The sequence below is a fragment of the Arachis hypogaea genome, chromosome 18 (genome assembly GCF_003086295.3).
Source record: "Arachis hypogaea cultivar Tifrunner chromosome 18, arahy.Tifrunner.gnm2.J5K5, whole genome shotgun sequence".
In the NCBI taxonomy this organism is placed as follows: domain Eukaryota; kingdom Viridiplantae; phylum Streptophyta; class Magnoliopsida; order Fabales; family Fabaceae; genus Arachis; species Arachis hypogaea.
In genome coordinates, this window is record NC_092053.1 from 131060069 (window position 1) to 131322024 (window position 261956).

General features: G+C 34.1%; 15 protein-coding genes, 2 long non-coding RNA genes, 4 other non-coding genes and 1 pseudogene across 44 annotated transcripts in view; 13 read left to right on the forward strand and 9 right to left on the reverse strand.

The window, feature by feature from the left end:
- The window catches only part of LOC112770820 (protein kinase STUNTED), a 3987-nt gene extending 489 nt beyond the window's left edge, over positions 1–3498 (reverse strand). Inside the window, exons 1-10 of the mRNA XM_025815230.3 lie at positions 3052–3498; positions 2898–2980; positions 2448–2694; positions 1658–2275; positions 1309–1557; positions 1051–1214; positions 893–969; positions 656–803; positions 369–518; positions 1–279 (exon numbers count right to left, since the gene is read on the reverse strand). The exon at positions 1–279 is cut by the window's left edge and continues 489 nt beyond it. Of these exons, the coding sequence (XP_025671015.1) occupies positions 40–279; positions 369–518; positions 656–803; positions 893–969; positions 1051–1214; positions 1309–1557; positions 1658–2275; positions 2448–2694; positions 2898–2980; positions 3052–3226 (2151 nt within the window). The 5' untranslated portion in view covers positions 3227–3498 and the 3' untranslated portion in view covers positions 1–39. The remainder of the gene's footprint in view (positions 280–368; positions 519–655; positions 804–892; positions 970–1050; positions 1215–1308; positions 1558–1657; positions 2276–2447; positions 2695–2897; positions 2981–3051) is intronic.
- A 26335-nt stretch (positions 3499–29833) lies between these two features.
- Positions 29834–46939, reverse strand: LOC112771864 (DNA topoisomerase 3-alpha). The gene is made up of 24 exons (XM_025816684.3): positions 46417–46939; positions 45406–45584; positions 45243–45315; positions 44938–45060; positions 44700–44821; positions 44543–44615; positions 44331–44447; positions 43810–43893; positions 42696–42875; positions 42466–42594; positions 40387–40461; positions 39536–39625; positions 39296–39400; positions 38453–38487; positions 37558–37687; positions 36367–36419; positions 36184–36283; positions 35657–35695; positions 34114–34192; positions 33511–33582; positions 31665–31733; positions 31167–31319; positions 30673–30793; positions 29834–30299 (listed from the first exon to the last, which is right to left on the reverse strand). Exons 1-24 carry the CDS (start codon positions 46903–46905, stop codon positions 30056–30058), a joined length of 2934 nt encoding a protein of 977 aa, XP_025672469.1. The 5' UTR covers positions 46906–46939; the 3' UTR covers positions 29834–30055.
- On the forward strand, positions 31829–34587 carry LOC140181190 (uncharacterized). The gene is made up of 2 exons (XR_011876070.1): positions 31829–33571; positions 34117–34587. It is a non-coding gene; the product is annotated as an uncharacterized lncRNA (long non-coding RNA).
- Positions 46940–55713: 8774 nt separating the features above from the next.
- LOC112770714 (F-box protein At5g39450) lies at positions 55714–59908 on the forward strand. Its single transcript, XM_025815094.3, has 2 exons — positions 55714–58398; positions 59577–59908. The coding sequence occupies exons 1-2, from the start codon at positions 56546–56548 to the stop codon at positions 59593–59595; spliced, it is 1872 nt and encodes a 623-aa protein (XP_025670879.1). The 5' UTR covers positions 55714–56545; the 3' UTR covers positions 59596–59908.
- A 13104-nt stretch (positions 59909–73012) lies between these two features.
- Positions 73013–76847, forward strand: LOC112771151 (farnesylcysteine lyase). Its single transcript, XM_025815785.3, has 5 exons — positions 73013–73775; positions 74254–74427; positions 75043–75402; positions 75547–75722; positions 76392–76847. The coding sequence occupies exons 1-5, from the start codon at positions 73164–73166 to the stop codon at positions 76657–76659; spliced, it is 1590 nt and encodes a 529-aa protein (XP_025671570.1). The 5' UTR covers positions 73013–73163; the 3' UTR covers positions 76660–76847.
- Positions 76848–77696: 849 nt separating this feature from the next.
- TRNAQ-CUG (transfer RNA glutamine (anticodon CUG)) lies at positions 77697–77768 on the forward strand. The gene has a single exon. It is a non-coding gene; the product is annotated as a tRNA-Gln (tRNA).
- A 198-nt stretch (positions 77769–77966) lies between these two features.
- Positions 77967–83051, reverse strand: LOC112771860 (vacuolar protein sorting-associated protein 20 homolog 1). Of its 2 annotated transcripts, XM_025816680.2 has the most exons (8): positions 82634–83051; positions 82298–82376; positions 81492–81713; positions 79725–79877; positions 79364–79516; positions 79076–79159; positions 78650–78773; positions 77967–78327 (listed from the first exon to the last, which is right to left on the reverse strand). In XM_025816680.2, the coding sequence occupies exons 3-8, from the start codon at positions 81591–81593 to the stop codon at positions 78302–78304; spliced, it is 642 nt and encodes a 213-aa protein (XP_025672465.1). In that variant the 5' UTR covers positions 81594–81713; positions 82298–82376; positions 82634–83051; the 3' UTR covers positions 77967–78301. The 2 variants fall into 2 exon arrangements, with proteins under 2 accessions (XP_025672465.1, XP_025672466.1); XM_025816681.3 differs by lacking the exon at positions 82298–82376 and having other exon boundaries at positions 82634–82892.
- A 1766-nt stretch (positions 83052–84817) lies between these two features.
- On the forward strand, positions 84818–86994 carry LOC112772678 (RNA polymerase II transcriptional coactivator KIWI). Of its 4 annotated transcripts, none has more exons than XM_025817647.3 (5): positions 84826–84974; positions 85157–85351; positions 85538–85643; positions 86610–86632; positions 86730–86994. In XM_025817647.3, exons 2-5 carry the CDS (start codon positions 85205–85207, stop codon positions 86787–86789), a joined length of 336 nt encoding a protein of 111 aa, XP_025673432.1. In that variant the 5' UTR covers positions 84826–84974; positions 85157–85204; the 3' UTR covers positions 86790–86994. The 4 variants fall into 4 exon arrangements, with proteins under 4 accessions (XP_072080659.1, XP_025673432.1, XP_025673433.1 ...); XM_025817648.3 differs by having other exon boundaries at positions 84919–85059; XM_072224558.1 differs by lacking the exon at positions 86610–86632 and having other exon boundaries at positions 84818–84974; positions 85538–85660.
- A 244-nt stretch (positions 86995–87238) lies between these two features.
- On the reverse strand, positions 87239–92458 carry LOC112772780 (NAD-dependent protein deacylase SRT2). Its single transcript, XM_025817780.3, has 11 exons — positions 92196–92458; positions 91342–91384; positions 90792–91032; positions 90599–90664; positions 90311–90356; positions 89558–89718; positions 89335–89464; positions 88730–88894; positions 88259–88386; positions 87703–87802; positions 87239–87616 (listed from the first exon to the last, which is right to left on the reverse strand). The coding sequence occupies exons 1-11, from the start codon at positions 92289–92291 to the stop codon at positions 87560–87562; spliced, it is 1233 nt and encodes a 410-aa protein (XP_025673565.1). The 5' UTR covers positions 92292–92458; the 3' UTR covers positions 87239–87559.
- Positions 92459–104898: 12440 nt separating this feature from the next.
- LOC112772781 (elongation factor 1-gamma) lies at positions 104899–108075 on the forward strand. The gene is made up of 8 exons (XM_025817781.3): positions 104899–105099; positions 105210–105245; positions 105755–105904; positions 105982–106042; positions 106136–106188; positions 106299–106400; positions 106760–107270; positions 107502–108075. Exons 2-8 carry the CDS (start codon positions 105237–105239, stop codon positions 107879–107881), a joined length of 1266 nt encoding a protein of 421 aa, XP_025673566.1. The 5' UTR covers positions 104899–105099; positions 105210–105236; the 3' UTR covers positions 107882–108075.
- A 2991-nt stretch (positions 108076–111066) lies between these two features.
- LOC112771451 (uncharacterized) lies at positions 111067–119512 on the forward strand. Its single transcript, XM_025816207.3, has 20 exons — positions 111067–111503; positions 111628–111695; positions 112210–112314; positions 112701–112757; positions 112866–112936; positions 113291–113390; positions 114009–114079; positions 114190–114290; positions 114369–114469; positions 114555–114608; positions 114724–114776; positions 114872–114910; positions 114989–115133; positions 115954–116135; positions 116204–116271; positions 116528–116600; positions 116670–116731; positions 116877–117789; positions 118098–118388; positions 118950–119512. The coding sequence occupies exons 1-20, from the start codon at positions 111497–111499 to the stop codon at positions 119230–119232; spliced, it is 2844 nt and encodes a 947-aa protein (XP_025671992.1). The 5' UTR covers positions 111067–111496; the 3' UTR covers positions 119233–119512.
- A 1040-nt stretch (positions 119513–120552) lies between these two features.
- LOC112773203 (psbP domain-containing protein 2, chloroplastic) lies at positions 120553–122623 on the forward strand. Its single transcript, XM_025818269.3, has 3 exons — positions 120553–121018; positions 121526–121681; positions 122333–122623. Exons 1-3 carry the CDS (start codon positions 120701–120703, stop codon positions 122585–122587), a joined length of 729 nt encoding a protein of 242 aa, XP_025674054.1. The 5' UTR covers positions 120553–120700; the 3' UTR covers positions 122588–122623.
- Positions 122624–124729: 2106 nt separating this feature from the next.
- LOC112773219 (uncharacterized) lies at positions 124730–128968 on the forward strand. Its single transcript, XM_025818287.2, has 4 exons — positions 124730–125038; positions 126064–127088; positions 127351–127452; positions 128260–128968. Exons 1-4 carry the CDS (start codon positions 124865–124867, stop codon positions 128285–128287), a joined length of 1329 nt encoding a protein of 442 aa, XP_025674072.1. The 5' UTR covers positions 124730–124864; the 3' UTR covers positions 128288–128968.
- Positions 128969–129020: 52 nt separating this feature from the next.
- On the reverse strand, positions 129021–131828 carry LOC112771934 (uncharacterized). Of its 5 annotated transcripts, XR_011876075.1 has the most exons (7): positions 131629–131828; positions 130678–131552; positions 130411–130530; positions 130227–130329; positions 129554–129685; positions 129400–129445; positions 129021–129314 (listed from the first exon to the last, which is right to left on the reverse strand). It is a non-coding gene; the product is annotated as an uncharacterized protein (transcript). The 5 variants fall into 5 exon arrangements; XR_011876071.1 differs by lacking the exon at positions 129554–129685; XR_011876073.1 differs by lacking the exon at positions 129554–129685 and having other exon boundaries at positions 130678–130825; positions 131629–131824.
- A 16127-nt stretch (positions 131829–147955) lies between these two features.
- LOC112771635 (psbP domain-containing protein 2, chloroplastic) lies at positions 147956–151254 on the reverse strand. Of its 2 annotated transcripts, XM_072224544.1 has the most exons (4): positions 150900–151254; positions 150188–150343; positions 148749–148839; positions 147956–148438 (listed from the first exon to the last, which is right to left on the reverse strand). In XM_072224544.1, exons 1-3 carry the CDS (start codon positions 151218–151220, stop codon positions 148762–148764), a joined length of 555 nt encoding a protein of 184 aa, XP_072080645.1. In that variant the 5' UTR covers positions 151221–151254; the 3' UTR covers positions 147956–148438; positions 148749–148761. The 2 variants fall into 2 exon arrangements, with proteins under 2 accessions (XP_072080645.1, XP_072080646.1); XM_072224545.1 differs by lacking the exon at positions 148749–148839 and having other exon boundaries at positions 147969–148438.
- Positions 151255–155314: 4060 nt separating this feature from the next.
- On the reverse strand, positions 155315–157862 carry LOC112771984 (uncharacterized). The gene is made up of 4 exons (XR_003187298.3): positions 157702–157862; positions 157555–157609; positions 157322–157478; positions 155315–155474 (listed from the first exon to the last, which is right to left on the reverse strand). It is a non-coding gene; the product is annotated as an uncharacterized lncRNA (long non-coding RNA).
- Positions 157863–159424: 1562 nt separating this feature from the next.
- Positions 159425–164845, forward strand: LOC112772192 (hexokinase-2). Of its 11 annotated transcripts, none has more exons than XM_072224548.1 (15): positions 159425–159745; positions 159846–159954; positions 160291–160417; positions 160845–160919; positions 161062–161217; positions 161350–161448; positions 161534–161664; positions 162457–162569; positions 162658–162725; positions 162872–162947; positions 163047–163319; positions 163579–163754; positions 163886–163983; positions 164108–164205; positions 164530–164845. In XM_072224548.1, exons 2-8 carry the CDS (start codon positions 159941–159943, stop codon positions 162467–162469), a joined length of 615 nt encoding a protein of 204 aa, XP_072080649.1. In that variant the 5' UTR covers positions 159425–159745; positions 159846–159940; the 3' UTR covers positions 162470–162569; positions 162658–162725; positions 162872–162947; positions 163047–163319; positions 163579–163754; positions 163886–163983; positions 164108–164205; positions 164530–164845. The 11 variants fall into 11 exon arrangements, with proteins under 11 accessions (XP_072080649.1, XP_072080651.1, XP_025672870.1 ...); XM_072224550.1 differs by having other exon boundaries at positions 159446–159745; positions 164465–164845; XM_072224551.1 differs by having other exon boundaries at positions 159451–159745; positions 162658–162741.
- Positions 164846–181883: 17038 nt separating this feature from the next.
- LOC112773133 (uncharacterized) lies at positions 181884–188861 on the forward strand. 4 transcript variants are annotated; one of them, XR_011876076.1, is made up of 6 exons: positions 181884–182231; positions 183163–184058; positions 184283–184387; positions 186444–186518; positions 186630–186734; positions 186825–188861. XR_011876076.1 is itself a non-coding variant. In XM_025818186.3 (5 exons), the coding sequence occupies exons 1-4, from the start codon at positions 181944–181946 to the stop codon at positions 186514–186516; spliced, it is 1362 nt and encodes a 453-aa protein (XP_025673971.2). In that variant the 5' UTR covers positions 181884–181943; the 3' UTR covers positions 186517–186518; positions 186630–187915. The 4 variants fall into 4 exon arrangements, 3 of the variants coding, with proteins under 3 accessions (XP_025673971.2, XP_072080661.1, XP_025673972.2); XM_025818186.3 differs by having other exon boundaries at positions 186630–187915; XM_072224560.1 differs by lacking the exon at positions 186444–186518 and having other exon boundaries at positions 186630–187915.
- LOC112772301 (lipase-like PAD4) lies at positions 188019–226540 on the reverse strand. Of its 2 annotated transcripts, none has more exons than XM_029294968.2 (3): positions 226420–226540; positions 225934–226270; positions 188019–188838 (listed from the first exon to the last, which is right to left on the reverse strand). In XM_029294968.2, the coding sequence occupies exons 1-3, from the start codon at positions 226440–226442 to the stop codon at positions 188251–188253; spliced, it is 948 nt and encodes a 315-aa protein (XP_029150801.1). In that variant the 5' UTR covers positions 226443–226540; the 3' UTR covers positions 188019–188250. The 2 variants fall into 2 exon arrangements, with proteins under 2 accessions (XP_029150801.1, XP_072080662.1); XM_072224561.1 differs by lacking the exon at positions 188019–188838 and adding an exon at positions 223856–224249.
- A 2425-nt stretch (positions 226541–228965) lies between these two features.
- On the forward strand, positions 228966–229597 carry LOC140181499 (uncharacterized; annotated as a pseudogene).
- Positions 229598–237887: 8290 nt separating this feature from the next.
- LOC112773835 (small nucleolar RNA R71) lies at positions 237888–237995 on the forward strand. Its single transcript, XR_003188362.1, has one exon. It is a non-coding gene; the product is annotated as a small nucleolar RNA R71 (small nucleolar RNA).
- A 12171-nt stretch (positions 237996–250166) lies between these two features.
- Positions 250167–250274, reverse strand: LOC112774353 (small nucleolar RNA R71). Its single transcript, XR_003188846.1, has one exon. It is a non-coding gene; the product is annotated as a small nucleolar RNA R71 (small nucleolar RNA).
- Between the last annotated feature and the right edge of the window lie 11682 nt (positions 250275–261956).

Below are 261956 nucleotides of genomic sequence, written 5' to 3' on the forward strand. Positions count from 1 at the left end.
AAACACTTTGCTTCAAAGATGAGTACCGTTAAGAACTGGCTAGTTGAAACTTGAGGAGCGACTCCATCTTCCCTGTAAATAATCCTCCAATGAGACAGTCGGCTCGGTGCTACTGATAGAAACTGCATCATCCTCCACATCCAATAAAGCAAGGTTAAGGTGGGACTGAATATTGGTTGGAACCGATTCCTCATAAAGTCCATCAGGATCCACTGGTGTGTTAACTTCTTGTTCTGCCCACTTCGTCACTTCTTCATCACCTTGCAGAAGTTTCAATATCTGCGATTAAAAAACACGACTGATATTATTAAAAACATTAAAGTTGCATAAAATGGAAACAAGTGAATTTGCACAGATAGAACACTTACAAGACTGATTTGAGGTCGCAATCTAGATGCACGTCTGATGCAGAGAGTAGCAGCCAAAACCATTCTGTTGATCTGGCAATGGTCATATTCACAGCCTAGGTTTGGATCAAGCAAATGGGATAACTTCCCATCTTTCAGAATTCGTGTAGCCTGTATATTGTCATCAATCACATTGAGATCCAAGAATTAGAATGCATGTCTTGTAGGATGTTGGGTTCTTAATATGTACGCACTTCTTTTGTTTTTACAAGTAGTTTTTAATTCATAACAATGGAAAAACAACTTACCCACATAACAAGGCTCTCCTGGCCCTTTGGACATTCATTGTCAATGGGCTTCTTATTCGAGAGAAGCTCAAGGAGTACAACGCCAAATGCATATACATCAATTTTGTCCGTCACTCTACCATGCATAAAATATTCAGGTGCAAGGTATCTGTCAAAAGAAAAGGTGTTCATACATCAAATCAAATTAAAAGTAAAGGCAACCAAGCCAAAGGAGGAACACGAGGGAATGTTACTTACCCAAAAGTTCCAGCCACATCAGTAGAAGCAACATGGGAAGAAGTTGTTCCCCAACTAGCCAGTCCAAAATCTGAGAGCTGAGTACATGGCCACATGGTTTAAGACATGGATAAATAAAATGAAGATAAAAAAATTTCAAACGGTAATAAGTGCCTAACCTGCGGCTCAAAATCATCTGAAAGGAGGATATTTGAAGATTTTACATCCCTATGGATCACAGCCTGCGGACAGCCGTTGTGCAGATAGTCCAATGCCTCAGCCACACCCACAGCCACCTTAAACCTCTCTTTCCAACCAAATGCATCAGAGTCTTTCTTATTGCCTTTGGTAGAAAGCACAAGGTAAAAAAAGACTGATTAGAGAATGTGAAGATCTATGTAATACCTTGCAGAAAACCCAAGATTTTAAGTATTTACCATGAAGGTTTTCTTCTAGGCTTCCCCTTGATAAAAAATTATAAACCAGTAGTAGATGATTTCCCTCGAAACAAAATCCAGATAGAGATATTATATTCTTGTGATCCAAAGTTGTAAGTATCTCAATTTCCTGAACAAACTCCTTCACCACATCTACAGATGGTTTCAAAATCTTCACGGCCAATTCCTTGCCATCTGGAAGATGTCCTCTGTATACATAACTACTTCCACCTCTGCCGACCAAATTTTCTGATTAATGACCGTGTGTATAGAAACTTGTCAGAAGACATGTCAAGAAAATCACAAGAACAAAATCAGGGAAAATGAAAGTCAGAGTAAGCAAGCAAACCAGGTGAAAAGCTAGCTGTTGCAGATGCAAGATGCTGCAAACTATACGATATACACGAAGACAAGTACTTCTCTCGTAAGCCCTCCAACAATTCTAAAGAAACACTACTCAAGTCACCACAAAGGGAGGGAATAGGAAAGGTGGCAGAAGATCCAAATGGCACAATTGCACCACTCTCTCCATCCAGGGCATAACTGGACTGATCATTGTTCTCAGTAGTACTTGCCTGTTTCTGATCTGGGTGGACTACAGCTGAAAAATGCCAACTGGGATGCCGCAAAGGGCGCTGGAAAATAATTGAGCTTTTCAGTGATGACTTAGAGGTATGCTTTCGGGGGTGGAACACGTGGCGAAGAAACGACCAACCAGGTTTCGACTGATTTGAACCCCTCACCACAATTGAATAACAAGGCGAAGGAGCATCATCAACTTTCTGAATCGGTACTAAAGCCAGAGAATTGTCTTTTTCAGGATCCTCTGGCAAACCTTGCATCAGTTCATTGGTTTCAGAACCCTCTTGTGGTGCCAAAACCGCTGCACAACTCTCACAACTCTTCAAGTTCGAACCATAAGCCACCAACGATTTTAGCAACAATAATGGATCTTCATGTAATTTCTCTGCCATTTTAACAATAGTATAGTTTGTATCATTCTCAATTTCTTCTTATAATTTTCCTTTTCCTAACCAAGAGAATGATCAATTCTACATCTCACATAGGCAAAAGATGAAGAGAACAATAATAATAAATCAAAATCATCATACTCATAACAAAGTTGAAAGAAAATTAACCTTGATCACAGTGTGCTCTAGAAGCTTCTCTGCTGAACGCAATTTTGCAATTCTTATCAATAGCGAAAACAGAGACACACTTTGGCAATTTCTTTGCGCAGTACTTAGCAACCGACACCGACGACCGGATCGTATGCTGCGTCGCCGAAGTTCCGAGAATCACAGTCTCCACACCAAATGACGTCGCTTCCTGCACCAGAACCTTCTTTGTTGAAGAGCCTCTACACACTTTCAGTTTCAAATCAATCTGCATTAAAACAGCACGAATTCAGTTCCCAAAACCTCTTCCTAAAAAAAAAGAGAAATAATGAGAATAAGTTAATACTACCAACAACCAAAACAGTAACTGCTCGTTTCTAATTATTATTTTTCTTATAATCGTTTTCAGTTTTCTAGGCAACCAAACATGCGAGTGGGAGAAAATGGAACTGAAACAACGGAGAAACGGACCTGCTTTAAATTGCAGAAACCTTCGTATGCAGCGAGAACGGAATTGAAGGTCTTCACGAGAGATAGCAGCGTTGACGTGCCTTCTGCAACGAGATTCCACGTAACGTTACAAAAACGCAAACGAAGTCGAAGCAAAGAGAGAGAAGAGAGTTACCAGTGATGGTGTCGAGCACGTGGAGTGCAATGACGTGGTCGCCGGGCTCCGCCACCTTAACGAGCGCCCACGTCAGCAATTGCCGGCTCCGAGTATCCAATTTCACTCCGACCAGCACTTTCCGTCCACCGTCGACGGTGGAGGAAGCGGCGTTATCAACACCGATCAACTTCATCGGAAAACAGGTTTCTCTCTAACTAACTAACAATTTCTTGTATCTCTTTTTTCCTTTGCCTTGGAAACTGTGAGAGAAACGAATGATCAAGTAATGACGAAGTGTCTTGGTTAAGAGAAAGGGAGTGGGAAAATGTTACGGTGCATTGCGGGTGTGTATTTGTGGTGCAGTGGTCGGTGAGAACTTAGAAGTAAGAGATTTGATCTGGACCGTCCGCTTGATTCGACAGGCTTTTGGGTTAATGTGTGTCTGGTGTAGGGAAGTGTGACATTAATCACGTCAATAAATCAATAATGTATGTTATAATGGACGGTGGCTGATGTGTCAAATGCTTAATCACAAAGGCAATGATTGTGTATGGCGAAGCGCATGGAGTTTTATTGCGGATCATGTCCACATTCCACAGTAGTGACAGTACCCACAGTACTCTGTAGAGTGTAGAGCCTTTGTACAACCTTCTATCTTATAAAATTTTTTTCTTATGTTGTTAAGTATTTATTTTTTTATCATATAATATATATTTTTTTTACTTAAAAATATGTATTCCTAGTATAAAAAAAGTGAAAATTTAAAATAATTAGGATATTCATTAAGATCATAAAATATTATATTTTATAAAAAAAATTCTAATTTTATATAGCAAAAGCCAATGCCAATTTGTAAAATTATTATTATAAATGTTAGGAAAAATCCAAAAAACACGTATAACATAATTAATAATAATAATATATATTGAGAATGGAAACTTTAAATGTTTTTAATATATTTAACATAGTTAAAATATAGTGAGAATATCAAAATTAATTTATTATTTTTTCTTTAATAAATACTCTTAATTTGTGAACCAGATTCTAAATAAATTCAATAATTCGACCCAAAAAATATTCATTTATTGTGGTTATTTTAATGTTTAAAATTAATGCGACAAATCAAACAATAAAACAGTAGCAATAATTAATTAGACGTTGATATTTATGTATGGCTATCTTAATCTCTCTCTCCTCCTCGCTCTCTCTTAATAAAGGCAATCTTAATCCTGAATATAATAGAGAACACCGATTCAAAGTAATAAACAAAATGTACGAAATAAGAATAAGAATTTAGCATTTAATTGGCTAAATTATTGTGTTTCCGCACACTTGTCCTTTAATTAACATTATAATCGAATAAATAAATAATAAATAAATTACACTATCATTTCCAACCATAAATATTCAAAATATTGATAAATATTGTTGGAATAAATTAATTTTAATATCCTAGATCATCCATGTTGAATCACCAAAAATATATATATCATAATGCGGAAGCGTACCTGAATTCATAAACATGAATCATACGATTGGAAGAGTTTGGATTTTGTGGTTCTTTCGATCTTCCTCAACCAAAGCCTTCTGTATTCCTAGGAGGCTGAACTGCAACTCTTTTGATGGGGAAAGAGTAACAAAGGCGGCTTTGGTATATTGGGACCGAAACCCTGAAGGTCTATTTATATTTGAGCATGGTCTGGATGTGAATGAGTGGAATTACTTATCCCTCGGTCTATTAGTGAACTATCTCTCCAGGGATTGTGAAAGATGTTCCACTAGAAATATTCTTGTTATTGCTTCGACTCATATTCCCCAAAAAGTGGATCCCGCTCTAATAGCTCCGAATAAATTAAATACATGCATTAAGATACGAAGGCTTCTTATTCCACAACAACGAAAGCACTTTTTCACTCTTTTTAAGGGAATATAAAAATATTCCTATAGAATCTTGAGGAACGGGAGAATTTAATCGTAAATATCGACTAATTCTTACGAAGTACAAATCAAAAAGAAGTCTAAAAAAAAAGATCAATTTCATCTATATCGAATTTGAATATCAGAATAGTAGATATAGTTTTGTTTCGAATTTTCTCTTTTTTTGGAATGGAATATTTACAGAATCCCCATGAATAGGACTAAACCTTATTCCATGGTATTTACATAAGATTCCTCTTTCTTATTCTTCTTATTCTTAAGCAAGTCCCCGAGAGGGCTTAGTTGATCCATGATTTATGTTTCGTCTTTCGTTTCCTTTTCGTTTGTTTCGAGAGATATATTGATCACTTCCGATTCTTTTTCCATTGATTCTTTTCCGATCGAGATGTATGGATCCATGGGTCTATGTGTCTATATAGATCCTATTCATGGATTAAACCCATTAAACCCTTAAGCCCAAATAAAATAGTATCTAAAGCTCAAAAGATAATATATCTAAAATCCAAAAAGATAATTATCTAAGGAGCAAAAGATAATATCCGGTTTTATTCTCATTTAATTCCAAATCAAAATTAATAATGACTTATTCAATTTAGCATTTATAACAATAAATGAGATCACCATTATATAAGTCATTTAATTTGAAATAGCATAATTTGTGATTATAATTAATATATGTATTGCCCACAAATAAATTAGGAAATCAAATAATTTCCTAACAATCTCCCACTTGGGCTATACATATATTATTTCTTGACATAATCACATCTTTATAAACTTTATGCGCGCATCTAAATGCTATTTCTCTCATTACTTTAACAATCTGGTCCGTCTCATACATTAGATATGGAACTACCGCAGCTTTTATCACATTAAATGCCGTGACTAAACCACGCCAATCACCATCCTAATATACTTAACGACATAGATCAAATTTGGATAAGTAATATGGAAATTACATGCCAAGTGATCTCATGCATGTCTATTTCCAGCTGGTCCAACTTTATTGAGATCAAACACAATACAAATATTGCAAAATGAACATTTCATATAACATGAAATAAACCATCAACTTAATTCTGCATAAAAATAACTCAATATCTGTCATAGGACATATAGCATAAACTCCCACTAAATCAAGGCATCACAAATATTGACACCCACCCGAGCAGTGTGCTCATGAAAAACTTTAGGGGTCAATCCCTTGGTAATGTGTCTGCTAGCATATACTCTGTTCCTATATGTCCTATGGAAATCTATTTTTCTTAAACTTTCTCCTTGACAACTAAGAACTTAATGTCTGTATGCTTCGATTTTGTCAAGCTCTTATTGTTATTGGAGTATAGTACTGCTGACTTATTGTCACAAAATATCTTTAATGGCCTTTTAATGTCATCTACTATATGAAGTTTAGTGACAAAGTTTCACAACCATATGCCATGAAATCGGAATCAGAGTACCTAATGATCTCCAAATTTTCTGATCTCCGATAGATAAGCATGTAATCCTTTGTTCTCTTTAAACAATGCATTACGCGTTTAACAGCTATCCAATGATTCATGTCCGGATTGCTCAAGTATCTACCCAACACTCCCACTATAAATGATATATCGGGATTATGTAGACTTGAGCATACATTAAATTCCCTAGTGCTGATGCATAAGGTTTATCATGCATTGTTGTCCTCTCAAGATCATTTTTAGGGCATTGCTTGAGACTGAACTTGTCTCCTTTAGCTACGGGTGTGTCCATTGGTCTACAACTTTCCATGCCATATCTACTTCAAATCTTTTCGATATAGTTTTTTTTGTGATAATCCAAGAATACCTTGAGAGTAATCTCTTAGTATCTCGATTCCTAATACAAAAGAGGCATCACCAAGATCTTTCATTTCGAATTTGTCCGATAGAAATTTCTTAGTTTCATGCAACAAGCCTATATCGTTATTGGCAAGTAGAATGTCATCAACATATAAGACCAAAAAAGTATTTACTCCCACTGAACTTGCGGTATACACATTTATCTATAATATTTACCTCAAAACCATGAAGTAATGACTTAATTAAACTTGTGATACCATTAACGGAAAACTTGTTTGAGACCATAGATGGATTTTCTCCTTTCTCTATTGGATCTCCTTAATGACACTTCTTGAGGTTGTTGAGCTTGCTGTATGGATTGGGATTGAGGAGGATTCTCATTATTTTCCTGTGCTGTAGCAGTATCTTGAGAAACAACAATATTCTCATTGTTCTCTTGTACTGTAACTAGATCTACAGTAGGACTCTCATTGTGCTCTTGTACTATAACTGTGTCTTGAACAATAATAGATACAAAGACCAGATCATTGTCAGTTACAGAATCCTCATCAAAAGCAACATTCCTAATATTTCCTTCCCCCAAACTCAACATCCTCAAGAAATCTCGCATTTCCCGTTTCAAAATAGACCTTGATGCAGGATTGTAAAACTTGTACCCCCGTGAACACTCAGCGTAACCAACAAAGTAGCAACTAATTGTCCTTGGGTCCAATTTTCTTTCATGCAGCCTATAAAGTCGCACCTTAGCTGGACATCCCCAAATATGCAAATACTTTATACTGGGCCTTTTCCCAGTCCAAATTTCATATGAGATTTTGTTAACTGCTTTGCTTGGCACCCTATTAAGGATGTACACTGCGGTCTTTAAGGCTTCTCCCCAGAGTAATTCAGGCAAGGAAGAATGACTAATCATACTTCTCACCATGTCCTTAAGAGTTCGGTTCCTTCGCTCTGCAACACCATTAATGCTAGGTTTGCCTGGCATAGTGTATTGCGGAACAATACCACACTCCTCTAGAAAAACAGCAAAAGGCCCGGGACGTTGCTCACCTGAACCGTCATATCTTCCGTAGTATTCACCACCACAATCAGATTTGACAGCTTTAATTTTCTTTCCAAGTTGAAGTTCAACTTCAGCTTTAAAAGACTTAAAAACATCCAAGACTTGGGACTTTTCATGAATTAAATATAGATACCCGTAACGAGAGTAATCATCTATGAACGTAATAAAGTACCGTTGTCCATTCCAAGAGACAGTAGGGAATGGGCCACATATATCGGTATGTATTAGTTCTAAGACATCTTTAGCTCTCTCGGCACCTAATTTCCTTTCGTTTGTCCTTTTCCCCTTTATGCACTCAATGCAGACTTCAAAGTCTGCCAAATTTAGGGGTCCGAGAATTCCATCCAACACGAGCCTCTGAATTCTCTGTTTTAGAGATGTGGCCTAGGCGTTTGTGCCATAATGATGCCGAATTCTCATTCAGTTTTTGTTTTGTACCCGTTTGCAGTATTTCATTATTATAGAAATTTAAGTTAAGCCTATATAGATTATCCACCAAATAACCAGAGCAAATATTATTTGAATTGTAAAAGAGACTGACTTTATTGTCTCCGAATGAACAAAAATAACCTGATTTGTCCAAATGAGAAACAGAAACTAAATTTCGTCTAAATGACGGTACATAAAATGTCTCTAATAAATCCAAGTAAAATCCACTCGTGAAACATAATCTAAAGGTTCCTATAGCTTCGACTGCAACTATATTACCGTCTACCACGTAGATGTATCTTTCAGCATCACTTGGCGGTCAGCTCCACAGGCAACCCTGCATAGTGACACTTACATGAGTAGTAGCAGCAGAATCTACCCACCAAGTATCAACAGGTGCATAACTTAAACTAGCCTCAGAACAAACGAAAGTAAGAACTATACCCTTCTTTACACGCCATGTGGCATATTTGGTACAATCCTTCTTCATGTGTCCCACCTTCTTATAGAAGAAACAGGTTGAAACTTGATCCTGTTTCTTAGCCTTTTTCTGCTGAGAAGGCACATCCGCAGTGGTATTACGCTTTCTTTTATACTAAGAAGATGAAGCTATGTGAGCACTTTCAGTCTTATCTTGCTGTAGCCTCTCTTCTTCTTGCACACAGTGAGATATAAGCTCATTTAAGGACCAAGTGTCTTTCAGAGTGTTATAACTCACTTTGAATTGCCCAAAGTGTGCAGGAAGGGAAATCCAAATGAAATGTACGAGTAAATCTTCAGATAACTCTAACTTTAGTGCTTTCAATTTTGAAGCAAGATGAGACATTTCCATAATGTACTCCCTTATGTTCCCTTTATCTTTATACCTCATGGAGACAAGTTTGCTCAAAAGGCTACTTGCCTCCGCCTTTTTATTCTTAGTAAAGAATTTTTTAACATCCTTTAGGAACTGTTTGGCATCTTTATCCTCAGTAATTGAGCCCCGAAACGCCTCAGGAATTGAGCGTTTCATGATCATAATGCTCATTCGATTAGATCTCTCCCACTTCTCTATTTTAACCTCATTGAGGTTTTTCGGAGTGGAAGTGGGTTTCTCCTCTCGAAGAGCTATATCTAGATCCATACAACCGAGGACAATCTCCACGGTATCCTTCCAAACTTTAAAGTTTGAACCATTCAGCATAGGAATACTGCTAATTTGCGCAGAAACATTGGTAGCTAAAGCCATAGTTTCTGGATTAGAACAAAATAACATGCAGTAAATATTAGTTAATTAATGGGTAAAAAAAATCCATATTGAGATATCCAGCACAACATTAATTTTCAATCTTTGGATAGAAAAATTAACTGTAAGTGATACTCTCATTGCAGTAATCAAATATTGTCAAAATTCCTGTCACACATTAAGCCTTTCTTTGGACCGACTTAATGCGCACATGGAGACTTAAACTTCGCAACCTATTTATTACCGCATATATTTTCTATTAATTGGCCAAACAATAACCTTCCTTTGGGCCGATTATTGATCGCATAATTAATAGGAAATAAACAAAAGTGTGCAATGCTTATTATTTGGCCAAACAATAAACTTCCTTTGGGCCGATTATTGTTCGCATAAATAATAAGTATTACTTTATTCTTAGTTAGTTACCCAAATATGTATACCATCAATATGTGTATGTAATTCGGCCAAATACAGACCTTCCTTTGGGCCGACCAATATTCGCATGAATTACATATCACCATATTCCTAATGTTTTGAATAAATTGATTTTTATAAAAGGGGCTACTTTGGCAGCATAATATTTAATCAATTTATTCTAAAACCAAATCTTTATTAAATAGATGGGTATAATAATCCTTATATCCCAAAAGGATAATCTATTAATTTTGTATTAAATTAATAGCATATAGAATTAGATTCGAAAAGATCAAAGTGTAACAATGCTTTATCAATATTTTAAAATAAATCAATTTAAAAAAAATTCTGCCAAACTAAATAAAATAACAGACCGTCTCATATAGAATATATACATGCGTCTTTATGTATAACCAAATAGTATATGTATACCAAAGGCAACCGAAACAACTGACACATTATATATATGTGGAACGATACTTAAAAGGTATATATACTAACGCACACAGTCGCATGTATACGATACATATATATGTATATTCCTATAATATCATACTGTAATAGGGAACGTACATATATATATATTAATCCAGTAAAATAAAACTGAATATTTTGATGATTAAATTATGGATGGCTCTGATACCACTTGTTGGAATAAATTAATTTTAATATCCCAAATCATCCATATTGAATCACCAAAAATATATATATATCATAATGTGGAAGCGTACCTGAATTCATAAACATAAATCATACGATTGGAAGAGTTTGGATTTTGTGGTTCTTTCGATCTTCCTCAACCAAAGCCTTCTGTATTCTTAGGAGGCTGAACTGCAACTCTTTTGATGGGGAAAGAGTAACAAAGGCGGCTTTGGTATATCGAGGACCGAAACACTGAAGGTCTATTTATATTTGAGCATGGCACCCATTAAACCCTTAAGCCCAAATAAAATAGTATCTAAAGCCCAAAAAATAATATATCTAAAATCCAAAAAGATAATTATCTAAAGAACAAAAGATAATATCCGGTTTTATTCTCATTTAATTCCAAATCAAAAGAAATAATGACTTATTCAATTTAGCATTTATAACAATAAATGAGATCACCATTATATAAGTCATTTAATTTGAAATAGCATAATTTATGATTATAATTAATATATGTATTGCCCACAAATAAATTAAAAAATCAAATAATTTCCTAACAAATATATCCAAAAAAGGTTCTTTATATTTGTTTCGCTTAATTTTTATTTTATTTTGACTTAAATTTGTATCAACAATTTCAATTTTAAAAATAAATACCACTCTTTTAAAAAAATGAGTTCAATTATAAACTTATTAATTCAATTTTAAAATTAATTTTTTTTCAAATATATTAAAATGGTATATTACAAATCAAAAGTAAATTATAACTTGTCTCGTTTAATAAGAGTCCATTTGGGAAGTAGCAAAAGTTATTTTTTTTTTTACTTTTGGATTATGAAGTTATAATTTGTGTGTTTGGCACCATTTAAAAAAAAAAGCTTTTAACCTTCCTGAAAAGTTAATTTATACCTTTATGAAGAAGTAAAAATATATGACTCCTCTGCTTCTCGATGAGTCATTCTATCACTTACTTAAAAAAAATTAATTTAAAAAAAAAATCTACTTTTCTTCTTGACTCTGAAAAATATTAACCATTCACTACAATTTTCACGCAAGGTCTGTTAGAAGCACTGGCCTTCCACCATCATTCTCACGCAATGCTCCAAACCTCACCATTTTTATGTAATGATTTATCTGATGGAAGTATTGATCCTCCACCACCATTTTCAGACAATATTGCATCTGAACAACCTACTGCATATATTCCTTCTAAGTATTTTTTTATCATTTTATCACTCTATTTTTTATTATTAAATTTGTATTTAACTGTGGTATGAAATTTTAGTTTTAATTTTTTTTCACATGTGATTTTATAACTTGCTATTATTTTCATAATTAATTATAATAAGTTCTTGACCTCAATAAAGGAGAAGATAATTTTAATACGAATACAAAAAATAAAAAACAATAACAAAATATACATTGACACATTTTATATTTATTTTTTATTTTCATTTACTATATCATACACAATATTAGTGATTAGGTTATGTAAAATCAACATTCAATATTGAGAAGTATTTGTTATTATCGTTATTTTAATATTCATTGTAAAAAAAATTTATTTTTTGAGTTATTTATTCAAATACTATAATTTTAAAATAAGTACTTTTATAACTAAAAATTCAAACACAAAATAATTTATTTATAAGCTGCTATTAATAAAAATTCTTATGTTTAAGCTCTTCTTTCAAAAGAACTTATTTAAGTTATTTATCTAAACCGGACAGATAATAAAATTGGGGTCTTTCAAACTGACTTAAACGAAAAAAAATAAAACTAATACGATAAAGAAATTAGAATTAGACAGAATCCGTAATTTATCTTATCTGCAGTGTAAGTGTGGTGGTGTCTTTCATGGTAAAAATATCCTTTTTCATATGTGAAATTATGTTCATATAAAATATGTCAAATCATAAAAGGACATATATAATAATGGAAAATTTTTAAATGTATCTAAAACATGGCTCTTTCAGAAATTTTATCCATTAATTTTAATTAATATATTATATATTTTTTATAATAAACGATTAAAATTATTTGAATATTGGTGTTTCAAATACATTTAAACGTCTTTCATTGATAGTAACACATTGAATTTAAACAAACTTTAAGATGCAATTAAATATAAATTGAAAAAAAAGTTGCTTAACACAAAGAAAATGACAAACAAAGCTAAAAATGGAATTTGTTCATATCCTGGCCCAACGATTAAGACCCAGAGTCTAAGTAAAAAGGCCCAACCCAAAGGGTTGACCTCACCTTTCACCAGATCAGCCACTACAAAGTCGGTACTCGTCTCGACTTGCTCTAAGGAAGTCGGAAACGAGGATTAGCTGGCAGATAAGCACTCATTTGAATGAGTAACTGCCCCTACAATCTCTCTAACCACTTTCACGAGCCATATCTTAACTTCCCTAAGATAAAGGGACGGTTAACACCCTAGAAAAGTGGCACTACTCCAACGGTGGTTATTGGATCACCACTATAAATACACTGACACCCTTCAGGTATCTCTAAGTTCCAATACTCTCTAGATCTGCTAACACCCTTGCTGACTTAGGCATCGGAGTGTCTTTGCAGGTACCACCCCCCATTCTTTCACGCGTACAGGTCGGACGGAGTGCACCGAGTTGCAGACCCACCTGAAAGCCTCCTCCTTCGTACGTCTGGGCCAACCAACACCATCCAACCCATTAATCTCCGGTTACCCACCGTAACATTGGCGCCGTTGCCGGGGACCCGAGAGATCAACCAGTGATGGCGGACAGATCCCCTGAGGAGGGTCATGTGGAAACAGATTCTGAACAAGAGAATCTGGATACCGGAAATAATGACGCGGACCTAACCCTCCATCAGGAAACCCACGATCAACACAAAGAAGGAACCTCCGGAGTCAAAACCCCGAAGGTGAATTCCTCTGAAGGCCGTGAGTCAGAGAAAGACGGACAGTTCCACGCAACTGAGCTTATGGGATTAGTTCATGTCCACCAAAGTCGTTTGGAACAACTAGAACAGGAACGGGAGCGACAAAGGGAGATAGAAAAGCACCTAAGAGAGGAGATGGATCGACGAAAAGAGTTAGAGGAAAAACTCTTAAAGTTAGAATCCTCCCTCAAAGGTCGGAACTCCCGTGATAGTAGAGAAGAATTGCCCCTAGGAGGGGAAGATCCTTTTAGTGAGGACATAATGAGGGCAAAAGTTCCGAGAAACTTTAGAAGCCCTGATATGGACCTCTACGACGGAACCACTGATCCAAAGCATCATCTGAGCAACTTTAAAAGTCGGATGTATCTGGCTGATGCTTCTGATGCTACGCGATGCAAAGCTTTTCCGACAACCTTGTCAAAAGCAGCGATGAAGTGGTTCGACAGCCTCCCCCCGAGGTCGGTTACCAGTTTTGAAGACCTCTCAAGGAAATTCTTGATGAGGTTCTCTATCCAGAAAGACAAAGTAAAACATGCACCAAGCCTCCTGGGAATAAAACAGGAGGTCGGAGAAACCTTACGAGCCTATATGGAAAGGTTCAACAAAGCATGTTTAGAGATTCAAGACCTGCCCACCGAGGCAGTCATAATGGGGTTAGTCAATGGGCTCAGAGAAGGTCCCTTCTCACAGTCCATATCCAAAAGACATCCCATCTCTCTAAGTGATGTACAGGAAAGAGCTGAAAAGTACATCAACATGGAGGAAAATGCTAAGTTAAGAGACCTGAGTTGGCGACCTGGACACCCTCCCTCAACAAAAGAGAGAGAGAGAGGGAAACCAAGAAGAAGGAAGAACTCGGCCTCGATAGACCAAGAAAATATCACTCTTATACTCCTCTGAAAGTTTCAATAGTGGATGTATACAGAGAGATTTGTAACACCGAAAGGCTGCCACCCCCCAGACCCATTAAAAATAAAAAAGGGGGGAGCCGCAGCGACTACTGTGAGTACCATAAAATATATGGTCACTCCACAAATGACTGTTACGACCTCAAAAATGTGATAGAAAAGCTGGCGAGGGAAGGTCGGCTTGAGAGATATCTCATAGAAAGGTCGGACAGTCATGGGAAGAGAAAGCGAGATGATATGGATAGAAGAGACCCACCACCGCAGACGCCGGAGAGACATATCCATATGATCTCAGGGGGGTTCGCGGGAGGAGGACTCACCAAATTCTCTCGCAAAAGACACCTCAAGAGAGTCTACCAAGTCGGAGGAGAGTCATCCGACCTCCCAACCATTTCATTCACAAAAGAAGATGGGCAAGGAATAATCCCTGGACACGATGATCCAGTGGTAATAACTATGATCCTAGCAAATGCTCATCTCCACAGAACCCTAGTAGACCAAGGAAGCTCAGCGGACATTCTTTTTAAGCCCGCTTTCGACAAACTAGGGTTGGATGAGAAAGAATTAAGAGCCTACCCCGACACCTTATACGGACTAGGCGACACGCCAATAAAGTCACTAGGATTTTTGCCCCTCCACACCACCTTTGGAAAAGGGGAAAAATCAAAAACTCTGAGCATAGACTTCATAGTCATCGATGTAGGGTCAGCATATAATGCTTTAATTGGTAGAGCTACCCTTAATCGACTCGGAGCGGTGGTATCCACTCCTCACCTTTGTATGAAATTCCCGACCTTAGCGGGGATAGCAACGGTAAGGGGAGATCAGAAATTGGCAAGGAAGTGTTATAATGAAAGCCTAAACCTGAGAGGAAAAGGCAGAGAAGTTCACACAGTAGAGCTCGGAGGAAAAACCGAGGAGATACAGGTCGGCGAAGAGGAGGAAAAAAATACCCACATAGGGGCCAACCTAGGGGAAACCCTAAAACAAGGATTGACTAAGCTCCTAAGAGATAATTTCGATCTCTTCGCCTGGAAGGCCTCCGACATGCCTGGAATAAACCCCGAGCTCATGTCCCATAAGCTCTCGGTTTATCTGGGGTCCCGACCTGTACAACAAAGAAGACGCAAGCTCGGCCCAGAATGAGCCCTAATAGTAGAAGAGCAAGTACAAGCGCTCCTAGAAGCCGGCTTCATCAGAGAAGTCAAGTACCCAACATGGCTAGCCAATGTAGTGCTAGTCAAAAAACAAAATGGTAAATGGAGAATGTGTGTCGACTATACCGACTTAAATAAGGCCTGTCCCAAGGACCCTTACCCACTGCCAAGTATTGACACCCTGGTAGACTCCAGCTCGGGGTATCAATACTTGTCATTCATGGACGCCTACTCGGGGTATAACCAAATCCCGATGTATGAGCCAGATCAGGAGAAAACATCATTCATCACGCCCAGAGCTAATTTTTGCTACGTGGTCATGCCGTTTGGATTAAAGAATGCAGGGGCCACATACCAGAGGCTGATGAATAAGGTGTTTGCCTCTCACCTTGGAAGCCTAATGGAAGTATACGTCGATGACATGCTGGTAAAAACCAAGAAAGAAGTCAATCTCTTGGCAGACCTCTCACAAGTCTTCGACACCATAAGGTTACACGGGATGAGACTAAATCCCTCAAAGTGTGCCTTCGCAGTAGAGGCAGGAAAATTCCTAGGGTTTATGCTAACACAAAGAGGGATTGAAGCTAATCCCGACAAGTGTAGAGCTATCCTGGAGATGAAAAGCCCGACCTGTTTAAGAGAGGTCCAGCAGCTGAACGGCCGACTTGCAGCCCTCTCCAGATTTTTGGCAGGATCAGCACTAAAATCCCTTCCACTGTTCTCCTTATTGAGAAAGGGATGTCAATTCGAATGGACTCCGGAATGCGAAGAGGCATTCCAAGAGTTCAAAAGATTCTTGAGCCAACCTCCTATTCTGACCCGACCCATAGCTGGGGAAGACCTCGTCCTATACTTATCTGTAGCAGACAAGGCCGTCTCGTCGGCCCTGATAAGAGAAGACGAGGTCAGACAACACCCAGTATATTTCATCAGTAAAGTTCTACAAGGCCCTGAGCTAAGGTACCACAAACTAGAGAAGTTTGCCTACTCCTTAGTAGTAGCCTCACGAAGGATACGGCCTTACTTTCAAGCTCACACAATAAGAGTTCGCACGAACCAACTCATGAAGCAAATCCTCTAAAAGACGGATGTTGCAGGGAGAATGGTTCAGTGGGCAATAGAACTCTCCGAGTTTGACTTGAAGTATGAAACTCGGACGGCGATCAAAGCCCAGTGCCTCACCGACTTCATTGCGGAATACGCGGGAGACCAAGAGGAAAAACCAACTACATGGGAACTTTATGTAGATGGATCCTCAAACAAAACAGGAAGCGGTGCAGGCATAATATTGGTTGACGAAAGAGGGACCCAAATAGAGGTTTCCCTCAAATTTGAATTCTCAGCTTCAAATAATCAGGCGGAGTATGAAGCCTTGATTGCTGGATTGAAGCTGGCGGAAGAAGTCGGTGCTACAAAAGTGATGATATACAGCGATTCGCAAGTAATAACCTCCCAGATAAGTGGAGAGTATCAGGCAAAGGACCCAAATATGAAAAGATACTTGGAAAAAACTCTGGAACATCTTGGGCGCTTTGCAGAAACCGAGGTCAAACACATAACTCGAGATCTAAATAGCAGAGCAGACGCCCTATCCAAGTTGGCAAGTGCCAAGCCAGGAGGGAATAACAGAAGCCTGATCCAAGAAACTCTCCAAAAACCCTCCGTGGTAAAAGTAGAAGACAAACAAGAGGTCCTTGAGATAGTCGGATTAAGCCTTGGTTGGATGAACCCCTTGATCGAATACATGAAATTCGACATCCTCCCCAAGGAGGAGAAAGAGGCTAAGAAGATCCGAAGGGAAGCACAACATTACACTTTGGTGAGAAATATCCTCTACAGAAGGGGAATATCAACACCATTACTAAAATGTGTACCGACTTCAAAAACCATCGAAGTGTTGGAAGAAGTCCACAGTGGGATCTGCGAAAATCATCTCGGAGCAAAGTCACTAGCCAGGAAAGTGATCCGAGCTGGATTCTACTGGCCGACCTTGCAGAAAGATGCCACGGAATTTGTGAAAAAGTGCCAACCATGCCAGATGCATGCAAATTTCCATGTGGCTCCCCGGAGGAGCTCATCAGTATCACTTCTCCATGGCCTTTTGCAAAATGGGGAATGGATTTGCTAGGACCCTTTCCCCAAGCGCCAGGACAAGTCAGATACCTGATTGTGGGAATAGATTATTTCACAAAGTGGATAGAGGCAGAACCATTGGCCACCATCACCGCACAAAGAAGTCGGAGGTTCCTCTACAAAAATATCATCACAAGGTATGTGATACCTCATTCCATTACTACAGATAATGGAACCCAATTCACCGACTCTACCTTTAGAAGCCTAGTAGCCAGTATGAAGATCAAACACCAGTTCACCTCGGTGGAACACCCGCAAGCCAATGGGCAAGCCGAGGCAGCCAACAAAGTCATACTGGCAGGGCTAAAGAAAAGATTACAAGATGCAAAAGGAGCCTGGGCCGAAGAGCTCCCACAAGTGCTATGGGCTTACAGGACAACCCCCCAATCCGCCACTGGAGAAACACCCTTCCGACTAGTCTATGGCGTAGAAGCCATGATCCCAATAGAAGTCAACGAACAAAGCCCAAGAGTGATTCTCCATGACGAGATCGGAAATATACAGGGGCATAAAGAGGAGCTCGACTTGCTTCCCGAGGTCCGAGAAGAAGCCCAGATAAGAGAAGCAGCGTTGAAACAAAGGATGACTACAAGATACAACAAAAATGTCATTCGAAGAGCATTCACCCCAAGTGACTTAGTCTTGATCAGAAACGACATTGGAGTCAACAAATCAGGAGAAGGAAAGCTCGCTACAAACTGAAAAGGACCATACAAAATCAATGAGGTCTTAGGAAAGGGCTATTATAAAGTAACCGACTTGGACGGCACCGAGTTACCAAGGTCGTGGCATGCTTGTAATATGAAAAGGTACTATAGCTAAAAGCGAACTCTACTCCCTGATGTACTCTTTTCCCAACTTCATGATTTTTTTCCAAAACCAAAGGGTTTTTTCTGGAGAAGGGTTTTTAACGAGGCATCATAGTAGAGACTAAGGGAAATAGATTGTCAAAAACCCTTAGTAGCAATAAGGTACCTCCCCAATTAATAAAAGATCTTTTTCATATATATCTCTTGCAAATTCCTTTTTTGTATTTTCTTTCGACGAAACGCGCCGACTTAAGCTCGACAAAACGTGAAAATCCCATGAACCGACCTAGATGGTCGTCAGGATAAAACGACGAGGTACAAGTCGGTGTAAAGAGGTTACAGAAGGTGATCATGATAAACTCGGAAACATCCCGACTCATAAGTTGGAATGGAAAACCGAGTAAAGCAAAAATGAATCACGAAAGTAGCCTAAGTCATAAAAACTCAATGAAATGAAATTGAGTACTAGGAATAACCAAAGAGAGATAGGAAAAAACTTAAGAAAAAATTAAAAGGCTTTCTTAAAGATCCTTAAAATAAAAAGGTTCAGAAAGACAGACAAAGCCAAAAGAAAAGGTTTTTCCAGAAAAGATCAAAGGGAAGTTCGAAATCAAGAAAAACATGCACGCATAAGGTAACTTAAACCCTTATCCAAAAAGGGTATTTATTTTTTAACTTAAACCCTTATTAAAAAAGGGTATTAAAAAGTGTTTTGTTTACGGCCTTAAAAGGCTAAAAAATTGTTCACGCACTACCAAAATTAAATAAAGAGTTTAAAAAGAGGGGACCCACAGGCCGGGCCCCCATATAGCCAACAAAATTATTTTTTAGGAAGGAGAGTAGACGGATCACCATCACCAGAGCCAGGAGGAGCACCACCAGGACCGGGAAGGGAGGCATCCATAGGAGATGAAGAGGAAGTCGGAGAAATTGTGGAGGAACTCGGGGCGTCCTTAGGGCGAGGAGGAGACTCTATAATCCTTTGGCCCCGAGTCTTCAAATCTGACTCGGAAATAATCTCGGGGACAGGGGGATCCACAATGGTACCATCGATGACAACCTTATCGGGATCTAAAGGAGAGAGGTCCAAGTCAGGGGCAATGACTCCGACCTGCTCCTTAAAGATCCTCCAAGCCTCCTCAGTGCCATCAGCAATAGAGTCCTCCAACTCGGCGTATGCCTTCCGAGAATTCAGCAGATCATTTTTCACAGACACAAGATCATTAAACAAACTTTGATAGCTATCCTGTGCTGTCTTCCTCAAACCGACCTCCATGTTGCATTGGGCTTGCAACTTCCTCTCCCTCTCCCGGAGGTTATCTCTCTCCTCCCTCAGCTTGGCGACTTCCTCCTTCAACTTCCCCTCATGCTCCTGATATATGAGAAGCCTTCCTTCCAGCTCTTCGACCCTCGAAGTCATCCCTAAAGAGCTGAGAGGAGCCTTCTCAAAAATATCTAAGAGTTTGCCACAAACCCCCGCCGCCTTGAGGCTCTCCTCAACCAGAGTGGTAAGGTGGCGCCGAACAGAAGCATCATCCATGCTTATACGAGCATGGGGATAGATGTTCTTTCGGACGAATGCAAGAGCATCCGCCTTCACCTCACCAGAAGAGCCAGACTCTAAGGTCTTGCGCTTCTTATTATCTGGCTCAGGAGAAGGTCGAGCAAAGGGGGGCGGCTGAGAGAAAGTTGAAGAAGAAATCACAATGGGCTGAGAGGGAGTCCCAACGTTCCGAGGAGGAGGAGGAGGAGAGATAACCGCCCTGGCGCCACCAGTCCTGGCGCAAGACCTTGCTTTAGCCTCCTGGACCCTTTGGTAAGACTCCTGAGCGTTTGCCTTTGCCATCTCTGAAAGGACAATAACAGATAGATCAGACAAGTCGGAAAAGTCAGTCAGACAAGTCAGAAATCTAACAAACAAATAAAAGCTACCTAGCTGTGCCTGGACAAAGGTCGGAGCCCCCTGGAGAAACTTTTTTGTGTCCAAATATGAGGCCCTCCCCACACTTCTCGGAGGAACCCCACAATGGCTGCTTCTACCTCATCCAGGTCATCCAGACCATATTTCTCGCAGGGGGAGGCCTCCAGCCAGTATAAAGGAAAACGCGAAGAAGAATTATCATCCAGAAAAAAGGGATGGTGACCCTCTACAGCTTGAACTTTGAAAAAACAATTTTTAAAGTCATGGAAGGATTCGTCAAAAAGGGTAAAAACTCTCCGACCCTGTATGGCTCGGAAAGACACCCATTGTTGCTTATTGTTTAGCCCACTGAAGGGTTTGGTCATATGAAAGAGATAGAAAAAAATCTTCAAAGAAGTCGGGAACTCCAAAGCTTGGCTAATAAATTGATAAATTTTCAAAAAACCCCAAGAGTTGGGGTGAAGCTGGGTAGGGGCAACTCGGCAGTGATGCAAAACAGATATCTCAAAGTTTGAAAAAGGAAGAAAAGCACCCAAACGGGTGATCATACACTCATACATAAAGAAAAAATGAGGGGCCGCCTCATTGACCCTCCCAAAGCAAACCCGATCTTCAGGACCCGGGACTACCAATTCATACTTCGGCTCGTCATCCTCAGAAGTACAAATTCTGTGGTGAGTGCGAAGGTGGGTGATAAACTCAGTATCAACCGAGGGTTCCTCCCCTAGGACCGTGACATCAACCCATTGAGAAAGGATATCTACGGAAGCCATTTCTTTTTCTTAAAAAGGTAGCAAAAACCTACAAGGGAAAAAGAAAAGGAAAAATAAAAAATACAGTCTCTAAAGGAGGAAGTACGGAACTGAAGTCTACAAACCAACCTATCTACAAAATGAAGGCATGCAAATAAAAAAGCATGTTACAAAAAGAACTAACCTTTATCCGAAAATGAGGGTTGGAGAAAACGAAAGCCTTCGAAAATGCAAAAATGCAGCACGAACGAATGAAGGAGAAATTTGAAAAATCGCAGAAACGAAACAATGAAAGAGAGGGAAAGTATTTATAAGTACGTTAGGGGCATAATGGTAAAAACGGAGCAGTCATTAATGAAAATGCACCGTTACCAAGACCATCAATCCCTACGCACATCCCTAACGGACACGACGCTTGATTAGACGTAACTGTCAGAACCAAAAGGTCACAAAAGTCACGTCGGTTTCGAAACATCACGTCGGTCACAACCCCGAGTAGTATACTCGAACCCAAATCCTAAAGAGAAATTGGGCTCGAGTAGGGGCACTGTTCATATCCTGACCCAACGATTAAGGCCCAGGGTCCAAGTAAAAAGGCCCAACCCAAAGGGTTGACCTCACCTTTCACCAGATCAGCCACTACAAAGTCGGTACTCATCTCGACTTGCTCTAAGGAAGTCGGGAACGAGGGTTAGCTGGCAAATAAGCACTCATTTGAATGAGTAACTGCCCCTAGAATCTCTCTAACCATTTTCACGAGCCATATCTTAACTTCCCTAAGATAAAGGGACGGTTAACACCCTAGAAAAGTGGCACTACTCCAACGGTGGTTATTGGATCACCACTATAAATACACTGACATCCTTCAGGTATCTCTAAGTTCCAATACTCTCTAGATCTGCTAACACCCTTGCTGACTTAGGCATCGGAGTGTCTTTGCAGGTACCACCCCCCATTCTTTCACGCGTACAGGTCGGACGGAGTGCACCGAGTTGCAGACCCACCTGAAAGCCTCCTCCTTCGTACGTCTGGACCAACCAACACCATCCAGCCCATTAATCTCCAGTTACCCACCGTAACAGAATTAAAGAACTAAATTAAAAAAATAAAAAAACAGTAAAATAAATTAATTCCAAATATTAATTTATACTAGTATTTTATGATTTCTTTTTGCGCCAATGTGGCTATTAATTCTGTAGAGATGGTGGTACTCAAATATGGTTCCATATTCTTTTCATCAATTATATTTTCTATATGCTATTTGCATTTAGCTTTGTTCGAGTTAAGATTCATTTTTTACTCTAGCTGAATCATATCAATAAAAAATTGCCTTTTATGTTATTATTAATCATGATCAAAAGAATTATATTGTGTCGAACTTTTGTACTAACAATATCTATAAAAAATAAATTTTAGTTAACAAAATAATTTAACTCTAAAAAATATCTAAAATTTTTAAATTTTTTCTTTTATTTTAATCTATTTTAACCATCTCTAATCTCTAACCTTTCATCACTATCACTCTCAAAATTGTACAAGTTAATAATTGATTTTTAATTTAAATCATATATTATATTAACTACAATTTCTCAGCAGAAATGCTTTTCACAAAGAGGCATGCTACACATACAAGTCTTTTTGGCTTACAAGTTTTACAAGTTGGCACAAGCCCAACAAAAAATACGCATTACATTCCCACATTCAAGAGTAAATAAACGCACGTTATTCAACCACTTCCTGTTTCCAAAACGCGCTACTCACCATGCATTGTAAACGACTCTTCTTCTTCTTCCTCTATGAAAACGAGTTTCTTGCCAAATTTAAAGATAATGGAACTTCAGAAATACACCCAAACGATTACAGAAATATACCCAAAGAATTATAGAAATTATAGAAATACACCCAAACGGTTACAGGAATTCACCCAAACGATTATAGAAATACACCCAAAGGATTACAGAAATACTCCCAAAGGATTACAAAAACTACACCCAAAGGATTTAAGAAATACACCCAAAATTCGTTGAAGTACACCTTATGCATAATTCATAACTCTTTCTCTTTCTCCTCCTCATCTTCTGCTGCTTCTTCTTCTTCAAAAACGATTTCAGAGCTTGATGTCAAAAAACAATGAAAATCGAGAATAATGAAGAAAGAAAACAGAGAAAAAAATACGTAAATGAAGAAGGAGAAAAAGAAGGCAAGAAACGAAAGAAAAGAAGAAGAAGAAGAGGAAGAAGAAGGTGCAGCAAGAAGAAGAAGAAGGTGCAGTGAAAACGTGCAGTAACGGTTGAAGGAGAAAGAGAAGGAAAGAAACGAAAGAAAAAAAGAAGAAGAGGAAGAGGAAGAAGAACATGCAGCAAGAAGAAGAAAAACGTGCAGTAATGGTTGAAGAAGGAGAAAGAGAAGGCAAGAAACGAAAGAAAAGAAGAAGAAGAAGAAGAGAAAGAGAAAGAGAAAGAAGAACGTGCGCAAGAAGAAGAAGAAGAAGGTGCACTTGTAAAAGCTTGTATAAAAAAATGCTTGTATGTGAAAAATTTCTCTTTCACAAATGAGGACCGAATATAGATTAGATTTTGCAAGATTTAATTAGATCTAAATTTGATCTTAATATTTTATTAGGTCTATTTTAAAAATTTAAACTCAGTTTTAAATTAAATTAAAATAAATTAAATTAAATCAAGTTGATTTGATATATAATTAGTATATATAATTTTTTAATTTATGAATGAAAAATTAATGAAATCTTATCTTTAGAGATTATATTTAATAAATTTTATGTTTAGAAAATAAATTACTTCAAGAATTTAACTTTGATGGACTAAAATTTTTTATATAGTTATCTAATTATATTTGTTTTTTTTATAATTATTCATACAATCAATATAAACGATGATTCTTTTATTTGACATAAAATTGCGTAATTAAATATACGCGTAAAACTGTTCTATATTATTAATGTATCAAAATTAAATTTTTATTTAAAAAATATTAATTAAATATAAAATAATATTTTTTAATAAATTTACGGTAATATATATTTTAATTATAAAATAGAGTTTAATTTTGAGATATTGATAGTGTAAAGTATTTTATACTGTCATGCAATTACATTCGTTATTTTAGATGACTATTTACGCATTCTTTTAAATGATTATTCATTCGGTCAATATAAAAAATAGTTATTTTTACATTACGTAATTAGATACACTTATAAAATTATTTTATACTGATAATATATCAAAATTAAATTCTATAAAATATAATTTTAGACTAATCCATCAAAAGTATGATTCAAACGCGATACCGGGCGGGTCGGATTTTAAATAGTCCGACTCCAAATAACGAATGATTCCTAATATTAGTAGACGGACTTAGAAAAGTGTCGTGCTATCTATAATAAAAAATAAAAATAACATGTATAATAAATACCAAAAAAATGTGTAATACATATTTTTCTGAAAACTTAATTACTTTTTACCCAATTTTATTCTTCAAGGAAGAAATTTAAATTCGAAATGGAGGTCTCTTTCTTACCCCGTGTTCCAACTACCTTTGACGAAAATATAATTGATTTAATCCATTGGAAATATAATGTCACTTTACTAAATTAGGTAGCCCTTGGCCCATTGCATCGAAGATCCTTTTTCAAGTTCTCCTTAATACTTTGATAATATATCCATGTCAATGTCATCCTAAATTCAGCGTGCTGAGTACAAACTTGTAAATATTACCATGTCATTTATTTAGTATACAATGAACGCAACCTCACTAAAAAAAGACACACAAATAGGTTAAAATTGTATAACTAACATCAAAGTATTATTACGTGCATATCAAGAAAATGTGGCATGGAAAAAACCATGTTTGTTAAGCAATGGAAATAGAGAATATATACTATTCCAAGTGAAGAGTGGTCACTAGATAGAAAGTGATCGTGAACACTAACTTGCCACCACTTGTTTTTGTTAATTGGAGATAGGGGTGTCGATGGATCAGATCCGATCCATATATCCGCGGTATTTATCCAAATTCGATCCGAAAATTGCAGATATGGATATGATCCGCAAGACTTTTGGATTGGATCAGATCATATCCGCACACTAATCGGATCGGATTGCGGATTGTGTTGGTATCCGCATATTCGCGTATCCGCAAAAATAAAGAAATAAATAAGTAAATATTCTTTTTATGTTTTATTTCAACTAATAATTATCATATATATTGTATTATTTTAATTTATTATTTAAGAAAAATATGTTTAATATTATTTTAAGAGTAAATATATTTAAAATAATAGAAAAAATGAATTTCATTGATATGTTTTTAATAAAAATAAGTTTTTAAAAATATTTTTGTGTTTTGCGGATATATCCAATATCCGATCCGCAAATGTGCGGATCAGATCGGATCAGATCCAACCTTAAATTGGATCCGATCCGATCCAATGATTTTAGTGTGGATCGAATCGAAATTTTAGCAATATCCGATCTGATCCGATCCGCGTTGACCCCTAATTGGAGAAGGGACCATGTAAAACTAGCCGTTCTAAAAGCGAATCAAAGGCAAATATTTGTGTGGGGGAGAACAGGGATTGCTTATGCAATTAGTTATACCCTTGAAGAAAAAATAAATTAAAAGTTTGATTATTTTTTTTCAAAACAATCAATTATCTTTAAATTGAGTATTCATTTGTAATCATGTGCATTCAGCCGGTGTTGGGATAACTCATCACAACATTTTTATTTTTTATGATCTAGTTTTAGAAATGTGTAATGGCTGTTAAATGATGGAATACATAAAAGTTAAAGATGATTTGACAAATAAAATACAATAACTTTTGATGATCTATTAGTGTACACTCATTATGGAATACAAAATAATATAAAATAAATTAAATAAACGAATACAAAATGTCACTTACGTGATATATATTCCATGTAAATGTTATGATGATAACAATGTTGGGGACAATAACTATGTTGGCGTAAAAGATTAAAATACTAACCGATTAGTTCTGAAAAATATTTAGTATATAGTAATGTACTTGGAACTAATTTGTTAAATACATCTTTGGGGATACATTTTAATAATTGGGATATTTTCATTTTGAGAGAATACCATTTAAGGATTAATTATGAACATATTGATTTTTTGGAATCAAATTGGTGTTACAAATACTAATGGGAGATATGTGAATAAAATAATCAATAAAATAATTTTTAATGATCACCACATAAAAAATCAATTCAAACAAAACAGATTTATCAGATTCCATAGCATGTTTCTATCCAAAGTTTTCAAACCAACAATGGGATTAAGATGAGGTTACTTTCCCCCCTCATGCCAACTAATAAGACGAGATTGCTTTGATTCTAGTTTACTAACTCCATATGGAGCACCCCAACTATGTTCTTTATTTTATAGTAAAATTAAAATAAAGTGAAATATTTATTTGTTTAATTCGGTGTTGGAAGTGGGCACATGTAGCGGGATATTATTCGTTCTCTGTTAGTGTAGGTAAATCATGTACATAAGTGCCTAACATGGGGGTGGTGGTGGAAGTTTTCATTGCATGGCTTCTCCATGTGTTGAAAATTCCATGCCCCACTATTAAAGTCAAGCTTAAAATAATTAAAAGCAAGAGAACCTTTTGTTGTAGAGGATACAGACGGCAAAGGAAAATCTAAAAATATTCTTGCAATAAGAACACACGGAAATACTTTATGCCCTTTCTGGTAGAAAAGTATTCAATTCATACCCACTATACCCTTTTGCAATATGGCTGAAATTTCATTCTTTCTTTGAAGCCAACGGGCCATTACTTTTGTCGTTTTTTCAGGCTATATAATATTTCATAATATGGCAATTTACTTCGATCCCTTCTACGAAGAATCAATGATTTCTTTAGACAACCGTTTGGGATGCTGAGAAATTGTGTAAGCATTGGAATTGATTGATTATGTTAATCTAAAAAAACATGGATCATCCAGTCACACAGGCAGCAAGTAGCTGTCCAAAACCAATGTTTGCACTTTGCATCGTATTATTATTGAAATTAAAATCAATTAAAAAAAAAAGAATAAGGCACGTCTTAAAAAGTGAAATAAATTATCCTACAAGACAGATAACAAAGTTATATTGTGGTTTGTGACGCTCGAAAAGTTGAATTGTCAATTCATCCATGTCAAGTTGTCACTACTTAAGAAACAGCCAGCATCTTTGTATTTATTTATCAAAAGATGATTGCGCACGATTAACGGTGACCCATGTAAATGGCTTTAGAAAGATTATACCCCAAACTGCTAAACCATATGGATGGAAGCCTAAAAAAGAAAAAAGAGAGAGAGAGAGAGAAAGAGAAAAGGGAGCGAAGATTATAGGATATTTTTTTTTATATTGATTAAATGTGTATTAATACGTTACTGAAAGTTTGAGATTTTTTTTATGACATTTTTTAAAATTAATATTAATTAAATCCGATGGTCCAATTTGTTTAAAGAGGGAAAATAAATTACAAATCAGTTCGATTTATATTTTTAAAAACAAAAATAGAAGAGTTTGATTTCAATATAATTTTTTTTATTTTCAAAAAACACAAATTGAACTGTCTGATTTCAATGTTAAAATTATTTTAATTTTCAAAAACACAAATCAGATGACAGTCTAATTTGTGCTCGTTTGTTAAAAAAGTTTAAAAAATTACAAAGAAATCGAAAGCACCAATTTATTAAATCCACAATAGTATAAATTACATCTCTTTTCACATCATTTTATGATACACCCCCTGTAACATAGGAAAAATAAAAAGCAAAGACTATACCCCAAACATTTTTAAAGATACAACTCAGTACTCAACCTTTTTCTTATTTGCTATACACTAGTTTTGTTAAAAACTGACGAAAAAGCATATTTTCACTCAGCTATGCAGATCAATTTACACCTACTTAAAATTCAGGGTTAAAAAATAATGATTTAGAATCCTAATTCATCCTCTTAATTATACTCATACTTAAAAAAGTGAAAAAAAATTCAAATATATATTATCTTTTAAATACAAAAAAAAGATTAAAAAAATTCATAATTTTTTTTATTTAAAATTAAGATGGGTTAAGACTCCCAATCATTTTTCTAGAAAAGTACATAACTTAAAGCATACCAGCCTATACTATCTATATAAACATGGAAACAATACATGCGTAACCATTTTCAATTTGAGCTAATCTGGTACATTCTTTTTTTCCTTCTAATTTTTATTGTGTAAAAAAGACTAATTATTTATTTCCAATTTCGAGGGCGATTATGCCTATCATGATAAAATATATGCAATCAAAGATGGCACCAAAAAAAAAAAAAATAATGCAAAGATTCGTTAGAACAAAGTTAAAGAGAGTCAAATTCGTCAAAATAACTAGCTTATTCGGAACAAAAAGTGAAAAGGCTTAAAATATTCGATTATGTACAGAATAATTCAACGGATTAGAACTTGCTGAAGTATAATAGAATTAGTTTAATTAGACTCAATCACCAAAGAATATATCAATAACTAATTCACCAAAGAGAGAATTTCTCGACATCTTGATATACTGACGGAGAAAATTAAGAGATAATGTTGTAGGGTTATCCGTACTGAGTATTATGAATGATCACCCCCGCTTATGTTCAGTCAAACAATTGTTACAATATCAGCCTCGCACATGATCCTGCAGGTTTACAAAATGGCTTGTTTCGTTACAACCAAAACCCGCCATGTGCTAAGACTTAACATACGGTGATTGTGTTTTATGAAGTTGAAAATGATTGTCTATTTGAGTCAAACCATTACAAGACACACACAACCTGTTGATGCAAATGGAACAATGATATAATCTATTATAATATTACTGTACAGCTTTATAATTAATGTCACTGTTGTGAATGTGAAATCTCACCCCCTATACAAAAAAATGAGCAGTGAGAGCAGAATACATTGAGCCTCGACAAAAGCTTAAAGTAGCCTACCCACGAAAAATCAGTAACAGATTAAGCCAATGCATGCATCTACGGGATTTGTGCAATTATGTTGTGCAAAATAAATAAATAAATAAGAGTAAAAATATCAATGCATTATTACAAAAGCTACAAGTGTACAAATCAAACCATTTTTTTGCCCTAGGATAGCGACATCTACTTCATATTTTAATTTTATTGCTTAAATAATTTGATAATGATAACATAATGTGGGGAAGGTCAAGGTTAAGGGCAAAGGTAGGAAATTAATGTTCAAATAATAGACATCCATCTTATGCAATACCCAAATAAAATCCAATTGAAACTAATTCTTTAACGATTTATTTGTTTTGCATAAGCAGATACGAGGGCATAAGCTCCTTTATGACCAAAATAATAATAGTATAACTGAGTTGTGGGACATCGGTTTGATCAGCAAAAAAATTGCAATAATTTAGTCTTAAAAGTAATTGTTAGTATACCAATTTGATGCTCGATAGATTTGTAACATCATTGTAATTTTCAGAAGGTTAAAACTCATTTCAAGACAATTCTAACGTCTTATAATCTTTTCTGCTAGAAATGTTTTTTAATTTCCAGAGAACCAAGCTGATTTCATAATTCTTTCAAGGATCATATTGATGTCCCACTCCCACAAACTCTTCGGATGACCAATATGGAAGTCTTGCCAAATAAATAGTGGGAAAAAAATGACAGTTAATAACGGCATTTTTGGACCTGTATAAGTAATTATTGGTAATACATACTTAAATATATGACATAACTACCTTACTATTGCTTAACCAAACTCCTGCAAAACAGAAAGGTTATGGATACCAAACCTAGTTTTCCTTCCATATTGCTGATTTGAATCGTTGAGCACATGCTTTAGCCACCACGGATAGGGCACACATTAGCAAAGTGAGATGGATCACCACACACAAAGCATCTTCTGCCACTAACAGGGTCACCAGTGGCTGACACAAAAGTCGTGTTAGCAGCATGAGATCCATTGTGTCTACCTCTACCGCGAGATCCACGGCCACCATTTCTCCCACGGTTGGCTTGTGGAATACTACTTGAACGTGTAAAATTTCTTCCTCCAGTGCCAGTGTTGAGGCTATCCTCCCACCTGCAATCCAGGTTATAAAACTTGCATAAACAAATAGGTTAATGAAAAACAAGCAAATAATCTATAAACTCGTTCTGATATCCATCTATAATTGATAGAGACAATGCCTGGTCAAAAACTAGATTGTCCGATTACAGTGTTTATAATTAATTCGATTGTATCAATGTTGAATAATGCTATTTGTGGATGAAAAGCAAACAAGTGGAAAGAGATGGCCAGGTTATACGTAAAAGAATTTTCAGGTGTGACATGTGATGGTAAGATATGATAACTATATTATCAGATATATTTTTCTACATATTAAAATAGTTAATCACAAGAATGCCTAAACCAAGAAAAAAAGGGTAATATGAAAGATCACTAGTTTACATACGCAAAAAAGTTACACTCCTGTGATTGACATTTGTAGAACTTTCTTCCCCTGTTATTTTCTGTATTTGCAGTTCTCAAAACACATGGCATCCCACAGGAACTGCATGAAACAGTGGCTTCCCCTGCATTATGTAAATCTTATAAAAATTCATTGCACTACATTTCAATTTTAACAGCAACATGACAACAACAACAAATGATGATTACGGTGTTTATCAGTCAACTTAAAACTATGATCCTAAGACACCCTAAAGGTCATTGTATGATTGGGCTTTTCAAGTTGGATCACATGTTAAGTACTAGAGATTTAATTCAAACCAGATTATAACGAATTCCTCACTATTGACATTTGTGTCACAAACTACACAATCACCATCTTCATGATTGTCATCCCAACTTGTTCTATCACCGGGAGTACTAAAGTATCCAAGAAATACATGTGTTTCTCTAGAAACTCTCAAATGATATGGAATTTTGAAATTCCAGAAAGGTTACCATTTTGTTGGTTTGTTCCACGATGCCGGGCATTCCTTTGTGAAGGACAATCATTAGAAGAATGTCCTGTTTCTTGGCAGTTCATACAAACAACCTGTCTTGTGTTACTTTGACGGGCATTGTTGGTTTGTGCAGCTGGTCCACGAGCTCTTCCTACGAAACAAGTGAAGGTACAATCAGAGGATTCCAAGGTTTATTCATGAAGTGGTATTATATTCTCATTATTCTGAAACGCGACGGAAAAATGCCTAATACTATGTTGAAGAAACACGAAAGAAGGGGGGGGGGGGGGGGGAATTAAAACATAACAACCTATGTAAAAGGGAGTACAAATATCCATCAAATAAATTTTAAAAAATATGGCTTGAATATACACATAGGTTCTCCTACAAGAGATTATTGCACTAAATACTGTCATGTACTGTTCAATTTAACTGACTATTATCCATCTCTATTTGTAAAAGTATTTCTAGTAACAACATAGATGTGCATACAAACCTGTGCGAGAGCCAGTGCCACATATTTCTGTCAACTCCGCAAGAATCTGATCACAGCCACCTATGCAACCTATCATATATCATATTGCAAATGCATTTATTAAACATTATTCTTCAACTAAATGAAGTTTGAGTAGTAATAAACTAATATGTTCATACCATAAGAGTGAGCTAATATGCTAAAGATTAAAAGAACCCCCCCCCCCTTTCCCTTTCTTTCCTTTTCTCTTCCTTTCATCTCTTTAGGCAGATAATAAGATGTTTAACAAAACAATCATGCTAGGTAGATCAACTAGCATACCAGCAAGCACAACCACTATTACCTCGACTCATTTTCACTCTCTCCCTTACATTAAAAAGGAACAATTGAAACCCTCACCCTTCCCTTCCCTCTCTCACGACTTCTCCCCCAACGGCAACACTTCTGTGTTGTCCACTATGACTCGTCTGCCACATCGTGCCGGAAAAACGTCACTGTAGTTGCTTTCTTCAAAGCGTCGCCGTTAGCAATGATCGACATCGTCATCTTTTTCTTATGTTTCTGGATGATCTTTTTGTTATTTTTTTTTCCTTAAGTTGGATTTCTTTTTGGTTAGGTTTTGAATATTTTTTATCAGGTTTTAGATGTTTCATTTCGTTAGATTTTAAATGTTTCTTTTTGTTAGATTTTGGATGTTCTTTTTCAATGATTTTAACTGTTTTTTTTGTTAGGTTTTGGATATTTATTCCATACCTCCTCCGGCCGCAGCTTCTCGCAGATCCAGATGTTCTTTTTCAATGATTTTGGATTTTTTTTTGTTGGGTTTTGTATGTTCTTTTTAAATAGTTTTGGATGTTTCTTTTAATTAGGTTTTGAAAATTTTTTTTTGTTACATTTTTATTTCTTTTTTTTTTTTGGTTATATAGTTGGCTGGAGAGGATGTTGGTTACCTAGACTTTTTCAATCATGCTAAGTAAACAACTACGGTACCGGCTAACTACAGCTAACTATTACCTCAAAACTCACTTTCACTCTCTCTCACAGTAAAAAAGAACTGAAACCCTCACCCTTCCCTTTCCTCTCACGGCTTCTTCTCCGCATGGCTACCTCTGTCACCGCACTACAATCGGTCCTCCGCCGTCGCTATTCGCTGCCTTGTTGGAAGTCTACGTCATTTGCCACATCGCACCAGAAGAATGTCACTGCAATGGCCTCCATCAAAGCGTTGTTGTTAGCAATATTGTTATGTTTTGAATGTTTTTTTATTAGGTTTTAGATTTTTTTTTCCCCCTTAAGTTTTGGATGTTTCTTTTTTATTTTAGATGTTTTTTTTTCAATGATTTTGAATGTTTCTTTTTGTTAAGTTTGGATGTTTCTTCCATTCCTCGTCCAACATCACCGTTCCTCGCCTAGCGTCGCCATTCATTGACAGAACAATGCCACTACCACAGCGCAAAAAACACCCCTCGCCGTCGAATACGCTGTTCTTTCCTCCAGCTGTAGCTTCTCGCAGATCCGAATGTTCTTTTTCAATGATTTTGAATGTTTGTTTTTGTTAGGTTTTGGGTGATTTTTTTTTTTCAATGATTTTGGATGTTTTGCAATAATTTTAAATGTTTCTTTTTGTTACAAAGTTGACTGGTTTATCAAAAAGTTAGCTGGAAGAGTTGTTGGTTACCTAGACTTTCTCTAAACAAAAGTAATTGACCCCACAGATACAGCATAACTGCAAGAAACGTTGTTACCAAATGTAACTCTTTTTCTTTTTTCAAAAACAGCAAAGGTACATGGCTAGCTACCCAAAATGATTAGAGAAAGGCATGTTGGAACGGAAACACATATCATCATGGAAAGAAGAAGCACCTACCCAAATGGTCCGCACTGTAGTTTGGTGGTATTTCCAGCCGCCGAAACTTGAATTTAATCAGGTAAACTGGACCTATAATGTTTTATACAACAAATGAAATAAAATGAAACTAGCCAAAACCAAGATCTCTAAAACAGAAAACCAAAAGAATATCTAACCAGATTCCGTCCACAAATATACAAGTGTTGCACCCCAATAAAACACAATCAAGAATAGAAGCCTGGAAACAACTAAAGAATAAAGAGGATAAGATTGTTCCTAATATTTGAGGATCCAAATAGGGTACAGAATCTTAAAAGTAGATAGAGACTAGAAAAAAATAAAACTAAGCAAAATCATTAAGATTTAGATATTCACTATCTATGTAATAATACTATGTTGTTATTACTGTTATTGGATTTGCCATGATTTATCATTATGCATAAAAGATTTAAAAGAATACTAATTGTCTGTAAGACCATGGTGCACAGATTGGCAAGTGCCCATGAAAAAGGGAGAGGTAAAAATAAAAGAATCACACATTAGCATGAAGTCCAACGACGCATTTTTTGTTTCTCTGAAAGAAGGTACTGAAATCATAATACTAATTGTTGAGTAACAAACCAGGGGTGCAGGTGTTGCAAGCATTGGCAGTAACATCTGCTTCTAATACTGGTCCAGGAAGCCAGACAGCATTCCTGCACTGTTCACCACAGTTTATTTTAATGCCTGCCAGTCATGATCTAGAGAGATAGAGAGGACAGCAAACTAAAAACACAGAACTAAGCTAAACTCCCACATAAGAGACAAAACTTAGTTACATAACAGAATAATTACTTGACTGCCTATAAAAATAAAATATATTAACAGTTGAGGCATCAAAGAGAACTATGATTTAAAGGCCTCAAATAAAAGAAACCTTAAACTAAGTGAAGTTCTGATAGGTTATTGCACCTTGGCATTTAATTAGTTATGAAAATCGTTAAATGAGGGGGAAATGGTAGGGAGAGTAAAAGATTTTGTAACTTGTTGGGGAAGAGTTACAATCATCCTTCACTTGTTCACAAGTCTCAAAAAAATACAAAGGAGGGTTCAGATGACTTACTATATGCTTTTACAATGTTATCTTTTACTTAAATATTTCGTATAAAAAAGTAAATGGTAATAAATGGTAATACAATAATTTATTAGGAATAAAAATTAATTTAAATTTAAACCTCATAAAACCCCATAATCATGAAGAACTGGAAAATGGAGTTTGGAGGGCTAATAAAAACCTCCAAATTCCTCTCCTTCCAAATAATAAAACTTGTGAACAAGGTTTAACCCTTTAAAGCCTTTCCCTCCCATTGAAAACCAAACTCGTGAACACACCCTAAGTGATTAGCTTCCCTCTTGGCAACATAATCTACAGTTTATAAGAATTCAGAGATCATGGCAAACCAAATACAAGCACAGGAACACATTAGCAGATTTGGAAAGAGAAAGGAGAGCAGCACTTCATCACAATATGCTGTTTTAAGAGTTAATTGGTGCGTATGATTTGATAGAATGCTCATATTTTCAGGGCTGTGCAGTTATCCTTAGCACTATTATGGGTTCATCTTTGATACTGGCCTCCATTCTTTAAGGGAGACCCCTCATTGGGGTCAGGAACCTGGATTACCCTGACACCCTTATTCCCCCAAACCCCTTTTTGTTTTTTTTTTTCTCTCTCAGTTTAGTCTTTTCCAATGTTATTGTCACTGCTAAGGATGAATAGTTATCTTATTCATTTTTTCTCTCGGCCTATGTTTACATAGGCCGGTCCCAAGGTCCAAAAAAAAAATGAGGGTTGTGTTAGGTTTGCGACAATCCATGTAAAACCTTGTCGCATTCCTATGCATGGCCACAATGCAATGCCGTCTTTGGATCCATGTAGGGTTGTATTAAGCCTGTGCAGCCAACATAAAACTTTGTCGCATCCCAATGCATAGACACGACATAATGACGCCTTTAGATCCATGTAGCCAAATCTACTTAGTTGGAAAATGCTTTGTTCAGATTCAGGATTCTTATTTTATCAGGGATGCAGAGAAACCATGATATATCGAGTTACTGGCAATGCCAACAGTAGATAAGCTGCAAAATCTTTATAACAAGGAACTGAAAAATCAAGAGATCTAACCTGAGGGTAACCCAGACATCCAACCATAAAATTGCCATCCTGGTAAATTAAAATAGAAAAACTTGATCAGTAAATCAGTCCAATATTCATCACGAAAATCTAAACTACACAACAGAATGACTATGTTATGATTCTGAGTTCATGATTAAGAATGCCCTCATATACCTCAAACAGAAAATCAGCAACAGCAAGTATAAATGAGCAAAATATATACCCGCAATTTAACAAGATTAACCTATCTATCAAATTTTTATGAACCACCCAGAAAATCCTGACTTCGTCTTTTCTTTTGCTGTTTCATTCTCCAAAAGTCAACCATAAGTCCAAACTGCATTACAACTTATCTTCCACAACTACATTGACTCTAGTACATGTCCACAATGTTCTTTAGCTATCACATGATCCAGCATGAATGCCACATAATTAAGCCGTTTATCTTTGTCCCAAATATGTAACAAAGTCAAAATAAATGAATAGAAAAGTACTACAACATCTCTAAAAGTTTGTTTGGGATATGACTATCATACTCGATTTTTCCTTAGCACCATATCTGATTCTTGGCAAAGTCCACATTGCCGAACAACTTCACCTGTTGCATGCAGCTCATCACCACCAGCCCTGTTAGTTCTGCAAGAGTAGTTGAATATATGTAAGTGTTTTGTACTTTTCTATAAGGAGTCCTTGAGGGTGAAGGTGTGGAAGAAAATAACCTCTGGAAAAATATCTCCATGGCCTCTAAAAGCTTCAGTTTATTCACTCTGGCCTACAAATATTTAAAAGTTATCAGCAGATGAATATCACAATTTCCAAATCACATTAACTCATTTGGAAAAATAATATTCAACCAAAACAAGTAGATTAATGGAGAACAGAGAACCTACTCATGTGAATACTAGAATAAGAAAAAATCATTTTTAGTATGCACATTCTCATCATAAAAAAATGTTGGAAACGCAAAAGATGACATAAGAAATTTTAATTTAGCTTATAATCCCTCCAGAGGCTAAGACCGAATGACCCATAGAGAAAAGTCAAACTACGCTAGGTCCCTAACCACGACAACAAAGCACATCACACAGTGCCAAATGAAATCCAAGGGAATAAGAGTTAATATTAGTTCAAACATATCAAATACACAACAAATAACAATTTTTCTATAATGCATAAACTGAACAGAAATACTTCATAGGTTCAGTGGTTGACAATATTTCAAATCTACAAATGTGGTTTGCTCAATGGCCATCATATGTTCAATTCATTGTTCCACTTACTCATTTTGGCAAATTTAGCTTGAAACTAAAGGCATTAAGCTGTTCTCTCATTATCATTTCGTTAAGATAAGGAACTACTCAACTGGCCTGCATGACATTTGTTTCTTGGGGACTCAAATATGAAAATTTCCAACATTACCAAACACATGACCAGAATGGGTATGGTCATCAGTTGTTTTCACTTTACAAAAAGCTTCTCACCAGCCTTTTTTATTGTCATTGAGTCTATTGTTGCTTGTAATGAATGACATATATAACAAAATAACAAGAAAACATTGATTCAGTCCCCCAACACAAATAAAAGCAGAATTGATATTCATAGAAGTGGAAAGATATCTTGATTCTTGAAGCAGAAATGAATTCATGAATACATGAGCAAACAATTAGTATTAACCTTCACATGTAATTATAAAAAGACAAGAAACCTATCTGAATGAACTACAGTTGCTTCATGATATATTGCACATAAATGTCAGCCACCTCATCATGAAAATTGATAGCACATTAAACTTATAATTTAAATTTTAAAAGATGCAATATAATGACGTTAAATTTTAAGATTAACTGCATAGGACAACAAATCTTCTGAATAAACAAACCATGTTAACAAATAACAAGTAAGATGCTTACATCAAGGAAACAAGCTTTCATCTGCTGCAAGCTAATTGCCAAAACTTCAGATTTGCTTTTAGTCCCTTCACTGACTGATTTCATATCACGTTCCATAGCTGCTCTAAGATATGGTTTCCAAAGTTTATACCTGAAAGCTTAAAGGAAGAGTAAGACAAACGCACAATAGAATCTGTGTTGGGTTGATAGTAGTTTTTATTGCAAATGCTACCTCTCACGCTAGTTGATAGGTAGTATATTGACAGGAAAAATTACATGTCAACTCAGAACCAAGAAACAAGCATTATATATTTTCAGTCATTCATAGTCTTTCTATTTTCTCTTTTACCCTCTTACTAAAATTCTCATTCTCAACATATGTAATAACAATAATCAGGCTTCAACACTATACAAAACCTTTTAATTCAAAGACACTATAATATCTCCAATTTCTTGAAAAAGATCAGATTTAAACAGACCAGGGAGGATTAAAATCAACTCATTTTAGAGGATCTTTAAGGCATCTTTGCAAAGACAAATAATTTCCTCTAGATGATTAAAGTTTACGGGTACTTGTGGGGAAAAAAGAAGTGGGGTCTTGGTAGTTGAAAAGTAATTAACAATCAAAGATTTGGGAACAATTAATCATTCAAATGATTGATCAAGCCATTTATGGGTTAATTATTAACCACTCTTCGAACATCAATAATCACTTAAATGGTTAATTGTTAAGAAATATCTCTACTGAGAATTCCTCTTTGAAAGTTTTTACATAAATTTCTTGCATCAAACTAACAGATCAAATCATTAAGAGTTCAGAACATATGATGAATATCGGCTGAACTGAAAAAAAGAATACACTAAGATTATATATATAAGTCTAGCAATACGTATAAACCAAAGGGAATTTACTTACCCCATGTCATCATATCCCATAACAAGTGCTTCACCCTGCATTGATTCAAACACACGATCAATACATACATACAAGTGTTTTACTTCATTATTCTGGTTTGCATGCTTATGCCAGTGCAGGTACACGTATGAGATTCATATACACTACAACTAAGCTAATAGAAAAATATCTTTCAAGCATCAGCATAGTGAAAGTCTTCAAGGTAAACCTTTTTTATCCTTTTTGTAGTATTGATCTACTTTACTTTCTATGCAAATAAATGAGCATAAGGATATAAATACCATATCTGCAAAATTAATAGTATTAGCTGTCTCTCTGTTGCACAACTATGGAATAATGGAAAACATCATTAAAACAGATAGACAATCAACTTGAGTTCATGTTATGAACCAAATACTTTTGAGCAGCACTTCCTTGATATCTTAGTTCCTCTATTCTCATTCATCTAAATGCATATTTGGTTTTTGTCAAAATTAATGCAGCTCACAAGTCAGATTCTAATAGCTGCAAGTTTATAAATGTAATGATTATTTTTCATATAGTGGTCATGGTCATCTTCCTTCCCTTAGAAATGCACCTGTTCAAATGTCAACTAACCGCCAGGTGGTAAAAAGCTTGACATATGCCAGTAGTGGTTACCAGCTTTAATTTATACAATGATGATCCAACATAGGGAATGGGAAATATATCTAGAACTCACTAGATGTGCTAACCTTACAAAATAACTCTCCGTAACAGTAGAAAAATATAACTCAAGACAACCCAAGAAAAATGTATTAACAAATGGAGATTAGTCATGAGAAGAAAAAATACATGTTTCCTTGGAATAAGAATATGACTTACAAGATTAGTTGGTGTGAAACGAGTGTTAGCATCCTTAGTTGCATAAAATCGATCAAGCAACTTTTTTATGTGATCATGCATAGTAGCATCTGTACCAATACCCTCCTTTTGGTATAAAATAAGAAATAAAAAATACGTATACAACTGTCAATATTTAAAGATATGTCACAGGCAAGTAGCAAATGTATGGTTAACCAAAGGGTTCAGTCTATGACATCCTGTATCATCTAAAAATTTCACCTTGTCCATACAAGTAAGAAGATCAGCTTCACTAAGAAGTGGTGGTGGCCGGGTTACTCCTGAATCAAGGGTCAATGTTGTTGGAACGAACTGTAATAGCATTCAGATTCAAGTTGTATACAATTAAAATTTAAAATACAACGATAATAACAATATTTGGAGAAGTATCTAAGATCTTGTTTATAAATTGGAACGCAAGATGCATAGGCTCTGAATCCCCACCCTCTCACTCTCCAAATCAGGGAATTGTTTCAACTTTCAAGTGAATCTTATCCATGTAAGTGGGTATAACTCTGAGCAGGTTTTGCCTAATTATAATGATAATGTGCTTCATGATGACAGGCTTTTCTTTTATAGCCTTACTTTATTATTAATAAGAGGCAAGTATTAAATGTGGTTAAATTTTAAGAGCCAAACACGCCTCCTTGACTCGACGATTGGGAAAAAGGCAATAATAAAGAAAAAAAATGCAACCACACTTCCAGACATTATCTCATTGCACATTAAAATCAACACAAGGAAACTATTTTACCACATGAAATGTTCCCCGTTTGGATAATTTTCTCCTCATTTTCATCATGAAGGAAGACAGTTGTCAAACTTCACAAAATTCAGCCATGAATAAGACAAAATGCAACAGTGGTACATATACAAGAATATTACTATATTAGTAACAATATCAAATCAATGATAGTAAGATTTATCTTCTGTGTAAGTTCCATTAGGAATCTAACAGGACAATGAACAGCTTGTGGGGGAAACGGTGACTGCCCAAATATAAAATGAAGAGAAATGCAAAAGAAATTAAAAAAATGCTGTATGTAAGGTGAAAGCTATAATTTAAAGCAAACCTGTTGACCAACAGTATATGTTGGTAGCATTGTTCCACCCCAAGATTCATAGCGATAAACATCCAAGTAGTTTCTCTGATCATGTTAAGACCGAACAATAACATATAATTAGAGTATTGCTAGCTTTTGCCAAATGTTAATTAGAAGATGATTGGTAGACAATCAACAAGCAAGAAAATTCATACACGTTACAACAAGTACTATGTGTGTTGATTCCTTAAGTACTTCAGTGCTTAAGTCAATAAGTCATAATTATATAGGTTCAAAGTGGCAAAAAAGGAAGACAAAAAATGGTAGTCTGATCTTATCTACCACTACCAAAATAATAATAATAATAATAATAAATTGCAAAGAGTATTGAACAATAAAGACTGCATTGAGTCAGCAGTTCCAGTAATTGTTTGTAAAGAAACTTTTACTAATTGATACAGTGTTAAACTGAAAATGAAGAGCAAAACCCAGCTCCACAGTGTTTTTTTTTTTGGGTTTCCCACGGCATCTCCTGACTCGGCAGATCAAGAATTAATCCGTCGCGGATCGGAACTCCATTTAAGGGTTTGCTGCATGCACAAGGCAAGATTCGAACTCTCGACACTTGCTTAAGCAGACTAGTGAGCTAACTACTAGACCAACCCAAGTTGGTTACCCAGTTCCACAGAGTTGAGACAAAAGGATTAAGATCAAGGTGGAGTTAGCTGGTTCTAGCTTTACAATTTTATCAACTTTGCACTGACAATCTGCACCATTATTTTTGCTGATTGGACTGCAATACAGTCGCTTCTATTCTTCAAAGGGGAGAAGGATATTTATGCTGTTTTATTTCAAATTACATTGAACTTTTGTACAAAACTTTAAAGCTTGTGAGGAAATGGAATCGTGATAGGTAGACAATTTTAAATATCGAGGAAATCATTAATCGTAAACTAATAATAATTGCAATCACGTGAGACTTCTATTTTTTGGGGCGAGTGGAAAGTGGGATTAGCCACATGGATCAAGCAACAACATTATGTCCTAGCTCCTATCATAGATCATGTCTGTGCTCAGCCAAATTATACTTACATCTCTAGATAATTTCTTGCAAAGTTTTTCGGGGGGATATCTAGCCCTAGCCACTGGGCTATCTCCCATCTAATCCACCCTCTTGACTTGATACTCTTCTGACCTTCTCCCATCTGTTCTCCGCGGTAGGGTTTGGTTCCAGAGACAAGACACAAATAGAGATAGGCAGACAGAAACGATACAAAAATTTCTTCCTCACTTCAAAGAAGTACATGAAAATACACATTTTTTGTCCTACAACGCGTAGTCTTGCCCTTGTCTTTGATTCTAAACAGTCTTTGTATCTCTATCCCTATATTTCTGTCTTGTTTGCCTAACCAAACGCTGCCTAAGAACACTAGAAGAAATTGGCAAGGATATGATTGTAAGAATTTGGGGATACAACACTACAAATACAAGAGACCCCACATATTAGCATATCTATCAGGGATAAAGTCTGTGTAGGGCTTAAGGTTTATAAGAGAAAAAGCTAGCGGGGCAGTATAGGGAATAAAAGCACCAATGTGGTGAATCCTAACTAAGTGATGAACGGACAATTATGAAAGGTTGCTAAGGCAAAGAGTGTGTATGTGGGTTTGTTAGAGAAGGGGGATTTATTGTATGGGAGGTGGGCTGCAAGGAGATTACGGTATCATTCGGGATTTGTCTTGGCAAAGTGGGACTGCTATGGCCCCTGCTTATTTTCTGCATTTCATACACAGTTTCCACTTCATGACTTGACAGATTCACTAATACAGCTACAGGATAACAGGACTGAATAATACCATAATATCCCAATTTCTGGTTTTTCTATCTATTTCTATGAAAATCAATCTTGGTTTTAACTTGTGATCCATTAATCTCTTTAGTTCCATTTCCTTCTCTGAACATCTTACTGAAAACAATGTTGGTTAACATAACAGATTAATGTGTCTTAAATAACAATCATGAATATTAAATCAGTGAATCAACCAAATCAGACCAAATAATATATATATATATATACACACTCACACACATAGAAAGAGGGGACCTCACCTCTAGAACCACCCTTCCAGATGCATGAAAAAGTTCACCAGCAATATCAATTTCAACTGTGGTTTCAGCCCCTACAGCAGGCTTTGAGACACAAGCCAAGAAGTGGCGAACAACCAGCTCATACAATTTCTGCAGTGATTTGTGAAAAAGAATATCAGTATGAAGATTAAATCAAAATCTTGAGATTTTAGTTAAAAAGAGCGGGGTCAGAAATCATGTCTGAGTCTGACATGGTGGTCTTGGCTCCAATTGGATTCTCCACTAGAAAACTTTGTAGGGTGAATGGGAGGATGGGCCTTGTCATCATGTCCACCACCACGAGGATTTCTCCAAAGTCCTGTCTCAGGGTCCAACAACCGTTGTGCATATGTTCCCCATTCAGGATGCGCTTGTTGTTCTTGCACAATTGTCTAGAATTAAAAAGAAAAAAAAGGAAAAGAAAAGAATAATAAGCCAGTCACTTTGTTTGAACTTTAAACTGGTATCAGTAACAGGAAGAATTCTAGGAAATATGTGTATTGAATGGCAATCCTTGACCTTGACAATGTGTGAAAATCCGTAGAAAGTAGTCAGTACAATTGAAGGCCTCGATCTCTCACAAATCTATTTCAAATGACAAGACAAACAGACTGACCCTAGCTTCTCTAGGTTATTCTCCCTTTTAACTAATTGTCCAACTAATTTGTCTCACCTAAACTCCTATTCAGCAACTCAACTGAATTTAGCTGTGTCTCCCTGGGCAGGGCTGTGGGCATTCTTCCTTTTCCTAATATAAACCAACCCAAACCACTTCCTATCACGCCTTTCTTTTTGTGGGTTGTAAGGCCACTAGGGGAGAGGGTGATGAAGGATGTGAAATATTTTTGGATCAGTACAAGTTGAGTATTACAGATGCATGAAAACTTAATAAGAGTAACAATGAAGCACAATGTCATCCGAAGTCAGATCTTCTAAACTAAAACAATATAATAAAATATACTGGAAAAGAGAAGTAGCTCCCATTTATAAAACAATGCATACGCTTTAAAATGTGCAGACATGTAAGCACATTATGCTGAAACTGTTATGAGTTCTCTGACTGTAACAATCAAGGTCGTAAACACTGTTAGCTTTGTTTTTCCTACATCATAACATTAACATTGCCAGATAAAAGACACTTACTTTGACTTCTCTCTTTTTTTTGAATTAATAACACACCGAAATGTGCACACAATTATACAAGATAATGCAGAATAGCATGTTCTCCCTATGGTCAGAAAAATAGGGATGGATTCCCCTTCCCAAACTGTAGGACGGCTACAGCTGTAATAATTTTTATGCTTACACATAAAGACAAGTACCCACATGCAAATCAGTCCTTGAAGAAAAACTATCAGTTTCTGTACGAGGATAACTGATGAAACCAGCTTGGTAAAGCTCTTCTGCCACCTGTATAATAAAGTGAAAGTTTTAAATAAGGACACCAATCCCCATAAAAACTATGCAAAACAGAAGAAAGATAGAATTGGACGACAGAAAAACAAATTCAAATTGTGTATAGAAAACAAGAAACGTATATATAGCTATTATCAATGTATGAAATATGAATCATATTATTATGTCACTAAGAAAATATGTCTGCATATAGGTTCACTGACTAATACACAAGGCATGAGAAGAGTTGTCTAAATGAATTCATTCACCACAATGATCAGTTTGGTAATTGGAAATACATGAAACTGTAAATAGCAAACAAAAAAGCATTTAGGAATACCGGCGGACATCATTCCATCCTCAAGAAATGCATTTTTTGTTTTCAAATACAGTTAGTTCTACAGCATGTCATTACAAAACACAGGAGCAATGGTTTCCCAACATATACTCACCTTCATCGTGTGCTCAGAACTCATTCGAAAATATCGTGAAGCACGTTTCTCAAGCTCAATGGTATTCAGAGGATGAGGAGGATACTTCAATTTCTCTTGTTGTTTAACATCTGTGACCTGAGAAGTAATGTGAACATCAGAACAAGTATAATAAATTTAAAATAAAATAAAATAAAAAAATACTGAGAATTGCCTGATCAATTAAGACTCACAGTTGCAGTTGGTTCCTCAATGCACATCTCGTATATTACTACTGCACAAGTATAATCAAACAAATGACCCCGCCTGCCAATTTCAGAGTATATCCTAAGCTTGCAGCTGTTAAAACTCAACAAGAATTGTAAATGCATCAAAGGCCTTGTATCTTACATCCAGTTGAAATTAGCAAGACCTTCTTCTGATCTATGAGAACAATTGATTGTCCAAAACTCTTCTGGCTCATGTGCTTGTATCTCCCAATATCTTTCTACAACAAATCCAAGTGTAGGAAACTGTAGTACAAAATCAAGGTAAAAAGGAAAATCATCATATGACTTCTAAACCTCTGAAAGCATATGTAAATGTCAGCAGTTTTGACACGTCATGTTTTCGAAAAACAAAAGCACACCTGGCAAGGGCCATAACTTAAGACAAGATTTCTGTCACCAGAAGCAGTGTCAATTATAAAAGCATCTTTCATTAACATGGTCTGGAATCTGGTGAAAGAAGCACCAATACGAAGATCAATTTCCTGCAAAAATGTAAATAACCATCAATCACCCCCTACAAAGTCATAGCATCATTATATATTTGTACTAGTTAGTAAATAAGAATTACTGATATCAATTTCTTTTTTCAGTTGCAACAATTAAACAGACATTTTCAACCACAAAAGATCAGCTACAGGCTCTAAGTTAGAAAAATTAAACTTACTTGCCTAGCATCCACAGCATCTGCAAACCACTTATTTGGCTCAACCAGATTCTGTACTGCCTGATGAATTTCCCTGATTTTGCAGGCCAAAAGTCAACAAGACCAATAAAAATTGATCATAATAACCACAATATACAACCATCACAACATTAAACATTCAAACCTATCAATCAACGCAGAAAATCGAGCCCTCTTTATAGTAAGATTCTGGTTTGCCATGGTGCAAACATCAACCACCTCAAATGCAATGTTTTCACCCTCTCTATCACAGTCAAGCCACAGAACAAGCCACTGACACCTCCTGGCTTCCTCCTCCAGCGTCCTCTTGATATCCTTCTTGTCCTAAACAGAAAAGCAGATGGCAACGAAAAAAAATTTCATTGAAAAAAAAAATCATTCCTAATATATAACAAACAAATTAGCTTATTCAAGTGAATGTTCTCATAAAAAAACATAATTCATATTGCCTCAAAATAAATAGAAATTGAAAGGCAGACCTCCAGGAAAAGCATGAAGAAAATAAGGCTGTAACTAACTAACTCCTAGTAAGTTAGATTAGTATTTGTTGCAGGTTGTAACTAACTAACTTCTAGTTTTGACAATCTATAACCAGATGTATATAAACTCAGTAACATTAACTGGATGAAACATTCTTCAAATTCATTCTGTTCATTTTCTTTCGACTATATGAACAAAGGTCACAAAATATTTGGAAAGTCCACACAGAGATTCTAGGTGATCCTTACATGTTAGGTTTTCTATCGTGGCATAATTCCTCATTTCTACCGAGCATAGTTATTTGTTACTGTACAACTCACTCTAAGCATATTCTGTAAACTCAGTCAAATCACAGAGATCAAACATTTCTGAAACTCATAGAGTCCTTCTTTATTTTTTATTTTTTCATTTTTGCCTCCCTCTGTGCTCTACAGCATGAAGTATGAACTAATCTCCATGAAAATTGTAAAACAAAGAAAGAGTGAGAGGAAGATTGAATTAACAAGAAGAAGAAGGTCAACAAGATAAACAGTGCTTATTCACTAACTATGTTCATGTATACATGTTCCGCTAAACTCACATGAAAACATGTCTAAAATTCTTTATATTCAATTTTTATACTCTATATAGTACATTGTGAACTAATCTCGCAGAAAATCAGAGAGAGAGATTGGACCTCAGGAACGAATTTTCGGACAGGAGCGTGGTAGAGATCGGCGGGGTCGCAGGAGTGCCACTTGCGAAAGCGTTCGTCGAACTCGAGCTCCATGAGGTGGCCGGTGACGGAGGTGAAGAGCATGTGGCAGGGTTGGCCGCGAATGGAGTAAGAAAACTCGAAGATCTTGTTGTAGCGGGACCGACCTTCCCTCATTCGAATGCCCTGATTCCGTGACAAGATGGTGGAGACGGACCGCGCCACCGACGGCTTCTCCGCCACGTTCAGCACCGTGACGGTGCGCGCGCCCATTTTTCGGCGCGTGGAGGAGCAGTTGGGGTTTTGGCGGTGAGGAAAATGAATGTGTTGAGGGTTGTAACAGTGGAATACTGGAATGGGGTATACTGTATAGGCTATAGAGCTTTCCCGCGAGGAAATAATGTTTGAGAGCGGCGAGATGGTGAGGTGGACGATTTTCAAATTCAATTGACACTTGTGAGTTGTGACCATCAGACTATTGACGACCAGACCGGAAAAGAAAACCAAATCAGTTTGACTTGAACCAAATTATGTATTTATATCAAGAAAATAGCTAATAGTAAATATTATGTTAAGTATATTAAGGAAAAATAGAGAAAAGTATATCTGAATTTTCACTGTGGATAAATGTACAGCTTAATTTTTAGAGTATATACCAATTTTGTTTCTCAAAGAATTTTAAATCAGACATTTTAGTCTCTAACTAAAATTAATTATTCGATTGGTCCCTAACAATTAATTTCGTCAGTCACTTAGGTTCTTGGCTCCGTCAACTCTAACGGAAGACAAAATGATCCCTGAAAACTCTAACATTAGACAAAATGATCCCTGACAACTCTAACAAAGGACAAAATGATCACTGACCCCTTTATTCGAAAACAACACTATTTTTCCCCAATTTTTATCATATCTCGCATAACCCTAACATTCATACTCTCCTTCTTCACCTTCACAGTCTTCTTTTCCATCTTTTCCTTCCTCCTCTTTAACTTCAAGATTAAGCCATAGTGTAATTGTCACACGTGTTGCACCTACCTCAACATGTCATGGACCTCACACTTCCTAAATCTTTGTGACTGGTACATCCACCTCCTCTGCACTTCACCCACCAAAAGCATCCACTTCCACGTCTTTGATAACATCACCTCCAACCCCGATAATGTCCACAACATTCTCAAGACCAAGTTCCACAACTACTTCAAGGGTACGCCTTTCTCCACTCTCCGGCAAGCAATATAGATTATTGGACATTAGGACATCATGAGAAGATTCTCCTTCGACATCATATGCAAATTCTCATTTGAAATAGACACCGAGTGCTTCATTCCTTCTTTTCTGGAGTCTTAACAAATGACTTGCTATCTGGATTCATGGGATCCATCGAAGACGACAACTAGTTGAGAGACATAGGCATTAGTTTCCTGAGTATGAATTGGTTGAGAACAAGCTGAGGATTTTTTTTCTTTTTTTTAGATAATTACATCTCCACCCAATTCCAAACAAAGTGGAAGTAGTTCCAAAAATCAGTAACGAAAGCAGAGTAATAACTACAAAGAAAACATAAAAAATAGCATAAAATAGCAAACAGGGAGCAAAAGAATATAATGATTTTAGCTTTTCCAAAGACACTTTAAGATGAACCCGATCAGTTATACAACATTAAATCATGATCATTTTCCTTCCAACTTTTACTATGCAGAATTATTAGCCTTTTTCATAGATCAGTAAATCATGCATCAAAGATCAACTTCATATATGTCTTCTTATTCACCTTAAACTTGATATTTGCACTCATAAGTACATCAATTACTCCTTACATAAGACACAAAAGGATTTTGCTTCTGGTACAATCTTAAACTTACATAATCTATCTCTAGTATTCAATCTTTCTAAAATTACAAACCACATCATCAACTCAACCTGTGGAGGGTTTTTTTCTTGTGAACATTAAGTTTATAGAGTGTGCATTGTGTAGTTTGAAGTTACAGTGTTAGACTGTTAGTGTTATACGAGATGTGATGAAAATTGGTAGAGAATAGTGTTGTTTCCGAACAGAGGAGATCAAGGACCATTTTGTCCCCTGTTAAAATTGTTAGGGACTATTTTGTCTTCCGTTAAAATTAACGGAGTAAAGGACCTAAGTGACTGACGGAGTTAATTGTTAGGGACCAATCGAGTAATTAATTTTAGTTGGAGACTAAAATGTCCAGTCTAAAATTCTTTGAGGACCAAAATAGGTATATACTCTAATTTTTAATATGTTATGTGTATATATCAATATTAAGTATCGTTAGTCATTTCTATTTTTATGTCACTTGAATAATTTTTTCAGCCATAGTAGTTGCTATATGATATTTTATTGGCTCCTATTTTATTTGTCATTGTGGTTATGTGCATTTAACTTTCTGCATTCATGAATAATTTTTGTATTTTCAATTCAACCTTTTGTATTTATGGATTCGAGAACAATTTCAGCCATTTCAAGTAACTTGCATAGCATTTATTATCATAGAAAAAACAAGAAATCACATATTTTTCATAACCAACAACCAAAAAACAATTTCTTTGGATTCTATTCTATCGCAGATTCAAACACCACTGTGTCAAGTCTATGTAGACACTTGATGTTATTGTAGTCGAACTTTTTCTTCCTATTCTTCGAACAAAAGAAGAATCACCACAAACACTCGCACAAATTTGGGATATATTCTTTTTTCGTTGAGATTGTAACATTTTGATATATTAGAATTTACAAATCCCTAATATGAACTAACGCGAAGAAGTTTTAGAAAGATTTTACTTTAATCTTGTAATTTTTTATTTATTTTTATTTGTTAAATCCAAATCACATAATGCACAAAGCCACCATGGCAAATAAAGTGCCACCTGCCACTATTAAAAAAGTTATTTAGATGACGAAAGGGTAAAAAGTACACATAACTCATTAAAAAATGGAACTACCAATCTAATTCCTTTCTATTTTCTAAAATGACAACTTTCCTCAAAATAAAAACGATTCACTTCGACCCCTGTCCCTTACTTCTGTGACAGAACGCGATCCTTGTGGACATTTTTCCGTCAAGTCTCGACGAAAAACGTTGACAGTCACAATGGCACTCTGACCTGGCATGTTAGTTGTATGACGTGTTTGTTAAGTGCTTAGTTGGACAATGTGAAATGGACTAGGGCTAAACAGTCTACATCCACGTCGTTAAAAACGACGTCGTTTGCAGTGGAGGGAAACCTTTCAATTGCCATTGTGGTCGTTGAGGCCATTGTGTCCCAATTCGAACCCTAACATGCCATGAGCAGCAGCAGGGAATGTGTGTCGACATTGATTCGCGAGAGTGGGAGAGAAGGTGTTAATAAAGAAGGCAGAAGTGTAACAGTGTGTTCTGCAGGTAACGTTGGTGCGAAAAGTGTAACACTCTATCACTCTAAGTCTTACCTCTAGCTGTAAAGTGAAGGATAATGGAGTGCCACGACAATTCTAAATCTCATACAATAATATATATATATATATATATATATATATATATATATATATATATATATATATATATATATATATATAGAGAGAGAGAGAGAGAGAGAGAGAGAGAAAGAAGTAATAGTACTAGAAGTCTGATGAAGAAATAAAAGTTCAAAGCCGCATAAGGCGGAATTACGAAGAGCGAAGCGTTCACACACAATAACTAAACGAGTTGGCACGAAAAGAATAAGACATAATATGTATATGTATATATATACACACACAAAAGAGGACTAGTCACAACCTGCGGAGTTTAGGTCGGGTAGTCAAACTGAATACAACGGAATTTTGAAGTTTAAACAGTAACAACCTATCTCTCAAATTTCTCAAAAATAAAGTCTCTGGCAACAAAGTCATATATATGCAAAAGATGAGAGAATAACTATAACCAAAATAAAGCAGAATAAAATAGAAGATAAACCATCATCCGCTCTGTCACCATGTCCGCAAACTCACCGAGGTGGGTTGTGACCTGCATCTGAAAAACAACAACAATATATGGTACGAGAACTGAAGGTTCTCAGTATGATAACAGTGCCCAATAGATAAAATATAAGGTTCTGGGACGCCATAGGCAATCCTAGAATTTCACATCGATACAGATATTCAAGCTTAAAAATAAATAATTAACTTAAATCATAAACAGGGTAATCTAGTTTAAGGGATTTCTAACTAACATAACATTGATGTCCCACAGCTTTTGCCAGTCTAACCTCCATGCGATCCTATCGCCACCGCCTACCAAGCCTCCTCAATTTCGGTAGAAAACACAGGTAATACAAACAAGTAAAGTACAAGTAGTTTACATATACAACAAGTAAAACAGATAACAAATAGACATGTGAATCAATTAGGCACAATAGAAGTTATCCAAAGCAAACAAGCAAAGAAAAGATGCACATGATGAATGTCTGTTAGTCTATCCTATTAGCTCATGATATCATTTGTCAGTCCATAAATGCCAACCCGACACATCCTTTTAGATGTAGCCTTCATGCCACGTCAAGGATATAGTGCCCTGCACATTATTATTCCAGGGATATAGTGTCCGGCACACTATCGTTACAAGAATATAGTGCCTGATACACTTGCATGCTCATTCCAAGAATATAGTGCCTGAACACACTTTTGCAGCAGAGAAGGTTATGAGAGCGGGACACCACCCCAGCCCTCACATCATAATTTATCACAGGAATATAGTGCCCTGCACACTATCGTTCTAAGGATATAGTGCCTCACACACTATCAACATCTAACAAGTTTCATTATTCCTTTCCAAGTTTCCAACTCATCATAAGTATCATCAGTTCTCAAACTCATCATAATCATTCTCATTTTCTCAAAATCTCCTCAAAGAAATACCTCACAGCTCACCATACACTTATTTCATCCACAACCTTCTAAAACCTAAGTCATCGGCTCTAAACTCGTAACAATTATTCTTTTCAATTCATTTATTGTGTTCTCCCTTGATTCAAAGTCTAAATAATAGCTAAGAGGTCTTAAATAAGTGTTATAGAAGTTTACAAACTTGTAGGGGAGGTAAAACAGTTAAAAACAGAATTTTAGGTGAAAATTAGGGCTTGTGCGTACACATAGAGTGTTGTGCGTACACACTCAACAGAAGGTTCTTCCCGGCTTATGCGTACGCACATCCCCTCGTACGTACGCACGAGTAGTAACACGCGCTCTGTTTTGTGCGTGGGCACACATGACAGATTTTCAAATTTTCTGCAATTTCACAGAAATCAAATTTTTTACCTTAATTTCCAACATCAATAACTTTCTCTACAAAATTTCAAATTCAATAATATTTATACCGTTTTAAAGCTCGCTTAATTATCTTTAATTTAAGTTATAGTTCATTCGAATCCAAGCTCTGAGGGCCAAGTTATAGCCCACCGAAATTAATCATAAACAAGATTTTACCAAATTTTACCAAATCCTCAAAATACTAAATCCTTCAAACCAAACCAATTTACTCACAACCCAAACAATACTAAACACCCAAAAGTCCATCTCTATTTCTCAACTCTACATAACTCATACCATTATTCATAAATTTTTCTAAACAATCAACTTTTTCACATTTCCTACTCATAAATTACCAATGTCAATACTTCTCAACCCAAGCATGAATCCATCACATTTATACCATTCAAAACCCAAGCATTGTTCATCAACTTGTCATTATCAATTCTCATAATTCCCATCATTTACTATCAACAACATCATTAATCATCATCAAACATCAAAAACATCATAATCATCAGCCATCATCAACAACATCTTTTATCGTCACCTTCCCACACATACTCATATCCAACCTTCAAAACAACTCCACCATACATAATACATATACACACATTCAATCACCCAATACATACAATTTCAACCTATCTTAGGGCAACTAGCCTAAATTTCACGAAACATTACATATTACCTAAAGAAAACTGAAACCATACCTTAGCCGATTCTCAACACGCTCAGTACACCGAAACAAGGCCACCAAGCTTAATCCGAAAACTTCCAACTCAATCTCAAAGCTCCAAGTAGCCAAAACAACTCTAACAAACACCAAATCTCAATCTAACATCATATAATATTACCAAAACAACACTATGGCTAACCAAAATATCAAACCACAAGAGTTTAAAGAGACTTACCTTATCCAACAATATTAGAAAAAAAAATCCAACAATATTCTAATAATAGATCACCCCTAAACAAAAATCACAAAATCTACTAAAAAACCAAACTTAAAAACGCAAAATTGTTAGGGATGGAAACTGAAGCATGGATTTCGAAAATCTTACCACTTTATTTGAATAGAATCAAAGAGTTTGGCGAGAGTTTCGAGTGGCCATAAATGACACGTAAATCAAAACATCGTAACTTAAGATATGATCAAAATAATGTTGGGGTGAATAGTGAAACCCCAAACCCTTCTATTCTCTCTCCTTACTAGCGCCCCCCACTCTATCTTTTTTAAAAAATGAGGCTAAATTCCTCTTAACAAACACATATATATGTTGGGCTTTGACCCAACTTGAGTCTGGTCCAACCCATTAGCATTTTAGGTCTGTTTAGCTCAGCTTTGGGCCAAAACCTTTAAGAATAGCGTCCCATTTTCAATTCTAAATTATTTTTGTCTTTTCAAATCAATAAATTCAATTTTTAAAATATTATTTTTCTCAATACACAGTACCAGACAGATTAGAGCCGGTATTACCAGCTCAAGTACCGGTACGTATTTTTACAAATTTTTTTGCAAAAGATACATTTTTTCACTTAGAAAAATCTATTGAATTAAAATTTCACCTTTATATTTTCTAATTATTATTTCCAAATTTCCAAACCTATTATGAACAATTAAATTATTATTTTATTAATGTGGTTATTCTGATTCTTACAAGAAGGAAGAAGAAAATATTTTTTGCTCCACAATGCCATTGTGAGGCATATGCAATTTTATTTATTTTCTCAACAGAGCTAAACTCTAATAAACTATTTTATGAATGTCCACACTTCAAGGTAATGGAAAAATTTTTTTTTTTCGATTATTTTATTTTATTTAACATAAAAACTAAATAAGATAAATTCTAACGCAAACATATCCTTCTTCGTCTTCGTGTTCCTTCTTCTTATTTGCGTTCTTCCTTCTTCTTCGCATTCTTCCTTCTTCGTCGCGATTCTTCTTTTTGTTCGCTTATTTTCTCTCCACCGTTGTTCTTTTATTGCTACTGTTATTGCTGCATTTTTTTTCTCTTTTTCTTCCTAGTAATTTTGTAACATTAATTTTTTTTTTTAATTCCTCTTAAGAGAGTGAAACAAGAAGAATTATGAAAAAATGAAATAAGAAGAAGAAGATGAAGAAGAAGTAGCAGAATACGAGGGAGAGGAAGGAGAAGAGGAAGAGTTTTGAATTATGCAGAACTTATCAGAATAAAAATACACTAAAATTTATTAATAAATACACATAAATTTCTTAGTTCTTTCACTGAAACTTTGCTACAAAAGCACAAAAATATTTTCTTTAATGTTGTATTTATTTTTTCTTTTTTTTCCTGATTTCTTTCTTTCTTTTAGTTGAATGAATATAGGTTTATTCTCTTTTTAGTAATTTTGCAGCATTATGTGTCTTCTTTTCTTCTTTGTTTGATTTTTTGTTTTTATTTTTGTTCTTATTAAGAGAGTAAATCAGGAAAAAAACTTGAGAAGATAAAATAAGAAGAAAAAAATGAATAAGAAAAAAAAAAGATGATGATGAAAAAGAAGAAACAGCAAAAGATGAGGAGGAGGAAGAGGAAAAATTTTGAATCATGCAGAACTTATCATAATAAAAATATATCGAAACTTCTTAACAAATACACATAAATTTCTTAGTTTTTATTCCGAAACTTTATTACAAAAGCACAAAAATGTTTTCTTTAATGCTGTTTTTTTTTTTCCTTTTTCTTTCTTTCTTTATTTATTTCTTTCTTTCTTTTAGTTGAATGAATGTAGATTCATTGTTTTTATTCTTGTTAAGAGAGTAAAACAAGAAAAAATTTGAGAAAATAAAACAAAAAAAAAATAAATAAGAAAAAAACAAGAAGATGATGATGATAAAAAAGAAGAAGAAGTAGTTGCAAGTAGTTATAGAATGATTAACATTTTAGTACTGCGACATTTCATTAGCAAGTTAATGTACATGAATAATCGGATAAATTGTGTGCTTTTTGGTTGGGTTGTAGATAATATTCTCTCTCACCTTGAAGAAGGAAGGGTTGGACCCCTTATCGTTGTGCTGAGTTTTGAATTATGTAGAATTTTTCAAAATAAAAATATACCAGAGTTTTTTAATAAACATAAATTTCTTAGTTTTTATACTGAAATTACTTAATGATTGCAACACACAAACTCAATTCGAAAACAAACACACAAATAAGATTGAATTATGAACAAAAACACATTTAAATTAATTTTAGATCAGACAACGTCATTAATGTGACAAAAATTCAATAACAATGATAATAATAACGACAATAACAATAAAGAAGATGACAATGAAGATAACGATGATGACGATGACGATGACAATATAATGATAACGATGATGACGATGATGGAGAAGGAGGAGGAGGAAAATGAATGAAAAGAAGAAATCAAATAAAAAAAGGAAGGAGGAGGAGAAAAAGGTAGTGATGGTAGCGATGACGACGATAACAAAGAAAAAAAAAACGAGAAAAAAAGAATGACAAAAAAAAAGACAACTGAGATGTTAGTAAGAAGGAGGACCAGGAGGAATAGTAGTGAAATACTGTAATTTGAAAAGAGATTATAACAACTTAGTTATAATTGGTTAAGCACTTGTTTGGGCATCATTAAATTGATAAAAAAATATTTTTTCAATGAAAGAAAAGAGATTTTTATTTTATTTTTTAGTGTGTTTAGCAAATTTCTAATAGTAAAAATAAAAACACTAAAAAAATAAAAAAACATATTTTTTAAAAAATTACAATAACAATTTACATCTATATTTTACATCTATACTTTACAGATATTTTATATACAAAAAAATATATAATTTAAATTTATATTTATTAAAATTTTATATACATAAATTAATAAAATTTATTTGTTAAAAAATTTAATATCTATATTAATTAAATGAAAATTAAAAATACTTAAAATTGCTACCACAAGAGTTTGTCTTTGAAAATATGTCTAAAATATTAAATATCGCGACAATTACGTTAAAATGTAATCTTAGAAGTTGTTCAAAGAATTTTGGCTTTATCGTTTTTGACTCGATGAGTGAGGTGGGAAGGGAGAGGGTGTGTGGGCACCGTCCTTGCTTGGACTTTTATGGAGGGTTTGGCATCTACTTTAAGCTCAATTCAACATTGGTTGGCAGAGTAACATAAGAAGCAAAAAGACAAGCGATGAAACCAAAGCCAGCTCCTCTTGGTTTTGGAACCTTGCACTCTTTCACAACTCTTAGTTTTTGTTGCACTTCCCTTCTTCTTCTTCATCATCATTATTAGGTTCCCTCTTTTGGAAACTCTCCTCAATGCTTTGGTTGAGTTGTTCCGCTCCCTTTGTTCTTTTTCCTTTTATTTGCTTCATAAATCACACACCCCATTTCAACTTCTGAGATATTTTTTTTCTTCCCTTTTGTTTTCTTGTTTTTGTTTTTGTTTTTTCAGTATTATTTATTTATTTATTTTCAACTGTTTCTGTTTGCAACTCAATCAAGATTCAATTGGGTGTCTGAGATATCCGACACACCCCAATTCAATTATAGCAAAGTGTCTCTTTCCTTATGTGTTGGTTATACTAAATAATTGATGTTAGGAAACATGTTAACTCAATGGATTGGATACCCCTTTTTTCATTTTACCACTGTGTGAAGTGCAGGGTGAAGAACAATTTCCATAGTTTTTATTGTTCATAATTCTGCTGGATTTTCCTTTTTTGATTGTTTTGGAATTCTGGGTATGCTTTGAATTTTGCCAATTTTGTGGATAAATATTTCAAAGTTCAATTTTTCCTTTTAGTTAAGAAAACTAACCATACAATTTCTGTTGGATCAACATGTTACCTGAATCCTATGATTCAAGCTTGCTCCTATCTCTCCCTGATGATGTTTTCGCCATTGTTTCTCGGTTCCTTTCACCGAGAGATGTGTGTAGCTTGGGCTTGTGCTGTAAGAGCTTGAATGCTCTTGTGACTTGTGAAAAAATCTGGCTCACTCAATGTGATGTTTTGGGCATAGTGCCCCATAAAGACCTTGTTGAGTGGAGAAATGGTGTGTGTTCTTACAAGGCTCTATGCCGTTTCCTTCTCAGTGTTCAACCACTGATTGGATTATGGGTTCATCAGAATCCGGAGCTAGGCAATGTGGTGTATGTAATGCCCGGATTTATGTCGGTTGTTGGTTGCAGGGTAATCCCTCAGGAGCTTGGTCCATTGGGCATTGAAGATGGCCCAATCCTCTGGGCATGTGTCTTTGAAATTATTGCTGATTTTGATGGTTCGACTGTATTTTTCCTTCATGGTAGGGAGAAGGGTATTGATTATATATATCCTGGTTCTGTCAAGCCTGTACAGAAATCTTGCAATGTGCTGTTGCTCGAGGTCGAACCCGGACAACAACAAAAGAATGTTGGTGCTTTGTTGCAGAGTAAAAGCTTTGTGCACCATTCGGGTGTAGAGTTATCAAGGAATGTTTGTCGGTCGAATAGTGACATTTCTAGGTCACAAAGGGTGAATGGAAATAATGAGACAATGGTTCCTTTCAGCAAATTAGCATTTAGTGATAGAAGAAAGTTGCTAGAGGTAACTACTAGCCAAGTCCGGCAAAGGGTTCCTGATATGGCAATTGGACCATTGTTTCCCGGGTTAAGGGATGATGATGAAAACTTTCAGAAGGAGTTGGTCCTCTTATGGGAAAGACGATCGTTCCTTAGTCAAATCTACGAGCTTGGTAGTAAGCAGCTGGTAAATAGAAGTTCTCAAGATAGAGTTGGTCCAACACACTTAGAACTTGATGGTATTGGAAAGAGTTTTGATTGTTCAAGAGCAATTTGTAACCCTTTGCCGGAGGAGGATAGTCGCATCAAAAGAAAAGGTCTTCGTGGATATTTCTTGGATGGCCTTAAACATATGCTTGGAAGATCTAATTCGATGAATGACAGCCATATGATTTCCAAGAAGCTTACTTCAAGCAGTGAGATGAGGCATGCTCGCCTTCAAGAATTTCTTCGATCGAGCGATACAATAAGACTAACATTGAATGCCTCGACAATGAAGTTGTCTTCTTATCGAGCATGGCCAAATATGCATGACAGTCGGTTCGCACTTTACAAGTTGCCATTGCGAGTTCCTAGAGCTGACCAAGAATATGCTGGTTTATGGGGAGGAACTTTTGGTTGGCCTCCCGGAAAGCCTTCTGAAGACAAGCCTGGAAAAGCTTTGTTCTTTCTTCTGCTCTCTTATGAGGAGTTGCAAGGACAACAGCTTCTCATTGCAACGAAAATTTTGGAAGGCACACACTATGTCTTACATCCTAATGGTTCAGCAATGTTTATAGTGAATATCAATGAGCCTTCGGATGAGCCATTTCCTTGGAGCACTGATGGAGACTCATTTCCGGTGGATATCAAGCATGTTTTCGTGGGGGAGGGAATTGCAAGCGGCTATGGCTTTAGATACCCTGGATCAAAGCCCGGCTCGCTCTTTGTTCTTCAAAATGGTATCCTTGCCTTCATTTGGAAGGAATCAAGGGCTGTTTTGACCTTGCAAAGACTCAACTTGCAAGAACTTCTAAAGAAGGGTGAAAGGGTACCTTCCTTGCCTCCCGTCGCCAATTTTTCGTATCTGACGAAGTCCTACTCCAACGTGTTTGCTGGCTTTCCGAGCGCTTCGAATTGTTTATCTACGCCAAGGTTTGTCTTAATCCTAACATGTCAGCTTCTTTTACTTTTCAGAGTTTCTGCTTAAAACCTTAGCAAATCTCTAATCACCCTTGCATTATGAACTGCTGTAACTATTGGAGATTTAAAAGTTACTTGGTTGTGTTGAATTGCTTAATAGATGTTTGGTGGAAACTCACATGTAGTTGACAAAGTTGATTGTTGAAAACTATTGGATAACAATTTAGTGAAACATGTCAAATCATCTAACGGTTTTTAACTATCAACTTTATGTGAAGACAACTGCATGCGAGTCTCCACCTAGATATTTAGATGCCTGTGCTTTTGGCGACTACTCTAGTTAGTTGTATATTGACTAATAATGCATAAAGCATTTTTTTTCTCTTTTAGAAATATGGTTATAGAACTTTAGCAGATTCTAAAGCTTAGTAATAATTCTAGAAAAGTATTAAATTGAGTTAAAACAGCAATCTTCAAAAGAACTCATGGCGGATTATTCTTCCTTAAAGAGATCCGTAAATATCTTTTTCTATAAAAAAAATGATTCTGCAATAACATTCACAGACTTAGGGAAATTTACAATCACTAGAGACACATGACTGCTTAAAATCAGTGGAATTTGAAAGTGTATATGTGGTGCAAGATTTTGTTGGTATCAGGTTTATAACATTAGTATGATTCAACTGGACACTATCCACTGTAAAATTCTATCAATATCATGAATGGAACTGTAGTAACATCATTTACATTCCTTTTTGTTATAAAGTTGCTCTTGTTTGGATTTATTTTCAGAGGTTAATTTTGATAACTTTGTCAATGTAAAAATAACTTTACCTATTGTAATTTAATCATATGTTATTTGATTAAAAGTTTTGAGGTATTCCGTTTGAGATTCGGGTAACGGTTGCTGATGTGATCATACATAATAAGATATTTATATAAATTACTTTTCAAAAATACTTCTAACGTTTAATTTCATTCAATTTTGTCTCTAACGTTTTCGATTTGTGTCAAAAATATCCGTGGACGTTTTCAATTTTCTACCTAACATTTTAGACAGAGTTAAGGATATTTTTGAAGAAAATTACAAACGACAGAGACAAAAAGCATACTTTACTCTTTCAACCAAACACGCCCTTAATATTCCCGAGCGAGGGAAATTCTAAACCAGTGTTAATGTTTCTGTACAGGCAAGGACTAGATTTATGACAGAATGGCTATAAGCTTTCTGGCCGATGCTGGAATCGCGTCGCTTCTGGTTGTTACAGAATATAATTACTTGCTGCTGTATTTTTATTTAGTTATTTTTCATTTCTTGAGGATTAATGATAAAAGAATTTATGTAATTTTCGTCAAGAAATGTCCTATAAATGACAATTTAATTGTCTTATGCTGCCATGAAGTTCCTTCTGTACATTTTATGTAAATTGTCGATTGACATAATGGTTGCCCTTGTGTACAAAAGCAGACATACTTCACTTAATTTTAAGAGTACACTGAAAATATTTAATTTTAGTGAGCATATATCAACTTTTTTTTATGAGAGTTGAAGTTAAACCATACCTATATTGATTAAACATTTCATGATAACAAAAAGCAGGACAAAAAAAGTTTTAAAATTGATGTCCTGACAATCTAAATTATTTAATAATTTTTTATTCTTTTGAATGACTATATATATGTGGTAGACTAGTGGTTGTAAAGAATAGTTATGTTTGTTGTTGTGATGATATATAATTGAATGTAGGTATAAAACTTAAATTAAATATATTATCTAATATATTTAATATATTATTTTCTTATATATTTTATTTTATAAAGTTTGGTGTACATTTTTTTTCTTGAAACAATCTTATTCATACATGTATCAATAAAAAACTTTTAGTTTGACTAATTTTATATTTATTATTATTAGTTATTAAAAAATATATTAATAAACATGTTTCACACTTGTCATTTGAATCAAAAGAATAAATTTGCTTGTATGAAAGATTAGAAAAACTCTTCATTTTTTTAAAAAAAAAATCAATATACAAATAGCTTTAAAATATTCTAAATTCTAATATATGATAATATCGATATCAAAATTTAAAAGTAATAAAATAAAGGATTTAAATTTAAAAAAAAAAAAAACCACTATCCATGCTCCATATGTAAACAAAATCCATTAACTCATGGATTGGCCCAATCCAGTCTATTTTAAATATTTTGTTGTGAATGTGTTGGTTCGCATATCTTCCATTCTTTATCTTTCTTCAATTCTCGGTTGAGTGTTTATACTTTATATGGAGAAACACCTTCCTAATTGAATATTACGTAGTTTCTTCGATCCTAACATTTATTTTACGGTGAAAACTTAGGTGCAGTCGATTTCACGTGAATTTAATATCTGAGAGTCGTTAGATAAAAATTTAGTCAAATCAATAAAATTATTTAACGACTTTCAAGTACCAACTTTACATGAAATCGATTGCACCTGAGTTTTCACCTTATTTTATTATTATTATTATTATTATTATTATTAACAAGGATGTATACTTGTATAGTATGATGCAACCGTGAATACTTTATTACATGTGGAGTCTGCTTAACTATTTTGATGATGCCATGGAAATTTTTGAATATTAAGTATGGATTTTTTTTTCAATTTGTAATAATTTTATTTAAAATTCTCATGATAATTAATTAATTACTTATGCTAAATTTACTAAAATAAAATATTAATAAGTATGTATAAAAAATTTCATTCTTTCTTCTAATACTACAACTTTAACTTTATCCTTCTAACCTAAATCCATTATTAATTATTTTTTTATGTTCATTTCTCTTCAATTATTTATTAATTTTCAATTTAATTAGCTAAGTTTTTTTAACAGGAGAGCTCAACACAGTACAGTAGAGCAGGCAACCAAACTGTAGCCATGATCATAAAGGAAAATAAAAACAAAGTAATAAAACAATTCCTGATGTCATCTCCGGCATTGTCATCAACAACAAAAGGGATCCAAACTACTCCATTCTCTATAACTGGTCAAAGATCTTTGAAACACCTCTTCTAGACCACCTTCTTTGGAATTAAAACTCCGCCTGTTCCTCTCTAGCCAAACATTCCAAATAACCGCAAAGAAGCATATCATCCACTTGTTTCGCTCATCCTTCCTGTTTACAACGCCTATCCAACTCTCAAAATGTTCTTTTAATGAGCCCGGAATAGACCACGCTCTCCCAAAATCAGAAAGCCATCGACACCACACCTGCCAAGTAAACTCACAACCTAGAAACAAGTGGTGAATATATTCAACATCTCTTTTACATAACACACATATGTTGTCTCCATGACTAATTATTCCAAATCTAAGTAGTCTTTCTTTAGTATTTACTCTTCCTATCAGAACAAACCAAATAAATAACTCCACTCGTGGTGGCACCAAACCTTTCCATATGGTTCTGGTGAAGTTGTAGCTGGTGATATCCTCCAGGAGAGTATCTGACTGCACCACCTGCACAAAAGAGTTAGTTGAAAAAATTCCTTCATTGTCAAACTTCCAAACGACTCTGTCTTGCTTATCACCTGCTAGCTTAACAGGCCTTAAAGACTCATGCAAAATATCCATTAATTCCAACTCCCACTGATATAAGTCTCGCCTCCACTGAAAGTTCCAAATCCACTCTAGTCCATCCCAAAACCCACAATCCCCTATGACAGATCCTTTCTGGTTTGAAACAGATAAAAGTCTCGGAAATCTCATCTTGAGCGAACCACCTTGTAGCCAGACATCTTCCCAGAATCGAGTCCTCCTACCATCACCCACCTCCATAGACAACCCAGCAATCATCTTGTCTCTTACATTGTTATCCTTTAGCTGCAACTGACATATATCCTTCCATGGTCCCCCTTTAGTAGGTAGAGGCTGAGCTGATAACATCATATTGGGATTCAAGTCATAGCAGGAGCATACAACCTTCTTCCATAGAGGACACTCCTCATTTGAAAAACGCTACCACCACTTGAAGAGTAGAGCAGCGTTTCTAATCACTGCATCACCTACCCCCAAACCACCTTCCTTTTTAGGGGTCTGAACCACTTCCCACTTAACTAGTGCTACACCATTCCTACCTTCCTCCTTACTCAATAGAAATCTTTTCTGCAGTGATATCAACTTTTCTGCCACAGTCCTCGGCATCTTGTACAGGCTCAAGTAGTACACTGGCAAGCTATTCAACATAGACTTTATAAGGACTAACTTACCCGCTTTATTCAGCACCTTTGCCTTCCACAAACTGAGCTTTTCCTCAACCTTGTCAATTATTGGTTTCCATGTCTTGACCAGCCTTGGGTTTGCTCCTAGAGGAATGCCAAGATATCTGACTGGAAGGTTCGCCTCTTTACATCCCAACAAACTGCACATGTTGTCGGTCCAATGCTGTTCACAATTGATTGGGATTAAACTTGATTTATCGAAGTTAATTGTTAACCCCGATATTACCTCAAAGCACCTTAGCAATCTGGCATAGTTTCTGATGGTCTCCTCCTCCGGTAGACAGAATAATATAGTGTTATCTGCAAACTAGAGATGTGACAACTCTATATTTTCCTTGCCAACCAGCAGCGGCAAAATTCGTTGGTTTCTCACTGCCTCCCCTACCATCCTGTGTAGAACATCCACTACCAGAACAAACAAGAACGGAGATAGTGGATCACCTTGTCTCAAACCCCTCTCCATCTTGAACGGTTTAGATGGGGAGCCATTTATTAGGATTACCATGGACGCTGTACCGACACACTCCCTAACCCATCCTCTCCATCTCCAACCAAAGCTCATCTTCTGCAGCACAATATCCACAAAGTTCCACTTTACCCGATCATAAGCCTTCTGGAAGTCTAATTTAATAATTGCTGCCTTCTTCTTCCTCATCTTCAACCATTGCACTGTTTCGCACGCAATAAGTGCCCCATCATGAATTTTCTGATCCTTCACAAATGCGCTTTGAGTCTCCCCTACTAGACCTGGCATCACTGATCTCATCCTTCTAACCATCACCTTGGATATTACTTTGTATATACGGCCTACCATGCTGATCGGTCGGAGGTCTTTGATCTGCTTGGCTCCAGTGTACTTCGGTGCAAGGGCCACCCAAGTAATATTGGAGTCAGAAGGCAACCTTGATGACCGAAAGAAGTCCAGAATAGCTGTCGAGAACTCTGTACCAACCTCATCCCAGCACTTCTTAATGAAGTTCATATTATACCCGTCGCTACCTGGAGCCTTAGAGGATTCACAGTCCCAAACAGCCTCTCTAATCTCCTCCAATGTCGGTATTCTCTCCAAAGCACTTGATTCTTCTTCGTCAATCCGGTTAACCAATCCATCCCTGAAGCCCACCACCGGTGATCTCTCCTGATGATACAAATATCTGTAAAACTCTCTAATGGCTATCTTGATCCGAGCTTGATTTCTTATCAACCTTCCATTAATCACCAAAGCATCAATTCTATTATTCCTTCTTCTTGCCGACGCCAAGTTATGAAAGTACCTCGTGTTTTTATCCATTTCCTTCGTATGCCTAGAGCACGATATCTGTTTCCAGTGTATCTCTTTTCTCACATACCACTGCTTGCAGCAGCTTACTAGAGCCTTCCTTCTAGCCTCCACTGTACCATCATAGACTCCATTTCCAACTATGTCATCTACCTTCTTGATCTCATCCTCAAAGCGCCGAATTTTCTTATCCATGTCCCCAAATTTTTCTTTATGCCATTTTCCCAAAGGCACCATTAGAGCCTTCAACTTATCTGTGAACTACCCATCTCCAATATTCCTCCATTCCTCTCTGACCATTCTTAAGAATCCTTCATGTGTAAACCATGAGTCTAGAGTCCGGAACGGACGCGGCCCACCTCTGTACTTGGTATCTTCAACTATTATTGGGCAGTGATCTGATAGGCCTCTCGGACCACCTTTTAAACGAATCTCCGGGAACTCCTCGGTCCATTCTACACTCACTAGGACTCTGTCAATACGACTATAGGAGCCACCTCTGTACCATGTAAATTTACGATCATTCAGCGGTAAGTCCACTAACTGCATATCTTGGATCCAACTCTTGAATTCTTCTGCAGACGCTGTTAACCTGTCCTGATTTTTCCTCTCTTCAACATGTAACACCTCATTAAAATCACCCATGTAGTATATCGGGACTTGACATAAACCAGTTATAAAACTCAGTTCCTCCCATATAGCAAGTTTTCCACTCTCGTATGAGGACCATAAACCAAACAGAAAGCATAATGAAACTCATTTTTCAATAAAACCCCCTCAACACATAACCACATCTCCCATTTGTAGCAGTTACTCATTCTAAACAGCATCTCATCCCACATTAACAACAGACCCCCAGACATGCCTTCCGATTCTACAAACTTCCAACCCACCACATCGCTTCCCCAAATACGTATTACATCAACTTTAGTCACGACTTGCAATTTTGTTTCAACCAAACCTAACATATTCATTTTATGTTTCTTCTTGAGCCCTTTTATCAACTTTCCAACCCCCTCAGCCCCCTAACATTCCAAGAGCTAAAAATCATTTTAAAACATTATTACACACCTTTTTGAGTTTCTTCGGTCTGCTTCTTCGCGCCTTCTCTTTTTGTTTTGCTAGCCTCCTCGTCTTAGCTAACGCTTCATTCTGTTCTTGTAAAATCATCATTAAGTCATCTTCTTCATTGTACTGCACTGCTCCAGATTTCACAGCCAATTCCCACACCTTCCTATTTTCAATAATCTGTTCTTCCTTTCTCGAAACGTTATGAATACTGATCACCTGTTATCCGTCATCAGTTTCCACGCCCGCTCCAGTTTCACTGCTTCCTTCATCAATTGTCGCAGGACCCAGGATCCTCCCATCATCCACTGCATCGGCACCATTTTCGAGGCCCACTAAGTTCTTCTCGGGAGTCAAGCCGGTCTCCTCGGCGTCTCTATCCAGCTCGTCTTCACTGGAGGGATCGTCTCCCATCATCGTCGGTAATGGATTCCCAGCACGTTTTGAATCGGGTCTTGTTGGCCCATGGAAGCCCCCATCGTTCCCTGTCACAAGACCTGCGTCCCCCTCATCTCTCTAGCTGGTTCCATGGATGGTTTTGCGGTGGTCACGGCCTCTTCGTGCTCTGGTCACGCCGTTCTGGTCCAGGTTCAACATCTCCACATCGATTTGTTCCTTAGCAGTGGCGCTCATCTTCGAAAGTGGAGGATCATGACCCGGATGGATCCCTACCCGGCCCGACTGCATTAGCGCCCCATCTGTCCGCTTCTCCAAGTGAGTTGGGCTGTCTGCGTTTTGCTCAGCCTGGACTGGGCCTTTGTTGACGCAGCCCATATTCCTTCCTTCCACATAGGTGTATCCCTCCTTGTTTTTGGCCCAACCATTAAACCATTTTTGGACAGCCTTTTTTTTATAACAGCATCCTTCATCCAGCCCAGCACCGTATCCCCAGTTGACTGTTTCTTTTGATCCCGTATCGTTGATCAGATCACAACATCCCTTCAATTTAGCGTTTCCTACTACATCAATGCCTTCCGTTATCATTGGAATTTGAATTTGAACTAATTTGTCATTCCTCCATTCATTCAATATGTTCTCAGTAATTACCAAATTATCCTTTCCACCATCTTCCTCCCTTGACACCGCCATCACCATCTCAGCCACCGGATCTCTGTTTACCAATGACACTATCGAACCGCTCGCACCTGAGATCTCACATATTTCTGGACAATGATCCTGTCCATAATACAAGTGTCAATTTGCACCTGTGCCACACTGAAAGAGAGGCATGATTTCGTGGCTTTGTCACATCCAACAACTTCTCTCCATTGGCTTCCTATCATCTTGAAGGTCTCTGTTGACCACGTATGTAAGGGAATTCCATAGCACTCTAACCATACTCTTCAAGTTTCACTACGCTCCTCCTCATCCCATCTCCATACACTATGAAAGAACTTCAGGAGGCTGTTCAATTTGAACGTGTAGGATTCTTCAGCACTTAGTATACTTTCAAACGTTAGGAGTGCTTTGTACGCTCCTAGTTCTCTGACTTCTACCAGATGAGGCAAATTTTTACTGATCATGGCCTTCAAGGACTTATAGTCAATTGCCTTTGTCGTTCCGCCTATTAAACTCCTCTGTAACCAGTCCAGATTTGCTTTTGCCACCGGCACTTCCAACTTCTTCGTCCACCCATTGCCTTGCGGGTCGCCTGGTGTTTCCTTCTTCTTCAGCTCCTTCACATTGCTCCTTGCACCCTTTTGGCGCACTTCATGTTGAGGTTGAATCGTGACCGAATTCTGTGCATCATTTTCCTTTTGATGGCCCTTCGTAATCTTCACTTCATTTGTGCGTCAATACCTAGCTTCCCCTACTGTAACAATCTTGCCTCGTAATCTCATCCTATTCATTTTCGCAATAGCCTTCATAACTCCCCCCTTCGTTGTATATCGGATGAACGCAAAAATGTACAGTGTTCCTTTTTTTGTTTTCGTGACAAGTAGATATCATTTATCCGCCCAGCCCAATTGAACAAATGATGCAGCTCCTTCTTGAAAATATCTTCTAGAAGATGATCTACGAAAATAGAGAACGATTCGTTTTCCAATCGATAGTACTCTTCTCTATTCCAAACCCTAGGATCTCTGTGAGAAAACCTACTTCTACCCCTCTTAGTGTTTCCCACCTCTCTCTCATCCTATTAGGGTTATAGGTACTTTCTATTTTCATGCGAAAAGCAATACATATTAATCAATGCTTTTTCCTTTTCAATATAATTATCTAAAGATAGAAGGATTATATTTAAAGAATCGAATAGCTGGATTTAACATTATAAAATTTAATTAGCTAAGTTAATATTATCTCCTATAACTTTTCAACTTCAAACCATGAGAATCGTTGGATAATTATTACTATATTTCACTAAACTAGTTTATATATAATTAGTGCCAAATCTTAATTATATCATGAACATCCGGAGTAATAGGCAGACAATGAAAGTACGAACAACCTAAATAATAGACTGTTAGGCTTATTAAAACAAAAAATATTAATCCTATTTATCTACTACAATTCTAACCTATCACCTTCAATCTTTCTCTCATTTTATCGCATCTGCTTCACTCCCTCTTTCTTGTCACACCGTCCCTAACGCATCTCCCGTCGTCGCCACCGTCTGAAGAAGCAATGTGTCGCACCACCGCTGCATCTTCTTCTTCCATGCGTTGCACCTTCTTCTTTTTTCCTGTGTTGCGTCCCATGATCTCAACGCCGTTGTTGCACCTTCTTCTTCCATGCGTCGCGCCACTCTTGTTCTCCCTGCAAGCGACGTTGTCGTTGCGCGCCTTCTTCTCCCCTCCGTGACATTGCATCGTTGCCGAGCCAGAAGCCTTGTTCCACTGCTACCCCAACGCTGCACCTCTGCCTTTGCTTCTACGTCGTTGCGTCGTATCTTCGCCACTTCTGTCGTATGCTGCTTTGCTTCGTTCACTCAAATGATATGACCCAAATAAACATCCACTTTAAAATGAAAAGAATCATTCGCATCGCATACATAGTAAAATAAACATCTGAATTATTTAGCAAGAAACAAGTAGTGAGACAGCAGCTGCGGAAGCACTGGAATAAAGTAATTACAGTGGTGGTGGTGACACAGAATTGTAATAAAGTAGTTACAACGAAAATAAAAAAAATTTAAAATTATGATTAAACTTAATTAATTCAAAATTTAATTTTTAAAATTAAAATTAATTTTTCTTTTTTTTTAATTTATTATTTAGAGTTGAAACCCATTTTGACCCCTGAAATTTTCGACTGGCCTCAATTTCGACCCCCAAATTTATAATTACCCAATTAACACCCCCGAATATTGGATCGTGCCCCACGTTTGCCTCGACAGCTATCTCTATTAACGGAGATCTGACGTGACATGTTAAGTTGACACGTAGGAAACCCTAAAACGACGTCGTTTTATGTTCCCTCCCAATTTTCACTCAATGCGACGTCGTTTAAGGGTTTTGTTGGGTTAAAAAAGTTGGGTCAACATATAGATGAAGACACAGATGTAACTTGACCCTTTTTCTTCCTTCTCTTTTTCTTCTATTCTTCTTCTCCATGTTTTTGTTCTTCTCGCATGCTTGACTATGAGAAAGGAGAATCAGAGTAACATTTATCGTGTATTGGACTACTGGGTGAGGTTGCTGAACAACTAGCATTGCCGCGGAAAGAAACGACGAAGATCAGGTTAGGAAGTGAAGTTATATTTTTTTTCACAAATTTTTTGATACTCTGTTCTTGGCTTTTGTTTCAGTTTTTGTATTGCATTGTTATTATCGAAGCAAGGTGGTAGTTATATCTAGGGCATTGAAAGTTGTTGCATGTGAACGATGCTGGGGTTTGTTTTTTTTCCTTACTGAAGAAGAGAATGTCAATTGTATCTTTTGCTGTCTCTGGATAAATGTTATTATGTGTGTGTTATTGCTTGTGTTTAAACAATTTGTTGTTTAAAAATAAATGATGAACTATTGTCATGTTTGGAGTTTGAAGTTAGTTAAGTCAGTATACTTTATTTTTTGAAATCATTGTTGAGATTTTTGTTATTTTGTAATGTAGATGGATGATGATATAACAATTGTCATCCACTATGGAGAAAGTTTTGAGACGAAAGAAGATGGAGAAGTGGTATATGTCAGAGACCAAATTGAACAATTGTTTGGACTAGAAGAAGAAACATTGGCGTGTTCTCAATAAAAAATTACTACAAGGTTCTAGAATATGACAACTTGAAGGAGTGCTGTGGCTAGTTCCTAGGAAGCCCTTGAAGACTGGATTGAGAGCATTCTCACATGACAAGGAGCTGTTGGAGATGTGCTTTCACGCAAAGAATAACAAATGTGTAGTGCATGTGTACCTTGAGTATGAAAATTTTGAACATGAATGTCTTTTTTTGGACCCTAAATGTAGACACTTTATTTTAGGTTTATAAATGGTACCAGTATGTTTAATACTTAGTTTTACTTTCTCACTGTTACAACATTACATATGTACCAAAGGAGCTAACACCATGCTTCTTTTTCATGAAAATCTGAATACAATGCTTTCATTCACCTTCAAAGTACACACCTTTAGGTCCACACTTTTAATCAAAATTTAATCATACTTACACCATACATAACAGTCATAAACACACCTAAACAAATAATCAAGCTTAAAATACTAATCCATATTTTCAAACACCTAATTTCAACTTCTATTAAAGTAATTCTCCATGCTAAATTCATCTTTCAACTATCATAACTGCTTGTAGGTTGTGTTTTGCCTACTAAACTCTATTCTTCTTTGCCGTTTATCTACGTAAAGAAACCACACTACATTCTCCCAGAACTCTGTCAATTTTTACATCAATCAACAAAAAGAAAAAAAATTTAAGATTACTCATCAAACAAAAGTACCAATAGCAACACATTAAAAAAAGAAGAAGATGACATTGAGAACTTACATTATAATTCGGACACCCATAAAAGGTCTCTCAGGATTGGCATTCGTCCCAAACCATCGAAGCACTGGACGTATTCCACAACCACACCAATCATGAATTTTTTCCAATCTCCCATGAGTAAGGTTCTTCACGGAAGCTCCATGAGAACGTGATCATACAGAACTCCCTGCAGCTTGGCTTCTTGAACTCATCATTTCTCCAGCAAAGTCTCGAACGTATTGGAAAAAGAGGGCTGCAAACTACGATTTTATCATCTATAGAAGGATTAAATTGAGTTCATTCAATTTTTGTTACATCATTCACTCATCACACATCCATTTTGGTAAATTGGGTGCCACGTGAATATACATTATACATTTTGTCAATTTCACGTGCCACATCAAATTTCTGTTAAAAGAAATAGCTAGAGAAACAAATATGAGACACGATCTAATATTTAAGAGTACTAATTAAATAATTATAAATTTAGGAATCAAAATTGAGGCCGGTCGAAAATTTTAGGAGCCAAAATGGGAGTTAATACTCAAATTGGCCCCTGAAATTTGACCCCGACTCAATTTAGCCCTCAAGGTTTCAATTGACTCTAATTGTACCCTAAAATTTTGACTCGCGCCTCAAATTGGCCCTTTCGGCGTTTTCTGTCACCGGAGAGCTGACCTGACAATTTTAAATGACACCTGGCAGTCTCAAAACGACGCCGTTTTACTGTTGGTGCCGAAATCCTTAGAAACGACGTCGTTGACATGAGAAAAAGGGGTTAAATGAAATCCAAACGTTAACAACTTCAAAACTGAAACCCAATTGACCCTTTCTCTTCTTTCTCTTCCCGTGGTATACGTTCCCGTCAGAGAAGCACCATGGGTGTCGCAGTAATGGAGGTTTGAAGCTTTTCTTACTTGTTTCGCTCTCTATTGTGAAGATTAATTACCTGGGAGTCATCTTTTGGAAAACAGGTTAGTAACAAAAATGCTGCTCTCAACTACCATGCTCTGTTTTTTTCAAAATATTGGTTGTGAGTTATTTTTCATTTTTTTCAGTCTACTTCATCAGTGAAACTTTGGGAGAATGTGGTTGATTATGGTTGTTGATGATGATAGAATTTTTGTTTGTTAGGGTTTAATTTTTTTGCATGTATGTGACTGTGATAAACTGAATTGTTCAGTTCTTTGTCCGTTTTAGCAGTCTTTGATTCTTCATATTCCATTTTAAAATAACAATTTTACACTTTCATATCCCATTTTAATTTAATTGTTGACTGAATAATTTATTGTAAAAATAAAAGATTTTTTGTGCTGAACATTGTCTGTATCAATGACCACTATGAGTGTTTTATTATACATTTGAAATTAAGTGATAATCATGAACTGAACTTCTTGATTTTCCTTAGACATTGACATTAGTACTATGGCTTGGAGGTGTTGCTGATGATCATACTCAAGATTTCAGTGCATTTATATATTAAAATGGGATCCTTGAACATACCTGATAATTTTGCTTTCATGTGTTTCCTTGTTCCTTCTTGTATTATTATCTACAAGAGTACTGATATAGTGAAAAGGGAGTACTGCATTATATAATGATCATAACAAGAATATAATTTTGATGAAAAAAATCCTACTTTTATAGATAAACTTTAAGAGTGTGATTACTAGTTGGAATATAATTTTGATTAATGAACACACCTGATAATTTTGCTTTCATGTGTTTCCTTGTTTCTTCTTGTACTATTATTTATAAGACTATTGATATAGTGGAAAGGGAGTACTGCATTATGTAATGATCATAACAAGAATATAATTTTGATAAAAAAAATTTCTACTTTTATACATGAACTTTAAGGGTATGATTACTAGTTGAAATCTTTAAAGAAAAGAATGACTTAATGATTAAAGTGGAGTCTATTTTATTTCTCAAGAACCCTTCCCTTAAATTTTCTGCATGAGTATTTTAATACGGCACTTGTTAAAAAGCAAAAAAGGTATCTTTCTAAATGCTTAATATTTTCGATAATGCATGTGATAGTTTACTTTTTCGTACTTTCTTAATAAGTTTTTACGAGATTAATTATCCTTGTAACAAGCATAATAGTTTGATAAAAAGCATAATACTCTGTAATCTATATTGAAGGTTTCCTGTTTTTTATTATTATTATTATTATTATTATTATTATTATTATTATTATTATTATGGTTAAAGATACATAGTCTCCTGATCTCTATTTATTCTGGCCATTCATAAAGTAAAAGGAATTGTACTTGTTTCATTATATTCTGTGAAGTATTGGCAATGTTGGGTAGTGTTGCATGGTATAATAGTTTGATACTTGAGCCAGAGTTGAATTTATTTTGATTAGCAAAGTTGTAATTGTATTTAAATATTGTTGATTTTACTTGCTTTATTCTTTCATGTTTCATGATTAAAGATTGCATGAGACAGATTGAAATTAAACCAAATACCTTTAACAATACTTTTCATGTTTTTTAATGGTAGCCAAAACACTTTTAATTGATTAAGTTGTTTAATATATTAGAACTAAGCCCTAACTGAATTGTCTGTAATCTGAATTACTATTTTCAATTTATTGTAGTGTTGTTTTTAATCAGACTACCGAAGAATAGGACGCAACCCACAACCGCACCAATGCAGAACCTTTCCACCTCTGTCACCTCTGTCACGGTGTGCGTTCTTCACCCAGCCACCATGCGAACGAGTTCTACTAAAGCTACCTGAGTCTTGGCTGCTACTTCCCAACATTCTTCTCAACTCTTGGAGACACTCTTGTGATTTGAAAAAATTGGGACTTCTAGGTTTTATTTAAAATTTTTAGAGGTTAAATTAATGTCTTCAAACATTTTGCCATGTCATCTAATTGCAAGGGTGTCAGGTGTCAACCAAAATTGACAAGTCAGCTTTCTGGTGACGGAAAACGCCAAAAGAGCCAATTTGAGGGACGAGTCAAAATTTTAGGGTACAATTAAAATCAATTAAAACTTAATTAAAACTTTGAGGGCTAAATTGAGTCGAAAGTCAAATTTAAGGACTAATTTGAGTATTAACTCGCCAAAATGGTTTCAACTCTATTGTTTATGTTGTTGAGACAAAACATTCTTTTCCTATGCTTCGTCAATATTCATACATAGCCAACACCAAAAAGAAACTATATATAGGGAGACCGAGAAAATGTCAAATACTGCAGAATCAGCAGCAGTAGGAGGAGCCCGTAATCGTCGATCATGTCCATCATACACACACTCCCTCTCTTCTTCACCTTCCTTCTCCTCTCCCAAGCTCAACCGCCCTCCGGTGCTCCCTCACCGTCACCGTCCTCCGGTGCGCCTTCACCGTCACCGCCATCCGATACCCCCTCACCGTCACCGCGCTCATCCACTGTTTGTATTATCGGCGCCGGCATCGGTGGTTCCTCTGTCGCTCACTTCCTCCGCGAGTACACTCCTCACTCTTCCGACTTCCCAACAAAAATCCTCGTCTTCGAGCGCCGCACCACCGTCGGCGGCCGTATGGCTACCATCACAATTGCCGGCGACACGTTCGAGGCCGGTGCCTCCATCCTCCACCCTAAGAACTTCCACGCCGTGAATTACACCAAACTTCTGGACCTCAAGGTGAAGCCACCGTCGTCGGAGTCGAACTCCATCGGGATCTGGAACGGAGAGAGGTTCGTTTTCAAAACGGTTAAGATCGGCTCTGATATCCCGCTTGTGAACCAGCTCCTCAAACTGCCATTGATCGATTATATCGTCTCCAATCTTGTGTCGCTCGTTAATTCGGTGCTCTTGTTTTTCCGTTACGGTTTCTCGCTTCTGAAGATGCAGAGCTTCGTTGAGGTATTGTTTCTCTTCTTGTTAAGATTTATGGCTATTTCTAACTTTCTATACATTATGTTAATAACTTAATAGGTTGATATTTAATTATTCTCTATACACATTCATACTTTAAGTGACATTTATAGTCTAGTCAACAAAGAGCATTATAGATGGAATTATAGTAAAAATTTATGTAATCACGAGGTTTAGCACAGTTGATGGCTAGCTGAACTCCTTAAAGATCTAGGTAGGGCCTTAGGGGCTCGATACAGTTCTTTCTCGAAAGAATTAGTCATTGCTTGTTGTGGTGGATGTCCTGGGTTACGATGGTAGTAAAAGTGTTTGTCTTTATATTTTGTACTTAAGTGTGATTTTTAAAGAAAAGTGTCATTGAATTATTGAAAGTAAGTGTTGCCCATTTATTATGAAAAGTATCTTCTTTTAAGGAAAATAAGACGGGATGTAATTTTCTTACTGATGAGGTTGTGATGTTTTTTAGAGTGCTGTTAATAGGTTCTTGAAGTTCTATGAAGTTCCTGGTTCGAGGCCTGTATTTGAGACAGTGGATGAGATGCTGAAATGGGCTGGTTTATATAACTTGACGACAAGGACTTTGCAGGATGAATTGACCGATGTTGGCATGTCTCCATTGTTGATCAATGAACTTGTCACGGTGAGAAATTCTTGCTGTCCTTGTTTTTAATAAAGGTTACAATTTGTTTTCACCAGTTCAGCTGGTTAAGATCACTTTGGTGTGAAGGGATTGTTTCCTGATTACAGGTTTGCAAGACTGCTTTTTTGTGAATTGCAATGATAATTGTAAATATAACTATTTACGGTGAAAAAATATTATGGATTCTTCAAACATAGAAGCTGAATCTGATGAGTTTGTCGTATTTTGATTTCGTGTGTTGCTTTTTCTGTTTCAATGAAGTACCAATTTTCACATTGATGATTAAGTTTTATGACATTATAGAACAGATGACTTGTTTGTTACCAAAACAAAACCTACAGTTCTTGCTTAGGATATCACTTTTTTTGCAATGAGAATATATTGACGTTTCGTTTTTTTGAATTAGAGGTTTGCAGGTAGGCCTCTTCTGTTGTTCACATCACTAGTTGCAAACTGTTAGATCAGTCATAATTTTACACTCCTATGGCAACTTCATGATGGGTTTTATGGCTAATGTAGTTTATTTAGTCCCATATCAAGTCATCCAAAGCAGAATGGTATGAAATATAGAACAGCTCAGCTGAACATGGACTTTTGTTCTGATTGTGCATGCAGGTTATCACACGTATAAATTATGGCCAGAGTGTCTTGATGAGTGGGCTGGCTGGTGCAGTTTCTCTGGCAGGATCAGGTGGCGGACTTTGGGCCATTGAGGGAGGCAACTGGCAAATGGCTGCTGGACTGATCAATCAGTCTGATGCTGAATTGCACTTGCATGAAGAAATAATATCCATTGCTAACCTTGGTGATTATTATGAACTCAGCTCCACAAAAGGAAAAAGTTATTCCTGTGAAGTTGCTGTGGTTGCTACCCCATTGGATGAGTTGAATATTCAATTTACTCCCCCGGTTTCAGTTCCTAAAAGAAAATTACAGCACACACATACAACTTTTGTTAGGGGATCTTTAAATCCTGTGAGTATTCTGAAAGATCAATCATATTCTTACCGAGGCTATGTAGTAAGATTTGACATATCATCCTATAATGTCTGATATATCTTCTTTTTGTACTATTTTGGTTGGTACTATTTCTAATGGTGATGCATTGTTGTGCACTAGGTATATTTTGGTTTCAGCCGTGCAACGAAAATACCAGAACTTGTTGGCACATTGGAGGATCCTAACATTCCATTTTCAAGCATTTCAGTTCTCAAGAAGCACAATGAAAAAGAATCCACTTTTAAAATATTCTCTCGACAACCAATGGCAGACACATTACTGGATAAAATCTTCAGGTAACAATATGGAGTGATCACCTTGTCAGTTAACTTTAAACTTTTGCTTATCTGTCCACAATATCTACTTCAGAAATCTGCTCACTTCAATTAAATAAAGTGGCTAGTCCATGATTTATTGAAGCTATTCTCACACATAAAACCTAAAAACCCTTTGAACTCTGTTTAATCACTTGGCCATAAGGGTGTCTAGGGAGTTACATTTTGGAGGGGAAGGAAGAGAAGGGGTTTTGTGAGAGAAATAGACTCATAGTCATAGCTTCTCTTCAAACATTTTTCCCTTTTCTTCTAACCCTTTTACCTTTCCTCCCTTCCCTCAAAATGAAACTCCTGAACACAGATTGAAACGTAGATAGGGTGCATCAGAGTTTAAGTCAGACATTCACTTCTTAAACTTTCGATTTAAGTGCCTGGCCGATTCCCTTCCCTCCCCACAAAATAAGGGCTTGCTAATGGGTGCCTAAAGACACACTTTACCAACACAGAATTTGAATATTTTTGTTTAAGAAAGTTTTTTCCCCGGTAATATAAATAAAATACATGATAAAGTTAAATAATTCTACTTTTGTATCCTTATTTCTTAAAGAGTGGCCCATTTGCAAAAGTCAAACGAGAAAAGAAAATTTTGTACTACTTTGAGTAAGTTTTGGATTGCTCTGACACTTGCAGTGCGAGGAATGAGACTATACGGATAGACTGGGCTGCCTACCCTCATTACAAGCCCCCAGAAATATTTGCACCGTTTATATTGGATGGGCAGCATTTGTACTATGTGAATGCATTTGAAAATGCAGCAAGCACCATGGAGACGAGTGCTGTAGCAGCTGAGAACATAGCCCGACTCATAGCATCAAGATATTTTGGCAAAGTAATTGCGTATCCATCTAATAAAGCTACTGCCAGTTCTCAAGCAGTGGATGCTCATTTGGATTTGTGAATATGCAGTGGCTGTAAGATATTGTTAGGTAGTTGAACTTGAACTTCATCAAGTTTAAGTTATGTTGTAATTTTGTATATTATATTAAGCAAATGAAGGAATGTACAAAGACTGGACAATGTAGAATTTCTCTTCTCTTGTATTTTCTCAGATAATAATGAATGGGTAGTGATTTTGATTGTTGAGGATTTCGTGGTGTTTGTGCTTGGTTTTATAGGTCCATTTACGTGGAAAGTCTAGGTTACTGCTATTACCAGGGCAGGATCATTCTTTTAGCAGAACCAGAACAAAAATTAGAAATAGGAAGTGGCACACATGAACCATGTTTAGGTGATGGGAAATGTGGTTTGAATGTCTCACTCCTCCATTGTGTTGGCACTAATTTTAGCACCTCTAAATTTTGGTGTCATCATTTTATAGATAGTAGTAATAATGCACGATACTGCACCCGTGAGCTTCGGTCAACTATAAAAATAGACTAAATCTCTAAACTGGTCTTTTAGATTCACAGCTTTCACCATTTTAGTCCCTCAAATTCAAAATTACCTATTCTGGTCTCCGAAATTCAGTTGTGGGTACCATATTCTCTGGTCCCTTTCTAGTATTGAATCAACAGACTAAGTGCTAAATTGGCTCAGACTTGCCATTTTGAATACATGGCTAAACAACATCATTTCGTTTTGGCACTTAAACAAGGTAAAAACAAGAAGAGGAAGAAGAGTTTATATAATGTGAAAATCATATCTCTCTTCATTCTTCAAAACAACTTCGTTTTTGCCTTATTTAAGAGCTAAAATCAAAAGATACTGTTTAGCCATGTCTCTAACATTGCAAGTCGGAGCTAACTGAACATTTCGTTCATTGACTCAACGCAGGAAAGGATCTAAAGATCAATATAGTGCCTAAAGCTGAATCTCGAGAACCAGTATAGTGAATTTTGAATATAAGAGACTAAAATAGTAAAAATCATGAATTTTAGGGACCACTGGAGAAATTTAGTCATAAAAATAAAATAAGCAAATAACAGTCAACAAGTCGGTCCCATGGTCTAGTGGTCAGGACATTGGACTCTGAATCCAGTAACCCGAGTTCAAATCTCGGTGGGACCTTATATTTTTATTTGGTTTTTTCGTCCGTTTCTGGATATTCAAATGTCACACATATAAAGAAAGCGCCAATCAAATTACTCAGTTCAATTTTTTTATTCCCCTTTCGAACTTCGGCTATTATTTAGACATTTTTTCTTATTCAGTAATCTCCAGCAACTAAAGATTAGTAGTAAATCGTTGAAGCAATAAGGCACAACATTGGCTAATCAATGTGTTCGGGATATTATTGGCAAATTATACATCTGATCTGACTACATGCTTGAGTAACAAAAATACCGAATGTATAAGGTAAATAATGGGAGTTTTCAAGCGAAAACAATATGGTTCTTTTCCGGAGATAATTCATGTATAAAATTGAACTATAATATATGTACAAAATGTCACTTCAAATATCAAAACCAATCAAAGCCCAAGCTAATGCATGATATTTGCAACTCAATTTGTAATGAATGGTACAAGCAGACATGAAAAGGGCCAGATTTGATTCGCCATCGGTTTGCCTAACAGTTGAGAAGCTCCAGTCACAATGTTCTTCAAGCTGCCAATGGTTCCTCCAAAACTGTGGCATTATCAATCATTAGCACTTAGCCAATTTCCTTTCACCTTTTACATTTTGGTGTATTGTTATTTATACCCCTAAGCTTAGCATCTTTGAAGGGACATCCAAAAGTGTCGGTCAAAACATTGGTTGAGAGTAAAATCGAAACTTGTTGTCAACCAATTATTAACAGAAGCAAATCTTGATGGCCCTTCAAAAGTGTTTAAAGGGGTAGAAATAACATTTTATTTATTTATTTATTTATTTGGATTGGGGATTGATATGTGCTGCACAGGGCAGATTAGACAAGTGCCGCTGGAGGGACAAAGGAACAAAAACATACCTTTTCTTTCTGAAGATACTTCGGCTTCGCTAGCAGCCGGTGCCTTGGTTGGGACATCAGGAAGGTCCAGTTTGTCATCTTGAAGCACTGAGGAAGGAACTTCTGGAAGATCTTCGACTGCAAGCTGGTTGGAGAGGGGAAAAAAACAAAAAGGAAACACAATTCTGTCAACTATTTAAAAAAAAATAGCTCTTTTCTCTACAGTAATTGCTACCTCAAAACTTTGCCAAGAAGCAGATACAGTAATTCTATGCTGGCAGTTGGCATTATCAGGCATTTAGATTAAGCAGCTAATTGATGCATATTACTTAATTGCTAGAAATCTAGTTTATATCTCTCTTCCATATTACTATGATTAAACTCATACTTCAATTGAAGTAAACTATAAGTTAACACAAAATTAAAAAAATTGAAAATTAATATTACCTGGGTTTCCAAGTTCTCAAATTCTGCTAAAATCTCCTCCTCATCCTCTGCTGATAATTTTTCTCCTAATATTGCATTAATTTCCTTCAAATTCAAGAAAAATTACTGGCTGTGAGCAAGCATCAAGTACAAGCGGAAAAACTGGCAGCTAGAAATTGGAAAAAGAAAAAGAAAAGTAGCAGTCAAACTGTAATTTGAAGCAGAAAATCCTAAGCACAAATTAATCTGGACATGAAAAAGGTTTTAAAAAAGCAGATATAGTAAGCATAATAGTGAGGTCAAGCTCACATCTTGATAAGCTTTAGCTTCAGCAGTATCATCCATAAGCTTCTGAACATCTTCAATGTTTATCTCACTTTGTATAGCTTTCATTGCATCATTACCAGCCTTTAAGCTTTCAAATACAGCCTTTTGCTTGCTTGCCAGTTCAATATCTGCTAACTGAACCAGAAGAATCAATGTATGAATTTGTATTAGGGGTATAATTATGACAAAAGGAAAGCAGCAATTGATACACAATTATCTCTTCTGAAACAAGCACCACAGTGGAAAAAGATTGAATTGGCACCACCATGGCAGATGTTTGTAAAGCCATCAACAATCCGAAAACTTAAGGGGTAAAAAGAAAGAGAATAATAAATAATATTACTTGTTGCTCAACATTTATAACCCAGGCATCAACTTGCTTCAACAATTCTTCTTGTGCCTTTTTCTTTTTCAAGGCCAACAAGGCCCGATCCTTCTTCTTTTCACGAATCAAGTCTCTTGCTGCTTGCTTTTCTGCTTCAATAACAGCATCAAGCTGAAAACACGAATCACAACAAAGTAAACAACGCAAGTAAGGCAACGCATTTCTATAAGGTAATACATAATACTCATGCTCTAAATAAAATGACAGTCGCATAAGATAAGACCCAATTATCTTGAGCTTGACCAGAATAAGAGACAAAAATCTTCCATCCATGTTGACAATGAGATGTATAAGGTTGTAAGCCTGATCATCGTTCAGCGAATACATTTTTACATATCATGTGTAAAGGATCAAGAGGCAAAGTCAAATTCAAATGACTATACTATACTTATTACCGGTCACCTTAGAATTTTTGGGAAGTTTATCTGAAAGGCAGTTTTGATGCATGCATCTAGGCATGTCAGAATACTTATCTGATTACCACAAAATAAGAGTTGACAATGAAAAAGGAATCCAACACAAGAAAGCCTGCAACATCATTTTGATTACAAGATTGCTTTAACTAATGGTCGAGACTTGAGAATGTATTGGTCAAGACTAGATACTTCGCTTATATATTCTTACACTATGCAACAAACACTGTGATTTGAACGATAAGAAATGAGTTCTAAAAGGATGCAAATGCAATCATCATTAGAGTTGTTATGAGACAAAATTGGCATTTATTATTTACACAGATAGTTTATTATGTCCTACTCTTATACTTGATCTATTTTCTTTTCAATAAAACTTATTCTTTTAGGACAGAAAATCCAAAGTCAACGCAAGTTTTACTTTTAGTCATAGAATCAACTGCAGTGAACCACCTCCATAATCATGGACTCATGATCATAAGTTCATACCACTTGCAAATGGCTCTGCACTCTGACTAGGTTCTAAGTTGGTCCGCTTATCTAATGGCCTAAAGCATATCCAAAGAAAAACATTTAAGTAAAACAAAGTGAGAGTCTAAAGAACCAAAGGCCTCCATTCCCTATATATATACAAAGATGAACTGGGTCTTCAAAGACAAACTCCCCTCATATAGAAAATGGCCATCTTTCCATTCAAGTCTACCCTACTGTCTTAATAGCTGTAAAACTTCAACAACAAAAAGCATACTATCCATCTTGAATTCTTTCACTAAAATTCTTAAATCCAAAGTCCAAACGATCACTACTCCAATCTCAACTTCCAGGAAGTTTGGCCGATCTGCATGTGCGATCCCAAGGAAGCTTGAAAGAATGGTTATCCAACTCACTATTTCAGTACTCAGCAGCAAAGAAGCAACTCCGTTTAACCATTTCTAATAGACATTAACTCTTCCGAATTAGTCATTCCTATTGAAATCCAATTTCCATTTTCCAAAAACTAGTACAAGCGACCGTTTTCCACATAAAGCATTCTGCTAACACTAAGAGGCACCCAAAAACCTAGAAAAAAGCTACTAAATTCAGAAGCCACACACAATCCTTAATTAGATAACATGAAAATTGGTTGTTTCAAACTCCAATTATAAACCAATACAATCCAAAAATAACTTGCTTAAATAAAGCTTGAAAGAAAAGTGGAATCCTTTATAGCACAAAATTCAAATAATCTAACACAAGATGCAAGGAAAAATCATAATTAACTTTGTTTGTATTCACCCGAATCAAACTTGAAAGGGGAAAAATAAAAACTCACCTTTTGTTGATATTGAGCAAGCTTACGCCTTTGGGTCTTGAGAGCGAGAATTGCTCGATCGACATCTGTGACCTTTGGTTTCTTCACAAATATGTTTCCCATCGATCGAACACTTGTTAGTTTCTGATTCCTCTCTTTGCAGCTAAGGTTTTACTTCACGAAGACGTTTTGTTGAGAGTGTTTGTCGTCGATTATCGAAGAAAGTAGTAGCAACAGAAGCAGCTGAAAATACCAAAGGATGATGATGATTTGAAGGTGTTTTGAATTTTCTATTTTCTTTCCTTTTTTTTTAAATTTTAAAAGTTATGGTGTTTAGAGAAGGTGAAAGGAAGAGAGAGGGCGAACACCAAAGACCACAGCGGCTTCCACTATGTTCTGATTTTGGTCAGTTTCTACCAAACAGGTTAAAACAACAAGAGCTAACTATTGGAATTTGGAAATGAACAATACTACCCATAAAAGAACGAAACTAATGTTGTACCCATAAGGTTCGAGATAAAAGTACCCAAACTTAAATTTTGGATGACTCCTTTAGAAAATTAGCTAATATTCCTAAACTATCCCTATCCTTCCATTGTCTTCAACCTCTGGAACACCATCATCCTTCTTTTCCAAATCCTAAACTTCCACAACAACCACACTACCACATCCTATTCCTAGCTACGCTGTCTCAAAAGAGGCCATCATAAAATGTACAATAAGCTTCTTCATATCAATAAATCACTAAATACTTCCACAAGAACCTATCCTAATTCAGCGACAAGGCATTTACCTCCCCTTCCAGAAGAGCAAAAATAGCAAAGTACCTTTGAAAACAAATCTTCTACTTCTCTTTCACCAATATCACCAAGGAGGTTCCCAGCGTAGACTGTTCTGCTCCCACGTCTATTCATTTTCAATCCGCGCATATTAATAATCGAAAAATAAGGAACAACAATAAAAATTGAGAGGTGAATAGAAGACCTAAAAAACGAAATTAAGCTAATTCAACCAGGAATTTCAATTCTTAGCAGAATAAAAACAGAACATAGAAAACGGGGGGTGAAGAGGAAATAAAATTATACAATTGAATTCGGGTAGAGAGGGTACAGAGATTGTTGGGGGCGGAGAAGCGTTGAAGAGCGAAAGAGATTTCATTTTACCTTTGATGATGAGACGGAATTAGGGATCGGTAGGTTTGCAGTGGAAGGTCTCAAGGTCAGAGTTTTTCAATTTTGAGAGTAGAGGGAGAAGTGGGTGGGTGATGATAGAGTAGTAATGGTGGTGATGCTGGCGTGGTTGTTGTGGAAGTTTAGTGATGGTGTGTTCTAGAGGTTGAAGACAATGGAAAGACAAGGTTTTTTTTTTTTTTTTTTTTTGGGTGACTAAGACAAGGTTAATTTAAAAAATTTAGATCACTTTTTAAATGAATTCATCAAAATTTAATGTTTTAAGTAATTCTTTTGGAATTAATATTTAAATTATTCTCTAAACTTATATTAATTTTAGTTTAGTTTTTTAAGTTTTTTAATTATTCAATTTGGCTCTCATATTTGGCATTGATGATTCAATGTAATAATTGATTCTGTTTCTGTTATTAAACTATTAATAAAAATAGAATAATAATTGTTGGGCTGAATTTTTTAAGGCCAAAATTTATTTGTATTTGTCTTTATATAAAATTATTAATTAAAAATTATTTGATAATAATTTAATTAATTTTATATAAAAATAGTTACATGTAATATATTTTATTCTAATTTATTAAGGATGATGTAAGATTAGAGTTAGAGTTGCGATATAAGATGATTTAAAAATTTTTAATTATATTTTATGATTTAAGTATTTTTGTAGAGAATAATTTATCTTTTATAGATATATAGTAAAATTTTTTTGTGATAAATTTATTAATAATTAGAACATTTATAAAAAAAATAGTAGTTTATTCTTAATATTTGGATTAAATCTTAAAGATGTCTCTTATTCTAAAATTTATTTAAAATAGATGATTTAGATCTGATAGTAAAATTTATATGCCTATCGGTAGTCGTATTGACGAAACCGTCCAAAATCTTTTAGTGAAGGAATTTTGATATTTAAGTTAAGAAAAATTTAGACAAATTTTTAGTAGAATGAGATTAAAAAAATACCTGAATTTTGAAAAAGTATTTATATAGCAAGAATAATAGTTTAATCATTATTCTTGTAACTTTTTTCTGTGGGCATGTTTGTAGAAACCGTTAAAATTCTATATACCAAATCGGACACACGGATTGGTGAACCCATTCTCCATGACTCCATGTAGGTGGGACAAATGGGAGAAGGTCCTCTTGGACCTTTCTTTTTTAGGTTGAGTTTATTTATTTTGGGCCTAACTTTATTTTTGAGTTGGGGTATAAATATTTTTAATGTCAATAAATTTAGGTTAATCGAGTGATTAGCGTTTAAGTAAGTGTGGGGATTTGAATCTCATTCTGTATCTATAGTAATTTATTGGCCAATGATAGATCTTTAAATGGAGTTTAGATTCGCGATGGATTAGTTTTTAGAGAATACCGTGAGCAATTAAAAAAATTTCTAATGCCTATATTGTCATATTTAAATTTCTAATGTTTTAAAATTATTTTAATATTGTTCCATTGTTAGTGACCTCATTAATAAAATTGGTTGTAGAATAATATTGAGATAATTTTAAAATGTTAGAGACATAAGATATAATTTATATTTTTCACAAAAAAATACTTTATTATATATGTATCAGTTTTTTTCTATTCCAATTTACTAATTATTCTACCAGCATTCTATAATTTATACAAATTTTTAATAGTCAAATTTTTAAAAAATAAATTTATTTAAAATAAAAGTAATGTGATTAAGAATAATTTACATAAATATAATTAAAAATAATTAAATAATTATATATAATAAAAAATTATTTAAATTAAACATTAAAAAATTTAATATATTAAAGATAAAAAATATCATTTATTTTCATTTTACTTGAATTGATAATGTAATTTATTCTACCAATGAGTAATAGCTCAAATGACATAATTTTTCCATACTTAATTAAGAGGTTGTAGATTCGAGTCTCATATTTTTGGTAAAAAAAAATGTAATTTATTCCATTAAAATTCACTCTTATTTTATTTTACTTTATTTGATAATTTTTTGGAGTGTAATGAATCGTCTTTGTCCTCAATAATATCCTACCATCAATTATATTAAGATTTGACGATTTTAAAACATTAAAAACTTAAATAAAAAAATTTAAACGTTAAAATACTTTACCTTTTATAATTTGTTCGTATCTTATTTATTATTTTGTTAAACTCCATAGATAAATTAAGATTTTCAATATTTTATTTTGGCTGTTCTATCCCGAATAAACAAAAGCAGGTTTAATTAATGGACATTAACACCACACTCCAGTACTCCTCGGTCCTCACATTATCAGTGTAGTAGCTTACTAGCTTCCCTACCAAGCTTATTTGTGACTATTCAGTAACTCTCTTCTCTCTTTCTATTTTTTTTTTCTTTTTTATAATTGTTTCCATCGTTTTTATTTGGGCGCCAAAAGAACCTGCAGGTTTTGATTTTTGGCTCTCAAATTTCTCGATCTCACTTTCTACCACTCTCATTTCGCTATATAAATACGTAAATCATTTTATCTTTTTAAATTGCAGCGAAGCAAGTTACTCTCAATCTCACACTCATCGAAGAGAAGAGGAACCATGTCTTCAAAGGGCAAGAGGAAGGAGGAGCAGGACAACGCTTCTGATGCCGACTCTGAAGGCCATGCACCGCCCAAAAAAACCTCCAAAACCGCCACTACCACCAACGCCGATTCTGAGGACCCCGACTCCATCGTCGTCTGCGAGGTGATTTACACTCACTTACCATTCATTTCTTAACTTCTCACCTCGCGTAGCACAACGCAAACCCCTTCGTCTACTTTGCTAGGGTTTTCCTTTTATTTTTTGCTTCATTTTTTTAAAATTTCTATAATAATAATAATAATCTGCTGATTATTTCTATTTTCTCTTGAATGATGAAATTAATTTTAGATTTCGAAGAACAGGAGGGTTTCGGTGAGGAACTGGCAGGGGAAAATTGTCGTCGACATTCGTGAGTTTTACGTCAAAGATGGCAAGCAACTCCCTGGAAAGAAAGGTTATGCTTCCTTCACGGTTTTTCAATTGTTTCAGCATCTGTTACTCTCCATTTTATTCATTTATAAGTTAATAATAATTAGTGTGGTTTTCTTTTGTTCAAATTCATGTGTGATTTCACGATTCCGTTGTATTTTAGGGTTCAGTTGTTACTAGACAGTGGTTGGCTCTTGTAATGGATTGGTGAATGGTGAGACTATTTTAGTGGGTAGGTTGAATTAGTCCGTGGATGGTCTTTTGTTTATGGTTTAGGGATTTGGGTTTAGTTTTTTTTTTTTTTTTTTCAAGTGACTTTTTCTTTGTAAGTTAAATGCTGTGAATTTAGTTGTTTGCTGATAATTGCGTTTCCTGCTCTTGAATGTATAATATGTGTCACTGCCATTATCACTGCAAGGGTTCTGCATCTAGAATTCATGATGATCTGGATCATCAACACATATCATATAATTGTAGTGCACTGACATGATATGACATGTGTTGATGATCTTTGGTAACTTGAATCTACTGATTGGTAAACGTTAGAAGTTTACTTTTGAATTGTTGAATTTTGATTTCTTAGTGTGCGCTGTATATATATATATATACCTTGGAGATTCTTTTAAAATATTGTTAGTTTGAACTGTATGAAGTTGAGTACCTGTAGTTTCTGTTTGGTAAAACTGGATGAAGTCGAACACCTATAGTTTGTGAGAATTTTCTGTGTTTTCATTTTCATAGCTTTCTGATTTTAAGATTATCTGAAATAAAAAGTAAAAACAATACATGAAATTCTAAAAATAGATAAGATTGAAAATGAAAACATAAGCTTTAGCTTGTTTTGTATTTTTGCTTTTGCTGAGTAATTGGTTGCTGATAGAGTTCAATGTCATTACTGATCCATTTAGTGAACACTTTGGTTGTGGTAGTTTTGTTTGATACAGTGATTTATAAAATGAGCTACATTAACATTTTTCATACTTGTTTTCAGGGATCTCGTTGACCATGGATCAGGTATATGTTAAAACTATGTTCATTAATTTATTTGTTTGTTTTACTCATCTCTCCGTTATTATTCAACCAATTACTCTTTCATTTTTGTTATGTGCAGTGGAATGTGCTTCGTAACCACGTTGAAGAAATTGACAAGGCAGTTACTGAGAATTCCTGAAGAAATGAACAATGACTTTGCTAGGTCAAATGGTAGTAGCTTTGTTGTAGGCCTCCTTTTTTGTTTTTGCAATTAGCGGCACAGATAGCCCCTGCATAACTTGATGCATGTAAAGTGATTTACTCTACATACTAATATGTTAGTTAGTAGTAATCAGTTAACTGCGCTTGTGTTGTTCAGATAATCTGTTAGTGCAATTTTCTCATGGGCCTCTCTTTCCTAATCAGTTTTTACTTTTTATGGCTTAAACATCTAGTTTATACTTTTCTTTCCGATTTTAAATTTTAAAATTTCATGATTTTTCTAGAAGGGAAAAATGAAAATAATTTTTTTGGCAAAATTTTATAGACAAACTAATTCAAACAAAAATAGAAGAATGAAAATTAGAAGCTAAACAAATCTCTTATCATTTGCCAATTTGCGTATAGCTTATTTGCATTAAAAAAAAATGGTCAGAAAGGGTATTATATGCTAAATTACATTTCTCACATAAAAATCCGTGAGAGGGTACATGAGTGTCGATTATCAGTCCTTAACTCGGTCTGTGCCATTACAATACACATTACAAGAATCATAGGATAAAACCCAGGTAGCCAAATTTATCTGGGCATCCTATGACAATGTAGTAACTAAATCAATAACTTGACATTATTACTTCTGTAAACTCGGCACAACAAACTGCAACGACTGATCTATTGTACGTTATCCAAATTACAAGTATTGCGGCATTGTTGAATTCAACAATACACTTGGATACGTCTTGTTGTCTACTATAACTGCACAGCAGGTACTATTATGGATCCGGTGTCAAGTACTCTTGGAAGAATCTGCAACAAAGCAATGACTGAGATCTGGGGGGTTGAAGAAACATGCAGCATTCAGAATTGCCAGTTAATATGAACTCAAAGCATACCTCACCCAAGCGTGCATTGATTTTCAAGGGTACAAAATCATCAGCACGTGTCTCCCCGATATTTACAATTGCAGTGGCAGCACCAGCTTCATGAGCTGCCCTGTGAAAATTTTAATATATGCAATTATGTCAGATACCACTGACCAAATAGAAAGACAACCTATTGATTGTAAATCATCTCATATTTCCATGCATTAATGGTACACAGCACACTAGCGCTTTGTGGAATGCATGTGAATGAATTCCTATCCTAGTCAATTATCTAATTCGAAATATTGATCTATATTCTATATATTTGTTCATTCATATGTAAAGCAGCATTATTAATCTCAGAAGCAGCATCATCAAAGTTGATTTATTTTGCATGTCAATAATAATACTTTAATAAAGTAGATGAACTTGTCAGAAAATTATAGTGTATTAATCTTGAGCAATGTTGATAGGGATCTGATAGGACCCCTGTAAAGAGGACACTGCCCTAGATGATGAAGGATTTTGCTGTCACATTGGACTCTATCAACTGTTTGTGGGAGGACCTACACATTTTGAAATCTACCTGACAAGTCGAAAAGCAGAGAAGGTCATCAGAGAGGATCCTAGCACAAGCAAAGCATCACATCTTTTAGATGCTTCCATTGCCATATCAGCTCTGTCCTTGGGAACATTATCACCAAAGAAGACAACCTGCATAAAGCATCCCACATGTGATTTACGCAGGCAGTTTAAACATGGCGGAACAAAATTAGACACCAATCAAAATGATCAGGTAAGAACAAAGCACATGGCTGAACAATTATGAATTTACTTTTCATGGAATAACTTTGTTCATTGGTTATGTGTTGACCCATCAAATAGTAAATATTATAAGGGGAGTAAAAGTTCATTGATTATGCTTCAATTCTATGGTCTGCAATTATCATCAGCTACAACAATAGAGAATAACTTTGTACATACCAGCATGAACATATCTGCAACTTGACACAAGTAACAGAAAAACATTTCAACTAAACGAAGCAAGGTGGCCTACCTCAGGTTTGAGGACTCCGTTACACTTCTGACAGGTTGGAAGGACAAAATCTTCCTCCCAAAACTTTTCATCAATCTCAATATCACCATCAGGTCTTTGTTTCATGCCAAAGCTCTTGTCTGACCCAGGGTCTCCGTGGTCCAAATTTTCAATTGCTTCTGCCCACTGTTGTATAACATCAATTTCACAAAAAAAAAAAAAAAAAAAAAAAGATTCATTACGAAATGGAATATCAGAACAGATGCATGCAGTTGTATTGTATCATTCTGGGAAAGAAAAACTCCAATAACTACTTAAAGGATTGATAAAATGAGTTTATGATGAAGCAATTAGGTTTTTGGATTATTTTCTTTTAGATCCAGTCTTGATGCAAGTTACGCTCATACATTTAATACTCGGAACACATATCACTTCATTAGGCACACAAGATAATGATATAAATGGTTGAAACATATGAACATAATTGTAAAGATAACTCGAGGACTGCCTTCATCATCATTTAATAATAATAATAATAATAATAATAATAATAATATAAGTGATTTTTAAATATTTATTTATCAGATGAGATAAATTTCTTCAGAATCTAAGTTGATAATAATAACCTTTGGATTAAACTCCTTCAATTGATCCTGAAACAAGCTTCGGGAAAAGGAATGCCCACAATCTATACAAATTACAGTGTATACAGTCCCATGCAACTCTAACGGATTGCTACCGGCGCGATGATGAAGCCTGATGACAAGAAGAATCAAAATTCAGTGCTAGGCTTGCTATTAATATCTTACTTTTCCAATCAATTGTATCCAAGGCTAAATTAATGGATACCTATCAACATTTTGGGTAATCATAAAATCAATGCGGCCAGCCTTCTCCAATGTTGCCAAAGCACGATGGGCAGCACTAGGTTGTGCTGCTGTAAATCGCCTCCACCCAGCATAGCTCCTTGCCCAATATCGCCTCCGGGCTCGACTTGAACGGAGAAACTCCTGTTTAAATGTCAAAAGAAATGAGGAATAAAAGGCAGAGACTAAGATTAAATGATGCAGTTAATAATGAAATTCCTGAATACTCATTACTAATGTTGGCACAAAGATCTAGCTGTGCTTCAAAACTTCTTCGGTCATTGCCATAAACCTTAAGTTAAAAGTGCACATTGGATAGACATATTGATTTATGAAAAATTGAATCCTTTAATTCAATTATAGAAAGATAGAATTCTGGGTCCCCTATAATGACTTGCTTGGCTTTATTGAAGCTGAGTTATAAATATTCTGTTCTATACTTCTAATTGGGTATTGACTCAATAACTCAAAATAGCTTTTCTTCTCATTTGAGGAACTCAACCATATATATGATAGATATTGTGGGCAATTTTTCTCTGGACTATAATCTACTGTGTCAGAAGGTGATAAGTACCTTGAATTTCCAAGTCATTAAAGTGCAACTGATAACCTGATATCTAAAAGGTATTTATGTTTCCTATCCTTAACTTTTGTTAGGCCACATTTTTCTATCATATTTAGGCACTAGCTAAGCTGAATATAGGAAGCGAATCTGGTGAACGTGCCTTTAGATCACCTGATGAGTTATTGGTCGGAAACCGGTACTATAAGCTCCATTGGGGCTGCAATTAATAAGGTATTGTCAGTGAAAGAGAACCAAGAAGAACAACAAGCCTTGTCAAACTAAGTAACCTGAGTTTTATGGACCAATGTCCTATTGTAAAAAGGGTCAAAGTTTCGATATCATTGAACAAAAAGATTGGTAAGTTTCAATTCAGATTGTAATGACATCTGTTACAGCTTCCCAATAAACATGCTGATTAACCTCACAATATCAGTAAGTTGTGTGCAAAAGAACCAGAACCTTCGATAGTCAGGGATCCCACACTCTGTGCTAATTCCAGCTCCAGTCAACACCATGAGCTTGGTACTGTATGTTAGAATCACAATGTAGTTAGCAAACTGTTAAACAATGTAGAATATAAATGATAATTTGTGCTCTAACTCTATCTCAACATGGACCAGTAAAATTTTGAAACTGACAATAGAGTAATAACCTTTGGTCAAAAAATTGATACAAAAGGTTAACATCTTTGATACTGGGAGGGTCTGCATCAGGAACTGCTTTCTTATCCCTGAAGCTATTGTTAGATGGGGGTTTAACATCATTTGCTGGCGAGGTACCGGGGATAGAGATTCGGCATGTGGTATGTACGAATTTCACACAGCCCTTAAATGATATCAATCTTCCACCTCTTCTTGTTAAGTGCCAATTTCCAATTCTTGGTTGAAAGAAATCTATGACCATGAAAACAAAAAATCAAGAACATGATACAAAATACGAAATACAGTATAAGAACTGCTAGAGAAATGTTTTTTTAATCATTTAGAGCAGGGTAACACACATCTCTCTCTTATTGGATGGAATATGGGACCCATGTTTGGTCAGCCCCATGCTCCATCCAATGTTAAAGGAGTCTTGAGTTAGCTCAGTACACAAGCCAAGAGCGAGTCAAAATAAGACATATCTAAACTGCAATTGTAAGTTTCTCAACAGTTAAGCATAAGAAGCTTGTAAATAGAAAGAGAAACATAGTTCATACTTGCCTGTCATAACAGTCCCTAGGAAGCTCCTTGCGATCCTAAGAGACTGCATGTTAAAAGAAAACCACATTTAACAAGTAATTCAGTAATAATGCAGAAGAAGCAGTAAGGCAACTGAAAGATATCACATTACTTGAATTCTTAGGCAGTGTTTGATTTGAGAGCCAAGATATATAAATACAGGGATAGAAACACAAAGAGGATCGTTGTGTCTTGTTTGGAAAGGAAAATAGGGATTGCCTGTTCTAAAACAGAAAATTCTTGTGTTTTCTGTCACCATCGCACACACTATTACCAAACAGACACAAAGGAGTAAAGACTCAATTTGGTTCTTCAAATTTGACATAGGATATAATTTATTCTCTCAAATTTACTTTAACCCAAAATGTTCCTCTAAAGTTAATTCTTTGACTCAATTTAGTCTCTTAATTTGAATTGACCCAAATGGTCTTCCAATTTGATTTTGTGACCTTATTTGGTCCCTCAATCCCTCATCCATGCTATCATCATCATGGCATTTACGAAATAGAGATCGAGAGACCAAATTGAGCTGCAACAAGATTGAGGAACCAAATTGAGTGACAAAATTATATTTGGAATACCATTTTAAGTTTACTACCTATGATATATTCCGTTTCTGAAAAAAGAAGTGTATTTTTATTTCCTGTAACAGTTTGAACTTGGAAGTGAATTGACGTTATACTAGTACTAACCAATTAAATGAAGCTGAAAAGAGAAAAATTTGAGAATTGAGATAAATAGGAAGTTCACAGTCGAGAATTTTCATGAACTAAAAATTACAAGTTTAAGAATTAAATGCGGAACACAATAAAGAAGTTGGTGATAGGAGAACTGACCGACGTAGAGAGAGAGGATGGTGAGTGAGAATGGAAAGAGAGAGACATGGCGATGGATGAATGATGAATGGAGAATGAGAATGGCGTTCCGAGCATTGTTGATTTGTTGGTAATAACTGCCTTCGCCTGCCTCACCCACCTCTCCACGTTGCTGTCTTCTTCGCCGCCCAAACTCTTCTTTTCGTTATTACATTTTTTTTTTGGAGCTCTCAATTTTGGTGAACATACATTAGGTGGTAGTACCGTAGAACCATAACATTTTGGAAGCCTTTGGAAAATAGACTGAAATTGAGGGACAAAAATAAAGAGATAGAGATTAAAATAAATTTTAATATTATATTTACTATAAAATAAGAGATAGAATCTATTTTTATCTATTTTTTATCTAATATATTAGAATTCGATTTTTTTTTCTATCTAATAAAAATGAGGTGTTGATTATTTATGAATTTATTTTTCTGTCAAAATAAATGTACTATTTTTTCTTTTAAGTTTATTTTATAAAAAGTATATTTATTATAATTATACTATAATTAGCATTTAAGTAATAATACATAATTATACTGATTTAAAAAATATCTTTATTATAGTTATATAAAATCAATATTTAATGCATTATTAAACTACTTATCAATTATAAATCGAAAATATTTTTAATCATTTTAATAATAATAATAATAATAATAATAATATTATGATATGATAATTATATGAAAATGGCATCCGTTTTTAATAATCAATTTATATTTCTCTAAATAAATTTATTTTAGAAAAATATCTTTATTATAATTATATTACAATATTATAATTAGTATTTAATGAATAATGCATAATTATACTAATTTAAGAAAATATCTTTATTATAATTATATAAAATCAATATTTAATGCATTATTAAACTAATTATTACTCGAAAATATTTTTAATCATTTTAATTATATTGATTTTAATTATATTGATACAATTCTAATTCTTATTCATTATCCAATAATTTTATTAATGACAAGTTGTTACCTTAATGGTGATCCATTTATGTTAATAATAATAATAATAATAATAATAATAATAATAATAATAATCTATTCTATCTATCTATTCTATTATATAAAAATCGAGTTTTTGCACTTAACTAGTGTATAAACCCGTGTTTAGTACCAAAAAATTTATAAAAGTAAAAAAAAATATATATGTTTAGATATTTAAAAAAAACACAAAAAATAATTATTATGTTAAGAAATTTATAAAATTATTATCAAAATCAAAGTTTAACTTAAAAATAGTGAGTAATAATTATTCTACACTTTTTTTTAAGTAAAATAATTATACATTGATACAGAATTTAAAATAAAATTAAAATATTTATATTAGAATCCTATTTTTTCAAAGACTTTTCTATAAACAATATTGATGGTTGAATTTGCAGACATTCCTACGTGATTCATAAGTAAAAGTTTTAAACCGCTCTTACTCTTAACTCTTGAAAGTGCCACATATAGTTGGCCATGTGTAAAAATTGGTTTGGGCAAGTACAATCCAACATGAGATAAAGTTTGTCCCTGAGACTTATTAATTGTCATGGCAAACGATACTATTATGGGAAACTGTCTTCGTTGGAATCTAACTGGGACGATTTCATTTGTTGGTACCATATTCATTCTTGGAATCAAAGCAATATGAGCAACATTGTTACCCGTTAAGACTTCACATTCTATGACATGATTTCCAAATTTCCTAACTTGTAGCCTTGTACCATTACAAAAACCAATGGATTGGTCAATATTCCTCAGTAACATCACCGAAACACCAATCTTGAGTATTAATTTATGTGGAGGCAAACCAGAGCAATTTGTGCTATTTAGTAATTCAAGACCATAGAGATCTAGTTGACTCTCCATATTTCCTTCATCCATACAAATCGAATCCGAACTAAGATATAATTTTTTTTCTCCAGGAATGATAGCCATCAGATGGTTGTTGACCTCTTCAACGATGTCCAACGTGGGAGCCAGTATAGTTCTTGCTTTGAAAAAATCCTTGAAGGACATGTTATCCAAAATATTTGGATAAGAAAAATGAACCAACTCATCAAATGCCTGGTCTGAAGAAGGAATAACAATATCTCCTGGAAGACATATCTCAAATTCACCATCCATATTGTCACATATTAGACTATTACAAACTTTCAATAAGCACTCACCAAATTGCTTTGTCTCATCTTGATCTGAAGCAGTCGTCCCTACAGAGAGTCTCATATTTTTTATTAGTTTGAGCACCTGACAAAACTTTCAAAGGTAAGACTAATTTGTCTCGATCTTCGTGAAATGATAGAAAGAATTTGTCTAAAGTCTCCACCTAGTACAACCACTTTTCCTCCAAAGGGCAAATCTTTGTTATATATTAAAGAAAATCTCATGATATCACCTAAGCATTTATCAAGCGCTTCATAGCAGTACCTACTAACCATTGGAGCCTCATCCTAAATTATAAGTTTGGCTTTCAATAGTAGCATTGCTTGAGGGGAACCAGGTTTGATGTTACATACAGAATCCTTAGTTATATTCAGCGGTATTTTGAACCTTGAGTGTGCCGTTCTTTCATTGGAAAGAAGTAAAGATGTAATACCACTTGAAGCAATGTTTAACACAATATCACCCCTTGACCGAATCTCAACAGACACAAGGTTCCAGAGAAATATTTTTCCAATACCCTCATGATCACCATACACAAAGAAAAAACCCCTTCATCACAATACACAACTGTAACAATTTTATCGAATGCATATTTCTGCTCAGGTGTTGTGATGGCTAACATGTCTGAGGCATTTTTCTTTAAATCATCCCTGTTAAGTTTAGCTCTTCCCTGATAACCCTTTCGGTTAACAAAGAACTATCAACTTCAGTTGCTAAAGGCATAGGAGGATAGTCTTTCAAGGTTTTACCATAGGAATGTAAGATCTTGTCTATATCCATTAAGCACAACTGATTAATTCATCATCTGACATGGTTAACTCTGCATATTATACGATACTGTAAAAATTCAACCAAACTAAAAATGATCAATAATGAAGAACTTTTATAATTGCAATTATAAAAACTTACCCCTCATGTTCATCACGGTTCTCTGTCGATACAAAATATCATCTGAGAGTTCATGCCAACATCTATCCCAGACATGTTCTGGTCTTGAGATATTGTTGGATGTTAATAGAATGACAAATAACCTTTTAACATATGATCTTGAGGCCTACGAACTTGCTTCCTTAATTGCATCCATAAATTCTCTGTCATCTTGCAAGAGTCCAAGGACGAAGCATGCATCTCTATACGTAGCATAAATTGTTCTTCCTACTATTCTTATATCTCAAAAATTCATACATCCTCTTTAAGTATTCAAGAGAAGTCGTTAGTAATATTCTTCGGTATTTGCTGCAAAAAACTTGGTTAAAATCCCATTTTTAAATTGCTAAATGGATTAGGCTATGCGATTTCAATTATTATGTAGCTACACATTCGCATAAGATTAATTTTTCTAAAAAATATAGAACAATTCTAAAATTGTATAATCTACAGATTATAACTGCTGAAAGTTATTTGAACATTTATTTTCTAGTGTAGATAAATCAAATAAAATGGACGTGGGGTACATGCTGTTAAGATTTTAAATTTAAATCGTCAAATAAATAAGATCAAAATTGAATATAAACTCGTCATTACCTGCAGGTACATGAGTCAACCTTCCAATTGCGAAGCCTTGCTTTCAAGGAAATCACTTTAAAGCATCGTCCTTCCAAACAAACTTGGTTAGAAACTCATCATAACTCAGACTTTGAGCATAGGGATATGACATGTTCGCCGCCATCCATCCCAAAAACATGGACTTGAGATATTGCTCTTTCGACAATATCATTTACATTAGAAGTTTCACTATAAACCACAGGTTGCTCATCCTCCAAATGGAATGGAAGTCTAATCACAAATGGTTTTTTCTCTTGGATTTCATATCCAAATAAACCAGACTGCCTCACATGCCGAAATGTACCTACAATCATAGTAATTCCTAATTTCGTCAACAACTTGTGTGGCTTCTGACGGATCACCAGTGCTGTATATGGTAGTTGTTACACAGTCATTACCCTTGTGTACATACTTAAACAAATACTTAATAGAACTTGTTTGGCATGTGTATTCCACATTTATGTGGCACCCAAACTTGAGCAACAATTCTGGATTATAAGGAACAATGAACTTATTGTCTAGTACACATTTTCTTTTCTTCACTGTTTGATCGTTATTAGTATGCCTATATTTGGAAAATCCAGCTTCATCAATGAGTGTTCGCTGTCTAAACTCTTTAGGTTAAACTTTGAACATGATCCATTCTTCATGCAAGGTGAATTCTTATTGAAAAACTGGCGTTAGCATTAGTATTCTCGGCAAGAAGGCTCCGACCTTATTTCTAGAGCCATGTCATTCATGTTCGAACCGACCGCCCATTATGCTAAATGCTACACAAACCAGAAATTGCAGGCCGACTTGTTAAATGGTCGATCGAATTGTCTGAGTTTGACATCAAATACCAAGCAAGAGGTTCGATCAAGTCGCAATTCCTTGCCGACTTCATAGCAGAATTGACGATCCCAACTGAGGACGACCATACGGTAGAATGGACATTATATGTCGATGGTTCATCAAACACTCAAGGGTGTGGCACAGGAATTCGGCTTGAGGGCGATGATGGTTTCATTCTGGAACATTCCCTTCACCTATCCTTCAAAGCCAGCAATAACCAATCAGAATATGAAGCCCTCGTCACAGGAATCCGACTTTGTTTATATCTTCATATTTCAGCCATAAAGGTATAATGCGATTCATTATTGGTTGTACAGCAGGTAAACGACCTTTTCCAGGTAAAAGATCCTCTGCTTTCCAAGTACTTATTGTTGGTAAAGCAATTAAGTTCAAAATTTATAAAATTCGAAATACAACATAGTAGATAGTTGTATTCACAATAATTCATTATATAATTCTCACACATCCTAATAATGATTCGTTGATTATATAGTTCTTTATCTTCTGCTTTAATTAGTGAATAATAATAATAATAATAATAATAATAATAATAATAATAATAATAATAATAATAATAATAATAATAATAATAATAATAATATTGTATGAACACAAGATTAATTAGTTAATAAATTGAATTTTAATTATTATGTTTTATTTTCTACTCATATTTTTATTCATTAGTTATTTTACTTTTTATATTTATAGTAAATATTGAATGTAAAAAAGAAAAAAATAATATTGATTGTTATCTATTTTGTTTATTTAGATTTATAATTAAATTTGATATAATTGTAGCAAGTATCTATAATTAATAGTAACATGATACTATAACTTTAAGATGTATAATATAATAAAAAAGAACGTAGCAATTTATATTTGCTTCCTATATAGCAATAATATTATATATATTTATATATCTCTTTTTTTAGCTCTTTTCTAAAAATATTGGCGCATAATTAATGTAGATATATAACATATATACTGAATAATTATCTCCATTGAATTAATCATAAAGGTTAATAAAAGATAATAACATAATTTTTACTTAGTTGTAGCAAGTATTTCCATTAAAAATTAAAATTGCTCTATTAAAAAAAATTATACACAGTTTGCGTATAAATGGGGTTGGGATTGAAAACTATATATCGATATCAAACATAAAAGCTTATTGCATCCATTATGGAATAATATATATATAAAAGAAAATAATTATAACAAAAAAATATTTAATATATGTGATTTAAATATTTTTATGTATAATTAATATATATGTATATATAAATAAGAAAATATTTAAAATTATTTAACAAAATTAATACATACGTACACATAAAAAAAGAAATTACTGTAATTTATGAAGATTACACATGAATTTTTTTTTTCAAATGAATTTATTTTAATTATATTACAATTAGCTCATGAATAATGTATAATTATATTATTTTAAGAAAATATCTTTATTATAATTATATCAAATCAATATTCAATACATTATTAAACTAATTATCAATCATCGATATTTTTATTCATTCTAATTATATTAATTGATATAGTTCTAATTTTCATTCATGTACAATAATTTTATTAGTAGATAGTTGTATCCACAATAATTCATGCTATAATTCTCACTCATTCTAATAATGGTTCGTTAATTATATAGTTCTTTATCTTCTGCTTTAATTAGTGGATAATAATAACAACAACAACAACAACAACAACAACAACAACAACAACAACAACAACAACAACAACAACAACAACAACAACAATATTGTATAGACACAAGATTGATTAGTTAACAAATTAAATTTAATTATTATATTTTATTTTTTACAAATATTTTTATTCATTAGTTATTTTATTTTTTATATTTATAGTAAATATTGAATATAAAAAAGAAAAAAATAATATTGATTGTTATCTATTTTATTTATTTAGAGTCATAATTAAATTTGATATAATTATAGCAAGTATCTATAATTAATAATAACATGATACTATAACTTTAAGTTGTATAATATAATAAAAAGGAACGTAGCAATTTATATATGCTTTCTATAGAGCAACAATATTATATATATTTATATATCTCTTCTTTTAGTTCTTTTCTAAAAATTTTGGCACATAATTAATGTAAATAACATATATATTGAGCAAGTATCTTCATTTAATTAATCATAAAGGTTAATAAAAGATAATGGCATAATTTTTACCTAATTGTAGCAAGTATCTCCATTAAAAATATTGGCTAATTATTACCTTAGTGTGTGTGTGTGTGTGATATGGCCGTTACAAATCCGATGTCATAACTCGGCATTATATACAATAACTCGGCACTTTACGTTATAATTTATGTTATAACTCGGCGTTATACGTTACAATCAGACTCAACGGACTACATCCTGGAATAAAAACGTCCGACCAGGCATTATCACTAATTAAAACCTAATAACTGCTCTTCAATTCAGATGATCAATAGAATATAATCGACCATCTTCACCTCACCTATAAAGGTATGATATTTTATCCTCAAATGAGGCACTAAATTCTCAGTACTAACTTAAGCATCGGAGTGCCTTTTGCAGGTACACTCCCCCTTTATTCATACTCTCCGTGACGTGATATCTCTATGGACGAAGAGCTCGGATCATCCCAGCTTATAGCTCGGGATTGAAGGCTAAAGCTCGGCGTCAGCTCCCCTAGCCGAGGTCATGTCCAGGTAATTACACAAGAACAATTGGCGCCCACCGTGGGCCTCGAAATAAATACCCTTCTTTCTATAGGCCCCATTTCCTTCCAATGTCTTCAAACTTACCTGCACCTTTATAAACAAAGGTCATATAGTAAATCATTAAGGCGCGAAAAAGGCCGATCTATATCTATTTTCCAATCTATATCAGTCATCTCTATTTTTCGATTTATATCAATCATCTCTATTTTCCGATTTATACCTGTTATCCCTATTTGCCAATCTATATCTGTTATATCTATTTGCCGATCTATATCTGTTTTTCTGATCTATATCTGTCATCTCTATTTGCTAATTTATATCAGTCATCTCTATTTGCCGATCTATATCTATTTTTCTGATCTATTCTATTTTACGATTTATATCTGTTATCTCTATTTGTCAATTTATATCTGTTATATCTATTGGCCGATTTATATCAATCATCTCTATTTGCCGATTTATATAAAAAATCTCTATTTGCCGATCTATATCTATTATATCAATCATCTCTATTTTTTGATCTATATCAATCATCTATATTTTCCGATTTATATCAATCATCTCTATTTTTCGATTTATATCAATCATCTCTATTTTTCGATTTATCTCTGTCATCTCTATTTGCCGATCTATATCTGTTATATCAATCATCTCTATTTGCCGATCAGTCATCTCTATTTTCTGATTTATATCAATCATCTCTATTTTCCGATTTATATATGTTATCCCTATTTGCCAATCTCTATCTGTTATATCTATTTGCCGATCTATATATGTTTTTCTGATGTATATCTGTCATCTCTATTTGCTAATTTATATCAGTCATCTCTATTTGACAATCTATATCTATTTTCTGATCTATATCTGTCATCTCTATTTGCTAATTTATATCAGTCATCTCTATTTGCCGATCTACATCTGTTTTTCTGATCTATATATGTCATCTCTATTTTCTAATTTATATTTGTTATCTCTATTTGCCAATTTAAATTTGTTATATCTATTGGCCAATTTATATCAATCATCTCTATTTGCCGATTTATATCAAAAATCTCTATTTGCCGATCTATAACAGTCATCTTTATTATCCGATTTATTTCAATCATCTCTATTTTCTGATTTATATAAATCATCTCTATTTTTCGATCTATATGTCATCTGTATTTGCCGATCTATATCAGTCATCTCTAGTTGCCGATCTATATCTGTCATCTATATTTTTTGATTTATATTTGTCATATCTATTTGCCGATCTATATCTGTTTTTCTGATTTATACCTGTTATCCCTATTTGCCAATCTATATCTGTTATATCTATTTGCCTATCTATATTTATTTTTTTGATCTATATCTGTCATCTCTATTTGCTAATTTATATTAGTCATATCTATTGCCGATCTATATCTATTTTTCTGATCTATATCTGTCATATCTATTTTCTAATTTATATCTGTTATCTCTATTTGCCAATTTATAGCTATTATATCTATTGGCCGATTTATATCAATCATCTCTATTTACCGATTTATATCAAAAATCTCTATTTGCCGATCTATAACAGTCATCTCTATTTTCTAATTTATATCAATCATCTCTATTTTTCAATTTATATATGTTATCCCTATTTGCCAATCTATATCTGTTATATCTATTTGCCGATCTATATCTATTTTTCTGATCTATATCTGTCATCTCTATTTGCTAATTTATATCAGTCATCTTTATTTGCCGATCGATCTATATCTGTTTTTCTTACCTATATCTGTCATCTCTATTTTTCGATTTATATCTGTTATCTCTATTTGCAGATTTATATCAATAATCTCTATTTGCCGATCTATATCAGTCATATCTATTTGCCGATCTATATCTGTTTTTCTGATCTATATCTGTCATCTCTATTTTCCGATTTATATCTGTTATCTCTATTCGTCAATTTATATGTTATATCTATTGTCCGATTTATATCAATCATCTCTATTTGCTGATTTATATAAAAAAATTTCTATTTGCCGATCTATAACAGTCATCTCTATTATCCGATTTATATCAATTATCTCTATTTTTTGATTTATATCAATCATCTCTATTTTCTGATCATCTCTATTTTTCGATTTATATCTGTCATCTGTATTTGTCGATCTATATCAGTCATCTCTATTTGCCGATCTATATCTGTTTTTCTGATCTATATCTGTCATCTATATTTTTCGATTTATATATGTCATCTCTATTTGCCGATTTATATCTGTTATCCCTATTTTCCAATCTATATGTGTTATATCTATTTGCCGATTTATATCTGTTTTTCTGATCTATTTCTGTCATCTCTATTTTCGACCTATATCTGTTATCTCTATTTGTCGATCTACATCTGTTATCTCTATTTGCCGATCTATATATGTTATATCTATTGGCTGATCTATATCTGTCATTTCTATTTTCCGATTTATATCTATTATCCATATTTGCCAATCTATATCTGTTATCTCTATTATCAAAACTATATCTATTATCTCTGTTTTCAGATTTATATCAATCATTATCCGAGCTATATCAATCATTATCAATCATTGTCAAATCTATCATCGGATCTATATCAACTATCTTCTAAACTATGACTATAAACAATCTTCAATCAATTATCCATTTGCGATAATTATTCAATTCAAAGTCGCATCGTTTACACATGCGCATTCAAACACAATCTTCAATCAATTATCCATTCGCAATAATTCTTCAATTCAAAGTCGCATTGTTTACACATGCACAATCAAACACAATTTTCAATCAAATCACCAAACAAAGGTGAACTAATGCTCATTCGCGATAATTCTTCAATTCAAAGTCACATCGTTTACACATGCACAATCAAACTCAATCTTCAATCAAATCACTAAACAAAGGTGAACTAACACAATATTCTCGCCCAACCAATTCATTTTTATCAAAATCGTCTCAGCAACTATTCAAATTAACTATTCAGTTCCATGAAAAATCTTAACCGTTGCATCTATTAAATCAACGATTCAAAATTACATCGAAAAAAACCAAAGGCACAATCAGTGACAAATACTACTACACTTTCCAATACACGTTAACTTTAAATAACATCTGAAATTCAAAATGTTTTATTCCTTGTTTTAATAAAGCATCTTGAAATGGGGGCTCCAAGGCTAATCCAATGGCCGAGTTATGAACTCGCTCAATGGCCGACTTATGATTCATTAAAAGCTCAACCTCCTTTATTAAAACGTATTCCCATGCTAAGCTTGGGGGCTATGATATGGCTGTTACAAATCCGATATCATAACTCGGGATTATATATAATAACTCGGCACTTTACGTTATAACTCGGCGTTATACGTTACAATCAGACTCAACGAACTACATCCTGGAATAAAAACGTCCGACTAGGTATTATCACTCATTAAAACCTAATAAATGCTCTTCAATTCAGATGATTAATAGAATGTAACCGACCATCTTCACCTCACCTATAAAGGTATGATATTTTATCCTCAAATGAGGCACTGAATTCTCAGTACTAACTTAAGCATCAGAGTGCCTGTTGCAGGTACACTCCCCCTTTGTTCATACTCTTCATGACGTGATATCTCTCTGGACGAAGAGCTCGGATCATCCCAGCTTATAGCTCGGGATTGAAGGCTAAAGCTCGACGTCGGCTCCCCTAGCCGAGGCCATGTCCAGGTAATCACATAAGAACAATATATATATATATATATATATATATATATATATATATATATATATATATATATATATATATATATATATATATATATATATATATATATATATATGAGTAATAGTGAATTATAACAATTATTTATCATCTAAAAAATTTGTACCTCAAACATAGTTCTTTTTCTGTTTATTATTTTTTATATCTAATGACCTACAATTCTATCAACAGTATTATCTATGGTAGATTATGTAATAAAAAGGTTTGGAAAATAAAGGCAAGAGTAACGAGTAAAGATGGTCTGCGAGTGTTGTTGCAAGATCACGAACACTTGGAAGATAACTGCACGATGATTGTGGTATATAGAGAATTTTGGAGAGCTTATAATGAAAAGGTAATAACGAAATCTCTTAATTAAATTTATTAATTTATTAAAATTTATTACTATCAATTTAAAAAATTGACAAATTCTAGGTGCTAATGGGTAATGCATTCTTATTGTACATTTATAGCTTGAGAATATTAGAATTATCATAAAAATTTGTATTATTTTATTCTCTTGATAAACAATTTTATCATTACATTAATCATATAATTTTGTATACTAATATTGATATAGTATTGTTTCAAGTATATATTTTGCAGGCATCAAAGGATAGTGTTGAGTTGTTATTTAGTGGGTTTAAATTATTTATTGTTTATTGGAGAACTTTCTGCATTAGAATTCTCTAGTAATTTGTTGTTCATTTTCAGCTGATTTTGATATGTTCTTACACATATAATAATTTGTTAGTGGATTTAGGTATTACTAGATTATTTATGGTACATTTAGTATATATGTCTTATTTATTGAAAAAAGTAGATTACTAAAACCAGTTAATAACTATTTTAGAGTTATAGAGAAGTTGGCAGTGTTACTATCGCCAATACTGTTTGCCTAAGAGCGCCGAATTCTAAATTCTAAGGTCTTTAAATCCAAGATCTCCTTCTCTTCTTGGGTGAGTCATAATGTCTCAGTTAATCCAAACCATCTGTTTTTCAGAGCTTTTTTGTCCCACCAAAATTGAGAGAGTATAGAGTAGATTTCCCAAATTAAACCATCAGGCAATCTAAAGCAAAATAATGTATAGATAGGCATAGCTTTATCTACAGCCGTAAGTAATACCTCTCAACCTCCCGAAAATAAGAGACTGTGTTTCCATCTTTGGATTCTCTTTCACACCTTCTCTTTGATTATACTGAACGAAATTTTTTGAGATCTAAAGATCGTAGAAAGCAAGCCCAAATATTTGTCTTGAGTCTTAATGTAATTGATATTTAAAAAGTTAGCTAATTGTATACAAGTAGTAGAGAGAATGTTGTGGCTAAAAAATTACAGCAGACTTATTAAAAATTATTGTGTTTAAGTTCTTAAAATAATAAAAGAATATTTTTAATAAATTATTAATAATGTATAAAATTATTTAGATAGACAATAGGTGAAATTTTTTTATATCTTGTAACAAAAATTTCAAATAAATTACATCTCATTATTTTCGTGTGTGTATAAAAAGAAAATTAGAAGGTTGAAAACCAAATATTTTTTTTCATTTTAAAAAAAACTTGCTTAAAGTGGAAAATAATTACAGAAGTGTGGAGGGTTGCCCAGCCCACAAAAATAATATTTGTTTTAAAAAACATAATTTTGAAGAGCCCAACCCGGTAAGAGAGAAGCCCAATGATGAGTGAAGAGTAGAGAGTAAACGACAGAGCAGCAACCGAAACAAAGAGAGTAGTGACTACAAAACCCTAATAAGTGCCGCTCTCTGTTTCTGTGTTAGTTACTGTCAGTGTTTTAGTGTTCGATCTAAGACTGACGGAGCGTCATTTCTTTCTTGCTGCTTCGGAATAACGCTCGTAAGATTCATTTCTTCTTCTCTCTGTTCTCTCTTTTTCTTTTTTCTTTTTTTTTTGTTTGTGATTATGTTTTTGAGTTTTCGTGTTTTTTGGTTGAATTGAACTAACAGATTCACCGTCTTCATCGAAGCGAAGCCATGGCGTTGGTGAGTTGTTCATTTCTTCTTATAATGTTCATCACTTGCTGATTAATTTGGTTTTAATTTCCGTCTTTCTTTTATTAGGTTTAAGGATAGGGTGTGTTTCCTTGGGGGTTAAAATATGAAAATCTACATAAGAATTTCATTTATGTTTTGTGCACAATTATTCAACTTATAGCATTCCTAGTTGATCAATAATTAATTGATGTAATAAAGGACAAAAAGTTGAGATGCTCGATGGTGTCAACAATAGTTGATGCATAATGAAACAGGGGAAGCTAAAAAAACCAAAAACATAGTTTTACTGGCCTTCAGATTGATTAACATAGGTGGCAAGTAGTAGAAAGTAGAAACTGATGTTGCAAGTATGAAAAGTAAATCTGCTATATTTATTAATATAATTGTCTTATATTATTAAAATATGTATTACATTATTTTTAATATGTGGGATTTAACTTTATATTCTTGTAATCTGATCCATAAGTCGTGTTCCCTCTGTCTAATTCATAGTGCAGATTCTGCATGCAGGTAAAACAAACAAAAATGCTTACAAGGCACTCATTGCAGCTGAGTATGTTGGTGTGCAAGTTGAGTTGGCGCCCAATTTTGAGATGGGTGTCTCTAACAAAACTCCAGAGTTTCTCAAGATGAATCCTATTGGCAAGGTATTGTGTTTTTTGAGCTATGAGAGGCTCCTGCTATGATTTAGTGTTTGTACTTACTTTCCGTAGTATTCCTCCAGGTTCCGGTGTTAGAGACACCAGAGGGCCCTGTATTTGAGAGCAATGCAATTGCTCGTTATGGTAAGATCATACATACAATATTTGATTTACATATGATTCCCTTTGCCATGGTTGATTAAGATGTTTTAAGCTTGTTCAATGCTTTTTCTGCAGTTGCTCGTTTAAAGGGGGACAACAGTTTATATGGTTCCTCCCCTATTGATTATGTAAGGGTTTTCTTTCCCCCGGAAAATCCTTCTATTTATGTATGCAACCAATCCATTACCACATGCGACTAACATTGCTTTATTATATTTTTAATGCTCTGATATTTCAGGGCCACATCGAGCAATGGATTGATTTTTCATCAATGGAGATTGATGCTAATATTAGTAGGTGGTTCTTCCCGAGATTGGGATTTCTTCCTTACCTTCCTCCAGTAAGTTTGTACAAAAGACCTTTATTAACGCTAATTTTTGTGAAATTTTGCATCTTTTTTTGGTATGTGCAATCGGTCATGATTATTGTCAATTGCTTACACACTAGGGACAAAGTGGTTAGTGTTTACCAGCCACCATGAAACAGCAATAAAATGATGGTAACAATAATTAAGGGGACTGCAAATGTTTGTATGATTTTTTCTTTTTTGTCCTTTATATTTGTATCATGTGATGATTATATATATTTAGATTGTAAAGTCAAAACGATTGTATTATGTTCATGATATTTGTCTTTCTTTTTTTTATATTATGTTGTCAATTATGCATCGTTTTACCTTCCTCTTTATTCTAAATGAAGGTTGAGGAGGCCGCAATTTCTGGACTGAAGAGAGCTTTGGGTGCTTTGAACACTCACCTTACTTGCAATACCTACCTAGTTGGGCATTCAGTGACCCTAGCTGACATCATAACAACATGCAATTTGTATTTGGGTTTCAGTAATATCTTGGTTAAGAGTTTCACTTCAGAGTTTCCTCATGTTGAGAGATACTTTTGGACCATGGTTAATCAGCCAAACTTTCGAAAGATACTAGGTGAAGTCAAGCAGACTGAAGCTGTTCCACCTGTTCCATCTGCAAAGAAGCCTTCCCAGCCAAAAGAATCTAAGCCCAAGGCGAAGAACGAGCCAAAGAAAGAAGCAAAGAAAGAGCCAGAGAAACCCAAAGTAGAGGAGGAGGAGGAGGAAGAGGCTCCCAAGCCCAAAGCCAAGAATCCTCTTGATCTTCTTCCTCCAAGTAAGATGATACTAGATGAGTGGAAAAGGCTGTACTCCAACACCAAAACCAATTTTCGCGAGGTTGCAATCAAAGGTATTGTTATTTTATCCTTTTTTTTTTATAGAATTAGGCAGTTAGCATCTATATATGGTGTAAACTATGTTTTTTTTACAAAGACTTCTCAAACATTTTATTGAAGTCCTTTCTTTTTCATTGGGAGGATTATTTTTCTTTGACTACATTGTGTTATTTAATTGATGTCTACATTTTTATATCCCTTGCAATGCCAAGATGTTTTTAAATTTGTTTCATCAAATCTTGTAGGATTTTGGGACATGTATGATCCAGAGGGATACTCTTTGTGGTTCTGTGATTACAAATACCAGGATGAGAACACTGTTACCTTTGTGACAATGAACAAGGTTGGTGGTTTTCTTCAGCGGATGGATTTAGCTCGAAAGTATGCATTTGGAAAAATGCTTGTAATTGGATCACAACCACCCTTCAAGGTGAAGGGGTTGTGGCTTTTCCGTGGGCCGGAAATTCCAAAGTTTGTGCTTGATGAATGCTATGATATGGAGCTTTATGAATGGACTAAGGTTGACATATCTGATGAAAATCAGAAGGAGCGGGTCAATCAGATGATTGAAGATGCCGAACCGTTCGAGGGAGAGCCTCTTTTGGATGCTAAGTGCTTTAAGTGAACTTGTGATTTGTTTAATGAAAAGTTATGTTTTTCGGTTGTCTTTGTTTTTGGTAGAGTTTGGTGTTTATTAATAGGACTCAAATTTGAGCAACTTAGAGTGTTTATCTTTTTACCTGAATTTTGACTATAACAAGACTACAAGTGCTATATTTTGAATGGTTATAAGCATTTATAAAATTTCCTTAGATTCAATTTTTTAGTTTTTCATCTTGAATTGGGTATTAGATTCATAGATTGATTGTAACTGGGGAGAAGTTTTATAGAAATATCGTAATTTTATACCGAATTGAACTAACTTTTTATATTTTTTATTTCCTTGGTCTGAAACCTTTTTCAAATTTTCTAAGTTGTTTTTTGTTTTCCTTATTTCTAATTTTTAGGTGAACGTTGTAAGTTGTAATCTATTTTTTTTTTATGCGAAAGTGCAATAAGTAACAGTCGAAATTTGAGTGAAAAATCAATTTAGTATACAAATGGTTTATATGAAGAAAAAGATGGTTATTTTAGTTCGTTCAACTTTTGTAAATAAAAATAATTATTTTAAAAAATTTAAACCTTTAATAATAATAATAATAATAATAAGAGTAAAGTATTGTTTTTGTTTCCAACGGGAGTAAGTCCTAAAGTTGTCCTTTTCAATCGTCCTATTTAAGTCCCTAACATTTTAAAATTGGCTCAATGTTGTCCTACCGTTAAGGATCCGTTAACAGAATTGACAGCGGGACAAAATTGAGACGATTTTGAAACGTTAGGGACTCAAATAGAACGAAAACGTTGGGGACAAAAATGATACATAGAAATAAATTTTAATTTTATCCTTAAATAATATCAATTTTTTACTGTATATAATATTCAATTATTTTTTAATCACATCTAAGTAAATTACACTTAATCACACTACTTTCATTCTAAATAAATTTTTTATATTTTTATATTAACTTATAACTTTAAGTGTAAAATTATAAAAAAAAATGAGATATTATTATCCTTAAAATTTGATAATTTTTTATTGAGTATATTTTTTTGTAATTTTTTTATTAACAACTAATAATACTTTTAAAAAATCACAAAAATATACTTAGAAAAAGTCACTAAATTTTAAGTATAATAATATCTCATTTTTTTTAATTACACTTCTAAAAAATCACATCAAAATTCAATCTTTAAGGTATTTTTTGAAAATATATATTTACTGTTGGGTATTGTTGTGTTTTTAAATTATTTAAAGGCATTTTTGTCGATAATAAAATTCGGGTGCATTGTTACCAGTGTTTGAATATTTCAGAGATATTTTTGGTGGTTAACCTTAGTTTTATTTATTTTACTTTTAATTTTATTTTTCAGTCCCTCTATTTTCTTAGAATTTTCTTATGCCTAGATCATTATGCCTCTAAAAATTCATTCACACTATTTGAAAATTGTCATCTTGTCTAATCCATTGATATAAATTCAATTCAAAACATACAAAAATAGCAAGCAAAAAATGTGAATAAAGAGATTTAATTTCATAAAAAGAATGTTGAATTTATCAAATTTTTAATATTATGCAACACCTATTTGGTTAAAAATGAAGTTTGTATGGTTCAACAAAACACTTATAAAATTGCCTAGCTGACATGATTAAGAGCCTACTTAATTAATGAGAAATTCTTTTTATGGGGGAAGTTTTTTTCTTCCTCTACTCTCTTCCTCTATGGCTCTATCTTTCTTTTATTCAAATTTAATAGTCAATTTCTCATTAATGATGCGGAATAGGTTTCAACTAACTAGCTTACATTATCACTATCTATGATTGGAAATATCTTTTTTTTTTTTTTTTTAATTTCTAATACAAATACTATAAGTCTATAACACGCATATTAGTTAGGTCATTTCAACCACATGCTAAACCTTACCTAACAAGATTTGTGAAATTTTTTTATCATGCATACTTATTAATTGGTGTTAGATTTCGGAGTTAATACGTATTTCAGTTCCTAAAAAAAAAAAAAATTAAAATTTCATAGATTAGTTAACATCATTTACTGACCCTATAATTGTTAGTTATATACAACATAATGTTATAATTATGCAGTATTTCTAGTTTTCTACTGATTTTTATTTTTTATTAAGTTCTAATGGAGATAAAGTTGTGGTTATTAATTACCATGTTTTTAGCTTGAAAGTTATTAAAGTATAATGTTCTAATAATTCCAATACGAATATACTATGAAATCTCAATTTTGGGACTGAATGTTAAAAGCAAATGATAATGTAAAAAATTATTAATATTTACAATATACTTTATCATTAAGATAAGATAGTGATTAGTTTTGGATATGTCCTAGTACAAATTTTCTAACGATGATACATTAAAAATATACAAAAGTTCCTCACCAAATTAAAATATTCAAATAGAATGCACGAAGGCTTCTCTAATTTTTGTAAAAGGATTTTTTCTGAAATTATTTAGTTCTAAATGACCTTCAAAAAATAGTTCTTTTATGAGCTATTTGGCTTGCATTTTTTTTCAATATTCTTTATTTTTTACTTTTGTACTAAAAGAGTGAGAACAATTTTTTTAATTAGTTTTACAAAATTATGAAAACAAAGAGTAAAAATACAAATCAAACAAATATTTTTTTACAGTATTTTTTTACAAAATTTTAAAAATAAAAAACACTAAAATTAAAAATTTATAAAAAAATATTTATTGCTTTTAACTCTTACATTTATTATTTTTTTTACAAAATTTTAAAAATAAAAATATTTATTATCATTATTTTATTATAGTGCTAGAGGATCAATACATTTTTTAATTTATAGTCATCAGTTAATTATCATTAATATTTTTAATAGTATAAAATTATATTTAATTATACTAAATTACACAATTTTTTTAATAATTAAATACCGACTAAATTTTAATAAAAATACTGAACGTGAGACTTTTTTTATTATTTTATTCAGTAACGGGAATAGATCTTTTCAATTGTTAAAAAAAATTGACAATGTAAAGTATGATTTCTAATCCTTCATTACTCTCTCTCTCATATTTATTTTTGGTCCTACTTATAAAATTAATGGTGAGAGATTACACTTTACTCCCTCAATTATTAAAAAAATAGAGAGGATCTATTCCCATTAACGACATCCAAACGAACAACACCGGCTAACTCCAATTATATCAGGTGGGGAGGATTTGTCCACCTGTTCTTAAAGTCGCTTTCTCACTCTCTCTTTCTCTCTTAATTAATACTTTTCCATTTTCCGTGTGTGCGCGCGTCAGGTCAAAGATTATTACCCAAAATGCCAAAACTATTGGATCTCATTTTCTCAATTCTCTCTTTCAATTCATACGCCACTTACCAACTAACTCTTCCCTCTGCTTCTTCCAATATATAAACAATTACAGTTTACTCATTACAAACGCATATTATATAATCGCAAATCATATTCATATTAATACAATAGAATAATTATTATTAATTAATACTGCGTTCTAATACTAATATTCTTCGTCTTCCATCATCAGCCTCATCAGGTCTGCATTGACTTTGCTCTCTTCTGTTCTGTTCACTCCTCTCGATCATCACTAGCTGCTATTTGCATTTCGCATTGCTGATCATCAACCATGCAAGGTTCTATATGTTGAACTTTTTATTATTTTTTTTAAAAGTTAAAGCTTTAATGTTTTATGTTCTTATTATCTTGAATTCTTAGCTGAGGTTGTTGCCTGCAATTATGGAATATTGTGTAATACAGAGAATGTCATAGAGAATGGTTTTGTCGAAGAAGATGAACATGGAACGGTCAAATCTTCGAAAGTCAAGGTAGAGTTTGTTTTTGCTTGCTGCTTAGCCTGGGATTCAATCAATTTACTTAGCTCATATCCATTCCATTTGAATTTTCATGTTCTCTCCTTGCGTAATTTGCCTACTATTGCTACAGTTAGATACATGAATAGTTATATATCTAATACGCCTTCTGTTTTTGCCTGAAACTGAAGCATCACTGCATCAATTAGCATAGGTTTAGTTTGCGTTACGCTGAAATTCTATCTTTATTTAAATGAATGGTGGAAACAAACACTAAACCTTTTGGTTATCTCTTCTAAAAGCTTCAAAGGGTAAGTAGAGGTATATGAATGCTTATCTAAGAGTTGTTTGTGGCTCCTCATAGTCATGCAATAACAATGAGTCCTTTGAGTGGAGGCTTGATTGCCTTTGCTACTGGATCAAAGAACAAATGTTCTCATATTTAAGGATTTAAGATTTCATTAGAGATTTTGTATCAAACATCATTTCTAGTATCTGATTCTGACACCTGTTTTGTGCCTTGAGTAAGGTTGACCCAGGGAAACCTGCAGGACTTACCTGGCAGCGCAAATTGAATACTGCAGGAAATACTCCGCTAGAATTCAACGTATCTTTGAAAGAGATTATCCGTCTGGTAAGCCTTCTAGGGAGATAATAGATGTATATAATCCTTTCATGCATTTGAATTGTCCACATATATCATGTCATCTATAATTTTATTCATGGACTTAACTGTTGTTAGTCGTGCTCAACATGTCAAGAGTATTTTTTTTTCACCATCAAACTCATACAAAGAAACTTCAGTATTAGTTTTTACTGAAGTTCTTTATTCCTATTATAGAGCAAGGCTTTTCAATGTGAATTCCCTGCTAAAATACGTTGGTACTTTCTATATTGAGAATGTAACATGTAAACTCTATGGTTAAATATGTTTGCTTATGGCTGTAGTACACTTAAAAGTTAAGGACATAATGGTTTTTGATATATATAGCAATCCTGATATGATATCTGTATTTATAGGCTCCAATAGGTTTTCGGCTATGGCGCCATGTCCGGGAAGAAGCAGCCAGAGGAAGGGTAATCATCTTTTGTGTTCCATCTCATCTTGATTTGTCCTAATAAAATGTTTTTCTGATCACGTTTCTTGAATTGCTTGCTGCTTTTCTCTGTTTCTGCATGTCTTAGGAAGGAATGATGGACCCTTTTGCTAAGCGTCATGTGACATCTTGTCATGGTGTTCCTTTAGGTGGCATTGGGTAGGTCTTCAATCCAAAAAATAAGCTTCAAATTTTCTACATTAATCAGCCTTTTCGTATTTGTATATTTCTACTTGTACATATTGAACGAATCAGGTCACCAATACAAATTAACAAATTATATTTGCTTGGGAGGAAAAATTTTATACATTAGCAGTTTACTAGTTACATGCATAAAAAATTATGGGATTGGTATAGTAGAGTTCGGTTTCTAATTATTTCTGCCTTAAAACAAAATGAAGTCATGTTAATGCCATTAGTGGCCCTGTAATATTTGTTTGATTTGAGTATGTCCAGAACATTGTTTGAATCATTTTGTGCATTAAATTTTGCTGCCAACAATTTGTTCTACAGTTCAGGAAGCATTGGAAGAAGTTACAGGGGTGAATTTCAACGTTGGCAACTATTCCCTGTAAAATGTGAAGATAAACCAGTTTTAGCAAATCAATTTTCAGTAAGTTTGCTTGAATCTATCTTATCACAAAGATTACAGTGCTGCTATATATATCTGGGTAAAATCTTGACAATAGTGGCAAAATCTTCTCGATCTTACAATATCGTTTACATTTATGTTTATTTAATCTGCTATATATACCATTGATCTTTTCTTGTTACAAGTTACATGGCTTGTCTTGGCCCCATTTTCATAACAGTCAATATTCACCAACAATAAGCTTTTGTATAAATATCAGATGAGAGAATCCATTCCCCATAAAAATAACTATACCTTGAGATATGTTATCATGAAAGATTGATCACTATGTTTGAATGTTTGACATGCCTCCTCACAATAAGCCCCAGAAGCTTTAATTGTAGAGGAAAGCATAAGTGAATAATGTGATGCTGACAACAGAACACATCATGAATCCATAACATTATAAAGAATTACTTAGTCCAAGGTTGGACATCTTGCAAGAACATAGTACATATTGGTTTTGGAACCAGATTTATGTCTCTTACAATCTTGTTTGAACCTTAAATATCAATTACAATGTACTTTAAGGTTGATAATAGTTTGTTTATCAAGAAAAAGGACATTCATAACCAAATTTATTTCTTTGCTTACTATCAGGTATTTGTTTCACGTCCAAGTGGTGAAAAATATTCGAGTGTACTATGTGCAGGGAAGCCAGATATATTAAAGTAAACATTTATAGATTGCCTTGTAAATTACCAGTTACTAATTTATCATTTTCTTAATCTTATTCTTGTAAATTAATTTCTTGAAAAAAATTTACTTCAATTTCATTCAGAGAAAACCCAGTGTCAGGAATTCAATCATGGGATTGGAATCTGAGTGGTGACAAATCCACATATCATGCATTGTACCCAAGGGCTTGGACAATATATGAAGGTAAAATACGGTAGTATGTATTTCAATAGCTTATCCTTTACATTGATTATCTCCTCTATAATTTTGTTCCAAATGCAGAACCTGATCCAGCACTGAGAATAGTTTGTCGTCAGATCTCACCTATTATACCCCATAATTACAAGGAGAGTAGCTTTCCTGCATCAGTTTTCACTTTTGTGGTAGGCAAGAGTCACTTCAATTTCTTTTTAGTTAGAATTTGATACATATGTTGCTCTTAATAAGCAATGAATGTTATTTATGCAGTTAAATAATTTTGGAAAAACAACAGCAGATGTCACCTTGCTTTTCACATGGACTGTAAGTGAAACTTTTTTGTGACTATTAATTGCTATTACACTCTTGGTGTTTTAGTTTTTTATCCTATCCTTGGCCCTTGGGGCACTTAATGCAAGCAATTGATGTATGCATTTAGAATTCTGTTGGAGGACTTTCTGAGTTTACTGGCGATCATTTTAATTCAAAGATGTAAGAAATTTGTGACTTGTTCACCTTCTTTGTGAAAATCTCCCATTTGATTGCTTTTTATTCTAACATTCAAGATACATATTATGTCATGCTAGGGTGAATGACAGAGTGCATGGTGTTCTTCTACATCACAAGTAAAGCCTTAACCCTTACTGTACTTTTGAATGATAAATAATTTTGGAATTTATCAATTAATTTAGTTGATACGATAGGACTACGAATGAGCGGTCTCCTGTCACATTTGCAATTGCAGCAGAGGAGACTGAAGATGTGCATATATCAGAATGTCCTGTCTTTGTTATATCTGGTGCTCACAAGGGTATCTCGGCTAAGGATATGTGGAATGAAATTAAACAGGTTAAGAGACAACCTATAATTTTTCACAATATTTCATTGAAACTTGAAAACTATTTATTCATTGTCTTTGTTATATTAAGTTATTGGTTCCGTCATGTTTTCTTCTGCTGGATAAAGCCAATTATTCTCTTCTAGCTTCTAAGCATTATATAAGACAAGCACTTGGATTTTTCTTTATTTTCTTTTATCATTTATTTGGGTGTCATAAATTTCTTCTTTTCAATTATGACAATTACAATGTTGAAGACTTCAAGTCCCGTCAAGCATCACTGTTTCAGAATATTGTAAGCTTAAAGAATTACCCCTTTTGAACTCTTAAAATGATGTATCTTGTAATATCTTAAGGCGATCTTTTACGATTGGTTTTTTATATTTTCTTACATTACACCATTTTAATCTTTATTTTAGTATGTTTAGGATTCTAGTATTTTTGAAAAATAGGGTTTGTTACTTCGTAATTTATATCATAGTACTTCTCATCATATCATAATGGCTGAGTAAATGAAGATATCATGATGCAGATTGTAATGCTGTTTTTTCAGCTTTTGTTGCCTTTTTCTTCTTCTCCCCACCCCATCTCCCCCCCCCCCCCCCCGCTTTTTTTGTTGATGTGTAGCTTGTATTTACATTGTCCTTTGTCCTTACGAAATTTAATCATTTGTATTTTGGTTCATGTGGTGATAATATGCTAATCTGTGATTTTCTTTAGAAAGCTCTTCGAAAGATGTCGGTTACAGCATGATATTAACCTTTGACCTTTCTGTAACCAATATACTTATTATATTTCACTGAACTGAATTAGTACTATTTGTCTTTTTAGCATGGGTCTTTTGACCGCCTGAATTTCGCTGAAACTGCCATGCCTTCAGAACCAGGATCATCAATTGGAGCAGCTGTTGCAGCAACTCTTACTATTCCTTCAGATGCTCAACGTACCGTCACATTTTCACTAGCATGGGACTGCCCTGAAGTCAAGTTTCCGGCAGGAAGGGTTTACAACAGGTTGGCTGTAGAAAACTTGTATAAAATTTCCTGTCTGAAGACTATGCTTAACTAACGAAACTTAACAGGCGTTACACTAAATTCTATGGTACTAATGGGGATGCAGCTGCAAAGATTGCGCACGATGCTATTATCGGTAATACTCTTTGATGAGATACATTATATTTTGTATTTGTATGGTTGGGATTGCTTCTAAACTCAATATTGAGAATTATCCATAGATTATTTTTGGAGAGCCAGACTATGGATAAAATTTTCTCTTTTCTTTTCTATTCTTTCTTTGATGTCAAAATTTAGATGATTTCCCAAAGCATGCACCATAGTTATAATTGCTAATAGCCTAATAGAATTCATGAATAACTTACTAAAGCTTCTATGAATTGGTGACATAGGGCACCGGCAATGGGAGGTTCAGATTGAAGACTGGCAAAGACCAATCCTTGAAGACAAGAGACTTCCTGAGTGGTAATGCTCAGTTCTTTATTAACTTTCTTCTTGTACTTTAAAAATTCTGAAGCATTCAGAGTTGTGCAGGTACCCTACAACCCTTTTGAATGAGCTGTACTATCTGAATTCTGGGTTCACAATTTGGACAGGTATTTCTCTAAAACTTGGGTATTATATATTAGCTAATTAAGCCATGTTTATTTGCTTTAAAACTTTTCAGACTCTCTATGATTCTGTGGTATGAGTTATGACTTTCTCGGTCATCAATTTGTGACATTATTCTCTGTTTCGCAGATGGTTTAGGTCCGGTGCATAGTTCAGCTAGCTTAGGGGAAAGAAAATTTTCGCTGGATGGGTTCATATATGATTTAGAGAGTCCAAATTTATCGCCCCAGAGTGATACTGCTATTAACATTCTTGAAAGATTTAGCTCTATACACACTCCAACTGCATCAAAGTCAGCATATGGAGTAAATTTGCTTCAAGAAGGGGAAGAAAACATCGGTCAATTTCTTTATCTTGAAGGCATCGAGTATCCAATGTGGAATACCTTTGATGTTCATTTTTACTCATCTTTTGCACTGGTCATGCTTTTTCCAAAACTTGAACTCAGTGTCCAAAGAGACTTTGCTGCAGCAGTAATGATGCATGATCCTGAAAAAAGGCAAACTCTAGTTGATGGCCGAATGGTTCGTAGAAAGGTTCTTGGTGCTGTTCCTCATGATATTGGAGTCAATGATCCATGGTTTGAAATAAATGGCTATAATCTTCATAACACAGATAGGTGGAAAGACTTGAATCCAAAATTTGTTCTCCAGTGTTATAGGGATGTAGTTGCCACCGGAGACAAGAAGTTTGCAAGAGCTGTTTGGCCAGCTGTTTACATTGCAATTGCTTATATGGACCAATTCGACAAGGATGGCGACGGAATGATTGAGAATGAAGGCTTCCCTGATCAAACTTATGACACATGGTCTGTATCTGGTGTGAGTGCATATAGTGGTGGACTTTGGGTTGCGGCACTTCAGGCAGCTGCAGCCTTGGCACGTGAAGTTGGTGACAAGGGCTCTGAGGAGTATTTTTGGCTCAAGTTCCAGAAAGCCAAAAGTGTATATGAGAAATTATGGAATGGTTCATACTTCAATTATGATAGCAGTGGTGGGAGTAATAGTTCATCCATTCAAGCTGATCAATTAGCTGGACAATGGTTGTTTTTCTTCTTCTGGAAACTATGCCTTATTTGCATGCTTTATTTCCATTGGTGCAACTTGTGAAGTAGGTTTGTTAGATTAACAACATATGTGCATATGCCAGTAACTTCAATTGAATTATTCTATAAGAATAACTTCAGAAAGATAACTTAAATCAGCAAAAACTGGAAGAATATAAACAATGTTGTAGAGTTTGTTATGCATATAATTCAGTCTTTGGTTTTATCTTCAATTATTTGCATATGTAGCTTCCTCTTCATTATACTTACAATGAAATTGATAATTCTTACTTATTGTTTTTCAGGTATGCAAGAGCATGTGGTCTTTTGCCAATTGTTGAAGAAAAAAAAGCTAAAAGTTCGCTTCAAATGGTTTATGATTACAATGTTATGAAATTTAAGGGTGGAAGCCGCGGCGCTATAAATGGGATGTTACCTAACGGAGAAGTTGACATGTCATCGATGCAGTCGCAAGAAATATGGTCAGGGGTTACATATGCCGTAGCTGCAACAATGATCCAGGAAGACATGATTGACATGGCATTCCAAACTGCAAATGGAGTATATGAAGCTGCATGGTCCAAGGATGGACTTGGGTATAGTACCTTATTACTCTATCCTCTTGATACTTAAACTTTTGGAAAATTATAGCCTCAAGTTGATAACAAAGTAAGCTTTAACCACAGAATCAGAAGGTTTTAATTTTACCAACGGATTTCTTTGATAAGAAACTTAACTTTCTTTTTCTTTCTTGATTAGTCCATTATGTCATGTAACACAAGAGTAATGCAATTTTTAGTCAATATTTTAATTCTCAACAAATTTTAATCAAATTAGTCTCTAACTCTTTATTTTTTTAGATGAATAAATTTTCAAGTCATATTTTGACAAAGAATTAAACAATCATTATTTAATAAAGACATAACCATCTTTTAAAATTTTTAAATTAATTTTTTTATATAGACAAATAATCTAAAATTTGAAAACTGATTTAGTAATTAAATTTAACTGAAAATTAAAATGTTTTAATTAAATACTTTCTAAAAATTAATTCAGATATTAGTCAACAAAATAACTCAAAATAAAGTTTTTTGTGTTTTATCATGTATTCTTTAAGAAATAGTTATTAAAGGTTCATTCTTCTGTTGAATCAACAGTTATGCTTTCCAAACTCCTGAAGCATGGGACATTAACGATAGATACAGATCTATGTGTTACATGCGCCCTTTAGCCATATGGGCAATGCAGTGGGCATTATCGAGACCAAATAAGCACACGTGGCGCGAGATTAAGGTTGATGTGAAGGATGATGATTTGTCTTTGTCAAGATACCATGCTGGTTTTTGCAAAGTTGCACGTCTTCTAAAGACTAAGGATGAGAAAGCACCAAGAAGTTTATGGCAGCTTATATATGATTCTACTTGCAAGAGGATGTTGTAATAAAAGATTATTAGATTTAAACTTATGCAATGCACCAAAAGAATGCAATAATGTAAATGAAAATAATCTTTTGCATTAAAAGATAAAATAATTTAAACTTATCAAACTCTTTTTATAGAATTATTTTGACTGATTTTTTTTAGATATAGACCAGGATTTTGTGTAACACACCGTTATTGAATTTTATTGTATTTTTCAAAATTTTCATGGTGGAACAATTTGTAGGAGGCTGAATTGTAATAGCAATTTTTTTTTAATTTATCTGTAGTAATATGCAAGAGTGTATTGAGTAATTATAATATTAAATATATATTATGTCAACACACGGAGTATATTAATATTACATAAGGAGCTTAAGCATATTATATTTTTTTATTAAGAAAATATAACTCGATATTATAAAAGAAAGAACGAAAATTAATTTATTTCACCCTGTTAATCAAGAATTAGTTATCAAATTAGTTCGATTTAACATAAAATTTAACATGAAAATCGTTTGACAAAGAATTAATTAAAAATAAAAAAATTAATTAATTAATCAGACTGATATAGTATTTTAGAAGTTAAACAGTTTAAAATAATAAACTACAAAAAAATAATTTTTAAAAAAAAGAATTTTTATCTATTAATATATTATTTTATTATATCCAATTAGGGGTGGCAACACTACCCGAACCCGCGGGTACCCACTCCGTCCCTACCCGCTCGGGGCGGGTAATTACCCGCCCCCGCACCGGGGCGGGTTTTAACGGGGCGGGTTCTTGGGCGGGGCGGGGCGGGGTCGGGTTTAGGTTGAACCCGCCCCTACCCGCCCCGGTATATATAATATATATGTAAATATATATATTTTTAATATATAATATATGTAACATGTATAAAATAATTAGTAAAATGATTAACAATATTTTATTATATATAAATTTTTACTTTAATTTATATTATGTATGTAAATGGTGGTTATATAATTTTTAAAATTTAATTTTATTTGTTGGATTTAATAATTATAGGGGCGGGTAGGGGTGGGGCGGGTACCCGCAGGAACTGGTTAGGGTTTAACATTTTACAACCCGCGTGTAGGGCGGGGCGGGTTCGATGCGGGTTTTCTGTAGGGCGGGGCAAGGTCGGGTAGAGCAAAAACCCGCCCCTACCCGCCCTGTTGCCACCCCTATATCCAATTAAATCCTAGTTGAATTATGATTGAATTTTTGAACATCTAATTCTACCGATTTAATGACCGGTTGGGATTTCAAACCACATATGTGACCTTTGTTGAAAGTTGAAACTACTAATAAAAATAACGGTAACAAATGAGTTCAATTTATTTATTTATTTATTTAAGTACTTACCTTTTTTCCCCCTTTAACCCAAATGGAGTATGGATAACGATTAACGACGCTTAACGTTCTGAACTTCTGATATCCCTGTGACCAACGAAACCCAACACATTGGACTTTCCAATTGAATTCCAATGGCTTTGAAAACTTGCTTCACTCTTCTCCACCATTCACAACACTCTTCTTCCAGAATCTTCTTCTCAATCCCCTTTTTCAATTCTGCTACCTGCATTCTTCACAATGAACCTCACAACAACCACATCCTGCATTTCTCAACATTTTTTACTAAGAGGAAGCTCAATCTTGCTCTTCTTCTCACAACTTTTCTTTCGAGCAATTTATCAAACACTAGTGGTGCATTGTTGATGGCTCAAGAGTTGGACTTGGAGCTTCACAGATACACTGATTCCAAGGAAGGTTTCACTCTTCTTATACCCTCTTCTTGGACTAAGGTAAAATTATTTACCCATTTTCTTAGAATTCAAACTTATTATTAACCTTAATCTTTGATAAGCTTTTTCTACTGTGAAGAATTGCGTATGTTTTCCTCTCTGTTTGGTATGATGTGTTGGAAAATGATTCAATAGAGTTAAATGGAAATGGAATGAGGTAGGTAAAATATTGAGTTAAAATCTAGCTGTTAGTGTGTAACTCTTTTACACAGACATTTAATCGTGTGCTGTTGCATAGATCAAATTGGTTTCTTGTTGAGATTGAGGTGTAGAAGTTAACCACTTTTTGTTTTATCTATATAGCAATAGTTTGATTTGATATTAATTTAGAAGAATTTTGCATTGAAAATGCATAAAATTTAAACTTAGATGAAATGGAAATGGAATAATAGTATTGGATGAAACTGAACATCATATTTCGTAAAAAGTAGTTATTTATTCCCGCCAAATTACAACACTTTCCATTTACATTGTAACATCTTTGCTGCTCTGGTTTGCAATGAATAGGTTGATAAAGCTGGGGCAACTGCTCTGTTTCAAGATGCAAGTATGGGGAGCAACAACATTGGGGTTGTCGTGAACCCAGTTCGTCTTGCAAATCTTGGAGACTTTGGGAGCCCCGAGTTTGTAGCTGATAAGCTTTTACAAGCAGAAAGGCGTAAGGTAAGGTTCTTGTTTCCATTGCTGGAACTTTCTATGACCAATGCAAAATTTGAGTCAAGTGTTGATGATATTGATTAGAACAATCTCCCTGTACTTGTAGCATAACAACATAAGCAAGGAAGAATGAGCTGAAAGATTTACCCTGGATTAGTTTGACTCTGTTGTGAACATCATTTTGCTAATACTAAGCACCAAGACACTAAAGGCTAAACTAACTAATTGGCTAAAATTGTCTTCTCTGTTTCTTTCATTACATTATATAATAAAAAGGACTCTAGAACCTTCCCTTCCTATCACAAACTATTGGCACCTCACTTGTGATCTAAGCCTCTAAAGTATTCCTCCCTATAACTATTTATTTTTATCCATAGTAGATTCTTCGTTGATCTTTATTTAATTAAATCAAAAGTAGCAATGATCATAGATGTTAGTGAAACATTGCTTCCATATTTATGACAAAAGGAATAATGGCCATTACATATAGTTTGCTATGCATTTAACAACTAAAGTAAGAAGGCAAAAAGCTTATTTCTCTGAAATAGTGAAATGTTCCTTCTGTGTTCATAATTTTCTTTGATCCTAGGGGATAATCAAATGTCTATGTGACTGTATATTATTTGAACTTGTGTGTATTATTCTCCTCATATTCAGGAAAGTACAAAGGAAGCTGAATTAATTGCAGCTTCAGAAAGATCAGGAAATGGAGGTTTGCAAATTTATGAATTTGAATATACCATTGATAGTACTCGTGGAGGAAAGAAGAGGATATTTTCTGCAGCATTTGTGACCTCAAAGAAACTCTATCTTCTTAACATTGTTCATTCTGATAAACCAGAGAATCCTCTTGAACCATATAAAAGAATGATTTTAGAGCAAGTTCTCCATTCCTTTAATGCAGCAGCTTAAAACTTTGAAATGAATATCTCATTTCTTCTCTGATTATTCTCCCTCTCTTGAGTTTTGGTTCTTAAAATATGGCAACTGATTTATGTTCAGTCTTGGTTGAAAGTCATAAAAATCAACCAGACTGAAATTCTAGTGTATAGATTTTATATCACTATGTTTTAACTTACATAGCTACATATTACTTGAACAGTTGAACATTATATCTTTTCAAAAGAGAAAATACTGCAGTAGGTGTGTAATTATTTTCAACAAAGATAAAAACGTTGATTGCATGAACAAATTATTTTTAGAAGATTATAGTTAACGAGATCTCAACTAGGTTTAATTCATAGGCATAGACTTACGCTTTCCACTTATCCTTCCTCCCTTAAGCTATTTATGAAGAAGGCGAAAAAAACACGTAGTTATGTAACTGTAAACCGAAATCTAAATATTTTGGCTCAGAAATATTGTTGGTTAAATCATAGTTTGAATTTTGGATATAGTTAGCTGTGTAAGTAAGAGTGTCAAACAAATTGGTCTATTAATGCAGTTCGTTTAGATCTATTATAGATTTAAATGGATGAACTAATTATATATCAAATATATATGGATATTTAAAATAAAAGTTTTATCTATTTTTTTTTTTAAATCTATCAAACTAAACGGGTCAATATTTTTTTTTGAATTTGTTATCTAAATAGATAACTTGTAATTAAAGCATGTGTATAAGGAGGGAAAAGAGGATCAGATTGTTGGCTACTTGGCTTGAGAAAGCTTGAAACCTCACCCAATTCTGTAGATATCCCAAATTATTGCAGATGATTTTAGAGGGACACACTATTCCGATTAGAAAAGGAATAATAAATATTATTAATTAAGTTAATTACATAATTTAAAATTATGAATAATTTTTTAAATAATAATAAAAAATAAGATCACTATTTTTATATTCTACAAAATTTATAAAAAAAAAATTATAATAAATTAACTCTAAATAAATTATATATTAAATTTGTAAAAAAAATATACATTAGATATTATACGTAATAATATAATATATTATCTTATGACTAATTATACATTAGATATTATTCCTTTCTCTTGAATTTTGGTTCTTAAAATATGACAATTGATTTATGTTCAGTCTTAGTTGAAAATCATAAAAATCAACCAGACTGAAATTTATGTTCAGATTAAATATTTTGCACCAAATTAATTTTTTTTGTTATTGAAATTAAAAAAATTGAGTTGTTAATCAATTCTGAATTCATATTTAAATTTGAATAAAAATAAAGTATTATTTTAAATCTTATCTCACTAATCAGACTTAATTTAAAAATAAAAATTATTTTGTACACTATATTATTGGATAATATGATCATTTGCCAAATAAAATAAACCAAAAAAAAAAACACTAGTTATATATTTTAGAAAACAAATTTAAATTTTTTTTATATCGAATATATGAGAATCTTTTTGATGTATTTAAAACTTTCTACATTTACATATAACACGAAAACAAAAAATCTTAAAATGAATTTAAATATGAAATTTTTGAAATAAAATCTTTTCTATTTTTAATCATAATCTAATCTAACTAACATACTCTAGCTAACAAGTGAACTTTATATAAATGTATTCACTTATATAAATGTTGTATTTAAAAAAAAAATCCAAGCAAGAAGCTAGTTAAGAAGACGAAAAAGTTACTTAAAAGCAAGAATGAGTCCAGAGAAAATCAGACTGAAATTAATTCGTTCCACCCAATTAATTAAAAATTGTCATCAAATTAGTTTGGTTTAATATAAATCGTTTGACAAAAAATTAATTAAAAATAAAAAATTGACTAACTAGTCAAACTGATATAGTATTTTAATAGTTCATCAGTTTAAAATAATAAACTACAAAAGATTTAATCTTTTTAAAAAATATATATATCTTTTATATATTAATATATTATTTTATTATATAAAATAATAAACCACAAAATATATATCTTTTTAAATCTTTTGAACATTTAATTCTACGGTTTGGTTTTCAAACCTCAAACATGGCATTTATTGAAACTACTAATAAAAATAAAAATAACGGTAACAAATGAGTTCAATTTTTACAATTAACGCGCTTAACGTTGTCATGTCCCTGTGACGAATGAAACCCAACACATTAGACTTTGCAATTCAATTCCAATGGCTTTGAAAACTTGCTTCACTCTTCTCCACCATTCACAACACTCTTCTTCCAGAACCTTCTTCTCAATCCCCTCTTTCAATTCTGCTAACTTCATTCTTCACAATGAACCTCACAATAACCACATCCTGCATTTCTCAACATTTTTTACTAAGAGGAAGCTCCATCTTACTCTTCTTCTCACGACTTTTCCAGAACCCAGTTTGTCTTGCAAATCTTGGAGACTTCGGGAGCCCCGAGTTTGTAGCTGATAAACTTTTACAAGCAGAAAGGTGTAAGGTAAGGTTCTTGTTTCCATTGCTGGAACTTTCTATGACTAATGCAAAATTAGAAGAATCTCCCTGTACTTGTACCATAACAACACAAGCAAAGGAAGAATGAGCTGAAATATTTACCTTGGATTACTTTGACTCTGTTGTGAACATCATTTCGCTAATACTAAGCACTAAGCACAAATTGTCTTCTCTGTTTCATTCATTACATTATATAATAAAAAGGACTCTAGAACCTTCCCTTCCTTTCACAAACTATTGGCACCTCATCTGTGCTCTATAGTATTCCTATAATTATTTATTTTTATCCATAATAGTTTCTTGGTTGATCTTTACTTAATTAAATCAAAAGTAGCAATGATCAAATTGGTTTCTTGTTGATATTAATTTAGAAAAATTTTGCATTGAAAACATAATATTTAAATAGAATCAACTCTTTTATTTGTTATTTTTATTTAAATAGATAAATTGTAATTAAAGTATGTTGTATAAGAAGTGAAACAGAGTATCAAAAAAAGAAAATATTATGTAATCTAAATGAGTCAAATTTACTATTCCGATTAGTTACAATAACAATAATTTGTTATTGTTAATTTAGATGAATTTTGCATTGAAAACATAAAATTTAAATAGAGTCTTTTTTTTATTTTTTATTTTTATTTAAATAGATAATTTGTAATCAAAGTATATTGTATGAGGAGCAAAACAGAGTATCAAGAAAAGAAAATATTATGTAATCTAAATGAGCTAAATATACTCTCCCGATTAGTTATAATTATGTAATTTCTTCTCTTTGAGCTTGAATTCCGTTTATCTAAAAAAAAATAATTTAAATCAATATTTAATGCCTTTTGTTTTTGAGAGTCTTTTGTTTTAATTAAAAATTATCTAAATTTACATAATACAAAAAGATAAAAAATCCATTTAATTTTTCCATAAACTGCTGGCCCTAGACTTCTCTATAAAATTAAATTCACACTCTCTATGTTAAAAAGTGAAGCTTACATAAATAAATACTATATCTAAAAATAGGAAACCAAGAAAGAAGAAGAAGAAATAGGAAACCAAGAAAGAAGAAGAAGAAGAATGAGTGACGAGCAATCAGATTCCGCAATGATGAATCCGTGGGATATCAGTGACCCGTGTGATATGATAGACTTTTATGCCGATGAACCACCGCAGTTTCAGTTTGAGTCTCCGCCTCTGCCTGAGCCCGTCTGGAATGGGGACGAAAACAATGTAGGTGATCCCCAGCCCCAGCCGTGTGCCATGGACGTGAGTGTTAATCAACCACCTCAGCCGGTTATTGATGATGGTTTCCCGGAAGCTATGAAGAGAACAGAGCACTCTTGGGGAAGCCCATCATCTGGTTATCAACCACATCAGTCTCAGCCTCAGTCATGTGCCATTGATGTGTGTGGTAATCAACCACCTCAGCTACCGTCTCAACCACCTCAGCTACCGCCTCAGCCTCAGCCTCAGCCTTGGTCTTGGCCTGGGTCTCAGCCTCGGTCTGGGCCTCGTTCTCAGCCTTGGTCTCGGTCTCGGCCTCGGCTTCTTTCTGAGCCTCGGCCTCAGTCTGAGACGGATATAGTAAGGACGGCGACCGATGAGTTTTTCGCTGACACATGTGGTTATCCCCCATCTCAGCCTCAGCCTCAGCCTCAGCCTCAGCCTCAGACTGAGTGGGATACCAGGGACATGTTCGAGCTGATTCCCAATGTCGGTGGTCATCAACCACTTCAACCTCAACCTCCGGTCTGGACTTGGGAGGAGAACAAAGCTTTTGAGTCTGTTATTACCAGTTGTTTTCAGGATGCTCTACAAAACCACCGGGAGGCAGTGGCTGCTCGTCTCCCCGGCAGGACCCCGGCACAGCTGCAAGAACGCTTTCAGAAGCTGATAAACGACATCAGTGCCATCCATAACGGTTATCCTACAAACACTCCTCTCAATGCATCTGATAACATGACCATCATGATGGAATACAACCCTCTCTCCATCCCCATCATCAATCCACCACCATTACCGCCTTATTCGACTGATCATCATAACAGGTCGGTAATCTCAATATTTTCATTCTCTTCTTATTTCGCAAGGTTTATTTCTCGTATTCTTTCTTTCTTTTGGTTTACTTATTCTATATTTCCTTTTTCTTATAAGTTTTATGAACAAACCTAATAAACAATGAACCTTTTTTTTCCTTTGATTTGTTTTTGAAATAAATAAAATATTTTAAAATGGAGATGATCAAATATATAAATATTTTTGTTTACATGAAATTCATTGATTATCATATTTTGTTTATTATCATGGCAGGGAGGAGGTACTGCCGGCTGCAGAGGAGGAGGTCGTGCCAACTGCAGAGGAGGAGGCCGCACCAACGAATTCAGGATGTCATTGGACCCTAGATGAACATAGGTATTTATGATTATATTACTTCTTTTTGCCTCTTATTTATTTATTTATTTATTTATTTATTTATTATCTAGTTGAATAAAAAAAAAGTGAAGCAACTAGTATCAACATATAGAAGCACTTCTCTTGATTTAGATATATCTCTAACTTGTGATGATTGTATGTTGTCTACAATATATAAGTAGCACTTCTTTTTTGTAAGATTGATTCATTGCTTTCTTGTTAATTAAAGGTTTCATACTTCAATGTTTTTGTGTATCAATAACTAGCAATTTGAGCGAGTTCTAAAGTAATTTTTGTTGATTGTTAAATTTATTTTTGTTTTGATCGTGGTTGGCATAATAAGGTTTTTGGTTGGACTGAAAACCAAAAAAGAAAAAAAAATTGTTTGATATCTAAAAATATTGTTACTAATTAAATAGTTTATATTTTTGTTTAAAAATTTTTAGTATAAAATTTGTTAATAGTTATTTCAAAAATCATATTTTGGTAGGTTATTTCTTAGAGGGTACGAAGAAGAAGGTAAACACTGGAAAAGAATTTCAGAATATTATGTAAAGACAAAAACTTCTAGTCAAATTGCCAGTCATGCTCAGAAATATTTTAAACATCAAAAAGACTTGGCTAAAGGAAAAAAGCTAAGAAAAAGTATTTTTGATGTAATTTGATCATCGTAAGTCATTTCTTTACTCTCAATTAGTTAGTCTAATTCAATTTCTACTAATATAGAAAATATTTAATTGGCTATTTTAAACTCTTTTAAGTTATTATTCATGATAGTTACACTATTTTAATTGTTTTTCAATGTAGAAATTGTGCCATATTCCGAGGTTTTTAATGGATGGAGGAGGCTTTGCTTAAAGGAGGAAGAACATGTAAATGGTTGCAACATATCTAGTTCGAGTTAATTGTTAGCTAGTTTTGTAAATCAATATAGATGTAATTGTGATTCATAACATTTTTATCAATAATATTTGATTTTCTAGTTCTCTGGCCTTGATGGCAATGCCGAAGAGGACGGTGAACTAGATTTTATCAAAAGTCTTGATGGCTACGCCGAAGGGACTTTTGGTAAAAAAGATGTATTTTTAAAAAATTATTAGCTTTAAATGTATTAATTAAACAGATATATTAAAATTTTTTAAAAGTATTTCATCCATAAAAATTAGTTATAAAATATTTTTAGTTAATTTTATACTTTTATTAATGATTACTTCTTTTTCATATTTTATTTGGTTGTCATTGAAGTTGAGAGTTAGTATAAAAAGAACTTGACACTAATTAGATTATAAACAAAATATTTCATGACCAAAAAAAAAAAAAAAAAAAAAAAAAAAAAAAAAAAACAAAATATTTGATACTAATTAGCTTGTTAAGTATTTACACAATTACTCCAATTAACTTGTTGTGTGCTATATTTACATGATGCCAGTAACAAAATTTTGTTTTATTAATATTATTATTATTTTTTTATGAACGAGAATAAGTGACTTTTGTAATAACACTTTTATTGTTCTTATTTATCATGAAAATCATATTTACCAAATTATATATATATATATATATATATATATAACCCCCACAATTTTCACAATTAAATTAAAAAAATGTTGGTCTTACAAAGCTGCTCAATTGCTTCTACATCCAAACAAACCCAAAAATAAAGCAACCTAAAGATGGCTAAAATATCACAAGAGTAAATTAATAACAAATCAAGAGTTCAAGACAATGATATCTCCGAACCAAAATGCCAGAAGTAAAATGCGTATTTTGTCATTTTGATAATGGTCTTCCCTAGCGGATAGGCAGCTGAGATTGAATGCAAAAAGTGAAGAGTTAAGGAGATATTTCATGCTGATATTGATCTGCCAAAGAAAAAGGAGAAGATGGAAAATGTCAAATTAGTCTTAGAATGAAATTAAGTAGATATAAAAGGAGAAGTTTGTTTACCTTTGTTTCTAAATTGCACAAAGGAGTGTGTAATGCTCACTGAACACTGTTGCAAAAAAAAAAAAAAGTTCATTCAAGCTCTGAGAAATTATAAATATGGTTACAAATATATGTAAAAATATCGGATTACAGATTGATATGGAAACACATTAACTGTGACTAGCTAGGAGTATAAATGAAACAAACACAAGAAAACAAAATCTTGATTTAGATAAAATTGTATTGGTCTTTCATCTCTGGCGTCAATGCTTGGTTATGGAACCAACAATCAAGAGGACTCTACTTCCTGCCAAAGCCACAAACACAATGTCATACAAATTTTAAATGTGTCATATCAAACGGTTAAAATATAGATGTATGAACTATATGCAAAAATGATTTGATGATGACATGTTTCATATAATGTTAGAGCAGTAAACTACTTCCTCTTGCATGTTTTGGATGTTGGAACAATCAATCCTCTCTTCTCTAAACTTTTATATCGATCCTTTATAAGGGTACAACAACCCAACATATATGTCATGGAAATTGAAAAGTTACTTGGATGTTTTAAAAACTCAGAAAACAGATAACAAAAGGTAAGCAAGAGAATTTTTACAAGCTTACCTTAAGCTTCTGGATGGATCCATTTATTCCGTCGACTAGGAGAACTTGAAGGGGAGCAGGCTCAAACTTATTAACGAATTGTGATAAATATACACTCACAAAGAATTGTGTATGGAATAATATGTGTTAGGTCAAAACCACTGAAGTACTCTTAGCATGTTCTCTCATTCGAATAACTAAGATTTTGATGGCAAATTAAAATAAATAGAAAGCCTACTTACTTGTGCTTTCCTAAGCGTGGTGGCCGTGCCTTTAACCTATCTTAGCATATTCTTCTGCTTTTCCTCATCTTCTTGCTTGATTTCCTCCGTAATTTCAGGTATGCTGTAACCAGAAGAATCAACACAGCTCAAATATCACGCTTTGTCGTGTTTGAAAACATAGAAAAAGATCAATTCATACTACCTGTCAATTTCTTTCGACAAGTCCTCCAACTTCTTAGCTTCTGCTTCTTTTTTCTGTTGTTCTTTGTGCCTGAGTCTCTTGTTCAACTCAACTCTAGTGACCCTCTTTGTTTTGATAGGCCTGTTGGATGAATATTCAAGCAATACAAATATATCAGATTTTTAGTTGGGATGTATGGAACCTATTTACAATCACAAGCATAATATGAGTCAACATAAAAAATAATAATAAATAAAAAAGCAATAAAATGACCATAAAATATCTTACAAGATATAATGATACTTTAGCCACTTTATCTGATCTTGTCATCTTAGTGATAAAGTTGTGTGAATTGCTAAGTTCAGAGGATATTGGAAATTAAATTTTGAGGGTTCATACATTTTCATAAATCATAATCCTTTAGAAGCTCTTCAACCTAACACAAAAATTTTAAAAGGGTCAAAGACAAATTCACTCACAATATATACTGATTATAAAAATCAATCAAGTCCTGATGCACCAAATACATCGGACATCTAATCATCTAACCAAGATTGTATACTTTACTTTTTGGAACTGGCCTTGACTTGGGTTTTAGAGTAGAAAGAATCATTAGAATTTGGTTTATGTTTAAAATTGTCACTAAAGGCATAATTCACATGGGGAGGCTATGGTCCTTGCAAGCATTTGCCAATGTTAGCACACCAACAACATCAACACCAATAGATTCTGTTTTGTTAGCCTCAAACCACTTCAAATTAAATGCACTAGTGAAATCATCAACATTAAAAACATGAGTAGGCGTAATAGTCTCAATATCGACCTAGATTCATGACCTATCTTCTAAGCTCCCATTTCCAAACTCAAAGGGTATTATCACTTGATTATGACAAATTTATAGAAATATTTATAAAAATTATTGTCACACTGCAATTTACAACTTGGTTTAGATATTCTGATATTGAATGGAATATACTAAAAAGATTCTCTATTGAGCTTTCTCTTCTTTTTCCATAAATCAAAACAATCAATTTAATTAGTAGAAAAAACTAAGAGCAGAGTGAGCAAAAAATCAGAACCAAAAAAAAAACCATGAAGAGAAAACCAGAAGTGAAGGTGCAAAGCAGAAGGACAGAAGAGCCCCTTTGTAAACAGGTGAAAACCTAGCAGAAAAAAAAGAAGAAAAATAAACCACAATCCAAATAAAGAAATAAAGGAAGAAGGAGAAGAAGAACTTGCGGCGGGCATGGTGGAGAATGCTCGTGTCGCTACGCTGATCTGGCAGAGCAGAGGGAGCAGAAGAAGCAGAGGAGCTAGCAGAGCGTAGAAACTTTGGGGAGGTGCAGAGACGGTGATGGATGAGGGAAAGAAAGAGCAAATAGCGGCTTCTCTCCAATGAGCGGCTGTTTTTGAAACCGACTCCAATAAAGCACTGCTACATATTTTGCGATACGATAATATTCCTTATTGGATTGAAAAACCAAAAAGAAAAAGATTTTTTTTTTTGTGACTAAAAAAATTATTTGATATATAAAAATATCAATGCTTTTTTTTTTTTACCAAAAAATAGAAAAATTCGAACCCACAACTTCTTAGGTGAATATGGAAAAACTATATCATTTAAACTATAATGTTTAAGTGTAATTTTTAAAAATTTATTTAAGTATTTGTAGAAAAATTAAAAAAATGACTTATTTCGTAATAAAAAATTTTATATCACATTTTTTTAAAATAAATATTTTCATAACTAAAAAATCAAATACAAAATAACTTATTTATAAGTAATTTTTAATATAAATATTTATTATTTAATTATTTTTTTAAAAAAATTTAATTAAACTATTTATCCAAGTGAAGCTACATCACATGAAACTTAAAAAGAAAAATAAAAAAAATATTTATGACATAACGTTATAACCAATACTTGGTATTTTTTTCAATTAAATAATTTAACTATTTTATTTACCGAATTATATATTTTATAATATATTTATCAATTTTCATAATATGATTTATCTCATTTATAGTATAAATAAAATGAGTTTGGCCAATGAGTAATAGTTCAAATGGTATAGACTCCCCATACTCAATTAAGAGGTGAGTTTGAGTCTCCTATCTTTCCAAATTTTGAGCCAATGAGTAATAGCTTAAATGACATAGACTCCCCATACTCAATTAAGAGGTTGCGGATTCGAGTCTCCTATCTTTTCAAATTTTTACAAACAAGATATTTAAAATTCGAGTCTCCTATCTTTCCAAATTTTTACAAACAAGATATTTAAAATTTGAAAAACATATGTATTATTATAAAACAAATTACGATTCAAATAATATCAATTAGTACTTAGAAAGTTTAGTGAAAGAAATTAAAACAAAAATTATGTTTAAAAAATTAATACTCAAAAAGAGTACATATAAAATTTTAAATTAAATTATAGAATGAATTAGATTATTTAAATTTAAAAAAAAAAACTTTTATGTATTCAAGTTACATAATAAAAATAAATACGATAAATTAAATAAATCATGTAATGTAAAATAATAAATATACTATAAATTACTTATTTTAATAAAAAAAATAATTAAATTATTTATTTAAAAAAAATCCCATACTCGTTCGCCACCCTTCCCTTAATTGTTTAGTTAGTCCCTACTAATTATAAAAATATTTAATTAGTTATTTTAATTTTTTTAAAGTTTAAATTATATTATGTATCCTAATTATACTATTTAAACTTTTTTTTATACAGGAATAGCTCCATAATTTGAGTTTTAATTGATGAGACCATTTTTGTGAGGATGAATTTGCTAAATAGAAAAAAATACTGCTCAAATAAAAAAATCATCTATATTAATCGACTTAATAATCATTAGTTTAAAACGCACTAATTAAACGAACATACAAAAAGAACTTGTGAAATAGAAATTATTTATTTTTTAATAAACATTTAAATTAATCTTCTAACGAATTTTAAATTAGATACTTTAATTCACTATAAAATTTTATTTTAAAAAATTTTGGAGAATAAATTGAATATTTACTCTAAAATATTTTGGTAACTTTTTACTGTTATTATTAATTATCTTGTACTCTGCTCTGATTGTTGTTAAAAAGAATTGATTATTAATATAAGAGTTTGGACTAAAGATGTCAAATAGATTGTTCAATGGAAGCTAATTATATATATAGGTCTTTAAAATAGAAATTGGCCTGCTTAAAAAAAATTTGTCGAGTTAAAAGGTCTTTTTATTTTTTTTTTTTTTTTTAATAGACAATTTTTAACTAAAAAAACAAATAAAATAATAAATTTTTGGATACTTATCAACTTTGGGTTAAATATTTGAGATATTTTGATTAAAATTTGACATATTTAAGTTAGGTTATTAAAAAAATTATCAAAAGCATTAAAAATAAATTAAACGAGAATGATTAAAAAAAAAAGTTAAACAAGTTAAATGGACCAATTTATTTATTTTGTAGGATAATCTATTTAATTCATATATTAACCAAATCCATTAAACATCTTATTTTTATAGACTTATTTTTACAATAAAAAACTTATACACACTCACACTCACACTCATTTGAAATAATTAAATGGGTCAAGTCATTAAATTCAGCTCATTTTAAACGGTATTGCTTGTAGTCCAAGTATTCTTTACTTCTGATTCAGTCAAATAAATCTTATCTTGTAGAGTGTTAATGGTTTCGATGATTCTTTCATGTTTAATTTATATGAGGTATGGTCAAATATCGTTACTAATTAAATAGTTTATGTTTTTATTTAAAAAATTTTAGTATAAAATTTGTTAATAGTTATTTCAAAAATCATATTTTGGTAGATTATTTTTTAGAGGGTACCAAAAAGAAGGTTTACACTGTAAAAGAATTTCAGAATATTATATAAAAACAAAAATTTCTAGTCAAATTGCCAGTAATTCTCAGAAACATTTTTTACATAAAAAAGAATTGGCTAAAAAAAAAAACTAAGAAAAAGCATTTTTATATAATTTGATCATCATAAGTTATTTCTTTACTCTCAATTAGTTAGTCTAATTCAATTTCTACTAATATAAAAAATATTTAATTGACTATTTTAAACTCTTAAGTTATTATCCATGATAGTTACACTATTTTAATTGTTTTTCAATATAGAAATTGAGCCCTATTTCGAGGTTTTTAATGGATGGAGGAGGATTTGCTTAAAGGAGGAAAAACATGTAAATGGTTTAAAGATTTTTATTTAGGTTGCACATATCTAGTTCGAGTTAGTTGTTAGCTAGTCTTGTAAATGAACAATGACTGGAAGATAGGTTTGAAAAAATAATGATGTAGGAAAATGCAATCATTATAGATGTAATTGTGATTCATAACATTTTTATCATTAATATTTGATTTTCTAGTTCTCCGACCTTGATGGAAATGCTGAAGGGGACGGTGAACTAGATTTTATCGAAAGTCTTAATGGTCATGTCGAAGAGACTTTTGGTATAAATAATGTATCTTTTAAAAGATTATTAGTTTCAAATATATTAATTAAACAAATGTAGAAATTTTTTTAAAGTATTTCATCCATAAAAATTAATTATAAAATATTTTTATGTAATTTTATACTTTTATTATTGATTACTTCTTTTTTATATTTAATTTGGTTATCATTGAAGTTGAGAGTTAGTATAAGAAGAGCTTGACACTAATTAGATTATAGACAAAGTATTTGATACTAATTAGCTTATTAAGTATTTACACAATTACTCCAATTAACTTGCTGTGTTGTATTTATATGATGCCAGTAATAAAATTTTGTTTTATTAATGTTATTATTGCCTTTTTTGTATGAACGAGAATAAGTGACTTTTGTAACAACACTTTTGTTGTTCTTATTTATAGTGAAAATCATATTTACCATGATAACCTTAAATAAGAAAATGAAGACAAGATGTAATAAAATGATCTGTTGTTCATAGAAGAAAATTATTTTCATTCAACAAAAGGAGAAAAGAAAAGGCAAATTCATAGAATATACTTCAATTTAAGTTATATATTTTCCATGATATCTTTCTATGTTATATAGTGTGTACACTTTCTATATATAATTATTGAATAAATTTCTATGTAAGTTGTTTTATTTGATCACAGTAAATATGATTCACAATACTTGTTTGAATCTTATTAAGAGTTTATCTACTCCTTGAAGAGATCAGTTATTTTCATATTCATCGTCAACATCATTGAATTCTTTATTGAAATTGTTCATTAAATATGCCAGTTTTTTACTTGTCCTACATTATTGTCTTATTTTATCTATTTTTTTGTTCTCGTGCTTGAGTAGTGTTCAAGCCATTCTTTCTCTTTTGAATTCCCATTAATCTTTTTATGCCATTTTTCCTTGGAGAACGTTTGCCATAGGTATTTTTCTCAACTCCTTGCTTCACCTCTTTGTTTCATGGTAGAACCTTTATTCTTCGACTTGGCGCTTTAATTTTAGTGCATTATTCTTGTTATGATTCCAATAAACTAATTTAGCTACGAGAGTTTAATTTAATTTACACTTGAAACTATTTTGTTGCTGCATTACATCATCAGTTTTTACTTTTGTGGTAGGCAAGAGTCACTTCAATTTCTTTTTTACTTAGAATTCGATACATATGTTGCTCCTAATAAGCAACGAATGTTATTTATGCAGTTAAATAATTTTGGAAAAACAACAGCAGATGTCACCTTGCTTTTCACATGGACTGTAAGTGAAACTTTTTTTTGGACTATTTACTATTACACTGTTGGTGTTTTAATGTTTTATCCTATTCTTGGCCCTTGGAGTGCTTAATGCAAACAATTGATGTATGCATTCAGATCTGTGTTGGATGACACAACTTATTTTTTATTTTTTCTTTTATTATTCTTGTTAATTTTTCATAATTATATTTTTTATTACAATATTTTTCATCTCAAATTTTTTGAATGAAAAAAAATGTGAATAAATTAGATTTTCTGAATTTATTTTAGTTTATTACCAAATAGAATACAAGAACACAAAATTGTGTGTCTCTGTCCTTTATGTCTTGTTCTCAGTGTCTTGTTCTTAGAAACAAACGCAGCCTTGATATATGCATTCAGATTTCTGTTGGAGGACTTTCTGAGTTTACTGGCGATCATTCTAATTCAAAGATGTAAGAAAATTGTAACTTGTTCACCTTCTTTGTGAAAATCTCCCATTTGATTGCTTTTTATTCTAACATTCAAGACACATATTTTGTCATGCTAGGGTGAATGATAAAGTTATAATTTTTCACAATATTTCATTTAAACTTGAAAAATATTTATTCATTGTTTTGTTATATCAAGTTATTGGTTCCATCATGTTTTCTTCTCCTGGATAAAGCTAATTATTTTGTTCTAGCTTCTAAGCATTATATAAGACAAGCACTTGGATTTTCTTTTATTTGGGTATCATAAATAATTTCTTGTCAATTATGACAATTACAATGTTGAAGACTTCAAGTCCTGTCAAGCATCACTGTTTCATAATATTGGAAGCCTAAACAATTACCCCTTTTGAACTCTTAAAAATGATGTATCTTGTAAAGAAACTTAACAGGTGTTACACTAAATTCTATGGTACTAATGGCGATGCAGCTGCAAAGATTGCGCACGATGCTATTATCAGTAATACTCTCTGATGAGATACATTAAATTTTGTATTTGTATAGTTGGGATTCGAAACTCAATATTGAGAATTATATCTATAGATATATTTTTAAAGAGCCAGACTACGGATAAAATTTTCTCTTTTCTTTTCTGTTCTTTCTTTGATGTCAAAATTTAGATGATTTCCCAAAGCATGCACCATAGGTATAATTGCTAATAGCCTAATAGATTTCATGAATAACTTACTAAAGCTTCTATGAATTGGTGACATAGGGCACCGGCAATGGGAGGCTCAGATTGAAGACTGGCAAAGACCAATCCTTCAACACAAAAAAGACTTCCTTAGTGGTAATGCTCAGTTCTTTATTAACTTTATTCTTGTACTTTAAAAATTCTGAAGCATTCCGAGTTGTGCAGGTACCCTACAACCCTTCTGAATTTATGTTTTTGGTGACTTACAACCCTTCTAAATGAGCTTTACTATCTCAATTCTGGATTCACAATTTGGACAGGTATTTCTCTAAAACATGGGTTTTATATATTAGCTAATTAAGCCATGTTTGTTTGCTTTAAACTTTTCAGACTCTGTATGATTATGTGCTATGAGTTATGACTGTCTTTGTCATCAATTTGTTACATCATTCTCTGTTTTGCAGATGGTTCAGGTCCAGTGCATAGTTCAGCTAGCTTAGAGGAAAGAAAATTTTCGCTGGATGGGTTCATATATGATTTAGAGAGTCCGAATTAGTTTAAAATATATTAATTAAACAGATATGTAAAATTTTTTTAAAAGTATTTTATCCATAAAAATTAGTTATAAAATATTTCTATGTAATTTTATACTTTTATGATTATTTTTTAAAAAAGAGTTGAGAGTTAATACAAGAAGAGTTTGAACACTCATTAGATTATAGACAAAGTATTTGACACTAATTATTGTTAAGTATTTTCAACAATGACCCTATTCACAGGAATCACTCCTCTATATGGTTCCAGCCTTCAATATGCAGGGCCTGCATCTCTTGTATGGGGATGGGTGGTGGTTTCTTTCTTCACTTGGTTTGTTGAGATTGCTATGGCTGAGATTTGTTCATCTTTCCCGGTGTGTAACTTCATTCTTCAATTTGGTATTATTTCTGTCTTGTAATGAATGATATAGCATCTTGGATATTCCAAAATCCTATAATGAAGTAAAAAATAGATGCTTTCAACTTCTTGAAATGTTAAATAGTGATTTTTTTTTCATTTAGTGTTAAGAAATATACTTAAGAGAAACTATTAGGAAGATACATAATTTCTCGGTTTGTTAAGGTTGATTTGAGATTGATAAAATCTGGTTTCTACTGGTATCATTGGCTTAAAGATCATGCTTTTCCCAATTTCAAATTTGGAACTCAATCAATTGTGTTTAAACAAATTAAATATGTTTTGTAATGAAATCAAGAGGGTATGGGTTCATATATGATTTAGAGAGTCCAAATTTATCGCCCCAGAGTGATAATGCTATTAACATTATTGAAAGATTTAGATCTGCACCCACTCCAACTGCATCAAAGTCAATTTCTTTATCTTGAAGGCATCGAGTATCCAATGTGGAATACCTTTGATGTTCATTTTTACTCATCTTTTGCACTGGTCATGCTTTTTCCAAACTTGAACTCAGTGTCCAAAGAGACTTTGCTGCGGCCATAATGATGCATGACCCTGAAAAAAAGGCAAACTCTAGTTGTTGGCTGAATGGTTCACAGAAAGGTTCTTGGTGCTGTTCCTCATGATATTGGAGTCAATGATCCATGGTTTGAAATAAATGGCTATAATCTTCATAACACAGCTATGCCTTATTTGCATGCTTTATTTCCATTGGTGTAACTTGTGAAGTAGGTTTGTTAGATTAACAACATATGAAGCTGCATGGTCCAAGGATGGACTTGGGTAAAGTACCTTATTACTCACAGAATGACAGAATCAGAAGGTTATTTCAGACATTTTAGTTCTCAATAAATTTTAACCAAATTAGTCTCTAACTTTTTATTTTCTTAGACGAATAAATTTTTACATCAAATTTTGATAAAGAATTAGACAAATTTATCCTATCATTATTTAATAAAGACACAACAGTTTTTAAAAGCTTTTAAATTTCTAAAATCAATCTCTCCATAAACAAATAATAAGGTTTGAAGACTGATTTGGTAATTAAAATTTATTGAAAATTAAAATGTCTTGGCTAAATACTTTTTAGAAACTGATTCAGATATTACTCAATAAAAAAACTCAAAATAAAGTTTTCTGTGTTTTATCATTTTTTATTTTTGAAATAGTTAATGAAAGTTGATTCTTCGGTTGAATCAACAGTTATGCTTTCCAAATTCCTAAAGCATGGAACACTAACAATAGATACAGATCTATGTGTTACATGCGCCTTTAGCCATGTGGGCAATGTAGTAGGCATTATCGAAACTAAAGCACACGTGGCATGAGATTAATGTTGATGTGAAGGAAGGTAATTTGTCTTTGTCAAGATACCATGCTGGTTTTTGCAAAGTGCATGTCTTCTGAAGACCAAGAAATCTGTGGCAGCTTATATATGATTCTACTTGCAAGAGAATGTTGTAGTCAAAGATTATTAGATTTAAACTTGTGCAATGCACCAAAAGAATGCAATAATATAAATGAAAATAATCTTTTGCATTAAAAAATAAAATATTTTAACCTTATCAAACTTTTTTATAAAATTATTTTAACTGATTTTTTTTATATGGATCAAAGTTTAGTGTAACACTCGGTTATTAAATTTTATTGTGTTTTTTAAAATTTTCAAGGCTGGAGACAATTCACAGGAGGCGAATTGTAGCAGCAGATTTTTTTTAAAAAAATTTATTTGTAGTAATACTACGGCCCGCATTGAGTTATTATAATATTAAATATATAATATACGGAGAGCGTATTGTCGATACAATGAGGCATATTGATATTACATAGGGAACGTATTGTATTTCTCTTATTATGAAAATATAAATGGGGTATTATAAAAAGAAAAACGGATATGTTTGGTTGAGTGTGAGTGGGAGTGTTTTTCTTTTAGAGTGTGAGTGTACACGTATAAAAATGGAAAGAGGTGTTAGTTTAAAAATATATATATTATAATGGTCAGATTTTTTTTTAAACATGTATGATTTTTATATGTAAAAATTCTTGTGATGTTATTCTTTTTGCAATAACATATGAGAAGTTTAAGAGTATATTTTGTAAATGTGTTGATAACCAAATATTAAGAAGAGTCACAAATATTCTTTACAGACAGCATGTGTTAGTATTTAGTGATTTCCTTTAGTTTTAAATAATGTATGTGCATAGCTGACGAAGCAAATATGTACGGAATGTTTTCGATCTATTAGCAAATACGAGCACAAGTGTCGGTTATCAAGTTATATGTTGAGTTTGAAGAATTGATGTTGATTTACCGGAGCCTAACATCGACTGGACTGAGCCAACTATATTTTATGCAAAGTGTATACAATATAGAACAAGTGGCGATTGACTTATCATGGTTAGTCTTATTAAAAGAAAATTTTGTTGGGTTATAGGGCAGTACAATGGTAGTCACCATGCACCAGAACTATCATTTCTCAAGATTATGCCAAGCTGAGCTCAAACATAATTGCACATTTCTTAAGAATATGCCAAGTTGAACTCAAACATAATTGCAGAGGTGATAAAGCTATTGGTCTAATTGTATTCATTAATTATATTATTTATATATCATTTTTTCTCTTTTAACAATTTATACTTTTTAATATTATTTAATTATAATATTATTAAAAATACATAGTGTTATCATAATTTATGAAAAATAAAATTAAATATTAATTTCAATTTTTAAAATATCATATTCAGATTTACATTTCATCTAAGAGTTTTATATTTGTACAAATATTTAAATATAATCTAAAATAAATAAATAAATAAAAATGACTATTTAGAAGAACAAAAATTAAAATGATAATATAAAGTCAAATAAATAAATTTAAATTGAGTATTTTCGTAATTTTAAAAGTTTAATTTATGTATAAATTTTTTAATTTTATAATTATTAAATTTAAAATTAATTTATATATTTTATAAAATATATATTCATTTTGTTTTTAGGCAATGCATGGGTGTAAATCTAGTTAAAATTGAAAATGAGACTAAGAGAGAAAGCATACATATTGAAGAGACAGGGTGCTAGTGCACTATATATTCTCGGACCTACAGGAGTTAGACGCGGGTTGCGCAAGCAATATGTCCCTACGTATTGTCAGTGCAATACGCCTCTTGTGAGTTGTACTTTTTCCAAATGACGTTCTTAGATTCTTGTAAATTACCGTTTTTTGCAATATCACAGAAAATTTGATGTTGTTCTGATACGAATTTGTATCAAGAATAAAGAGAATTAGAGATAATCAGAAAGAATAGAAGAAAAATTTCTAAAATTAGGGACAAAGAGAAAAAGTAGAGTTTCAATTACATTATGTCTATCCTATATTATTACATCATACTCTTATTTATAGTATAATTTTCTAATTGGACTCCTCCAATACTAATCTTGTTTCCATTACTGGAACTTTATATGACCAATGCAAAATGAGTCAAGTGATGATGATATTGATTAGAAGAATCTCCCTGTACTTGTACCATAACAACATAAGCAAAGGAAGAATGAGCTGAAAGATTTACCTTGGACTACTTTGGCACCTGACCTCACCTGTGCTCTAAGCCTCTAAAGTATTCCTTCTTATAATTATTTATTTTTATCCATAGTAGATTCTTCGTTGATCTTTATTTAATTAAATCAAAAGTAGCAATGATCATAGATGTTAGTGAAACATTGCTTCCGTATTTATGACAAAAGGAATAATGGCCATTATATATAGTTTGCTTTGCATTTAACAACTAAAGTAAGAAGGGAAAAAGCTTGTTTCTCTGAAATAGTGAAATGTTCCTTCTGTGTTTATAATTGTCTCTGATTCTAGGGAATAATCAAATGTCTATTATTCTCCTCATGTTCAGGAAGTACAAAATACTAATTAAGACGACGAAAATACTTAAAGCAAGAATGAGTCAAGAGAATTCACATATGTTGAAGATGATAGAAGTGGAGCTGTTTGCCGACGACCACAATTTGGGTGGTAATCCACCGCCTCAGCTTCAGCCTCAGCCTGATTGGGATATGGAGAAGATGTGACGTCGGTGGTTATCAACCACTTCAACCTCAACTTCAGCCCAAGCTGCAGTCGGATAATCAACCATCTCATTTTTGGGACGACAACAAACAGTTCGATGAGTGTTTGCCGGAAGCTATGGAGAATTGCCGGCAGGAGGCGGAAGCTATGAAAATGACAGAGCAGTCGGATAATCAACCACCTCATTCTTGGGACTACAACAAACAGTTCGATGAGTGTTTGCCGGAAGCTATGGAGAACCGCCGGCGGGAGGCGGAAGCTATGAAGATGACAGAGCACTATTATGGAAGCCCATTATCTGGTTATCAACCACTTCAGTCTGAGCCTCAGCCGTGTGCCATTGACGTGTGTGGTTATCAACCACCTCAGCTACCGTCTCAGCCTCAGCCTCATCCTTGGTCTCGGCCACTTCAGTCTGAGCCTCAGCCGTGTGCCATTGACGTGTCTATTAATCCACCTCAGCCTCAGCCCCAGCCTTGGTCTCGGCCACTTCAGCCTCAGCCTTGGTCTCGGCCTCGTCCTTAGTCTCATCCCCAGCCTCGGTTTTTCGCTGATATATGTGGTTATCAACCACCTCATCAGTCTCAGCCTAGCCTTGGTCTCGGTCTCAGCCTTGGCCTCGGCCTCAGTTTTTCGCTGGCACGGGTGGTTATCAACCACCTCAATTGCAGCCTCAGCTCCAGCCTCTGCCTCAACCTAAAGCTTTTGAGTCGGTTGTTGCCAATTGTTTTCGGGATGCTATACACAACCGCTGGAGTGTGGTGGCTGCTCGTCTCCTTGGAAAGACCCCGGCGCAACTGCAAGAACACTTCCACAAGATGATGAACGACGTCATCACATCAACACCATCCAAAATGGTTATACCACAAACAATCCTCTGAATGCTGCATCTGGAAACATGACTGTGCCTGCTACCACATTGGAACACAACTCTTTTTTAAGAGTTCAATTGACGATCCTGGTTCTGAAGGCATGGCAGTTTCAAAGATATTCAGGCGGTCAAAAGACCCATGCTAAAAAGACAAATAGTACTAATTCAGTTCAATGAAATATAATAAGTATATTAGTTACAGAGAGGTTAATATCCTGCTGTAATAGACATCTTTTGAAGAGTTTTCAAAAGAAAATCACAGATTAGCAGATTAGCACCACATGAACTAAAATACAAATGATTGAATTTCATAAGTGCAATGTAAACCCATGCTACACATCAACAGAAAAAGGGGGATGGGGTGGGGAGAAGAAGAACAAAAAAGCAACAAAAGCTGAAAAAACAGCATTACAATCTGCATCATGATATCTTCATTTAATCAACTCAGCCATTCTGATATGATGAGATGTACCATGATATAAATTACAAAGTAACAACTCCTATTTTTGAAAAATATTAGAATCCTAAACATACTAAAATAAAGATAAAAAATGGCATAATGTAAGAAAATATAAAAACCAATCCTAAAAGATTGCCCTAAGATATTACAAGATACATCATTTTTAAGAGTTCAAAAGGGGTAATTGTTTAGGCTTGCAATATTCTGAAACAGTGATGCTTGACAGGACTTGAAGTCTTCAACATTGTAATTGTCATAAATGACAAGAAATATGATACCCAAATAAAGGAAAATCCAAGTGCTTGTCTTATATAATGCTTAGAAGCTAGAACAGAATAATTGGCTTTATCCAGGAGAAGAAAACATGATGGAACCAATAACTTAATATAACAAAGACAATGAATAAATATTTTTCAAGTTTCAATGAAATATTGTGAAAAATTATAAGTTGTCTCTTAACCTGTTTAATTTCATTCCACATATCCTTAGCCGAGATACCCTTGTGAGCACCAGATATAACAAAGACAGGACATACTGATATATGCACATCCTCTGTCTCCGCTGCTGCAATTGCAAATGTGACAGGAGACCGCTCATTCCTAGCCCTATAGTATCATCTAAATTAATTGATAAATTCCAAAATTATTTGTCATTCAAAAGTATAGTAAGGGTTAAGGCTTTACTTGTGATGTAGAAGAACACCATGCACTTTGTCATTCACCCTAGCAAAACATAATATGTATCTTGAATGTTAGAATAAAAAGCAATCAAATGGGACATTTTCACAAAGAAGATGAACAAGTCACAATTTTCTTACATCTTTGAATTAAAATGATCGCCAGTAAACTCAGAAAGTCCTCCAACAGAAATCTGAATGCATACATCAATTGTTTGCATTAAGCACCCCAAGGGCCAAGAATAGGATAAAACATTAAAACACCAACAGTGTAATAGTAAATAGTCAACAAAAAAGTTTCACTTACAGTTCATGTGAAAAGCAAGGTGACATCTGCTGTCGTTTTTCCAAAATTATTTAACTGCATAAATAACATTCATTGCTTACTAGGAGCAACATATGCATCAAATTCTAAGTAAAAAAGAAATTGAAGTGAATCTTGTCTACCACAAAAAGTAAAAACTGATGATGTAACACAGCAACAAAATAGCTTCAAGTGTAAATTAAATTAAACTCTCGTAGCTAAATTAGCTTATTGGAATCATAACAAGAATAATGCACTAAATTAAACTAAAGCGCCAAGTCCACTCAAGATCTTAAAGGTTCTACAATGAAACAAAGAGGTGAAGCAAGGAGTTGAGAAAAATACCTATGGCAAACGTTCTCCAACGAAAAATGGCACAAAAAGATTAATGGGAAATCAAAAGAGAAAGAATGGCTTGAACACTACTCAAGCACGAGAACAAAAAATAGATGAAATAAGTAGGACAAGTAAAAACTGGCATATTTAATGAACAATTTCAATCAAAAATTCAATGATGGTGGCAAAGAATATGAAAATAACTGATCTCTTCAAGGAGTAGATAAATTGGGAATCATATTTATTGTGATCAAATAAAACAACTTACATAAAAATTTATTCAATAATTATATATAGAAAGTGTACACACTATATAACATAGAAAGATATCATGGAAAATATATAGCTTAAATTGAAGTATGTTCTATGAATTTGCCTTTTCTTTTCTCATTTATGGAATGAAAATAATTTTCTTCTATGAACAACAGATAATTCTATTAAATCTTGTCTTCATTTTCTTATTTAAGGCTGTCATGGTAAATATGATTTTCGCGATAAATAAGAACAAAAGTGTTGTTACAAAAGCCACTTATTCTCGTTCATAAAAAAGAGGCAATAATAACATTAATAAAACAAAATCTTATTACTGGCATCATATAAATACAGCACAGCAAGTTAATTGGAGTAATTGTGTAAATACTTAACAAGCTAATTAGTATCAAATACTTTGTCTATAATCTAATTAGTGTCAAGCTCTTTTTATACTAACTCTCAACTTCAATGACAACCAAATAAAATATGAAAAAGAAGTAATCATTAATAAAAGTATAAAATTACTTAAAAATATTTTATAACTAATTTTTATGGATGAAATACTTTTAAAATTTTTTTACATATATGTTTAATTAATATATTTGAAACTAATAATCTTTTAAAAAGATACATCTTTTCTACCAAAAGTCCCTTCAGCATCGCCATCAGACTTTAGATAAAATCCAGTTCATCATCCCCTTCGACATTGCCATCAAGGTCGGAGAACTAGAAAATCAAATATTATTGATAAAAAGGTTATGAATCACAATTATATCTATAATGATCGCATGTTCCTACATCAGTATTTTTTCAAACCTATCTTCTGGTCATTGTTCATTTACAAAACTAGCTAACAACTAACTCGAACTAGATATGTGCAACCTAAATAAAAATCTTTAGACCATTTACATGTTCTTCCTCCTATAAGCAAATCCTCCATCCATTAAAAACCTCGGATTAGGGCACAATTTCTACATTGAAAAACAATTAAAATAGTGTAACTATCATGGATAATAACTTAAAAGAGTTTAAAATAGCCAATTAAATATTTTCTATATTAGTGGAAATTGAATTAGACTCACTAATTGAGAGTAAAGAAATGACTTACGATGATCAAATTACATCAAAAATGCTTTTCCTTAGCTTTTTTCCTTCTGCTAATTCTTTTTGATGTAAAAAATATTTCTGAGCATGACTGGAAATTTGACTAGGAGTTTTTGTTTTGACATAATATTCTGAAATTCTTGTCCAGTGTAAACCTTCTTGTTGGTACCCTCTAAGAAATAACCTACCAAAATATGATTTTTGAAATAACTATTAACAAATTTTATACTAAAAATTTTTAAACAAAAACATAAACTATTTAATTAGTAACGATATTTTTAGATATCAAACATTTTTTTTTTCTTTTTTGGTTTTCAGTCCAACCAGAAACATTATTATGCCAACCACGGTCAAAACAAAATAAATTTAACAATCAACAAAAAATTACTTTAGAATTCGCTCAAATTGCTAGTTATTGATGCACAAAAATACTAACGTATGAAAGCTTTAATTAACAAGAGAGCAGTGAAGTTGATCTTACAGAAAAGAGGTGCTAGACTATATATTGTAGACAAGATACAATCATCATCGACAAATTAGAGATGTATCTAAATCAAGGAAGTGCTATAATAAATTGCTTTTCTTTATATGTTGATACTAGTTGCTCCACTTTGTTTTATTTTTTTCTTTTTTTTGTAAACACCAATATTCAACTAAATAATAAATAAATAAGAAAGAAGAAAAAGGAAGTAATATAATAATAAATACCTATGCTCATCTGGGGTCCAATGAGATCCACTCTTTGTTGGTGCTGCCTCCTCCTCTGCGGCCGGCACTACCTCCTCCTCTGCAGCAGGCACTACCTCCTTGCTGTCATGATAGAAATAAACAAAATATTTGATGATCAATGAATCTCTTGTGAACAAAAATATTTATATATTTGATCATCTCCATTTCAAAATATTTTATTTATTCCAAAAACAAATCTAAGGGAAAAAAAAGTTCATTGTTTATACGGTTTGTTCATGAAACTTATAAGAAAAAGGAAATATAGAATAAGTAAATAAAAAGAAAGAAAGAATACGAGAAATAAACCTTGCAAAATAAGAAGAGAATGAAAATATTGAGAATACCGACCTGTGATGATGATCAGTTGAGGCTCAGACTGAAGTGGCCGAGACCAAGGACGAGGCTGAGGCTGAGGCTGAGACAGTAGCTGAGGTGGTTGATTACCACACACGTCAATGGCACACGGCTGAGGCTCAGACTGAAGTGGTTGATAACCAGATAATGGGCTTCCATAATAGTGCTGTGTCATCTTCATAGCTTCCGCCTCCTGCCGGCGATTCTCCATAGCTTCCGGCAAACACTCATCGAAATGTTTATTGTAGTCCCAAGAATGAGGTGGTTGATTATCCGACTGCTCTGTCATCTTCATAGCTTCCGCCTCCCGCCGACGGTTCTCCATAGCTTCCGGCAAACACTCATCAAACTACTTGTTGTCGTCCCAAGAATGAGATGGCTGATTATCCGACTGCAGCTTGGGCTGAAGTTGAGGTTGAAGTGGTTGATGACCACCGACGTCACATCTTCTCCATATCCCAATCAAGCTGAGGCTGAAGCTGAGGCGGTGGATTACCACCCACATTGTGGTCGTCGGCAAACAGCTCCGCCTCTATCATCTTCAACATATGTGAATTCTCTTGACTCATTCTTGCTTTAAGTATTTTCGTCGTCTTCTTAATTAGCTTCTTGCTTGGATTCCTTTTCTTAAACACGACATTTTCGTCAATGGCAAACGGCTGAGGCTCAGACAGAAATGGTTGATAACCAGATAATGGGCTTCCATAATACTGCTATGTCATCTTCATAGCTTCCTCCTCCCGCCGGCGGTTCTCCGTAGCTTCCGGCAAACACTCATGAATAACCGGCTGAGGAGGTTGATTACCACTCACGTCCATGGCACACGGCTGGGGCTGGGGCTGAGGTGGTTGATAACCACCTACATTGGCAGCAAAAATCTTGTTTTCGTCCCCATTCCAGACCGGCTCAGGCAGAGACGGAAACTCAAAGTGAAACTGCGGTGGTTCATCGGCATCCAGGTCTATCATATCCCACGGGTCCATCATATCCCACAGATCCATCATTGCAGAATCTGATTGCTCTTCACTCATTCTTCTTCTTCTCTTCTTCTCCTCCTTCTTCTTCTTCTTCTTCTTCTTCTTTCTTGATTTCCTATTTTTAGATATAATATTTATGTAACCTTCACTTTCTAAGATAGAGTGTGTCAATTTAATTTTTCTAAGATAGGATTTTTTATCTTTTTGTATTATGTAAATTTAGATAGTTTTAATTAAGATAAAAGACTTTCAAAAGCATCAAAAATTGATTTAAATTTTGTTTTAATAAATATAATTTTAAATGTTAAACCAAAATTCAAATATAATATTGTAGTGAAGCAGTTAAAACTTAAAAGATAGTAGAATGGACAGACATAGTGAAAATATTAAAGGTAATATGCATAAGGTTAACATGAATAATGTACTTAATCTTGAAGCCTAAAACCAAGGTGTTAACTTAGAAAGAAGAGATCTTGTCCATAATTTCTCATTGGGATCAAAATCCAAACAGAGCACCTATAAAAAAAAAAAAAAAATTAAAAAAAAAAAAAAAAACAACAACAACAACAGAGAAATCCACAATCCTTCACAAAATTAACTAACCAACTATTAAGTAAGATAATACTTATAGCCAATTGAAGGTTAACTCCTATGCCTTTTAGACATGGTGTAATCATGTTTCTTCACATTCCCATCAACTAAACCACGGGCAAAAAATTTACTCTAAAATTAATATTATAATCCAATTTTTTAAATTACAATTTATCTTCTTTTTTTTTTTCTTTTTGGATAAACGGGACTGAAGCTCAAAGAGAAGAGATTACATAATTGTAACTAATCGGGATAGTATAGTTGACTCATTTAGATTACATAATATTTTCTTTTTTGGGTAAAGTATATTTTTTGTCCTTGAAGTTTGGCAAAAGTTTCAAAAATACTCCTAAGTTTTATTTTGTTTCAATTTTGTCCCAAAAGTTTTCGATTTGCGTCAAGTATACCCTCGATGGCTAAATTTTCAAAAAATTTAAGACTAATTTAACAATAATGCATAGAAATTATGCTTGATTTGCTTGTATTAAGGGTTGTTCTTATGAAATTGTTATTGAATTGATCTTAAATTTTTTAAAAAGTTAGCCGTCAGGGGTATATTTGATGCAAATTGAAAACTTCTAGGACAAAATTGAAACAAAATAAAACTTAGGGGTATTTTTGAAACTTTTGTCAAACTTTAGGGACAAAAAGTATACTTTACCCTTCTTTTTTTTATACTCTGTTTCCTCCCTATACAACATACTTACAAATTATCTATTTAAATAAAAAATAAAAGAGTTGACTCTATTTAAATTTTATGCATTCTCAATGCAAAATTCTTCTAAATTAATATCAAATCAAATTATTGTTATATAGACAAAAAATGGTTAACTTCTACACCTCAATCTCAACAAGAAACCAATTTGATCATTGCTACTTTTGATTTAATTATGTAAAGATCAACGAAGAATCTACTATGGATAAAAATAAATAATTATAGGAATACTTTAGAGCACAGGTGAGGTGCCAATAGTTTGTGATAGGAAGGGAAGGTTCTAGAGACCTTTTTATTATATAATGTAATGAATGAAACAGAGAAGATAATTTGTAGCCAATTAGTTAGTTTAGCCTTTAGTGTCTTAGCGCTTAGTATTAGCAAAATTATGTTCACAACAGAGTCAAAGTAATCCAAGGTAAATCTTTCAGCTCATTCTTCCTTTGCTTATGTTGTTATGCTACAAGTACAGGGAGATTCTTCTAATAATATCATCACACTTGACTCAAATTTTGCATTGGTCATAGAAAGTCCCAGCAATGGAAACAAGAACCTTACCTTACACCTTTCTGCTTGCAAATGCTTATCAGCTACAAACTCGGGGCTCCTGAAGTCTCCAAGGTTTGCAAGACGAACCGGGTTCACGACAACCCCAATGTTGTTGCTCCCCATACTTGCATCTTGAAACAAAGCAGTTTCCCCAGCTTTATCAACCTATTCATTGTAAACCAGAGCAGCAAAAATTGTAACAAATGTAAATGGAAAGTGGTGAAAATTTGGAATGACAAGAATTTTATGTTTTTTTGCTCCAACTCCATAGCATTTCATGTTGTACTACTCAATTTGGAGGGGATAAATAACAATTTTTTCATGAAATATAATGATCAGTTCATCTAATATATTCCATTTCCATCTAATCTAATTCTAAAATATCTAAGAGTTTAAATTTTATGCATTGTCAATGTAAAATTCTTCTAAATCAAATTATTGCCATATAGACAAAAAGTGGCTAACTTCTACACCTCAATCTCAACAAGAAACCAGTTTGATCTATGCGCAACACACGATTAGGTGTCAGTGTAAAAGAGTTATACACTAACATGAGTAACAGCTAGATTTTACTCAATATTTTACCCACCTCATTCCATTTCCATTTAACTCTATTGAATCATTTTCCAACACATCATACCAAACATACGCAATTCTTCACAGTAGAAAAAGCTTATCAAAGATTAAGGTTATTCAAAAAAAAATGGGTAAATAATTTTACCTTAGTCCAAGAAGAGGGTATAAGAAGAGTGAAACCTTCCTTCGAATCAGTGTATCTGTGAAGCTCCAAGTCCAACTCTTGAGCCATCAAGAATGCACCACTAGTGTTTGATAAATTGCTCGAAAGAAAAGTTGTGAGAAGAAGAGTAAGATGGAGCTTCCTCTTAGTAAAAAATGTTGATAAATGCAGGATGTGGTTGTTGTGAGGTTCATTGGGAAGAATGCAGGTAACAGAATTGAAAGAGGGGATTGAGAAGAAGGTTCTAGAAGAAGAGTGTTGTTGTGAATTGTGGAGAAGCGTCGAGCAAGTTATAAAAGCCATTGGAATATGTTCTTAATATATAAGCGCAGATGGATTTATTCACGTTATTTTTTTTTTTTACTAATGTCATGTGAGTAACATCATTTTTAAATCAACTAAAAAATTTATCAAATTAACTATTATTTTTAAATTAACAAAAAAATAAAAATACAAAAAAATATACAAAGTAATAGAAATATATATAAATTAGGTTATAAAATTACTAATGATAATAATTAAAAATTAATAATATCTAATTAAATTTATAACCTACAAAAATTTATATCTCTATGTTTATTATATTTTACTGTTATAAATAATACAATAAATTTATAACTCTAATAATTAATTTATTAATTTTTATAAATAACTTATTAAATATAATAAACATCTATATTATAAATGTCATAATAATCTATTAATCATAATAAATTTTACGCTACAAATATTCAAATTCCATACTATCTGAACTACTTATATAAGTCTCTTATCACTATTTCTTCAAATAATATCAAAATTAGCACAAAAAATTTATTTTCGCACTATACAACATCTCAAACTTACTCGATAGAGTATTATTCTTTTGGACAATATCACCAAACAAACAAATAATTGGTTTATCAAAGTTCGCATGGTTCGTATATGGAAAACATTAACACCCACAAATGAATAAGAGTCTCTTTATCTAGAAATGATTATATTAGATGAAAAGGTACAAAACAAACATATTTATTATATTTTTAAAATAAATTTACGAAAAAATACATTAATTATTTTTATTTTTTATATTTTTTATAATATTTTATATATAATTATATTTTAACATCTTTAAAATTATACTTCTTTCAATATGCTATTCATTGTTCCTTTTCTATTAACTTAAAAAAAAATAAATGTAATTCATTTTTTTACACTAATTATTAACTATGATATGATTTCCTAACACCGCACGAAACATCTCTTTATGTAATTGTGAAGAGAAATATGATGAACATATTCAAACATTTGTTACTAGAATGAAAAGTCTATACTATAAAAAATTTTAAAAATAGAAGATGCAAATGATTTGTATAGACCAATTAAAGGTACAATGAAAATAAACTTTTTACTCACAACTGTTGTGAAAGAAATTAAAGATTTAATTTTGAACATTTTCTAACACTATTTTAAATTTGCATCACTTGAGATATTGTCTGATAGGGTGGGTCAAAGAAAAATATTAACAGGTAATTTCACTTTATACTATTTCAATTATTATTATTAAAAATAACTTATTAAAAAAAATCTACACATTTTTGTTCTTTTTATTGTAGATGTTATTAGAAAATTACATGCACATCAAAAGATTAAGGAGAAAGAAAACCATACAAATTTAATACACATCTTCGAAAGAAGAACATACATGTAAAGATGGAACAAACAATACAATAGAAAGTGCATATAGCTCAATAATTTATAAAGAACATGCCTTCACAAGAATCTAGGACAGAAAGAAGAAAGCAACAACTCTAACAATAACCAATAAAGAACTCCATCAACTAAAACAAATGCAAAAGTCAAACCACTAAATAAAAATATTACTTTGTACAACTTCAATATTCAAATCTTTTGTACTACAAATAATTTTAAACAAAACACTTTTTAAATTTAACTTTAATTTACACATATTTAATTTAATTTTATAAAATATAATCATTTTTAATATTTATTATATACTACAATTAATTTATTGTCCGCACATCACCCGAGTCTCGTTCTAGTTGAATTGCAAAGTCTAATATGGGAAATGGATCCTCTCCAGTTTTTTTAACACTTGATAAGATACAGTGTGATTCTCCACCTTTGATTCTATAAGTGAGACCAAAAATAAATAAAAAAGAGAGTAATCAATAGTTAAATTAAGTACTGGATACCATCCAGTTTTTTTTACTGGAGAGGATCCACTCCCGTCTAATGTGTTGGGTTTCATTGGCACAGGGAGCAAGTTTCCATACTTCATGTGTTTGGGTTAAAGCCTTAAGGGGAAAAAAGGTAAGTAAATAAATAAAAGTAAAAATTGAACTCATTTGTTATTGTTATTTTTATTAGTAGTTTCAACAAAGGTCGTGTTTCAGGTATTTAACTGGATATAATAAAATAATAAACTACAAAAATATAAAAATATATAAAAATATGTTTTCATTAGACAGGAGTGGATCCTCTCCAATAAATTTAATATTATCCCCAATATTTTATTTAGTATTAAAATTGTCCTTTTGAATAAATTTCTTTTAAAAATGACAAAAATACCCTAATCTTCAAATACCCCTTTATCCCACCAATGTTTCACATACACTAATTTTCCTCCTCTTCCTCCTAAACCCACTCCTTTTCTTCCTCGTGAGCATCCTTGCATGTGTCGTTGTTGTATTGTTGCTGTTGTTGCATGTGTTAAAAGGAAAAACCACGGTAGAAATCTGCCATCGAGGGCTCCTCCGCTGCCATCGAGATTGATGGTCACCCTCGCCTTGTCACGTCGCACCCTCACCTTGCCTTGCCGCACCCTTCCGTCGCCTCGCTATTGAAGGACATCCTCTCTGCCGTCATCGCCCTCCTCTTTGGCGTTGGTCACGGTACCGTCACCATTTATCTTGTCGGCTGTCAACAACCTTCTCCAGCAACAACGGTGGCGGAGTAAACTGGCAACTTTGCTGACTCTATTTCGCTCTGGATTTTGTTTATCTCTGTGTAATTGATTAAGTTTTTCATTTTTTTTAATTTGAATGCTTTGTTGTTGTTGTTGTTGGATTTGAAGGGTTTGATGTTGCATTTAAAACAAAAATTTTAGAAGCGTTGGAGATGGTGGTGAACGTTGAGGCTGAGCTTCTCTGCTTTTCCATTAGCGTTTGCAAGGACTTCTCTGGTTCCAGCCAGGAACGGATCCAGAAATGTTACTATGGGACCAATAATATATATAATGTAAAAAAATATATGCAAATAAATTATAATAGTCAAATTCGTCCTTGAAAGATCACCCATTCTTCAAATTAGTCCTCAAAAGATATTTTTTAGTCATATTAGTCCTTAAAAGATAAAACGTAAGTCAAATTGGTTCTTCCGTTAATTAGATGATAACGGCTGATGACGTGTCACATTAAGTGCCACGTGGCATGATGACATGGCAGGTTAATGCCACGTATCACAATATGATTGGTTGACGTGTCAGTGACACCTAACATGCCAAGTGTCACTTGTCGTGTAAACAAATTATTTATAATAAAAATAATCCTTAAAAGTTTAGACGTAAGTCATTTTCATCCTTAAAATTTTAAAAATTAATCAGATTAGTCCTTATATAAATTTCTTTTATTTTTTCTTCATAATATTAAATTTGAAGTATTTTTATAGTACTAATTTTAAATTATTCCTTAATGAATAAATTTTTTTATACATAAAATAATAAAAATAATTTAAATTATTATAAAGTTATTTTGTTATTTGTATTTTAAATTTTATATTTTCAAATTGTAATTTATTATAGCAAAATTTTTTTTATTTAAACGTATTTATCAAATTATTGTTGATTATATATTTAAAATTTTAATATTTTAAATCTTACTTATAATATAATATTTATTTTAAAATTTAAATCTTTTAAATTTTTTAAAATTATAATTTTTATTATTATTTAATATATATAGTATAACTCAATAATTGAAAAACTGATTTGTGGGATTGTAACACCCTACTACACAGAGTTTTACGCTTAAGTCGTAGAACAGAAGTAGTGTGGTCTTACGGACCTCTATTCGGAAATATTAACATATAATAGTGAAAGGAAGTAATACACTAGGAGTCTTGAAAAACGGATAAACAAAAAATTGCAAAATGAAAAGCGCAATGCTCCAGAGATAAGATTACTTGCGTGCTAAGAAACCTAGAAGATAAGAATAAGAATAAGTAACAGAGTAAAAGAAGGCCAAGAATACAGCATAACTAGCTCCTGACTCAACCTGCAAAGCCAACGCTGGCCGGAATATATATATATATATATATATATATATATATATATATATATATATATATATATATATATATATATATATATATATATATATATATATAGGTATCTCAAAATACACAAAATACAAGATAAGGTCCTATCTCTCCCTCAACCTCTATGAGGAGCAAAATAAACAAGTTTCTTGGAGAGCATACTAGGTAAATATATATACATATATACAAACAGGAAACTCAAAATACACCCAGGTACTACTCAGCGAGGAGCCTCTCAACCTGCATTTGAAAACAACAACACAGTATGGGATGAGAACCGGAGGTTCTCAGCATGGTAAAGGCGTCACACGTATAATAAATAAGGTCCTGGGAATGCCAGAGGCAATCCTAGAACTCTGTCGTACCATTGAAAGACTTAATTACTAAACAGAAGCCATAAACAGGGGTAGGTAATCTAAACCTTCCTAAACTTACTCAACTTTAATCTTAACATAATACCAAACCATTTCACCCTTCCTTCGTCCCTTCGTCATCCATAATTTAGCAAAGACAAGCAACCAAAACAAGTTCACGCATAAGTAATAAGCAGATAGCGCAAGTAGCAAGTATAACAGATAGCAGGAGGTATATATTCAATTAGGCAAACCCAGGAAATGCATAGCAACTAAAACAAACAAATGCACATGATGCATGCCTGTCCTAAGGCTGATGAGGCTCATCTGTCAGTTATCCAGCCAACCTGACAAGTCCGGAAACCTTAGATTGTCCCCCGTCGCGCATCCCCATGAGTCTATACATAGATTTCCCATTCAATTATCATTCAAATCACTCAATGGGGCTATCCATACCCAGGAATTTATACGTGCCCGGTCACCCTTAAGACGTAGAGTCAACAGAGTATCGAGTTTCGACTTCGAACACGTGGTGGCAAGTCACAGTTTTTACCCAGGAAAACTCGTATCTCAGATATCATTTCTCATAAGCCATTTCATTTTCATAATCAATATATAATCATTTATCAAGCCATGACATTAAACTTCTTTTAATATTCTCATCTCTGTCATATAAGTCATCATTTACCTCTTACTTCACTTCCAAGTTAGCTTATTTTCCTAGTTTCAACTAGCTACTGAACTTAGCACTATACCTTAAGTTTAAAAAGGAGGAAATGGAGGTTTAGAAGTGAAAATCTGATTTAAAATGTTAAAATCCAGTTTTGCAGCAAACAGGGGCCACGCGCACGCATGGTGAGAATAGCACGTCACGCGTACGCGTGATCATGCGTATGCGTGATCATGCGCATTGGCCTCTCACGCGCACACATGGCTACTCGCGCATGCGTCGTCAAAATGCCACACCACGCGTACGCGTGGATGGACGTTTTCCCAAAATTGGCAGAATGCCCAGAAAGCTGCTACAAACCAGATTTTGTTATCCTGTGCACAGTTTTTATACTAAACTTCCGCCGTCTATAATTTTCTCTACAAAATTCCGTTTTTCACAAAATTGATATCGTTCAAAAGCTTATAAAACCATCTTTCATTTGAAATAAACCCAATTCCATCCAAAATTTGAGGAGCAGGTTATGGACTTCCAAAATTCACAAAAATTCACTTTTTACCAACCCACATCCAAACCTCATTTTCACCAAAATCATGTTCCTTACCATCAAAACCTGCACCTCCATTATATAACAAGTTCCATTTTATTAATCCTATCCACTATCACATTAATATTCATACCAATTCATAAAACCCGTGCATTATTCAAAGAATTCACCCATTCCATCCATAACTTTCATATTAAAATTCATTAGTCTATTACCTTCATTCATTAATACCATATCATAATCCACCTTCAACTAATTAAACAAGTCATACCACCAAATTCAATTAACTCATATCAACATCATCATCAACCCAACATTAATATTTATAATCACACATATTCAACAATACCAGCAACTCATACTCATAAATTCCAATACAAACTCAATCATAAATTTATCCTACATCATCACACAACTAATCATTTCATTCATTTATCCATTTCAACTTAGCCTATGGTCCCCTAACCTAAGTTTTCACAAAATCTTATATGTTAAACACGCGAAACCTAAACCATACCTTGGCCGATCACTTTATTCAATCCAAGGCAGCCTCACAAGCTAGAACACAGCCCCCAAGCTCAAAGAAACCAGCCACAAACCAAGCTTCAATCACCCATAAGCCTCCAAATACTCAATTTTCAATTCCAATGCATATATATGAACTTAATTCACACCTAATACACACATATATTCCAAATTTAGATTTTACCTAATGAATTCAAAATTAAATTAAAGTTTAGGAAACCTTACCGCTCCCACACGCGTAGCAACTCAAACCCAGTAAGCTCCACAAGCTAAATCAAACCTAGAATATTAAAATTGGCAAAATTTTACTATAGGGTTTCAATTTCAAGAATAGAAAGAGAATAGATATTTTGGAACGAAAATGGAGTTTACCAATAAAATTTATCTGAAAGAAATGTAGAGCTCGACGCGCTGGACACGTGGCCGCAAACGGTGCGGCGATCGGAACTCAAACGGAAAAGTTATGGCAGTGAGATGGTTTGATGAGGGTTAGGGAGTTCTTCTTCCCCAATCTGTTTGGCTTCGTTGTGTATGAAATGAGAAAGAAGAAGCTGCTACTTCTTTTAAGTTATAGGTCCAGTTGGACCCACGGATCCGGTTTGGACTTCGGTTTAATCGGTTCAGCTTTTTCGGTCCAATTTTGGGCCAAATTTTTTGAAATTGGTATTAAAATTTTCGTTTTAACGAGCTCTATCCTATTTTGATATTAGTTTTTCATTTTTTATTTTTCTAATTAAAATTCAATTTATTGACTAATTATTTACCGATTTTAGCGGGATTTACAGGGATCACTTGTTGAATCTTAATATTTTAATATATTTTTAAAATAATTACTATATTTATAGAGTGAGATATAAAAGATTAAAATATTTAAAAAAACTACTATATTTATTTAGTAAAATCTAAAATATAGTTTTAATATTTTGGATTTTACTAAATAAATATAGTAGTTATTTTAAATGTTCTAATCTTTTATATCTCACTAAATAAATATAGTAATTATTTTAAAATATTAAAAACTAGAGTTTTAATATTTTGAATTTCACTAAATAAATATAGTAGTTATTTTAAATATTTTAATCTTTTATTTCACTAAATAAATATAGTAGTTATTTTAAAATATTAAAAAACTAGAATTTTAATATTTTAAATTTCACTAAATAAATATAGTAGTTATTTTAAATGTTTTAATATTTTATATTTCATTAAATAAATATAGTAGTTATTTTCAAAAAAAAAACTATAAACTTAAAATATTAAATTTTTAAATATATAATCAACAATAATTTAATAAACTCGTTTAAATAAAAAATGTCACTATAAAAAATTACAATTTGAAAATATAAAATTTAAAATACAAATGACATAACTTTATAATAATTTAATTAGTTTATTATTTTATGTAAAAAAAATATTTATTAAAGTCTAAAAAATAATATTAAAATTAGTACTATAAAAAAATACTTCAAATTTAATATTATGAAAAAAATAAAAGAAATTTATATAAGGACTAATTTGATTAATTTTAAAAAATTTAAGAATAAAAATAACTTACGTCTAAACTTTCAAGAACTATTTTGATTATAAATAACTTTTTTACATGTCAACCAATCATCTTGTGACACGTGGCATTGACCTACCATGTCATCGTGCCACGTGATACTTAACGTGATATGTCATTATACCGTTATCATCTAACTAACGGAATAACCAATTTGACTTACGTTTTATCTTTTAAGGACTAATATGATTAAGAATATCTTTTGAGAACTAATTTCAAAAATGGGTGATCTCACTACTAGAAAATTAGTTATTACAGACGGATATTTCCGACGGATTTTATCCCATAGAAATACAGACGGAATTTCAGAGGGATTTTTTGTCAGAAAACAAAAAAAATGAATTAACATAAATTACAGATGGAAAAGAGAATCCGTCGATAATTCTGTCGAAAAAAATATTTTTTTTTCGTGGGAAATGGTTACAGACGAAAAATCTGTCTGTAACTAAATAAACAAAACACTGCGTTGTAACAGAGCTCTCTCCGCCGCCGCTCTTGTCGCCTTTGCTCCCTTAGTAAATTTCAGGTATAATCGGATTGTGATTTTAGTGCTTAGGGCTCAATTTTTCTGTGCCAATTTTAGGTTTATCAATTTTTCTTTGCAATTTCTATCTTCTTGTTGCTGTTGATGCTAATTGAGCTTGTTGTAGGTTTATCAATTATTTTATTATCAGCGAAGAAAGAGATTTTTTTTGTCGGTCATGTCTGCAGCGATTTGTGAAAAACTTAGCCCAACTCGGTGGAAACTCGGTGGTTGTTGTTGAATGGCAAAACTTGAAACGAAGCTCGGAATGATAGTTCACTTCATTGGTAACTTCTTCTCTGGCAAAGACCAGCTTCCCTTGTGTGACCCTGGTAACTTCTTTTAAACCCCAGTGCTATCTTTCTCCTGTCTAATTTGACATAAGACAGAAGTTAATAGGTCCTTTGTTGGTTCCATTATGCATTGCTACAGTTACACTGATATATAAAGTCTGATTCTTTAAATTGCACCTCTAAATGCAAGTGGTCTTGACAAATTTCTTAAATCAATAGGAAGAAATCCCTCATATGTTGATTTGGAGGTGAGTTAATATTCAGGACATATCTTGTAGTTTATTTCTCCTCATTAAACCAAATTTTGTTGCTTTATTCTAATTATTTGAATGTGCTCTTGTTTGACACTTGACTGAACAAAAATTGACAAGAAGGGAAGGTAGAAGCTTTTCTTGTTTGATGTTACTTGCTAAGATTAAAGCTTCGCTATCTTTCACTTAAAATTTCTGAAGGTTTTGATAAATTTTACCACCAATAGAAGCAGGAGGCTAATCTGATTCAATCTGCTCTTATTGTCAATCATCTCTGTTTCCATCTCAATGTGTTCCTATCCTAAATAACATTGTTCATCTTTTGTTGTTTAGGAAGCTTGGAGACAAGATTGCAGTTTCTGGTTATTATGTGGTTATTTCGGACTTCTTTTACGGTGAACCCTATGATCCTCAGAATACTAATAGACCTTTAGGAGAGTGGCTAAAAGATCATGGAACGGTTAGTTCTTTTTAATGATTCAATATTATTCTTTGTTCATAACTTTCTTTATTGTTATTATTACAATTATTGTTATTATTACAATAAAGTGGACTAAGGGTTTCAATATTGAAGATGTGATATCTATTCTTACCTCGATTATGATATATTTAACTTTGTTGTAATTCTTCTTGCCATCGTTTATGGTGCATTTGCAGAATCTTCCATACATCTTTTTCTATTAGACAGACACGACTTCATTCCTTTTTGTTATTATATTAACGGTTGCAAGTCCAAAATTACAATGCTTGCCTTGACATGCTTTAAATTTGCATTACATGAACTCTTGTGAAAGAGGGGGATATCTTGTACCAATTTCTCTTTTAGTCAGCTGTTCTCTCATTAGCATGTAACCCGATAGTTTTTTCCTTTATGTTCTGATTTGTAGGTTGGGGAAGATGTCGTGGGAGAACTAACCAAGTCGATGCAAAAAATTGGCTTGGATATGCGAGTTTCAGCTCTAGTCAGTACCACTAACCTCTCTTCAGGATTGATTAATAATTTTTAATATATGGACTTGAGAATGATGGTTTCAAGTTTGTGTTTGATAGAAAGTTTGGACTAATAAGGCTGTACACCAGACTAACTCGGTGATTTTGCATTAGGTTAATGATACCATTGGAACACTAGCTGGAGGCAGATTCTACAATCAGGATGTCATTGCTGCTGTGATCCTTGGTACAGAGACAAATGCAGCATATGTGGAACGTGCAAATGCTATTCCAAAATGGCATGGCCCTCTCCCGAAATCAGGAGACATGGTAAGTAGGTTATACTATTTATGACTGTCATTGTCTTGCATGTTAGAAATATCTTTACTTTACTGTCATACTAGAGCTAGCGTCACCATTTGCTGGTATAAAGCATGCTCTTATTACATGTAAATACTGCAGGTTATAAACATGGAGTGGGGTAATTTCCGATCCTCACATCTTCCTCTAACAGAATATGACGTAGCTCTAGATGCTGAGAGCTTAAACCCTGGAGAGCAGGTCAAGATCATCACGTTATAGTCATTGGTTTAAAGCTTTAACCAGCATGTGTAATTCTGTAATATTCTTCCACTATTGTTCACAGATATTTGAGAAGTTGATTTCTGGTATGTATTTGGGGGACATTGTAAGGAGAGCTTTATTGAAGATGGTTGAAGAAGCTGACTTTTTTGGAGATACAGTTTCCCCCAAGTTGAGAGTTCCTTTCATACTCAGGTATGCATGCTAGTTAATTATACTCAAGTATTACAAGAAGCTGTGCTGCAGAATTGAATATTAAACTAATAGTGCTCATGTGTTTCTATTTGTGAAACCGTTTCTTGCGTTTTATTTTTAATTATGAGTGTTTCTTAATCTAGTGTTAAGTTCTAAGCATAATTAGGGGCTAATAGTTTCTTCTATTTATGTCCACATAGAACAATTCAATGTATCAATTCTGCATAAAAGCTATATAAAAGCTAGTTTATTCTTACTTATGTTTATTATTATTAGAATCGAGTTTATTATTACTTATGTTTATTATTATTAGAATCGAGTTTGCTATATAAAAGCTACTGAATATTAATATAAATACTCTTCCATTGTTATAAAACTCGTTTATTTATAATATATAATTATATATACACATGAACTGAAAAAGATATAAGTACTTAAGTAGATAAGAAAAGATTGAGGACTTATGTACCAAATTGTGTTGGAGATTGATATAGTGGCAACACAGCATGGTAATAATCTGCATAGATGATATTTGTATTGGGATGAAGCACTTGAAGTCGATTCAGTTCAGCATAAAGTTGCTTGTAGTATTGAGTAAACTTTTTTAACCACTTCAAACAATCAGCTTCATCATATTCACTCTTATCTGAAGTTTCATATGTTGTCAAATACTTGAAATTGCATCCAAGAGGAAGGTTTCCAGGAACCACGAGAGTTTGAGCCCCCAAACTAATCAATTTCTGAAAATCACAAGAATCATGATTTTGCAACGGACAAATGTCTATTTTGCAGCGGACAAAAATAATATCTGATTTGCTGATATCGGTTTCAAAGGCTGAGAGACAAGAGGCCAGGCTGAAAGTGCGGCAAGACTCATTGAGACTTGGAAATGTTGGTGTAATCAGGTATGAGTGAAGAATAGTAATTTTCTTTTTATATATCTTTTTTTCTTTTGTTTTCTTGATCTTCTCATTTGTTTGGCTATAATTGTAGAGCTGGAATTGTCTTATCTGAAACGTGGGAAGATGGTCAAGCATTAAAGGATCTGAATGCCCAAATTAGTAATTCTTATCACTAGTTAATATATATATTCCAAACTACTATTGTTTCATTATGCATATAACTAGTATTTTTTTATCACTAATTAATCTCTTTGACAGTTTTAATTACCAATTCATATGTAAACTAATCTTGACTCTAACAACAGCAAGTTGAGAAATCTAGAGAAGGGTCTTCCACAATACAAAGCAGCACCTTTGTTTGATAAGCTTGTGTTTGATAAGGTATGCTTTAAACTTAATCAATACTTTACTAGCAAGATAGAAAACTCATGAAAGATTGAATTAAAAAGTTAATACATTATTGGTTTGAATAATTGGTAGACAAAACAAGCATTAGGTGGACGAGTTCGAATCTTGTTATCAGGAGCTTCTCCTTTGCCTAGACATGTTGAGGAGTTTATGAGGGTCACTAGTGGATCTACATTTCCGGAACTCTAGGCTTTCACTTCATCGCCTTCACTCTCTTCAATCCTCGCCCCCCCCCCCCCCCCTCTCTGTAGAATCAGAGGGCCCAGCTTGCTCCATAATCATGTCTTGGCGCGTGCAGAAGATAAGGCCAGAGGTTCCTCCACTTCTTCCCAGCAGCAGTTCCAGGTTCTTATGGATACCCATTTATAGCAAAGTTTGTGAATTTGTATATTCGATACTGATTTGCATATTTTGAGTCAAGGGCACCTCAAAAACCAATGCAAGATTCAAAATTTCTGGAAAGTTTGTTGAATTTGAACCTAATGATATCAACTCCACTTAAAAATAAAAATAAAATATTAAACCTCCGTAAATGTGGCAAAGTTACATATCTGCTTCTTATAGCTTAGTGCTTAACTCATACTTCACGTATAAATGTTTTCAGGACTTACCAACTGAATCTGGAACTGTGATCCCCTATGTTCACTTGATGAAACAAGCTCACAAGATTTTGAGGACAGTTATAAGCCCAAGACTGATTTGCTCAAAGCTGTTGCGGTATTTGCAGCAGCTGCAACTGGGGCAATAGCAATTAACCATTCTTGGGTGGCCGCAAATCAGGTCTATCAATGTCCTCTTAGCTGAAATTCACTTGTGTATATTTCAGCATGAAGTGTTTGCATTTGGGAATATGTTTACAAGTTTGTGACCATGACTGCATGATCTTGCCATGGCATTGCTATTTGTAATAGGATATGTAGGCATCATATTTGAGGAATCTCTAGCTTTCAACAAAAGTGGAGTAGGACTTTTGATGGCTGTAAGCTTGTGGACTATAAGAAGTATTGGGGTAAATATCGATCACTTAGCTTTTATTACTTTTGAAATTATCAGTGAATTCCTTATGCATCTGTTCCTTGTTGTGCTTCCGAGATTTAGGTAGCTCATACAAGCTTTTGTTTTGCAATGAATAGGACAGAGACACTCAATATAGTTGGGACTGCTAAGTTTTTCAAGCCTGGTTCATATAGTTGGACAACATTTGCTGGTATTTCTGGCTATGCTGCTCCAGGTTACACCTTTTCCCTTATAACTTTGAAATGATAGTGATCACATCATTTTTCACTTGTTTTGTTGATTTAGTTTATATTTCATTTTTCTCTATTAAGATAATAAGATCTTTATATGGTAAATCTTTAAAATGGATTAAGCTTATGCAATATCTACTGTCTATTCTATATTAATGCTCTACACAGTAGAATAAAACTTGATTGTGCTTGTTCATATTGCATCAAATCAATAATTTTTAAATATATTGCCTTTTTCATTAGGACATTATGCGTGACTGAAACTTAATGCTCTATGATCACTGACGGAAATGCAACATCATTTTCAGCTATCAAGAAGAGGATGGAGAAGGATATTGATGAAGTTGGAAAGATTGCACATAGTGTCAAAACAAAAATAGAAGCTATAAAAAGAGATGTAATGAGACAAAGATAATGACTTGATGTTTTAGTAGATTTTAGTCCTGAAATTTCAAACATGAGGAATTTTTTATATGGTCTTGTTATTTGCATAACTTAGTATAGTTGAACAATACATTGAGTTTGTGTTTTGCATTATAGTTGATGTATCAACACACTTTGATATATGGTTGTTACTTATTATTATAGTTGATGATCAATATATTTTGTTTATGTTTTGAATTATATTTACTTGCTTGTTTATAGTACTTTTCTTTTAGTTTGATAATACGATGAATTTGTTTATTTTTTAAAATATTATAAATATTCGAATACAAATTAGATAAAAATTTGTATTAAATTTATATTTATTTTGTATGAAAACAAGGTTATTTTGTAATTAGAAAAATAAAAAAAATTCTATTTTACCTTACTGATGGATTTACAGACGGATTTTCTGTCTGTAATCAAAGTGAGATGATTTTCCAAAGTTCAAATTACAGACAGAAAATCTGTCGAAAAATCCGTCTATAATTACAGACAGAAAATCTGTCGGAAAATCCGTCTGTAATTACAGACGAAAAATCCGTCTGAAAATTCGTTTGTAATTACAGACGGAAAATCCATCTGAAAATCCGTCTGTAATTACAGACGGAAAATCTGTCGGAAAGTTCGTCGCCGTCGGAAAATGGATGGAGAATTTACAGAGGAAAAATCCGTCGGTAACTAGTAAAAATCCGTCGGTAATTTTCCGACGGAAAAAAAATCCGTTGGTAAATAATTTCCGACGGGGCTTTTACAGAGAGACAAAATCCGTCGGTAATTTCATCGGTAACCAAAAATTCGTCTGCAATAAAGACTAAATCTGTCTGTAAATCTGTCTGTATTAAGCCATTTTCTAGTTGTGTCTTTCAGGGACAAATTTGGCTATTAACTCTTACAAAAATATACCGATAGAGAATATATATTTAAAGTACAAAAAAATGTGTACTTTTTACTAACGAAGTGGTACACGTCGATTCTTCATATAATAAAATTCATCGATAATAGAATCTGTGTCAAATCTTTTAGCAATCTTCTTCTCAATGTAAATCAAAAGACAATTAGCGAAAAATTCATCTTCTATTTTGTTTCTGAATCTATTCTTCATAATATTCATAGCTGAAAAAGATCTCTCAGTTGTAACAGTTGAAACAGGAAGAGTTAATACCAAGCAAATCAAATGATCAATCAAAGGATATTTTAAAAACTTTTCTGTCTTCGTTAATCATTGACATAACTCCAAAATTGTGCACAAGTTAGTTAATTCAACATGATTAGGAGCATCAAGCTTATAATATTGAGCATGCATTTTAATGTGAAATTTCTCTTGGTCACTGAAGTCAACTGGATAAAACGTTCTACTAATTCACATACTTTGTTGACACGGAAGAACTTATAATCTAAAGTTGAACTTAAAATAAGTAATTTTATAAGTAACTTTTCTCTTAAAAATTGTATCAATTTTACTTTACTTTCTCATCATAAAATGTTTTAGTTTCTTTTTACCTAAAAAAAAAACTCAAATAATTATATATTCATATGAATAAACAAAGTCTAAGTATTTTTATTAATTAAACATTAACAATAATATTTTTTTTTACTAAATCACTATCAATTTCACTTAAAAAAATAAAAAAATAAGAGAGAATAAATCTTAAAAGTGGGACAACAATTTATTTATGTAAACACAAAAAAATAAAATTGTATTATTTTATAATAAGAAAATGTGCTTTGTTAATTAATAATTTTATATAATTATATAAGAAAAGTAAAAAATAGAATGAATACATTTACTTTAATTGATATTATTGAAAACTTTAGTGGACGCTCGGCAGTGCCAGTGAAGACGTGACAGCGTGACTCGTGAGGCTATGGCTTTGAAAATCAAAAGTATATGGACAGTTAATGAGCCGCAGGAAACTTGAAGAAAGAGAATTTAGTTTTAGGAATTTAATTTTTTTTTAATTATTATGTTTTATTTAGGTTGGGTTGGACTTTTTACTGTTATTTTTTTTTAAAAGCTGGAGGAAGGGGGTCAGGTCTCCACTTGCTCTCCATGTATCTGTCTCTGGTTTCAGCGGCGGTAATTTTCAAGAGCAACAGAGACGACAATTCCAATGATGGTGGCCACGATTTTGAGCTTTCCTCTTGCTCTCTTGTTCTCTCGCTTTTTCGTTTCTTCTTTTCAATCTCTTTCAAATAAATGAGGTTGTTAATATTATTTTTTAATTTGAATGTTATGTTGCTGATGATGAATTTTTTAATTTGAATGTTATGTTGTGTTGTGTTGTTATTGTTGATGGATTAAAATGAACAGATATAAGAAGAGGAATAGTTGATGGTAATAAAGGTGGTGGTGGTGGTGAACGGTGGGGTTAGGTTAAGAAAAAATATAAGGTATTTTTGTTCGAAAATATTGAAAGGACGAATTTAATATCAAATAAAACGTTTGGGTCGATTTTAAATCCAAAATAAAATTAGAGACGAATTTGATTTTAATACTAAACTTTAATTTAGGGACCAAAACAATATTTATTCCAAATATATAATCATACACAAACATATATATATTAATATATTTTTAAAATTAGGCAAAATAATTTGATTTTTTTTATTATTAAAGAACAAAGTCAAATTTAGGGTGATATTGCAAGAAACTGTAGTTTACAAGATTTGAGATTATCGTTTGGAAGAAGTACAACACGCAAAGAATGTATTGCACTGACAATACACAGTGGGCATATTGCTTGTGTAACACACGTCCAATCCCTGTAAGTTCGTGAACACAGGTTCTGTTTGGTTTATATATGGGTGAAGACATAGACACAAATACACAAATATTGAAAACATATATATAAGGAGACACAAAATTTTTACTTTGTTTGATAACTATGCACAAGACAGAACATAAATGGCAAATATCAATATTATCCTTATCTCCAAAAAAAAAAAGCATCACCACCGTCACTACTATTAAGGATAAAAGTGGAAAAACTTATGTCTTAGTCTTTGTATCTTAGTGTCTCAATAAAGTGACAATACACAAATTTTATGTATTTGTGTACTAATGTATACCACCCTGTCTTTACTTATTTTATGTATTTAAAAACTAAACATAAAATATGGGTGTGAGTGTGTCATCGTATTTCAAAATTGGATGGACACACCTACTAAACAAACACTGCAACAGTGTACTAGCACTCTTTCTCTTTTTAATATATATGCTTCCTCTCTCACTCTTATTTTCAATTTCAATTAGATTTACACACGCGCATTGTGCAAAAATAAAATAAATATATATTTTATGAAATATATAAATTAATTTTAAATTTAATAATTATAAAATTAAAAGATTTATACATAAATTAGACTTTAAGTAAAATTACAAAAATACTTAATTCAAATTTATTTATTCGACTTCATATTATTATTTTAATTTTTGTTCTTCAAAATAGTTATTTTTATTTATTTATTTATTTTAGATTATATTTAAATATTTGTACAAATATAAAACTCTTAGATAAAATACAAGTTTGAATATAATATTTTAATTGTTGAAATTAACATTTAATTTTTAATTTTATCTTTTATAAATTATGATAAGACTATGTATTTTTAACAACATTATAACTAAATGATATTAAAAACTATAAATTGTTAAAAGAGAAAAAAAGGTGAGATATAAATAATATAACTAATGAATACAATTAGACCAAAAATAAAAAAACTAAAAAAAATTACAAAAGACATTATATATTCGTGTTTTACGAATTTATCACCTAATACATTTGTTTAACAAACTAAATAGTATAATAAAAAATTAAGAGGCACAATATTGCTATTCTCATCTTAAAAAACTGCAACTATCAGAGTCCTTTTATATTTTTTAACAGATGTGTGTCATCTACTTGTACGATTGGTTTGTAACTTCTTAATGCTCTAATGTAAGGATAAAAGTTCCAAAACACTCGTATCATTATCCTAATATTCTCGACCGTTTCATTCTCTCGGTATGTTAGTGTAGTTTCGATCTCGACTGCTATTGATGGCTCTTTTTGTACCATTGCTTACCAAAAATTTTCGCAATTGCCATTTACTTAGACAGTCATGTTTTGTAGTAACTTATTGTATAATTGAATTTTAATTGCACTTCAACAATCACATATTTCACATTTAAAAATGGACCCGCTTCAACTAATGGTTTTATCACCTCTGCAATCATGTCTGAATTCAGCTTGGCAAAATCTTGAGAAATGATAATTCTAGTGCATGTGTGACTACCATTGTACTGCCTTATAACCTAACAAAACTTTCTTTTAATAATAAGCCTAGCCATGATAAGTCAATCGCAACTTGTTTTATATTGTACACACTTTGCATAAAATGTAGTTAGCTCAGATTCACACTCCTAATAATTCATACCTCTGCAAATGATATAATTTTTAATTGTCACAACCACAGTTTCTCCAGAACTAAACTCCATGTCAATAATAAATTTACTGTTTACAATAATAATAAAGTCTCACCAATAACAACAAAAAAATAATTCTTCAATATTACTATAGGATTCAATAATAATAATAATAATAATAAAAAGACTACTTATCTATATTAACATACTCAAAAAATTCTAGTGCATTTATAGTGTCCAGATTCAAAATGTGCATAAAAGAAGCCTCCCCAGATGGATATGACTTGCTAGTGAGTTTACCACATTTGCAACATCAGGTTCAACTATTATAATTTATATCATCTTCATCCACATCAATATGATAAGTGCCCTCAAATTCGTCTTTGCTTTCAGTGTTATAAACCATCCAGTCGATGTTAGGCTCTGATAAATCAACTTCGAATAATTTTTCAAACTCAACATATAGCTTGATAACTGACATTTGTATTCATGTTTGTTGGTAGATCGAAAACATCCCTTGCATACCTGTTTCGTCAGCCACATATATTATTTGAAACTAAACGAAACCACCAAATACTAACACAGACTGTCTATAAAGAATATGTGGCTCTTCTTCATATTTAATTATCAACACATTTATAAAATATACTCTTAAATTTCTCATATGTTATTGCAAAAAAGAATAACATCACATGAATTATTGTTACATATAAAATTTACACATGTTTAAGAAAAAATTTGAGCATTATAATATATATATTTTTAAACTAACACCTTTATGCATTTTTATACATATATACTTTCACACTCTAAAGGAAAAACATTCTCCCACTCACACTCAACCAAACATATCCGTTCTTCCTTTTATAATACCTCAGTTATATTTTCTTAATAAGAGAAATACAATACATTCCTTATGTAATATCAATACGCCCCGTATATTGACAATACGCACTTTCCGTATATTATATATTTAATATTATAATAACTCAATACGTTCTCTAGTATTACTACAAATAATTTTAAAAAAAAATCTGCTACTGTAATTCTTCTGTTGTGAATTTTTCCGCCTTGAGAATTTTTAAAAGCGTAATAAAATATAATAACTGGATGTTATACTAAAATATGGTTCATATTAAAAAAATCATCCAAAATAATTCTATAAAAAAAGTTTGATAAGTTTAAATTATTTTATTTTTTAATGAAAAAGATTATTTTCATTTACATTATTGAATTCTTTTGGTGCATTGCACAAGTTTAAATTTAACAATCTTTGACTACAACATCTTCTTGCAAGTAGAATCATATATAAGCCACCATAGGCTTCTTGGTACTTTCTCATTCTTCATCTTCAGAAGACATGCAACTTTGCAAAAACTAGTATGGTCCTTCATGTCAACCTTAATCTCGCACCACGTGTGCTTATTTGGTCTCGATAATGTCCACTGCATTGTCCATATGGCTAAGGAGCGCACGTAATACATAGATCTGTATCTATTATTAGTGTTACATGCTTCAAGAGTTTGGAAAGTATAATTGTTGATTCAACAGGAGAATCAACCTTTATTAATTAATTATTTTTAAAAAAATACATGATAAATAAACTAAAGATTTTTAATTAGGTTGCACGTATTTAGTTCGAGTTAATTATTAACTTAGTTTTCTTTGATTTTCTACTATGTGAATGTGCCTCAATTCCAAGGCATTATAATAGCTTAGATAGTTTTATAAATGAACAATGAGGTAGGAAGATTAGTTTAAAAAAAATGATGAGGTAGAAATATGTCATTATCTATGAACAGGAACTCTTTAGATGCAATTATAATTCATCACTTTTTTTATTAATAATATTTGGTTTTCTAGTTCTTCGGCTACGATGGTAATGTCGAAGGGGATGGTGAACTAAATTTTATAAAAAATCTTTGTAGTTATGTCGAAGAAATTTTTGGTAAAAAAAGATGTATCTTTTTAAAAGATTATTAGCTTAAAATATATTAATTAAACATATATGTAAAATTCTTTTAAAGTATTTCATCCATAAAAATTAGTTATAAAATATTTCTATGTAATTTTATACTTTTATTAATAATTTTTTTTATATTTTATTTGGTTGTCACTAAAAAAAAGTTGAGAATTAATACAAGAAGAGTTTGACACTAACTAAATTATAGACAAAGTATTTTACACTAACAATAATGCTAGAAAACCAAGATGGTTTCAGGCAAAAACCAGCCAAATGTCTCTGAGTAAATCCAAAACTTTTGCGTGGATGGTGCTTATGCTAGGCATTAGGATGTTTCTTTTCATTGTAAATTGGATGGTTCTGAATCTGTTTTTTGATTTATCGTGTTTTAAGCATTTGGAAAGAGAAGAGGGTGAAGAGACGGAAGCTAATTGAATCAGTTTCTGTAATTCACGTTGCAATAATACTGAACGTATTTCCTCCTAATTTAAATGTGGTGAAACATTTAATAACCAATATTTTAAATCATAAATAAATAAAATTAATTACTATATTTATAATTAATCAAGTTGTTCCATTTTTGATTGATTTAAAGTTGGTTCCATATACTTTTCCTTACACTAGTTATTGTTAAGTATTTTCAACAATGACCCTATTCACAGGAATCACTCCTCTATTGTTAGGTATTGTTAAGTATTTGACACTAATTATTGCAATGGCTGAGATTTGTTCATCTTTTCCGGTTTGTAATTTCATTCTTCAATTTGGTATTATTTCTGTCTTGTAATAAATGATATAGCATCTTGGACATTCCACAATCCTATAATGAAGTAAAAAATAGATACTATTAGGAAGATACATAATTTTTCAGTTTGTTAAAGTTGGTTTCAGAATAATAAAATTTGGTTTATACCGATATGATTGGCTTAAAGATCATGCTTTTTCCAATTTCAGATTTGGAGCTCAATCAATTATGTTTGAACAAATTAAATATGTTTTGTAATGAAATCAAGAGGGTATGGGTTCATATATGATTTAGAGAGCCCAAATTTATCGCCCGAAAGTGATAATGCTATTAACATTCTTGAAAGATTTAGCTCTGCACCCACTCCAACTACATCAAAGTCAGCATATGGAGTAAATCTGCTTCAAGAAGAGGAAGAAAACATTGGTCAATTTCTTTATCTTGAAGGCATTGAGTATCCAATGTGGAATACCTACCTTTGATGTTCATTTTTACTTGTCTTTTGCACTGGTCATGCTTTTTCCAAGGATGGACTTGGGTAAACTACCTTATTACTCTATTCTCTTGATACTAAAACTTGTGGAAAATTACAGCCTCAAGTTGATAACAAAGTAAGCTTTAATCAAAGAATCAGGTGGTTTTAATTTTATCAACGGATTTCTTTGATAAGAAACTTAACTTTCTTTTTCTTTTTTGATTAGTCCGTTATGTCATGTAACACACGAGCAATGTAATTTTTAGTCAACATTTTAATTCTCAACAAATTTTAACTAAATTAGTCTTTAACTCTTTATTTTCTTAGATGCATAAATTTTTACGTCATATTTTGATAAAGAATTAAACAAATTAGTCCTATCATTATTTAATAAAGACATAACTGTCTTTAAAAGTTTTTAAAATTCTTAAATTAATTTTTTCATATAGACAAATAATTTAAAATTTGAAGACTGATTTAGTAATTAAAATTAATTAAAAATTAAAATGTCTTGACTAAATACTTTTTAAAAACTGATTCAGATATTAGTTAATGAATTTAAAAACTCAAAATAAAATTTTTTATATTTTATCATGTATTCTTTTAGAAATAGTTAATGAAGGTTGATTCTTCTGTTGAATCAACAATTATGCTTTCCAAACGCCTGAAGTATACGACACTAACAATAGATACAGATCTATGTGTTATATGTGCCCTCTAGCCATATGGACAATGCAGTGGGTATTACCGAGACCAAATAAGCACACATGGCACGAGATTAAGGTTGACGTGAAGAAAGGTGATTTGTCTTTGTCAATATACCATGTTGATTTTTGCAAAGTTGCACGTCTTCTGAAGACGAAGGATGAGAAAGTACCAAGAAGTCTATAGCAGCTTATATATGATTCTACTTGCAAGAGGATATTGTAGTCATACATTATTAAATTTAAACTTGTACAATACACCAAAAGAATGTAATAATGTAAATGAAAATAATCTTTTGCATTAAAAAAATAAAATAATTTAAACTTATCAAACATTTTTTTATAGAATTATTTTGGCTGATTTTTTTAATATAGACCATATTTTAGTGTAACATCCAGTTATTAAATTTTATTGTGTTTTTTAAAATTTCAAGGTAGGGCAATTCACAAGAGGCGATTTACGTAGCAGATTTTTTAAAAAAAAATTATTTGTAGTAAACCAGAGAATGTATTGAGTTATTATAATATTAAATTTTTAATATACGAAAGGCGTATTGTCAATACACGGGGGACTATTGATATTATATAAGGAACTTATTTTATTTCTCTTATTAAGAAAATATAACTGAGATATTATAAAAGAAAGAACAGATATGTTTGGTTGAGTGTGAGTGGGAGAGTGTTTTTCCTTTAGAGTGTGAGAGTATACATGTATAAAAATAGAGGGAGGTGTTAGTTTAAAAATATATATATATTAAGAAGAGTCACATATTCTTTATAGACAATCTGTGTTAATATTTGGTGGTTTTCTTTAATTTCAAATATTGTATGTGGCTGACGAAACAAGTATGTAAAGGATGTTTTTGATCTACCAACAAACATGAGTACAAGTGTCAGTTATCAAGTTATATGTTGAGTTTGAAGAATTAGTCGAGGTTAATTTATTAGAGCCTAACATCTACTGAACGATTTATAACACTGAAAGCGAAGGCGAATTTGAGGGCACTTATCATATTGTTGGTCCAACTAAAGATGTAGATGAAGATGATATAAATTACAGTCATGCTACACATCCATGTAATTTTGTATCCAAGTTCATCCAAGTCGGCCCAACACTAAAAAAAAAAAATAATACCATTAAATAAAACGTGAAATACACGTACCCAACACATACGAAACCGCTCTTGCCCAACGCTTCTTCTCTTCTTCTTCTTCTTCTTCTTCTTCTCACACTCATTTACGCATGGAGCGTCTTCTTCTTCTTCGCCTTCTTCTTCGCGTTCCTCCTCCTCCTCATCCTCCTCCTTCTTTTTTGCGTTCATTCTTCTTCAAGTGTTTTCTCCTTATCGTCATTCTTTTGTTGTTGTTACTGCTGTATTTTTTTGTCTTTTCCTCCTTCTCTCTCTGGTGAAGAAGCAGTAGAAGGTGAGGAGGAAGAGTTTTAAATCATGCAGAACAGAAATGAAACGAACATATTATTATGGTGAAACAATTGTATAGTACTAAATGAATTGAACATTATTCATTATATAAATTCAAATTCGAACATCTTTCTGCATAATGAACCGAACACGTACTCATGGTAAAACAATTATATAGTACTGAGTGAACGAAACACAATTCATTATATAAAATCAAATTCGAACAGCTTTCTGCATAATGAACCGAAACATATACTCATGGTTAAACAATTGTATAGTACTGAATGAACGAAACATAATTCATTATATAAAATCAAATTCGAACAGCTTTCTGCATAATGAACCGAACACGTACTCATGGTGAAACAATTGTATAGTACTGGATGAATGAAATATAATCCATTATATGAAATCAAATTCGAATATCTTTTTGCATAATGAACCGAACGCGTACTTATGGTGAAACAATTGTATAGTACTGAGTGAACGAAACATAATCCATTATATAAAATCAAATTCAAACAGCTCTGCCTACAATTTACATATTATCAATTCAATTAAATTCAATTAAGTACACCTCCATCCATTCAATTCAAATTAGCAATTGCATTCCATTCAATTCGATTCAAAATTGAATAATCCAAACTTCGTCAGTTTGATTTGTTTCAGAAGAATAATCCAAATTGCTCTCATTCAACTGATTGGAAGTTGAGTCATTCATTGTTTCGATTCAGAAGTGCAGATCGAAGAAAAAAACAAAGAAGAATAGGAAGAAGATAAATGCAACATAACCAGATCGAAAGAAGAAAACAAGAAGATGAACGCGACCAGGGGAGAATGACGAAGGCAATGCAGATCAATAAGGAAGAATGTGAGCAGAGAAGAGAAGAAGAAGGTTTACGTTGCAGCAGAAGGTTTACGTTAAGCAAAGCTTTAGGTCGCAGCACGTTATATGAAGTGTGTGTATGACAAACGAGTGAGGGGGGAGGGGAGCGCGTCTAGCCAATATTACTTGGATAACTTGGATGCATTTTTTATATGGATGTAGAGCATTATTGATTGAAGAATTATTTTTTGTTGTTATTGGTGAGACATTATTATTATTATTATAGACGGTGAATTTATCAATGGCATGGAGTTTAGTTTTAGAGAAATTGTGATTGTGACAATATAAAACAAGTTACAATTGACTTATCATGGCTAGGCTTATTAAAAGAAAGTTTTGCTGGGTTATAAGACAGTACAATGGTAGTCACACATGCACTAGAATTACCATTTCTCAAGATTATGCCAAACTAAACTCATACATGATTGCAAAAATGATAAAGCCATTGGTTAAAGCGGGTCCACTTTTAAAGGTGAAATATTGATTGTTGAAGTGCAATAGAAATTAAATTATACGATAAGTTACTACAAAACATAGCTGTCTAAACAAAAGGCAATTGCGAAAAATTTTGATAAGCGTACAAAAAAAGCCATCAACAGTAGTCAAGATCGAAACTGCACTAACATACCGAGAGAATGAAATGGTCGAGAATATTAGGATAATGATAGGAGTGTTTTGGAGCTTTTATCCTTGCATTAGAGTATTAAGGAGCTACAAACCAATTGTATAAGTAGATGACACATATCTGTATGAAAAATACAAAAATATAATATATCATGTCTTTTGTAATTTTTTTTAGTTTCTTTTTTTATTTTTGATCTAATTGTATTCATTAGTTATATTATTTATATATCACATTTTTTTCTCTTTTAACAATTTATAATTTTTAATATCATTTAGTTATAATATTGTTAAAAATACATAATATTATCATAATTTATGAAAAATAAATTAAAAATTAAATGTTAATTTTAACAACAACAAAGCCTTGTCCCACTAAGTGGGGTCGGCTACATGAATCAAACGACGCCATTGTGCCCTGTCATGTATCATGTCTACAGAGAGACCGTTTACATGTAGATCTCGTTTAACCACCTCATGGATGGTCTTCTTAGGTCTTCCTCTACCTTTCGCCCTTTGTCCATCTTCCATCTCATCCACCCTCCTGACTGGATGTTCTATCAGTCTTCTTCTCACATGTCCAAACCACCTGAGACGCGATTCAACCATCTTTTCCACAATGGGTGCTACTCCAACTCTCTCCCTTATATCTTCATTCCTTATTTTATCCAATCGCGTATGACCACTCATCCATCTCAACATCTTCATCTCTGCCACACTCAGCTTATGTTCGTGCTCCCCTTTAGCCGCCCAACACTCCGTACCATACAACATAGCCGGTCTTATAGCGGTGCGATAGAATTTACCTTTAAGTTTTAAAGGCACTTTTTTGTCGCATATAAAACCAGATGCACTCCGCCATTTTGACCCACCTGCTTGGATCCTATGATTTACATCCTGTTCAATCTCTCCATTATCCTGTATGATGCACCCAAGATACTTAAAACTTTTAACTTTTCGTAGGATGTTTTCTCCAATCTTCACCTCTATATTGGGGTTTTCCCTTCTCAGACTGAACTTACATTCCATATATTCCGTCTTGCTACGACATATGCGCAGACCATACACTTCTAAAGCTTCTCTCCATAACTCAAACTTCTTATTTAGGTCTTCCCTTGACTCTCCCATAAGGACGATATCATCGGCAAAAAGCATGCACCATGGCACAGGCTCTTGGATGTGCTCTGTGAGTACTTCCAAGACTAATGTGAAAAGGTATGAACTTAAGGATGATCCCTGGTGTAATCCTATACCAATAGGGAATTCCTCTGTCACACCACCTTGAGTCTTCACACTAGTTGTGGCCTTATCATACATGTCTTTAATTGCCCGAATATATGCGATCCTTACTCTCCTCTTTTCTAAAACCTTCCATAAGACCTTCCTTGGTACCCTATCATACGCTTTTTCCAAATCAATAAACACCATATGTAGATCCCTTTTATTACTACGATACCTCTCCATCATCCTTCTTAATAGGTATTTCGCTTCAGTGGTAGATCTTCCTGGCATAAATCCAAATTGGTTCTCTGTTACTTGTGTCTCTTTTCTCAACCTCCGTTCTATCACCATTTCCCATAACTTCATAATATGACTCATAAGCTTAATCCCTCTATAGTTTCTGCAACTTTGTATATCCCTCTTATTCTTGTAGATAGGTACCAAGGTGCTCTTTCTCCACTCATCAGGCATCTTCTTTGACCTTAAAATCTCATTAAAAAGCTTGGTTAACCAGTTGATGCCTTTTTCTCCAAGACCCTTCCAAACCTCAATCGGGATAGTATCAGGTCCTACTGCCCTGCCATTTTTCATCTGCTTTAGAGCCTCTTTTACCTCGAAGTCTCGAATCCTTCGATAGTAGTCAAAGTTTTGATCTTCTTCCCTTGTGCATAATCGACCAAGGCTCGGAAGAGTCTTCTGTCCCTCATTAAATAACTCGTAGAAGTAGCTCTTCCACCTTTCATTAATCTTCTCCTCTTGAGCCAACACCTCTCCATCCTTATCCTTTATGCACTTAACCTGATCCAAATCTCTCGTTCTTCTTTCCCGGCTCTTTGCAATTCTATATATACCTTTTTCTCCTTCTTTCGTGCCCAAAGACTGGTAGAGACCCTCATATGCTCTTGTTCTTGCTTCACTTACAGTCACTTTTGTCTCTTTCTTAGCCGCCTTATATTTTTCCCAGTTATCTGCATTGCGGCATAAAGACCACTCTTTAAAGCATTCCCTTTTTATCTTTATCTTTTCTTGTATACTCGCATTTCACCACCAAGACTCCTTGTCTCTTGGTCCTATTCCTTTAGATCCACCAAAACTTTCTTTTGGTGTTCTTCTAATAACTTCTGCCATCTCCCTCCACATCTCTTCCGCGCTTCCATTCCCATCCCACTTTGCCTCTTCTCCTACTCGTCTTAGGAAGCTTCTTTGTTCCCCACCTTTCATCCGCCACCACCTCGTCCTTGGGTTCTTCGTATGGTGTCTTTTCCTCAACTTTTGCTCAACGCGAAAATCCATGACGAGCACCCTATGTTGTGTTGTCAAACTCTCTCCCGGGATAATTTTACAGTTAATGCAAAATTATATTCAAACTTACATTTCATCTAAAAGTTTTATATTGAATTTTTTTAGAAATAAAATAAAATATTTTTTATACCTAATTTTTTCAACTTTAATTTTTTTAAATACGATTTTTTTTATTTATGGCGAATTCGCCGCACTCCCCGCCAACTCTGTATTTTTTATAGAGTTCCTTCGGTGAACTTCACTTCAATTTTTTTCAAAACGCATGAAACTCAAATTTTTAAATCATTATCATCGTATGCAAGACAGTACATAAGGAGTACACAAAAATACACAGACAACAAGTATGGCTTCTTCAACATCATCGTCTCTCTCCAGAAATACACAGATACACGGGAATAAGCCATGTTTAACAAGAATTTTTTTCCATTATACATTAAAAAAAGTCCATTATTTCTACAATAAAAATATGACTTATTCATGTGTACCATTATATATTTCTATGTACTCTAGAGACGATGATAGTAGTTGCTATTGTAAGTTGTGAAGTTTAAGAATTTGAATTCGCGGGAATTAGGCGAACTCTATAAAAAATTATAGAGTTCGCCTGCAGTGCAGCAAACTTGTTTTGAAAAAGAAAAAAAAATCATATTTAAAAATTAAAGTTAAAAAATAGGATTTTGAAAAATAATAACTTTTTATTTTATTTAAAAAAAATCACCCTAAATTTGACGTTTTTCTTTAATAGTAAAATAAAAATCGAATTATTTTGCCTAATTATATATATATATATATATATATATATATATATATATATATATATATTTGTGTATGGTTATATATTTTGTATAAGTTTATACTTTTACTTGTATTATTTTCAATTTTTTTCAAATATTAACCTTGGTTACAACTTTTAAAACTCTATATATAAAAAAATTTCTATAAAAAATTTATTAAAAGATTCTTATTATTTTGAGTTTTTATTTTTGAAATGAACTAACAAGATCATATTTTTAAAAATCAGACTGAAATTAATTCATTTTATTCAGTTAATTAAAAATTAGCTATTAAATTAGTTCGGTCTAATGTAAATTGTTTGACAGAAAATTAATTAAAAATTAAAAAAATCGATGAACTAGTCAAAATGATATAGTATTTTAACAATTAATCAATTTAAAATAATAAATTACAAAAAAAATAAATCTTTTTAAAAAATATATTTTTTATATATTAATATATTATTTTATTATATTCAATTAAATTTTAGTTAAATTTTAATTGAACTTTTAAATATTTAATTTTACCGGTTCGATCATTTGATTTTCAAACCTCAAACGGTCAAAACATGACATTTGTGGAAATTACTAATAAAAATAACGATAACAGATGAGTTCAATTTTTATTTTTATTTATTTACTTACCTTTTTTTCCCCTTTAACCCAAACATAATGATTATTGATTAACGACGCTTAACGTTCTGATCTCCCTGTGCCAATGAAACCCAACACATTAGACTTTGCAATTCAATTCCACCCAATTAATTAAGAATTAGCCATCAAATTAGTTTGGTTTAATATAAATTGTTTGACACAAAATTAATTAAAAACTAGAGTGAGACCGCGGAGAAGTAGATTATTTATACTATATAGTATACTTTAATAAATATTATATTAAAAGTATTTTAGAGAACATATTATAAATAGATTTTGAATTTATTTATTTTAAAAACGACATAGGTTATTTTTATTAGAGTTATATATAACTGTATTTTTTTTCATTTTTCGATTTGCATTAATGGCTACACTTTATCTTTTTTTGCGGTTTTTTTGTTTGTAAATAATGAAAAAAATAAATGAATGAGAATGAAAAATATATAAAATGTTATATTAAATTTAAGGAATTTTTGACAATTAGTATAAGAGATTAAGAAATGAAGAATAGTAAGAGTTTTAATATGTATAAGTTATAGAATTTGAATATTTGTAACTAAAATTTTTTATAATTATTATTATTATGACACTTTTAATGTATGTTTATTGCATGTAATTAGTATTTGATGTTTCAATTGAATAATAATAGATAAGAGTTTTTTGTTTTAATTTTTTTAAAACATTTTATTAAATAGTGATTGGTTGATTTTCATCTAGCAATTTTGGGTATTAACTCTTCGGGTCTGTCATTACCAATGCAAATCATTCTACAACAAAGAGAGTAAGACATGGTCAAAGAATGATAATCCATTTCAAGTAAATTGTAGAAGCAATACTGCACATCTGGAATAACAATTTGAATAAAAAAAAAAAGAACACGTGAATGTAAATTGTGGAAGAAGTACTCCACATGTAAAATAACAATTTATAATTTGATGATGAAATATTGTAATCGATAGTATATAAGGAGCAATAATTTTAAACGCACATTAATTTTGGTTGTGACTGTTGGACAGAACCGTTTACAAAAGAAGAATACATAAACTTATGCTACTTGAAATGAGCTCACAATTAAAATATTATTTATAACAAATAAATAGGGCTATTGAAAATGATATTTAACAATGCGAAGAGAAAACGGCAAAGTTGAAAATCTTTAGGAAGATACCTGGAACAAATTTCCTATACGTTGGCGGCACCGAATTGTGATGTTGGTTTGATATGCATAATCGAGCTCTGGCAGGAAAACTGCAAGAGGAGGAATGGAGTTTGCCCTGGTTTATGTAATTTATGCAATGCGGCTTCGCCGGAGATGGACATCGTGATGTACAATTTGTATTTAGGAAAAAACAATGGCTCATGGGACCGGAAGAGGATGGAGGAAATAGGATGAGACCGGAAGAGGATGAAGGAAATAGGATCTTAGTACGGAGAGGTGCTAATAGGGTGAGGGTTTAAGAAAGGTAATAAGTTCTTTGGTTTTGAGGGCTTTTTGTTGGGGTAAATGTTAATTTGTGTTTTTGTTATTTTAGAAATAAGGATTGATTTAGAAAAAATTAATTTGTTGGTTTTTATTGTGTTTTTTAGTTATTTTTTGTGTTTTTTTTTATGTAAAAATAAAAGTTGATTTAGCAAGATTTGAGTGGTGAATTCTAAAATTTTGTCAAGTAAGCGTTGGTGCTGAAATAGCGTTAATAGAAGAAAAAAAATAACTTAGAAGTAATGTGGGTAAACCTTTGTACCTACTTTTATATATTAAGAATAGATAAAAAAATAGATTAACTAGTCAAACTAACTAGTCAAACTAATATAGTATTTTAACAGCTCATCAATTTAAAATAAACTACGAAAAAGATAAAAAAAAAAATATATTTTTTATATATTAATATATTATTTATTATATAAAATAATAAACTACAAAATATATATCTTTTTAAATCTTTTAAACATTTAATTCTACGGTTCGATAAGCCTTCGATAAACGGTTTGGTTTAATTTTCAAACCTCAAACATGGCATTTGTTGAAACTTGAAACTACTAATAAAAATAACGCGCTTAACGTTGTCATGTCCCTGTGAGCTGTGACGAATGAAACCCAACACCTTACACTTTGCAATTCAATTCCAATGGCTTTGAAAACTTGCTTCACTCTTCTCCACCATTCACAACACTCTTCTTCCAGAACCTTCTTCTCATTTCCCTCTTTCAATTCTGCTACCTGCATTCTTCACAATGAATCTCACAACAACCACATCCTGCATTTCTCAACATTTTTTACTAAGAGGAAGCTCCATCTTACTCTTCTTCTCACAACTCTTCCAGAACCCACAGTTCGTGTTGCAAATCTTGGATACTTCGGGAGCCCCGAGTTCGGGAACCCAGCTGATAAGCATTTACAAACAGAAAGGCGTAAGGTAAGGTTCTTGTTTCCATTGCTGGAACTTTCTATGACCAATGCAAAATGAGTCAAGTGTTTATGATATTGATTAGAAGAATCTCCCTGTACTTTACCATAACAACATAAGCAAAGGAATAATGAGCTGAAATATTTACCTTGGATTACTTTGACTCTGTTGTGAACATCATTTCGCTAATACTAAACACTAAGACACCAAAGGCTAAACTAACTAATTGGCTACATTATATAATAAAAAGGACTCTAGAACCTTCCCTTCCTATCACAAACTATTGGCACCTCATCTGTGCTCTAAAGTATTCCTATAATTATTTATTTTTATCCATAGTAGATTCTTGGTTGATCTTTACTTAATTAAATGAAAAGTAGCAATGATCAATTGGTTTCTTGTTGAGATTGAGGTGTAGAAGTTAACCACTTTTTGTCTATATAACAATAATTTGATTTGATATTAATTTACAAGAATTTTGCATTGAAAACAAAATTTAAATAGAATCAACTCTTTTATTTTTTATTGTTATTTAAATAGATAATTTGTAATTAAAGTATGTTGTATAAGGAGCGAAACAGAGTATCAAAAAAAGAAAATATTATGTAATCTAAACGAGTGAAATTTACTATCCCAATTAGTTACAATTATTATTGTTATTTTAGAAGAATTTTGCATTGAGAATGCATAAAATTTAAATAGAGTCAACTATTTTATTTTTTTATTTAAATTGATAATTTGTAATTAAAGTATGTTGTATAGGGAAGAAACAGAGTATAAAAAAAAGAAAATCTTATGTAATCTAAATGAGTCAACTATACTATCCCAATTAGTTACAATTATGTAATCTCTTAGAATATATAATATAAATTAAATTGACACCTTTATCTTAGAAAATGAAGCTTATATAAATAAATACTATATCTAAAATTAAAAATAGGAATCCAAGAAAGAAGAAGAAGAAATAGGAAACCAAGAAAGAAGAAGAAGAAAGAGAAGAAGAAGAATGAGTGACGAGCAATCAGATTCTGCAATGATGAATCCATGGGATATCGGAGACCCGTGCGATATGATAGACTTTGATGCCGACGATGAAGCACCGCAGTTTGAGTTTGAGTGTCCGCCTCTGCCTGAGCCCGTCTGGAATGGGGACGAAAACAAGATTGTTGCCGCCAATGTAGGTGAGCCGTGTGCCATGGACGTGAGTGGTAATCAACCACATCAGCCGGTTATTGATGAGTGTTTGTCCGAAGCTATGAGGATGACAGAGCACTATTGGGAAAACCCTTTATCTGGTTATCAACCATTTCAGTGTCAGCCTCAGTCACGTGCCATTGACGTGTGTGGTAATCAACCACTTCAGTCTCACCCTCACCCTCAGCCTTGGTCTCAGCCTCAGCTTCAGCCTTGGTCTCCGCCTCGGCCTCAATCTCAGACGGATATAGTAAGGACGCTGACGGATGAGTTTTTCGCTGACACGTGTGGTTATCCACCATCTCAGCCTCAGACTGAGTGGGATACCAGTAGGAACACGTTCGAGCTGATTCCCAATGTCGGTGGTCATCCTCAACCTCAACCTCAACCTCCGGTCTGGACTTGGGAGGAGAACAAAGCATTTGAGTCAATTATTACCAGTTGTTTTCAGGATACTATCCAGAACTGCTGGGAGGCCGTGGCTGTTCGTCTCCCCGGCAGGACCCGGGCACAGCTGCAAGAGCGCTTTCAGAAGCTGATGAAGGACATCAATGCCGTCCATAAGGGTTATCCTACAAGCACTCCTCTCAATGCAACACCACCACCACCATCACAGCCTTATTCGACTGATCACCATCACAGGTCGGTATTATTTTCATTCTCTTCTTATTTCGCAAGGTTTATTATTTCTTTCTATTCTTTCTGTTTACTTATTCTATATTTTCTTTTTCTTATAAGTTTTATGAACAAACCTAATAAACAATGAACTCTTCTTTTTCCCTTTGATTTGTTTTTGAAATAAATAAAATATTTTTGTTTACATGAAATTCATTGATTATCAAATATTTTGTTTATTATCATGACAGGGAGGAGGTCGTGCCAGCTGCAGAGGAGGAGGTAGTGCCAACTGCACAAGAGGAGGCAGCACCAACAAACACAGGATATCATCATTGGACGGAAGATGAACATAGGTATTTTATTATTATATTACTTCTTTTTACCTCTTATTTATTTATTTATTATTTAGTTGAATATTGGTATTTATAAAAAAAAAATGTGAAGCAACTAATATCAACATATAGGAGCAATTCTCTTGATTTAGATATATCTCTAACTTGTCCATGATGATTGTATGTTGCCTACAATATATAAGTCTAGCACCTCTTTTTTGCAAGATCGACTTCACTGCTCTCTTGTTAATTAAAGCTTGCATACATCAGTGTTTTTGTGCATCAATAACTAGTAATTTGAGCGAATTCTAAAGTAAATTTTATTGATTGCTAAATTTATTTTGTTTTGACCGTGGTTGGCATAATTAAATAGTTTATGTTTTTGTTTAAAAAATTTTAGTATAAAATTTGTTAATAGTTATTTCAAAAATCATATTTTGGTAGGTTATTTCTTAGAGGGTACCAAAATGAAGGTTCACACTGGAAAAGAATTTCAGAATATTATGTAAAAACAAAAACTCCTAGTCAAATTTCCAGTCATGCTCAGAAATATTTTTTACATCAAGAAGATTTAGCTAAAGGAAAAAAGTTAAGGAAAAGCATTTTTGATGTAATTTGATCATCGTAAGTCATTTCTTTACTCTCAACTACTTTATTTAATTCAATTTCTACTAATATAGAAAATATTTAATTGGCTATTTTAAACTCTTTTAAGTTATTATTCATAATAGTTACACTATTTTAATTGTTTTTCAATGTAGAAATTGTGCCCTAATTCAAGCTTTTTAACGGATGGAGGATTTGCTTAAAGGAGGAAGAACATGTAAATGGTCTAAAGATTTTTATTTAGGTTGCACATATCTAGTTCGAGTTAATTGTTAGCTAGTTTTGTAAATGAATAATGACCGGAAGATATGTTTGAAAAAATAATTATGTAGGTAGGACGATCATTATAGATGTAATTGTGATTTATAACCTTTTTATTAATAATATTTAATTTTCTAGTTCTCCAGCCTTGATGGCAATGCCGAAGGGGACGGTGAACTAGATTTTATCTCATCTATTTTTTGTTCTCTTGCTTGAGTAGTGTTCAAGCCATTCTTTCTCTTTTGATTTCCCATTAATCTTTTTTATGTCATTGTTCAACTCCTTGCTTCACCTCTTTGTTTCATTATAGAACCTTTATGATCTTGAGTGTCTTTGACTTGATGCTTTAGTTTAATTTAGTGCATTATTCTTGTTATGATTCCAATAAGCTAATTTAGCTGCGAGAGTTTAATTTAATTTGCACTTGAAGCTATTTTGTTGCTGCGTTACATCATGGTTAGGTAAAGGTATTTTGAAGCTATTTTTTTTCTGACGATATAAATGTAAAATTGTCATGCTGATTTCAGTAATAGAGAATATTTGTTGACATGGCTTAGTTATTATCCTCTGTTGTCTTTTTAGTTGTACTCTATTCTATGTTAATGGAAAAATATTTTAAGAAAAATAAAATTCATATTATTTCTCACTAATCAGACTCAAACATTAAAGTCATGGTGCTCCAAGTTATAAAAACTTTGGATGTTGTCTTTTAAATTTTAAAGTGGACAGTAGTTGCACATAAGTTAATTATATGGGGTATGACTAAAGAAACTTCAAATTCATATTATTTATTTATTTGAATATTGATGTTTGCCTACAAAAAATGTAGGCATTTTATTATAATGAATTATTATTTTGTTGATTGCTAAACTCATATACAATAATATTGATCACTATGTTTGAATGCCTTCTCACAATAAGGCCCAGAAGCTTTAATTGTAGAGAAAAGCACAAGTGAATAATGTGATGCTGACAACAGAACACACCATGAATCCATAACATTATAAAGAATTACCTAGTCCAATGTTAGACATCTTGCAAGAACATAGTACATATTGGTTTGGGAACCAGATTAATGTCTGTTACAATCTTGTTTGAAACTTAAATATCAATTACAATGTACTTTAAGGTTGATACCAGTTTGTTTATCAAGAAAAAGGACATTCATAACCAAATTTATTTCTTTGCTTGCTGATGCTAATAATATCAGGTATTCGTTTCGCGTCCAAGTGGTGAAAAACATTTATAGATTGCCTTGTAAATTACCAGTTACTAATTTATGAAGGTAAAACGGGGTAGTCATATATTCCAAAATTCCAAGTGCATTATGATATTAATTGTAAATAACTTATCCCTTACATTGATTATCTCCTCTATAATTTTGTTCCAAATGCAGAACCTGACCCAGCAAGCACTGAGAATAGTTTGTCCTCAGATCTCACCTATTATACCCCATAATTACAAGGAGAGTAGCTTTCCTGCACCAGTTTTTACTTTTGTGGTAGACTCATTTCAATTTCTTTTTTTTGTTAGAATTCGATACATATGTTGCTCCTAAATTCCTAATAAGCAATGAATGTTATTTATGCAGTTAAATAATTTTGGAAAAACAACAGCAGATGTCACCTTGCTTTTCACATGGACTGTAAGTGAAACTTTTTTAATGTTTTATCCTATTCTTGGCCCTTGGAGTGCTTAATGCAAACAATTGATGTATGCATTCAGATCTCTGTTGGATGACACAACTTATTTTTTATTTTTTCTTTTATTATTCTTGTTAATTTTTCATAATTATATTTTTTATTACAATATTTTTCATCTCAAATTTTTTGAATGAAAAAAAATGTGAATAAATTAGATTTTCTGAATTTATTTTAGTTTATTACCAAATAGAATACAAGAACACAAAATTGTGTGTCTCTGTCCTTTATGTCTTGTTCTCAGTGTCTTGTTCTTAGAAACAAACGCAGCCTTGATGTATGCATTCAGATTTCTGTTGGAGGACTTTCTGAGTTTACTGGCGATCATTCTAATTCAAAGATGTAAGAAAATTGTAACTTGTTCACCTTCTTTGTGAAAATCTCCCATTTGATTGCTTTTTATTCTAACATTAAAGACACATATTTTGTCATGCTAGGGTGAATGACAAAGTTATAATTTTTCACAATATTTCATTTAAACTTGAAAAATATTTATTCATTGTTTTGTTATATCAAGTTATTGGTTCCATCATGTTTTCTTCTCCTGGATAAAGCTAATTATTTTGTTCTAGCTTCTAAGCATTATATAAGACAAGCACTTGGATTTTCTTTTATTTGGGTATCATAAATAATTTCTTGTCAATTATGACAATTACAATGTTGAAGACTTCAAGTCCTGTCAAGCATCACTGTTTCATAATATTGGAAGCCTAAACAATTACTCCTTTTGAACTCTTAAAAATGATGTATCTTGTAATATCTTAGGGCAATCTTTTAGGATTGGTTTTTATATTTTCTTACATTACGCCATTTTTCATCTTTATTTTAGTATGTTTGGGATTCTAATATTTTTCAAAAATAGGGGTTGTTACTTTGTAATTTATCTCATGGTACATCTCATCATATCAGAATGGCTGAGTTGATTGAATGAAGATATCATGATGCAGATTGTAATGCTGTTTTTTCAGCTTTTGTTGCTTTTTTGTTCTTCTTATCCCCACCCCATCCCCCTTTTTTTGTTGATGTTTAGCATGTGTTTACATTGCACTTATGAAATTCAATCATTTGTATTTTGGTTCATGTGGTGCTAATCTTAATCTGTGATTTTCTTTGAAAGCTCTTCAAAAGATGTCTATTACAGCAGGATATTAACCTTTTTGTAACCAATATAGTTATTACATTTCACTGAAACGAATTAGTACTATTTGTCTTTTTTAACAACAATAATAATAAAAAGTTATATTCTTTGTAAATGACACTTTTGCATTTTGCAAACAACTTATCATTTAATTTGAATTTTTGAAAAAAAATAGATAATTATTTTAAAATTTTAATACTAGAATCTGGAGAACTTGTTACAAACATCAAGTGCATCATCTTTATAACTGCGGCAGAACTCTCCACACACACTGCTCCTTCGTCCGAAACAAAAAGGAAGCTCCCAAAGGGACGAAAGAACCCTTCGACTCCCTCTTGGGTAGCTGCATGATGCAAGTAAGTCGTGACAAAGCTGAACAACTCAGCTTTGTCCCCGTCAGTTACTTGCATCGCAAGGTTCCCAAGAGAGCTTGGATTAGCCATAGAAAATTGCCAAAATTGAAGCAAGGAATTGAGTTGAGCAATGTGAGGCATTGTAGGTGCAAAGAGAATCCTTGGCATGATGTCATGCTTTGTTACCATGTGAATGAAGTTGGCACCCCATCTTTCTTTGAGAATGGCATTGGAAAATGACTGATTCCCAAGCATTGGTGAACCGAAAGTTATGCAAAGAACTGAGATAGAAGAAGATATGTGTTGGAGATATGCCAAAAGCCAAAGGCTGCATAGAGAAGCTATGGCTCCTCCTATGGAATGGCCTGTAATAACAATTGATTTGGTTTTGCTGTTTCTCATAATTGGCAACATCTGAAATTAACATTAACTTTGAATTCTTAGTTGGCTGAAAAAAAGACATGGAACACTCGAGGAACAGTAAAAATAAATAAATAACTAAATTTTTTATATACTGACATAATAATAATATTACAAGAAATAGGTAGTGATACAAATTTATCTCGAAAAATTAGTTTTTAAGAATTGTATGCAATAATACTATGAACACATTAAAATTAACTATTAAATTAATTATTATATATGTGTATAAATATACGTATTATTAAATTTATTTTAAGGTGTATTTTATATTTTAATATATATTTTATATAATTCATTAATTTTTTTTGTGCTCGTAGCATAGTTGAATTTTATGTAGAGAGAAAAAAAAGGAAAGAAGAAAAAGCTTTGATTTTTTTTTCCTATTAACATTTGCTAATTTGCTTTGTTGATGCACACGTGTCTATCGATTCACGTTTTTTTTCCATCTAGTGTTAAATATAAAAATTATAATTATTTATGATATATTTAATTAAATTTTGACGGTATTTTAACTATCTTTAATCTTCTTTAATTTCTGGTTATTAGAAAAAGATTATCCTAACTTAGTTTTTATTGGTATTTTTAAAATTATAATAAAAAAAATATTTATTAGTAATATATTAAAAGTAGAAATGGCAAAATTCCCGAGACGCGGGAACTATACGGGGACTGTTTCGAATGGGGATCTGACTAGGGGGAATTTTTTTCCGTGGGGATGGGGACGGGGGACAAAATTCTCCCGAGGCAAGTGCGAAGACCCGATCGGGGATTTCCGCCTCATCCCCGCTAATCCCCGAAGTTCATAAATTTACTGAATTGTCCTTAATAGTTTATTTCTCATATATGTTTTTTAGTCATTTCACACACACACATATATATAGAAACCCAAAACTCCTAATCCTCATTTACATAACTCTTCTTCAATTTAGAAATCCCTAACGTTGTCCATACTCCATCTAACCTCTGTGCAGCCACCCTCTCGCGGCTCTCCCTTCTCACCGCATCGTCACACTTCACCGTGCCATGATCCTCACCGCGTCGTGCTTTCTATTTGCGGCGTTCCTTTCTGTAACTTTGTCGTCGTGTCCATTCTCCTCTATGTTGTCGCGTCTTCCACCTTGTCCACTTCTCTATCCTCTGGCTCGCCGTTGCGTTCCCCCACTGCATCATTTTGAAAGAAGTCACCATCTTGTCGTTTAGATTTTTTGTATAAAATCTTGTTATTTTTGTATAGAATGGATACTTACACCTCTATTCATATGGAAATTAATAATTAGTTAGAACTATCAGATAGATAGGGAATAAGGTCCCCGCGGAAAATAGGGCCCTGTGGAGAATGGAGATGGGGAACAATATTCCCCCACAGCGGAAAATGGAGGCGGAGACAGAAAGTAAATCTAGGGGCGGGGATGGGGAGCAGGAAGACATTCTCCGCCCCCGCCTTGCCCCACTGACATCCCTAATTAAAAGAGAGTTAAAGATAATTTTTAGATTCATTCTTAACTTCTTAAGTTTTTAACATGAAGCCATGTCAGCTTAAGTAGTTTTAGATTTATTATTAATTTTTTACTCCCCTTTTATATGCCTAATTATTTATTTTTTATACTTTAACTCCCCATTAAATTTATTAAAAGTTACAAGAAATAAAATTAATGTCATTTTTACCTTAAAGTCCCATTAAAATTATGAAACATTACATCTAACAAAGGTCACACTAAAATCAATATAAATTTCACCTTAAGTTCCTATTAAAATTATCAAATCTTAGACCTAATAAAATTCAATGTACAAGAAAAAATTAATTTACTCTTAAGATCCCACTAAAATAATCAAATGTTATAATAAATAAAAAATAAACGTATAAATTTTTTTAAGCTTCCACTAAAATTAGGATAACTAATCTATTTTAAATATTATCAATTATAATATTAGTTTTAAAATGTAACTAAACGAATTTTTAAATATAATTAAAAATAACATAATTTAAATGTAACTAAACGAATTTTTAAATATAATTACAAATAACAAAAAATAATATAAATATATGTATATCTAAATACATATTTTTAGTTTTTTTTTTATATAATCAGATATTACAACGATAACGATAACGATAACTATAACAATCACTTTAACGGTCACAAATAACAACTTCTATCTTTGCATTATGCTATAGAATTTTCATTGTATTTTATCTCCTCATAATAATATATCTTTATATAATATTATCGATTCTTTTTAACCTTAATTTTTTATATTTTGCTACCTTTTATTTTTATGTAAGTTACACTATTATTTTCAATGTTAATGTTAATTCTTTTAAATAAGTATAAATTTAATTAAAAACTAATTTCTGATTTTTTCCTTTAATACTCATTACTCATTCTTATATTTACTATATAAATCAACATTCACTGTACACTTTATTTTTATCTCCTCTCATATAATCTCATACCTCTTTCTCTTTGGTTTCTCCTTCTCCTTCTCAATTTTTGTTAATTTTGTGCACAACTAGAATTTGGTTGATAACCATAGTTTTTATTTTTATTTTTTTAAATTTGTCAAACGTATGTATTAAGTGATTGTGTGATTGTATTCATTAGTTTTTCTATTTTTTTGTGTAATTATTTATTGGGTTTTTTTCTCTCCTTTGTGAGGTCCAAGCCCAATATTTTGAGGGTGTCTCTTGCACCCATTGTGCCACAACCCTAATTCAGATTTTTGGGGGTCATTGAGAGTGAGTGAGAATAGCCACCAAGTGAGAGAGAAAGGAAAAACAGAATTTCCGTTTTTGCCCAAAGTAGTAAATTTTAAATGGCAGTTTCTCAGTTGTTCACCGTTAGATCGGCTTAAAATTTAAACTGCGTGTTCCTATCATCTTGTTCTTCATTCTGGTCGGTGAAGATGTTGATTGGAGATTTGCAGTGAGAGAAATTGGCTTCGCAAGAGAGAAATTAGGTTTCCCGTTTTTACACAGAGCAGCAATTTTGGAACGGTATTTTCTCATTCTTTCACCGTTGGATCGACGTGAAATTTGAACTGTAGATTCTTCATATCTTGTTCTTCGTTCTGGACGGTGGAGATTTTAATTAGAGGTCTGCAGAGGGAGAAATTGGCTTCGATAGTAGCTCTGTTTTTTGGGTATATTTCATCTTCTTGCTTTTCATTTGTGAGCTTTGGTGCTTTGATGTTTTGGCTGGTTATATGCACATTTTTGTGCTTTGTTTGAGACTCTCTTGTACCTCATTTGATTATAGTGGAACTATTTCAATGGTCTGGACGACTCGTGGTTTTTACCTCTCACATTGAGGGGGTTTTCCACGTTAAAATCTCGGTGTGTTCTTATTATTGCTTTATTTGCTATATTTGCTTGTTATAGTTGCTGCCATATTGTGTTGTGAGTGTTTCCATATTTTTCTTGTGTTGGACATTTGTGTCGTTTCCGCTGCTAGGCTCTTTCATATTGGCATCAGAGCTTGTTGGTATTTTTCTGGGCTTGTGATTTTGTGAACAATGGAAGCTAATACTAATACTAGTAGGATGATCACTCTTAATGGTCCTAATTATGATTTGTGGAAGTCAAAAATGGAAGATTTACTTTATGTCAAGAATTTTCATCAACCAGTTTTTGGTACAGAGAAGCCTAATGATAAACTGATGATGATTGGACTTTGTTGCATAGACAAGTCTGTGGATATATTAGGCAGTGGGTTGACGATAATGTGTTGAACCATATTATTGGAGAGACACATGCTCGGACTCTTTGGATTAAGCTTGAACAGTTGTATGCTCGAAAAACTGGGAATAACAAGATGTTTTTGATCAAGCAGTTGTTGGCTTTGAAGTATACAGATGGGACATCAATGACAGATCACTTGAATAATTTCCAAGGAATTATGAATCAGTTATCTTCCATGGGTATCAAGTTTGATGAAGAGGTTCAAGGATTGTTACTTCTTGGCTCCTTACCAGACTCGTGGGAAATTCTCAGAATGTCATTGTCTAATTCTGCTCCTGATGGTATAATCTCTATGGATCTTGCCAAGAGCAGTATTTTGAATGAAGAGATGAGAAGAAAGTCACAAGGTACATTGACTACACATTCAGATGTTCTTGTTTCTGAGTCTAGGGGGAGAAGCAAAAGTCGAGGTCCTAAAGGTAGAGATCAAAGCAGAAGCAAGTCTCGAAGAAAGTATAAGAATATTGAGTGTCATCATTGTGGTCAAAAGGGACATGTGAAGCAATTTTGTTGGCAGCTAAAGAAGGAGAAAGCCAAGGCAAGTAAAGACAAGAGCACAAATAAAGATGATGGTAGCAAGGAAGACAAGGTTAATGTAACTCATGATGATTTTCTTGTTGTTGAGGAGTTTGAATCTGTTAACCTTGTTGATAATAGCACTAGTTGGGTGATTGATAGCGGTGCTTCTATTCATGTTACATCTAGGAGAGATTTGTTTACGTCCTATACTCCTGGTGATTTTGGTGATGTAAAAATGGCTCATCAAGGTGTTACAAAATGTGCCGGTGTTGGACAGGTTTGCTTGGAAACCTCCAACGGTACCAAGATGACTTTGAAGCGTGTGAAGCATGTTCTAGATATTCGGTTGAACTTACTTTCTGTTGGTAAGTTGTGTGATGAAGACTTGGATAGCTCATTCTCTCGTGATAGTTGGAAGCTCACCAAGGGTTCCATGGTTGTTGCTAGAGGTACTCGACACTCTACTCTTTATTTAACTCAAGCAAAGATTGTGAAAGATGTTGTTAATGCTGCTGAGTTTGTTGATGAAACTGATTTATGGCATAAGAGATTATGTCATATGAGTGAGAAGGGCATGAATATGTTATCCAAGAGGAATCTTTTATCTGGTTGTAAGGTTGCTTTGCAAAAGTGCAACCATTGCTTTGCTGGGAAACAGAACAGGGTTTCTTTCAAGAGCCACCCACCTTCAAGGAAGTCAGAGATACTTGACTTGGTGCATTCTGATGTATGTGGGCCGATGAAGACAAGAACACTTGGAGGGTCTATCTATTTTGTAACCTTTATTGATGATCATTCTAGGAAATTATGGGTTTACACTTTGAAGACCAAAGATCAAGTTTTGAATGTGTTCAAGCAATTTCAAGCTTCTGTTGAAAGAGAAACTGGGAAGAAGTTGAAATGCATTCGTACTGACAATGGTGGTGAGTACTCAGGTCCATTTGATGCTTATTGTAAAGAGCATGGTATAAGACATCAGAAGACTCCTCCGAAGACTCCTCAGTTGAATGGCTTGGCTGAAAGGATGAACAGAACATTGGTTGAAAGAGTTAGGTGCTTATTGTCACAGTCTGGATTGGCAAAATCCTTTTGGGGTGAAGCTTTGAGCACTGTTGTTCATGTCTTGAACCGGACACCATGTGTTCCCTTGCAATTTGAAGTGCCAGAGAAGGTATGGTCAGGTAAAGATGTTTCTTATGATCATTTAAGAGTCTTTGGATGTAAAGTTTTTGTTCATATTCCTAAAGATGAGAGATTTAAGCTTGATGTAAAGACTAGGCAATGTATTTTTATTGGCTATGACATGGATGAGTTTGGTTACAGGTTTTATGATCCTGTTAACAAGAAGGTGATTCAGAGTAGAGATGTTGTCTTTGTTGAAGACCAAACATTGAAGGATGTTGATAATGCGGAAAAGCCAATGGTTCAGCCTAGTGATGATTTTTCTGACTTGGATATTACTCCCTCCATGCCTATGGTAGAAGATGGTAGAGTTGAAGCTCAAAATAATGAGCATAATACAAGTGCAGGTGAAGATGGAACAATTGATCTGATACTTGATGAAGTTGGTGATGATGATCAAGATGAAGAACCAGCTTTAGAAATTCCTGCAAATGCACTTAGAAGGTCTACAAGAGAGAGAAAGCCTTCGTCAAGGTATTCTCCACATGAGTTTGTTTTGTTGACTGATGGGGGAGAACCTGAATGCTTTAGAGAGGCTGTTGAAGATGAAAGTAAAGCTCAATGGCTTGAAGCTATGCAAGAAGAAATGAAGTCCTTGCTTGAGAATGATACCTATGAGTTGGTGAAGCTACCGAAGGGTATGCGAGTTTTGAAGAACAAATGGGTATTCAGAATCAAGAATGAAGAACACAATTCTAAGCCTCGGTATAAGGTTAGATTGGTTGTTAGAGGCTTTAGCCAGAGAAAAGGTGTTGATTATGAGGAGATATTTTCTCCTGTTGTGAGGATGTCATCCATTCGTGCTGTGCTTGGATTAGCAGCGTCTCTTGATTTGGAGATTGAGCAAATGGATGTGAAGACAGCTTTTCTTCATGGTGATTTAGACAAGGAGATCTATATGGAGCAACCGGAGGGCTTTGTTGTTAAAGGAAAGGAAGATTTTGTGTGCAAGCTTAAGAAGAGTCTTTATGGGTTGAAGCAAGCTCCAAGACAGTGGTACAAGAAGTTTGAATCTGTTATGGGGAAGCATGGTTACCGTAAGACAACTTCAGATCATTGTGTATTTGTGCAAAAATTTTCTGATGGTGATTTTATCATGCTTTTGCTTTATGTGGATGATATTTTGATTGTGGGTAAGAATGCTTTGAGGATTAATGAGTTGAAGAAACAGTTGAGTAAGTTCTTTGCTATGAAGGACTTGGGTCTTGCCAAACAAATTTTGGGTATGACTATTACTTGTTATAGAGATTCCAAGAAGCTTTATTTGTCACAGAAGAAGTACATAAAGAAGGTGCTTCAAAGGTTTGGCATGAATGATGCCAAATGTGTTGCTAGTTCTTTTGCTCCTCATTTTAAGTTGAGTACCAAGCAGTGTCCAACCACTGATGAGGAGAAACAAGCAATGGATGAAATTCCTTATGCCTCAGCTGTTGGAAGCTTGATGTATGCTATGGTGTGTACTAGACCAGACATTGCTCATGCAGTTGGTACTGTGAGTCGTTTTCTCTCTAATTCAGGTAAAGAACATTGGAATGCTGTTAAATGGATTATGAGATATCTCAAAGGTACAACTAACTTGAGTTTGAGTTTTGGTGGTGAGAAACCTTTACTAGTTGGCTTTACTGATGCAGACATGGCAGGAGATATTGATTCTCGAAAGTCTACTTCAGGTTATTTGGTCAAGTTTGCAGGGGGAGCTATTTCATGGCAGTCAAGGCTACAAAAGTGTGTTGCACTTTCTATCACAGAGGCAGAGTTTATTGCAGCAACTGAAGCATGTAAAGAGTTGTTGTGGATGAAGAAGTTTCTTGCAGCACTTGGTTTCAAGCAAGACCGTTATGTGTTGTTGTGTGATAGCCAAAGTGCTATTCATCTTGCCAAGAATTCTAGTTTTCATCCAAGATCTAAACATATTGATGTTAGGTATCACTGGATACGGGATGTGTTAGATTCCAAGTTGTTGGAACTTGAGAAAGTTCACACTGATGACAATGGTGCTGATATGATGACAAAAGCATTGTCAAGAGAAAAGTTTGAAACATGTTGTTTGATCGCCGGAATGGCGAGAGCCTCCACCTAGTCGAGAAGGGGGAGATTTGTTGGGTTTTTTTTCTCTCCTTTGTGAGGCCCAAGCCCAACATTTTGAGGGTGTCTCTTGCACCCATTGTGCCACAACCCTAATTCAGATTTTTGGGGGTTATTGAGAGTGAGTGAGAGTAGCCACCAAGTGAGAGAGAAAGGAAAAACAGAATTTTCGTTTTTGCCCAAAGTAGTAAATTTCAAATAGCAGTTTCTTAGTTGTTCACCGTTGGATCGGCTTGAAATTTAAACTGTGTGTTCTTATCATCTTGTTCTTCATTCTGGTCGGTGAAGATGTTGATTGGAGATTTGCAGTGAGAGAAATTGGCTTCGCAAGAGAGAAATTAGGTTTCCCATTTTTACACAAAGCAGCAATTTTGGAACGGCATTTTCTCATTCTTTCACCGTTGGATCGACGTGAAATTTGAACTGTAGATTCTTCATATTTTGTTCTTCGTTCTGGACGGTGAAGATTTTAATTGGAGGTCTGCAGAGGGAGAAATTGGCTTCGATAGTAGCTCTGTTTTTTGGGTATATTTCATCTTCTTGCTTTTCATTTGTGAGCTTTGGTGCTTTGATGTTTTGTCTGGTTATATGCACATTTTTGTGCTTTGTTTGAGACTCTCTTGTACCTCATTTGATTATAGTGGAGCTATTTCAATGGTCTGGACGACTCGTGGTTTTTACCTCTCACATTTAGGGGGTTTTCCACGTTAAAATCTCGGTGTGTTCTTATTATTACTTTACTTGCTATATTTGCTTGTTATAGTTGCTGCCATATTGTATTGTGAGTGTTTCCATATTGTTCTTGTGTTGGACATTTGTGTCGTTTCCGCTACTAGGCTCTTTCATTGTATTCCTGAGTTATGTATTGTCTTTGTCGCCTATATATCACTTCTTTTTTTCTTTCAACAATTTATAATTTTTTTAATATCATTTAATTGTAATAATATCGTTGAAAATACATGTTGTTATGATTCATGAAAAATAAAATTAAAAAATTAGATATCGTTTTTAATTATCAAAACATTAATAATATTCATACTTGTATTTTATCTAATAGTTTTAATGTTTTATCATTATACTATAGTATTTAAATATAAACTAAAAAAAATAAAAAAATAAACAAAACTAACTATTTAAAAAATAAAAAAATAATTATATGAAATTGGGTAAATAAACTTCAATTGAATTTTTTTATTACTTATTATAATATATTAAAAGAGAGCATAAGATAGTTTCACAATCATTCTTAAACATTATGTTATAGGATTTTCGTGATACTTTTATCTCATTATAATAATCTATCTTTCTATAATATTATAGGATTCGTTCTTAATCTTAACTTTTCATATTTTTTACCCTTTATTTTTATGTAGATTACACTATTGCTTTCAATATTAATATTAATTTTTTTAATATATATAAATTTAATTAAAATCTAATTCCTTCTCTTTTTCTTTCATACTCATCACTTATTCTTATATTTACTATATAAATTAACATCCACTTCACACATTTTTTTTTATCTCCTCTCACATAATTTCATACCCTTTTGTTTTCTCCCTCTCCATTCTTTGCTAATTTTTTACACAACTAAAATTTGGTTGATGATCATAATTTTTTTTTTAAATTTGCTAAACGTATGTATTAGGCGATTGTGTGATTGTATTTATTAATTTTTTATTTTTTATATAATTGTATTCATAAGTTATATAGTGTTTTTGTTGCCTATATATCATTTCTTTTTTCTTTCAACAATTTACATTTTTTTAATATCATTTAGTTGTAACAATATTATTAAAAATACATGTTATCATGATTCATAAAAAATAAAATTAAAAAATTAAATATTATTTTTGATTATCAAAACTTTAATAATATTCATATTTATATTTTATTTAATAATTTCATCACTGTACCATAGTATTTAAATATAACCTAAAAAAATAAAAAAATTAAAAAAATAAAAGTAACTATTTGAAAAACAAAAATAAAAATAATGATGATATAAAATCAGGTGAATAAACTTCAATTAAATTTTTTATTACTTATCGTCTAATTTATATATTTTTTATAATTATTAAATTTTGGATTAATTTTTTATTTTAAATTGTCATTTATCATCAACCATTATAAAATTTAAATTAATAGTTATATGCTACTAGAAAAAATTTTAAACTTTTTAATCAATTAAATTTAATTCATATTATTATTCAATTAAATTACAAAATAACAGTTAAGTATAATTATTATCTATATTAAAATAGTATATTTTCTTTTTTTATTTTTTTTGTTGAATAATAATATTATTAAATCATATATAAATTGTCAAATTAAATGAATATATTGTAGAATATTTTTAACAAATTAACTTCTAAGTTTAATATTAATTTATATATTATTTAGTATATCTCTAAGTAATATTAGCATTTTAAATTTATCCTATATAATATAATTAATTTAATTCTCCGAATATATCGTGAGTCTTAATCTAATTATAAATAAATTGCGACCAAATGAAAGTTATCGTGTCCCCACTTCTTTATATGAGAGTAAGTTCAAATATAATGAAATTAATTAAAGAAAAAATAATTTTAATTCCATATGGTGTGAACTGTGAAGTCAACTAAAGAAGCACCAATTGTGTAATTGAAAGAATTCTTTTCATGAATGTCAAGATGTCTCTCCTAAAATTGACACTAAGAAACGTTTCATATTACTTTGCTTTTCATCCCTCTAAATTAAGTAGGTAATGGCAGACTTGATATAATTTTACCAATACCGCACGACTTTGATCACATTTCACACAGTGGTAAGTGTTAACATCTTTGATAATTGAATTCGAATAAAGTTTAATTTGGAGTCTTGCTATCAAAACATTGAACAAAGACCAATGCGACTTGTAATTGTGTAGACCTTAAAAGGTCCTTGTCCCTACTTGGACATGACACAATTATTGATAAAGGCTATATATACCACACCTTTTGTCCTTATTTTCTATTTTCACATTTTATTTTTTTTATTTTTACAAAATTCTAAAATTGAAAAAAAAAATAAAAAAAAAATACAAACCAAAAGTATCCTGATTTTCTATGCTTGACCCAGAAAATTGATTCCACTACGAGTCACAGCTAATTTGCTATAAGTAACATTATCTTCTACAGTTCTACTTGATGATGGGACAAATATTTGTTTGGAAATATAAGTGCTTGTCCACCTTTTCAAATTGGAGGTAATAATTTCTTTCTTTTTTTGTTTTTTTTTTTAAATAATCGAGTAAATGATCAAATTCGTTTTTGAAAAATCATTCGTTCTCGTTTTTGAAAAATTATTCGTTTTCTAAATTGATCTGTGAAAATATTTTTTAATCAAATTCATCCTTTAAAAATTTTAAGTTAGTCATATTAATCGTTTCGTTACTTTTATTACTCATAGTATCAAAGTTTGCTGATATAGTACATTAATTAACACTACAGTATATACACAACAGTCTTAATTGACTGATTATGAAATTAAATTAAATCAATTCTAAGTTGAGAGATTTTAATACCTCAAAATCCCTTTAATTTAGAGTTGATTTAATTTAATTGTATAAATTTATCATGTTAACAACCAATTAAGACAGTCAAGTGTATGTTGTGGTCCGCGTGTGATGTATTTCTTAACGTGCTACATTAGCAAATTTTGACGTTGTTAGCAATGAAAGTGATAAAAAAACTAATATGACTAATATATAATTTTTGAATGACGAATTTGATTAAAAAAAATCTTTCGCGGACTAATTTAAAAAAACAAGTAATTTTTTAAGGAACGAATTTGATCATTCATCATTGCAATGATTAAATAGGTAGACTTATATTCGTGTGATGTTCGAGATTTTAGTTGTATAAATTTTTCATAAAATAATTGAGCAAATAATATTTTAAAAATTAATAAAGTCTATTTTAGTTATATTATTTGTAAATTGTATCAATCTATAATTATTTAAATTAAAAATTATACAATATATTAATTGCGTTAGTAGTTTAACGAATTTTATTTTAATATAATTGTATCTAATTAAATATTTTTAAAAAGTTATTGATAAAATTGTGAAAGAATAAGAAAATAAAAGATGAAGAAATTTTATTGATTGTTGATTGATTGAATTGTACGGAAGTGTTTTGTAAACTATGAGGGTAAAACTAAATATATATAGAGTATTGTCCTATGAAAGATAAAAGTAAATAAAGATAAGATAAGAACAATTAAAGATAAGATAAAGATAAGATAATAAAGATTAAAATTAAAATTGAATTTTTGTATCCTGTTGGGCTGAATTTGTGGGCCACGATACTTCTTTATTGTTGTCATGTGCTAAAGTAGAAGAGTATTTTAATACGCCCCCGCAAGCTGGTGGATGGAAGATGTCAATAATCCACAGTTTGGATAAGTTCCTGATGAAATTGTTGAGAAAAGCGCGTCTGACGTGGTGACGCGGAGGAAGATGCCTGCGGCAGAGCTTGAGCTGCCTACTGCAAAAATATAAAAGGAGATGCTGTGCTTGAGCAGCGATCTTCAAAAACTGCGTGCGGCGGAGCTTGAGCTGCCGGCGACAAAAATATAAAAGGAGATGCTGTGCTTGAGCAGCGATCTTTAAACAATTGCGTGCGGCGGAGCTTGAGCTGCCGGCGGCAAAAATACATAAAAGGAGATGCTGTGCTTGAGGGAGAGAGAGCAAACAGCGATCTTCATAAAAAAAAGAATGAAAAAATAAAAAATAAAAAAATAAAAAATAAAAAAATAAAAAAATAAAAAATAAGCGTGTAAAACGCAACAAGATTGATCTTTAGAGGGCGCGTATGGCGCAATAAGAGTGGTCTTCAAATGGCGCGTAGAGCGCAATAAGAGTGCAGATGGAACTGCTAGAACAGATGCAGATTGAACTGCTAGAACAGATGCAAATTGAACTGCTGAAACAGAATACTGACGAAACTCCCGAAAGAAGTTGCAGATGAAATACAAGAAGGCGCAGACGGAATTGCTGGTAAAGAACCGGGATAATCAAAACTGTGGTAGAATTTTCACTTGGATGCATGTAACTAAATCTATGATTATTTATTGTGGGAGGAAGTTGAAAAAGAAGCATGGTGATTTCTCACCGAAGAGATGATAACTTATATATCCTCCTCAAGGAGGATACCATGGCTCTGATACCATGATAAAATTGTGAAAGAATAAGAAAATAAAAGATGAAGAAATTTTATTGATTGTTGATTGATTGAATTGTACTGAAGTGTTTTGTAAACTATGAGGGTAAAACTAAATATATATAGAGTATTGTCCTATGAAAGATAAAGCAAATAAAGATAAGATAAGAACAATTAAAGATAAGATAAAGATAAGATAATAAAGATTAAAATTAAAATTGAATTTTTGTATCCTGTTGGGCTGAATTTGTGGGCCACGATACTTCTTTATTGTTGTCATGTGCTAAAGTAGAAGAGTAGTTTAATAGTTATTATGTATCATTATACGTAGCTAAATTTCTTATAAAATTCATAAAAAAAATTAAAATTTACTAAATTCTACACTAAACAATCATCAAAACTTTAGAATCTGATATGACTTTAAATAAAAACAAGCATAAATGTATGTTAATAATAATGATCACTTGTAAGAAAAGTATTCACATTTTGTAAAAATAGATAGATAGATTACACAACGAGCTAGAAAACACTCTCCATTAGCAACATTGAGGAATCACCCACACCACTTGGTAAACCGTAACTAATCTCTTCGTTGTTAAGAGTTACACAATTAACTATGCAATTTAATCAATAAATTAAGTGGTTTGTTAAACAAACTATGCAATTTAGTAACCCAGCGAAATAACTACTACTAGACCGCATTCTAGCATTATGTTTAATTAAGTGGTTTGTTTGGTAAACCTTTTTGAAAATGATAGCTTCTGCTTCTGTCTTTATATCGTGGGGAAAATCCATAAATATGACTTCAATTATTTTCGGCTTTTATCATCTACTAGAATGGGCCATAAGGCAAAAGTTCTATCTTTTTGTGCCTTTTATTGTTATTATTTTGTTATTTTGTAGCATACATTGAATATAATAATTAATAACGACCTAGAAAAAGTTGAATTTCTTTAATAAAACAGTTAAACACAATAATTGAAAAAGCAGCTTTTGAGGTGCTCAACTCCAATTCAACTTCCTTTTCTTCAATAAAAAATTAATATAAAGTCTATTTTAGTTATATTATTTATAAATTGTATCAATCTATAATTATTTATATTAAAAATTATACAATATATTAATTGCGTTAGTAGTTTAACGAATTTTATTTTAATATAATTGTATCTAATTAAATATTTTTAAAAAGTTATTATGTATCATTATACGTAGCTAAATTTCTTATAAAATTCATAAAAAATTAAAATATACTAAATTCTACACTAAACAATCATCAAAACTTTAGAATCTGATATGACTTTAAATAAAAACAAGCATAAATGTATGTTAATAATAATGATCACTTGTAAGAAAAGTATTCACATTTTGTAAAAATAGATAGATAGATTACACAACGAGCTAGAAAACACTCTCCATTAGCAACATTGAGGAATCAAGCCACACCACTTGGTAAACCGTAAACGAACTAATCTCTTCAGTTGTTAAGAGTTACACAATTATGACAAAAAAAAGAAAGAGTTACACAATTAACTACGCAATTTAGTAACCCAGTGAAATAACTACTATTAGACCGCATTCTAGTATTATGTTTAAGAGAATTATTAGAGAATCAATAAATTTTATAATTTGTAGTTATTAATTAGTCATTATAAATATTTTTAATGGTGTGAAATTATATTTAATAATATAAAATTATTTTTTCTTTTAATGATTAAGTGTTGATTAAATTTTAATTAAAATGCTGCTCCCTAAACTTTTTCTATGTTTAATTAAGTGGTTTGTGATGCGTGAGCATCTTTTCTACCTTTTTCTAGTGAATTTGCATTTAATTTGTTGAGTTTAATCAAGAATTAATTATCTTTTAGCCACTATGGATGCTACTTTAAGTCGTGTGCAATTCTGTTTATTTTAGGTAGCATTCGGATGGATTTGATGGAATTTTCGCAGAAAAAGAGAAGAATGCGAATGATGCTGTCAACCCTGACCTCTCTGCACTCAAACCTAAATAACTCAAGCTACAGAGGTCCAATTGACGTGATTCTATTGGTGTTGGAAAGCGAACTTCCAGAGCTTTCCAACGATATATAATAGTCCATGCTTCTTCTCCATCAATTTGGCCAAGGCTGTGCCTAACTTGAGATTTATCAAGTTAGACGTGGATTATTAAGGAATCAAGTGGTCCCCAACTCTCCAAGAAGCAAGTACGCAATCTCCTATTAATTCTGATTTAAACTTTATTTTATTTAAAAATAGGAAAAGATATTATTTAGTTTTAGGAAATATATTTTACATTAATTAGGATTAGATATAAAAGGGAAAAGAATCTCTTCTCTTCTCTTCGACCTCATTCTGCACTTTACAGTTTTACAGAATCCTAGTTTTCTCTCTAAACTATGAGCAACTAAACTTTCACTGTTAAGGTTAGGAGCTCTGTCTATTGTATAGATTGATACTATTATTTTTCTATTTTAATTCATGTATTGATTTATAATTCAAGAATTATTTTCGTTCTTTATTTTATGAATTTGGGTGGAACAGAAGTATGACCTTGTTCCAATTGAGTTCTTGTATACTTGGAAAAGCTCTTTACTTGAACAACAGCTTGAAAATAATTTCTCCTAAATTTCTAATTATCTGGACTTAACGGAATACGTGATATATAATCCTCTTATATTTGGGTAATTAGGATTTTTGTGGCATACAAACTAGAATTGAACTTTACCCTCTAATTGGAATTAAGTGACCAAGGAATTGGCGGTTAATGAATTTTAGAGGAGACTAAAAAGATCTAAGGAATTAAGGTTTAGTCACATATAGTTTGCCATGAATTAAATCTTGCATGATTAAAATAGTTAGTAAAAAAAGTCAATTCGAAAAATAGATAACTCTGAAGTCTTAACTGTTTCTCCATATATTATTCACAACTCAATTACTGCTGCTTTCTAATTTTTTAAATTTACTGTTAATGCTTTTGAACACTCAAACACTCTTTTCTGTTTGTCTAACTAAGTAAATCACTTAACCGTTGTTGCTTAATCCATCAATCCTCGTGGGATCGATCCTCACTCACCTGAGGTATTACTTGGTACAACTCAGTGCACGTGCCGGTTAGTTTGTGTTTATAAATTCCGCACCAAATTTTTGGCGCCGTTGCCAGAGATTGATTGTGATTGACAACTACTCGTTGTTTGATTGTGATTGATAACTACTCGTTGTTTAATTACTTAGATTAGATATTTTGCCTTTAATTTTTTTAGTATTATCAATTTCTAATTTTATTTTTCATTTTTTTTTCTTTTTCATTTATATCCCCCTTGCCCCGTATCTTCTTTTTATTTTCATTTTTTACTTTTAATTTTCCTAACTTCATTTTGATATTTTTTTTAACTTTCGTTCGCTCCCTTTTTTTTTTCATTTTTTTATTAATTTCTTAATTGTTTAATATCTTTTTTTATTTTATTTTGTCTTTTATTTTTGTTTTTTTTGTTTTCTTTTATTTTATTTTCATTTTTTCTATTTTATCAATTTTATTTTATTTTTATTTTTAATTTTTTAAAAAATATATATTTTGATTTATTTTATTTAAATTTTTTTTCTCAATTTCTGAAATTAAGTTTGGTGTCCCCTTAGTTGTTTTATTCTTCCTAATTATTTTACTTATTGATTTTAAATTTTATACTCCATTTTGCTTATTAGTTGTTTTATTTTTTTATTCAGTTTATTTTTTTTATTTTATTTTTCTTTTATTTCGTTTTCTTTTATATTTTATTTTATTTTTATTTTTTTCTATTATTTTTATTTTTCTTTATGTTTTTTCTTCTTTGCTTGCCTGTTTATCACATGGTGCGTTTAATTTTGTTTGGTGTTTTGTGCTAAGGAAAAATAATGGAGAGAGATCACATGGATTACTACTCACACCCAGGGAGTGATTCTTATTATTGTGGATGGAGGAACTACCTAAATTTTGGTTGGCAAAGTCAAAACCAAAGAAATTTCAGTGCTTCATGTTCCAACTATCAAGAACCACCATTTTCCTATTCTTACCAAGAACCATCCTCTTTTTTCTCTTATCAAGAACCATCACCTCCTTCTTATTCATACCAAGAGCCACCATCTCCCTATTTATACCAAGAACCACCACTTCTCTATCCATATCAAGAACCATCATCTTTCTACCCATATCAAGAGCCACCAACTCCCTATTCATACCAAGAACAATCATCTTTTTACTCTTATCAAGAACCACCATCTCCTTCTTATTCATATCAAGAACCATAAGATCTTGAGCTTCTCATGAAAGAATTCATACATGGTATAAGGACGAGTGTCAAAAATGTAGAGAAATATGTGCAGTCGATTATCAAGAACCAGGAAGAGGAACAAGCAAATTCCTTCCCAAGAGATATAATGCAAGATCCTATGGAAGAAAGTGAGGAAATCAATCAAAGGAGTTCATACTCCAGTGAATTAGAGAACTTTCTACCCTCACACATGGAAGAAAAGGAAGATACAAAAATAAAGGAGGTTGATGCACCAACAAAGAAGGAAGATGCACAAACAAAGGAGGTTGTAAGGGATAAAAACAATTATGGGAATCTACACTCCAATGAAGCAGAGAGTGGCATAGAGGGTGAGTTTATTGAACACCAATTCAAGAAGTTCTTGATGAAGGGTACACTCTAACCATCACACAACACGCAAATTTTGAAATCAAAGAAGTGAAGGCAACCAAGGAAAGCACTAAAAAGGGATTGTGACCAAGAAACAGAAGAAAATATCCATGAAAAAGAGAAAGTCAGAAAAAAACAATCAAACCTCTACACCAACAAGTAAGGTGAATCAAGCTAATCACAATAAAAGAAAGCTTGTTAGGAGAAATTTATATCAGGGGGCACTAATTTTCACCTCTCCCCCCTTGAAGACATTTCTTTTATCCAACTGGAAGAAGAGGAAGAAAATTCAACAATCAAGTGTCAAGCTAGTGACATTAAAGAAGCGCTCGCTGGGAGGCAACCCAACTATTAGTATCTTTTTTTTGTAGTTACTGTGGTTTTAATTTTATAGTTATTTTAATTTTAGCATTATAGTTATTTTAGTTTTGGTTTTAAATTACTTTAGCTAAATTTTTTTTTTTAGAATTTTTCTTGTTTTACATGTGTTTTGGTCATGCAGAATGATTAAAACAGGAACAGGAGTAATTAAGAAGAATTTTTGACACCCTGTTTTCAGATTTTCTTTGCTTGAGGACAAGCAAACTTTTAAGTTTGGTGTTGTCACTTCGCTTTTGGCCTTTTCTGTTTATTTTAATAGCACCACAGGGAGATGAATGTTCTTCATGGAGGAATGAGATGGCCACCAGCATAACTGAGGTGGTTGAGTTCCTTTCATTCTATTTCTCTTCCGTTCTTATTTTGTTGTCTTCTGTTTTCTGTTGCTTTGATTGCCTGCATGATCTTTAGTACTTTCAGTTCTTAGATTTAATTTCTTTCTGTCATTTGCTTTTAGTAAAAAAAAAATGTCTCATGAACCACTTACTGAACTTGAATCTAAAAAGAAAAGAAAAGAAGTGATGTATTGCATGAGAAATTGAGTTTATATTTAAGATTAGTCTTGTTTACTTAAATGTGGTGGTATTATTTCTGATTCTGAATGAATGATAAGAACAGTGCATATTTGAATTTGAATCAAAGGATGTTGATGTATAAGGAATAAGACTTTAGAGAACTATTATGACTTCTCTAAAATTAGTGAAAGCTTAATCCTTGAAGTAAAAGAAATAGCAAAAGAAAAATAAAAGCAAGGTCCAAGACTCTGAGCATCAATGACTAAGGAGGTCAGACATGATTAAAAGCTCAAAGAGTTGTTTCCTTAATCATATGCTTGTGGTGTTCTTGTGTCAAGTAATCCTTGAGACAGAATATCTAGAGTCGAGGCCAAATATATTTAGCAGAGTATGCCAAAAGCTTTGAGCACCATTGTCTGGGACTGGGAGTAACTGAAAGAAAAATCAGAACTTAAAGAGAGTTTTCCAGTCAAGTGCTTGCGGTGTTTTTGTGTCAAGTAAAGTTTGAGACAAAACACTTAAAGTCACGGTTAGACTCAAGGTACAAAGCACCAATTTATTGAGAAGTAAAGGATGTATGCTATGTTCAAGGATTAAACTAGAGTACAAAGAGCAGAGAATTCATAATATGATCTGGATTCTAATTCCGAATGACAGTGACATTCCTCTGATTCAAAGGAGAGTGAGATGGCAAAACTGTTCAGAATTATAATAGATAAACCCCACTTTAAGAAGAGACATGAGCATAACTGAACTCTCACCTCTCATGCAAATTCACATCTTAATCATGTACTAATTTTGATTGCTTGAGGACAAGCAACAATTCAAGTTTGGTGTTGTGATGCGTGAGCATCTTTCCTACCTTTTCCTAGTGAATTTGTATTTAATTTGTTGAGTTTAATCAAGAATTAATTATATTTTAGCCACTATGGATGCTACTTTGAGTCGTGTGCAATTCTGTTTATTTTAGGTAGCATTCGGATAGATTTGATGGAGTTTTCGCAGAAAAAGAGAAGAATGCGAATGATGCTGTCAACCCTGACCTCTCTGCACTCAAACCTGAATAACTCAAGCTACAGAGGTCCAATTGACGTGATTCTAGTGGCGTTGGAAAGCTAACTTCCAGAGCTTTTCAACGATATATAATAGTCCATTCTTATTCTCCATCAATTCGGCCAAGGATGTGCCTAACTTGAGATTTATCAAGTTAGGCGTGGATTATTAAGGAATCAAGTGGTCCCCAACTCTCCAAGAAGCAAGCACGCAATCTCCTATTAATTCTGATTTAAACTTTATTTTATTTAAAAATAGGAAAAGATATTATTTAGTTTTAGGAAATATATTTTACATTAATTAAGATTAGATATAAAAGGGAAAAGAATCTCTTCTCTTCTCTTCGACCTCATTCTGCACTTTACAATTTTACAGAATCCTAGTTTTCTCTTTGAACCATGAGCAACTAAACCTCTACTGTTAAGGTTAGGAGCTCTGTCTATTGTATGGATTGATACTATTATTTTTCTATTTTAATTCATGTATTGATTTATAATTCAAGAATTGTTTTCGTTTTTTATTTTATGAATTTGGGTGGAACGGAAGTATGACCCTTATTCCAATTGAGTTCTTGTATAACTTGGAAAAGCTCTTTACTTGAACAACAGCTTGAAAACAATTTCTCCTAAATTTCTAATTATCTGGACTTAACGGGATACGTGACATATAATCCTCTTATATTTGGGTAATTAGGATTTTTGTGGCATATAAACTAGAATTGAACTTCACCCTCTAATTGGAATTAAGTGACCAAGGAATTGGCGGTTGATGAATTTTAGAGGAGACTAAAAATGTCTAAGAAATTAAGGTTTAGTCACATATAGTTTGCCATGAATTAAATCTTGCATGATTAAAATAGTTAGTAAGAAAAGTCAATCCGAAAAATAGATAACTCTGAAGTCTTAACTGTTTCTCCATATATTATTCACAACTCAATTACTGCTGCTTTCTAATATTCTAAATTTACTGTTAATGCTTTTGAACACTCAAACACTTTTTTCTATTTGTCTAACTAAGTAAATCACTTAACTGTTGTTGTTTAATCCATCAATCCTCGTGGAATCGACTCCTACTCACCTGAGGTATTACTTTGTACGACCCAGTACACTTGCCGATTAGTTTGTGGTTATAAATTTCACACCAGTTTATTTGATAAACCTTTTTGAAAATGATAGCTTCTGCTCCTGTCTTTGTATCGCGAGGAAAATCCATAAATATGACTTCAATTATTTTCGACTTTTATCATCTACTAGAATGGGCCATAAGGCAAAGTTCTATATTTTTGTGCCTTTTATTATTAGGGTCGCACTAGTGTACAGATTAAAGTTCATACAGATATACAGATTTTTTGTCATTTTGTTTCATATGTTGACACGTATTGGCCCCATGTTGCACTATGCAACTGACTCAGAGAAGGGGGCAGAAGCTCATAAAAGGTGCAACGAAGCTGGCTTGGTGGCGTGAAGTCGAACGGGTTCTGAACGAGTGAACGTCACGCGTTCCGTTGGTTGCAGTATGCAGCAGTGTGATGCATGTTATTATAGTAAGGAAAAGGGTGGTGGTTGAATGTACATCTAGAGCTTGAAAACACATAAATTACTGTTTTAATTTTTGAGTGGCAGTTAAATGTATAATTTTATTCAGCACAAAATTACTGATTAAATATTTATTGCGAAAAGAGTGGCTTATTTTTTTTAATGATCATTTATGTTTATATTTCTTAATGGTTGACTTGTTCCTTTAGTATAAATCAATATTACAGGTGGTCCATACATTTTGGTTGAAGCTTGTAGTTAACGGGGCATTGTAAATGATTTTTTATAAAAGAGAACAATTAGGAACCAAAAGCATATCAGCAAAAAATCAGCTAAAATGTATTTGGGTTTCATGAAAAATTGGGTTTTGGTTTGTGCTCCGTGATCTCAAGAGCGGTTTTCAAACATATTATTCAAAAAGTGATTTTAATTAAACGGTTTTGTTTACTTTTTAGCTGGTTACATTTTGGTTCCATATACTTTTTCTTTATAAAATAGTGTTACACCATGTTATTTTTTCAACAATTTTCACCCTAAACAATTATTTTAATTATTAAAAAATATAAAAATATTAGATATTATTATTGCATCAAGTCTTTTCAAATTAAACTTGATCACTAATTGATTCGGTATGTATAAGTTCAATAATTTTAATTTATCCCTGAGCTACACATACAAAATCCAAGATTTAACTTCAAGATATTATTAAATTTAAGAAATTTAAAAAATGTGTTCAGTAAAATTTAAAAGAAATTTTTTTAAGAGATATTAAAATGATATTTTTTTTTATTTATAAAATATACACTCTCTTTTCTTATAACTTTAAAAAAATCTTATTTTTAATTTATTTTAAATTGTTTGTGTTAATTATTGTCACAGCATCTAAATTGTATATATTAGCTAGTATGTAATATTTATTAATTAAATAAAATCAATAACAAAGTATTGATTCAAAGGTGAATTCATAATCTTCATATTTAATTTTTATATCCTAAAGTAATTATTTTTAGGATTAAAGTTTTTTAATTGTAATAGAAATTAAAATTTTGAATTTAATTTAAAAAATTAAAATATTTTTTTAATTAATTTACATACGATTAAAAAATATTATAAAAAGGTTAAATCGTGCTTTTACTCTAAGAATCAAAGACAATGTACATTATAAATACAAAACTCTCCAATTTTTTATTCTAAATTTTTTCGCTCATGTAATTATTTCACTTAATTGTAAATTAAAAGAAAAAAAGTCAAGTCAATTTTCCTACTGTCACACCCAAGGACTATTTGTATATAAACATCGTATAATTAGACTCTTTTTTATAAAATTTTTCTTTGTTTGTATTTTTAGCCATTTTAATACATGTACCAATATATAAATTAAATACTATTAGACTTTAAAAGTATTTAGCAGATTAATAAAAAAATAGTTAAATAAGTATGTAAATAATTGAAAACATAATGCCAATTTTTAAATATATTTCATAATTGAATAAATAAAATGTTATTAGTATTATTATTAACAATTTTAAGCATTATATATATATATATATATATATGGATAAAAAAAGTTACAAATAATTAAAAAGGATACAGAATTATGGATAGAGAAATAGTAAGTTGAATTAAAATATGAGCAATGCTACATCGCTACTAGCAAATATTATTATTTTTAGTCAACAATAATTTATAATTATATTTACAGATATTTTACACACAAAAACATATACTTTACATTTATATTTATTAAAATTTTGTACATATAAATCAATACAGTTTATACCTATATTTTTCAAAATTTATATACATGAATTAATAAAATTTATTTGTTAAAAATAATTTAATATTTGTGCTAGCTAAATAATGACCAAAACTACTAAAAATTGTTAATTCTCAAATTTTTCTAGAATATTAGTTTACAAATGAATTAAAGAAAATCATATAATTTATTTTTTATTTTTGAATTATACAAGAAAAAAGTTCTCTTTTATATATATTATATAGAATTAGTTATCAATTTTTCCCATCAATTAAAAAATGCATATGCCATAATTTTTTAAAAAATAATTATATCAATTAAAATTAAATTCATATTTTAGTTAATTAATATTTTTTGTCCTAGCTAATTAATATTGTTATTGCCTATTGGTATTAATATAGTATTACGGTGTTATTTCACCAAACCAAACGAGATACACAAATTAAGAATGGGGATATTTACTGATTTATGAGAGTGAAAGTTGAATGAATAATGAACTATTAAATGACATGCTTTAGCTTTAATTCTGCTGCAGCTGTGATCAAACTCTATAACGTAAATACGAATTTTTTGTTTTTGATATTGGAGTTACAACGGTGTTTTTATAAAAATGTGGATTGATGGGATGTTATTCTCAAATGTGGAATCGCTTAATTAAAAAAGTAGAAATCGGACCGTCCGATTAGTAGATGGTACACAAATTAGACTGTCCGATTTGTGTTAAAAAAAATTAAATGAAATTGAGGTTCACTAATTGGACCGTCCTATTTCTATACCTTCCACAATTTCGTACAATACCAAAAATTATAGTGTATCATTATATCATTACCCTTACTTCCATACCTAAAAAAAATAGCCGTCTTATAGGCTGCGTTTATTTTTGGAGACAGGATAAGACATGACATTAAGACAGATATAATAGAATGAAGACATTAAAAATTATTTTTTGTGTATTGTATTTAGATACAACGGACAAGACACTAATATAATGTCCTGTATTATGGGGTTAGTATTTAGGATTTTTAAAATTAAAAAAATATATAATAAAAATATTTTAGTAATTTTTTATAATAAGGTTATTGTAGTCATTTTCTATAAAAAAGAATATTAATTTAAATCGATTCAAGATTTGGTTTACTGATTTTTTGACCAAATCAATTTGTCTTATCTAATTTTGACAAAAATAATATAGTTTAATTAATTATATGTATTAAATTTTAATTAATAAAAAATATCTTTAAAAAAAAAATTTTAAACATCTTTATCAAAGTGTCTCTTTTTTTTCTGCCTTCAATTGGGTTATGCAATCTTTTATTTATTTTTTTCTTTTTTTTTCGGGTCAAGGGGTCATATACCCGTTACTTATTTACTGAAACAGAGCTTTTAACCTATCCCACCCTTTCAACCATGATTCTCTCACAGCCCACCTTCATCCAAGGCCTTGTATGGACTATGGAGTCCAGTCCAGCCGGGCCCAATTCCCCATTCAAGCACAGTACCTCCTTTCCAAACGGAGCCAATTCCCTCCTAACACGAGCTATTCGGCTTCGTGCATGCTTCACGTCACCCCTTTCAGCGAACAAGCGGCTCTCTCTAGACACTTGTCACTACACGATAACTCCAAAAAGAATATCTGTATCCTCCAATCTGTACACTATAATTTCTCTTATTATTATTATTATTTTGTAGCATACATTGAATATAATAATTAATAACGACCTAGAAAAAGTTGAGAATTTCTTGAATAAAAGTATAAACCAGTTAAACACAATAATGAAAAAGCAGCTTTTGAGGTGCTCAACTCCAATTCAAATTCCTTTTCTTTAATAAAAAAAAAAAATCCTCCTTCTCTTTACAAACTTGATTGATTTCAAAAGAGAACAAAGTATGATTGGTGACATGGATTAGCTATGGTAGAGGCTTTGATTGAGTTGGAGTTGTATACCATTTTTTGAATCTTGTTAAGTTACAATAACATTAGGTATACTATGAATTTAATTAATTTTATTGCAGAGAAAATTATGGAGCAAGGAGGAAGGTAGAAATAGTTTGGCACTAGTAAAGTGGGAGATTGTTCAGGTCCCTAAAAAGGCGGGTGGGTTGGGGTGGGTGATGCAGTGATTAGAAACACTGCACTTCTGTTCAAGTGGTGGTGGCGGTTTTCAAAAGAGGAATGTCCTTATGGAAGAGGGTCGTGTGCTCGTGCTATGACTTAAACCCTAATGTGATGTTATCAGCTCAGACATTACCTACTAGAGGGGGCCCTTGGAAGGATATCTGTCAGTTGCAGGCCAGGGACAGTAATGTGAGAGAGAAGATGATAGCGGGGTTAACTATGGAGGTGGGTGATGGAAGGCGAACTCGATTCTGGGAAGATGTCTGGTTACAAAGTGGTCTGTTAAAGATGAGTTTTCTGAGACTTTTCTCTGTTTCAAACCAAACAGGATCTGTTATAGGGAATTGTGGATTTTGGGATGGGTTAGAGTGGATCTGGAATTTCCAGTGGAGAAGAGAGTTATACCAATGGGAGCTGGAATTAGTGGACCGGCTACATGAAACCTTAAGGCCGATTAAGCTAGCTCATGGAAAGCAAGACAGAGTTGTTTGGAAGTTCGACAAAGAAGGTATATTTTCAACTAACTCTTTTGTGCAGGTGATGCAGTCAGATTCCCTCCCGGAAGAAATAACTAGCTACAGCTTCACCAGAACCATTTGGAAATGTTTGGTTCCGCCGCGAGTAGAGTTATTTATTTGGTTTACTTTGATAGGACGAGTTAACACTAAAGAAAGACTGGCTAGACTGGAAATTATTAGCCAGGGTGATAACATATGCGTGTTGTGTAAAAAAGACGTCGAATATATTCATCACTTGTTTCTGGGCTGTGAGTTTACTTGGCAGGTGTGGTGTTATTGGCTACGTGACTTTGGAAGATTGTGGTCTTTTTCGGGCTCGCTAAAAGAACACTTTGAGAGCTGGACAGGTGTTGCTAATAGGAAGGGAGAACGCAACAAGTGGCTCATATGTTTTTTTTCGATTATTTGGAACATTTGGCTTGAACGGAATGGGCGGCTTTTCAATATGAAGGAAGGGAGTACGGAGGAGGTGTTCCAAAAATCCTTAATCAATTTCAGAGAGTGGAGTAGCTTGGATCCCTTTTGTTGTTGATGACAATGCCAGAAATGACAATAGGGATAGTTGTCTATTTATAGTCTTTACATGTTTTCCTGTTTATTTGTCCTATCGCTCCACTTTACCGTGTTGAGTTCTTTTGTTAAAAAAAAAAAGAGAGTGAAAAGAGAAAGAAAACATGAAAAAAGTAGAAATAAAAGAAAATGAAGATGTGAAAATATAATGACGAATTTACTTTTGGTGTAAATACCAAAAGAAAATTTACATATATGTTTTTTTTTCAGTAATAATCTACTTTTGAATGGGGACGATTTTCTTTTATCCATTGAATCATGGGAACGAACTTGCTTAGTAACAATTAAACTAGTTTAAATAAGGGATAAGTATTATTTTAGTCCCTAACGTTGAGGGTTAGAATCGAAATCGTCCCCAAAGTAATTTTAGATTTAAAATCATCCTTAATATTTTTTTTCGTATTAAAATCGTCCTTTTTAATAAAATAATTTTTTAAAAGACAACAATACCCCCAACTGCACTACCGTTCATTTTGTATTCCCTGCCACCACCGTTCATTCTGCATTCTCTACCATCGCCACCCCCTTATTTCCACTATCAGCTATCCGATCATTTTGCATTCTCCACCACCACTATTCATTCTGCATTCTCCACCATCGTCACCGCCCCTATTTCCACTATCAGCCATTTCTTTCCACAACAACAATAACAACAGAACATACATTCAAATTCAAGAATCCATTATCAACAATAACAGAACATTCAAATCAATAATAACACAACATTCAACATTCAAAAAAAAATTCAAATGAACATAGAAATCAACACAAGCAAAAACACAAGTAGAAGTAGAAAGCAGAAAAAATCAACACAAGCAGAAGGCAGAAGCAGAAAGCAGAAACTGAAGTAGAAACAGATGCAGAAGTTCAAGCACAAAGCCAAATCAACAAGCAAAAGCACAAATTTAACAAGAAGCCAAAGCAGAAGCACAAATTCAATAAGAAGCCAAAGTAGAAGCTCAAGCAAAAGCAGCAAGCAGAGGCCAAAGCAAGAACCACCGGCAGCTCGTGGGCGATGGAGCGACGACGGCTAGGCAGATCGGCGGTGGCAGGAACCCAACTCAGCCTCAGATTCCTCTCTCTTTTTCGCGCGCCGCCCTCCTTGCGTCGGGCTCCCCTTCCCGGCGACGCACTGCACGGCAGCGGCAGAAGCATGCATGAACGGCGGCGACGTTTTTGGCGGCAGCTCGTGGGCGGACCGGCGATGATGTAGGTGTCGCGATGGTGGCGGCGACTATGGCAGCGGCCTCCTCCCCTTCACCGGTGCTCCCTCTCTTTTTAGATTTCCTCTCTCGCTGCTCGTACTCGGTGGCGAAGGACTCAACGGTGGCGGTGATAACCTCCTGCGACGGTGGAGGCCTCCTCCCCCCAACCCCCATCCCGAAAACGCGTTTCCTCCCCCCCTCCTCTCCCCTAAAACGCGTTGTTTTCTTTTATTTTTTTTAAAATTTTATAATTTTTTTAATTAAAATAGGAGTAGTTTAGGAATAAAAATAAAAATTTTAGAGTAATTACCCAAATTGGTCCCTGAGGTTTTTAAAATCGGACACTTTAGTCCCCCAACTTTTGAAATACACAAAAAACTCCCCCAAGTTTAACTCCGGCGGACAAATCAGTCCTTGGCAATCTTTCTCCGTCAATGACAAACGGAGAACGCTGACGTGGAGCCCTGGGCTGGCACACGTGGCAGTCAGTGGTCCACGTGTGCAAAAAGACAGATCAGTCCCTGGGCCTAAACTGTGTCGTTTTGTAGTTTGGCCCATGTACATCCCTCTTCTCAAAACCAAAATACTCAAAACCCACCCTTTCTTCCTCAATTTACAGAGAAAAGACGTAACCCCTCTTCATCCGTTTCATCTTCAACGTCAAACTCCAGGTCATTGCCCACATCATCGCCATCATCCCATTTCAGCCGTTTCATCTTCAACCTCCATCACCCACATTCAACCTTGTCACCCCAACGTCACCATTCCGTTCGTCGCCATTACTGTTAGCGCCTAGTCAGACGCAACAAACAAGTGGATGTGACCACTGAAGACTTGCATTGAAGAAGGTTAGAAACTCGTTAATTATTCTTAGCTACCATTATAGTAATAGTGATGAGTATTTTATGATTTGGCCTAGGGTTTAGAAATCTGTGATGGAATATTGTAATAGTTATTCATCCTCTCTGTTTTGGTTATTATTATGACATAAAACGAAAAAAAAAAAAACTAGCAAATAGGAATTTTCATTGAACTTTGCAGTGGTGCTTGTTTTTAATAAATTATTATGCATTATGTCCAGTGATGGAGGATTTTGTGGTTCCTGTATTCCACCATGGTGGTCATTTTGAGAGGGATAACAATGGAGCACTACTATATATGGATGGTAAAGTAGAGAGGTTTCCAAGGATGGACATTGATCTCATCTGTTTTTTTGATCTGCTGACTCTATTCAAAGGTTTAGGATATATAGATTACAAAGAGATGTATTGGTATGATCAAGCTGCTGGTAATATGGAGTTTGGACTGCATCCTATTAAAGGAGACTTAGAGATTAATCAAATGCGCGAAGGGTTAATAAAGAACAAGGAAACTGATGAAATGTGCATTTTCTTTGATCACCGAGTCATGGAAACCCCAGTTGAGGAGGCTGTTGATGAACCTGTTGATGAAGCTGGAGATGAAGCTGGTGATGAGTCTAGCAATGAGTCTAGTGACGATGGGTATGAAAGCACGGAGGATGAGCCTTATAGACCACCTCCCCCAGGTTTTGATGATGAAAGCAGTGAAGAAGAGTGTGTGGTTCTGAAGAAAAAGCCTAAAAGAGGAGGAAAAAAAACAGAGAGTAGAAGTAATGCTTCGAGGAGGAAACAACAAACTATGAAGAAGAAGATGTCTCAGAAGGAGGTTAATAAGGGCTCCAAGACTACAAAGGTTTCAAAAACTAACAACAAACCTCATGTTGGGCCAACTACTGATGGGCCTCATATTAGGCAGTCTGATGATATTGGGCCTAAATTTAGTGGCCCAAGTGCAGCTAGACACAACCATGCTGGGTCAAGTGGTGGTGGCCCAAGAATGGCTGGAGCAAGTGATGATGAACAAGAAGAGGCTAAAGAAGAGGTTGAGCCTGACCCTGTATTTGACTATGAGTCAGAAACTTTAGTGACACCAGAAAACTCTGAAGATGAAAGAGAGAAGTATGAGTTTCCACAATACAATGAAGCATCAGGTTTTGGAGACGTGTACTTTGAGTTGGGCATGGAATTTGCAACAATTGAGTCCTTCAAGAATGCTTTAAAGGACCATGTGATATTTGAGGGGAGGAAGATTAGGTATATCAAGAATGATCAAAGGAGAGTCAGATGTGATTGTGAACACGGGGTTGAGAGGATTAAGAAGCCAAGGAAATCCAAGAAAGACAATGATGCATCTAAAGAAAATGAAGAGTCTAACAAGGACAATGGTGAAGATGCTATTGATGGTGACTCTGGGAATGTTGAAGAGCGTGCAACTGTGGAGGAGGGACATGTTGATGGTGGAAGTAAAGAAACTGCTAAAGAGACAAATGACTCTACCGTTGTAGTATCCGGGACAACTCAGGCTATCATTCCAAATCCTTGTCCATGGCTTATCTACTGTGCTTGGGATAATCAACACAAGTCATACCAGATCAAGACTTATGTCCCTAATCATACATGTGGCAGAGAGTTTGGGAGTAATATGGCTGACCAGAAGTGGGTTGCCAAGAAGTTGGAAAAGAGGCTATTGACTCAACCACACATGACATTGAATGAAGCCTATGAGCACATCAAAATTGACTATAATGTGATGATCAACGGGAAGATGATTTATAGAGCACTTAAAGAAGCCAGAGAGCGTGTCATTGGGAATGAGAAAGCACAATACAGCAAGCTGAGACATTACCTTCTTGAGATTTTGAGGAGTAATCCTGGTAGCACTGCACTGTTGGGTGTGACACCAATACCTGAATCTCCTCCGATATTCAACAATCTATACATATGTCTAGACGCTTGCAAGAGAGGCTTTAAAGCCGGTTGTAGAAAGCTGATTGGGCTTGACGGGTGTTTCCTGAAGGGTTATTTTGGTGGACAACTCTTGTCAGCCGTAGGACAAGATGCGAATAATCACTTTTATGTGATTGCATATGCGGTGGTTGACAGTGAGACAAAAGATAATTGGAAGTGGTTTCTTACCTTACTGCAAGAGGACCTTGGAGATCATTACATTCATGGCTGGAACTTCATATCCGATCAACAAAAGGTCAATTCACTTAATTTTGTTTTAATCCTCATTTAAATTAATAAACAGCATTTTTAATCCTTATTATATATAATGCTATTATATAGAATCTTGCTTCGTGAAGTTTGATAATAATCTGCTGAAGGTAATAAAGTGGCATGTCAGATTAATGCTATTATATAATGCTACTATATAATGCTATCATATAATGCTATGATATAATGTTATACTATATATGTGAAGTTTAATGCTATTATATAATGCTATTATATATAATGCTATTATATAATGTTATACTATATATGTGAAGTTTAATGCTATTATATAATGCTATTATATAATGTTATACTATATGTGTGAAGATGGGCTGTAATTGTTTTTTTCAACCTTGGCTATATATTTGGTTCATGTTATAACCTTTGAAGATCTCATCTTGTTTTCTTTCTTGACCCGATTCAAAATGGTCTTGAGGTAGCTGACTCAATTTGAAAGATGTGAAATTATCTTATTAATTATTGGCAGGGAGATTGATATATACAATTAAAATAAAAAATTGATATAGAGAATACAATTTCACTGTTTTGTGTAGGGCTTGTTACCAGCCTTGAAGGAGGTGATGCCGCATGCACATCACCGGAACTGTGTCAGACACATTTGGAAGAATTTCAGTAACAGATTCAAGGACAAGCGAGTGAAGAACATGGTTTGGGAATGTGCAAAGTGCACAACTGTTTCAGAGTTCAAGGCAAGCATGGAGAGATTGCGGAGAGTGAATGAAGAGGCCTGGGTGTACCTTGTGAAGTTCGACCCTGCATGCTGGACAAAATCCCATTTTAGCCATGGACCAAAGGCTGACAATCTAACCAACAATCTTTGCGAGGTTTGGAATGCAAAGATAGTCAACTACCGAGCCAAACCGATTCTCACAATGTGTGAGGAGCTTCGCTGTTACATTATGAGACGAATGACAAAGTACAAACAGGTGTTAGACACATTTGGAGGTACTGACTTGGCTCCTACGCAGCAGAAAAGACTAGATGATATCATGAAGGAGGTGAAGTATTGGCACCCAATGTGGGTTGGTGATGACGAGAGGAGAGTATTTGAGGTCCAGCGAGGTACGAAAAAGCTGTCTGTAGACTTGGCCCAGAACAAGTGTACATGTAACGCGTGGCAATTGACTGGTAAAAAACTCCAATAATATACTATATTACAATTTTGATAATTGTATATGTTTGTAACAAAATCTCAAAACTTGTTAAACTGCAGGTATTCCGTGCGTTCATGCTTTAGCTGCTATTGCTAGGAGGGGTGACAGGCCTGAAGGCTATGTACATCCATTACTGAAAATTGGGGCAGCAAGGGCCACATACCAACCCTGCATCCAACCGGTGAACTCAGAAGAGTATTGGGACAAGATTGAAGTTATTAATCCAATTCCACCTAAGTTGAAGAGACCTGTTGGAAGACCAGTGAAGAGAAGAAAGAAGGAGCCATCTGAGAATGAGACAAGCGGTTCAAAGGTGAAGAAGACATTTCGGGTTACATGCTCTAAATGTGGAGAGACTGGACATAACCAGAAAACATGCAAAGGTCCAGCCGCTCCAAATAGAAGATCAACCAAGTTAAGAAGAAGTACAAATGCTCAGTCAACGGCTAAAACCACTAACCAAGCAGCAGAGGAGATGCATGTCTCACAATCAGCACCCCAGGTGCAGGTAAACCACCATAATTAATGTACTAATTATTGATCGCGAGGACTAAATTGGGTTTTTCATGCTTCCATAGGGACTTAGTTGGATATTTTTAAAATCATTGGGGACTTATATGTCTTTTTCTAAATTCCACAAGGACTGACTTGGAATTATATTTGGCTTAATTTTTTCATTATTGCAGAATGTGGTTGATCATCCTAATCCAATTCAGCCTACAGCTAATGCACCAGGTTTTGTGTCTAGTATGGTGAGTCAAATTGGAGTTATAAATCGCCCATTGTGTTACTACACTGTTAGGTTTGCTAACATTTAATTGTCTACTCTTTGCATATGCTATCTCCTTTATCACAGGGTGCAGCAAATTCTGGAGCGACAATTCCCCATAGTGCAAGGGCCAAGCAGCCTATCGTTAGACCACATTATCCTGCACCAGTCCAATCTAGCACTCCACCTCCTATTCCACCACCTAGACCAAGTCAAGGCGTCTCGGCAGCAACAATTACAGCGGCAAGTAAGGGCACTACATCAAGGATGTTCCAGTTTATTCCCAATCCCGGGTTCAAGCATCCGAGACAAAAGTGATTGAAGGCAAATGATTATGCTTTTTTGATGTAATAGTTTCGTTTGTATTTTGATAATGAGCTTTTAAGTTGATGGACCTAAACTTAAAATACTCGTAACTTAGGATTGATAAGAGATTCGTGTGGATGAAACTTTGTTTTTTTGGCTTATGTTTCGGCTAATGTATGGCCAATTTCTGACTTTAGTTCAACTGCATCCTATATTTTGCAGTTGCTAACTGATATTAAAGCAATATATTCGCTGTTATAAGTAATGGTGGTGTTGTTTTTTTCCATTATTCATTTGGTGCTACGTATTCATTTTTAGTGCATAGATAATATGTTAATGCAAAAATACAATAATAACTATTGTTTCAGTAACAGATTCAATGATTGTTTGATGCACAGGAATGATTCAACATTCATGGTCCTAATTGAAATAACATATGCTTATTATCTTTATATTTAAGAAATCATGGTTCTTTTACAACTAAGTTTCAACAAATTTCCAAATATTTTTTAACCTACAAAAATGTTTGACTCCCTAAAATTTTCAGCAAAATAATGAAATTTTTAAGAATTTCATTCATTCATAAGTTTCAATTTACATCACCAAATAACTAACATTTTCAAAAAACCTAAGATCCAACAATATACTTAAACACAATAGCACAACTTGCAGCACAAAATACATAAATAAAGTAAACCGCCTTAAACCAACTCTTCTTGCATTCTTTTTTTGCCTCTGTATTTTGACACATCTCTAGTGCATACACCCTATTTTGCAACTCTATTAATCTATCTTGGAACCCACCAACAATACCCACTAAATCCTGCAATTCACTAGGTTCTTTCACAGCAGCCTTCTTGAAGCTGAGATCAAAAACAGTGTCAACCCAAGCGAAGAACTTGCAATATGGTTGATTTTCCTGCAATGAACCCAATTCCTGATTCTGCTCAGAACCATTCTACAAATCCAAAAAGCTTGTTATGCAATAGTTTGGGTTTCTTACCTTGTACATGGGGCACCCAAAAAACAACCTTCCAGGATTCTCCGTAGTAGTCGACTTGCATATTATCGCGTGATACCCACAGAAGCAATTCGGGTGTTTTCCCTTTGCGAAGTCGATTTTGCTTAATCCTCTCTCGCCCATGCTATCCTGGCTTAGTCTCCCTCGCCGGCGACTAGACGCAGCAGAGCTTTCGCCGCTAACGGTCGCTGAAACATTGGCCATTATAGAGTGCAAACAATAGGGCTCTAGATGCACGCAAAGGGGGATTCCATCCCCAAATGCTGACAGTTGAATGTGGGTGACAGAGGTTGAAGATGAAACGGATGAAGAGGGGTTACGTCTTTTCTCTGTAAATTGAGGAAGAAAGGGTGGGTTTTGAGTATTTTGGTTTTGAGAAGAGGGATGTACATGGAGCCAAACTACAAAACGACACAGTTTAGGCCCAGGGACTGATCTGTCTTTTTGCACACGTGGACCACTGACTGCCACGTGTGCCGGCCCAGGGCTCTACGTCAGCGTTCTCCGTTTGTCATTGACGGAGAAAGATTGCCAGGGACTGATTTGTCCGCCGGAGTTAAACTTGGGGGAGTTTTTTGTGTATTTCAAAAGCTGGGGGACTAAAGTGTCCGATTTTAAAAACCTCAGGGACCAATTTGGGTAATTACTCAAAATTTTATTAAAAAGAACGATTTTAATATGAAAAAAATATTAAGGAAGGTTTTAAATTCAAAATTACGTTAGGAACGATTTCGATTCTGACTCTCAACGTTAGGAACCAAAACAATACTTATCCGTTTAAATAATATTCTTTTCATTCTAAATTGATTGTTCATTTTATTTGTTTGCTATGCTTAAAAAATATATTTATACATAATTAAATAGTACGAACAGCACAGATAAAGAGAAAGAGATGAAATCCGTTCAATTTGGTAGTTAACAACTTAACATTCCAACTTCAATTTACACATTTACCCTCTTAGTAAATATTAGTCATTTAGGCAATTGTGCATAAGGATAAAAGTTGAAAAAGAAAAAGAAAAATAAGAATTGAACACCAAAAATAGCAATCTCCTTTATATTAGTGTATAGTTCTATATAAATAATATCGATGACATCGTATATATTTAAACATCTACATAAAATTTACTCGTTCAGCAAATAAATACAAATGAACAATATTATATAACCAATAAAATTTATCTATTTTTGTTAATATTTAGCTGGTAATTTTTTTATACTAAATTTTAAATTTAATATCCTAAATATTAGATCTTAATAATATAAAAATAAAATATTAATTTAAAATATTGACTAATATTAATAATGTTAAAAACAAGAAATCAAGTTGAGAAAAGTGTTTTTTTAGGAGAATGCTAGGAAAACAATGATTATTTTGAACAACATAAACAACCACCAATTAAATAAAAATACACTACACCTCTAAATTAATTATCTAAATTTTAATATTAAAATAACAATCCGTACACTAGTAAAATGAACATCCGATATATCTATTGTTTACATTGTTTAATATTTTCATTGTCTACCTATACTTTTCCTTTTGTGTATTATTCAGTGTGTTCAAGTTGTCTATTCAAGTTGTTTAGAATGATGCAATATAGAAGGGTATTTATAAGAACTAAGAGAATCGTAATAATAAAAACGTAATATTCTATAATAAATATTCAGATATATTAATTGATCCTAATTATATTCTAACATCCCCTTCAAACTCAAGTGACAACTTGAGTTTGAAACTTATTTAAAATAACGAAATAAAGAGGAAAAAAACTGCATAAACTGATAAAGCGGGTGCAGACGGAACTGCCGGAAGGAAGTGCAGATGGAACTACCGCTTATCTGAAAGAAGCGCAGACAGAACTGCCGGAAGGAAGTGCAGATGGAACTACCGCTTATCTGAAAGAAGCGCAGACAGAACTGCTGCTTGTCTGAAGAAAGTGCAGACGAAACTGCTGGAAGGGAACGCAGACAGAACTATCGGAAGAGAACGCAGACAGAACTGCCGGAAGAGAACGCAGACGGAACTGTCACCAGAGAACGCAGACGAAATTACTGCAAAAGTGACCAACTGCCGAAAAACTGCTAAAAAGATGGCGAATTGCCGGAAAACTGTTAAAAAGTGACAAAGTGCGAAGAGATGACAAACTATCGGAAGGTGACGAAAAATGTATGATTTCTCCATGAGAATAAGTAGTGAATAAGCTAATCGGTAAGGTCAGAAAAGCATCACAGCATTGACAAAAGAAAAGAAAAAAAATGGCACAGAAAAAAAGTATGAAAAAAGACTAAACTGAAGAAAGGATTTATGTGTATTTAGTGTGTTCAAGTTGTCTATTCAAATTGTTTAAAATGATACAATATAAAAAGATATTTATAGAGACTAAGAGAATCGTAATAATAAAAACGTAATATTCTATAATAAATATTCAAGATATACTAATTGATTCTAATTATATTCTAACAAATAATATATATATTGTATTTTTCCTGCTCCTGTATTAGGTAATAGGTACTCTCTCTTTTCATTCTTTTGCCATCACCTTTTCACACAGTGACAATGCACCCACAGGCCACAACACCAGGAAATTCTTGTGAAAGCAAGTGATAAAGTGTAACGGTTCATATTATTTGGCTTTAACCTTTTTCCTTTTCCACTTAAACCCCGGATGGATCATATATTAATTAATCAAATTTAAAATATCAATCAACATATTATTCTATCAAATAATTAGCTCTGCCACTAGCTAAGTTTGGCAAAAAGTTGCATTAATCCATCAAATAAGAAGACACACTTTTATCGAAAACTTGGAGATAATAATGTGGGTTAAGAATATATTACAGAATTCATATTATTTCTATTGCAATATCTGAAAAAAGTAAATCAAATTATTCTTTTTTCATTTTTCTTTCACCTTAAATTAAAAGAATTTTTTTTTTGAAAAAGACTTTTTTTAATAAAAAAATAAAGTTCATTTTTAAAAAATATTAAAAAAATTAAAATAAACTTTTTTAAAACATTAAAAAAATTATCTATTAAATCATTTATAGAAATAGAAATTTTCTTTTTATTAAAAATTCAACTGAATCCCTCACATTCATCAACAAAAAGAATGAATCCTTGTTGAGTTCTTCGTATACGTTCATTTTGTAAACTCAATTTATCTTATTGCTACAAATACCTAAATTTATAATTAAATTTTAATTTAACCTCTAAAATTTTAATTAATTTTATTAATTTTTAAATTTTATAAATATGAGTTAAGCTAGTTCTTGAAATAATTTTAAAAATATAGATATTAATAGAATATTGTTATTTTTTGTTATTTAAATACCAAAATTAAAATTATATTTATTACGAGTTTTAACATAACATCTAATTGATCATATCAGTATTTATTAATATTTTTATATTAAAAATTATTCTAAACACCAATGTAAAATGTATTTACAAAATTTAAAAATTAAAAGGAGGCAATTGAAACCCAAAAATTAAATTAAGACTCAGCATACAAATAACTCAAAAAACTTGTTCCATCAACAACTGCACCCATCCACCACAAAACTAGACCAAATATCTCCGAAGAAATAATAATAAACACGAAAGAGACGAACAAACCAATATTTTCAATAAAACAAAATAATAAATTAGTTAATATTAACTCAAAAATTAAAAAAAATATATTAAAATCAAGAAGAAAATAAACTAACCTGGTTGCGGAAAGAGACGAAGAATGAGGAAAAGAGATCGAAGATGGCGGCGTGCACCATAACAACCTCCTCCTCCTCCTCCCTTTTCCGATGCATACTGAACAGCGATTCTCCTCCGATGCTCTCTAACGCCACCAACCTTCTCCAGCTAGATTCCGTCCCCTCCGCCATCTGAACCCCCGATGAAGCCACGTACACCACTCCTCCGTCGCCGCCGCCACTTTCTGCCACGAAACTCCGTGCCGCCGTGACATTGGCCACGCTGCACAGCCTCCATGACTCCGATATTATCGGACTCGTTGCGAGACACGTGGCCAGATCCTCGCTGGTTTCAAAACTGACATGGCAAGAAATTATTCAATTCATGAAATTAAATTAAAGCATAAGATGATTGATTGATAATTAACTAGAAGTTTTAGGTAATGATTAGTTATATTAACAATTTTAATAATTGTGATGATAATGTGAAGAAGAGTGAGTAATTACAATGAAGCTTCGTCGATAACCATGGTATTTATATATATGCTGTGTAAAACGAAGAAATGTTTTCAAGCTTGGTTTTCAATTTCTAAAGGGTTGAAGGAATTGAACAATTTATTATGTGAATGTGAATGCGAATGCGTAAGTGGCTTATATATGCACCCAATTCATTGACTTGGAGGGTCAACTGTTAACTGTTTATCATTTATTTAAGAGCAATGCTAGGCCAGCAACTTTTGTGATTGGTAGTCATCAAATAGCCATCAATGATGATTTAATAGTGTGAGATTGATGTGAGATTTCATCCAATGATTCACCTTTCTCTGCTGGTTACATACTGGTCAAAATTCAATAAAATTGCTGGCTCCTAAACTTTTCCATTTAATTAGATTAATCTATGATTGATACCCTTGAACTACTACTTACATTGTAAGGGATATACAAAGGATTTTTCGAATACTTCGTTCGTGTATACTATAGTGTTGCAAGCGTCGAATTCGAATCTCGCCTTTTATATACAACAACCTATTAAAGTAAATTATTATTTATATCTATGAATATTTAAAATATTGATAAGATTATACATAAAAAACTAATATTGTATTTCAAAAGATGAATTAATTTTGATGAAATAGGTTAATTTGTTCAAATGAAAGAGTGATGTCATTGCTGTTTTTGTTTTCCTTGTTACGCATATTCATATTTCATAAGACAAAAATGGTTGGGCCTAAGATGTACGCAGTAAGAAGTGGGCTAGTGTAGACGGTATGATGTAATTGATTAATTTTTCAGGTGTTGTATATACAAAGAACCTATCCTTGATAGATGAAAAAAAAAAAAAAAAAACTTGCCGACGTATAATCATACGTTTATGCCTAATCCAGCCTGGACTTTTAAATTTTGAAGTGTAATAAAATAAGACACAAATATATTCAAGAACTTGAACACAAATTTATCAAAAAACTTGCCATGTCAATACCTTACTAAATTAATTAATTTCAGAGAGCACTTGCCACCTTAATTCCCCACATTTATATTTTTTCTGATTATGTTGACTCAAAAAATATTTTTATTTTGCATTAAATTTTATAAGATTAGCATTGTTTACTATTTTGGTTTGTTTGAACTCTAAATCGTCAAATTTTTTTGACAAATATAATTTCTTTCAAATAATCAAATAGACCTTATTATTAGTTTTATTGCTGTCCCACACAAAATTCATACAGACTTATTCGATCTCATCACACACATTCAGTGACAGTCTTATAGTTTACATGAAATAAAAATGAATAGTTGCTAAAATTGATTGGGCCAAAGTGATCCTGCTCGCAAGAGAAAAGTTTTACATTTTTCAAGTACTAAACCGAAATGTCATTTTATCAAAGATAATTTGAAAATCTTCTTTTCTAATATGATTATGTAGCGAAAGGATTCCAAAGTATTTGTCCAAATTGGATGCCAGCCTCATCTCCAAAATTCTACTCGACTCTAGCGTCTTTGCCAAACATAAGTTGTCAGAAAAAAAGATACTTGATTTCTCATAACTTGCCTTCTGAATGGGAAAGCTTGCTGTAACCTTACAATACCAGTTACTAAAACAAAATAAAAATAGCCACCTAGAAAAAAGATACTTTATTTATTGGTGTTGCAGGAGAAAATGCTTTCGAAGGACGTAACAAGTTATACCTTCACCAAGACCATCTGAAAAGTATTAGTTCCTCCAAGAGTGGAACTGCTTGTTTGGTTTACCTTAGTAGGCAGGCTAAATACAAAAGAGGGATTGTGTCGGTTTGGGATGGCTAATAATGAGGATAATATGTGTGTACTATGTAATAAGGATGTAGAATATGTCCATCATTTATTTCTTGTATGTGAATTTACTTGGCAGGTGTGGTGCATTTGGTTATCTTTTCTTGACAGGTGGTGGTCCGTCCCGGGTACTTTGAAGGACCATTTTTAAAGCTGGATAGGTGCGACTTGTAGAAAGGAGGAGCGCAACAAATGGTATATATCTTTCTTTGTGATAGTCTGAAACGCCTGGATCGAAAGAAATCGGAGGATATTTTAGAATAGAGGTAATGACCAAATCAGTACCCGAAAGATTCAAATGCTGACATTTTGGTACCTGACTGTTGTTATTGACAAAATGGTACTTGAATGTTTTAAAAATTTGCCAAGCGTGTCCTCGTGCTTGCCGGACCATGGCTCCGACGAGTAAGATGCTTACGTGTTCACCGGTTTTTGCTGACAAGAGAAGTTTATTTTGAGTTGGAATTTGTAATTAAAAATATTATTCCAAACCCTAATCCCTCCCCCTCCCTCATCGTAGCCCCCTTTCCCTTCCCTTTTCCCTCCCCATCGCAGCCCCCTTCCCTCTCCCTCCCTCTCATATCATCTCATCTCATCTCATCTCATTTCTGCAATATAAAAGAACAACAATCTAATATCTCAAAATTTCATCCTTTCAACGCAACTACAAACCAAAACTTTCAATTCTCTCTCTCAGATCGAAGAAGAACAGAACGAGAATCTGAGAAGAAGAAGAAGGAATAATGGATCTAGCACTAGAGGAGCTACAATTCCTGAACATCCCAGAAATCTGTTACCTTTTCTTCCTCTTCGCCTTCTCTCTCCTCTCCACCGCCGCCGCCGTCTTTACCGTCGCTTCCCTCTACACCAACAAAGCTGTCTCCTTTTCCTCCACCATCTCTACAATCCCCAAAATCTTCAAGCGTTTGTTCATCACTTACCTTTGGGTCACGCTTTTGATGTTCATCTATAACTTTGTCTTCGTGATTTTCTTGGTTTTGCTTATTATAGCAATTGATACACAGAACTCGTTTCTGCAGTTTTTCACGGTTATTGTGGGTGTGTTGGTCATTGTGAATTTGGTGGGATTGTTGGTGCAGAATGTTTTTTACTGTTTGCAAGAGTTACCATCACCAAGGGATTGATAAGAGTGCTTTACATGATCATCTTGGTAAGAAATGTTGGGAGTTTGTAGGTGAATTTTTTTTCTTCTTTTTTAATGTAATTGATGGAATAGTATAATACATTTGGAAAGAAACACAAATGGTATTGGTAGATTGTAATTTGAATTATGATATTGTGTTCTATTGAGCATGCTTCTATCTGTGCCTTTATATGATCTGCGATGGGAGGGAGAGGGAAGGAGGCAGTGATGGAGAGGGAAAGGGAAGGGAGGAGTGTGTTGGGGGGTTGCGATGGGGATGGAGTGGGAGGGGAGGGGGGCTACGTTGGGTAGGGGAGGGCTGCGATGGAGAGGGAGATGGAGGGGGAGTCTGCGTTGGGAGGGAGGGCTTAGGGTTTGGGGGGTGGTTTGCCATATTACCAAAATACAGTGGCCATGTCAGCATTGTGTTTGCTGGAGATTTGTTCCAGCGAGCTCGGGGACACGCTTGTCAAATTTTAAAATTTTTTAGGGACTATTTTGTCAATAACAAAAGTCATGTACCATTTTGTCAGCGCCAGAATCTTTCGGGTACCGATTTGGTATTTACCTCTTTAGAATAAAGGCAAAGTGGTAGAAGAAACTGTTAACTTGTCTCGTATTAGTTATCAGGAGTAAAGGAGGGAGGACCCCTTTTGTTGTTGATGGCAGTGCCAAGCGAAGATGACAAGGGGATTTGTTTTGCTCGACAAGTTGTTAGGTGGCTATTTTTATTTTGGTTTCTTTTTGTTTCTTTGTTCCTTGCTCCACTCGTGTGTTGAGCTCCTTTAATTAAAAAAAAAAGAGTTAATTGAAGGTTTTACATTGCATTTAGAATTGTCCAAAAGCTCAACTAGTTTGGAAAGCTTTGGAAGTTTTCTGTCAGCCTCTAGATTTGATGAATTGGTTCTTGTTTCATAGCAAAGAGTGCTCATTTAGATTCTTTTCTGGTCTCTGATGGATTTGGCGATCAAGGAATAATGCGATCTTTAATCCCCTCGAGCCTTGGCCTCTGAATAAAGTAACTTGTATGGCTTTAGCCTCAGAAAAGAAATTTTGGAATGTTTTTGAGTTGCAACGAGTGTCGATCTCTACTATCATTAGTGGCTCTTAGATCCCCCATTTGGTGGGTACCTTTAAGATTAATTGTGATGCTAATTATCTTGACACTAATAATTATGTTGATTTTGCTTGTGTTAGCAGAGATTGGAATGAAAGTTAACAAAGAGATTGTTTGGAAACAATTGAGAGTAATAATATTCTGCAAGAGGAGAGTTGTTTGTTATTTGGAGAGGATTTCTTCTAGTTTGAGACTTGGGGTAAAGAGATATTATTTGTGAGAACAGAATGTCTAAAGACCTTTACTCTTGTCAATAATTCTCAGGTTAGTTCTGGATTTGTTGATCCTTTAGTGCCGAAAATTCGAGACATCATGACTTAAAAATGTTATGTAAATCTCCAGTTAATCTTAATAGATGCAAATACAGTAGTGGACATCATAACAAAGACGATGATGAAGACTCATACTCATCAAGTAAAGCTTTTATTGCCTTAAAAAAATTTTGAGAATAATATTTAACGAAATTGTCTTACTAATTGAATTGTTCTTTATGTTTTTTTTTGTTAATTATTTTCAGCTACTAAAAAAAATCTAACTTTACATTTATTAAAGAAATTTAGTAACTTATCCTCTTTTTCCAAAAAAAAAAAAAAGCAAAAACATAATCGAGTATATAATGTCAGTTTTTTAAAATATAAATTCAAAATTTATATTATAATTGATTTTTTTATTGTTTATTCAAATTTAACCTCTTTCGAAATGGTGCTTTCTTATGCATTAATTGAGTAGTAATACTATGTTAAATCATGCAAAGCTATCTAATTCATTGTTCTCTTGTAATAACTATCCGAGTACTAGAGATAATCAATATCTAATATTCTACTGAATCGAACATTTCTAATAAATCCCATTGTACATATTGTACATATACTCCATTTCCTATATTTCCTCATTTAAATTAGTTTAACCTAATCTGACGTGAAGCCTGGTGCACAAATTGTGAATCACACTTTTCACAACTCGTACCACTAACCAGCAAGTGCACTGGGTCGTCCAAGTAATACCTTACGTGAGTAAGGGTCGAATCCCACGGAGATTGTTGGTATGAAGCAAGCTATGGTCACCTTGTAAATCTCAGTTAGGCAGATATAAAGTGATAATGGTGTTTTCGAATATTATATAATAAAATAGGGATAGAGATACTTATGTAATTCATTGGTAGGAATTTCAGATAAGCGAATGGAGATGCTTTTCGTTCCTCTGAACCTCTGCTTTCCTGCTATCTTCATCCAGTCAGTCTTACTCCTTTCCATGGCTGGCTTTATGCAAGGGCATCACCGTTGTCAGTGGCTACATCCCCTCCTCTCAGTGAATAATATGCTCACGCACCCTGTCACGGCACGGCTATTCATCTGTCGGTTCCCGATCATGCTGGAATAGGATTCACCCTCCTTTTGCGTCTGTCACTAACGCCCAGCACTCGCGAGTTTGAAGCTCGTCACAGTCATTCAATCATTGAATCCTACTCAGAATACCACAGACAAGGTTTAGACCTTCCGGATTCTCTTGAATGCCGCCATCATTCTAGCTTACGCCACGAAGATTCTGGTTAGGAGATCTAAGAGATACTCATTCTAGCTTAATTCATGTAGAACAGAAGTGTTTGTCAGGCACGCGTTCATAGGGGAGAATGGTGATGAGCGTCACACATAATCATCACCTTCATTACGTTCTTGGGTGCGAATGGATATCTTAGAAGCGAAATAAGAAGAATTGAATAGAAAACAGTAGTACTTTGCATTAATCTTTGAGGAACAGCAGAGCTCCACACCTTAATCTATGGAGTGTAGAAACTCTACCGTTAAAAATACACAAGTGAAGGTCCAGGCATGGCCGAGATGGCCAGCCCCCTAAAACGTGATCAAAGGATCATAAGGTAATCCAAAGATTGTCAAAAAGACTAGTAAAAGGTCCTATTTATAATAAACTAGTCACTAGGGTTTACATGAGTAAGTAATTGATGCATAAATCCACTTCCGGGGCCCACTTGGTGTGTGTTTGGGCTGAGCTTAAGTGTTCCACGTGCAGAGGCCATTTGTGGAGTTGAACGCCAGTTTCTGTGCCAGTTTGGGCGTTCAACTCTGGTTTTGGATCCTTTTCTGGCGCTGGACGCCAGATTTGGGCAGAAGGCTGGCGTTGAACGCCAGTTTACGTCATCAATTATTGGCCAAAGTATGGACTATTATATATTTCTGGAAAGCCCTGGATGTCTACTTTCCAACGCAATTAAAAGCGCGCCATTTAGAGTTTTGTAGCTCCAGAAAATCCACTTTGAGTGTAGGGAGGTCAGAATCCAACAGCATCAGCAGTCCTTTTTCAACCTCTGAATCTGATTTCTGCTCAAGTCCCTCAATTTCAGCCAGAAAATACCTGAAATCACAGAAAAACACACAAACTCATAGTAAAGTCCAGAAATGTGAATTTAACATAAAAACTAAGGAAAACATCCCTAAAAGTAACTAGATCCTACTAAAAACATGCTAAAAACAATGTCAAAAAGCGTATAAATTATCCGCTCATCACAACACCAAACTTAAATTGTTGCTTGTCCCCAAGCAACTGAAAATCAAATAAGATAAAAAGAAGAGAATATACTATAAATTCCAAACTATCAATGAAACAGAGCTTCAATCAAATGAGCGGCACTTATAGCTTTTTGCCTCTTGAATAGTTTTGGCATCTTACTCTATCCCTTGAGGTTCAGAATGATTGGCATCTATAGGAACTTCAGATTTCGAATAGTGTTATTGACTCTCCTAGTTCAGTATGATGATTCTTGAACACAGCTTCTTTATGAGTCTTGGCCGTGGCCCTAAGCACTTTGTTTTCCAGTATTACCACCGGATACATAAATGCCACAGACACATAATTGGGTGAACCTTTTCAGATTGTGACTCAGCTTTGCTAAAGTCCCTAATTAGAGGTGTCCAGGGTTCTTAAGCACACTCTTCTTTTGCTTTGGACCTTGACTTTAACCGCTCAGTCTCAAGTTTTCACTTGACACCTACACGCCACAAGCACATGGTTAGGGACAGCTTGGTTTAGCCGCTTAGACCAGGATTTTATTCCTTTAGGCCCTCCTATCCACTGATGCTCAAAGCCTTGGGATCCTTTTTATTTGCCCTTGCCTTTTGGTTTTAAGGGTTATTGGCTTTTTCTGCTTGCTTTTTCTTTTTCTTTCAATTTTTTTTTCATTTTTTTTCTGCAAGCTTTGTTCTTTGCTGCTTTTTCTTGCTTCAAGAATCATTTTTATGATTTTTCAGATTATCAAATAACATGTCTCCTAGTCATCATTCTTTCAAGAGCCAACATATTTAACATTCTTAAACAACAACTTCAAAAGACATATGCACTGTTCAAGCATACATTCAGAAAACAAGAAGCATTGTCACCACATCAATATAATTAAGCTAAGTTCGAGGATAAATTCGAAACTCATGTACTTCTTGTTCTTTTGAATTAAAACATTTTTCATTTAAGAGAGGTGATGGATTCATAGGACATTCATATCTTTAAGACAAAGTTACTAACTACTAATGATCATGTAATGAAGGCACAAACATAGATAAGCACATAACATAGAAAACGAAAAACAGAGAAAGCAAGAACAAGGAATGAATCCACCTTAATGATGGTGGCGTTTCCTTCTTGAGGAACCAATGATGTCCTTGAGCTCTTCTATGTATCTTCCTTGTCTTTGTTGCTCCTCCCTCATTGCTTTTTGATCTTCTCTTATTTCATGAAGCATGATGGAGTGCTCTTGATGTTCCACCCTTAGTTGTCCCATATTGGAACTCAATTCTTCTAGGGAGGTGTTGATGTGCTCCCAATAGTTTTGTGGAAGAAAGTGCATTTGAGGCATTTCCGGAATCTCATGGTGATGAGCTTCTTGCGCCTCTTGAGCTCCATGACTGGGCTCTCTTGCTTGCTCCATCTTTTTCTTAGTGATGGGCTTTTCCTCTTTAATGAGGATATCTCCCTCTATGTCAATCCCAGCTGAATTGCATAGGTGGCAAATGAGGTGAGGAAAGGCTAACCTTGCCATGGTGGAGGACTTGTCAGCCACCTTGTAGAGTTCTTGAGGTATAATCTCATGAACTTCCACCTCTTCTCCAATCATGATGCTATGGATCATGATGGCCCGGTCTATAGTAACTTCAGACCGGTTGCTAGTAGGAATGATTGAGCATTGAATAAACTCCAACCATCCTCTAGCTATAGGCTTGAGGTCCAATCTTCTTAGTTGAACCGGCTTGCCTTTGGAGTCAATCTTCCATTGAGCTCCTTCTACACATATGTCCATAAGGACTTGGTCCAACCTTTGATCAAAGTTGACTCTCCTTGTGTAGGGGCGTGCGTTCTCTTCCATGTATGGCAAGTTGAACGCCAACCTCACATTCTCCGGACTAAAATCTAAGTATTTCCCCCGAACCATTGTAACATAGTTCTTTGGATCCGGGTTCTTACTTTGATCATGGTTCTTGGTGATCCATGCATTGGCATAGAACTCTTGAACCATTAGGATGCCGACTTGTTGGATGGGATTTGTTAGAACTTCCCAACCTCTTCTTTGAATTTCATGTCGGATCTCCGGATACTCATTTCTTTTGAGTTTAAAAGGGACCTCAGGGATCACCTTTTTCTTGGCCACAACATCATAGAAGTGGTCTTGATGGGCTTTGGAGATGAACCTTTCCATCTTCCATGACTCGGATGTGGAAGCTTTTATCTTCCCTTTCCCTCTTCTAGAGGATTCTCCGGTCTTAGGTGCCATCAATGGTAATGGAAAAACAAAAAGCTTATGCTTTTACCACACCAAACTTAGAATATTGCTCGCCCTCGAGCAATAAACAAAAGAGTAGAAGAAGAAGAAGAAGAAATATGGAGAGGGAGAGGGAGATGTGTTTCGGCCAAGAAGGGTGTAGAGGGGTGTGTTGTGTGAATTTGATGAAGAATGGAGGGCTTTATATAGGGAAGGGAGGGGGGTATTGGTTCGGCCATTTGGGTGGGTTTGGGTGGGAAATTGGGTTTGAATTTTGAAGGTAGGTGGAGTTTATGAGGTAGGTTTATGGGGAAGAGGAGATGGATGTGAGTGGTGAAGGTTTAGTGGGGAAGAGAGATTGAGGTGATTGGTGAGGGGTTTTTAGGGAAGAGTGTTTGTGGGGTTGTGTGAAAGAGAGTGGTGAGAAGAAGTGAGTGGAGGTAGGTGGGGATCCTGTGGGGTCCATAGATCCTGAGTGGATCCTGTGGGGTCCACAGATCCTGAGTGGATCCTGCGGGGTTCACAGATCCTGAGTGGATCCTGTGGGGTCCACAGATCCTGAGGTGTTCAAGGAATTACATCCCTGCACCCATTAAGCATGTAAAAATGCCTTTGTATCCAACTCTGGGCGTTCAGCACCAGGTTGGTGGCCATTTTGGGCGTTCAACGCCCATCTGTGTGCCATTTCTGGCGTTGAGCGCCAGAACCATGCCTGTTCTGGCGTTCAACGCCCAGAAGCTGCCCATTTTGCGCGTTCAGCGCCAGAACCATGCTCTGTTCTGGCGCTGAACGCCAGACAGATGCTCCTCCAGGGTGTGATTTTTCTTCTGCTGTTTTTGATTCCGTTTTCAATTTTTCTATTTATTTTGTGACTCCACATGATCATGAACCTAAGAAAACATGAAAAATAAGAATTAGATAAACATTGGGTTGCCTCCCAACAAGCGCTTCTTTAATGTCAATAGCTTGACAGTGGGCTCTCATGGAGCCTCACAGATGTGCAGAGCTTTGTTGAGACTCTCCAACACCAAACTTAGAGTTTGGTTGTGGCCTCCCAACACCAAACTTAGAGTTTGACTGTGGGGGCTCTGGTTGACTCTGCTTGGAGAGAAGCTTTTCCTGCTTCCTCCCCATGGTTGCAGAGGGAGATCCTTGAGTTTTGAATACAAGGGAGTTCTCATTCCATTGAAGGACTATTTCACCTCTGTCAACATCAATCACAGCTCTTGCTGTGGCCAGGAAAGGTCTTCCTAGGATGATGGATTCATCCTCTTCCTTTCCAGTATCCAGGACTATGAAATCAGTAGGTATGTAAAGGCCTTCAACCTTTACTAATACATCTTCTACTTGTCCATAAGCCTGTCTTCTTGAGCTGTCTGCCATCTCTAGTGAGATTTTAGCAGCTTGCACCCCATAGATTCCCAGTTTCTCTATTACAGAGAGGGGCATGAGGTTTATTCCTGAACCAAGGTCACACAGAGCCTTAAAGATCATGGTGCCTATGGTACAGGGTATTATGAACTTTCCAGGATCCTGTCTCTTCTGAGGCAATGTCAGTTGATCCAGATCACTTAGTTCATTGATGAACAAGGGAGGTTCAACTTCCCAAGCATCAATGCCAAATAATTGGCATTCAGCTTCATGATTGCACCAAGAAACTTGGCAGTTTGCTCTTCAGTGACATCCTCATTCTCTTCAGAAGAGGAATACTCATCAGAGCTCATGAAGGGCATAAGGAGGTTCAATGGGATCTCTATAGTCTCTAGATGAGCCTCAGAATCCTTTGATTCCCCAGAGGGAAGCTCCTTATTGATCACTGGACGTCCCAGGAGGTCTTCCTCCTTGGGATTCACGTCCTCTCCTTTCCTCACAGGTTCGGCCATGGCACTTATGTCAATGGCCTTGCACTCTCCTTTTGGGTTCTCTTCTGTATTGCTTGGGAGAGTACTAGGAGGGATTTCAGTGATCCTTTTACTCAGCTGGCCCACTTGTGCTTCCAGATTTCTAATGGAAGACCTTGTTTCATTCATGAAACTTACAGTGGCCTTAGATAGATCAGAGACTAGATTTGCTAAATTAGAAGCATTTTGTTCAGAGTTCTCTGTCTGTTGCTGAGTTGATGATGGAAAAGGCTTGCTATTGCTAAACCTGTTTCTTCCACCATTATTAAAGCCTTGTTGGGGGTTTTGATCCTTCCATGAGAAATTTGGATGATTTCTCCATGTTGAGTTATAGGTGTTTCCATAAGGTTCACCTAAGTAATTTACCTTTGCTATTGCAGGGTTCTCAGGATCATAGGCTTCTTCTTCAGAAGATGCCTCTTGAGTACTGTTGGATGCAGCTTGCATTCCATGCAGACTCTGAGAGATCATATTGACTTGCTGAGTCAATATTTTATTCTGAGCCAATATGGCATTCAGAGTATCAACCTCAAGAACTCCCTTCTTCATAGGCGTCCCATTACTCACAGGATTCCTTTCAGAAGTGTACATGAACTGGTTATTAGCAACCATGTTAATGAGTTCTTGAGCTTCTGCAGGCGTTTTCTTTAGGTGAATGGATCCACCTGCAGAAGTGTCCAGTGACATCTTTGATAGCTCAGATAAACCATCATAGAATATATCCAGGATGGTCCATTCTGAAAGCATGTCAGAAGGACACTTTTTAGTCAACTGTTTGTATCTTTCCCAAGCTTCATAGAGGGATTCACCTTCTTTCTGTCTGAAGGTTTGAACATCAGCTCTAAGCTTGCTCAGCTTTTGAGGAGGAAAGTACTTGGCTAAGAAAGCCGTGACCAGCTTATCCCAAGAGTTCAGGCTGTCTTTGGGTTGAGAATCCAACCATAATCTAGCTCTGTCTCTTACAGCAAAAGGGAAAAGCATGAGCCTGTAGACTTCAGGATCTACTCCATTAGTCTTAACAGTATCACATATCTGCAAGAATTCAGTTAAGAACTGAAAAGGATCTTCAGATGGAAGTCCATGAAACTTGCAGTTTTGCTGCATCAGAGAAACTAATTGAGGTTTCAGCTCAAAGTTGTTTGCTCCAATGGCAGGAATGGAGATGCTTCTTCCATGTAAATTGGAATTAGGTGCAGTGAAGTCACCAAGCATCTTCCTTATATTATTATTATTTTCGGCTGCCATCTCCTTTTCCTGTTCGAAAATTTCTGAAAGGTTATCTCTGGATTGTTGTATTTTAGCTTCTCTTAATTTTTTCTTCAGAGTCCTTTCAGGTTCTGGATCTGCTTTAACAAGAATGTTTTTGTCCTTGCTCCTGCTCATATGACAAAGAAGATGGCACAGAAAAAATAGTAATAATAATATGGATCCTTTACACCACGGTATAGGGATCCTTGTGTTAGTAGAAGAAAAGAAGGGAAGAAAATCTGAACTCAGAGAGAGAGGGGGTTCGGATTTTTGGAGAGTTGAAGGAAAGATGTTAGTATATCAATAAACAAATAGAAGAAGATGAGAGGGGGAAGTGAATATTCGAAAACAATTTTTGAAAAAGAGTTAGTGATTTTTGAAAATAGTTTTTGAAAAAGGTTAGTATTTTTTTCGAAATTTTTTTTTATATAAAAAATAAAAATAATTAGTTAATAAAAAAGAAATTTTTGAAAAAGAGGGAAGATATTTTCGAAAATTAGAGAGAGAGAGTTAGTTAGGTAGTTTTGAAAAAGTTAAGAAACAAACAAAAAGTTAGTTAGTTAGTTGAAACAAATTTTTGAAAAGATAAGAAGTTAGGAAGTTAGAGAAGATATTTTGAAATCAAATTTTGAAAAAGATAAGATAAGAAGATATTTTTTTTGAAAAGATATGATAGAAATTAGTTTTGAAAAAGATTTGATTTTTAAAATCACAATTAATGACTTGATTCATAAGAAATCACAAGATATGATTCTAGAATTTAAAGTTTGAATCTTTCTTAACAAGCAAGTAACAAACTTCAAATTTTTGAATCAAAACATTAATTGATTATGTTATTTTCGAAAATTTGATATAAAAATAAGAAAAAGATTTTTGAAAAATATTTTTTTAATTTTCGAAAATAACTAAGAATTTTGAAAAAGATTTGATTTTTGAAAAAGATTTTGAAAAAGATAAGATTTTCAAATTGAAAATTTGATTTGACTCATAAGGAACAACTTTGATTTTTAAAAATTTTTGAAAAAGTCAACTCAATTTTCGAATTTGATGAGAGAAAAAGGGAAAGATATATTTTTTTTTTTGAATTTTTATGATGAGAGAGAAAAACAAGAAAAATGATGCAATGCATGAAATTTTTAGATCAAAACAATGAATGCATGCAAGAATGCTATGAATGTCAAGATGAACACCAAGAACACTATGAATGTCATGATGAACATCAAGAACATATTTTTGAAAAATTTTTAATGCAAAGAAAACATGCAAGACACCAAACTTAGAATTCTTTAATGCTTAGACACTAAGAATTCAAGAATGCATATGATAAACATGAAAAGAAACAAAACAAAAAATCATCAAGATCAAACAAGAAGACTTACCAAGAACAACTTGAAGATCATGAAGAACATTATGAATGCATGATATTTTCGAAAAAATGCAAGATGCATATGCAAGTGACACCAAACTTATGATATGACTCAAGACTCAAACAAGAAACACAAAAATATTTTTGATTTTTATGATTTTCTAATTTTTTTGGATTTTTATTTTATGTTTTTCGAAAAATAATTTTGAAAAAGAAAATAAGGATTCCAAAATTTTTAATATGAATTCCAGGAATCTTATGCTCTAAAGCTCCAATCAAAGGGTCAGGCATGGCTTAATAGCCAGCCAAGCTTTAGTATGTAACTCAGACATGACACGCCTGACATTCCTTACATTCAACAGCCAATTGGCTAAGAAAGATAAAGAAGCTCTTTTCTTGAGTATAAGAATTAAGACATGGCTTTACAGCCAGCCAGGCTTCAACATGCTCCATGAAACACTAGAATTCATTCTTAAAAAGTCTGAAAGGAAAATATATTTTTGAAAACATTTTTATTTTTAAAATTTTTTTTTTCGAAAACAAAGGAAGAATTTTTGAAAGATTTTTGAAAAATTTTTTGAAAACAAGACAAAAAGAAAATTACCTAATCTGAGCAACAAGATGAACCGTCAGTTGTCCAAACTCGAACAATCCCCGGCAACGGCGCCAAAAACTTGGTGCACAAATTGTGAATCACACTTTTCACAACTCGTACCACTAACCAGCAAGTGCACTGGGTCGTCCAAGTAATACCTTACGTGAGTAAGGGTCGAATCCCACGGAGATTGTTGGTATGAAGCAAGCTATGGTCACCTTGTAAATCTCAGTTAGGCAGATATAAAGTGATAATGGTGTTTTCGAATATTATATAATAAAATAGGGATAGAGATACTTATGTAATTCATTGGTAGGAATTTCAGATAAGCGAATGGAGATGCTTTTCGTTCCTCTGAACCTCTGCTTTCCTGCTATCTTCATCCAGTCAGTCTTACTCCTTTCCATGGCTGGCTTTATGCAAGGGCATCACCGTTGTCAGTGGCTACATCCCCTCCTCTCAGTGAATAATATGCTCACGCACCCTGTCACGGCACGGCTATTCATCTGTCGGTTCCCGATCATGCTGGAATAGGATTCACCCTCCTTTTGCGTCTGTCACTAACGCCCAGCACTCGCGAGTTTGAAGCTCGTCACAGTCATTCAATCATTGAATCCTACTCAGAATACCACAGACAAGGTTTAGACCTTCCGGATTCTCTTGAATGCCGCCATCATTCTAGCTTACGCCACGAAGATTCTGGTTAGGAGATCTAAGAGATACTCATTCTAGCTTAATTCATGTAGAACAGAAGTGTTTGTCAGGCACGCGTTCATAGGGGAGAATGGTGATGAGCGTCACACATAATCATCACCTTCATTACGTTCTTGGGTGCGAATGGATATCTTAGAAGCGAAATAAGAAGAATTGAATAGAAAACAGTAGTACTTTGCATTAATCTTTGAGGAACAGCAGAGCTCCACACCTTAATCTATGGAGTGTAGAAACTCTACCGTTAAAAATACATAAGTGAAGGTCCAGGCATGGCCGAGATGGCCAGCCCCCTAAAACGTGATCAAAGGATCATAAGGTAATCCAAAGATTGTCAAAAAGACTAGTAAAAGGTCCTATTTATAATAAACTAGTCACTAGGGTTTACATGAGTAAGTAATTGATGCATAAATCCACTTTCGGGGCCCACTTGGTGTGTGTTTGGGCTGAGCTTAAGTGTTCCACGTGCAGAGGCCATTTGTGGAGTTGAACGCCAGTTTCTGTGCCAGTTTGGGCGTTCAACTCTGGTTTTGGATCCTTTTCTGGCGCTGGACGCCAGATTTGGGCAGAAGGCTGGCGTTGAACGCCAGTTTACGTCGTCAATTATTGGCCAAAGTATGGACTATTATATATTTCTGGAAAGCCCTGGATGTCTACTTTCCAACGCAATTGGAAGCGCGCCATGTCGAGTTTTGTAGCTCCAGAAAATCCACTTTGAGTGCAGGGAGGTCAGAATCCAACAGCATCAGCAGTCCTTTTTCAACCTCTGAATCTGATTTCTGCTCAAGTCCCTCAATTTCAGCCAGAAAATACCTGAAATCACAGAAAAACACACAAACTCATAGTAAAGTCCAGAAATGTGAATTTAACATAAAAACTAAGGAAAACATCCCTAAAAGTAACTAGATCCTACTAAAAACATGCTAAAAACAATGTCAAAAAGCGTATAAATTATCCGCTCATCAAAGCCCATTAACGAGGCTATTAGCAAATAAAAAATCTAAAATGGACTTAAAATTTAAATGGACAAAAGAACTAATTAATAAGGTACAAATAATTTTTTCATATATTTATTAAAAAAATTAGGTAAACAAGTGCTAAGTAATAAGGTGAGCTTTGTCTCTTACAATAAAAAGTTTCTTGACATGTTCAAGTTTCTTGACAAGCTGTCTTAGCCTAATTCCATTCCCTAGGAAATACATATTTAGTATTCATGAAAAAAAAAATGGACAGTGTTGTAAAAGAAGTTTAATTATTCTACTATTATAAGTTTGATTATTATTCTAATGGCTGATTATTTTATTGAAAATATGTATAGAATAACATGTATAAATATAAACAAATCAGTTATAGGAGCATTTTATTTACAACTATGTTTTGTATAATACTGTTCGTTACCTGGGGTTCTCGGGTTATCGGTAGGTGGTGAGTAGGAGAGAGAGGAAGGTCCCGAGCGGGCTTGGAGCGAGGGGGAGCGTGTGCTAGCAACGTCGGAGGGCGGACGGAGCGGGCGGGGGGGGGGGTGGCCACCTGCAAGAACACTCCAATGATCAAGTCAGAGTCCGTACTGGTGGTGGCAGAATTAGGTAAGGATGTGACATACCTTGGGGGGAGAGCTGTCCTCTCCTTTTATATATTGTGCTGGGTGGACCTGGTTGATGGCCTAGCCCATTGGTTGGGGGACAGAGCTGTCACCTTCCACGTGAGCGGGTCGTCCATACTTGGGGTCGGTACGCCGGGTACCGACCCTGGGGGCTCCGACCCGGATGGTGGCATACCTGGGGAGGTAAGTTGGTCGGACACCGAGTCGGGTGCATGAGACCGACCCATGGAGGTCCTTTGGAGGTTTTGGGTCTGGGTGGGGTAGTGCCCCGACCCGACGTCTTCTTGGGCTGGACTGGCAGTCCGTAACAGTGCCCCCAACGCGCCAGTCTTGAGGTTGGGTGCTCGTGGCTGGGCGCGTTTGTCTTATTCTCCAAGGCGGCGAACTTTCTTCTTTCCTCGGCAACTCGTTGGTGGCGTTTTGTTTTCCTCACATTTGGTCGCTTCGACTTTCGTGCTGCTCTCTCGATTTTGGCGCTGGGCATTAAATGCCCATCATTTCATTTATTTGAAATTTTGGGTGAAATGGCAGATGTGCCCCTGCCTTTTGGCGCTCTTCCTCGGCGGTTACTCTTTCCTCCTTTTATTTTTATTTCGTGATTCCCTTTCTTCTTTACTTTTCTTCTTCTTCTCCTCACTCCCTTATTCTGTTACGCTGCTGCTGTTCCTACCCCACTGTTGCTGTTACCCTGAGCATTCTTTCCCCCGTTCTACCTCTTGCAGATTCTACTTCTTCTGGTAAGTTTTTATGGCTTTTCTCCCTTTTGGTTGTTCTTTCTCCAATGCATTTCGTTTTTGTGTATGCTTTGGGTCTCTCTGTTTCTTGCTTGTTTTCCCTTCTAGAGGGGGTGTCACTGGGTTTTCGCTTGCGTTTTTGGGTTTTTCTGGGTTTTGTTCATGTTCCTGGGTTTTTTTGTTCATGTTTCTGGGTTTGTATAGGGGGTGAAGGGGTGATTCGTAATTTCCCTTTCGCTTTTTGTTTTGAGGGTTTCCGATTTCCCGAGTTGACTAAGTGGTGCCCCCGCTGTAGGTAAGGCCGATCGTCTTGCTTCTCCGAGTCAGGCTCAACGCCCTTTGGCTGACTTCATCGACCACTATGCTTGGGTCTCCTCCGATGTGAGGGATACTCCTTCTAAGATGACCAAGGAGGGGCTCCAGAAGTTACGACAATCCGGGCTCTTATGTGGAGGGGGGCCTGAGGAGACGCTTTATCAGGTCTACGTCCCTGCTGGTCGGGAACGTGTCTGCCAAAAGAACTTGGCTTCTCCTAGGGTTGTTGATTGGCTGTGGGTTTACGAGCCCATGTTTACGACTTTGGGGCTTCGCCTCCCCTTTTCTCCTTTCGTTATGAGCTTACTGAATTGCTGCGACGTTGCGCCGTCGCAGCTTCATCCGAATAGCTAGGCCTCCATCCAGTGCTTTGAGATGGTCTGCGAGTACCTCGAGCTACCGATCTTAGTGAATGTCTTTCTCTATCTCTTTCTGCTCACGAATCCTTCTAGCCAGGGGAAAGCTAAGAAGGGTTATATGTCTTTTAGGGCCCAACAGGGGTGTAGGATCTTTGGCCTCTTTGAGGATTTTTTTTTCATGGTTTCAAGTCTACCTTTTTTAAGGTTAGACCGGTCGAAGGTCACCAGCCTTTTTGGCTCACGGCTGAGGGAGCTCGGCGGATCCCTACCTATTGGAGTTTTGGTGCGGGGTCCGATTATCTTATAAAGGTATCCTATGACTGGCTGAGCTCGGAAGATCGCAATATTGCTGATATTCTGTTGGCCATTTTTTGTGAGAAGAACCTTAATCCTCGTATGTTGATGAGGGACCGGGAGGCCGGTCGGTTGTATGTTGGTGGGTTATCTCTCCTTTGAGCTTTTTATGTTTCCTATTTTTCTATTGTTGACACCTCTCCCTTTTCTTTTGCTCGCAGTTTCCATGGCTCGCAGGAAGAAGACCTTGGCTGATTTGATGAGCCTCATCAAGGAAAACGAAGAGGGTGAGGGTGACTCCCCGTCGACTCCCTCAGCGAGACAGGAGCAAGGGGAAGCTGGGGAGGCCGGGGAGGCTACTGGTCAGGTGGACGGGGCCGACCCGGCTCATCGGGAGAGCGCTGTTCCTCCCGAGAAAGTTGAGGGGTCTGCTGGCGTGGAGACGGAGATTTTTTAGGAAGATTTTGGTGATGATGAACTGAGGGTTGTGGGTAACCCAAAGAAGAGAAAGCGGGATACCGGTAAGGCCCTTTCGGTTATGGAGAAAAACTTTGATGCTGGGGGCTTTATCGAGTCTTAGTTGCTCCACGGCATCGAGGAGTTTTTCCATGAGGCCGATCTCTCCGAGCAGGCCAGGTGGATCTATCGTAGCCTTCTACGTGCTACTGCTATCGCCAAGAAGGTGGAGCCTGTCTAGGGCAACTATCATGCCATGGAGGTGAAGCTTCGGAACTCCCAAAAAGATTTGACGGACTCACGATCTCGGGAGGAGTCTCTGAAGACGAAGTTGTACGAGCAGGAGAAGAAGGCTGAAGAGGACGCCAAAGAGATTAACAGGTTGGTGGATCGGGATATGGCTTTAATGAAGGACCTGAATACCTCCCGTGGTGAGACTGCGGCCATGAAGAAGAGGGTTGAGGAGTTGGAGGAGAACCTGAAGTTGGCGGAGAGCTCGGCGGAGGCGGCTTCTCGGGAGATGGCTGCCCTGAAGAAAAGGAACAAAGATCTTGCGAAGGGAGCTCGCGATGCCGTTAAGCTGATTGAGGAAGGGATAAAGCTTCAGGTGGCTGTGCTGGCTCTCGACCTTGACCTCTCTCAAGTTGGCGCGATGAAGACTGTGGAGGGCGGGAAGATTGTTGATATTCTTTGAGCGTTTAGATGGATATTCCCGACTTTTCTCGCTTTCGTTTTTGTAACTTGTTTTTTATTTTGGGGCTTGTTAGTGGGCGCCCTTTGGCTGTATTGAACTCTTCTCTTTTTGCTTATGCTTGAGCCTTGTTTTGGTTATTGCTAATTTTAATTCGAGTCGTCGTGGCCTTACCTTTATTTTTTGTTTGCTCGGGCCGCCGTGGCCTTTTGTTTTACCATTTATCGTGGTACTTACTGCTTGAGCCGATTTGTTTTCTTTTGGTCCCTTATGGTTCCTGGGGTGATCAGTCCCGGGTTTCCGTTAGGTCGACCGTTCGCCTTTTTCGTCGTGCTTTTTATTTTGATTTGAGACTTGTAGAGAGTAAACTTGCAAAAAGTAAACTTATCATATTGTTAGACAAGGAAATAATGTAACGCATAATTAAATGAAGGATAATAGGTATGATTTGTATAAGACATAAAAGGAGAACTGATGAACGGATAATTTATACGCTTTTTGGCATTGTTTTTAGTATGTTTTTAGTAGAATCTAGTTACTTTTAGGGATGTTTTCATTAGTTTTTATGTTAAATTTACATTTCTGGACTTTACTATGAGTTTGTGTGTTTTTCTGTGATTTCAGGTATTTTCTGGCTGAAATTGAGGGACTTGAGCAGAAATCATATTCAGAGGTTGAAGAAGGACTGCTGATGCTGTTGGATTCTGACCTCCCTGCACTCAAAGTAGATTTTCTGGAGCTAAAGAACTTAAAATGGCGCGCTTCCAATTGCGTTGGAAAGTAGACATCCAGGACTTTCCAGCAATATATAATAGTCCATACTTTGGCCAAGTTTAGACGACGTAAAAGGGCGTTGAACGCCAGTTCTATGCTGCAGCCTGGAGTTAAACGCCAGAAACACGTCACAAGCCAGAGTTGAACGCTAGAAATACGTTACAAACTGGCGTTCAACTCCAAGAAGGACCTCTGCACGTGGAAAGCTAAAGCTCAGCCCAAGCACACACCAAGTGGGCTCCGGAAGTGGATTTATGCATCAATTACTTATTTCTGTAAACCCTAGTAACTAGTCTAGTATAAATAGGACCTTTTACTATTGTATTAGACATCTCGTGACGTTTAGTTCTTAGATCATGGGGGCTGGCCATTCGGCCATGCCTGGACCTTCTTCACTTATGTATTTTCAACGGTAGAGTTTCTACACTCCATAGATTAAGGTGTGGAGCTCTGCTGTTCCTCAAAGATTAAGGCAAAGTACTACTGTTTTTTTATTCAATTCAACTTATTTCGCTTCTAAGATATTCATTCGCACTTCAACTTGAATGTGATGAACGTGAAAATCATCATCATTCCCCCACGAACGCGTTCCTGACAACCACTTCTGTTCCACCTTAGAATGGATGAGTATCTCTTAGATCTCTTAATCAGAATCTTCGTGGTATAAGCTAGATTGATGGCGGCATTCATGAGAGTCCGGAAAGTCTAAACCTTGTCTGTGGTATTCTGAGTAGGACTCAAGGATTGAATGACTGTGACGAGCTTCAAACTTGCGAGTGCTGGGCATAGTGACAGACACAAAAGGATAGTAAATCCTATTCTAGTATGATCGAGAACCTCCAGATGATTAGCCATGCAGTGACAGTGCATCGGACCATTTTCACAGAGAGGATGGGATGCAGCCATTGACAACGGTGATGCCTCCAGACGATTAGCCATGCAGTGACAGCACATCGGACCATTTTTCAGAGAGGATGAAAAGTAGCCATTGACAACGGTGAAGCCTTACATAAAGCCAGCCATGGAAAGGAGTAGGACTGATTGGATGAAGACAGCAGGAAAGCAGAGGTTCAGAGGAACGAACGCATCTCTATACGCTTATCTGAAATTCTCACCAATGAATTACATAAGTATCTTTATCTTTACTTTTTATTTATTTATTAATTAATATTCGAAAACTCCATATCCGTCTAATATCCGCCTGACTGAGATTTACAAGATGACCATAGCTTGCTTCATACCAATAATCTCCGTGGGATCGACCCTTACTCACGTAAGGTTTATTACTTGGACGACCCTGTGCACTTGCTGGTTAGTTGTATCAAAGTTGTGACAAACTATGAATTGAGATCAGAGCACCAAGTTTTTTGAGCCATTACCAGGGATTATTCGAGCCTGGAGATCACAATTTCGTGCACCAAGTTTTTGGTGCCGTTGCCGGGGATTGTTTGAGTTTGGACAACTGACGGTTCATCTTGTTGCTCAGATTGGGTAACTTTCTTTTTGTTTTCTTTTCAAAAAAAATTTTCAAAAATATTTCAAAATTTTCTCACCTGTTTTCGAAAAAAAAATATCTTTTATATTCTTCAGAATTTTTAAGAATGAATTCTAGTGTTTCATGAAGCATGTTGAAGCCTGGCTGGCTGTAAAGCCATGTCTAAATTTGTTTGGACTGGGGCTTCCAACCCATATCAAGAACAAGCTAGTTGTTGCTAATCCATTCATTGCTGTTCCTGATCCACCTGTTACATGCTGAAGCTTGGCTGGCCATTGGCCATGTCTAGTGTTTTGGACCGGAGCTTTCACTGAAAGCTTGGCTGGCTAGTGAGCCATGTCTAATTCCTGGACTGAAGCTTTAGACTAACACTGCAAGATTCCTGGAATTCATATAAAAAAAATTTTGGAATCCTTATTTTTTCTTTTACAAATAATTTTCGAAAAATCCAAAAAAATTAGAAAATCATAAAAATCAAAAATTATTTTTGTGTTTCTTGTTTGAGTCTTGAGTCATATTGTAAGTTTGGTGTCAATTGCATACTCATCTTGCATTTTTCGAAAATTCATGCATTCAAAGTGTTCTTCATGATCTTCAAGTTGTTCTTGGTAAGTCTTCTTGTTTGATCTTGATATTTTTCTTGTTTTGTGTCTTTTCTTGTTTTACATGTGCATTTTTGCATTCATAGAGTCTAAACATGAAAGATCTCTAAGTTTGGTGTCTTACATGTTTTCTTTGCATATAAAATTTTTCAAAAATATGTTCTTGATGTTCATCATGATCTTCAAAGTGTTCTTGGTGTTCATCTTGACATTCATAGCATTCTTGCATGCATTCATTGTTTTGATCCAAATTTTCATGCATTGCATCATTTTTCATGTTTTTTCCCTCATCATTAAAAATTTCAAAAATAAAAAAAAATATCTTTCCTTTTTTCTCTCATAAATTTTGAAAATTTGATTGACTTTCTCAAAAATTTTTAAAATTCAATTTGTTTCTTATGAGTCAAATCAAATTTTCAATTTGAAAATTTTATCTTTTTCAAAAATCATATCTTTTTCACTCTTCTTATTTATTTTCGAAAATTAAAAAAAAAATTTCAAAAATCTTTTTCTTATCTTATCACATAATTTTCGAAAATAACATCATCAATTAATGTTTTGATTCAAAAATTTCAAGTTTGTTACTTGCTTGTTAAGAAAGATTCAAACTTTAAGTTCTAGAATCATATCTTGTGATTTCTTGTGAATCAAGTCATTAATTGTGATTTTAAAAAATCAAATCTTTTTCAAAACTAATTTCAACCATATCTTTTCTAAAATATCTTTTTATCTTATCTTTTTAAAAAATTTGATTTTAAAATACTTTTCTAACTTCTTATCTTCTTATCTTTTCAAAATTGATTTTCAAAATTTGTTTCAACTAACTAACTAACTTTTTGTTTGTTTCTTATCTTTTTCAAAACCACCTAACTAACTCTCTCTCTCTAATTTTCGAAAATATCTTCTCTCTTTTTTAAAATTTCTTTTTAAATTAACTAATTATTTTAATTTTTTTTTATTTTCGCAAATTACTAACCTTTTTCAAAAACTATTTTCGAAAACCACTAACTCTTTTTCAAAAATAATTTTCGAAAATTCTCCTTCTCTCTCATCTCCTTCTATTTACTTATTCATCTACTAACATCTCCTCATCTCAAATTACTGCTCCTATCCTTACCTTTGTGTTTGGATTCTTCATTCTTCTTCACCCCTATTCCTTTTCTTCTTCTACTAACAATAAGGAACCTCTTTACTGTGACATAAAGGATTCCTCTTCTTTTCTTGTTCTCTTCTCTTTCTTATGAGCAAGAACAAGGAAAAAGGCATTCTTGTTGAAGCTGATCCAGAACCTGAAAGGACTCTGAAGAGGAAACTAAGAGAAGCTAAATTACAACAATCCAGAGACAACCTTATTGAAAATTTTGAACAACTAAAGGAGATGGCAGCCGAACCCAACAACAATAATGCAAGGAGGATGCTTGGTGACTTTACTGCACCTAATTCCAATTTACATGGAAGAAGCATCTCCATCCCTACCATTGGAGCAAACAATTTTGAGCTGAAACCTCAGCTAGTTTCTCTGATGCAACAAAACTGCAAGTTTCATGGACTTCCATCTGAAGATCCTTTTCAGTTCTTAACTGAATTCTTGCAGATATGTGATACTGTAAAGACTAATGGAGTAGATCCTGAAGTCTATAGGCTCATGCTTTTCCCTTTTGCTGTAAGAGACAGAGCTAGAATATGGTTGGACTCTCAACCAAAAGATAGCCTGAACTCATGGGATAAGCTGGTCACGGCTTTCTTAGCCAAGTTCTTTCCTCCTCAAAAGCTTAGTAAGCTTAGAGTGGACGTTCAAACCTTCAGACAAAAAGAAGGTGAATCCCTCTATGAAGCTTGGGAGAGATACAAGCAACTGACCAAAAAGTGTCCTACTGACATGCTTTCAGAATGGACCATCCTGGATATCTTCTATAATGGTCTGTCTGAATTAGCTAAAATGTCATTGGATACTTCTGCAGGTGGATCCATACACCTAAAGAAAACGCCTGCAGAAGCTCAGGAACTCATTGACATGGTTGCTAACAACCAGTTCATGTACACTTCTGAGAGGAATCCTGTTAATAATGGGACGCCTCAGAAGAAGGGAGTTCTTGAAATTGATACTCTGAATGCCATATTGGCTCAGAACAAAATATTGACTCATTAAGTCAATATGATTTTTCAGAGTCTGAATGGAATGCAAGCTGCATCCAACAGTACTCAAGAGGCGCCTTCTGAAGAAGAAGCCTATGATCTTGAGAACCCTGCAATAGCAGAGGTAAATTATTTAGGTGAACCCTATGGAAACACCTATAACTCATCATGGAGAAATCATCCAAATTTCTCATGGAAGGATCAACAAAAGCCTCAACAAGGCTTTAATAATGGTGGAAGAAATAGGTTTAACAATAATAAACCTTTTCCATCATCTGCTCAGCAACAGACAGAGAACACTGAACAAACTACCTCTAATTTAGCAAATTTAGTCTCTGATCTATCTAAGGCCACTCTGAATTTCATGAATGAAACAAGGTCCTCCATTAGAAATTTGGAGGCACAAGTGGGCCAGCTGAGTAAGAAGATCACTGAAATCCCTCCTAGTACTCTCCCAAGCAATACAGAAGAGAATCCAAAGAGAGAGTGCAAGGCCATTGATATGACCATCATGGCCGAATCCAAAGAGGAAGGGAAGGACGTGAATCCCAAGGAGGAAGACCTCCTGGGACGTCCTGTGATCAATAAGGAGTTTCCCTCTGAGGAACCAAAGGACTCTGAGGCTCATCTAGAGACCATAGAGATTCCATTGAACCTCCTTACACCCTTCATGAGCTCTGATGAGTATTCTTCTTCTGAAGAGAATGAGGATGTCACTGAAGAGCAAGTTGCCAAGTTCCTTGGTGCAATCATGAAGCTGAATGCTAACTTATTTGGTAAAAAGACTTGGGAAGATGAACCTCCCTTGCTCATCAATGAACTGAGTGATCTGGATCAACTGACATTGCCTCAGAAGAAAAAGGATCCTGGAAAGTTCTTAATACCCTGTACCATAGGCACCATAACCTTTGAGAAGGCTCTATGTGACCTTGGGTCAGGAATAAACCTCATGCCACTCTCTGTAATGGAGAAGCTGGGAATCTTTGAGGTACAAGCTGCTAGAATCTCATTAGAGATGGCAGACAATTCAAGAAAAGAGGCTTATGGACAAGTAGAGCACATGTTAGTAAAGGTTGAAGGCTTGTACATCCCTGCTGATTTCATAATCCTAGATACTGGGAAGGATGAAGATGAATCCATCATCCTTGGAAGACCCTTCCTAGCCACAGCAAGAGCTGTGATTGATGTGGACAGAGGAGAATTGATCCTTCAACTAAATGAGGACAACCTTGTGTTTAAAACTCAAGGATCTCTCTCTGCAACCATGGAGAGGAAGCATAAAAAGCTTCTCTCACTACAAAGTCAACCAGAGCCCCCACAGTCAAACTCTAAGTTTGGTGTTTGGAAGTCTCAACAAAGATCTGAACATCTGTGAGGCTCCATGAGAGCCCACTGTCAAGCTATTGACATTAAAAAAGTGCTTGTTGGGAGGCAACCCAATTTTTATTTATCTAATCTTATTTTTATTGTTTTTCATATTTTATTAGGTTCATGATCATGTGGAGTCACAAAATAAATAGAAAACATAAAAACAGAATCAAAAACAGCAGAAGAAAAATTACACCCTGGAGGAAGACCTTACTGGCGTTTAAACGCCAGTAAGAAGCATCTGGCTGGCGTTCAACGCCAAAACAGAGCATGGTTCTGGTGCTGAACGCCCAAAATGGGCAGCATCTGGGCGTTTGAACGCCAGAATTGCACCCTGGAGAAGAGCTAGCGCTGAACGCCCAGAACAAGCATGGTTCTGGCGTTCAACGCCAGAAATGGGCAACAAATAGGCGTTCAACGCCCAGAACAAGCACCAATCTGGCGCTGAATGCCCAGAGTTGTGTGCAAGGGCATTTTGCATGCCTAATTTGGTGCAAGATTGTAAATCCTTGAACACCTCAGGATCTGTGGACCCCACAGGATCCCCACCTACTTCCACTCACTCTCTTCTCTTTTCTCAATCATCCTCTCTTCCCAATAAACACTCTTCCCCAAAATCCTTCACCTATCACCTCAATCCCTCTTCCCTATTACCCCTTCACCACTCACATCCATCCACTCTTCCCCATAAACCTACCTCATAAACTCCACCTACCTTCAAAATTCAAAATCAATTTCCCACCCAACCCCACCCTAAATGGCTGAACCTAACACCCTCTCCCCCCACTATATAAACCCCTCCATTCTTCTTCAAATTCACACAACACACCCCTCTATACCCCTCTTGGCCGAATACAACCCCTTCTCCCTCTCTTCCATTTCTTCTTCTTCTTCATCTATTCTTTCTTTTCTTGCTCGAGGGCGAGCAATATTCTAAGTTTGGTGTGGTAAAAGCATAAGCTTTTTGTTTTTCCATTACCATTGATGGCACCTAAGACCGGAGAATCCTCTAGAAAAGGGAAAGGGAAGATAAAAGCTTCCACCTCCGAGTCATGGAAGATGGAAAGATTCATCTCTAAAGCCCATCAAGACCACTTCTATGATGTTGTCGCCAAGAAGAAGGTGATCCCCGAGGTCCCTTTCAAACTCAAGAGAAATGAGTATCCGGAGATCCGACATGAAATCCAAAGAAGAGGTTGGGAAGTTCTAACAAACCCCATCCAACAAGTCGGCATCCTAATGGTTCAAGAGTTCTATGCCAATGCATGGATCACTAAGAACCATGATCAAAGTAAGAACCCGAATCCAAAGAATTACATTACAATGGTTCAGGGGAAATACTTAGATTTTAGTCCGGAGAATGTGAGGTTAGCGTTTAACTTGGCTATGATGCAAGGAGATGAACGCCCTACACTAGAAGGGTCAACTTTAATCAAAGGTTGGACCAAGTCCTTATGGACATATGTGTGGAAGGAGCTCAATGGAAGATTGACTCCAAAGGCAAGCCGGTTCAATTAAGAAGACTAGACCTCAAGCCTGTAGCTAGAGGATGGTTGGAATTCATCCAATGCTCCATCATCCCCACTAGCAACCGATCTGAAGTTACTGTGGATCAGGCCATCATGATCCATAGCATCATGATTGGAGAAGAAGTAGAAGTTCATGAAGTCATCTCCCTTGAACTTTACAAAATAGCCGAAAAGCCCTCTCCTTGGGCAAGGCTAGCTTTTCCTCATCTTATTTGCCATCTATGTTACTCAGCTGGAGCTTTCATAGAAGGAGACATTTCCATTGAGGAAGAGAAGCCCATCACCAAAAGAAGGATGGAGCAAACAAGAGAGCCCACTCATGAAGCCCAAGGGACGCATGAGGAAGCTCACCATCAAGAGATCCCTGAGATACCTCAAGGGATGCACTTTCCTCCACAGAATTTTTGGGAGCAAATCAACACCTCCCTAGGAGAATTAAGTTCCAATATGGGACAACTAAGGGTGGAACATCAAGAGCACTCCATCATCCTTCATGAAATTAGAGAAGATCAAAAAGCAATGAGGGAGGAGCAACAAAGACAAGGAAGAGACATAGAAGAGCTTAAGGACATCATTGGTTCCTCAAGAAGGAAACGCCACCATCACTAAGGTGGACTCATTCCTTGTTCTTACTTTCTCTGTTTTTCGTTTTCTTATTGTTAAGTGCTTATCTATGTTTGTGTCTTCATTACATAATCATTAGTATTTAGTAACTATGTCTTAAAAGTTATGAATGTCCTATGAATCCATCACCTCTCTTAAATGAAAAATATTTTAATTCAAAAGAACAAGAAGTACATGAGTTTCAAATTTATCCTTGAACTTAGTTTAATTATATTGATGTGGTGACAATACTTTTTGTTTTCTAAATGAATGCTTGAACAGTGCATATGTCTTTTGAAGTTGTTGTTTAAGAATGTTAAATATGTTGGCTCTTGAAAGAATGATGACAAGGAGACATGTTATTTGATAATCTGAAAAATCATAAAAAAATGATTCTTGAAGCAAGAAAAAGCAGCAAAGAACAAAGCTTGCAGAAAAAAATAGCAAAAAAAAAAATAGAAAGAAAAAGAAAAAGCAAGCAGAAAAAGCCAAAGCTCTTAAAACCAAAAGGCAAGAGCAAAAAGCCAATAACCCTTAAAACCAAAAGGCAAGGGTAATAAAAAGGATCCCAAGGCTTTGAGCATCAGTGGATAGGAGGGCCTAAAGGAATAAAATCCTGGCCTAAGCGGCTAAACCAAGCTGTCCCTAACCATGTGCTTATGGCGTGAAGGTGTCAAGTGAAAACTTGAGACTGAGCGGTTAAAGTCAAGGTCCAAAGCAAAAAAAGAGTGTGCTTAAGAACCCTGGACACCTCTAATTGGGGACTTTAGCAAAGCTGAGTCACAATCTGAAAAGGTTCACCCGATTATGTGTCTGTGGCATTTATGTATCCGGTGGTAATACTGGAAAACAAAGTGCTTAGGACCACGGCCAAGACTCATAAAGAAGCTGTGTTCAAGAATCATCATACTGAACTAGGAGAATCAATAACACTATCTGAACTCTGAGTTCCTATAGAAGCCAATCATTCTAAACCTCAACGGATAAAGTGAGATGCCAAAACTATTCAAGAGGCAAAAAGCTACAAGTCCCGCTCATCTGATTGGAGCTATGTTTCATTGATAGTTTAGAATTTATAGTATATTCTCTTCTTTTTATCCTATTTGATTTTCAGTTGCTTGGGGACAAGCAACAATTTAAGTTTGGTGTTGTGATGAGCGGATAATTTATACGCTTTTTGGCATTATTTTTAGTATATTTTTAGTAGAATCTAGTTACTTTTAGGGATGTTTTCATTAGTTTTTATGTTAAATTCACATTTCTGGACTTTACTATGAGTTTGTGTGTTTTTCTATGATTTCAGGTATTTTCTGGCTGAAATTGAGGGACTTGAGCAGAAATCAGATTCAGAGGTTGAAGAAGGACTGCTGATGCTGTTGGATTCTGACCTCCTTGCACTCAAAGTAGATTTTCTGGAGCTACAGAACACAAAATGGTGCGCTTCCAATTGCGTTGGAAAGTAGACATCCAGGGCTTTCCAGAAATATATAATAGTCCATACTTTGGCCAAGTTTAGATGACGTAAAAGGGCGTTGAACGCCAGTTCTACGCTGCAGTCTGGAGTTAAACGCCAGAAACACGTCACAAGCCAGAGTTGAACGCCAGAAATACGTTACAAACTGGCGTTCAACTCCAAGAAGGACCTTTGCACGTGGAAAGATAAAGCTCAGCCCAAGCACACACCAAGTGGGCCCCGGAAGTGGATTTATGCATCAATTACTTATTTCTGTAAAGCCTAGTAACTAGTCTAGTATAAATAGGACCTTTTACTATTGTATTAGACATCTCGTGACGTTTAGTTCTTAGATCATGGGGGCTGGCCATTCGGCCATGCCTGGACCTTCTTCACTTATGTATTTTCAACGGTAGAGTTTCTACACTCCATAGATTAAGGTGTGGAGCTCTGCTGTTCCTCAAAGATTAATGCAAAGTACTACTATTTTTCTATTCAATTCAACTTATTCCGCTTCTAAGATATTCATTCGCACTTCAACTTGAATGTGATGAACGTGACAATCATCATCATTCCCCCACGAACGCGTGCCTGACAACCACTTCCGTTCCACCTTAGAATGGATGAGTATCTCTTAGATCTCTTAATCAGAATCTTCGTGGTATAAGCTAGATTGATGGCAGCATTCATGAGAGTCCGGAAAGTCTAAACCTTGTCTGTGGTATTCCGAGTAGGACTCAAGGATTGAATGACTGTGACGAGCTTCAAACTCGCGAGTGCTGGGCGTAGTGACAGACGCAAAAGGATAGTAAATCCTATTCCAGTATGATCGAGAACCTCCAGATGATTAGCCATGCAGTGACAGCGCATCGGACCATTTTCACAGAGAGGATGGGATGCAGCCATTGACAACGGTGATGCCTCCAGACAATTAGCCATGCAGTGACAGCGCATCGGACCATTTTCCAGAGAGGATGAAAAGTAGCCAATGACAACGGTGAAGCCTTACATAAAGCCAGCCATGGAAAGAAGTAGGACTGATTGGATGAAGACAGCAGGAAAGCAGAGGTTCAGAGGAACGAATGCATCTCTATACGCTTATCTAAAATTCTCACCAATGAATTACATAGGTATCTCTATCTTTACTTTTTATTTATTTATTAATTAATATTCGAAAACTCCATATCCATCTAATATCTGCCTGACTGAGATTTACAAGATGACCATAGCTTGCTTCATACCAACAATCTCCGTGGGATCGACCCTTACTCACGTAAGGTTTATTACTTGGACGACCCAGTGCACTTGCTGGTTCGAAGTTGTGACAAACTATGAATTGAGATCAAAGCACCAAGTTTTTGGAGCCATTACCAAGGATTATTCGAGCCTGGAGATCAAAATTCCGTGCACCAAGAATGTGAAGGTGGAACATAGGAGGGGGGTTGAGGTCGTGTGGTCGCCCCTTCTTATGAGTGGGATCTCTTCTCACGAGTAGAACCTCTTGAGGTTTGCCATGTTCCATGTTCTCGGTACCTCGTTCCCATCCAGCTTTTCTAGCTTGTAGCCCCCTTTGCCAAGGACTTCTTTTACTCTGTAAGGTCCTTCCCAGTTTGCGGCTAGCTTGCCCTCTCCTGGTGTTGGCGGTCCTATGTCGTTACGTCGTAAGACCAGGTCACCTTCTCCCAAACTCCTTTTAATACCTTGCCATTGTATCTGAGGGCTACTCTCTGCTTTATTGCTGCTTCCGCTAGGTGTGCCATTTGCCTCGTCTCATCAGCTAGGTCTTTTTCGATTGCGTCGCTTCCCCTTCCGAGGAGTAGCCTCGGGCTTGGTTCCCCGACTTTAACTGGGATGACTCCGTCGACCCCGTATGTGAGTCAGAAGGGGGTTTCGCCGGTGGATGATTGGGGGGTGGTCCTGTATAACCACAGGACTGAGGCTAGTTCGTCTGCCTATGAGCCTTTCTTCCCTTCGAGTCGCTTTTTTAGCTCCTTTAGGATGACTTTGTTGGCTGCTTCAACCTAGCCGTTGGTTTGGGGGTGTTCGACTGAGGAGAACTTCTGTTTGATCCTTAGTCCCTCTAGGAACCCTTTGAACTTTTTATCGGTGAATTGTGTCCCGTTGTTCGATATTACGGCTTCCGGGATTCCGAACCTTATGATCACCTGCTTCCATATGAACTTTTGGCAATTTATTGCGGATATGCTGGCCAGTGGTTCTGCTTCTACCCACTTGGTGTAATAATCTATGGCTACTATCAAGTACTTCACTTGCCCAGGTCCTGGTGGGAATGGCCCCAAGAGGTTGACCCCCATTGGGCGAAAGGTCGGGGAGCCATCATTAGACTGAGCTCCTTGGGAGGTGCTTTGTGGAAGTTGGCGTTCTCTTGGCACTTTTTACATTTTCTCACAAACTCCTGGGCGTCTGACATCATTGTGGGCCAGTAGTATCCTGCTCGGATGATCTTTCTTGCTAGAGATCTTCTCCCGATGTGGTGACCCCAACATCCTTCGTGTACCTCCCTTAGGACGTAGTTCGTCTGGTCGGGACGCAGGCACTTAAGTAGGGGCTGGTAGAGCCCTCGCTTGTATAGCTGCCCTTGTATGATTGTGTATTTAGGAGCTTCCCTTTTAATAGATTCCGCTTCCTTTTCATCGGGGGGTGTTTCTGCATGCTCCAGATATCGGGAGATGGGATCTATCCATGAGGGCGGGTTTGGTGCTTGAGCTATGCACATGACGATTGCAGGTTTCGTTGCTAGTCCTTGGATCAAGGATCTGTTCCCCGTGCCAGGTTTAGTGCTTGCGAGCTTGGAGAGAAGGTCGGCTCGGGCATTCCTTTCTCTGAGAATGTGCTGGATTGTGACTTCTTCTAAGCTTTTGCATAGCTCTCTTACTTTTCCAAGTATTTTTGTAGCAGTGCGTCCTTAGCTTGGTAGCTGCCATTTACTTGGGAGGTGACGATTTGGGAGTCGCTGCTAACTTCTACCCTTGATGCTCCGACTTCTTTGGCCAGCATTTGTCCCCCTATCAAAGCTTCATACTCGGCCTGGTTGTTTGAGACTGGAAATTCGAACTTGATAGATTGTTCGAAGGCTACTCCTGTCGAGTTCTCGAGGATAATTCCGGCCCCTCCGAACATTTGGTTGGATGCTTCGTCAACGTGGAGCCTCCACCGTGTGATCGGTATGTCGGGAGCTTCTCCTGTGACCTCAACGAGGAAGTCTGCCATTGCTTGGGCTTTGATTGCTTGCCTTGGTTCGTATTGTAAATCATATTGGGATAGCTCCACCGCCCATGCCATCATTCTTCCCGCCAGGTCAGGTTTTTGGAGGACTTGTCGGATGGCTTGGTCGGTTCTCAAGATGATTGTGTGCCCTTGGAAGTATTGTTTTAGCCTTCTTGATGAAACTAGTAGGGTGTAGGCTAGCTTTTCCAGCTTGGTGTACCTTGTCTCTGCCCCTTGAAGTACTTTGCTGATGAAGTATATTGGGCGCTGGGTCTTGTCCTCCTTCCTGACTAGGACTGCCGCCATTGCTTGTATGGTCACGGCCAAGTACAAGTATAGGGGCTCGCCCTCTCTAGGCTTGCTGAGTACAAGTGGTTCCGAGAGTATCCTCTTAAAATGGTTGAATGCCTCTTTGCACTCCTGGGTCCATTCAAAGGTGATTCATTTCTTCATTAAGTTGAAGAATGGGATGACCCTTTCAGCTGAGGCTCCGAGGAACTGAGATAGGGCTGTGAGCTTCCCGGTGAGCCGTTGTACATCTTTGATGCACCCAGGGCTTGTCATTTTGAGAACGGCTTCGCATTTGTCTGGGTTGGCTTCTACCCCTATCTAAGTTATCATGAACCCTAGGAACTTTCCTGCTTCCATGGCGAATGCGCATTTGAGTGGGTTGAGTCGCATTTTGAATTTCCTTAATGCCCCCAAAGACGGCCTGGAGGTCATTTATCAAATTGCTCGACTCTGCTATTTTTACCAGGATATCGTCTACATATACCTCTACGGTTTTGCCGATAAGGTTGTGGAAGACTCTGCTCATCAGCCTTTGGTAGGTGGCCCCTGCGTTCTTCAGTCCGAAGGGCATTACCTTGTAGCAATAGGTGCCTCCTGGTGTTATGAAGGCTGTCTTGTCTTCGTCAGGTCGGTGCATCGGGATTTGATTGTATCCGGAATAGGCATCCATGAAACTGAGGAAATGATATCCCGTTGTCGAGTCCACTAGGGTGTCAATGTTGGGGAGGGGAAAAGAGTCTTTTGGACATGCTTTGTTCAGGTCGGAGTAATCTACGCACATCCTCCATTTTTCGCTGGCTTTCTTGACTAGGACAACATTGGATAGCCATGTTGAGTACTCGAGTTCCTTGATGAACCCTGCTTCTAGTAGTCCTGCTATCTGCTTAGCGACCTCCTCGGCTTTTTCTTATGACATCTTTCTTCACCGCTGGGCTACTGGTTTGGCTTTGGGCTTTATGGCTAGCCGGTGAGACATGACCTCGGGATCTAACCCTGGCATGTCTGATGGGATCCACGCGAAGAGGTCGCTGTTTGCCTTCACGACTTCTATGAGGGGGCCCTTGAGTTCATGGGGTAGGTTTCTATTAATGAAGGTAAATTGTTCTACCGACTTCCCTATCTGGAACTTTTCCATGTCCCCTTCTGGTTCAGGTCTTAGTTTGTCCTCCATCCTGACGTCCAGATCTGCTAGGAACATGCCAGCTGCCTTTTTAGACTCTTTCCTTAAGGAGAGACTGGCGCTGTCGCAGGCAACTGCCGTTTCTAGGTCTCCCCTTATGGAACCAACCGTTCCCTTGTCCGTTATGAACTTCATTGTTAGGAACTTGGTGCATATTACAGCTGAGAATTCATTGATAGTTTTCCTCTCTAGGATGATGTTATAGGCAGTGGAGTCTCTAAGGACTAAGAAATCTGCCATAACTGATTTCCTGGCGTCGCCAGTTCCCAGGCTGATTAGGAGAGAGATCGTTCTGTCGGGTTTGATGTAGTTATCACCAAGTCCCATGACTCCGTGTTGGTGATTTTTGAGGTCGGATTCCTTGAGTCCCATGGCGTCGAACATGTTTCTAAATAGGATATTCGAGTCGGCACCCGTGTCGATGAGGATGCGCCTAACTAGTCCTGTCCCGACCATCGCTGTGACTACCATGGGAGGTCTTTGAACCATCTGTCCTCCGGGCCAAATGATATCGTGGGGAGCCTTTTACTGGTGGTGGGGCTGTCCATCGAGATGGAGAGCACCCGGGTGTCCTTTCTTGTTGCCGACTTAGATTTGGGGGGACTATCTCGTCTGACTACAATGTTAACCACAAAAGTTGGGGGGTTACTGGCATCTCTTGGGGGTTCTTGTCTTGGATTGACAGTTCGGTTTCGATCTTCCTCGGAGCGCTCTTTTTCTCGCCTCCACGGCTCCCTGATGAGTCGGGAGAATTCGCTCAGTTTCCCCTCTCTGATGGCCTGTTCCAGGGCATCTTTGAGATCAAAGCAGTCTTGTGTTTTGTGACCGAATTCCTTGTGGTAATCGCAGTAAAGGCTTTTGTTGCTTCCCGTTCTCTCCTTCAGGGGCCTAGGTTTGGATAGGATTCCTTTGTCTGCAATTTGCTGATAGACTTCCACTATGGGTGCCGTAAGTGGCGTGTAGTTCGTGAACCTCCCTACCCGTGGTTTCTTGGGCAATTTGTTTAGGGTGCCGTCTCTAGGAGCTTCTTTGTACCTTTCGGCCTGATGTGCCTGCTGGGCTGGTGGGTTGGGGGGCTGCCGTTTATTGGCTGCCACAACCTGGCTAACCTCTTCGTCATTAATGTACTCTTTGGCTATGCTTTGGATTTCCTGCATGGTCCATACAGGCTTGGTTGTTAGGTGTTTCCTAAAGTCTTCATTCAGCAGGCCGTTTGTTAGGCATAGGCTGGCGACTAAGTCCGTGAGGCCGTCGATTTCTAGACATTCGTCGTTAAATCTATCCAGGAACTTCCTGGTCGGCTCCCCGGGTTTTTTGGGTAACTCCTAACAAGTTGATTGGGTGCTCGGGTTATCGGTAGGTGGTGAGTAGGAGAGAGAGGAAGGTCCCGAGCGGGCTTGGAGCGAGGGGGAGCGTGTGCTGGCAACGTCGGAGGGCGGACGGAGCGGGGGGTGGCCACTTGCAAGGACACTCCAACGATCAAGTCAGAGTCCGTACTAGTGGTGGCAGAATTAGGTAAGGATGTGACATACCTTGGGGGGAGAGCTATCCTCTCCCTTTATATATGAAAAAGTCTAGGAGGCCAGCAACTTTGTTAAATTCTGGCCAGCATGTAACCAGCAAAGAAAAGTGAGCCATTGGATGAAATCTCACACCAATCTCACACCATTAAAACCATCATTGATGGCTATTTGATGGCTAGAAACCACAAAAGTTGTTGGCCTCCTAGCATTCCTCTTTATATATTGTGCTGGGTGGGCCTGGTTGAGGGCCTAGCCC

Excerpts from the sequence above, each read along its gene's own strand:
- LOC112773133 (XM_025818186.3), top strand. The coding sequence starts at position 181,944 with ATGGCTTTGAAAACTTGCTTCACTCTTCTCCACCATTCACAACACTCT. Across the intron at positions 184,059-184,282 it reads TCGACTGATCACCATCACAG|GGAGGAGGTCGTGCCAGCTG; the intron begins GTCGGTATTATT and ends TTATCATGACAG. Across the intron at positions 184,388-186,443 it reads TGGACGGAAGATGAACATAG|GTATTCGTTTCGCGTCCAAG; the intron begins GTATTTTATTAT and ends TAATAATATCAG.
- LOC112772301 (XM_029294968.2), bottom strand. The coding sequence starts at position 226,442 with ATGGTTATCGACGAAGCTTCATT. Across the intron at positions 226,271-226,419 it reads GTTATCGACGAAGCTTCATT|TTTTGAAACCAGCGAGGATC; the intron begins GTAATTACTCAC and ends TTGCCATGTCAG. Across the intron at positions 188,839-225,933 it reads TCGTCTCTTTCCGCAACCAG|ATGTTGCCAATTATGAGAAA; the intron begins GTTAGTTTATTT and ends TGTTAATTTCAG.
- LOC112771864 (XM_025816684.3), bottom strand. The coding sequence starts at position 46,905 with ATGGTCACAACTCACAAGTGTCAATTGAATTTGAAAATCGTCCACCTC. Across the intron at positions 42,595-42,695 it reads ATTGGAGCCAAGACCACCAT|AAATTGTATGAGCTGGTTGT; the intron begins GTCAGACTCAGA and ends AAATCACTGCAG. Across the intron at positions 30,300-30,672 it reads CAGGAGTGTAACTTTTTTGC|GTGGGAGGATAGCCTCAACA; the intron begins GTATGTAAACTA and ends CCTGGATTGCAG.
- LOC112773203 (XM_025818269.3), top strand. The coding sequence starts at position 120,701 with ATGGCTTTGAAAACTTGCTTCACTCTTCTCCACCATTCACAACACTCT. Across the intron at positions 121,019-121,525 it reads TACCCTCTTCTTGGACTAAG|GTTGATAAAGCTGGGGCAAC; the intron begins GTAAAATTATTT and ends TGCAATGAATAG. Across the intron at positions 121,682-122,332 it reads TACAAGCAGAAAGGCGTAAG|GAAAGTACAAAGGAAGCTGA; the intron begins GTAAGGTTCTTG and ends CCTCATATTCAG.
- LOC112771451 (XM_025816207.3), top strand. Across the intron at positions 112,315-112,700 it reads TGAAAGAGATTATCCGTCTG|GCTCCAATAGGTTTTCGGCT; the intron begins GTAAGCCTTCTA and ends CTGTATTTATAG. Across the intron at positions 112,937-113,290 it reads GTTCCTTTAGGTGGCATTGG|TTCAGGAAGCATTGGAAGAA; the intron begins GTAGGTCTTCAA and ends TTTGTTCTACAG.
- LOC112772678 (XM_025817647.3), top strand. The coding sequence starts at position 85,205 with ATGTCTTCAAAGGGCAAGAGGAAGGAGGAGCAGGACAACGCTTCTGAT. Across the intron at positions 85,352-85,537 it reads ACTCCATCGTCGTCTGCGAG|ATTTCGAAGAACAGGAGGGT; the intron begins GTGATTTACACT and ends AATTAATTTTAG. Across the intron at positions 85,644-86,609 it reads GCAACTCCCTGGAAAGAAAG|GGATCTCGTTGACCATGGAT; the intron begins GTTATGCTTCCT and ends ACTTGTTTTCAG.
- LOC112771151 (XM_025815785.3), top strand. The coding sequence starts at position 73,164 with ATGTCCATCATACACACACTCCCTCTCTTCTTCACCTTCCTTCTCCTC. Across the intron at positions 75,403-75,546 it reads TTAGGGGATCTTTAAATCCT|GTATATTTTGGTTTCAGCCG; the intron begins GTGAGTATTCTG and ends GTTGTGCACTAG. Across the intron at positions 75,723-76,391 it reads TTACTGGATAAAATCTTCAG|TGCGAGGAATGAGACTATAC; the intron begins GTAACAATATGG and ends TGACACTTGCAG.
- LOC112771635 (XM_072224544.1), bottom strand. The coding sequence starts at position 151,220 with ATGGCTTTTATAACTTGCTCGACGCTTCTCCACAATTCACAACAACAC. Across the intron at positions 150,344-150,899 it reads TACCCTCTTCTTGGACTAAG|GTTGATAAAGCTGGGGAAAC; the intron begins GTAAAATTATTT and ends TACAATGAATAG. Across the intron at positions 148,840-150,187 it reads TGCAAGCAGAAAGGTGTAAG|GTGCTCTGTTTGGATTTTGA; the intron begins GTAAGGTTCTTG and ends TTTTTTTTATAG.
- LOC112770714 (XM_025815094.3), top strand. The coding sequence starts at position 56,546 with ATGTTACCTGAATCCTATGATTCAAGCTTGCTCCTATCTCTCCCTGAT.
- LOC112772192 (XM_072224546.1), top strand. Across the intron at positions 160,920-161,061 it reads ATATGCGAGTTTCAGCTCTA|GTTAATGATACCATTGGAAC; the intron begins GTCAGTACCACT and ends ATTTTGCATTAG. Across the intron at positions 161,449-161,533 it reads GCTTAAACCCTGGAGAGCAG|ATATTTGAGAAGTTGATTTC; the intron begins GTCAAGATCATC and ends TATTGTTCACAG.
- LOC112771860 (XM_025816680.2), bottom strand. The coding sequence starts at position 81,593 with ATGGGAAACATATTTGTGAAGAAACCAAAGGTCACAGATGTCGATCGA. Across the intron at positions 79,878-81,491 it reads TTGCTCAATATCAACAAAAG|CTTGATGCTGTTATTGAAGC; the intron begins GTGAGTTTTTAT and ends TCGTGTTTTCAG. Across the intron at positions 78,774-79,075 it reads TTGAGAACTTGGAAACCCAG|CTTGCAGTCGAAGATCTTCC; the intron begins GTAATATTAATT and ends CTCTCCAACCAG.
- LOC112772781 (XM_025817781.3), top strand. Across the intron at positions 106,043-106,135 it reads CAATGCAATTGCTCGTTATG|TTGCTCGTTTAAAGGGGGAC; the intron begins GTAAGATCATAC and ends CTTTTTCTGCAG. Across the intron at positions 106,189-106,298 it reads GTTCCTCCCCTATTGATTAT|GGCCACATCGAGCAATGGAT; the intron begins GTAAGGGTTTTC and ends CTGATATTTCAG.
- LOC112772780 (XM_025817780.3), bottom strand. The coding sequence starts at position 92,291 with ATGCTCGGAACGCCATTCTCATTCTCCATTCATCATTCATCCATCGCC. Across the intron at positions 91,385-92,195 it reads CATCCTCTCTCTCTACGTCG|TCTCTTAGGATCGCAAGGAG; the intron begins GTCAGTTCTCCT and ends TTTAACATGCAG. Across the intron at positions 88,895-89,334 it reads TGAAGGAGTTTAATCCAAAG|TGGGCAGAAGCAATTGAAAA; the intron begins GTTATTATTATC and ends GTTATACAACAG.
- LOC112773219 (XM_025818287.2), top strand. The coding sequence starts at position 124,865 with ATGAACCTCACAATAACCACATCCTGCATTTCTCAACATTTTTTACTA. Across the intron at positions 125,039-126,063 it reads TACAAGCAGAAAGGTGTAAG|GAAACCAAGAAAGAAGAAGA; the intron begins GTAAGGTTCTTG and ends ATCTAAAAATAG. Across the intron at positions 127,089-127,350 it reads TCGACTGATCATCATAACAG|GGAGGAGGTACTGCCGGCTG; the intron begins GTCGGTAATCTC and ends TTATCATGGCAG.